Below are 259,586 nucleotides of genomic sequence, written 5' to 3' on the forward strand. Positions count from 1 at the left end.
TACTCTGCCAGCTGAAACTCAGAGGAGGAAAAGGAAGACTGTAGAATGTTAGAGTTACAAGGAGCTTTGGAGGTTAGCCTGTGCAATCTTTATCTGGTTCATGAAACCTGTATGCAATATCCCCAACTAGGTCAAGAACTGAATTTAAAATCCATCCAAGAAAGACAGTACTAGAGGTACTTGCTTTTTAGAGGTCTTAAGGAAGAAATTGCAATTCTCTTTTGAAAATTCTGAAATTGAGTCTGAGAAGATTCACCAATAATAGCATTTTTAAAATAGTACTAGGAGAAGCCAAATTTCTTTTTTAAACAAAATTTTCTTGTTTGGTTAGTGTAACAGGCCTGCTAGGTTTCACAGAACAGACTTAAAATGTTTTTATTAGATGAGCAATGCTACTCTTATGCATAAGAATGAAATATTCCTACATCCACTTGTGCATTTGTAGTATTTATTTATACTTATTTTTCAGGTGCCTAAGAGGCAGAGTTGAGCTAATGTTAATCCTCAGTTCTTAGCACATTATCAGTATCTGTACATAACCTCACTCGTATTCTTCTCTGACCTTAGGTGGCCATTCTAATTAAAAACAATTCCAAGGATAAATGTTTTTAACTGTATATTTATCCTTGCCAAATATGCAATACCAGATGTATTACTATTGTAATATATGTATTATTGTGCTGTAAATTTCATTCCTTCCTTAACTCTTTATAATTTTTGACACATCTCCAAGTTGCTGTACATAAATATAGCATATGTATATAACTATATATAAATAAATATCTATAATCTATTTATGTGTATATATCATTATACATATGTGTATATATCATTATATATATACACACACACATAACTTCTGTTACATATGTATCTGATGCACATTAGTCCATGGCATGCATCTGTCACGTTTTACATATCCATTCCTCTAGCTTCCAGCTCCCCATGATCAGTAGCAATGCCACTGTGAAAATCTTCAAAAACAGCCCATCAAGGACCTGTAAAAGCATTTCTTTGGGAGACACCAGGATGGAATCACTGAGTCACAGGGCATACATATATCTGATCACTTTGAGTGTGATCAGATCGTTTCCAGAATGGAACCCCCTCCAGCCGTGCACCACTACTTATCAAAACTTGGTATCACTCATCTTTATACTTTTCATCACATGATAGATTCACTGAAAATTTTCATTCACTGCGAATTTTCATTACACTGAAAATTTTCATTTCCCTGGTTACTAGTGAATTTGCGAACCTTTTAGTATGCTTGCTGGACACTGGGCTTCGTCTTCTGTGAGTGCTTATTTATGTCCTATGCCCATTATTCAATTATACCCCCACTCTAATTATGCCTCCATTTCACTTTATATTCCTTTTTTTTGATATTGATAATTTGATGGTTTTAAATACTGCAAATATATTTTCTTAGTCAGTCTCCTATTAATTTTATCTGTGATGTCTTACCCTGAACAGAAATTCTTACTTTTTTCCTTAACTGTGATGTAGTCAACATCTATTTTTCATCTTTTGTTTGCCTTTAGGGTCTTGTTTAAGAAACTTTTCCCAGCCATATATCACAAATATATTCTCCTATATTTTCTTCCATTAGCTCCATTGTTTACCCATTGTCTGTCTACCTATTTATATTGCATAAGGTAGGGACCCAGTTGTAGATTTCTAATAAATCAGTTATCCCAACACTCCTGAAAATATATGTTTTTATTTCTCCACTGTTTTGTGGTGTATATTTCACATATCACTTTTCAACATACACCCACATACATTATTCTGTTTTACTGGCCTATTTATTTGTTCCTGCTCCAATATTATGTTGTCTTTTACTAATAAAGCTTTGATTCTTCTTAATATCTAGTAAGACATGCCTCTACTCTTTTATTTATTAAAATTGATTTAGGTATTTGTGGGTTTCTATTTGTCAATACAAAATTTATGAGTTTGTTGGGTTCCTCAAAATGTCATCTGAATTTATTGAGGGAATTACATTTAATTTATATATAAACTATAATTCATACTATTCTAAACTTAAAATATGAGCATAGCTATCTCTCCACTCAGATCTTTTATATTCTTTAAAATTTTGCTTATAGAAGTTTACATTCTTGTTGGTTTATTAATGACTAGTTCTTGTTAGTTTTGTTAATAGTGTACTGTTTTCTATTATATCTCAAGCTGGAATTGGTTAATGAAGGTATCTTATAGTATTCACACACTATAAAATACCAATATCACTGCTTTTGAAAGGAAACTCATTTTTGTAGGTTCATGTTTGTAAAATGAAGACACTTTTAAACAACTATGTCTGTGTTTGTCTGTCTCTTTCCATTAGAAATCTCATATTAAATCCTATTTCTTCATTTTTACCCTGCTCATGATTACCATTCCAGCTTTCTTTTCCCCAGTATTAAAAACATGCCCTTTGGGAGCTGGCCAGTTAGCTCTGTTGGTACAGAGCTCCCATACAGGCCACCGCCAAAAAAAGGAAGAAAGATATCCTTTAATGAAACCAAAATTATTTAGATTCTTGTATAACCTCCATACTTACATACACTTAAAGTTTTCGTTTCATTAAGATTTTTATAAAGTCTGACATTGCTTAACTCAAAAGACAGGGATTCAAGGTATTTTCAGACCCAAAAGTACACAGCCTGATATCAGTATTTTACCAATCTTTGCATCAACTGCTGTGGAAACAATTAGTTTATATAAACTGAAATGAATCATGTCATGATTTCTTGTTTTTTGTAAGAATTACCATTAAAATTTAGAAAAAAAGTGGCAATGGACTGCTTGTGATAGCTGTAAAATGGGACAATAATTCAATTACATGTTATTGCAGTGGGAGTTTATAGAAGAGAAAATATGGTTAGTGTTCAAGAAAAGTGTACATTGCAGAATTCCATCCTTGTGTACAGTAACAAACAAATTACAATATTGTGTTCTAATGCAGATGCTCACACTTTGATTTGTGACCTTGACATTATAGTGTGTGCCATAAAACTGCTGCTTAGAATTGTGTCTATTGCTGAAAAGTTTCAGTAATAATTCAATGGTAGAGTGTCCAACATTTGAACCTGATTGGAACAGAGAAAAAATTTAGTTACAGACTAATAAAACTGGGCATATGTGTACTAACTGAAATATATGAGGGGTCTTCAAAAAATTCAGGAAAAGATTTGTATAATTCTTCTCATACGTTAATGGATTCTATTTGCTAATATCTTGTTGAGAAATCTTGCATCTATGTTTAGGTAAAAAATGTTTACCTGTAGTGTATTTGTCCATTTTGTATTGCTATAACAGAATTCCTGAGACTGGGAATTTATAAACACAGAGGTTTATTTGGCTTACGATTCTGGGACAGCTGCATCTGGCACAGGCCTCAGGCTGTTTTTCCTCATGGTGGAAAATGGCAGCCAGTGGCAGGTACAAGCAGATCACATGGCGAGAGGAAGCAAGCGAGAGAGAGGGGAGGTGCCAGGGTCTTTTATACAACCAGCTCTCAGGAGAACTAATAGAGCGAGATCTCACTCAGGCCCTCCTCCCCCAGGGAGAGCATTAATCCATTCATGAGGGATCCACCCCCATGACTAAAACAGCTCCCAATGCTGCCACATTGGGGATCAGATTTCCACATGAGTTTTGGTGGGGACACACATCCAAACTCTTATCACATAACTTTTCTTTCTTGTAATGTCTATATGTGGTTTCAGTATTGGGGTAATGCTGGCTTCATAAAGTAAGGAAAGGAAAGGTTCCCTCTGCTTCTATCTTGTGAACGATATTGAGGATAATTGGTATCATTTCTTAAATGTTTGGAAGACTTCACCAGTGAAACTATCCTTGGTGGTTTCTTCTTTTGTAAGGTTATTTGTGATTAATTCAATTTCTTTAATAGATAAAGGAATTAACTGATCTTTTTAAAGAAACAGTTTTTGGGTCTGTCGATGTTCTCTACTGTTTTTCTGTTTTCAATTTTATTAATTTCTGCTCTAATTTTTAGTATTCCATTACTTGCTTTCTGATTAAATTGCTCTTCGTTCTCCAGGGTCCTAAGGTGGGAACTTAGATTATTGTTCTAGATATTTTTTTTCTAATATATATTTTTTGCAGACTTTTGAAAGAAATTTTATTTTATTATGTATTTATTTATTTTAAAATTGACTAATACATTATTTTAATGCACTATAAATCTTCTAATCACTGCTTTCACTGAATCTCACAAAATTGATAAGGTGTATTTTAATTTTCATTTGGCTCAGAATATTTTTAAATCTCTCTTGAGGTTTCTTCTTTGGTCCATGTTTTATTTAGAAGTGTATTTCTTAATTCTCAAATTTTCCAACTATCTTATTGATTTTTAATTCCATTGTGGTCTGATAGCATACATTATGCAATTCCTATTTTTAAAAAATTTATTAAGGTGTGCTTTCTGGCCCAGAATGTGGTTTGTCTTGGTAAATGTTCATGTAATCTTGAGAAGAAGTGTATTTGCTGCTGTCAGATAACATATTCTGTAAATGTCAATTAGATCAAGTTGACTGAGTATGCTATTCAGTCAACTATATCCTTACTGTTTGTTTTTTTTTGTTTTTTGGTTTTTTTTTTGGTTTTTTTGTCTGCTTGATTTATCAATTAGAAGAAGAGAAGAAGGCACTTGAGGTCTCTAGCTACAGTAGTGAATTTGTCTTTCTCTCCTTTCAGTTCTATCACTTTTGCCTCACATATTCTGATGCTCTTTTTTTAAGGTGTATACAGATTTAGCATTGTTATGTCATCTTGGAAAATTGACCCCTTTATCCTGATGTAATGCCCCCTTTAACTTTGGTAATTTTCCTTATTCTGAAGTCTGCTTTGTCTAAGATTAATTAAATACAGCTTTCTTTTGATTTGTGTTAGCATGGCATATATTTCTCCACTCTTTCACTTTTTACCTATCTGAGTCTTCATACTTAAAGTGAGTTTCTTGCAGGCAACACTGATTTTTTTATCCACTCTGGGTTTTGATTTCTTTATCCACTCTGACAATCTCTGTATTTTCACTGGAAGGTTAAGACTGCTCACATTTAAAGTGATTATTGGTATAGTTGGACTGATATCCATCATCTTAGTAATTTTTAAAAATATTCTTTGCATTTGTTCTTTGTTTCTTTTTGCCCTTTTTCTGCCATCTCTGATTTTAGTGTAACATTTCGTATAATTTCATTTTATCTACTCCCTTATCATATCAATTATACTTTTAAAATGTTTTAGTGATTATCCTAGAGTTTCCAATATATAATTAAAATTATTCTAAGTCCACCTTTAAATAACACTATACCACTTCACACATAATGCAGGTGCCTTGTAACAGTATTTCTAACTCCTCCATCCCATCTATGAAGGTTAATCCTAGGTCTCAGCATCATTAGATTAAGAAATGCCAAGATATCCAGTAAAGCTATCTTTCTATGTGTGTCTATGATACTGTTTCCGGAAGAGATTAGCATGAGACCCTGAGTGGAATGGGTGGGAAAGACCCTCCCTCAATGTGGGTAGGAACCATCCAGTCCACTTGGGGGCCCGGAAAGAACAAAAAAAGAGAAAAAAGGTGAAACTCTATCCACTAGAGCTGGGATACATTTTTCTCTCCAGTCTGTGGACATCAGAGCTCGAGACTTTTCAGCGTTTGGGTTCCAGGAATTACACCAAGGACACCATCATCTTCCCTGGTTTTGAGGCCTTTGGACTTGGACTGAGCCACACTAGGACTTTTCACAAACATGTAAGCTAATTCCCTTAATAAACCCCCTCTCATATATTTATAACACATCGTATTGATTCTGTCTCTCTGGAGAACCCTGACTAATATACCATCTTTTATGACATTACTGTCATTCTTTCATTTATGCATATGCTATCATCAACCAACACGTTGTTACTATTGTTACTTCAAAGTTATTCTTTTTTTAATTAAAAATATTTTAACATTTATTTGTACATATTTCGGGTGTACAGTGTGTTATTTCAATACATGCATATACTGCACAATGTGGCATAGCATAGTTTTGTACCCATTAGTCCACCATTTCCCTCTCTCCTCCCCCTTACCCTGCTTCTGGTAACCATTGTTCTACTCTCTGCTTCTATGAAAACCACTTTTTTTTTCTTTAGATTCCACATATGAGTGAGATCATGCAATACTATTATTGCATTGGAGTCAATCTGTCCCGTTTAGTCCAACAGTAATTGCTTTATATAGCTGGCTGCTCCAGATTTGGGTGTGTATATATATTTAGAATTGTTATATCCTCTTGTTGAATCTGTCCCTTTATCATTATGTAATGACCTTCTTTATCTTTTTTTTCTTTCCTTGGATTGAAGTCTATTTTAGCTGATATAAGTATAGCTACTCCTGCTCTTTTTTGGTTTCCATTTGCATGAAATATCTTTTTCAATCCCTTCACTTTCAAATAGTGTGTGTCTTCATTGGTGAAGTGAGTTATTTGTAGGCAGCATATTGTTGGTTCTTGTTTTATAATCCATTCAGCTACTCTGTGTCTTTCAATTGTGGCATTTAATCTGTTTAGGTTTAGGCCTATTATTTAATTATTTAATTATTATTAATTGTTATTTTATTATTACTTAATCCATTTAGTTTTAGGGTTATTTTATAGTATTCATTACTGTCACCTTGCTATTTTTTCCCAGTTGTTTTGTGGATCCTTTTTTCTGGTTTTACTGTTCTTTGCTTTGCAGTTGAGTGGATTTCTCTAGCTTTACATTTTGCTTTCTCTCTCTATTTTTTAGTATGTATATTCTAAATTTTTGTATTATGGTTACCATGAGGCTTAACAAAAAAGCGTGTTATAATCATAACAGATTATTTTAAACTAATGACAACTTAACTTTGATCACTAAGAAGAGGGAAAAAACCAAAGCCAACTCTATGCTTTGGTGTTATTCTCCCCTATTTTTTTTTTTTTTTTTTGGCTGCTAGTCGGTATGGGGAGGGATCCAAACCCCTGACCTTTGTGCTTGGTGTTATCAGCACCGTGCTCTAACCAAGTGAGCTACCCAGCCGGTCTCCCCTACTTTTTGACATTTTATTGTTTCATGTTACATCTCTTAATATTGCCTCTTATATGGTTGCTGAATTTGTTATTATTTTGTTGGGTTTGTCCTTATAGTCTTCATAATAAGGAAGTAAGTGATTTATTTACCACCCTTTCTACATTCTGAGAATGTCTGTTTATTTACTTTACTAGTGAGTTTTGCACCTTCAAATGTTTTCTTGTTATACTTTAGTGTCATGTTCTTTCAGTGTGAAGAGTTCCATTTAGAATTTCTTATAAAGCAAGTCTACTGTTGATGAATTCCCTTAGCTTTAGTTTGTCTGGGAAAGACTTTATTTCTCCTTTATAATTGAAGGTTAGTTTTGCCAGGTACAGAATTCTTGGCTGACAGTCTTTTTCCTTCAGCATTGAATATATCATCCCATTCTCTTTTGGTCTCTCGGATTTCTACTGAGAAATCTGCTGAGACACTAATTGGGGCTCTGTTGAACATTATGTGTTTCTTTTCTCTTGCTGCTTTCAGTATTCTCTCGTCTTTGATTTTTGATAATTTGATTATGATGTGCCTTGAGATGTTCCTCCTTGGATTGAATTTGACTGATGATCTCTAAGCTTCCTGTACCTGGATGTTGTCATCTTTCTCCATACTTGGGAAATTTGGGGGCATTATTTTCCTGAATATGATTTCTACAACTCTTCATTTTCCCTCTCCTTTGAGTATGCCAATTATACAGAGCTTATTTTGCTTGGGGGAGTACCATATTTGCTGTATTTCTGTTTAATTTTTTCTTATTCTTTTTTCCTTTTGCTCCTCTGATTGGATAATTTCATGTATTTTATCTTCCAGCTCACTGATTCTTTCCTCTGTTTGATTAAGTCTGCTGTTGGAACTTTCTATCAAGTTTTTCTATTCAGATAATGTATTCTCTATTTCTAGAATTTCTATTTTTTTAGTTGATTCAATTCCTCTGTCAAGTTTCTCATTCTGCTCCTGGGTTATTTTCCAGACATCATTTAATCTTCTATCTGTATTTTCTGGTGACTTCCTGAACATCCTTAAGAGCATTATTCTGAATTCTCAGTCAGACATTTCATAGATCTTCTGTTCCTCTGCATCCACTGCTGGTGCTTTGTTTGTTTCAATAGGTGGCGACATATTTCTCTGTTTTTTCTAGATTTTTGTGACTTTACGTTGATGCCTAGGCATTTGAGGAGACTGCTATTTTCCACTGATTCTCTGGGGAAGGCTTTTTGTGCAGATTGTTAATCACTTCCGGGTCTGAACTCTGGAAATTCCGGCCTACAACAGAGACTTTCCTGCACATTAAGCCTCCTCAGTTCCATTGCGCTGCCCGATTGCCACTGAGACCAGCTGTCCATCCTGCACCCAATGTTGCTGTGCTGGGCAGCCTTTCTCCTGTATTCCAGCTGCTTCTGATGGGACAGACCATGTAGGTGTCCCTCACGGTAACTCACCGGCCTCTGGGTGGCTCTTTTCTATCCAGTCAGTTGCAGCCACTTGCTCCTATGCAGGCCTGGGGGAATCCCGCCAGTTATCTCCATGGTCTTTGGGTAGTATGGTGTGCTCGAAACCCTCTCCCCTACAGACTCCAAGCAGGTTTACAGGACAGGAGCTGTGGCTTTACTCTGCCTTCTATCTGTGTGCAACTGCTAGTCCACACATTCATACCAGGCTGGCTAAGAACAAAAGGTGCTGTCCTCATACCCTCTCACCACTGCCTCTCCTGCCTTCACAGACTCCGCAGATCTCTCCTTTTCTCCTAGCTCGCAGTTCCAGGATGGCAGTCTTTGCTTTATAATAGTTGTAAACTGGTTACTTGTGAGAGGGTGAGACACTGGGAGTTGTCTATTCCACCATCTTGATGACTTCACTGTCCTCAGCAAAGTTATTCTTTACATCAATTAAGAATAAGAAAAATACATTTATTCTACCTTATTTTATTCCTTATCCAATGCTGTTTCTTTCCAAATTCCTGACCTATATCATTTTCCTTCTTGAAGAATTTCTTTTAACATTTCTTGCAAGGCAGGTCTGGTGGCAATGAATTCCCTGATTTTGTTTGTCTGAGAAAGTCTTCATATTTTCTTTCAATTTTGAAGTTTAATTTTCCTTGGACATAAAATTCTAGGTTAGTGGGGGTTTTCTTACAACATTTTAAATATCTCACTTCATTCTTTTCTTGTTTGCATTTTCCTATAAAGGCAAAGTGCTTTTGTTCTCTTTTTTCAAGATTTTCTCTTTGTCTTTGATATTCCATAGCTTGAATATGACATGCCTACGTGTGGTTTTTTGGTATTTATCCTGCTTGATGTTCTCTGAATTTCTTGGATCTGTGGTTTGGTGTCTGTTATTAATTTTGGTATTATATTAACATTTATAATATAAAATATTTATATTATAAAATTTATAATATAAAATATTTATATTATAAAATTTATAATATAAAATATTTCTTGTTATGTTCTTTCTTCTTGAATTCCAAATGCATTCATTCATTTTACACCTTTTAAAATTGTCCCAAAGTTCCATTGGAGTGAGCAGGACTGAAGCCATATTGGTACCTAAAACTGCATAGGCTCTAAAAGACTTGAAAAGAACAGTTTTTTTTTCTTAATTTTTTTCCTCTGAGTTCCCTCTTTTCCCATGGTTGATATTTTGGACCTTGGTTATGGGGCAAAATTACATTTACATGAATGTAAAGTTGTTTTCTAGCCAGCCTGAGCTGCAGACTTGCACATACTACCCAGACCCTGAGATAAGGATGGGAGCAGAAACCAGATGAGGCCTTGGCAAGACCTTGTACCTGGCTCATGGACACGGACCTCTTGTAGCTCACGTCTTCTTCTCTCCTGCTTTTCACTTCCTACTTTCCATGCCCTCAACCCTCTCTTTAAAAACCCCTCAGTAAATCTGAGTCCTTGAGATGGCTTTAGCCTGGACATTTTCCTTCAGGTTTACCAGAGAGATAGGTTAGCTTAACATCTCTCCTCAGGTTACTGGTATTCCTGAAAAAAGCTGACTTCCATTTTCACCAACATTTGACTTTTGAGTGGTTTGCTTTTGTCTGTGGGCAGGCAGCTGGACCTATGAGTTTGGTATCAATTTGGGGGAGCCTCAGCCAGGAGCTGAGTGGCCCCTGTAACAGTTCCTGGATGTTCAGTTCTGTTTGTATGTAAATTATTTTTTCTTTTTGCATTTCAGTTTAGGGAGTTTCTATTTACATACCTTCAAGCTCACTTATTCTTTCTTTGGCTGCCTGTAGTCTACTGATGAGCACACTGAAGGCATTCTTCATTTCTATTACTATGCTTTGGGTTTCTAGAACTTCCTTTTAATTCTTTCTTGGAACTTCTGTCTCTCTGCTTACATTACCCATATGTCATTGCATGTTGTCTGCTTTTTCCATTAGACCCTTTAACATATTAAACATAGTTATTTAAAATTCCCTGTCTGATAATTCCAACATCTATGTCAGCCCTGTGTTGATGGGTCTCTGTGCAGCTTTGAGAATGATTTCAAGTCTTCCCTGTGTGTTGCTCTGATTGCTCCTGTGTAGTTGCAGCCTAGACTATGCACATACCTTTCCTGACTCCAGACTTATCTATGATCTCAAGAAGGCTCTTCTTGCCTGCATCTCTTTCTGGTTCTATTAAATTTCTGGCTGCTGTGCTATTTTGCTTTTATGAGAGCTACCAGCCTCTTTCTTTTTCATTCATTCATTCATTCTTTCTTTTTTTTCTTTCTTTTCTTTATTTCTCTTTCTTTCTTTCTTTCTTTATTATTTTTATACATTCTAAGATGTTGTTGCAGAGCAGTTGGTGGGTAGGGGGAGAGAGAAAGAGGGAGGGAAATAAGGTGAGAGGAGGAAGTGGGGTCATGGTTGAGGCCCGTGGCACCCCCCTCATTCTAGTGGGGGAGGCCAGGGGGCTTCTAGCAGTGGCTTGGTCATTGCTGGTCTGGATGCAGATGTCAGGGGAGTGTGGCTGAAGCCCTCAGTCCCCCCATCACCCCGACTTGGGAGCCAGAGTGTTTCTGGTGGTGGCTTGGTGGTCTTTGCTGGGTTTGATGCAGACATGGGGTGGGTGGCTGAGGCCCTCGGCCCCCTACCACCCCAGCTCAAGAGCCCGAGGCATTTCCTATAGCCTAAGCCAGGATCTGAATGCCTTCGGGTAACAAATTTTGGCAAACCAAGCTAGGGTTTTTATTTGGGGTAGGCAGCTGGATTTGGGCCCAGTAATAAGCTCACAGAACTCAGGGAAACACTTATGTTTATCAGTTTATTACATACCATATTCTAAAGGATACAAATGAACAGCCGGAGCTGTCTGATTAGTTCAGTTGGTTAGAGTGCAGTGTCAATAACACCAAGGTCAAGGTTTTGGATCCCCTTACAGCAGCCACCAAAAAATAAAATAAAATAAATAAATAAAATAAAATGCAAGTCCACTAGAAAAATCATCTGCTTATAAAAAAATAAAATTCAGTTTACAAATAAACACCCAGATTAAGAGATACATAGGGCAAAGTCTGGAAGGGTACTGAGCACAGAAGCTTCTGTCCCCAGTGAATTGGGGTGTGCCACCCTCCCAGCACATGGATGTGGATGTGTAAGTCTCCACATGTTCATATCCTCAGCACCTCAAACCCTGTCCTTTGCGTTTTTACGTAGGCTTTGTTACATAGGCATGACTGATTAAATCATTGGCCATTGGTAATCAACTTAACCTTCAGCTCCTCTCCCCTCTCGTGGGGTGGGGCTGAAAGTCCCAACCCTCTAATCCTGCCTTGGCCTTTCTGTGACCAGACCCCATTCTAAAACTAGGTAGGGGCTGGTCAACTCATAAGCATACAAAAAGTCACTTACTTTGGAGTCTCCGAGGATTTTAGAAGTTGTTGCCAGGAAATGGGGACCTGACGGGATGAAGACCAAATATATATTTCACAATATCACACCTACCTTACTTATTTCTGCATATCTAGGGTTTAGTCCAGTGTCTGGCATACCAGATGTTAAATAAATATTTCTTGACTGAAGTGGAGAAAAAAGTAGATATATGACAAGCCAAAATAAAAAGACTTCAAAATAATTTTCACACTGTGACCTGAAGAACTGAAATATGGTGATAGATGACTAATGGACTGTAGAAAGACTGTAGCTACACAGGCAATAGAAAGAGTTTATTAGAAATAAGATGCTGTTACTTAGGCTGGCACACACATAAAGAGTGGGCTTGTCTAATATGAAGGAATGATAAGAGAAATCCCTACCTTTCAGCCTTTTATGAAACACACGCAAAATCAAATGGTAACTTATAAATTTATTTAAACTTTAAAAACTTTAAAGTTTTTTAAAAGAACATTTTTTAAAAAGAACAATTAACGAACAAGATAAAATACAAAATAAAGTTTGCACACAAATAAGATGTGTGGAGTGTATACGTTAAAGAATTATAGAAGAATAAAATAGTCCTTGGGAAAGTATTTGACAAGTGTTATGGGCTGAATTTGTGTTCCCTCAAAATTCATATGTTGAAGCCCTCACCACCAGTACCTTAGAATGTGACTGTATTTGGAGATAGGGCCTTTAAATAAGTAATTATGTTAAAATGGGGCTATTAAAGTGGGCCCTAGTCCAATATGACTGGTATCCTTGTAAGAAGAGGGGATTAGGACACATAGGGAGATAGCAGGGATGTGATAACACAGAGAATGAACCATTTAAGGACACAGGGAGAAGGCAGCCATCTGCAAGCCAAGGAAGGAGGCCTCAGAAGAAACCAAACCTGCTAACACCTTCTTGGACTTCCAGCCTACAGAACTGTGAGAGAATACATTTTTGTGGTTTAAGCCACCTGGTCTGTGTTGTTTTGTTATGGCAGCCCTAGCAAACTAAAATAAATGTAAATTATTCTTGAGTGTTGAGAGAGAAAGTGTAAATTGATGGGAGTGCCAAAGAAAAAGATAGTTATATTGCATTACTTACTTTCTTTCTTTTTCTTTCTTACTCTCTCTCTCCCTCTTTCTTTCTTTTTCTCTCTCTCTCTTTCTCTATCTTTCTCTGTCTCTCTCTATCCTCTCTCTCTCTCTCTCTTTCTCTTTCTCTCTCTCTCTCTCTCTCCCCCCCCCCCCGACTTGGTGTTCTCTGCACCACACTCTCCCAGGTGAGCTAACCCGCCATCTCTATATAGGGATCCGAACCCGTGGCCTTGGTGTTATCAGCACCACAATCATCCAAGTGAGTCACAGGCTGGCCCTTATTTTACTTTAGAATAGCTAATACATGTATGCATTACAAAACTTGGATGTTGTTAAAAGATATACAGTGAAGGAGAAAACTTTCTCAAATGTCATCCTGGGCCAGGACACCTGTTAATTAACCTTCCCATTGACAATTATTATTACCAGTTCCTTTAACATTTGCCCACATATATCCTATGCCTAAAAGATCATCTCTATCTATCTACATACCTACCTACTATCTGTCTATCTACCTAAGTTTTGAGATATAGGTATACATAAATAATATGCATGTATGTGCATGCGTATGTTATTTTTACACTATGTGCAATTGACTGGAAATTTTAACTTTTGCTAATTTAGCCTTTTGACCAGTATGTTTTTAAAGTCAATATGTTGGTTTTGGCCTATTTATTTACTTATTTATTTTATTATTTTTTTAAAAAGATAACCGGTAAGGGGATCTTAACCCTTGATTTGGTGTTGTCAGTACCATGCTCTCTCTGAAGTGAGCTAACCGGCCATCCCTATATAGGGATCTGAATCCGTGGCCTTGGTGTTATCAGCACCACACTCACTCAAGTGAGCCACGGGCTGGCCCCTGGCCTATTTATTTATTAATTCTTTTTCACATATACACATATTTTTTGCTCTTCACCTTATTTACAATAAGCATTGTGGATGATCTCATATCAATATCTTTATAGCTATCGCATTCTTTTTCACTGCTCTATAGATGTTTCATAATTTTTAAACTAATCTTCTAGAAATAGATATTTTTAGGTTAGCAATCTTTTTACTTTTATGAACAGTGTAGCAATGGGTAGGTTGTACGTTTGGGTCACGTTTGAAGATATCGATCTGTGTGATTAGTTTCTAGAAGAGGAATTGCTGGATCAAAGATATGAGCACTTAAGATATTGCTGTACTGCTCTCCATTACAGCTAGGTCAATTCATGTACCCAACAGCACTATAAGTGGTTGCCTGTTTCCCTAAACCCTCTTAACACCAAGTTATCAATTATTTTTGAGCACTGTCAATTGAAAAAAAAAAGGTACCTCATTGTAGCTTTAACTGGACTTTGTCTTATTTTGAGAATGACGGACATCTTTTTTAATGTTTTAGGCTCAGTTTTATTTCCTTTTTGTGAACCATATGTTCATATCTCCTGCTCATTCGATTGTTGGATTTGCTTATTGATTTGTGAGACTTCATATGTTATTTTAAAGTCCGAATCATTCATGGAAAACTGGCTTTTTCTAGGACATCAAAAGATGTAAAAAACTTCCTCTTTCAAAATAGATGTTTAGTCCTCTCAATTTTTTATTAGCTTTAAAATGGGGAATTGTGGTTTTCTTAAAATATACTTGACTGTTTTGTGCAACTTAAATTTCATTCTTTTGTTTGTTTTACTGTTGATGGCTCCTGGGACACTTGTGGCATCACAGGAACTTGAATTGGGGCCTTACTTTGTTAAGGGTAAATGAAATGAAAGAAATAATTTCAGTTGGCAGGTGTATTGGGAAATAATATAGGAATTCATTTTTCCAAAAAAATTTTTTTATGGACATATTTTTTTTTTTTCATCCTTTTTGTGACCGGTAAGGGGATCGTAACCCTTGGCTTGGTGTCGCCCGCACCGTGCCAGTGAGCGCACTGGCCATCCCTATATAGGATCCGAACCTGCACGGCGGGAGCCCCACTGCGCTTCCAGCATCGCACTCTCCCGAGTGCGCCACGGGGCCGGCCCTATGGACATATTGATGTTACTAATTTGGTGTGTGTGTGTGTGAGGGAAAGAAAAAGAATTGACTTCAGACTTGGTATCCTGGTGTTATAAAAAGTGTGCAATAATTGGTGGAATACTCTTTAACTGGACATAAAGAAATTGTGATTTTAAGAAATTAAATGATAGTGGAATAAGAACGTGAATTAAACATTCAAGACAACTTTAACATATTGAACTTAGTGGCGTTAAATTCCTTTATGCATTAAAACTACAAACAATATTCTGCTTTAATATTGTCATTGTTAGTATTATCTGTGAAGCAGTTGTGATTTTACATTATTATCCTGTTGCACTACTGCATTTGAGAAATACTTTACTTGGGTCTGTTATGGAGTAGTGAAAAATAATGGGTGTTGGAGTTAGATTCACTTGAGTTCAGGTTCTGATTTTACTTTCTAGCCTGTGTGACACTCATATGTCATTTAACTTCCCTAAACTCCCTTCTCTGCAAGCGGTATTCATGTTATGGGTTGTTGTATAAGTTAAATGAAATAGTATTTCTAAGGCATTGGCTAAACACCTGGCAATTAATATATATTTAATAAATGATCACTGTTATTATTTACTGTATTTTTGAAGCACATTTTATTTTACTCTATAGTGAAAATATCAATGTAAACAGAAAGCAGCTAAGTTTGGTTAATTTGGTGGCTACCTCTGTGGATTATTTTGAAAGCATTCTGTTTTCATCTCTAAATAATTGTTTTACTGTACCTAAAACTATACTGTTAGAAATTTATTTCATATAATAATTTTAAACTTGAATATTTTTATTGTCTTCATTGATTTATTTTTAGGGTTTTTTATATAAAAGTGAAATATCCCCCAGAAAGAGGTGAGGAGGATAACTTCAGGGGGACCATGAGAGTCTGACTTAATCTGACTCAGAGGCTGGCCTTTGTATGTGAACCTGTGAGTGGCAAATGAGAGAAGCAAGGGGGAAAGAGAAAGCTGAAAGATAAAAACTTCACCTTTTCACCTTGGGCCCACCTTAAAAATATAGTGTTCTTCAGTGAGCCAAAAGAAACAGAAAATAAAAAAAATTCCTATCTTTTTAAATTCTTTTTTTAAATCACTAGACCACACCAAAAACCTGTGCACGATTGTTCATAGTACCTTTACCTGTAATAGCTCCAGACTGGAACAATCAAAATGTTCCTCAGTGGATGGATGGTTAGACTGTGGATCATCCATACCATGTAATACTACCCAGCAGTAAAAAGAACAAACTACTGATAAATGCAACAACTTGGATAAATCTTAAAGGCATTATGTAGAGTGAAAAAATCCAGTCTTTAAAAGTTGCATACTGAAACTCTTGGAGTTGATAAATGATTTCAGCACAGTAGCAGGATACAAAATCAACATACAAAAATCAGTAGCATTTCTTTTCTCCAATAGTGAACATGCAGAAAGAGAAATCAGGAAAGATTGCCCATTTACAATAGCCACCAAAAAAATAAAATACTTAGGAATTGAGTTAACCAAGGATGTGAAAAATCTCTATAATGAGAACTACAAACCACTGCTGAGAGAAATTAGAGAGGATACAAGAAGATGGAAAGATATCCCATGCTCTTGGATTGGAAGAATCAACATAGTGAAAATGTCCATACTACCCAAAGTGATATACAAATTCAATGCAATCCCCATCAAAATTCCAATGACATTTTTCTCAGAAATGGAAAGAATTATCCACACATTTATATGGAATAATAAAAGACCACGCATAGCCAAAGCAATGCTGAGCAAAAAAAATAAAGCTGGAGGCATAACACTACCTGACTTTAAGCTATACTACAAAGCTATAATAACCAAAGCAGTATGGTACTGGCATAAAAACAGACACACTGATCAATGGAATAGAATAGAGAATCCAGAAATCAACCCACACACTTACTGCCATCTGATCTTTGACAAAGGCACCAAGCCTATTCACTGGGGATGGGACTGCCTCTTCAGCAAACGGTGCTGGGATAACTGGATATCCATATGCAGGAGAATGAAACTAGACCCATACCTCTCACCATATACTAAAATCAACTCAAAATGGATTAAGGATTTAAATATACACCCTGAAACAATAAAACTTCTCAAAGAAAACATAGGCGAAACACTTCAGGAAATAGGACTGGACACAGACTTCATGAATACGACCCCAAAAGCATGGGCAACCAAAGGAAAAATAAACAAATGGGATTATATCAAACTAAAAAGCTTCTGCACAGCGAAAGAAACAATTAACAGAGTTAAAAGACAACCAACAGAGTGGGAGGAAATATTTGCAAAATATACATCTGACAAAGGATTAATATCCAGAATATACAAGGAACTCAAACAACTTTACAAGAAAAAATTAAGCAACCCAGTTAAAAAATGGGCAAAAGAGCTAAGTAGGCATTTCTCTAAGGAAGACATACAAATGGCCAACAGACATATGAAAAAATGCTCAACATCACTCAGCATCCGGGAAATGCAAATCAAAACTACACTGAGATACCATCTCACTCCAGTTAGGATGGCTAAAATCCAAAAGACACTGAATGATAAATGCTGGCGAGGTTGTGGAGAAAAAGGAACTCTCATACATTGTTGGTGGGACTGCAAAATGGGGCAGCCTCTATGGAAAATGGTATGGAGGTTCCTCAAACAATTGCAGATAGATCTACCATATGACCCAGCTATCCCACTGCTGGGAATATACCCAGAGGAATGGAAATCATCAAGTCGAAGGTATACCTGTTCCCCAATGTTCACTGCAGCACTCTTTACAATAGCCAAGAGTTGGAACCAGCTCAAATGTCCATCATCGGATGAGTGAATAAGGAAAATGTGGTACATCTACACAATGGAATACTACTCAGCTATAAAAACGAATGAAATACTGCCATTTGCAACAACATGGATGGACCTTGAGAGAATTATATTAAGTGAAACGAGTCAGGCACAGAAAGAGAAATACCACATGTTCTCCCTTATTGGTGGGAGCTAAAAATAAATAAATAAATTCACACACACAAAAGAAAACGGGGGCGGGGGAGAAGATATAACTACAATTCCTTGAAGTTGATATGACAAGCAAACAGAAAGGACATTGTTGGGCGGGAGGGAGGGGAGGAGGGAGGGAGGTTTCGGTGATGGGCCACAATAATCAATCACATAGTATACCGACAAAATAAAAATTAAAAAACAAAATAAAGTTGCATACTGTGTGTTTTCTTTTATATAACATTCTTGAAGTGATGAAATTATATAGATGAAAGACAGATCAGGGTTAAGGGATGGTATGGGGAGGGGAGTGGGTGTGACTACAAAGGGGTAGCACAAGGGAGATCTAGTGATAAAATACTTCCGTATTTTGTTTCCAGTGATGGTTACGTGAATTTACATGTGATAAAATGGCATAAAGCTATGTACACACATTGTACCAAAGTCAAATTCCTGGTTTTCATATTGTACTATGATTACATAAGATATGACCATTGGGGGAAACTGGGCGAAGGGTGCATGAGACCACTCTGTACTATCTTTGCAACTTTTTCTTTTTCTTTTAAAGATGACCGGTAAGGGGATCTTAACCCTTGGCTTGGTATTGTCAGCATCATGCTCAGCCAGTGAGCCAACCTGCCATCCCTATATAGGATCTGAACCCATGGCCTTGGTGTTATCAGCACTGCACTCTCCCGAGTGAGCCACGGGCCGGCCCTCTATCTTTGCAACTTTCTGTGCATCTATAATTATTTCAAAGTAAAATGCTTAAAAATAAATAAATAAATAAAATAGGTGGCTTTCATCACTAGAACAATTTTAATTTCTGGAGGCAGATTCTTTGGTACCCTTATTTTAGTGGTATGCTAGTGGAAAATAAAAGTAGGTGGAAGACTGGAGAAGGCAGTAAACCTTGTCATGCAAATTTAGTGAGCCACAAGAAATGTCAGAAAGCTGAACGATTTTCACAAGATTAAAGGCCTTTAAAACAGAAAGGCTTTAAAAGGAATTCATTTTTTTATGATGTTGCCAAATGCACATCTATAGTTACAGGGTGACTCTTGGTCATAGGAATGGGAAGGAAGTAGAGGCAGAATTTACAGATTCCCACAGTCCCCTCACATCTAGAGGAAGGCAATAGTGAATTTCAACTCCCTCTCCTGTCCCATACCCGTCTTTAACTCTTCCCCTTAGCTCCAGGGCAATTGAGTTTCAGTTTAATTTTTGATTTGGGGAACCTCAATTATATCTAGGTAATTTCTAGTCCATAGAACTTATACTGGGACAATTTCCCTCTTGGGCAAAGTTGGTAGTTTGGCTGTAGCAAACTTGAATCCTTGTGGGGGTCTTGGAACCTTACTAGGGAAAAAAGATTGAGTAGAAATCTTATAGACTTTGAAAAAGACTATTGAAATTAATAGTAGAGGTGCAGAAATAAATTCTAAAGAGTTAATTTAAATAAAAGTGGTAGGAGTGTCCAGGTGGCAGGTATGCTTTTCTACTTTTGGCTTTTATCTAGTCCTTTCATAAACCACTTCTGTCTGGATCTCCATTTCTTTATATGCAGTAAAAGTTAATTATGGTACCTATTTTTCGTATTTTCTCATATATTTTCTGACATCTTTTTTTTCCTCTCTCTCTCTGTTCTCCTGACTACTCAGCATCTGGTATTACCTTAAATTTGGTTTCATATGTGTTCTGTTTGAAGAGTGGAACTCCCACGTGGAAATGTTAAGAGATGTGGTACTTTAGTTCCGGAAGTAAGTCAGAACTAGAGATTTAGACATTTAGAACTTGAGAGGCAGTCTATAGTAATGCTTGAGAGCGTGAATTTCAGAGCCACACTGCTTGGGTTCAAACCCTGACTCTCCAGTTTGGCAAGTTATTTAACTACTCTGTGCCTTAGTTTTTCAATTTGTGAAGTGAAGATAAATGGGGATAATGAGAATATCCCTCATAGGGTTTTGGGAGGATTAAATGAGTCAACCCCTGCTAACACTGTTTGCTATTGCTAGTACATCACTGTTTGCATTTCTAATTGTCTTTTTTTCTTCCATAACTCATATTTCAAAGCTGCCCTAACATTTATTTCTTTTGTTTTGCTGAGTTCATGTCAGGCCGAAGTATGACCTATGGAAAATAATGAACTGTTACCAAATATATCTTCCTTTAAAATATATTTTTAAATATATTTTAAAACAAACTATATTTTAAAAGAAGAGTTCTGAGGGGATTTCAGTGATTTATTTCAAACTCAAATTCAATTCATGGTTGACTCTTTCTAGATCAGAGGTCATGAATAGGCAAACTATAGGCCAACTATGACAAACGTATTTTATTTGGTTCTTAAGGTGTTATGCAGCCTTTGAATTAATTGCCAATATTTCACAGTTGGGAAATTTCACATGAAAATTAGCTTTCTTTCTCCCCCTAGCTTTCTTGAAATATTCTAACATCTGGCAACCCCGGGGCCTTCATTCCCACATGGACAATGGTTGGTTAGAGCTGAAGGTTTTAGAATATGAGCTCTCCAGTTATTTGCCTCTAATTGTCTTATGTGCGTCTTCCAAATATGCTCCAAGCAATCTAAAAGCTTCCACAGGGCTAACACTGTTTTCCACTTTTCTCTTCCTAATAGTTTGTACATAACAGGTGCGTAAATAAATATCTGTGATAAGCCTCTAATTCCATAAAGTCGTTTGTCTTGGTTCATCCGCTAAATAATGAGCCTTTCTGCTTAAAAGAGAGAATGGTGAGCACTAAACCACTTTTCATTAATATAATAATAATAATGGACTTAGCTGAGAGATATAGTGTGGCATCATTTCACACAGTCAAGCTTCCTTTATCGATCAGGTCATAAAAGTATTTCTCTCTACTCCGTGGGGACTCATTTCACTTCACACACCCACCGGATTCGTCTTTTTGTTAGCCTCCCTTTCCCACGTGGCCTTATCTGCCACCTGGTATCAGGAAGGCCACTAACTTTACCCTTGGGTGGTAGCAAAGTGATTTTCAAACCCAGACCGCAGCATCACGATTCAGAATCCGTTCCCAGGACGGTGCGAGAGGAGAGGGGCGGGACTAACGTGCCTCGCGTACCTCGAGGCGCCGGCGCCGCTGACGTATGACGCTACCGGTTGACGCAGCCGCAGTGCCGCCCGGCCTCAGCTCGGACCCTGCCCCTCCTCCTCCGCCCTCTGGGTGTCGATAGCTGTGGCCCGGGCATGGACCTGGGGTGGTGGGCCCGGGCGGATGGGCTAGAGGGTTCGGGTGCGGGCGCGGGCACAACTCCATAGGCCGCGCCCAGCTGGGCTCTACTGCTGCCACCGCCGCCGACCAAGGCCCTCAGCGTCCTTCGGAGAGAGGCCCGGCTGGATCGGCACTCGCCCAGGTGAGGGGACCGGCAGGGTTGAGATGGGCAGCATCTTTTTCCAGTGTCTCTAGACATCGATCGGGTCCGAGTAGGAAGGGTTTTGGCTTCCTCGCTGCTGCGGCGATTCATCTCATATTCCTTTGCCATTCTCACCTGCAGCGCGGGGACCTGTAGTTCGGGAGTGGGAGGGCAGCAGGAAGGCCTGGAAGGGCCATGACAGTCAGATGGTTGGGGACTCGGATGCAGGAGCGGTCGCTGCGGGTGGTGATGAGGCTAGTGGGCGGCGCTCCACTTGCTGGTGTGTGGACTCAGCGTGAAGGATCGTGCACCCGCACGCTCGGACTTCAGCCTTGCGAGCAGCACCGGTTTGAGGTAAACCCGACACTGCTTAATGCAGGGTCAGTTGAGCAAGGGCGGTGAAACCTTAGATTCCCCGCCTATTTCTTCCCCAGGCTTGATGTGTTCTATTCTGAATTGGCGCTTGCTGCACTATATTATGGAAGAGTACATTTCAGCGGAATATCCTGTTGGTCAAAGGAAGCTGAAGAGAAGTTGATTTTCCTTCCTGATGGTCTTGGTTGTTTTTTTACCCAGTTGGCCTTAGTATTGACAGTACAAAGTTAGAGGTGTTTGTTAAAGGGAAAGAGTTCTTGTAAATTTCCTCTGTAAGGAAATCACTGGTTTTTCTGTCTAAGCGTGTAGATTTCAATCGGTTTCATGTTTCTCTTTTCACCCTGTGTATAACAATGAAGCTGATTTATTCTAAGTCAACTAGACGAATAAAGTATAAAAACTGATGAATTAACAAGAATATTTGTTTTATGGAACTATTGAGTGGTGCAAACTTCAGTGCATATATCTCATTTAATCACCAACAATCCTATTGTGTAAAGTCTATTGTTATTCCCATCTTATAGATAAAAAGCCTGTAGCCCTAAAAAGTAATATGTCCAAAGTCAGAGCTGTGATTCAAACCAGATAATCTGACTCTAGTTTACAGTCCCTTAACCGATATACTATACTATCTCCCAATCATCATAAGAGTTTGCAAAAAAAAAAAAGGAGAAAAAAGTTTGCAAGATGATTTTCATTTGGTAAAAATGCGCCAGGTGCTGAAAATAGGAAATGTAAGGCACCGTTCTTGCCAGCAAGGACAAAATAGTTTGAGAGAAAAACTTTTTCAAGGCCACACTTTGAGTATGTTTTAAAGGAATATTTATCATCCAGAATCTTTGACTACCAAACTCATGCTCATTCCATCAATACAGTGGTTTTGAAACCTTTGGAAGGTCTTAGCTTGAAAGTTGTGTTCTTATGTAGATTTAGGATTGTTTCTTGTTTGGAAACTTTAAGCAAGGAAATGTAATATTGGACTAACATTAAAGAGTTTCCTTATGTGTGTTCATGTGTAATCAAATAATTTAATCTGAAATGGTTGCATGGCTCATAAAGCCAGAATACCTTGTATAATTGTTTAAAATGCTGTTTTTTTCAGATTTGTTAAGATGAAATACTGCAGAAGTTTCTTCTGAAGATAAGGAGGAGGAAAAACAGAACATTGCAGACTCAGAAAAAAATATTGGGTAAATATTTTTGGCTAAGATTTTTAAAAAATTGAATTTCCAATTAAAGCTCAGATAGAGAAAATTTCCTGACTTTCTGCCTCAGTCGTGGTTTAATCTGCCTGTATGGTCAGGGAATGGGGCTGAGTAATTGGTGAAGCAGGGTCACTGAACATGAATGGAATACAAGGGTTGCAGGTCAAGGGTACTTTAGATTGACTTCCACTGAGATAGGAAAGGAGATGGTGATGATTATGGAGACATGAATTTGTCAGAGGCAGGATAGAGGTTACTCTGCAAAATCCATGATTCACTCATGTGATCGGTAGCATTCTTGGTGTGGTTTTGCTGATTCCTGATCTTTTGGTAAGGAGGAGAGTGAAGTAGTCTAGCTTAGGCTGACAGATATGAACCATCAGGGTAGAGATAGCTTGAAGACCTCTTACAAAATAACCTTTCTCATACTTTGTATTAGTTATCTATTGCTTAGTAACACATTATCCCAGAACTTAGTGGTTTAAAATATAAAACATTTATCATCTCAGAATTTCTGTGGGTTGGAAATTTGGGCATGACTAAACTGGGTCCTTTTGGCTCAAGGTCTCTCATGAGGATGTTGCCAAGATATTGACTGTAACTTCCATCATCCACGGGCTCAACTGGAGCTAGATGATTTGCTTCTATGATGGCTCACTCATGTGGCTGTTGGCTGGAGGCCTCAAGTCCTCACCCTGTGGACCTCTTTATAGAGCTTCCTAGATGTCCTAACAAGGCAGCTGGCTTCTGGTGCAAGTGATCTGAGAGAGAGCAAGGAGGAAGCTGTTATGCCATTTTTGACCTAGTCATACACCATTGCCGCTGCCATATTCTTTAGAACTGAATTACTAAGCCCACACTCAGGAGGGAAATTAATTAAGTTCCACCTCTTGAAGGGAGGAATATCTAAGAATTTTTGGACATATTTTAAAACTACCACACACCTTCTATCAGATGTCAATTTTATTGGGGGCAAATAATCTCTTAAAATATATGTAGTTAGGGCTGGCTGGTTAGTTCACTTGGTAGAGCATGGTGTTAATAACACCAAAGTCAAGGGTTTGGATCCCTGTACTGGCCAGCTGCCAAAAAAAAAAAAAGGTAGTTATAGCTTTTATGACCAGGAGGTGAAAGAGAGGTACAGAAAAGTGGGGAGGTGGTTAAGTCAGATTTGTCACACTTTACAATTTGGCCTTGGTCATTGCTGATCAGGCTTCATAGCTTGATATTGTACCTCTTGTGTTTATTCAGAAAGGTACGATTGCTGACCTTTGATTTAATGAGGCTCTTTTCAGGAGAAAAAATGCCATAGTGGGCAAAATATGAATTTTTTATACCAAAATAACATCCGTATTAGCTCCAAAACCAGAATTTTAGTGCTGTGAGAAAGGAACTCATTTTTCATAGTAAAGAAACTGAGGACTAAGAGGTGATTACTGACTGTCAACGTAAATGATATGAGAAGCAGAGACTCTGGAGCCAGATAGTCTGGCTTCAAATTCAAATAGTCTTGGCTACTTGGCTGTGTTTGTGCTTAGCTTCTCACTGCCACAGTTTTCTCATCTGTAAAATGGGGAATTGTAAGTGGGTAGTTATTTGTGATGATTAGATGAGTAAATGCATGTTAAGTGTTTAGAATGGTGCCTCACACAAAGAAACGGTAAATAAATGTTAGGTGTTATTATGGTAGCTTTATTTTATCATTTTAATGGTGAGTCAATACCATGGAATGAAAATTTTAAAGAGTAAGGTAACATTCACCAAAATGTTTAAAGTCTAAACTTTAGACAACTGACCTTATTGTACTTTGTCACTTTTTATGTATATGTAAAGTATCTTTCTGTTAGCTTCATGTGCTTTTAAAATACTGTCAGATATCACCAGTAGTATTATACAGGCCATATACCCATAAAACTTCCTGAGGAAGCCTTTTTTTGTTAGGCTGACATAAAAGTTCAGTTTCAATTGTAGCAATATTCTCAGCTCACAGAAATTGGCTACCAAGTGGATCTGCATAGCAATATGCTAATAAAAAATATTTTCTCTGAACTTAAATGATGAGAATGTTAGTAAACATATGTGGCCAGTTTTTTCCTCCCTCTCCCGTAGGTCCCTATTTTGTTGGGTGGGTGGTTTGAATAGATACGTGGGGTCTTCAAAAAGTTCATGGAAAGATTTGTATTATCTTTTAATTCCATTTTTCCACTAACTTTTTGAAGTACTCTTGCATTCGGTAGGGTTTTCTGACCCCGGTGGCTTATGGCTAGAAGATATGAGAGAAGCTTAAGAACCAGATAGTAGAAAAGGAAATCGTTTTATTTCAAGAAACCTTTAGAATTTTACTTTCCTGATACTAAGCATTCTAGTGTTATTATTTGGTGTTCTGGAATTTTTGTTGTTGGTAGTGGTGGGGGGCCACTGGCTGGTAAGGGGATCCTAACCCATGACCTTGGTGTTATAAGGCTGTGCTTTAACCTGCTGAGCTAACTGGCCGGCTCTGGAGTATTTTAAATCAAAGTAGAAGTGATACATTGAATTCTTGACTAAAAGAAACTTGCAGAATGTGCATTAGCCAATACAAAAAGCGAAAGTGAAGCCCCACAACTAATCAATTTATGTGGTATAGAAGGTCTAAACCTTTGAATCATGGTAATTTCTGTTGATCTCTTTGTATTGCTGACCATATTAAGGAATATGCTGAAGTAGTAATTAGTTCTGGTGGACTGTTAAAGGTGGATAATGTTTAAAAATTGTGGTTTCTTGTAGATTTGGAGAGGATGAAGTTAGTTTTTTTTTTTTTTTTTTCTAACCATATTAGTAGATACATTTTCTACAGATTTAAAAAAAAATGTATTTCAATAAATATTTAGGTGAGCCAGCATAAGTTTCTGGCTATAGAAGTGAGTTTGCTAAAACGCAACATTTTTGTAGGATGATATGACTTAGATGTTAAAAATTCTCCCTGTACCAGCCAACAACCCCCCCCAAAAAGCAAAAAATATATCTTCCATATATAACACGAAGAACCGTTTTTGTAGCATAGATTGTGAAACTAAAAAGTACTTTTTGTTTAGTTTGTTTACTTTGCTGCTTTATACTGTTTGAATCATCAATCGCCGTATCTAAGTATCCTTCTGCCTGGTATTTCATTTGCTTCTAAGATTCATGCTCATTGGTATTTGTGGAACTATGTTGTTTATATTAACTTAGTACTTTCTTGATTGTTATTTATGCCAACTAATTTCTCTTAGTTGTAAAATTGTTATTAGTTAAATATATGTTTTCTGTTATATACTGTAAGGAATGAAACACATTTTAATCATTGTTTACTGCTGTGTATTTTATTGGGCTTTTTTTAGCCTTCACTTTTTTGTTCTTAAATTGATTTTTTAAAAGAACATTAATAATAATAGCTTAGCCACCACTTCTGTGATGTGTTTTTTGTAAAGCCTTATGCTACAAGTTTTATGCTTGCATTTTTCTTTTTTTTTTTAATGCTGTCAGCATTTAAGGAAGAGATGGCCTTGTTACTATTTGGAAACAGGCTCAAAGAGATTCAATAACTTGCTTAAGCTATCTTATAGCTAAGGAAAGGATAGAAGGGATGAATCCAGCTTTCTATTTCAAATCTGCCTTTAAAGCCTTCTCTATTTCCAGGATACCAGACTATTTGTATTATTTTTGATTGGATGTTATTTTACCACTTAATTCTATTGGGCTCTAAAGTTAGTTAACAGATGACATTGTGTTTGTTGTATGTAGACTAGGACTGTAAGGGACCTGGAATGACTCTTCTTAGATAGAAAGGATTATACCTAATCTATTTGACCAAGAGGATAACTACCTATTTTATTTGCTTAAATGAACAGAATCGGACATTATATAATTTTGATTTACATACACAAAGCAGCTGGGGCTGGCCAAAATTGTTAAGGAGGCTAAATCTGCTTTTGTTGCCCACCATCTCCTTTTTAAGATTTTCCCCATCAGAAATATTAGGTACTGCTCCTTTCTTTTCTTTTTTTGGTAGCTGGTTGGTATGGTGATCTGAACCCTTGACCGTGGTGTCCTAACACAGTGCTTTATCTAACAAACTGAGCTAACTGACCAGTCCGGTAGGTGCTGCTTCTAATGACTCTAATGAATCAGTTTACTCTAGAAACACATGGTAATAATTAATAGTAGGTATTATTGAAATACCATAAAGATATCTTTGTATCTTAAAAGAGAATATTAATTAGTATTCTTGTGCACTTTTTTTTTTTTTTTTTTTTTTTTTGCAGCTGGCCGGCCAGTACAAGGATTGAACCCAGAACCTTGGTATTTTCAGTCCCTAACCAGTTGAGCTAACTGGCCAGCTGTGGTCAGTGTTCTATTTAAAGGAATGGTTGGTATGGATGGTGGAATTTTGGGCTTTATATCCCAATGGGTAAAATTTTTTGGGCAGAGAAGTCTCTTCAAATCACTATGCATTCAATGGGTAACGCCAACCTTTTCCTGCATTCCAGTACTGTCTTAAATATATAAAGTTTAAATATTTCTTTTATGTGAGATGTTCAATTGCAGTAGACACGTCTGTATTTTGTTTACTTTATTTGTGTAGCATCACAGAGTTGGAAAGAGCTTCACAAAGTCATTTGTTTTAGGCCATCTACCTTTAGATTGGTGAGTGCTCAGACTACCTGTGTCACTTTAGAAACCGTTCACACAACTTAAACACTCCTTGAAACTTCATTTTGAAGTTTCGTAGAAATGTTATATGATTTGATTTGTGTTTTGTTTTTGTTTTGGGATGTCCTTATACCATAGGAGATAAGCAGTCTGTCCAGGCAGTTCCTTTGTGTGGTATTTACTGAGATCTTTGGGTCAATTACTAGTTTTCTTAATTGTTAAGGAGGAGATAAATTACTCTGAAATTGGGAACCCTACAAAAATATCTCAAGATAATTTGTTACGTAAGTGCAGAAACCAAACAGCTGAAATGTTTTCAAGTAAGTATATGTTCTGTAATAGTTAATATGTATCAGTAAAATTTGGCTAAGCAATGAAGAAATGAGATTGTACAAAGTTCACCGAATTTCTAGTATACAGTAATGCTGTTATGTGCTAATAGGTGCTTAATCTTACTTGATGATGAAGAAAATATGAATGTGGATGGAGTTCAAAGGAAAGCTATAAAATTGATTTATTTTCTAACCTCCAGAACCCATGGAGTATCCTTTATGGAAAAGGAATGGTGCTTAAATCCAGAAAACTTTAATATAATGGTCTGAAGATATGTAGATAGGTTTTATACAAATAATTGTAACTTCATTGTTGCGTGAGGGACTTGAGTATGATTAAAATTTTTTTCTTTCATTTTTGTTATATTTGGAATTGGGCTATTAAAATGTTGAATATTCTCTGTATCTCTTAAACTCCAGCAAAGGAGAACCAAATTTTCTTGAGGGGTAAAAAGATCATTTAAGCATCTCTTTGGCCCTGAATACATTGTAAATACTTGCTTATGTTTGGCAATAGCTCATAATTATGTGATTTTTATAATGATGTATTTATTTTATTCATTTATAAAACAAATATTTATTGTGAGACTGCTGTATACCAGGAACCTTGTTGGGTATTGCACACTCAAATGAATAGGGCAAGGCCGTCATTAAGGAGCAGCTGCCTAGTGGGGAAGATGGACTTCTAAACTGATAATTACAATATAGTGTGATAAGTGCTAAGATACAGGTATTCATTCAAACAGCATTTATTTAGCATTTTTTATGTTGTCAGACATTCTACTAAGATTATTGTAAATATTCCAAATCTTACACTTAATATTCAGAAATTCTTAGCTGTATGGCAGAATTTTTAAGCTTAATAAATATTTGTTGAATGAATAAGCAAAAAATAGACGTATGTTATAAGACAGTCTTACCATGTAGCTTCAAATAATCAAAATAAAGTGGGTACTTTTCCATGACAATGCCAGGGTAATCTGTGGCTCTTCGTAGCTAGGTCTTTTCAAGTCATAAGTCATGTTATATAGCCATTTCAGTTTAAGCCTGATGTAGGGAAATCTTTCCTGCAATTCTGTTCAAATTATGGGGTGATATTTGTTTTAGAGGAGCGACGTAGCCCTGGGAGTAGATTTACTAGTGCACTGAGCTTTCTTGAGGACCTTTGGGCAGATGCACAGATGGAAGTTGGGGGGATTGTTATCACCCCGTTCTTTTTCTGATTTAATCAAATTATTCTTGCTGAGGTGGGGTAGAGTTGGGGAATTTGGGGTACACCGTGAAGATGAAGGCCCTCTCATCCACATTTCCTTTCAGCTACCACCCTAGGGCCATCCTTCTGCTAGCTGTTATAAACATAAATTAAACTTTAAGAAAAATAGAAGAGGAAAGGGGACAGTAGAAGGCAATGGGGTTAGAACCAAAAAATTGGGAGTAATGAGAAGAATAAAAAAAAGGGATGAAATAGAGGAGGATTTAAATAAATATGAACTTGACTCATACTTTAAAAATATGTAGAAGTATGTGGTGCTGATAACACCAAGGTCAACGGTTCAGTCCCTGTATTGGCCAGCTGCCAAAAATGAATAAATAAATAATAATATTTAAAAATAAAAATATATAAAAGCAATCAGATTCCGTCATCTTTCCACCACAGAATCTCCCTGCATCTGGGTCTTTCTGTTCAGATGAAGGAAATGTTTCTCTTTCTGTCAAAAGCTAGTTCTTGCACATATATGTGCTCTGGATTGAAGTGAGATTTTTACAACCTTACGATATTTTATTAAATATTATGTGCTTTAAATTGTATGGTTTCATGGTCTCTTCGAAAGAACAGGGTCATCTTTCTTACAAAAGAAAATTATCCTTGGATTTGATAGAACTAGTTATAAGTAATAAAATAGTGTCTTGTTTTGGGATTCTGCAGAAGGAAACCTTGGATAAGGGTTCAAGTGCAGGTAATTTGTTTGGGAAATGATCATAGGAAACACTGGTAGGGTAGTAATGAAGTAAGAAGGGAAAGGGATGGAAGCAATAAAGGGCATCATCCTGGCAGTTACCACTGTAGGCATCTAGAGCTCACTCCTACTGATGAACTTTCAAAGACCAAGTAAAATATGTCCCACAGTTATCCTAAGCCATGAGATTTGAGTGTTTATCCACCAGCTTCCTAGTCACCATTGACATTAACTTTGGCATTTCTACCTTGCCTTTGAGTGCAAGCTGAATGTGTCCTTGCAGTTACATAAGCTGAAAGCAGCACTCAGCAGACTGTCACATAATGAGCAATCTTCCTGTGTAGAGGTGAATGCCAACAGTACATGGGCAAGACACTAATAGCATTGGCTGCCAATAGCAAACACTTATACAGTTTAATATCCACGATGTGTCAGACATTGTTCTACATGCTTTATCTGAACTCATCAATTCCCACAATACAACTCTTATGAGATAGGTACTATTAGTATCCTCATTTTGCACATGAGGAAACAGCACAGAGAGGTTAGGTATTTTACCCATGGTTACACAGCTATAATTTCAGAATTGATATTTGAACCCAGTAGTCTAGTACAGAGTCCATACTTTTAATATGTATAGTGGGCTGCTTCTGGAACAATACAGCCCAAAGCAGGTCCTTTTGATTCTACTGTCCTTCCTTGATAACTGCCTCTTCTTTCTCCCTTCCTCTAATCTTTCCTTTTAGAGAACACTTTAAAGAACACTTTGCTTCCTTATTTGTAGCTATCCTCCCCCTTCTACCATTCTAGAACATTATAGGCATTCCTTCTTTCATTCTTACACTCAAGGCTGTGATAACAAATAATTCTTGCTAGGGTGTTATCTGATATTTCTGAGGTTATGTGATGAAGCCTTCTGAGTTTGATATTGCTCAGTGAGTATTTGCATTTTAATTTTTTAAAAAAGACAACTGTTTACAAATTATAAAAAGAAAGATGTGATGGTAGGATGACAGATGACTAAGGTACTATTTTTGGATTTGGGGACACCCATTCCTTGGCCATGGTTGTAAGGTGAGGCCAAGAGATATGTGCTTGAGCAAGAAAAGCCCCTTTTCTACGTGTCGCGTCCTATCCTCCAGTCACCACTTTCCCTTTTTCTTTTTAAATAATGTATTACATGCCAATTATAAAACATGTAAACAATACCCAAGTGTCAAGAGTAAAAGTTAAAGTCCTGCTTCACTGCTTCTCCTTCCCCCAGAATCTCCTCCCACTGCTCTCTCCAAAGATAACCACCCTTATGGTTTTGATAATGTTTTTGAAGATTGAAAAAAAAAGTATGTTATGTATCATATGCATATGATATATAATGCATAATTTTTTAAAAACATAAATGGAATACTATGCATTTTGCTTCTCAGCTTGCTTTTTTCCTGCTAACATAGCATGCATCCGGATATGTGCTGTGTCAGCTGGTGAGAGCTATCTCATTCTTTTAAAAGGCTACATATTATTTCATAGAAAGAATGTACCATAATTTAACTCTTTTCCTATTTATAGACATGTTTCTCGGTTTGTCATTATATGATATGTGATATGGCAGTGATTGTCCTTGAAAAAAGTCTTTGTGCCTGAGGAAGTATTTCTGAGGAATAGAGTTCTAGAATTGGAATGTCCAAGACAAAGCACATAAACTTTCATAGTTTTTATGGTATCTGATAAATTGTTCTCTCAAAGACTACCAGTTTACTCCCATCAATTGTGGCATCAACTTGTACATAAATCTGATAAGTAGGCAATTTGTTAAATTGAGTAATATCATTGTGCAGTGTTTAGTGATGAGTGCTTACAGAGATACTGTGGCAACTTTTGAGACAAGCCTAGGTAAATTTGTCTAATGTAGATGGTTAGTATTTATTCCCTTCTTATTGTTAAGATAGATATTTTTTATTACATTTGAGAATATTTTGAGCCAGAGTATAATAACTCAATCTTAGTCTGTAATCGTATTTAGAATGGTGAAATCAGGACATTACAAATATGATTCATTGTCTTATATTTTAGATAGAAGTGTGGACATATTTTGTTTTTGTTGTTTGTTGTTTTTTTTTTTTTTTTTTGACCGGTAAGGGGATCACAACCCTCGGCATGGTGTGGTCTGTACCATGCTCAGCCAGTGAGCGCACCGGCCATCGCTATATAGGATCCGAACCCACGGCCTCGGCACTACCAGTGCCACACTCTCCTGAGTGAGCCACGGGGCTGGCCGTGTTTGTTGTATTTTTGCGTTCTCATCACTGAAGGAAATAGAAAGTGATTTATTAAATTCACCTTTTTTTCCCTTACATGATTTCTCTTGCAGTTTTCTAAATCTCTGATTCAAAATTTAACCTTTGACTTTTTTAGGCCTTTAGATGCTGTTCTGGAAAAACTTAAGTAATGGATCAAAGGAAAAATGACAGTATTGTCCCTAGTATCACTCAGTTAGAAGATTTTCTTACAGAACACAATTCCAATGTTGTTTGGCTCCTTGTTGGTGAGTAGAATATACTTTCTTGAACTTTATTGTGTTTTACATATAGATTAACAACAGTCAGATTTTAAGTAGTGGTTGACTGAAGTTGGAATCCTTACATTTACTTATTTTTAGAAAAGAAGTTTTTAATCTGTATTTCTTGAATGTTTGTTCTAGAAACTGCTCTGGAATGCTCTTTACTTTTTCTTAGGCTGCCTTGTTTTCTTATTTAGGGAAGGTGGGAAGAGAAGGACATTACACTTACTTAGTTTATCTTTCCTCTTTCATATTCCCCTGTCCCCCAACACACACACACACTTTTGTTGATTTGTTTCATTATAAAAGTAATAAATCCTTATGGTAAAAAATATATATTTACAGTAAAATAGAATGTATGTGCCTCATTAATCTTTTAATCTCTTTCTTCACTCCTTATGTACTCGTCAGTGGGCCAGCTATTAATAATTTTTTGTATAATCTAGAAGTTTTCTAAATATATTCAAATAGTTCAAAACAGTATGTAATTAAATGGTAGGGAGAGAGGGAGGGAAGGAGAGAATGTGAGTGAATGAATGAATCAATATGAATGAATGAAAAGGAGACATACAAAAGTAATACCAGAGAATGAAGATATTTTCAGAGGCTGTTATTGCCAAGGAAGTTTTTGTGAAAGAATGGTATTTGGTTTGAATTTAAGCATAGGAATTGTAAACATAGAGAGGAAAATAGGCAGAGTAAGATGGGGTAAGAGAGGAAAGGGTGGTTAATGATTTTTGTTGAGCATCTTCTGTGTGCCAGATACCACAGGTATTTTGCATATGCTTTCTCAATGCCCAGTGCAATCTTATGAAGGTTGGTTTTATTCTTTTCCTCTTAATATGTTGGGGAATTGAGGCCCACAGAGATTAAATAACTTATAAGGGTTACAAAGCTATTTTTTTCTGAGTGCATGCTTAAACTTTTTTCATGACACCATAGGATGTGGGGTAGGCGTATAGGTCTACCTATAAGGTATATATAGAAGGAATTATAGTGCTTAGTGATTTGTAGGTAGGATTGGGTTACCATTTAAACTTTGAGTTCTATATTTTCTATTTGACAAAAGTCAACTATTGTAAGTTATCACTAGTGAAAGCCAAAAAAGTAAAGTGAAATGCCAAATATTAGCGTGAGATAGAACTTCATAAAAACAGCATTTTAGATGACCTTTTAGTTTAATTAAGGCAGAATTCTTCCTTATTTTCCATTTGTCCCCTTTCCTATCACTTAGAATTTGTCTTGCTTTTTCCTCTTCTATACAACTCCTTTCTTAAGGAAAAAACTACAGCAACAAGCAGGCAAACAATCCCTCTGTTTTACTAGTGGCCTTATGATATTGAAAGGAGGGGTGGGGGCATGATACGATGAAAAGGCCACAGTTCTAGGTTGCTTAATTCTAAAAGCATACTTTCTCAGCAAATGCCTCTTGCCTTTCTGAAGGGCCCATAAGAACCTGCTGTTGACACAGTAAAAATTTATACAAAATAATTTTAACCTTAAATCACAATGGCATATCATCAAAATAACTTTTCAAAAGAATTTTTCTAGAAATAATTTTTAAGGCAAAATCACTTGCTGTATTAAAGTCATTACCATCAATCTAAGCTACCCTGAGAAATGTTGTATTTTATTTTGGCTCTCAGGGACAGTTTTGTTTTATTTATATTACATAATTTTTTAAAAAGTTAAGAATTTAATGTGCTGTTGCTCAAAGGTTACACATGTTAAGTTGTGTTGCTTTCTCATAATTTAGAAAATAGTTATACTTTTAAAAAGAATAAGTAAAAGAAAATTTGTTATCTTTTTTAAAAGATAAATTTAAAACATTTTAAAGATTTTATTATCTTTTTAAAAAACTTTCTTGTGTTTTGTCTTTTGTATATTCAAAACTAGATTTTTTTGGGAATATAAATTTTATAGTTGACTAAAACCTTTCATAAAAAATCTGGTCAAATTTAGAATCATTTACTTTAGCATATTCAGTGACATTCTTCAAAAGTAGGTTATTGTCTTATCAGTTACAGCAAAATATATGGTATAAGGTGGGATACTTAATATGTCTTTAGGCTAAAATTCCCACTTCTTTTCCATCACTTTTTTAAAGCAGAGTTTGCCGATTTGAAAAACAATGACTTTTCTCTGATTTAGAAAATCATCAGTTTTCTTTCTTTTCAAGTGGCTGTAGGCTCTCTGAGGAAATAGCTTGGGAATGAACTTGCATATGAGCTCTTGGCCTAATAAAGGTGGATATTTTTCAGAATATTCAGAATATAGGCTTTCTTCTCTCAGAACGTCTTTACATATGTTTAGGGCCTAAAACAGTACAATGCAGTGAAAAAGGAAACAGAAAAAAAGGAAAGAAGATGTGTTTGAAACATTGTTTTAATTGATCTGATTGGAATCTGCTTTTCTGGCTAATGAATGAAGAAAAAGAAGAAAGTTGGGTAAAGGAAAAATCAGTCTCTGGTTTTAAAATTCCAAGTATTAAAATGTAAGAGGTAAGATTACCATATGGAAGTAAATCCTATAATTTCTGAATGTTTTTCTCCCAACAGCTACCATTTTGTCCTGTGGATGGATTATTTATCTAACATATTATAATTCTCGGAATGTTGGTCTTATTTTAACCCTGGTTCTTAACAGATTATACAAGCATGGCTATATCCATATTGGTAAGTTTGAGTAAAACTGATTTTTTTCTTACACATAATCTTGAGATGTATATTATAAATTTATATTTTATAAACAGGTAGAAGCTTTAGAAACTTAACTTTGTTTCATGAAAGTTTAAATAATGTAACTGGAATTTCTCTCACACCACTTTGACTAGAGAGGAACTACCACTTGGTTATGTCCTTTACCTCATACTTGTTTCCTAAAGTGTTTCTATAGTAACTTTTTAACTTTTTTTTTCTTTACAAGAAAACTTTTGTTTTCTTGTAAAAGATGCTCATTAAAAGAATTAGAAAAATTTAGATATATATAAAATATGGAAATAGAAGTTTCTCAAGAGTCCACCATCCAAAGAAAATTTCCAATGCCTGATGTAGTTTTTGCCTTTTTTTTTTTAAAGTAACCCATGCTTTAAAAATCTATACATTGGAGGGCCAGCCCGTGGCTCACTTGGGAGAATGTGGTGCTGATAACACCAAGGCCATGGGTTGGGATCCCTATATAGGAATGGCTGGGTAGCTCACTTGGGAGAGCGTGGTTCTGACAATACCAAGCCAAGGGTTAAGATCCCCTTGCCGGTCATCTTTTTTAAAAAATATAAAAATAAAAAATAAAATAAATAAATAAAAATCTATACATTGGAATCATCTTGTATATTTCATTTTGTGGCCTGCTTTACTAATACAATTTCTGACTACTTATAAGTGGGAAGTTTGCAAGTAGATAGGATGGTGTGTTAGGAAGCTTTGTGCTTTGGAATTCCTTAAATCAGTGGGAAAAATGTTGGGGGGGAGCAGGGAGGGGTGACTGCCTAGAACCGTTCTAACCTTCCTTATAGTTGTATACCTCGTAGTGGACATAAATAAAACCTCTCTCAAACATAATGTAGTCTTCCATTAATTTGAGGCAATGGCTGTTCTTGTAGTCTCTCAGATTAATGGAGAAAAATGGTGAGTAAGTCACTGTTTTGGGTTTATTTAATGGCTGTACATAATTAAGGGTATTATCCATAAGAAGTGGCTACTTAAACTAATGTCCTCATATGGTTATTTAGTAGCTCAATTCATAGTGATGATACATGTGGCATTTTTTTGTTTACATTATGAAAAAAGGATAGGAAATTAATAAGGCTGTGAGGATATGAGGAAGGGAATGGAAAGAGATCATTAAATTAAATTAAATTAAATACTAAAATTATTTTAAGCTTTAAGGGTTCTACTATCTATTAAACAATTACATTAATTGCTGTTGTTTTTTTCCTACAACAGGCTCTTTTTCTTTTTCTGTTCTTTCTGGAAAAGTCATGGTTCGTGAAATCTATTACATTACAGAGGATATGTCTATTAGGTAACAAAATTTAAAAAGTGCCTATCTTAAACAAACTTGAAATATTGTAAAAATGTTCTGATTATTTTATTGAATATGACTTGCTTCTTCAAAACCATAAATCAAAAATCATTTTTTTCCCAGTAAATTGTACTTGGTGAATTGATGTTTTAAAATGTTTTTATCAGTAGAATCTTACTAAGGTTTAGACTGGCAAAAAGTTTATCAAATAGCAGTTTATAGAAATAAATAACCTCATTTCATTTCTGGATGAAAAATTGAACCACTAAATTACGTATCTTTGTTGTAGAGTTCATCGTGGTCATTTGTTGTATAAAACAAGGTTCAGGGATGTTGATAGCTCTTATCCATTATTAGAGGTTATCCTTATTAGAAATAATGAATTTATGGAATTATTTAGCATCTGTTAGCAACTCTAATTTTACTCTAAGAAGGAAAAACAAATTTAAATATAATAAGAAATGATAATGTGTTTGAAGTGTTCCTTCTTCAGTAAGCCTTGAGAGAAAAGCCTACTCTATTTTTGTGATTTTCTTACAATTTGTGACTTAGAATTCAAAAGCTTTGAATTTTTTGAGAGGTGCTAGGGTTTGGCAGCACTAATACCTCACTTAAAACTGTAGCAGGCAATTTCTATGCTAGTCTAAAGTTATTTCCAAATCAAAAGTCGAGAAAAAAAGTTAAGAGGCTGTAAGTCCATCCTTTGGGGGCATGTGGAAATAGATCATTTACAGAAATGAAGGAAGATCTTTCAAGATTTGGCTTTTTGTTTATATAATTTTTATACTTTTAAAAACGTCATTTTTTAAAATTAAAAAAATCATTTAAAAAAGAAAGTTTCTATGATATCACTTCATTTTTCTGTTAATGTCATCTAGCATTACATTTTACCAATTAGAATCTAATATTTCAAAACATGTCATACATGATAAATATATAAATTTTGATTTGTCAATTAAAAACAAATTAAAATAATCTAACAAAGCTATGCAAAGTCTCTTTTCCTTTTTTAACTGGAAAATTGTGAAACATTATACTTTGTAACTCTTAGTTCTCAAAAAGATATTTATGTATGCCAGTGTCCTTTTGAGAATTTTTTGTATTTCCTTATTCATGATCAATTGTCTGCTTTTTGTAATAACTAAGAAATGAGTTAAGTAAATTGTTATTTAAGTTCTCATTTTTGTAATCTACCTTGCTTAGAATTCAAGATGGATTTATCATTTTTCGGTGGTGGAAAATGTATAACCCAAAGCAGAAGCAACATGGTGAGTTTTAATTTTTTTCATGTGTTTAAAATGTCAATCATATCATCAGAATTTTTATTTACAGATATTTAAATGTTTCAGATTTATAACAGTTATTTTTTAAAGTTCTGGAGTTTATAAAACTCTGATTTTATCACTACTTGGTTGAAAATCTTTCAGCAGCTTTCCTGTTGAACCTATTGTTTATTCAGGGTTATCCTCAATATGACCTCTACTCATATTTCTAGCCTTTACTTATTATTTGTGGGCCGGATACATATTGTAGTTCACTGGCCTCCCTAGCACTCTAATCTTTCTAAGACACCTCCTACTTTTCAGCTTCTATGCCTTTATTCATATTTCTACCTGACACTGCTTCTAATTCTCTTTTATCTACTGTGATAAGGATGAACAGAAAAGGGGTAGTGCAGACCCGAAACTACCTTCTGGGTTTGCTTTTGTCATCAGAGCCTTATCTTTGTCATCACAGAGTTTTCTCCCCAAATCCTTATTTCATGACTCTATGAGTGCTTCTGTCTCTGTCCCAGCCCTTCTGTCTATATTAACCTTAACAGTGGCTTCAAGGAGAGTAGACCCTGTCTTTACTTTCTAGAGTAGTGGTTCTCAAACTTTTGATCTCAGCAACACTTTACAACTAAATTATTGAGGACCCTGAGGAGCTTTTATAAACTCATATTTATGTGAGTTTTATCTATTTATATTTATTGCATTAGAAATTAAGCCTAATAATTTAAAAAATATTTTCAGTTCATTAAAAATGTTAATACATTATATATTAAAATAAATAACATTTTATGAAAAATACATTTTTAAAGAAAAAAGTAATAAGAGTGGCATTGTTTTATATTTTGTAAATCTCTTTAATGTTTGACGTAATAGAAGATTACTGGATTCTCACTTATGCTTCTGTATTCAGTCTGTTGATGTACCATATGTTATATAGCCTTTGAAAAACTCCACTCTCCACTCATGGGAGAAGGGTTTTGAAAAAGTCAAATATGTCAGCTAATAATACTATGAAAATAGTTTTAACCTTTTGGACCCCTGGAAAGGGTCTTGGGACTTTCCCAAAGGTCCCCAGACCATACTTTGAGAACTATTGTTCTAGAAAATTGTAGGTGGGGCTTGGGTGCTTAAGGTCAGAAGAGGGTGAACTGCTTTACCTTTTGTTTAGCTATCAGGATCATCTGTGTTTCTGGCACCTCATGTTGAGGTTGAAATGATGGTTAGTTTTTATATAACTTTGGAATGTTCCAGTTAGGTGTGTGTGTGTGTGTGTCTGTTTGATGGACTCACTTAGTAATTTTGCCATCATTTTTATTTATTTTTTATTTTTTGCCATTATTTTTGTAACTTTATTTCTATAGGAAAATAGGTTTAAATTTCCAAAAGTTTAAAAACTTATCACAAGTTTGAGCCAGCCTAAGTTACTTTAAATTTCACTATTCAATATTATTTAGTCTTTTTTCTTTTTGCTATCATTCTCTTGCCCCATGTAACTTTCTCCCTTTTATGTAATATATTGGGTACTCTTCCTTAAAGAGGCTAGCATGAATGGGTTAGTATTTGGCATCTGTAGAACTAATGAAATCAGAATGATTAGAAATTAGAATAAAGGGCAGATTTCTTGTCTGGAAGAAGTATTCTAACATCTAGAGTTGTTTATTAGAGAAATTTCAGCAGAAGCTATTTTATCATGTGATAAAGTATTCTGAGGGAGTTTAAACTGACCTTTTGCAGTTTTTCACCTGTGATTTTGAATGGCTATGTGTTCTTAACAGTCTCTAATCTGTGATTTTAGAATATCAGTTGTTAAACCAGCATTTTTACCTCTTAGCAATTGCTATAAAGCATTCTCATGGGAAAAAATTGTTCTTTACTTGGTCAATATGTTAGTGCATTGGGAATCTTTTCAGTTTTGACTTTTCATACTGAATAAATTGAAAATAAATTTGTGAATAAATTCTAAATTCGAGTCACTCTTCTACACTATTATCCATGTTAAATTTTGTGGGTAAATTATTTTTGATTATTTTTTGAATTTTATTCGGCTGTAAGCCTTAACGGTGGAATTTAAGTAAAGATGTGTTACTTGCTCATAGTGCAGAGATGGCTAAAATTCATTCCTAAGAGCCAAGACCTTTTGACTTTAGTCCCAGCTTTTGACACATTCCCTTAACTTTCAGCAGACCCAATATTCCTGCCTCTGATTTAGTTTGTAAGGTATATCTAGTTTGTTCCTTAGGGATACATTTACTTTAGGAGCATATTTTCCCCTGCATGTCATTCTTCTGTTAATCTGGCAGTCTGTTCATTAGATGATTTACTCTTTTAACTTAATCTTTTTTTTTTTTAAACATGTTTAGTTAACATAAGCTATATTGTTAACAAGACTGCAGTGGAGCCGAAGCAAAAATCCTCTTGGTTTATATAGCTGGTTTATGATTTTAAAAGAAAAACATACTTTTTTGTATATTTATATTAGAAATTTTATTCTAAATTATTTTTAGTGTTTAGGATGTTCATATGAACAGATAGAACTGTACGGGGGCTTGGTGAGGTAGAGAAGGAGGCCTGTTTGACCTAGCACCCCCACCCCATGCTGTTTACCCCAGGATTCTGAGAAACACAGTTGGAAAACAATTGATCTTCTCAAACCCCCTCATCAAGTTGGAAATGACTAATGTTTTAAAACCCCCCTCATTTTGCAGATGGAGAAACAGAAATTCCTGTGATTGTAATTTGTAGAGCCAGAACAAAAGCTATGTCTGCTAACTTCCAGTCTAATGCTGCTTATATTATAAAACAACCTTGTCAAGTGCGGCCCAAATAGGCGCTTGGAAATTCTTACCGTAAACACTGATTGCAGTTTATGGGGGGAATGATGACATTTGCAGTATCCAGAGGAACTGAAAGTTTTAAAGCTAAGCCTAATGGGATTGTCCATTTCTTAGACATGAGGACTACAATCTTAAATCGCTTACAACTTTTTTTTTGAGGAAAGTAGTTACTTCATTTTATCATGAAATACCACATTTCCTTACAGTGGTTTGTGCTTTACCAAAATACGAGGATGAAGTCAAGAGTAACTGACTCAAGTCCTTCATAAAAGAGGTAGTTTTTAATAAAAATCTTTATTTTTTTAACAAGTATTTATTTGGCATTCACTTTATTGATCATTGTGTTAAGCTGGAAGTGGGGGTGGATTAAAAAAAAAAAAGAGGAAATGGGTACATGCATACAAACAACCATAAAAAGGAGAGAGAGAGCAGTGAGTGTGGGCTGAGGAAGAATACTGAGAAACATTCTCAAAATTTGTAACTTCAGTATAGACCATTTAGTGTGGTCCCAACAGGATCATGGTTTAATGATGTTTAGAGTTCTGCCCATTTGTCAGGAGACAGAATGGTAGATGGAGGGTTATTGTGAATGCCCCATTCCTTCTGCAGCATGCATGGTGATGACAGTAAGTAGGATTATGTCAGATAGATGTGGAGTGGAGGGGAGGGTAGATCAGATGTTAAACTGGTTTGACCAATGACATTGAAGTTAGAAAACAGGTGTGTTCAGAAATTAGCAAATCAATTTGGTGGTATATGTAAGGTAAAAGAGTAGTAGGGGATATTTTCCAAGCTGTTTTATGGAGGACCTTGAATACCTGGTAGGCACAGTCATCTGATGAATAGACTGCAAGTTTAACAGAAGCATGACATGTCGGGGAAAATATGCCCCTAAAGGTTTTTGGGCAGGGAGTGACATGAACTTAGCTCTTTTTAAAAGACATAGCAAGGGCCAGCCCGTGGCTCACTCGGGAGAGTACGGTGCTGATAACACCAAGGCCCCGGGTTCGGATCCCATATACAGATGGCCGGTTCGCTCACTGGCTGAGCGTGGTGCTGATAGCACCAAGTCAAGGGTTAAGATCCCCTTACCGGTCATCTTTTAAAAAATAAAAATAAAAAAAAATAAAAGACATAGCAAAATGTAATCAGTTTCAGGTTCATGTACCTCAGATTAGTATAAATAGTTTAAATATTGGCCATCTCTTGACTTGCTCTCCCTTGTCATTTCCTTCAGTGTATTGAATTCTGTTTGTCACTCTTTTAATATGTTAGCATATTTCTGTGTCTCTCTGTTTGCTGTCTATAATTGTCCATAATATAGAGCGGAAGTCTTACCTTAACTTTTAGATATTTTATGTTCTTAATATTTACGAATATTTAAGTTGTTCTTTCTTGATTGTACTTTTTTATTTTCTGTGTACTAATGGTTTTCTTTCTTTCTTTTTTTTTTCTTTTTTTTTTTGGCGGCTGGCCAGTATAGGGATCCTCCAAATATTTGACCTTGGTATTCTGACATCACACTCTAACCAACTGAGGTAACTGGCCAGCCCTGCCAATGGTTTTAAATAAAAAAAGATTCCTCACCTCTGTTTTACAGTGATGTTAGAGGTTGGTAGACTTTATCAGTTTTTCAATTACTAATTATTTGCTTATAGTTTTTCCTACATTATAACATTTAACTCTATGTGTTTATCAAGAGAGGCACAGCTAGCTGTGCCTCTCTTTCTTGTGCTTTTAAAGGAAATTCTCTGTCAGAGAGGATGACATTATTACAGCATGCTCATAGTTAGGCCCTTGAGAGGTAAAGACATAATGCTAAATAGCAATGTAGGAATAAGCAGTTTTGATCTAAGTACATTATTAGACTCTGATAATTCAGGGACATAATTTAGAGTATAGTACATAGAGGAATGAATAGACTTCCACAGAGGAATGAATAGACTGCAAACTAAGCTTTTGATAAAAGTTAGACAGTATTTTAAAAGTATTATGTATAATATTATTATAATAGTAGATTATATTCACTAACAAGACCTTACAATCTAGATATTATTTCTTGATTGCTGATCAAGGGCAGATCCATGTTCTTTGACAATTAACCAAGCAGAAAGTAGAGATGGTTGACATTTCTTGGTGGAAAATTTAGAAGCTTAATTGGGGTATGTGCCTGAATAGATGGATGGCCACCCAGCCTTCTAAGGAGATGGACTAAGGGCTGTCTGTGGGTGGGGCCAAGATTTTTGTTAGGAATTTTTAGAATTACTTTATTAGGAGAACAGAGGGGTGTTCAAGTGCCCAAATTCTATGTCATAGAGCTTGGTTGGGATAATTTTAGCCAGGAGCACATTTAGACTTGTCAGTTGTCCAGTATAGCCCTTTAAAAAAGAAAAAAGAGGGGCTGGACGGTTAGCTCAGTTGGTTAGAATGCTGTGTGATAAAAGCACAGTCAAGTGTTCAGGTCCCCATACTGGCCAGCCGCCAAAAAAAGAAAGAAAGAAAGAAAAAAGAAAACAATACATCTGATTTGTTTACCATAGAATTTGTTGCAAAATATTCACTAGATTATGAAATTAGTGATCTAATATAGGTGGTTGTTGGCTAAAGGCCAATTAATGAGTTATCTGTCAAAAACTTTCTTTTTTTAGGATAGTTGATTTTAATTATTTTAGAAAATAATTAAATAGCAGGACCAGTTGCCTCTTAACATGTGGTGACATATCATAGTGTTTAAATGAATATGGATTTGAATAAGTAGTCATGCATCTTTCTCACCCAGAAGGAAATATTACATTGAGAAGTGAAAGGATGATGGTAAAGCATGTCCCTTTCTGTTATTTTATCTCTTAGAAGTTTTAGCCTAATATAATCTAGTACTTTTAAAATTTATTATATTTAAATCTTATTTGTTAAATAAATAAATAAAAAGCTGGGAACATTTTTTAAAACATCAGTAGACTGTTTTGTCTTTGTACTAAGTCTTCATTCTAAGTATTATAAGGCCTTGGCAGCACTTCTGCACCTTAGCTTTTTTTTACTACAAATAGCATGTGTCTTGATTACATAATTAAATAAGTATCTTTTTCCTAATTTCTCATTGAAGAGCAGGAACTCTCAATTAGCTGTTTGCTTAGGAGACTTGAGCTGTTCTACAACATTCATTTATTCGTCTTCTCCATAAATTAACTGCTTGTTAGGTCAAGACCTTTTTTTCAATAGCCTTCATCTATTAGGTATTAAATTTAATTAATTAATTAATTTTTGGTTGCTGGCCAGTACAGGGATTGAACCCTGGACATTGGTGTTATCAGCACCATGCTCTAACCAACTGAGCTAATTGGCCAGCCTGTTGGGTATTTTATTAACAGATATTTTGGGGGGCCCATTATGTGAATGCCACCATGTTAGAAGCTAAGGAATATGGGAAGATTTCAGCTTTCAAGGATAGAGTAATCTTAATGTAGAGGTGAAATTTAGAAGAGGCAGTTGATTACACTGTTTTTAAATCATATGTAAAGTTTCCACTTTGACTCTCAGTATCATCAGAATCAATGAAATCTAAAAACTGCTTTCAAAATTGCCTGGAGAGGGAAAAATCAGTGAGAGATCTAGTGTTACAAGAATTTAGTGATTTTAAATATTGCATTTAAGCTTGAAGTATTGATCAATTTTTCATAGAATATGAAGAACAACCGGAATCTTTTGATAAACTTCTGCTTTCAGAAATTAATAACATTACTTTTTGCTTTGAAATAGTTATTACATTCATAAATATAATTGATAAGTAATTTAATTTTGTGGTTAAGAGCCAGTATTTAGAGACCTGGGTTCTAGTCTACTTTTGCTAGCTGCTAGGGTTGTTGTGAGGATTAAATGAGATTATGTAAATACAGTGCCTAGAATAGTACCTGGAATATAGCAAGTGTTCAGTAGAGGTGAACTGCTTTTATTATTGTTCTGAACATTATATGACATTCTGAAATGAAAGATTATTTAAAAAGTGTAAGTCAAAAGCAAATGCATAATTTATATGACTAGCAAGAATCTGACCTGCAAAGAGAAGGGAACTAGTATTAATTTTGTACAAGTAATCCTACAGGTAGGTAGAGGTATTCTCATTTAAAAGATGAGAAAAACGAGGCTCAGAATGGTTAAGATCTTTCCTTAGGTCACAACATTAGTAAATGATGTTATAGGGATCCAATCTTGTGTCCTTTCTACTGTTTATTTACCCCCTCTGTCCATTTCCTGGAGAATCCAATTCAAGAGTTCTTTTTTGTTGTTGTTAAGAAGCTGTGTGTGTATGCCTTTGGAAGAACTGCCTATCTATCTTTTGGAGGGATACTTGTCTGTGAGGGGATATGCTCCCTGTTGGGAATATGCCTGGGATGGTGCATATCCAGGATTGTGCCCCTGTGTATAGGGGACCTTTGCATGATGGTGCTTAGTGTGTATTTATCTCTGTGAGGGTGATACTGTGAGTGTGCTGGTACTTGTGTACATATGTGTATGGCTCTGTGAGAGTATGTGTATGTGTGTGTTTGTCTTTGTGAATATCTCTGTGTACATGAGTGTACCTATGTGTGCATGCCTATCTCTGTGTGCGCATGTACATCTTTCTATGTGTGTGCTTTCCCCTGTGTCTCTGTATCTCTGGGTGTGCTTTTAGGCATCCTGTTTCTGTGTGTGCACATAATATAGGGATATGTGTGGAGGGATGGAGAAGGTATTGCCATATAGATACTCCTGGGGATGGCAGAAGGGTGGTGATATTGACAGTAAAGATCCTGGGCAGAGGCCCTGAAGGAAATACAGGCCGTGTGAGCTTAGAAATCAGCCAGCTTTGGAGATCCAATTTACTGTTTAATCGTATAGCTCTGGTTGGAATATTATTAAAGCAGGTGAAACACCTAGAAACAATAGAAGGAATAAAAAAGGTGGAATGTGAACTCAGCTTAATGTTTCACTTTTGAAATATAAGACAAAAAGTTGCTTTTAAAATGCTTATAGACTTGCTATTTGTACAATACATTTCTAAAGTGATTTTTGGAAGAAAAAGAGTGGTCTAGGCATTTTTTCCCAATTCATTTAAAATTTAAAAACCCATTTATTATTTTTATTCAGCGAATTAACAAATATTTATTGCAAATCTCTTACGTACCAGGCACTATTTTAGGCACCAGGAATAAAATAGTGAACATAACAGGAAAAACTTGTCTCTAATGGAGTTTACATTCTAGTGGGGGAGGTGACAATAAATAAATAATGCAAAAAAAGAAAGCCAAGAAAATAGGACAGGGAATGTTAAGGGGATCTTGCAGTGTTTTAGTATTAGGTATTCAGTATTTAACAGTGTTGTGAGAATACGTTCAGAAATTAAATTAATGTAGCCATATTCTTATCATATCGATTATATTGAAAGGAGAGAATCTGTGTGTTCAGCAAATTAGAGATGAAATTGAGAGTAATCCTGTTTCCATTTTTATACAGCCATCATTTGTTTATTCATCACTGCTGATTCAATTAGGGGCAAATCTAGGCTCTTAATTTTCTCCATTGCTGCTTCTGCAGCTCAACCACCGACCTTTGTAGCATATTTCTAATGATCGGGGCATTTGTATTCAGGGGTCATTAGTAAACTGTTCTGTAAGTAAATTCGAAAACAAATGACATAAATGAGTTTTGGAGTAAATTTCAGTTGAGTTCTTTATGACCTTGAAAAATTGTAAGATAATTCCTACTTATATAGATCCATCTTGAGAATAGAAAAATATTTTATTTTGCCTTTATTATACCTCCACATGTTGAGTTTTCAAACGTTCTAAGATCTGTTTGTGGATATTTTGTTTTACTTAAGAGTATGACTCTTAAGAAGATGCTCTGTTTATGCAAATCAGCTATTCTATATTCTAAGCCTTGTTCTAGGCACCAGACGTACAAGAGCGAATAAATCAGGTCCCATCCCTTACAGAGTATGCTTCATTCAAATTGGAGGGATTTAGATAATAAGTAAATTTTAAGAATTTAACCTACAGCAAGAAGAAGGGATGAAATGCTTAGGGATTGTATTAGCTATTAGTCATGTGGTAAAAGCTGAAGAAATAGGAGGGAACATAGGTCAAAGAACTATTTTAAAAGATATTAGGAAAATTACAGCTCCTAGACATTAGTTTTTTTGAAGGATTGGGTTTATCATTGTTTTCTCAATTGTCCTGAGAAGTAATGAGGAAAAAAATGGAGATTGGAGTAAAGAAGTTTTGCTATGTGAAAAATGAATGTTGCTGATTCATTTTCCTTAGTTTATTTTACATTAGTGGGAATATGTATTTTTTAATTTGTTAGTTTAAAATTTACCTTTGTTTGGATTATTTGACATTTCATATATCTTTTTTGTAAGTAACTTGAAGAAGTATTTAATTTTGGTAAAATTTGGTACCTTACTGAAGGATATATACCTCTTGTTTAAATCACAGCTTAAGCTTCTAAAATGAAAGTTAATAATAATTCTCTTCACCTGTTTTAAAAATTAGAGTTTTCTAGTGGTCATATCTAATTTTAATTTGTTTTCAGTTGAATTTGTTCAATATAAATAAAAATGGATAAAGGTTAAAATAGAGATATCTCAAAAAACGTGTATGATTTTATTTCCTAACAAAAGAAACATTGGCTATTGTACCTTTGTTCTGATACTCTGGTTGACATATGATGCCCTGTTTTAGAAGATTTTCTTAGGAGAAACTAATGCCCCATTCATCACTTTATAGGTGAATTAGTTAATTACTATTGCTATTTATACTCAATGTAATTATGTCTTTTATTTGAGAAGGTTATTGTTTGAAGTCTATATAGCTCATGAAATCTTTGTTTTAGTATTGTGTAATTTTTTTAAAAAATTAGTGTTTATGAAAAATCCTAGTTTCTAAGATGCAAAAGTTCAAATACAAATGTGATATTTAAATGCATCATACTTTGAACATTTTATTTATATATATTTTTAGTGTGAAAATATGGCTATATTAGGGTAAAGGTTTATTTTTACTGGGTAAGTGGCACTTTACTATTTAAGCATAAAAATCTTTAAATTTTGTCTTTGTGTAACTGGAATCTAGAAATTCAACTTGTTTTTAGAATGCTGACTTGAGAAATAACACCACTTCTTTTTTTTTTGGAATGGCTGCCCAGTATGGGGATCCAAACCCTTGACCTTGGTGTTATAACACTGCATTAAATAAAATATAACAATAACATCAGTTTTTTTCTTTCTTTTGTCAGTGTTTTGTGTGTTTTTAAAAATGTGCTTCGCTAAATCCTAGAATTCTTTTTAAAATGAATCATTGCATTATTTTAACTGTGAAAAAAGACTTGACTGAAACCTTTGACTAAAGTTCTTAAAAATTGACTGAAAACTTTTTTGTCATTGGTGTATTTAGATCCAAAGGCAGAAACCAGGTTATACATCACAGTTAATGACTTTGAATTTCATGTCTACAATCGTTCGGATCTTTATGGACGCCTTCAAGAATTGTTTGGTTTGGAGCCAACAATAATTCCACCCAAGAAAGAGGATGATAAAACACGGGAAAATGGAAGAACAAGAACTCAGTCCAAAATTGAAAGGTTCAGTGTCGTACTTGAATTGTATTGATTTCCAGCATTTAAACATTTGCCTTTATTAGAATATCATTGCCACTGTTCACCTAAACACAGCCTAATCTTTCTTTGTAAATTAGCTAAAACTTTTACTTACATAAATAATTATATAATTGCTTTAAAAATTCAAATAATGCAGCATTATGTAATGTAAAAAAAAAATCCTTGTTCTACTCCACCTACTCAACAGTCCTACTTCCTTCCATATTAATAACTATAGTTAACAATTTGGTTTTTATCCTTTTGAATGCATGTATATAAATATGCACATACATATACATATTTAAGGTCCAACTACAAATATATTGTTTTGTGTGTTTCTAAAAATCATATATGGTGAAAGGACGAGTCGACACCAGTTGACAATCCACCAGAAAGAGCTCGTTTATTAGGCAGCACACACACATATATATAGGGCTTTAAGGGAAGGCTGATTGGCTTAAAATACAATCCCTACTTAGCATACCGCATGGGGCTTGGGGTGGGTGTGGCCGAGAAGGATCAGGGTGTGATCCTTTGGGGCATTTGGGTTCTTACATTCCTCCCTTTTTCTTGTTTTAGGAAAGGGGACTTTGAAGTCATTGAGCTATTTCCTGCTGAACTGGAGCGTTATGGGGGGGCGGGCAAAGGGAGGAAGGTACATAAATACCCATTATGAAACCCCAAAGGAGGGTGGAGAAACAAGTAATTTCAAAAGGGGAAAAGTCCATAAACGTTCCTTGAAACCAGAAGTCGAATATGCACTGGTTCCATTGTAGGAATGCATTTCCTCTGTAAGGTGGTGTCTCTTCAGCATCAGCTGAGGCGCTCACGAGATGAGGCGGGGGGTTCATCGGTACCTAGAAGCTGGTAGTTTCTAAGCAAAAGCTGGTTAAAGGCCTGATTAGAGATTTTTCCCACTTGGGTTTGAAGAAACCTAATGATTCAGGGCAAGAAAAGGCAGGTTATGAGGATAATGATTAGAGGTCCCAAAATGGGCCAAATCCAAGTTAGGATAGGGTTTAAGATAAAAGAAGAAAAGGGGTTAGAACTGGATGTGGTTCGTAGGCTGGAAGCTAAGTCGGTGAGTTTGATGATGTTTGTTTCTACTAGACCAGATTCATTGATATAATAACAGCATTTTTCCCAAAGGAAGATGCAAGTACCTCCTTTTTCTGTGGTGAGGAGGTCTAGTGCTCTACGGTTTTGGAGGGTGACCTGAGCTAAAGAGGTAATTTGTCTCTGTAGAGAGGAAAGAGATTCGGCAGTGGAGGTCAGAGCCCCTTCAAGTTTAGCATTGATGTCTTTGACCGCCCATCCTAAGGCTCCTCCTGACAGGCCGGCTCCGACCGCTAATGTTGTTAGGGAAATACCAACCATGATCGGGAGGAAGGTGGCCCTTTTTTTGCCTTGAGGGGGGATGAAGAAGATGGAACAGTTCTGAACTGGTGTACAGAGTGAGTTGAGGGACGATGATGACAAGAAGGCATGGGGCAGTAAGATTAGGCAGCCATTGCACCAGAAGAAAGAGCCTGGTGGGGTGACGGTGTGGTTAAGGGAAGCGTTTAAGGGGATGGCCGCCAGGAGCGGTCACATGAGAGAAAACAATTTCCGGGAGAGAGAGAGAAAGATGAGTGTATCAGAAGTGATCTGTTGCCAGGTGTAAATGGGTGACCCTGGGGAGCTAGCAGAGGGGCCTGAAAGCTCCCTGGGTGAAATGAAAAGAACAGGAGAAGGCCAAGGAGAAGGTTCATGTCTCCAGAATTAGGGGTAAGGCTGAGGTCCGGGATAGGCGGAGTTTGAAAGGGTCGGTAGGATGAGGGATACACTTAAAAGAATGGTGTGTTAAATTCTTTTGCAGCTTGTTATTGGAGTTCTCGGTGGCCGAGGGCGGATCCTGAGTGTAAGGCTTCAGCCTGGAAATATGATGACAGGACATGGGCCTTCCCACTTAGGGGTTAGGGGGGGTTTGGGTTCCGGGGAAGTGTAGAATACTAATTGGCCTGGGCTGAGTGAAAGGTTATTTTTGGAAAGTGACTGCGAAGGTGGGAGAGCAAGGGTAAGGCCATGGTGGGTGGTATGGGTCCATCAGTTGCTGTGATCCCCGGGGGTAGGAGGGGTCTACCATACATGACTTCAAAAGGGGAAAGATTGGAGGGTTTTTTTGGGAGAGCTCTGGTCTTGAGTAGAGCGAGAGGTAGAAGACGGACCCAATCAAGGTGTAATTCCAGAGACAATTTAGTTAGTATGGTTCTCTCTACCTTTCCAGATGCCTGAGGTTGGTAAGGGCAATGTAGGTGCCAGGGGAGAGAGAGTGACTGGGAGAGTTTTTGTATTATCTGGGTGGTAAATTCAGGTCCATTGTCAGATTGAATGGAAGTGGGCATCCCAAATCGTGGGATGATTTGGGAAAGGAGAGTCTGGGCTATGGTGGAGGCCTTTTTATTGGATGTTGGGAATGCCTCTACCCATCCTGAAAAGGTATCAACAAACACCAAGAGGTATTTGAGGCTCTGGACAGAAGGCATGTGCGTAAAATTGACTTGCCAGTCGGCCACGGGTGTGAGACCTCTGGCCTGGTGGGAGGGGTATGGCCCAGGTTTGGAGGAGGAAATTTTTTGCAAGAGGGCTTTGTCAGATGGGGTGATTGAGAAGAAGGCTTGTGAAAACTGGGATAAAGCTTGGGGGCTAGAGTGAAACAAGTCATGGAGCAAGCCAAAGAGAGAGGACTTATCATCATTAGGCAGTTGAGGCTGAGAGGGTGTCTGTGAACCTTGGGAGCCGTATGGAAGAATGGGAAGTTGGTTTTGTGTCTGTGGGTGCACTGCCTCAGTGAGTGCGGCAAGGTCAGCCTTACAATTCCCGCGAATGATTGGGGAATCGTCCCTCTGGTGGGCTCTGCAATGAATGACTCCTAATTCACAAGGTAAAAGGGATGCCTCAATTAATGTGGAGATTAAAGCTGAGTTGGTGATTGTGTTACCCTTGGTGTTAAGCAGACCGCGTTCTTTCCATATGGCGGCATGAGAGAGAAGTATATGAAAGACATATTTGGAGTCAGTGTATAAGTTAAGAGTTCTTCCTTCAGCTAGAACACAGGCTCGCGTGGTGGCGATAAGTTTGGCCTGCTGGTTGGTAGTACCCTTGGGTAAAGGTTGGGCCTCTATAACCGAATCAAGGGAGACTATGGCATATCCTGCGTAATGAGTGTTTCCTTCCTTGAATGAGGATCCATCCGTGAACCATGCGAGATCAGCGTGAGACAGGGGCCCCTCAGTGATGGAAGAGCGGTAAGGTATGAAATTCTGAAGGCTTTCTACGCAGCTGTGCAAAGGCGTGTTGGGGGAATCTGGTATAGGCAGTAGAGTAGCCGGGTTTAGGGGTGGGCAGGTATTGAAGGATAGGGCAGGATTTTCCAGAAACGAGGATAGGAGGGTTAGAATTCTGGAAGGTGGGAGGGAGTGGAGAGCCTTATAGGTAAGGAGGTCTTTGAGGTGATGTGGTGAGAGAATGGTGAGAGGTGCCCCAAATGTTAATTTGGATGCCTCCTTATGCAGTAACTGCCCCGCTGCTAGAGCTCTTAGACAGGGTGCCCAGCCTCGTACAGTGGGGTCCAATTGTTTTGATAGGTATGCTACAGGGGCAAAGGAGGGGCCATAATTCTGTCCTAGAATGTCCAGAGCTTGTCCCGTATTTTCATGAACATAGAGGAAAAAGGGTTTAGTTAGATCAGGGAGATGAAGTGCAGGGGCTGTTAGAAGGGCCTGTAGTGATGGGAGTGGGGGTCAGTCCATGTGAAGGCAAAAATGTCTTGAGTATCGGTTTACAGCGAGTATGGGAGTATTGAAAGGGGAGCAAGTGGGACGGAGATACCCCTTTTTTAATAGGTCCTGAATGATGGGGCTTAACCTGAGGAGGGCTGTTGTGGTTAATGGATACTGAGCCTAACAAATATATTTGGAGGGGCCTTTTAGTTTTATGTGTACAGGGGAACACTGGGCCAGAGCGGAGCTGGCAGTGTCCCAAACTGTGGGGTTAACAGGGTGCGTTAGCATGGGTAAGGACTTCTTTGGAGGGGTGGAATTAGTAGGATCTTGGGCTTGAACTAGCGCTAGGAGGAAGGAAACGGGGGAAGAAGAAGAGGACAGGGGCAAAGTAATGGAGACTTGAAGCCGTGATAGAATGGACCAACCCAACAAGGGGACGGGGCATTGTGGCATGACTAGAAAGGAATGGGAGAAAACGGATTGAGTGCCTTGAAGGCAGCAGGTTAAAAGAGGGGTTTTTTGGGGAAAGATTTGTTTACCTCCTACCCCGACTATAGGAGAGCTGCTGGAGGTGGTGGGGCCTTTATATTCCCTTAAGACCGAAAAGGTGGCGCCAGTGTCCAGGAGGAAAGATATTGGGTGGCTGTCCACAACCATGGATACCCTGGGCTCTTGCTTTGTTATAGAGATGGTTGGGAAGGGCCCAAGGCTCCTTCAGTCCTCCTCAGCGAGGCCCACCATAGGTGGTGTCCATGGTTCGGGGGACTGTGGGGCAGTTGGTCCCTCACCCCTTCGGGCAAGGGGGCAATCAGATCCCCAATGTCCCTTCTTTTTGCATTTTGGACAAGGAGTGGTGGGTGGCCTGGGGGTGGGGCAAGCCTTTGCCCAATGCCCTGCCTTTCCACATTTAAAGCAGGCTCCAGGTGGAGGCTTAGAGGTGGAGGCTGTGGGAGGGCGCCCAGGGCGTTTGATAAGCCGGGCCAACATCTGGAAGTTGGCGTGGTCGGCCTTTTGTTTTCAATGTTCCTTTTCCTCCTCCCTATTATGAAAAACCTTGAAGGCCACTGACAGGATTTTGGTCTGAGGGGTTGCAGGACCCTGCTCTAATTTTTTAAGTTTAGTTTTAATGTCGGGATAGGGTTGGGCCAGGAAATAGGTCATAAGGACATGCTGGCCGTCTTCAGAGTTGGGATCTAAGTTAGTGTATTGTTGAAAGGCCCGAGTTAATCTATTGAGGAACTCAGAGGGAGTTTCTTCCTTTTTTTGGACAATTTTTTGGAAGTTGACGACCTTGCGAGCCGATTTCTTGAGGCCAATTATTAAGCAAGAGGCAAAATGGTCTCGAGCCTGGATTCCCTGGGCTGTGTTATAATCCCAATTAGGTTCCTGTTCTGGGACTGCTTGGGGGCCTGGCGGGTGATCTGGATTGGTATGATGGGTGTCAGTTGCATGGGTTTGGGCTGTATCCCAGACCCTGCGGCGTTCCTCAGGGAGGAGGGTATTGCCTAGGAGCATGAAGATGTCATGATGTGTGAGGCTGTAGGCCTGCAGGATCCATTGGAATTCTTTAATGTAGGTGGTAGGGTTGGTAGAGAAAGAGCCTAGTCTTTTTTCTGATTCTGTAAGGTCAGCTAGGGAAAAGGGAACATGAACCCTAACTACTCCTTCAGCCCCAGCTACCTCACGTAGTGGGGCGATTGTTGAAGGGGTGGGGGGAGGACCTCGGGAACGGGTGAAAGGGGGGCTTAGTGGGTCAGGGGTAGGTGAGGGTAAAGACAGGGGAGTGGATGGCACTGGAGGTGCAGAAGGTGACGGGGGAAGAGGAGCGGACGCTGGAGGCGCTGGGGGAGGAGGAGGTCAGTAGGGTGGGGGTTCATCAGCAGGGTCGAAGGTGGAAGGATCGAGGGGTGACTGTAAAGAGGGTTTACAGGCTAAAAGGACTTGAGAGGGAGCACAGGAGGAGCAGAGGGTGGGGTTCTGAGCCAAGAGGTGAAAAGCCTCGATGTAGGGGATCTCCTTCCATTTTTTTAGGTGCTGGCAGTAGTTAAAGAGGTCACGTAGAATGTTAGGATCTAATGTGCCCTCAGGGGGCCATGTGTTTTGATTATCTAAAGGATAATAAGGCCAATCTTGTGTGCAGAATTTGGTAAGGAGTTTGGGCTTAATATCTGGCCTGAGGGAAAGATTGATGAGGATTTTCAGAAGGCATTGAAGTGGAGAGTCCTCTAGGGAGGAGGAGGAAGCACCCATTCTGGTCTCTTAATGGGAATCTTAGACAGAAATTGGACAGAGATTAGTGATAAGACAGATCCTTCGGCCGGTTGGGAAAAGCGGGATCCTAGAGGGCGTCCCCAGTAGGTCACATTAGTCCCGGCAGGTTCAGGTACGAACCAGGAGGAGAGAAGGGAGGTGTGGGTCGTCACCCAGACCTTCACTTCTCTAGGGCAAAAGCCCGGTGCCTGAAAGAAACCTAGTGCTAGGAATTTCTGGTCGGGTCCCGGACCCGGGAAGTGGAGAGAAATCGGGCAGAGATTAGAAGAGAGTGGTGGACAAGAGGGTGAAAGAGAGAAGGAGAGAACAGAATGGGGCTTTTAACCTCCAAAAACGAAAGTAAAAGTTTACTGGGGCTTTGGAACCTGTTATAGTTTGGGTATTTATGGTGGTCGTGAAGGCCGTGGTGGGGTGGGTATGGGTGTTAGGGGCTACCGGACGATCTAGACTCCCTGTGGTACCTTGAAAAGGGCCGGTGCCCTTTAGAAAAGGGGGCTTACCTAATGATGAGCCGGTGGTGAGTGGAAGAAGCCAGCGCCGAAACAATGGACGAGGGTGGACCGTCAATGGTGAGCAGTGGAAGGGAGGCCGGTCCTGGTGGGACGGAGTTCCTGAGGGGTGACTCGAAAGGTGCTGCCGCTGTGATCTGAAAAGTGTTACAGCTCGAGGGAGCCCTGAGGGGCGACTTGGAAGGTGTTGCCGCTGCGATCCGAAAAGTGTCTCTGCTCGAGAGAAGCTCCGTCCCGGGTTTCAGCACCAAATGAAAGGACGAGTCGACACCAGTTGCCGATCCACCAGAGAGAGCTCGTTTATTAGGCAGCACACACACATATATATAGGGCTTTAAGGGAAGGCTGATTGGCTTAAAATACAATCCCTACTTAGCATACCGCATGGGGCTTGGGGTGGGTGTGGCCGAGAAGGATCAGGGTGTGATCCCTTGGGGCATTTGGGTTCTTACATATGGCCTCAATAGTTTGTATTGTTCTGTAATTTTCTTTTTATTTAGTGATAGTTTTTAAGATCTTTTCATATCTGTATATATAGGTCTGCCTTATTTTTAAAAATATTCTGTAACAGGGTCAGTAAACTTGGACCTGCAGGCCAAATCTAGCCTACTGCCTATTTTGTAAATAAAGTTCTACTGGAACATAGCCACACCTATTTGTTTATACATTGCCTATGGCTGCTTTTGTGCTGTAGTGGCAGAGTTCAGTAGTTGGGTCAGAGACCATTTGGGCCACAAAGACTAAAATATTTGCTATCTGGTCCTTCCAGAAAATGTTTGCTGCTGGGTGTGGTCGTGTGTGCCTGTAGCCCCAGCTTCTTGGGAGGCTGAGGCTGGAGGATTGCTTGAGCCCAGGAATTCTGGGCTGTATTGTGCTGTGCCGATCTGGTGTCCACATTAACTTTGGCATCTGTATGGTGACCTCCTCGGACCACCACATTGCCAAAGGAGGGGTGAACTGGCCCAGGTTGGAAATGGGGAGGGTCAAAGAATGTTTGCTGATTGTTGGTGTAGAATAAATGAGAAAAGGCTGAAGACAGTTAGTGGAGATATCATGCTGGTGGCCAAAGTATGGCCCCAGGGAAGTAAGAAAGGATTGTGAAGGAAGTGAGATGAGAATACCATGAAGAAGATCAGTTTATTGATAGATTATTTGTACTGATGGTAGAGGGAGGAATGATAAACAAAAAAAAAGCAATTTCCCCTAGAGGGGACACTCTTTTGAAGGTAAAAATAAGTTGAGTTTTAGAGTTTGGAGTGAATTTGGAGTAGTTAAAAATGTAAAGTTCTAAGTAAAAAGAGGTCAAAATTTTAGATGTAGACTTGGAAGTTATCATTTTTGTACATATAATCATGAAACTGTAATAATACTGTAATAATACTGGAGGCACACATTTTACTCTTACAACTTAATTGTACAATAAGCATTTTGACATGTTTTGTTAGTGTTGATAACTATATTTTTAATGGTTAGGTAACATTCACCAAGTGATTTACCAAAGTTTAAATAACCCTTTTAACCTTGATGGCTATATTTCATGCTTAAAAATGATGCAATATGAGAATATAGGTTAGGGTAAAAACTTGCAGTGAGGTGAATGAGTCTAAACACCTAATGTACAGTGTAGGGATCATAGTTAATAATACAGTAGTCCCCCATCTCCTCTGAGGATATGTTCCAAGACCCATAATGGATGCCTGAAAATGTGGATAGTACCAACCCCTATATACAGTTGACCCTTGAATAACACAAGGGTTAGGAGCACCAACACCCCACACAGTCAGAAAAAATTCTGAGAATAAGTGAGCCCATACAGTTCAAACCCATGTCATTCAAGCGTCAGCTGTATACTGTGTTTTCCTATACATACGTACCTGATAAAGTTTAATTTATAAATTAGGCATGGTAAGAGATTAACAACAATAACTAATAATAAAATAGAACGGTGCCTTGACAGTTGATCTGATAATTGAGAGGCTACTAAGTGACTAATGGGTGGGTAGAGCATACAGCATAGATATGCTGGATGAAGGGGTGATTTGTGTCCTGAGCAAGATGGTGCAAAATTTCATGATCCTACTCAGAATGACCCTCAATTTAAAACTTATATATTGTTTATTTCTGGAATTTTCCAGTTGATATTTTCACAGTACAGTTGACTGAGGGTAGTTGAAACTATGGAAAGCAAAACCACAGATAAGGGGGGAGTACTGTATTGTATACTAAAAATTTGCTAAGAGTGTAGATCTTAAGTGCTCTTACCCAAAAGAAAAAAAGGAAACTATGCAAGTTTCTCTGTTAATGAATTTGCTTGACTGTAGTAATCATTTCACTATGAATATGTACAGTATATCAAAATGTCATGTTGCACACCTTAAATATATACAATAGAAATAAATTAAACTATAAAAGGCAAAAAGGAAAATATATTGTTTTGCCCTAAAAAAAACAGATGCAGTATGGCATATCTTTGTTCATATACATTGTTTACAGAGTGCAAGAGACAGAGAAGGAGAAGATAGAAAGATAAAAGAATGATTATCACAAAAACCAAGAAAAAGTTTTAAGAATGTGGTGATAAAGTAATGTTGTTCTTTATCACTGAAATCAGAGAAAACCAAATCTTAAGAGAAGGCGATTAGATTTGACTATTAGATCATTGGAGAGTACTTTTATAGAGTGATAGGGAAGAATGTTTGAGTAAAATAACTTACGAATGAGTCATTACTGAGGAAATGATGGCCATAGTTTAGGTTCCCTTTCCCCATTCCTCTTACCCCATGATTTACAGAAAAATGAAGAAATTGAAATGTTTACTCCAGGGGTTACTAATCAAGTGAATGGTTTGTTCTTCATATGCGTGTTTGTTAAGATGTATGTTGTTTGATGGAGGAAGAATTTGGAATTTAAGAAACAGGGTTTATGGCTAACATTTAAATTATCTAAAACATTCAAAATGTCTTTACCTCAACCATTTATGTCAACTTCAACCTCCTCCCCCTAGTCCCCCCCCACCCCGATTGGTTGTTTTTTAAGTAGATGATGAGGACATTTATTCTTCAAATGAATATTTAATGGATACTCCTTATATGGCAGACACTAGCTGAGATACTGAGGATACTGGGAAAATGACAATTGTTCTATCCTGAGACAATTATAGTGCAAGAAATGTTACCATTGGGGCAAGAATAGAATTCTTTGGGCACTCATAGAAGAATCAAGGAGGGTTGGGACCTGAAGGGTGAATGACTTAGGCAAAGGATGAGATGAAGAATATTCTACAGAGAAGAAACATATGCAATCAGGAAGTTTGTGTCTGGAGTGGATTATTTGTGGTGGGGATAAATTAGACTAAAGAGGTTAGCAAAATCCAGGAATGAGAAATTTGCACCACCTGTACCTCCTTCTTCTGTAATGCTGTGATGTGATTGGAGGGTAATAAGGTGGTAAGACCGTAGGCAGAAGAGACCAGAAAAAGGATGTTGTAATGATTCAGGCAAGAGATAATCATCAACTGGGTTGGTAGCAGGGGGAAGGGGGAGAAGTAGATGGATTCTAGATGTACTTAGGAGATTGACAGCAATTGAATAGAAGTGGAGAATGAGCAGGAAGGAGGAATCAAGACTGAATCCATATTTTGTATATTAATGTATGGTTTGCAAATATTTTCTCCCATTCTTTAGGTTGCCTTTTCATTTTGTTGATTGTTTCCTTGGCTGTGCAGAAGCTTTTTAGTTGGATGTAATCTCATGTGTCCATTTTTGGTTTTGTTGCTGTGCTTTGGGGTTCATGTCCAAAAAATCCTTGTCTAGAACAATGTCATGGAGCTTTTCCCTTATGTTTTCTTCCAGTAATTTTACAGTTTCAGGTCTTAAATTCAAGTCTTTAATATGTTTTGAGTTGATTTTTATACAGTGTGAGTTAAGGGTCTGATTTCATTCTTTTGCATGTGGATATACATTTGTCTGAACATCATTTATTGAAGAGATTGTCCTTGCCCTTTTTTGTGTTCTTGGCACCTTTGTGGAAAATCAATTGATTGTAAATGTGTGGATTTATTTCTGGGCTCTTCCTTCTGTTCCATTGATCTGTGTGTCTGTTTCTATCATAGTATCATGCTGTTTTGGTTATTATAGCTTTTTACTATATTTTGAAGTGAGGTAGTATGAGATCTCCAGCCTTGTTCTTTTTCCTCAGAATTGCTTTGGGTATTCGGGGTCTTTTGTGGTTCCATATGAATTTTAGGATTTTTTTTTTTCTGTTTCTGTAGAAAATGCCATTGGGATTTTATTTGATAGGGATTGCATTGAATCTGTAGATTGCTTTGTCTAATACGGACATTTTAACTATTAATTCTTCCAGTTCATGAACATTTTCATTTATTTGTGTCATCTTCAATTTCTTTCATCAATATTTTATAGTTTTTGGTGTACACATCCTTTACCTCTTTGGTTAAATTTGTTCCTAAGTGTTTTATTTTTTTGTAGCTATTGTAAATGGGATATATATTCAAAGTATGTAAGGAACTCAAACAAGTCAATAGTAGGAAAACGAATAACTTGACTGAAAAATGGGCAAAGGATCTGAGTAGACACTTCTCAAAAGAAGACATACAAATGGTCAACAGGTATATGAAAATATGATCAGAGTCACTAATCGTCAGATAAGTGAAAATTAAAACCACGAGATATTATTTCACACGTGTTAAAATAGCTATTATAAAAAAGACAAGAGATAACAAGTGCTGGAGAGGATGTGGAGGAAAGGGAACCCTTGCGTATTGTTGGTGGAATGTAAGTTAGTACAGCCATTATGGAAAATAGTATGGAGGTTCCTCAAAAAATTAAAAATAGGACTACTCTATGTTTATTTGTTTAGTTTTTAAGCCCCCACAAGAGTGAGGACATGCATTGTTTCTCTTTCTGTGCTTGGCTTATTTCACTTATCATAATTTTCTCCAAACTCATCCATGTTGCTGCAAATGGCATAATTTCGTTCTTTTTTATGACTGAGAAGTATTCCATTGTGTGTGTGTGTGTGTGTCTGTGTCTGTGTGTATACGTACGTATATATATATACACCACATTTTCCTTATCCAGTTGTCCATCAGTGGACATTGAGATTGGTACCATATCTCAACTATTGTAAATAGAGTTGCAGTAAACATGAGAATGCAGGTATCCCTTTGATATGATGATTTCCATTCCTTTGGGTATATACCTAGCAGTGGGATTGCTGGATTGTGAGGTAGAAAAATAGAACTACTACATGATCCAGCAATCCCACTACTGGGTAACTATATTAAAAGGAAATGAACTGTATGTCAAAGAGATATCTGCACTCCCATGTTCATTGCAGCATTATTCATAATATCCAAGATATGGAATCAACTTGTGTCTATCAGCAGATGAAAGGATAAAGAAAATATGGTACACACACACACACACACACACACACACACACACACACGAATACTATTCAGCTTTAAAAGGAAGGAAATTCTATTGTTTGCAACAACATGGATGAATCAATTGGATGAATTGATGAATTGGATGAATCAATCCAGGCACAGAAAGAGAAATACTGTGTGATCTCACTTACACATGGAATAAAAAAAGTTGAACTTGTAGAAGTAGAGAGTAGAATGATGGTTAACAGCGTGGGGGTAGGCAGTTGGAGAGATGTTGGACAAAGGATACAAAATTTCAGTTAGACAGGAGGAATAAGTTCAAGATATCTGTTGTATAACATTGTGACTATAGTTAACAATGTATTGTATTCTTGAAAATTGCTAAGAGAGTACATTTTATGTGTTCTCACCACAAAAAACTGTTATCTGAGGTAAAATATACGTTAATTAGCTTGATTTAACCATTCCATGGGGGGAAAAAAAGAATGGATCCAAATTTCTAACTAGAACAGTGATCATACTGAGTCAGGGAATTTTGGAGAAAGGGTAGGTGGAGGTGGTGATGGTAGTGATCAAGATGGCGTCAGAAGTGTGATTTAGGAGTCCTGTGGTGATTGAAGAGATATGCCTTGAGTTTTCATCTGAAATCTTTAGTGAATTACTGTAAAATTTTAATTTCTAAAACTTTGTGTACTTTTTATATGGCCTTTTTTTACTCTTGGCCTATCATTTTCATTTTATTAAGGGGAGATTATTTTGGCACAGATGGTAGGGGAAGGGAAAGAAGAACATCAGCTGAATTGTTTTCTGAAGTCTCTAAGGCAGGAGAAAACATCAAAGTGACTTGTACCTTGATCATTTGTTATTTTAGTGGTAACTTTGGCTGTCTTGTAAAATGTCCTGTGATATTGTACGTGGCATGATGGTGGATATAATGACAGCATATCATACTTTATAGTTTTGTCGTTAAAGCTTGCCATTCTAAAAACATAGTTTTGTTGTTATATAACAGCTTGTCGGTCTAAAAATTGATATGTTAGAATGCATTCCAAGAGCCTTTCTTTTTTTTTTTTTTAGGGATATTAGTATTCCCTTGGATGATCATTGTTTTGTTTACTGGAGTATTTATTAGATGTATTTGGAAAGGTACAGCTGGCATTAATAATATATATTGAAAGGAAGTCACCTGGGTCCTCGAGTATTTAAGTTTTTCTTATTCTTGTCAATCTTATTTTTTCTTGTCAGAGTTAAAGTAAAAACAGAATCCCAAGATCCCACATCTTCATGGAGATCACTTATTCCAGTCATAAAGGTCAATGTGAGCACAGTAAGTAAATTTTGCTGCAATTCTTGTTTTGTGGGTTAATAATATAGAACTTTTTATTTTTGCATATGTAATTTTTATGTAATAAAAGAAAGTAAGAATTATTTTGACAGCAGTACTGTTTTACCACAAATTTATTTATTCATAACTTTAAATTTCTTTAAACACTAAATTTCTTTAAATACTGGTCTAAGTTGACCAGTGGAATAATTTAAATAGCATATAGTACTAAAATGGAATCATTTGGTTTTTGCCTAAAAATGTTTGCTGTTAGGTCAGCTCAGGAAAAAAATATGACCCCACAGTAGCATAGTATAATATCTCTTTATGTGTATTTTTAGGGACGTTTGGCCTTTGGGAATCATTACCAACCTCAAACTCTGTGCATCAATTTTGATGATGCTTTCTTAACTTATACTACAAAACCACCTTCAAGTCATCTTGACCAATTCATGCATATTGTGAAAGGAAAGCTTGAAAATGTTCGAGTCATGCTTGTTCCCAGTCCAAGATATGTTGGTCTTCAAAATGATGAGTAAGAAAATCTTATAAAAATAATAAATCTTTATAGCTAAAGTAAACCTTTAGCATTCTTTTAATTACTTTGGTTAAAGTTGTGCAATAATTAGGTATATTTCTCTGTCTGTTAAAGCAATTAACAGCATAGTCCTGCTTTATAGGATAAATGGATGTGCTATCCTGTGATAAACTCTAATTTTAAATATTTTTCTGTATGATTATAACTATCACTTTTCCATCCTTTTCTCCTCACTGTGTTTTGGAAAGTTATTTTGGGCAGTTAAGTCCTGATGTTGGTGTTAGGAAATACACGTTACAGGTGGGTCTTGTTTTAAGAAGGCATGGATAAAGTACTAAATTGAACAGATTCATCACAGTGGAGTACCATTTTGAGTCAGTGAAAGTTGAAAATGGAATAGATTATTTTTGGATAATTGGTGAAGTTAGGATGGTAAGATTTTGAGACCCACTTGACATTTCTTTAACTCCTAAACTGTCAGTTTTGCTTTCCATTTTTTTTTTTTCCCTTCAGTGAAGTAGCTCTTGTTTTTAAGAGACACATTATAGAAATGATGCACACTAGAGTCAACTCATCATGATGGGTTGCTTGCATAGGAGTGGACTGGGACCCTGAAGGAATGGTAGATTCATAACTCCCATCTGACTCCAGGCCACACGATCACGGGTGGGATGGTGGGCTCTCATAATCTTTATGTTTTTCCTCAATCTCTTTTCTTTTTTTGTGAAGGAATTTATGTAATTTAAGTGTTCATATGGAGAGTTTCCACAGTAATGTCTCAGCTTTTATCTTTGTGTGTAGGCAATGTAAAGTCTATGAGGTTATACAAAGTAAGATTATTCCTTTTTACTTCTAACTCTTGGCTAGCTTGCTATTAGATTTTCCAGGGATTGGACAGAATGATAGAGAGGATATTGGATAGAATATTTTCTTAAGTACCATGGTGGCTGTGGGTCTACTTGGCCTCACTCTTCAAGACCATGGACTTGGTTGAGCATCTTCTGGAATGTGGCCAAGGCACACAATTCTGTATTTTTGGGTAAAGGTATAATACTGAATAAATCTGGAGGTTTTGAAAATTACTAGAGAGTAAGATAAAAAAGTATCCTATTAATAATTTGTATAAAAGTGTTTAAAATTGTACTTTTCATTCTTTAAGTATGGATGTTAAATGATGAGATTAAACGTTAACTTTTGTGATCTAATACATACTTATAAGAAAATTGCCGAGTTTGTGTTTGCTATTTTATTATCTAGTGATTGAGAAGTTAATTTTGATATGGAAGAAGATATTGTGGTGTTTGACAGAGAAAAGTTGTTAAAGCAAGTAAAGATTAATAGTCTGTGGGAAATTAATTGATGATAGAGGAACAGTAATTCCAGAGTTTAAAAGTTCAAGATGTTTGCTTTAAATTTATTTCGAGTTGATCAACTAAATATTCTTGGGAAATAAGTAATATAAGTTGTTAAAGACAAAAATGACCACATTTTTCTTATTTAATGTTTTTGAATGTTTTTGATATACTTTATTAAACAGATAAAGTATTTATTTAATTTTGTAGTGTTATTTTATAAAATGGTTTAATTTTAATTTTAATTTTGTTGTGAATGCAGATTGCAGTTATTGCAGTTATCATTGTTTTATTGTATTTAAACTTGTTTTAAATTGATTCCTCTCATTCAGAACTGAAAATGAAAAACATAAAACTGAAAAATTTTTTCCTCTTGAACCGATGTACTGATAAATTCCTAGTACCATTTTATTTTTTAGTCTGATATAGAATACACTATGGAACAATTTGTTAGGATGATTGTCTATGTTAAAGTATTTTTTCCCTTTCCACATAGACAATCTTACTTTTCACATAGACAATCAATACTTGTGCTTTTTAGTTTTTTTCCTTTTTGTTTTCACCATTAATTCAGATACTGAACATTTTATAATCTGGAGATGTTTAGTTTGCCCTCTCTCCTCCTGCTTATAGACCACCAAGATTAATGGGAGAAGGTTTTGTGGTGTTGCAGTCAAATGATGTTGACATCTATTACTACATGGACGAGCCAGGTATTGTTTTCTTGGAAACAATACGCTTCATAGTTACAATTCGGTTTCTTCTGTGAAATGCTGATATCTAATGTTTCATATCTCCTTACTTAGTATATAAATAAGCATCAATAAGTGGTAAATGTGGATATGAGAGTGTCTATCTGAAAAATAATCTATGTCATTTCTCAAAAATTTAATATTTAGTGTTTTCTAAAAGAGAACGATACAGTAATCTTTCCTTCAAACTCCATCTTCACAGATATACCTCAAAAATATAGAATGCAAATGACCATGAGTGAAAACCTTTAGAGAATGCAGTGATAGTTAAGATAGTTCATCTTAATTTAGAAAATAAAATCATGTATGTTACATTTGAGGCTTAAACTTTAAACATAGAAATCCAGCTAGTTACAGTGCTTGACAGGTGGCTTCCATTTTATAAAAGTATCTAAACGTTGGATTTTTTTAGCTCAGTTTTCATACATTTGATCTTTTTATACCTTTCAAGGGTTTACAGGGTCAAAGTATTTTGAAAGTAAAACTGGGATGTTATTTGCCTTTTCACTGTGTTGAAATTTGCACTGATGGTGCAAAAGCAATTGTGGGTAAAACTGCTGGTGCTTTAGCACAAATCAAGGCAGTGGTTTCCTAACTGTACTCGTAGTCATTGTATTTTTCACTGCCACACATTTTACCATAAATAAATGTCAGTGTTACATAAAAACTTCCTTGATTAAGCAGTAAAATTGTTATCAAATATTGACACCTGAGTGAAGTCTTTTTAATATTTGGTGTCACAAAATGGAAGTAGACATAAAGCATTTCTGCTGCATGCTAAAGTATTCTGGCGTCTTGAAGAAAAGCACTTGTGTGATTGAGTTGCAAGCTGAACTGTTTGCTTTTTTTCTTGGAACACCAATTTTACTTGAAGGAGTAATTAGAGATAAACTGTGGTTTTGAGCTTTCATGTGAAAATTAGAATTTTGGAAAATTTGGGTCTGCTACCATGAACTTGACAGTGTCCCAATAATTAACGGCTTTTCTGATGAGACCACCAATGATATAATAAATGTGATTTTTCAGATGTTTACTAGTGATATTGGTTGACAGTTGGAAAAAATCTGCATAACTCAGTGAACCAATATTTTCCAAATGACCAATGCATGATGTTACAAAGTCACATGGATAAAAGATTTATTCAAAAAGCAAGAGACCAGTAGATTTTAACATAACAGTATGAAAAATTAAGTGATATGATTTCAGATTCCACATTCTAACTAACCTTTAAGAAACTATCACTTGTTGAATTTGGTGTAGTATCAAAGAAAAATATCCAAAATTATCTGAAAAAGCTATTAATATACCCCTCCCTTTTCTATACACATGTCTGTGTAAGGCCAGATTTTCCTCAAATCTTTCAGCAGATTGAATGCAGAAGCAGCTCTGAGAGTCCACCTGTCTTCTATTAAGCTAGGCACTAAAGAGATTTTTCAAAAATAAAAAAAAATACTTCTCACTAAATTATTTTGTTTTAGAAAATATAGTTATTCTTCATTAAAAATGAAATTAAAATTTTATTTTATTTTCATTAAATATAGTTTTCATTTTCCTATTTTTATTTCATATTTTCACTAAATTGTATTAAATATATCATTATGTCATGTAGTTTATCTTAAAAGTAAAAAATATTTTTATTATTTATTTATCTGTTTTTCATGAAAACAAATTTTATTATACTCATAGGTCATACAGATGGGAGGAATACCAGACTATGCAGGGCCACATGGGAAAGATACCAGGGTTGTCAGGAGGCAGAAGAAAGGCGCAAGGGCTAAGCACTACTTCAGAGCTTTCATTGGGTTCCTGAGGAAAAGTGAAGCAGGACAAAAAATATTTTTTAAAATTGCTGAATTTTAATTTCAAACACAGTAAATTTTAATTTTAAGCACAGGAATCTATAATTAACAATAATACAAAAGATCTTTTTGGGGTTCTCAATTTTTAATAGTATAATGTTTTCCTGAGATCAAAAAATTTTAGAATTGCTGGTCTAAGGAATGTTTTTAATGATTGTTTTAAGTGACTGGCTTTATATTTTATGTGCTGGAATATAGGACTTGTTCCAGAGGAAACAGAAGAAAATATCGAAGGAGAAATGAGCAGTGAAGATTGCAAATTACAAGACTTGCCTCCATGTTGGGGACTGGATATAGTTTGTGGTAAAGGAACGGATTTTAATTATGGGCCATGGGCCGACAGGCAGAGGTACTTGAGTAAATTATATTTCTAATAAATTTTTCAAGTGTATTGAGATAGTAGTATAAGTTTTATTTTAATCTCGTTTAATATTTTTATAAACTGTTTTATTATGGCAGGGCAAAATATCACTAAACATTTTGATCCAAATAATAACCTGTGTTCTCTCATATGTGGGTGCTGAAAAAAGAAGAAAATAATAAGTTGAACTGTTAAAAGGGAGAGAGAAGAACTGTAGTTACTAGAGGTGGGAAATGGGCGGATGGAGGAGGGTTACTTAGAGGCTGGTTAATGGACACAAATTACAGCCAGAAAGGAAAAATAAGTTCTGCTGGTGTACAGTTGATCCAGGAATTAACAATGATTTACTGCATGTTATTAAATGACTAGAAGAGAGGATATCAAATGTTCACATCACAAAGAAATGATTAAGTGTTGCAATGAATATGCTAATTACCCTGGTTAGACCATCACACATTGTATATGTGTATTGAAATACAACTCTATAGACCATAAAATATACAATCAATATGTTTCAATAAAAAATTTAAAAGAAAGACAGAAAAATAGCTTATTTGTGGAAAACCACAAGCAAGTTCACTGCAAAGGAGCAGCATATTTATTGGTTCTTTTGTGTTTTCTTTTTCATAAATCAACAACAATTTATTCTTGACCCCCTACAATATGCCAGGGATTTTTGGAGATATAGGGATTCAGAAATAAGAGACACGTATAGTTCAGTTTTAGTGGGAAAGAAAAAAAAAATGTTTTGCTAAGTGCTATGATAGAGATAAGTAAAGGGTCTTGATGAGGTACTTAGACAAGTACTGTTTTAGCTTGCTAGGACTGCCATAACAAAGTACCAAAGATGATATGACTTGAACAACAGAAATTTCTTTTCTCATGGTTTGGAGGCTAGATGTTAGACAGGTTAGTTCATTCTGAGGGCTGTGAGGGATTGATATGGTCGAGGCCTCTCTCTCTTTGGCTTGTGGATGATTGTTATCTCCGTGTGTTTTTACATGGTCTTCCCCCTGTACATACCTGAGTCCCAATTTCCTCTTCTTATAAGAGCACCGGTCATATTAGATGAGGACATACCCTGTGACCTAATTTGAACTTGATTACCCTTCTAAAGACTCCATCTCCAAATCTAGTCACATTTTGAGGTACTAGGGGTTAGGACTTCAATGTATGTATTTGTAGGACACAATTCAGTCCATAACAGGTATATAACTCATATTAAAGATTAGGGAAGAGAAGAATTGGAGGTTTTTTGGTAGCAGTAATGAGTGAGTTGAGTTTTAAAAGATAAGTAAGAATTAGCCAGGGAAAGAAGGTGGGGCAGTCGGGTGAATAATCAAGGCAAGGGAAGAGTTTTGCAAGTATGTAAGGACAGTGGAGAATTGTCCTACAGATACTATAGGTAGTTAAGAGTTCTGTAGTAGTTGAGAATTATGGATTTTATACTGGAGTTAATGGGTTGTCTGAAAGCTTTTTCATTAGTCATTTTATTAATTTTAAATTAATTTATTTTTAATATGAGTATATTATGAACATCTTTCTACTTACTGAAGAATTTTAAACTAAGGCAGAGCCTTTTACCACCAATTGTGAGGGAGCATCTAAATTTTTATGTAAATAGACATTGTGTGAAGTTAGTTTAGTTTTTCTATTCATGAACTAGCTTGCTTGAATAGAGAAGTACAAGCCAAGACATTCACTGAAATAGGAATTACTGGGCCATTTATGGATTGATGAAACAGTGCTGATCCTGACTCTTGGTGTAACTCTTTTTATACTTCTTTACTTTTAAAAAGTGCTACCTATCTAGTATCATTAGAATAATTATATACTTTGTCCAGTAGTATGTTCTACTAGTCTTGGTATCCCTAGTATATAGGAATACCTGCCTCATTAAGTATTAATTAATAATTGTATGATAAATGAATGTTTGTTATTTGAAAACTCTTGGCAATCCACTAATATGATACTTCATATTTATTAAACTTGAAAGTAAACAGTTTAAGATTTCAGGTTAGAAGCAAACACTTATCACGTTGCTGGATTTTAATTTTCCTTTTATGGTAATTTTTTTTCTATAGTAAATCATGCTATATTTGCCATATAACAGTTGAAAATGAGGGATGTTTGTATTCCACTAAGTAATAAAACTAAATCTATTCCAACTATATTCAGAAATCTCAAGAAAACTTCATTTTCTTTGGCCAGAAGAACAGTTATATATTGTTTGAAAGGAAAAAATTAAAATAATGCTTTAACACAGGTACATGAAATATTTTTGCTTTTTTAGCACCTGAATAAAGTGTGATTCTTCTCAACTATGTTTAATTTTATTACATGTTTTAAAAAATATATAATATACAATACACAAATATATTTACAAAAAATCTAAACTATAAATCTTATATAGTTATACTTACTTGTGCGGGGGTGTCTGTGTTGTATAGTAAAATGACACTGAGGGTAACGTGAAATAGGAATTTGCTCTAAAACAACTCTCTTCAGTAGATTGTTTTCACAGCAATACATTTTTCTATTACAGAGAACAGCAGTACATTTCTTAACCTGGATTTAACAAAACTATTCAGGTTTATTTTTTAAAATTTTAAGAAAGAAAAAAATTTATTTTTCATATGCGTTTTGTTTCCTAATGGGAGTCATATTTGGCTCCTCACTTACATATACATATGGTCTTATGTAGCCATTTCCTTTTCTCCTTCCCCATATTGAGTTTCTGCACAAATATGAACTATAATTGGCAATGAATAGTAAAATCAGTTTTCTTAGCATCTGTTAGTGTAAGAAATGTAGGAAGAAATCTCAGCTGTTTTGCTCTTGGATAGTTCACTCAGCATTGTGAGAAGTTACTGATCTCTGACATAGCATGATTTTAGCTTATAGATTTTTAAAATCATAACACTATTTTAGTTTCTAGATTTTGATGTCAGTTCTCCTACCTTTACGTGATTTTCTGAATCTTTAAGCTGTTATTCAGATTTTCCTTCTTGGTATTTTCTTTTTATGAGTTTTCATGACACAGTTGAAATACAAACTCTATTACAATGAAACTTAATCTTTAGATGATGATTATAATAGTGGAAACATTCCTGACTTAAAGTGTTTTCATTGATATATTCCTTATTTATGTATTTGTAGGTGTTTTCCTCTTAATACCTATTTACTTTTAGAAATTTATTGTTCTTTAGCCTCTTATTGATATAATATTGATTAAAATGATGATTATGAAAAATAATGGAAATAATAGCCACTTCTTCCATGTGCTATATGCACCGCTAAGTCTTTTCCGTATATGTTTTCATTCAATCCTCAGACCCACACTATGAGACAAGTTATGTTATTCCTAAATTACAGATGAGGAAGCCCATCAAGTTTTCTCAGAAAGGTTAAGTAACTTGTTCATGGTGGAATGATGATTCTAATTAAGCTGTCTTCTGTTAGTTCTTTCCTTACCGTTTGGACAATTCTTATACTTGAAGGAAGTCTTTAATTTCTCACAGTGTACTTGGATAGTGCTAATTTGGTCTTATCTATGTCTCATTGAGTAGTAGTACATCTGTTAAGTACTCAAAGCTCATTGATCTGTGGAATTATAAAACACTGGAGAAAATCTAATTGTCAAATGGGATAGCAATGATAATATAAAGTTAGAATACTGATTCTGGTCCCTTATGATAGGTAATTCTGTTTGAATAATGTCATTATTCCTTCTACCTCTTTATATAGAGATTGTTTATGGAAGTTTTTCTTTCCACCTGACTATCAAGTTCTGAAAGTTTCTGAAATTGCACAGCCTGGGAGACCAAGACAGATCCTTGCTTTTGAACTACGAATGAATATTATTGCAGATGCTACAATTGACTTGCTGTTTACTAAAAACAGGGTAATTATTGTAATAATTTAGTTGAAATTATGTTTAAAATTTGAACATTATTCTCCAGTGTATTTTTCTGGCAACTAGTCTAAGACTTATTTCTATGAGCTCTCCCCCTCCTACCCTGCTAAATAATTGTATGGATATTACTTTTGTCATACTTTTATTAAATGTCAAATAATGGGAAGAAATTAATAATAATAGATCTTCATGCTATTTTCTGGTTCATTTTCTCCTTTATATCTGGCTAAATTGTTTTAGTGTATTTTTGATATAAATTGGAACTTTTGTCCTTAGGAACTTTTAATACCTATTTAATATTACTGATAATTGTGTTTTTCCTGTGATAATAACTGAAAAGTAAAAATGATGGGAGTGTCATTATAATGAATGTTTTATATGAGTTAATTTTTTTCTTTTGGTAGGAAACAAATGCTGTACATGTAAATGTAGGAGCTGGTTCATATTTAGAAATAAATATTCCAATGACAGTTGAAGACAATGGTAAGCTGCGATTATTATTTTTCTGTTTTAAATGATTAGAGAAATAATTAATATATAAGTAATACTGTTTATTAATCCTTTTAGACTGATATTGATAGGGTTGTCTTTTTCAGTTTTTTATTATATTTTCATGTGCCTGTAGTTAAATTATTTAATCACCTAGAGAGAAGGGAAAAATTTTCTAATCAAGTTAGGTCTTAAAATTCTATGCTTTTATTATGCCCTATGTGTCTCTTTTGTAGGACTGAGCATTATTTGCTTAACACATATTTTTCCTGTTAGACTGTTGCATCATGAGAGCAGGTTCTGTATCTTTCTTTGCACTAGTGTAATCCCTAGTGCTGAACCCAGTACTTTGCTTGTGGACAGTAATTGAATGACTAATAGGCTTTGTTTTAGATTATATTGTTAGTAGATTTTGTCAGGAAGTGAGCTGAGTACTTTAAACAACATAATTTTTAAAAAGCAGATCATTTCTATTTAAAATATTAAATAATACCCTCATAGCTGTAGTTTTATCTTAATTGACTTAATTTAAGTTCATTATGCATTTGAACTTTGGGCACTGATACAGGTTTATCAATAACACAAATACTTTTTGTTAAATTTATCAAATTATCTTATAGACTTATTCATTTTGCCTTCTTCCTCCTATCCTCTTATTACATTTGTAATTGAGAGCAGTTAAGATGAAATTCTGCTTTACTTATTCACTTTCTTGACAACAAAGATAATAGTAACATCCATATTTTTAAATCACTAACTAGCAATGTTAACTGTTGCTAAGTATAATTCCTTTTTATGTAATTTTTATCTCTCCTTTCTTGGTTCTGTCACTTATTTTGCTGCTACTATAAGAAGAAGCAAACAGAGGGGTTGATTAGGTCCTTTGCTTGCATAAAGTGGTAGCATTAGGGCCTGCCTGCTTAAATATTCAATTAAAAAAATGAGAATGCCATAGTGTATCTTTTCTCCATAACTTCAGGGCTATTTTAGTGAAGAAGTAAATGTTCTCTTAGGTAGTTTTAAAAGAATAATTGTGCTAAATCTTGAAGGAAATGCTTGATATTCTCTAGGACTGGTGATTCAGAGTAGGCAGTTGGAAAGAAGTATCTTTTAGAAAAGCCTCAATTTACAGATATATCGTGGGGGAATAAAGGTAGTCAGGGGTTGCACAAAATTTATAATAGTTCATTTAAGGGAGTGCTTCCGCCTATTTTAAACTGATGATGCACGAAGGAAATAATATTTGTACAGTTTTGTATAGCATGTACAAATAATGGTGCACTGGGGTAAAGGGATCAACTGAGGACTGAAGGGATCAATATCTTGAGCAAACCTGTTACAAATTCATGGCAAGTGCCACAACATACTGGTTGTGGAATTCTGAATTAAGGGTCTAAGGAAAGTACAGTCAGGTTCTTAGGTATAAAGTCTAGGTAGTTTTTAAGATGACTATCTGAAGGGAAAAATGGACTTAGGTTTCAGGCAAGAACAATATATAACTCCAAACAAGTAAATTTAAAACTTTTTTCAGAGATTCACGTGTTTGGGAAAAAAAATAAGTGCCCAGAGTAAGATGCATGTGGAACTAGCTGTATAATCCCATAGAACTAGTGTTCATAGAAGGGGACCCCATCAAGAAAGGAAGTGTAATACTCTAAACTTTTCTGTTTTTTTTGAGAATGGGCTATGTTGCTGGGAAACTGTCATTACATGAGGAGTAGATGTTTAGAAACTGTCATTATATAAGGAATAGTTGAAAATGATGAAAATGTGTACCCTTGAGTCAGTGGAAGAAGAAAAAACATGGACTTCTTTTAAATAGTTCAAAACTATAGTTTAGAGAATAGACTTGTAGTTTTGCACTGGAACACAAAATCAGAATAGATATTACATGAAGATGGACTATTCTTCCTTCAGAGCTATCCAAAATGAGAAAGATCACCGATTCTGTTAGCAAGCTATCTGTCACTGAGGTGTGTTTAAATAGTGACTGATCACCATTTTTCAGGAATTCTTTCTTTGAGTAGTGGTTTCTGGTTCTTAATTTTTATGTTTTTATTTATTAGGTTATGCTCCTGCAATTAAAGGACAACTCTTACATGTTGATGCCACTACCAGTATGCAATACCGGACCCTTTTAGAAGCAGAAATGTTAGCAGTAAGTCTAGAATATATGATGATATGCATACTTTTGTGAGATGCACATTTGGTTTTAATTTTCCAATATGAAGTTTAACCAGGAAATCATCAAATGGTCCATCTTCTTGTTCAAGAACTACGAGGTGCTCTTGGACCCTGTCTTTGGGAAGAGGACTGTATTCCCAGAGCTATGGACTCCCTTCAGCATCTCTGTTCTGCTTCTAGATTGGGGAAAGTGAATAAATGGCAATGATGTATAGGTTTTTGGCCTTTAAAAATGTGAGAAGTTGTTAGAATGTTGTTTTTAAACTTCATTATATGGCTGGGTTAAATCTCTCCTAAGTTGTAAATAAGGTAATTTTTTACCATAAGTTTTCTAGCCCCATTGGATAATTTCTCAGGACTTAAATAATGTAATTCATTGTGCTTTTAACATGATAAATAAGGTAAAAGGAAGAAAATCTTATTGATACCCTGGATTGCTCCATATTAGAAACAGAAGCAATATGGAAATACTCATGATTAAAATTGCAGATTAGGGACTCATTAATCAGGCACATTATTATTTTTTTAAATCAGGGACAACAGCAATGATAACAATAATAACAAAAGCCACTATGTAGAATGGTTAATATTTAGAGAAGATTCTTTTGTACAAGATGGTGCCATAAGGTCCTTAATTGCTTATCTTAAACAAACATCTTATACGTGACGTATGTAAATTAACAGGAAAATTTTGCAATTACCAAAAATATATTAAATACTGTAAATGTGTATTAAACTCGTCATTTTAGTGAATTCTTGAGCTATTGCTGATAAATAGTGCTGTACAACAATGCTCTTACTGGACAGGCAGCTTTTGCCTTTGCAGAAATACCAGTGTCACTTTGTGTCACAGTATGCATCACAGTCTACCCTCCCTCACCGTAACAGATGAAGCGTAAGGAGGAATTAGGGACAAGTTGTTACTCTATTAGTTTAGCTGGAGTGTGGTGTTCAAACAGTAGCCTGATTTGTTTTCAAAGTTTTTTGACAACATCATGGCTTAAGATTTGAAGGAGCTGGCTGTAACTGTGAATACTGACCTTTTGCCACAGCAATATTAAAATCTCAAAGGGACCTTCTGTTCAGCTCAGTAGGAAAATAGGTTTTAATTAGTCTCTGGTGGGTGTGACTTCATTTCTAATGCTCTTCACCCAGTGTCACATTTTAAGCTCTAAAATTTTTGCTTAACATTTGTTTTACAGTTCCACATCAATGCCAGCTACCCTCGAATATGGAACATGCCACAGACATGGCAGTGTGAATTAGAGGTTTATAAAGCCACCTACCACTTCATCTTTGCACAGAAGAACTTCTTTACAGGTAATTTTCTAATAAATATAAACTCAGTGAGATTTATCACAGGGAACTTACTTCCAACGTAGGGATTTGATGACATAATTCATACTTCCTTACTTTTACACTTCATTTTGGGCTGAGAATATCAAAGAGAAAATTTAAGTATAGACATTTTGTGTTCTCCAAAACAGTATACTCAAATAGCCAAATATGTTATTTTTGTATTTGGAGCCCCTGTTTACTCTTTTGTGTTGGCATGGATTATTGAGTTGGTGCTATCACTAGTTGGAAAAATTCTTTATTTCTTGCAGCATATTGTGATAGCTACTCATATATTATGAGTATAAGAATACGAGTAGAGGGCCGGTTGGTTAGCTCAGTGGATTAGAGGGCATTGTTATAACACCAAGGTCAAGGGTTCAGATCCCCATACCAGCCAGCTGCCCGTCAGTGGTCCCCCACCCCCCCAAAAAAGAATGTGAGGGTAACTTCAAAAAGTTCATGGAAAAATAAAATTAAAAGGTAATACGGATCTTTCCATGAACTTTTTGAAGACCCCATTTATGTAGTTTTTGTCTGTGTATAACACAAATACTACTACATAAAAATAAGTGGTGTTTATTGAGTCTTTGTCTAAAAAGTCTAGCCCCACAGAGTTGGTCTGATTTGCTAGGGTCAGTGGCTACCCCAGTGACTGCTTGTTCCATCCATCCATCCATCCATCCATCCATCCACCCATCCACCCACCCACCCCCCATCCACCCATCCCCCATCCACCCACTTGTGCAACAGTCATTTATAACCATCTAGTCTGTGCTAAGTACTATTAGATATTTGGGGGTACAGTGGTGATTAAGGTATACATAGATAGTCCTGTCCTGACATTACTTACTAACAGTATGATGTTAGCTAAGTTATTTCACTGTTTAAGCTTTGTTTCCTATTATGAAATAGGGATAACAATTTTTACCCTCATTTTGCTACTGCTGGAGTTTTGGCCTTTTAAAATGCCTTTTACTGCAATTCATTCAATCATATAGTCTTTTATATTTGTTTTCTGGTCTGACTGGGAGCCTTATCTTGGATATTAGATAGAGTGGTATGCTTTCCTGGAATTATATACTTCTCCTCCAAGGCTTGAGTCAGTGTCCCAGTAGTAGAATTTTTGACAGAGTCCTTGGCAAGTTAAACTTTAGCCAGTGAAACTGAATATTGAATAAACACTTCTCAGTTCATATATATAAAAAAAAAATAGCTAAAATCTATAATGTGTATTATGTGCCTGGCTCTGTCCTAAGCAGTTTGTACATATTAAAACATTCAATCCTCACAGTAACTCTCAGAGATTGGTATTATTATTATCCTTGCTTTGCACATGAGGAAAACGAGTTACAGAGAAGTGATGCAGTTTGTTCAGGGTCACACAACTAGTAATTTGGTTGAGCTAGGATTCCAACTCAAGTAGTCTGACTCAAGAATCTGTTGTGTTACTGAGCTTCTTTTGCTATATAGCCTTTTCCCTCTGATCTAACATTTTGTGGTTTGTAACTTTGCTAATCTTTAAACATATGTAGATTCCCACTTTCAAGTATTTAATACTTCACATTATTTTTCCTCCAGTCATTTCACATCTTCAGACTCTAACAGTGCTAAGAATAGCTGGAGTAGAAGTAGAAATTCTTTTTGATTTAAAAATTTTATTTTGTAGTAGCGCTTTTATTTAAACTGAGTATTGTATGAGTATTAGTTACTTTTAAACAGCCAAATAAACATTTCCTAAATTACAATTGACTTTCCCTAAATAAGTTTCTTTCTCTGACTCTAATTTTTTCACTTTACCTATTGAAATTCACTGTTAACAGTTATATTTTCTAAAATTTATTTTGGAAAAGTTTTTAAAAATACAGAAAGGTACAAAATAAACGTAATTGCCATTAAAGTTCTCATCTCCCAGATAGAACAGCGGTAACATTTGGACATGTTACTTTTTGATTTTTAAAGACTTACAGCATTACAAATAACTCTATAATCCCTTTTAAACCTATTTATTGTCTATAAAGGATGACTGTTAGAGAGTAATACTAGTTTAGGCTTGGAGTGAACATACTTGGTCATAGCGCTTGAATTGCTTTCTCTATTGGCGGAATTCTGCAAAAAAAAGTTATCTATCTGATGTGAGGGAATGCCTAATATTCCTCAACAGCTATTCTTATATCACTTATTTGTATGATAAAATTGTTGTTCAGAGATTTCAATATGGGGCAAAGATAGCTTTATGTAACTATAATATAGAACTTCAGGAGTAAACCCTGTAAAACAAAGTCAGAAACTGAAGCTTCTTCCGGGAATAATGAAATTGACTTAGATTTATTCTGATAAGGGATAGAAGAAAACAATTTAACAATATTGCAAAGCTCCAGTGTCAATTGATTGACATTTTACAGGATGTTTGCCTAACAACTTAACTATAAAGTAAGTCATTGGTGGTTTTTTTTCAAACTAATGTTTAGCTTGCCACATTAATAAATTTTTAATTTGCTGTACAAATGAGTAAGGTAGTCATCAAGAAAGTGCTTCCTTTTTAAAATCAGATTATTTGATAAGACCATCTGGTAATCAGAGCACTTTTTGTTTAGAGAGAAATGCGTATTAAAATGGTTGTTGAGGCTGCTAATAAAAGTTTTTTGTTATTTTAAATATTTTTCAGTAAAGATATTGTAGAAGCTGGCAGGGAAGCTGTATTACAAAATGATATATTGAAATTTAAAATGTTGTTAAAAAACTAATAAGATTTATTAAAATAGAAGTTGGCTAATAACTTTTGTATTGTTTATTAGTCTCAAGTACATTTTCCTGTGCACTAGACATAGACAAATGAAATCATATGACCCTTGAAAAAAATGGTGGTTAGGGACACATTTGACTCCTCCAGAACCTAACTACTAATAGCCTACTATTGACTGGAAGCCTTACTGATAATATAAAGTCAATTAACACATATTTTATATGTTATTTGTATCATATACATCATATATTCTTATAGTAAAGTAAGAGGAAAAAAAATAAGCTAGAGAAAAGAAATCTCCAAAATATTTTCTGATATATTTACTGAAAAAAACTCCATGTATAAGTAGACCTGTGCAGTTCAAACCTATGTTGTTCAAGGGTCATCTGTATATTGAGTGCAAGTGTGAATTGTGAAGCCAACACATGCGTGTGAGTACAACTTGAGTACAAGGGAAATTACCGTCAGAGTCATCAGAGTAATTGAGGAAGGACGTTAAGGTCTGAAGTGGTCTTTGTAAATGATCTCAGTAATATTAAGATTTGCATAGTATTTTACAAAACACGGTCACTTATTTTATCTTCCCATGACTCTAAAAAGGGATAGCTGTTGTTACTATTCCTGAGTTAACAATGAGGAACCTGAGGCATTGAATGACTTGGACAAACTCATGAAGCTAGTAGATAGAAGAGACATTTAAGAACAATTTTTGGATTGCAGATCCTGCGTTTTCTCTGTAGTATCATGCTTGCATTAAAGATGTTTGGTGTTTTCCTTCAGTAGAGAGGATATGAAAGACAGTATTTATTTTAGACTGGATAAGTACTTTGAGTAAAAATGCAGAACCATAAATGTTTATGAGGGAGAAAGATGAAATCAGCCTGATGAATGATGAATTTGTATTATGGAGTTGGTTAACTCCAGAAATGACTTTTGGGCATTCCCTAGGTGGTAGACACTGTGCTCGAGAATAAGGAAAGTAGGGATGGAGTCAGGCTAGTTAGGTAGGAGGACACTTAGAAGTAAAAGATTAGAAGTAAGCATAGATATTATAAGGTGTGATGAACCACTGTGATTGCTTGTTAAATGAAATAATGTATTTAAAGTAAATTTGATAAGTAGAATTTTCCTTTCTCTATTTTCCTTTCTCTTAGCCTATTAATAGAATAGGGCAATAGTAATATGCCTTTTATTGTTGATATGGTAAGAGTCCACATCTAATTAATGTCAATTTAAGTTATTATTGAAATTTGACATTAAATGTATTTTGCCACTTTAGTAAGACTGGAATTTCTCTCTAAAATATGTGCATCATTGTAGCAGAGTGGCGTGCAGCAGAAGCGTGCTGAGCCCATAAAATATGTGCATTAGCTTCTGTACGTGGCAGCTAAATTTTAAATGGGTTTATATGATATTATGAAAATAAATTTACTTCTGATTTTATTATTGAATCTAATATTTTTCAGTTTAAACATCCCCTTTACAATTCAAAGAAAACTACTTTAAATATTTAATAGTTTTTACCTGTAATTTTCTTTAGAATATCTTTAATAATAAAAGCTACCATTTGTGGAGTGCTTATTTTACCCTTTGCCAGTTCCTTTGTTAAAACTTCACATAAATCATCACATTATAAAGCTGTGAAGTTGTTCTCATTTTGCAAAAGAGAAAACTAATAGCATTTAAGTCATTTTTTTCAAGATGACAAACCTAGTAAAACGATAAAGCCAGACTTTAAATCCAGGGTGTGAAAGTCTGTGCTATAGCGATACTGCTTCCAGTTGTTTCTCTCACACAAATGAAGTTCTAATTTTATATGCATGGCACTGAGTTATATACTGTGAGTATACGAAGATGAGTTTGTCACCTCTAGACCTTTTATTGAAAGATGTTATTGCTGGGAATATACAATGCATATGTAATCAATGTGGAGGCCAGAAGAAAAACTTGTGGGAACAGCTGTGGTAGACCAGAGCTAATATCTTTTATATAAAGAGCTTTTACCTATTAAAATTAAGAAAAAATTAAGATAATCAGAACACTATTTTACAAAGTAATTAAAACATACAACAAATCAGCAATCAACAAAGATGATTAATGATAAATTCTAAGAAGGCCAAGTCTATGTTTCACTCACCATTGTAATCCCAGAGTCTAGAACAGAGCCTGGCACACAGCAGGCAATCGGTAGATATTTGTTTACTGATATAATAAAGCACTATGAAAAAAATGCTCAACCATACTTAAAATTAAGAAATTCAATTAAAGTGAGATGCTATTTTTCACTTACCAAATATCAAGTCTAAAAAACAAAACAAAAAACAGAGAGGTAAAAAGAAGTATAATGCAGGATAGGGTACATACAGTGAAATAGGTAGTCAAGCATACATTTCTGGAGGGTATAGATTCACTTTCTTTGGAAAGTGACTGTATAATTTATAATAGCCTTGAAACAATTCCTAACCTTTGACCCAGCAATTGCACTTCTGGAATCTATACTGACAGAGTAATCCTGAATATGTAAAATATCTTGCAGAAAAATATACAGTACGTGGTAATATTATATGTAACACAAACATTTGGAAAGAGTCTAAATATCCAAGTATAGGAAATGGTTAAGTAAATCCTGGCAAAACTCTTTAACTATTATGCAAAATTTATGTAAACGTGTATGAAATAACATGGAAAAACTTTTGAGTTCGTGACAAAAGGCAACACATAAAACGTGCATATAGGATAATATCAAAATCTAAGTAGAAAAATGACTAGAAGGAAATGTATCCATAATGTTGGTTATTTGAGTGGTGGAATATCAGGTGATTTTTTTTTCTCTTCATTTTATAAAATTTCTTGAAAAAAATTATATATGAAATATATAAAATTTTTCTCATTCGTAACTATGATTAGTAAGTAAACATATGTTTACTGTCAAATTTAACTACATCTTAATGACCATTTAAATATTTCAATATAAAAGTTCTTTTTAGTTACAAAAGAAAAATTTATTTTTGACTGGTGTTAGAAACTGTTTTTTTTTTTCTGAATTTCCATTAACTTTACTTTTTATTCCCTAACCCAATAATTTTAGATTTAATTCAAGATTGGTCTAGTGATAGTGCTCCAGACATTTTTTCATTTGTTCCATATACATGGAATTTTAAAATCATGTTTCATCAATTTGAAATGATTTGGGCTGCTAATCAACGCAATTGGATTGATTGTTCCACTAAACAACAGGAAAATGGTAAGAAGTTTTTAAAAATTAAGTTAAATGTTCTCATGAAATCAAATACCAACAAAGTAAATTAGCATTGATTTTGTAGTTTTAATAGGTACTAGAAGTGATTTTTTCCCCCCTGTTATCTTGTGATACACTTAGAGCATTATTTCAGAGTTTGTGTTAGACTGAACTGTTGTCTTAAATTTAATTTTGTTTAGGTGTGCATTTTAGGCTACTTTTAAATTTAAATTTTTTTGACATTAAAAGTGAATTTACTTTTTCTTTCTTTTTTTTTTTTTTGTAGTGTATCTGGCAGCCTGTGGGGAAACGCTAAACATTGATTTTTCTTTGCCTTTTACGGACTTCGTTCCAGCAACATGTAATACCAAGTTCTCTTTAAGGGTATGTATGCGTTGATGCATTGTTTATTCCACACGGTTTATTAGTAAGTTTGATTTCCAAAAGCTTATCTTTATGCTTCCCTGTCCATCCCATTACCACCCTAAGATATTTTAGCTTTTCTCCAGTGTCCACTAACTTTAGTGTCACGGGGTTCTTGCGGCCCCCCCCACCCTTTTTTTTTGACTGGTAAGGGGATCACAACCCTTGGCTGGTGTTGTTCCGCACCACGCTCAGCCAGTGAGCGCACTGGCCATCCCTATATAGGATCCGAACCCACGGCCTCGGAGCTATCAGCACTGCACTCTCTGGAGTGAGCCACAGGGCTGGCCCCTTGCTGTTCCCTTTTTGTAGTTAATTGCCCCTAAGAAATGGACAATAGAAAAATATCCCCAGAGTTCATTATTTTCTTAGAGCTCATTTATGATCTCTGTGGCTAATCTATAAGTTCTCTTAAGAACCCCCTCTAGTTCTAATGTTTCCTACTTATAGAACTAATTTTACACTTTCCTGTATTTGATTCCTAATTGTAGCCGTGAATTCCAGGAATAACCACAAGCACATTTCTTTTCTTTTATCTGAAAGCCAACTCCTACATACTTCTCCTAAGCTCAAATTTTGCAAAACATCTAATTTTAGGGTATGGGCAATCAGTAGTAATTGCAGTATTAATGGTGATTATGGCAATATAAATAGCAAGAATAATAGGAATAAACGTCTATTAAACATTTTCTATGTGCCAGACAATGTTCTCAGTGCTTTATGTGTAGTAACTCATTTATTTCTCAGAACAACCCTCTTGAGGTAGTTGTTATTATCTGTATTTGGAAATTAGAAAACTGAGGAACAGAGTTTAGGTAACTTGTCATGGAGCTAGTGAGTTGCCAAATCTGATTTTGAGCCCAGGCAATATAGCTTAGGGGTCCATCTTTTAATCACTCAGCTATGCTGCCTGTTAAGAAATGAGGCATCAAGATGAACAAAAAATAGAGGATGTATAAAGAAAAAAGTGAGACCAAACGAAGATCCTTAAATATGCCAATTTGGAATTATTAGAAGCCAGTTGAGGAAAGAAGACTTACTATAATCAAAGGAGACAACAGTATTTTAAAAGTTAGTAAAAATATAGACCATGTTCCACTTAAGTTTATATTAGAGAGGGTTTTGTTTTATTTTTTTTATTTTTATTTTTATTTTTTTGTGACCGGTAAGGGGATCGTAACCCTTGGCTTGGTGTCACTCGCACCGCGCTCAGCCAGTGAGCGCACTGGCCATCCCTATATAGGATCCGAACCCGCGGCCTCAGCGCTCCCAGCGCCACACTCTCCCGAGTGAGCCACAGGTTCGGCCCAAGAGAGGGTTTTGTTTTAAACTGAGTTTTACATAAAATATCCATGGATACTTATGGAAGACAATCTTTTCACTGTTATGTGGAAACTATGCTGTTTCTCTTTCCCTGTTATTTTTTCAATCCAAATTAGCTTTAGTCACTGTAAAATCTTATTCTGTTTATGTACCTGACTGTTCAATATAAAATCTGCCATTTAAAATTTATTTTCTATGCAAAAAAATAAATAAATAAATAAAATTTAGTTTCTTTCAAATTTATTTTCAAAATTGTTGTAGATAAGTTTGGCTGTAAATACTAACCTAACATTTATGCACCAATTTTATTACTTTGGGTTATTATAAATTATTTTTTAGGGAGAAGATGTTGATCTTCATTTGTTTCTACCAGATTGTCACCCTAGTAAATATTCATTGTTTTTGCTGGTAAAGAATTGCCACCCACATAAGATGATTCATGATACTGGTATTCCTGCTGAGTGTCAAAGTGGCCAGAAAGCAGTTAAACCAAAATGGCGCAACATTACTCAGGAAAAGTGAGTACATAAAATTAGTGACTGGAGTATTTTGTGTTTACATTTGGAGAAATTCTTCTTCTTTCAAAGAATAATAGTGAAGTTTGATAAGTAAAATTTGATTATCTGTAACTTGTATCTATACAATTAAAACTGTAAGTATCTGACTAGAAACTTTGTTTTTTATTCTTCAAAGGGCTGGTTGGGTTGAATGCTGGACTGTTCCAAGTGTCATGCTTACAATTGACTACACATGGCATCCAATTTATCCACAAAAAGCAGATGAACAGCTAAAACAATCATGTAAGTATTTGTATATAATTTGTACTTTGAAACAGCTGCTGTTATGATTTATAATCATCAAATATAAAATTAAATGCATTTAGTCTTCCGACTTAAACTTATAATCTTTTAAATATTTTGGAATAATTATGACTAACTTTTACTGAGCAAATACTATGTATCAAATACTGGGCCAAGCAATTTTCTGGTTTATATTATTTAATCCTTACAACAACTCTGTAAGGTAGATATTATTATTATTCTCATCTCAGAGTTGAGGAAATATGCTCAGAGAAGGTAATTTTCTCAAGGTCTGCCAAACTACAAGCAGCAGAGCTGGAATATTAAAGAAGGTATGTATGAATCTATATATTTAAGTTGCTTGATTTTGTGAAGTGTTAGTTTCTTTAGTGCATTTTGAGAGCTTTCATATAATTCATAGTTTCCTGAAGATAATTTGCCTCATTACTTGGTTCCAAAAAAGAATTAGAGTGATGTTTTCTTTGTATTTTTCCAGCGAGTTAAGTTTCAAAGAATAGTTTTCACAGTTGTTCACATGTGACTTGGTAATGTCACACTGTATTTGAATAGCTATTTATGTGAAAACAACTTTTAGTTTAATGCGCAATTATAGTTAAGGCCCAGTTTTGACCAAAATCTTTATCATAGGGACTCAGTGAGAATGTTGCTTGTGTTAACAGGAACTTTTCATTCATTCTGTGCAATCTCATTTATGTATTTCTCTCCGTATTTCAGTGAAGTCTATTCTCTATTTGCTCTCATAATTATTGGTCTTTCAAGTCTATTTTCATTTATACAAGTTGAATATCCCTTATCCAAAATGCTTGGGACCAGAAGTGTCTTGGATTTCAGATTTTTTTTTTTTTTTTTTTGTATTTTAGTATAATTTGTATTATTCTTACTGATTGAGCATCCCAAATCTGAAAATGTGAAATCTAAAATGTTCCAGTGAACATTTCCTTTGAGTATCATGTTGGCACTCAAAAAAGTTTGGATTTTGGAGCATTTCAGATTTCAGATTTTCAGATCAAGGATACTCAACCCATAGTATAGATTCTGTATTAGGATTAATTGACTTCATCTTTGCAAAGTAAAATTTCTTAGGGAATATTTCCTTGGAGAGCTTCTGAGAGGTTATTTGCTCTCTCCCTTAAATGTTAATCTTTTTTTCTGTCAATTTATTTCAGTGTCAGAAATGGAGGAAACAATGCTATCTGTGTTAAGACCATCCCAGAAAACATCAGACAGAGTTGTCTCTTCTCCCTCTGCTTCTTCACGCCCACCTGTTGATCCTTCAGAACTTCCACCTGATAAGCTTCATGTAGAAATGGAACTTTCCCCAGATTCTCAGATAACTCTCTATGGACCTCTATTAAATGCCTTTTTGTGTATAAAGGTACAATTTTAAGAAGAACATATATATTTTTAAATATAGGCAAAGCAGTTAAAATCTATTTGAAAACAGAGACCTTTTGAAATAGCCAGTTAGAAGATTTAGAGTGTTGAGGATATATTATGTATGTTGACTGGACTCTGGGTGCTAGATTCAATTACAAATTTTTTTATTAAAAGTAGTACTCTTTAGAGGACTGTCCAGTTAGCTCAGTTGGCCAGCCAGCAGCCAAAGAAAATAATAATAGTACTCCTACGTTCAGCATTTTTTTTTTTTTTTTAGTATTTAGTGTTTTCTAGGAATGGTGCTAATTGGTAGAGATAGATGATATAGCATCTGTTCTCAAGGAGATAAGTTAGAGGGGTAGCTAGGATAAATAGATACATGGACAAATTTGAATACACTAATTAATGCAGCAATAGAAGTAGTGTTTGTTATGGGAGAATAACTGGTACCAGGAGAAGCATACTTCAAGTGAATTCATCAAAATGACAACATTTCATGATAAATAAAGAAGATTTGTTCAGAGTTTTTTTCTTTTTTTTGGAGCTTTATTTTAACAATTGAAGTAGATTATGAAAATAAGTTTATCTCAGAGTATGCCAAATTTAGGTTCTGAATAAATATGCACTGTTTCTTAGAACAAAGAACGAAACAGGTTGCTTCATTTTGGTATAATTTCTCCACTGAAATTGTGTGATTGCACAGTATGATAGCACGTGTACCATGATTATGAAGAGGAGCTATTTGTAGAAAAATATTTGAGGACTTCATCAGTTATCTAGAGATCACTCTTTTTCTTTTGATATTCAAATCATACATTTTAAAAGCTCCCACACCCCCAAATAAGTCCCCAGGTCATTAACAATTCTTGTTGATTTATTCTTTTTTTTTATGGTAACTACTTAAACCCGTCCAGATCATCACTTAACATTGATAACTTTGCCTGTGTTGGAGCAGTTTTCCAACATCACTTTCACCAACTTCAAGAAATTTTGCATTTTTCCAGGATTTTGCAAATTGACTTTGCTTTTGATTTTCGTTGTACTAATGTGTATTTACTACACCTGATAATCAAAGGGACATTATCAAAACATTAACATCATGAGCAACAGCATTATTTGTGAGAGGGATGTTTGTGTGTGTCTAATTTTATAGTGCTTCCTTTTGTAATTTCACAACTGCAGAGATTTGAATATTGAATACTTAGCCAACGAGGAACCCCATAATGTGTGGTGATAGGATAGGAGTAATTAATTCTGGAGAGGAACTTGTATAATCAGGTTTGGTTACGAAAGGACAATCAAGATTTGTTAGTGAAGGCTCTCTGGAGGAAGTAGTGGCTGAACTGGGTTTTGTAGGTACATAAAATCTCTATTTGAGTTATTATATTATATTTACTAAAAACTACCATAAAGCTAACTTAAGGTGAAAGAGGCAAAGGAAAATGTGTCTCATATTTGTGGAAACCTGGAGTATCTGTTGGTTATATCTTCTTCTAGCATTTTAAGAGAGATTCCTGAAGAAATACATCTTCAGATTCATAGAAGAGAAAATACACACATGTACACATTTATTTCTTTTTTGTGACAGTTGTTTGACCTAAAATATTCTTCAAATATTTCTCCCTATAATGTTACTTTCTGAACTATAAAGGATCTGAAGTGCAATTTTTAAGCTATAGTATCCCTGAAGAGGATGAATTATATTTTAATTAAATGTAAGTAATGATTTAATTAGCAGATTAGGGTAATAATGATGATATAATATCAGTTTTTAAATACTAACTACTAGAGAGGTATTAAGTTTGGTTTCTGCATTACCATGTATACATCGAACCTCAGTTTGTTTTATTTTAAAAATTTCACGGTAATACATTTTCAACAGAAATGAGAAGACTATAACAAAGACGCATACAGAGAAAGAAATACATGCATTCATTTTGGACTTCTTTATAAATTCTGCTCCACAGATGTAACCTTTGTTAATAGTTTATTATATTTGATACAGGCTTTTCTGTGCATTAAAGATTTTATAACAACTTTTAAGTATCAAAAGTTTGTGTTGCATATTAGTATTTGCATTCATCTAATTTACTTAGAACTCATATAAAATGTCTATTAAAGCAAATTGTAAAATTTTAAATTTGGGCATATTTATTAAATATACAAGGGTACTTCAAAAAGTTCATGGAAAAATGGAATTAAAAGGATAACATGAATCCTTCCGTGAACTTTTTAAAGACTCTCATATATCTAAAACATAACAGGCAAAAAGTCTGTCTAGCCCAATGAACTCTATGCTTCCTTTTACATGGAATATGTGTAACTCTTTAAGTTTGTGCTTTTTGCCTACCAGAAAGCTTAGTGTCATGCTGACACAGGGATGTTATTTTATCTTAAGTATTCCTATTACTTTGTTTGTTTGTTTGTTTGTTTGTTTCAATATATAACTTGTGTTTTACTTAGTATCAGTGTTAGAACTTTAAAAATTTTGGAATTTAGGCATTATCTATATATAATGTATATAATATATTCCTATTACAAAATTTTTTTCATTTATGTTCATACATATGAAAAAGAAAATTAAGGGAATATGAAAATTTGTGTAACTAAGATTGAATTATAAAATTAAACATCAAGAAATTATAAAGGATAAACTGGAAAAAAAAAGAGTCATTCTATATTTGTTTGACCATATACAAAAAACTGATTTCCAAAATCCACAAAAGAAATTGGGCCTGGCATTATTATTAGAAAGAATTCTGAATATATATTAAACATGCATTAAAATTTATGAGGATATTTTATGGAAATGGGAGATCTTCTGCAGTTGTAGACAACAGCAATTTTATGTGTCAGCGCAAAGTCATTTTAGTCATATTCAAACTTCATGTCGTTTCTTCTGTTGCAAATATAAGGTCAGATAACAATACCACTTATATTAACTCTTCTGAGTTGACTGACTTCTCTTAGTCTTGTTACATTTTTTGGTCATGAAAGAAGGGATATCTTACTCTTCATAGTGATAACATGTCAGTGGTGATAGTAACTACGGATTAAAGATATATATGGCATATATACTTTCCTTATTAAAATAATAGTTTTAATAGTCTTAAACAGAAGCTTGGCTCTCAATTTTTCTTTTTTAAATTAGAATACAATTTTGGAAACAAGAGTACTTGTAGGTTTTTTTTCCCTGCTTATCTGATTTTATTAGCTGTCATCTTTTAACCTCTTGTTCATAGTTCTCGTTTTTCTTTTTTGAGAAATGAGTATCACTGGATAAGTATAATTTTGGAGCCGAGAAAAACATGGCAATTTCCTATTACCTTAAATAGGTTACTTGACACTCATATAACAAAATATCTTTATGAAAATAAAATGTCAGAGAACTCTTAAGTAAATTGAAAATGTAGTTTTATCATTCTTAAATTCAAACATGCTGCAAAATTGACAAAAGAAGACATTTTCCTGGTTCTGTAAGCAAATGATTTTTTCCTAGATTTGTTTGAAGTTTATTTTAAAGAGTTTAGTTTTGCATGCCACCTACATTAAAAGGAAATGGAAGTTTTATTTATTCAGCATTTGCAAATATTTATTACTCATAAAATACCATAAAAGCTTGCCATAATATTATCACTTGCCTTATACTTTGGTCAACCTTTTGATAATTTTTTTGATTAGTGAGTTCATAAGAAATTAACCCTTGTAGATGGAATTCACGTTTAAAAACAAAAACAAAAGAACTTAAATCAGCCACCCAGCATTAAATATATAACATTAGGCTAGCTTTTTAAAGGAGTTATAATTTTAAAAGTACATTTTGTTGATTATATTCAATAGGTAAAAATGTATTGTCACGAAAGACTGCTAGTGTTTTGTAACTCCTCAAAAACATAGTCATTGACACATTTAATAAAAATTGGCAAATGTCCTCTACTATGTTGGGTATTCAGTGTTCTCTAAAAACTTTGATGAGTTATTTCTGTTTCAGATAATTAAATGGACATTGGTTTAGTAGCAAATTGAACATTAGACCCAACCAAGAGAATCATTTTTCGTTTAATTGTAATAATCTACAGGAATCAGTATTTTTTTAAGATTAAAAATTGTAAGAGAATTTAAGAGCCTACAGGAGAATTTTTTTAAAATTAGAGATTTTTAGGCTATGATTATTTTTAAATTAGGTAAAATAAGTGCTGGTAACTATTTTGTTTGGTTGGTAAATGTTAATATGTTAAAAGCTAATAAACATGAACAGTGTTCATTGACTCATTATGTCAATTGTTTGGAGGGAAGGTGTGACAGATGATTGTGTCTAGAGGCCATTTGTAGATAAAATCACCAAAGGAATTTTTCTACTTTACACCTGAGTCTGGACTTCATGCCCACGACAAACCTGCTGAACCAGCCTCCAGGACTGGATGGCATGTATATTTTGAAAAGGCTTGCCAAATAATCTAAGGGACAAATACTGCTCTGAGTATCTTTAAGTTTTTAACATTAATCAAACTCAACTTGACATTTATGTTTAGTTTTAAAACTTTAATGCTAGAATTTAGGATATAACCCAGTGTTTATTTACGTTTATATTTGTGCTTAAATTTGTCCATGCTTCAGGATTATATTGTAAGGACAGTTATCAAGATTTTAAGCAGGTTCCAAGTTGCATCTGTATTATTTAGAGGTAAACAGCAATAGAGAATAGAGAGAAGAACATTGGGTTTGTGAGTCAGAAGATTTGGGATTTCAAATGCTAGTCCTCCCACTAATTAACCGTTTGATGTTAAGCCCTTCAGCATTCTTTTCTGTGAAAAGATACTATGGCCTGATGTTCATAACCCTAGTCAGAAGTTAAATCAGTCAGTAACCAACTGTAGAATTTACCAAAAATACTAACTTGGTTCTAATATTTAACAGATACAGTTAACAGTGTAAACAGAAATATTTAACAACTTTTCTACCCCCACCCCAGGAAATGGTGCTCTCCTGGCCCTGCCTCTGGCCCCTGCCTGGGCTATTGCCCCGTTAGCCATGTGGCATTTCTGGGCCTCTGATGTAGGCCAAGGGGGAGGTCTCTGCACCCTTCCACTGGCCCTAGGCTACCCTCGGGCCCTGCTCCTCAGGCCACTCCCCTGTCCCTGGCCATGGGGAGGATGCTACCCTGATCGTGATCACCTGCCCATCCTTCCTGACTCATACCAGCCCCAAGTGTACCATTCCTGCCCTCTCTTCTCAGCTGCACTTTGAGGCTTTAACTTTGTACACTTTGGGTCACAGTTGTGTCATTATATATTAAATAATCTGGGTAAGTCAAGCAGGTTTAAAAACAAAAACAAAAAACTTGTTTACCACTGACAGGCAAAATTTAATTTCAGAATCAATGGGAATAAAAAAGAATTTAAAACTAAAATTCTGATGCAAAAGAAATCAGAGTATTACTAGTTGAATCATTTCTGCTTAAAAAACCAGGATGAACTATGTGGAAGGAAGTTTGGTGACTGTTGATAACATATGCTTTTATCTCATCAGTAACCAAAATTGGACATTCTTATTAAAGTTGGTAAATACTCCTGATAAATATTCCGACTAGAATGTGTGAATTGTAGTATTTACCTAACTGAATTAAGCCAAATTGATTTTCAGTGAATTGATCTGCTTCCTCCAAAGAATGTCCCTGGGTTTTGCCTCAGAACTCTGAGAAGCAAAGATTGAAAACTACTGAATCATACAAACTTTCAAAGTTATCTTTGAGGGCCTAAATTACAAGTTTTTGCTATAATTGGAGGTGGTGTCATGAAGCTTTACTATAAACTCCTGTAACTTTTTGCATTTTTTGCTACAGAATATTTATTTGCCAAGCAGCTACGTGTATGTCTTAAATATATATTTTTTCATTTCAAGAAAATAGACCTGATGCCTTTAATTAAATACAGTAAGTTAAGGAGGTGCGTAGTTTACAAATTTAAGGCTCATATCTCTTTCAATAATAGTTTGTTTTTTCTTAATATTTATAGGAAAACTACTTTGGGGAAGATGACATGTATATGGATTTTGAAGAGGTTATTTCAAGTCCTGTTCTGTCACTGTCAACATCATCCAGCTCTGGGTGGACTGCTGTTGGAATGGAAAATGACAGAAAGGAAAATGAAACTACAGCCAAGTCAATTCATCCACTTACCTTGCGTCCTTGGGATATTACTGTACTTGTTAATTTGTACAAAGTTCATGGGCGTCTTCCTGTTGTAAGTGTTTACATATCAAAATAGTCTGGAGTGTATTATGACACCCATGTAGCATGTGTATGTGCACGCACACACATAGAAAAAAATTCAAAATTTTTCAAAAATTCAAAAAAAGATTCAAAAACTTCTAACTTTATCCTTTTACTGTTATAAAGCTAGTTTATTTTCTTATTTGATCATTGGTGATTTTACTTCAGTTTTTCCTCTTTCACTTTAGGTCTTTTGCTGTTCTGTGTAACTTTAGGATATTTTGTCATGACATTGAGTCGTTGAGTTTATAGTTAGCCTGATGGATATTCTAAGACTTTACATCTCTTTAGCTTTGATCTCAGATCCCAGACCAGATTGTGGCCTTATGTGGACCTATTACAAGATCAAGCTTCAGGCTTAACCCTGGAGGTTGAATTGTGTCAAAGGTTTGCATCCAGCACAGTATCCTGGTTCACTGTAAAGATGCACCTTGGGCCTGTTGTGGCTGGGGCTTTGGAGTAGGGCCGGCTTTGGAACTGGCTCTAGAGCATTGTGCTGTATACTGGCTCCATGTCATGTACCTGATATTGCACAGCAGAGAAATTACCTTTTGTGCTTAGTGCAGCTAGTGCCCTTACTAAGGTATAGAATGGTTATTTTTGTCAGTAAGTGCTGTAACTGCTTTTGAAAAATCAAATTCTCTTAATCATGATAAATGTAATTTTTATTTTCCTGTACTTCCTTATTTTTTATTTTTTTCTGTTTCTTGATTATTGTATTTTGTTTGACCACAGCATGGAACTACTGATGGTCCTGAATGCCCTACGGCTTTCTTGGAAAGGCTATGTTTTGAAATGAAAAAAGGATTTAGGGAGACCATGCTACAACTTATTTTGTCACCCCTGAATGTGTTTGTCAGTGATAACTATCAGGTAATGTAAAAGTGAGATATGGTAGAGAGTTATAGATTTATTATTAATATTTATGAGGTCAAAACAATGTGTTAGTTTCAGTGCATGGAATATATAGTTCTTTTAATCAGAGACTTTTAATTTAACTGTATTAAGTTTTATGTGTGTGTATATATCTTTGAGAGTTGTTTCAATAATCTCAATTCTTTTTCTTTTTTTTTTTTTTTTTTTTTTTTTGCTGCTCCTTATTTATGTGATCCCAATCGTATTTTTTATATTTTGTTTTTAGAAATGGAAAGAAATACTTTATAATTTTATCATATGTTTATGGAAGGGAAAAATTAACTATATAAAATGTTGGTAGATTCAGTTAAAAATCACAATCCAAGTTTTAATATTAACCAGTACCAGAAAATTTCAAAACATGCATATATACATGACCAGTGATTTATTAGTATTCATCTAACATACTTACAAGATACTTTGTTAATTCCTTCATGTTACCCTGGGCCTCTTTTGATATTTATCAAATAAGAATTTATTACATTTCTGGGTAGATTTATCACTTTATTATGATTTCTTAAATGCCAAATGGCTTCTCTTGGTACTTACCATAGCTTTAGGTCCTACCTTTAGTCCAGTTGTGTGATTTAGAAATTTAAACAGATCTTCATACAAGACAAAGTAAAATTATAAATGGGAAGATGAATCTGACACTTCCAAATCATCAATGGATGGCTACTTCTTATGGATTATATGTAGTAGCTGATCATCTTATCTAAAATAACATACCTCTTTTCACCACTTTGCCATATTTGACTACATTTTTCTTCATTTCAGTTTTTTCATGTATGTATTTGGCATAGCTAAGATCATAATGGCTAAAACTTAATACTTAATATGTGCTGGACATTGTTTTTGTTTTTGCCACAGGATATGTGTTTCCTGTTTTAAACTTTTATTTTGAGATACTTATAAGTTCATGGGAAGTTACAAAGATAGTACAGAGAGATCCTGTGTGTACCCTTCGCCTAGTTTCCCCCATGATATAATTAGTTTAGATACTTTAGTACAGTATCAAAACAAGGAAACTGACATTGGTACAATGTGCGTGCATAGTTTTCTGTCATTTTATCACATGTAGATTCATGTAACCACCACTAAAGCAAAGATACAGAACTATTCTATCATCACAAACATCTCACTTGCATAATGCTTTATTTTAACTTGCCATAAAAACCTTAAAAATAAGTCTTGTACTCATCTCTGTTAAGTGGGTTATTAAAGTTGGTCTTTTATTCTGGGAGGTGTGTGGAGAGGAAGCCCATCTTCTTTCAATTATTGAGGAAATTAATAAAGGTGAAAGGGAAAATTTCTTCTTATGGATGAGTTCTGAGAATTGTAGATGAGTAGGTCTGGTTTCTTATGAATACCTGGTCGTACTTCAACTTTTATTTTAATCACTGCATTTTCAAAAGGCTTTATTAGACATAAAAAAATTTTACTGAGCTCACATTAATGCTTATAAGTTTCACATTCATGCTTATAATAGAGGTATGGCACACTTGTAGAGAGACTGAATTATAAAGTAGGATTTATTTGGTGATTAGAGAAGTAGTTCATGGAGATATCAGGTGGTAGTAGAAATATTAGGTTTCCTAAATGGCTAGCATTTCAAAATTCCCCCCAAAGACAAGGGTACCATATATATCCTCTTGGAATTTATTTATCTACTTGCTTAAATTTTGTAGTGTTGATATGATTATTCCTAAGAAATCTTTTCTTTTCTCTATATTGTCTAATATTCTTTCACAGTGGGTGGCTTCACTCTGTGACTACTCCCAGAGCTCAATCCTGGGCCATCTCCTTGCAGGTTAATTCAGGATTTCAAGGTGAAGGATGGATTACTGTCCAACTTATGAAACTTTTTACTTTGTGGTCATCTTATGATATGCATTAGTTTCTAGGGCTACTGTAGCAAAGTACCATACACTGGGTGGCTTAAAACAACAGAAATTTCTCCTCTCAGTTTTGGAGGCTTAAATCCTAAATTAAGGTGTTGGCAGGGAAATGCTCTCTCTGAAGGCTATAGAGGAAGATCCTTCCTTGCCTCTTCTCAGCTTCTGGTGGCGTTTCCTGGCTTGTAGATGCATCGCTCACATTTTGCCACTGCCTTTGTTTTCAGTGGAGATCTCTCCATGTGTTCCGATTTCTCTCTTTTTATAAGGACACCAGTCATATTGGATTAGGGCCTACCCTAATTTAGTATAATCTCATCTTAATTTGATTATATCTGCAAAAACCGTATTTCCAGAAAAGGTCACATTCCACCAGTTCCAGGGTTTCAGACTTGAACATTATCTTTTGGGAGGACACAATTCAACCTACAACATGATGCAAATTAAAGTAAAATTTAGAATATAATCCTTACTGGTGTTCCAGGTAGGCTATGCCTTAGTAGAGGCCAAAATCTACATGTGTTTTCAAGATAAAAAAATGTTCATGAAAAATTTTATACTGAGAATTATTGAATCTCAGTTGCAGAAGAGAACCTTATTGGCCATCCTTCCCAACTCCCTCAGATAAAAGGTAAGGGACTGATGCCTGGAGAAATTAGGTGATTTTATATAAAGTCACACAGCTTGGAATGAAAATAAAATAAAAAATTATATCAGAAGAGTTTCTAGAGCTATTATTGTAGTCACAATTTGAAATTTCCTTTTAAAAACTCCTTATGAATTAGCTTTAGCCCTTATCCTTAAGAATATATTTTTCTAAGAGTGTGTTTCCCAAAATGTTGAAAGCAAGGAGCACTGTGAGATGGCCTGCACACATTCACAAAGTTGGGAAATATCTGTGAACTGTCTCATTGTTTCAGCTAGCATATTGAAAGTCTGAGAACACTTGATGTGAAGAAATCTGTCCAGTCAGCAACATCTACTTTTTGTGGTCACTCTGTTAGGTACAATGAGATATTTGGTGAACAAAACAGAAATGCTCCTTACCCTAATGAACCTGGTAGAGAAGGTAAATTTTGAGGAAATTAAAATTAAGATAAATAATCTCAAGTATAAAGAGTAATTCAAGGTGAGGTATGTGGTACTTTGGTAGCATGTAATAGTCTGGAGGCAAGAACATGATCAGATTTGAATTTTTAAGAGATCTCTGTGGTCATTAGTAGAGTATGGAGCAGAGAGATGTAAAAAGTCAGTGCTGGAAGGCCTTGCAAAAGTTTTGGCAACAGGTAATATTCTCTGGACCAAGATGGTAGTAGTGAAGTTGGAAGAGAGTGAATGGGTTTGTGAGAGATTGGGAGGTAGATTCAACAAATTGGTGACTGATGGGTGGGGCATTTCCAAACTTAATTGATTCTGTTGTCTTAATAATGTTCTGAGGAAATAGTGTTCCGTGGAATAGTCTGTTTTAGGACATATTCTTTATCTCTTTGAATATGTCTCAGAAATTTTCTTTTTGAAATCAGTGCTGCTTTTTAATAGTGAGTATTTAATTATTTAAGATAAAATTATCCTTCTTGTAGTATTTACATAATTCTCAAAATCTGTACAGACAATAGCTTTTTCCCCCAGTTCTTCATTTTTTTGTCTTAGTGGTCTTTGTTCTTTCCTGTTATCTCCTTCTTTATATTTTAAATTTATGATTCTTAGCCTTCCCACAAAAGATTGGCCTCTTGCATTCCCTGTTAGTTAGAGTACTAGTTTGTTTTTATTCATAGAGGCAGTTGCCAGGGATCTGCATACTTTTTAGGACTTAGCTATCTTGTTTTGTAGTTGGAGATATTGTCACTAAAGAAGCTTATCTCAAACTACTTTTCTAGGTCCAAGGTTGTGTTAAGAGCCTGTGGATTCTGAAGTCTTATTTTCCAGATAACATGATTTTATTGTTCATCTGGGGGAGGGGGTGGGGGAGAAGCAACTAGAAATTATAATGTGATTTTCTTGTACTTCTTATGGTGTCATTTATTATTGTTTCCAGCAGCGACCCCCTGTGGATGAAGTTCTCAGGGAAGGTCACATCAGTTTGTCAGGTCTCCAGCTCAGAGCACATGCTATGTTCTCAGCAGAAGGTCTTCCTTTGGGAAGTGATTCCTTAGAATATGCGTGGCTAATTGATGTGCAGGCTGGAAGCCTTACAGCTAAGGTCACAGCACCACAGGTATGATTCTCGGAGTACTATCTCCTGACTTTCTTTTTCCTTTCTTTACACTATCACAAGAATAACTTGCATGCCCATTTGAATGTTCATTACATTTCCAGTAATGGTGTTCTGATGGAAGTCATTCTTGCCATCCAGAATTTTCTTAGCAATAGATGAATCAGAGACAAGTTTTACTTTTCTGAGCCACATATAATTGACAGATGTAATGTTTCATAGTTCTCTATAGCACTTTCAAGAATTTGAGATTTTCTTTGGGAAAAACTCAGGATGAGAACTGTTCTAGAAATCAAGTTAATACATTATTAAAATTATACTGTTGGATGGATGGACCTTGAGAGAATTATATTAAGTGAAACAAGTCAGGCACAGAAAGAGAAATACCACATGTTCTCACTTATTGGTGGGAGCTAAAAATTAATATATAAATTCACACACACACACACACACACACAAACCGGGGGGGGGGCGGGGAGAAGATATAACAACCACAATTATTTGAAGCTGATACGACAAGCAAACAGAAAGGACATTGTTGGGGGGGAGGGGGGGAGGGAGAAGGGAGGGAGGTTTTGGTGACGGGGAACAATAATCAGCCACAATGTATATCGACAAAATAAAATTTAAAAAAAATAAATAAATAAATTGGTGCGGCCACTTTAAAAAAAAAAAAGAAAAAAAATTATACTGTTGGAACAATCTTTTTCTAGTACATGGGATAATTTTCCAAGAACTTTGCTTTCTTGTGTATTAGGTAGGATTTGAAAGTACCTCTTATGATGCTGAAGATTAGGTAGCATAGTTTTTTACTTGTCATGTCCCAAAGCGAGGTAACATTTGTACCTGCTACTAGTGATATATGTACTAGTTTAAAAAAATAAAAATGAATTTACTGGTAAGAAAATCTGGTCTAGAGTGCTAGGTGAGATCCTTTTGGATAAATTCCTCTTCGCCCTCTCTATCCCATTTAATCCTTAGTAGGCTCAGAGGCCTTAAGGATTATTTAACTCTAGAAATAGACCATTGATATTTAGTTGAATAACCATATTACTGTAACATTTTATCTGCTGCATCATGTATTTACCATAGTATGAATTCTTATCTTAGCATTTCAAAATATTGGAATGTGGTAGAAGTGTAAGTTCTCAATTTTGACAAAAAGTTACAGAATGGGTATGAAACATAATTTAGATGTAGGTAGTAGCAACAAGAAGGTAAATAAAGAATCTAGATACTTGGTATACCTGGAAGAAATTGTCAGAGGGCAGCAAAAATTAATATTCTAGAAATAGTAGGAAAATGAGTGGAATTGAAAAAGGATATTTTGGAGTTGAATGACATCTCAGTATAATATTAGAATGTATAATGATATGTACAAAAATGGGTGAAAGGGAATATATAATGGAATTTGTAAAGATGGGTGAAAGGAATTATTCAGTGCTCTCTGGCCTTGTAACTGTACTCTCCTTATTATCCCGTTTTCTGTCCCTAAATATATGTAAAAACTGAAGCATATAACAAAGCAGCTGTTCCCTAACAAGGGAATAAAGCCATGCTGACCCCGCAAGAATGGACACAACACAATTCCTTTTTCTAAGGACTACTGGAATCTCATATGTTTAAATTGCCCTTATTATAAGATAAAACATTCCTCTTTCTTCTGCACTAGAATCTTAGCATCACTGTTTCCTGCATGGTTCATGAATCCATAAGATGCTTTTACATTTATTCCATTCTTTGTATGTTTTAACAGTTTTCCAAGAGTTTAAATTATGTACTTCTTCAGGGGGATAATGTCATGTATACTCAATCCCTTGACGTTTTTATTGTTAACTCTAATCAATTATAAAATTAAGATGTTTTTATTTAAACTCAGCATTTGAGGAATTGATACTTAATTGATACTCATATGTGATACTTAAGCTCCTATTTATATAAACAAAAGTGCTAAATTTAAAAATGCCTAGTTTTCCAAAATTGTAGCTCAATATGATATGTACTGTACTTAAAAATTTCGTATAAAATTCTGGCTTATTATTAAATGGAGAATTTTAGGTGCTTTTCTATGTGGAAGATTCCAGTTAGCTATATAGAAGAAAAATATAATCTTGAAGGAAAGATATTTGCTTTAGATGTTGCTGAAGTAGAATTTTTCAGTGGAAAAATTTCACTTTGGCAGTGCATTTTGTCATTCACAGATGAAAAGCAGCACAAACTTATAAAGAATGTCAAGGTAGAAAAATCAATGGCTAACAAGTAGACTAATTAGCAGCAGGTATAAGACAGTGTTTGGGTTCTTTCAAGCCATGTTAATGTTGTTCATAAGCTTTTGAACTCTGAATACTTATTTAGAATGCTAACAGTGTTGTCAACCTGTCACTGATCATCTGTAGCTGGCATGCCTCTTGGAGTGGGGACAAACATTTGTTTTTCATGTGGTATGTCGGGAGTATGAACTAGAAAGACCAAAATCAGTAATAATATGTCAGCATGGAATTGATCGTCGGTTCTGTGAATCCAAGGTATGTTAACAAATACTTTAGTAGTATTGTAAACGTTTATGAATTTTTTTAAAATGAAAGATTGAGATGGCAGCTTTTAATCAAATGGACATAGCCATGAAGTAAACAGTACAGTTCAGTTTTTTTAAGTAATGAAATTATTTTGCAAATTCTTAGCCAGTTAAGTATCTAAAATATGAGATAATTATTAAACCATACATTCACAAATAAATGGAGATATAAAAATTATATCTTCTCTCTTACATTTTTACTGTTAACATTCATGTCTTATTGCATTATTATACTAACTCTTTAGGATATGACTGTATATTTATGTAGAAGGTTTAGAAACTGAAGCAAGAAAAAGGTTAAATTCCTTACATGACGGGGTTTGCAGATGACTTTGGAACATGCCTGTTTCCTATATTGTGATTAGCAGTGTTGGACATTTGGCAGGTTTTCTGACTCCAGACCTTATGCTCTTTCCACAGCATTGTGCTGCTTTCATTAGAGGTCATTACAGTACCTTCACAAGGGTTGTAAAAAGTAGACTATAATCCTTAAAACCATATGAAGTAGCAAAGAAATACAGAGGTGCAATAGATACTTTCCCTTATGAGGGGTGGGGAGAATTTTTTCCCCCTGATTTTGGAAGTATGTTGATGTCAGAAAACCTGGAAAACATGGAAGTTTCAAAAAAGAAAAATAAGTTACCCTAGTTCTACAACATAGAGATAACAATTGTTAACAGTTTGTTTTTCTTTCCAGTTTTTTCCTTCGTCTTTCCTTTTTTGTTCTTTTGTTGTAAAGCTATATTTGTTTGCTATTATATTTACTGTGAATTGAAAGTAATTCATCCTGCTTTTAGTTTTATGTTCAAAAATGCTATAATTGGTGGTAAAATTATTTTTTTCTTGTTATAAACACGCTACCAGTTTCCAGGGAATTGATTCTTTAATCATGTACCAGGCAATTAGTTTCTTATGGATAATTCACACATGCCTTTAGGTGACTCCCTTTCCTTTTTTTTTTTTTTTTAACTTAGAGCTTTTATGTGTTGCATTAAAATTTTTAAAAATCAACTTTATTGAGGCATAATTTACATACAGTAAATTCAGCCTTTTAAAGTTATACAGTTTGAGTGCTGACAAATGTACCTGTGTAACCATTATCACCAGTGAAGATATAGAACAATCCTGTCACCTTAGAAAATTCCCGTTTTGTTCCTTTGGAGTCAGCCTCTATCCCCAGGCAGCAACTGATCTGCCATCACTTAAGATTAGTTCGTTTAGGTCTGTTTTTGTCTGGAGGAAATATATCAGTATAGAGCATTGACTATATTACAAGACACCTGTTTCTAGTCCTGACTTTACCACTAATGAGTATTTACATGCTATTGGGCCAGTAGTTTACTCAGGGCTGCTGTTTCCTCAAGAAATTCATTGATGTAGGTGACATGTACATTTTCTTCCAACCTAAACATCACCAAATCTATGTTTTAGGAGTAAAACAAAATTAAGCTTGTGTGGATTGTTTTAGATATCATCATAAAATTTGCATTTGATATATTTGTGGGTGTGTGTAAAAACAAATACATGCCTGTGCGTTGTGTGTGTGTGTGTGTGTGTGTGTGTGTGTGTGTGTGTAGGTGTATGGAGTGCTCAGGAAAATCTTACATCTCTATGATGGATTTAAGCATCATTCATTCTGGATCAGAAGTCTGCATTATGCACTTGAGGGTTTTCTAAAGTACTGAAAGTAAGAGCAATTAATTTGCCCACTCTTTCGAAACTTAAAAAATCTTGGATTTCAGTGTATCTGTGTCCAAAGGTTTAAAAAAAAAAAAAAGAAAGAAAAGAAAAAGAAAATCTTTCATCTCTAAACTCATACGATTCTTGTAAACCTGTGACACTGTTTACTTAGTTTACCTTGTTCTTTTTGAGTTTCAGTAACAAGTTGTATATGTATTCTGTCAGTTAGACTTGCAACTTTCCCTTTTTGAATGAAAATGGTACATGCCTACTTACAACTAATTTTCTAATTGGTAACACTTTAATTGCTGATGATTACATTTATTATAATAAAAAAATGAAATTTAACCAACAGATTTTTTAAAAACTAAAATAGACATATAACCAGAATTTTTTTTGTTTATTTGAATAAGGAGACTTACTTAAGTATCAATATAATGAGTTGATGGTGATGAATTAAATGTACAATTCTCTTTCATTTTAGTTGAGTTGTATTCCTGGTCCTTGTCCAACTTCAGATGATTTGAAATATACTATGACTCGTTTAGCAGTAGATGGAGCTGATATCTATATTGTGGAACATGGTTGTGCTACAAATATAAAGGTAAGCATTTGTCTTTTTCTTTTTCCTTTTTACTAAACCAAACTTCCATTTATTGAAATACAACACACATTTATAGTTTGTTATCTCATGGACGACCACAAAATTTTAGAAGATAGCTTTCTATTTTTAATTCATCCATGTTCTCGTCTAGTAGTATTTTTTTAAGGCAAACCTTTATCATTTTTTTACTGTAACTGAATTATGATAATACTGCTTTATGGCAGGGATAAAACTAGCAGGTTGCTTTTATGGCAGGGATGTAAACTGGTAGTGTTTTCAAAAGATTAGACTTGGAATGTTTCTAGCTTTTATACATTTATATTTCCTGCCTGGCTCCTGAAAACATTTGTTTGCCACCTCTAGTTTAATTGGTTGCTGTTTACAGTCAAGCCATTAAGTTTGTATGATTTCATTACTTTCTCCTCATCTAACTTTTTATCTTCTCTTGTTTCCCTTTGTACTTATGCCATTTTCCTTTTATCCTCTTAATTTTTTTTTTAGATTGCATGTCTATTTTTATTCTGCTATTGCATTTAACATTTCAATTTCCCTCCTTTTCTTTTTCCTTTCCCATTTTTCCTTTTCTTTTTTCTTTTCCATTTCTTTTTCCTTTTCCTTTTTTTTTCTTCTTTCACCTATTTTTAACTCTATTTGAAATGACCACCTAATCTGTAGTTTAGGCTAAACTACTTAAAAACACGGAAATTACAGTTTTATTTTCTCCAACTTTAGATGGGTGCAATTCGAGTTGCAAACTGTAATCTCCACAATCAATCGGTTGGGGAAGGAATAAGTGCTGCAATTCAGGATTTTCAAGTGAGACAGTACATTGAACAATTAAATAATTGCAGAATTGGACTTCAGCCTACAGTGCTACGGAGGGCCTATTGGCTTGAAGCTGGGTCAGCCAATTTAGGACTTATTACTGTTGATATTGCATTAGCTGCTGATCATCATTCTAAACATGAGGCACAAAGACATTTCTTAGAAACTCATGATGCCAGAACTAAGAGGTAAGTGAGAATTTTAAGAATGAAGTAGTCTCAGGTTCAGATGAAAATTACTAGATAATTATACAGGAAATTCTACTGTTAGATTAGAACAAGAACATGTTAAAGGCCTAATAATAATATTGGTGTATTTTTCTTATAGTGATCCCTGTTGCTAATATTTTGCAATTTGTTTCATCTTTTAATTTTGTTTTTATTCTCATATACAGGATGTTAATTTTTATGGATTAAAATATGTCAGTGTTTTCCACTGAAATTTCTTTTTTTTAAATTGAAACACAATTGATTATACATATTTGTGGGATGCAGAGTTGAATATCAATACCGGTGTACAATATGTGATGATCAAATTGGGATAATTAGCATATTCATCATTACAAAATACATCATTCTTTGTGTCAATTATGTAATTTCTTGTACTATACTAATTTGAGAAAATACTTCTTTTGCTAGTAATCAAATGGCACCTGTATTTTCTTATTTCTTTTTCTTCTTTTGCTAACATATAAAACTTGAATCCATCTGGATTTTATGTGGGGGGTATGTGTATATGTGTGTGTATATTAATCTAGGCAAGGAGGTAAATAAATTTTTCTGTGAATACCTGTTCAAATATATAGGAAAAAATTTACACCTCATATATATTCATTTCTCCATTTTACAAAACATTTACTATTTTCATGTGTTAATATTCCCAAAAGAGTTTGTAGACTATTTTTCTAGTTTTTTAAAAAAACAACCTGTTGAGATTTTTATTGAGATTACATTAATCTTTGAAATTAATTTAAGACAACTTGACGTCTTATAAATCTAAGTATGGAATATTAGAGAATGTTGTTTAAAAAAAGTTGAGTTTCTTTGTTAAGTATTGCTCAGACACCAGTTAGTATAAACAAAATGCCTGTCTCCAGTTAGGTTAGGTAGTAGAGCAAGGTGCTTATGAAGCTAAGGAGGTTGCTCCAAGTGGCTCATTTAGGTTGGTTTGCTGTGGTTTGTCAAGAATTGAGAAGAGTCTGGCATTTTATCCTACTTACAAGATAACAACTTAGGCAGTCATAATTTCATGGATGCTGGCAGAAGACACAAAACTCCTGGTCAGAGAGGATATTACTCACAGCAAAAGAAATAGCCAGAGTCATGTGTTTGCATTGGTCCCCCACAGCCCCCATGTAGGGTTACCAGATAAAATATAGGGTGCCTAGTTAAATTTGAATTTCAGATAAACAACAAATAACATTTTAGTCTAAGTATATCTGACATATTTCATACGACAAACTTATTTTTATTTTTATTTACTGAATTTGGCAATCTTATCTCTGAGTCCTGTGGGGGATGACACAAAAGGCCTATTCTATGATAGATATCTGCACACAGTGGGTTGCATTAAAGAAGAACACTGAACTTAGGGAATCTACCACTTTTATAGTAAATGGAAGCAAGCCTGTTCTTTTCTAAGGTGAAACATTTCTTCAACCCTCAAAGGTGCTTGCTGCAAACACAATCCTGAGAAGCAGTCTGGTCAGAGCCTTGCATTCTTGGCATACCCAGCAATAACACGTAGGGATTCTTAGGGCCCATGGTGAGTTGCCTCTTCCTGCGTGGTAACCCATTGACCTTCAACTTCAGCTGCCTTTGTGCATATTTGATTCCCAGTAGTTTTGAGAAAACATATATTCATTCCTGATATTACTGGAAAAGCTACTGGGTACATAGGCCATTAGTTTCATTAGAATAATGTTTCTTAAAAGTGTGGTTCCCAAACCACTAGCATCAACATCTCCTTGGAACTTGTTAGAAATTTACATAATCTGGCCTTCCCTGACCTCAATTGGAAACTCCAGGGGTGTAGTCCATCTAGCTCTGTTTTAACAAGCCTTCCAAAGTGATTGGAATGCAAGCTAATGTTCGAGTACTAGTGCATTGGATTATACAAAAATAGGGAAGGGGAGCTAACATTTGTTTTGTAACTTCTATATTCCAGATTTTGTATTAGTTGCTGTACATGTGTCATATACCATTAAATCCCACAGAGACCTTATTGGGTGTATCATGCCATCATTTTACAGATGAGAAAACTGAGGCTCAGAGATGTTAACCAACTTGCTTAAAGTTCTAGAATTAGTAAGTGGCACAGCTAGAATTTGAACCCAAGTCTAGAGGACTCCAAAACCATGAACTCTATTAAACTTTTGCTGCAGAAATGAAGTAAAAATGTCTATTTAGTATATAAAGTTTTTAATTTTGGTAGTGCTCCAAAATATTTTTTGCTGAATGATTCAATCTTAATACTTTAAAATAAAGTAGCGATTTGAAATTGATAATATCTAATTGAAGTAATACCTCAAACTCTCCCTCATCTTAATACCTCTTCAGACATTTCTCCTTCCGTCTTCTCTGGACTAATGTTCCATCTCTAACTTGTTTTCTATTCATTCCATCTTATCTTTCACATCTCAAATATTAGTTTTTGAAAGGTTCTACCTGTTTTCTTTGTCACAACATGGTGTTAAGTCAGGGGTTCAGATCCCCATACTGGCCAACTGCCAAACAGAACAAAGAACAAGTAGCAAGGGTTCTTGGGCTGGCTGGTTAGATCAGTTGGTTAGAGCTCATTGTGATAACACCAAGGCCAAGGGTTCAGATCCCTGTACTGGCAAGCCACTAAAAACAACAACAGCATCAACAAAACCAACATGGTTTTATCTAATAGCACTTACTATAGTTTACAATTAGATATTATTTTCTTGTTTATGACCTGTCTTTGTCTCTGTACTGTGAACTTCATATGGATAAAGAATGTATCAGTTTTGGTTATCATGATACTAGGCATATAATAGATATGTTCAAGAAATATGAATGTAAAATGAAGATGATGATATGTATTTTGTCTCCCTATGAGGGTCTTCAGAATCTGATGAAATAGTGCATAAAAATGCTTAGAAAAATATACCATAAATATGAAGTGATTTTATTATTGAGATTAAAAAAAGGAGTACAGACATATCTCACAGATTTCTATTATATAATGTTTTTTAAGAAAGGAGGGGATTTAATAAATACCGGCAGATTTGTATGTGAGTTACTGACATAAAACCTGAAGAAGTTTACATACATTCTTAATACTTTATTTGTAGTCCTTATTACAAGGGAGTGGAACTGGATAATTTATTTTTCTAAAGGTATAGAATAGTACATTATTTTAGTTTTGTTGTTAAATATTTTTTTACTTGCCCATATTTAGATTTTTTGGTGTATTAAAATTACAATGTAAAATAGGCCTTGAAATGCTAAAGTAATAAGTTATCTATTAAGCATAATCTGTACAGTTTTGTTTGATTTTTAGATTAGTGTTTTAAAATTTTATGTTTTCAAAGAATGTTTACTACTGTTCTAAAGCTGAATTTTAATGTCTGATTTTCATAGTATTTTGCTTCTTTTTAACTCCGTTTTTAAAAATATATATGCTTTATCTATATTGTTATTGTTCCTACTTATTTCTATCTCACTGTGGTAAGACTTTTTAGAAAGGCAAAATGCTTGAAAAGACATACTACAGTAGGAATGAACCTTTGTGTTTTTGTTTACTTTGTGTTTTTTAAATTAACTTTAATTGTCTGCCAAAAAGTTTTTCATTTCTTAATGAGTTTATGTTGTTGTTTTTTTATTTGTTTTGGGTTCTGTTTAGGTTGTGGTTTTTGTGGCCAGATGATACCCTGAAGAATAAGAGGTGTAGAAACAAGTGTGGTTGTCTTGGTGGCTGCAGATTCTTTGGTGGCACCATAACTGGCCTAGATTTCTTCAAACTTGAAGAGTTGACACCTTCCAGTAGCTCTGCATTTTCAAGCACCAGTGCAGAGTCTGATATGTATTATGGACAGTCTCTGCTACAGCCTGGAGAATGGATTATTACTAAAGAAATTCCCAAAATTATAGATGGTAATACAATGTGCTGTTTTGTCACCTGTGCTAATCTTTTATTATCTATCCCTATGGCATTGGGAGAGAGGTTCAGCATTACCTTGTTCAGTTCAATTAAGTTTTTGAGTAATTTTACGGGTGGGGTTTAGTACAGTCTACCTTTGTTTTATAGGTGACTTAACTAAAGCCAGATAAGAGTAGTGATTTTTTCAGTTACACAGGGCAAAAGTAGGTCTACTATTCAGATCTCCTATTGTTGACATGAGCGGCTTTCCTCATAAGGCGTATTCTAAATATTTCCTTTTACAGTCATTCTTCGCTTAGTGACAGGGATATATTCTGAGAAATGCATCATTAGGCAATTTTGTGGTTGTGTGAACATCATGGAGTGTACTTACACAAACCTAGATGGTATAGCCCACTATACTTCTAAGCTATATGGTTATATCCATTCTAATCTTATGGGACCACCATCATATATGTGGTCCATTGTTGACTGAAACGATAGACTTAGGAATAGCTTTGCTTCGAGGTAATAGTTGTTTTGCTAGCTTACTTTTATAGGAAAATTTATCAGTATTTATATTTATATTTATCCATATTTATACACTGGCCTCCATGTTGCCAATTACTTTTGCAAAATATTTACCTTATCACTAAAGTTGAACATGTTGAGGATGGATATCTGATCTTTCTTTAGAGACTTTTGGATAACTTTGCAAATACACTAGTTTGATATGAGCAGGGAATGGTTGCTTTAAGTGTATTAGATTTAGATTTATCTAGCATCTTTTCTCCAAAGACTTCACAAATGGATTTTCTTTTGGGTTTCTTAGTTGTGTGTTCCTACAATTAAGTGCAATATTTACTGCTTAAACTGTCATGCGGCAAAGATGTGAAATGTAGATGTCTTGATATTTCACCAATATTTAGCCTTATTCCTTTGATCCATTCAAAAACATTGTTACCTCTGTTTTTTGTCAGTAGAAAAAGATAGGAAAGAAGTAATTTTAACTGTAAAAGTTTATCAGATTGATTTCTCATGCATAGGAGTTCTTAGAGGAAAGAAGTGGACTACATATGCTGAATTCATATTTAAATGGTTTCTCAGTGAACAGTAATAACATGTACAAGCTATTTTGAGGATAATTTACTTCAGTAGTTTTGCTAGAATAAGAGCAGATTATTTTATTAAATCAGCAAACACGAAAACTTTTTGTCATTTAAAGGATAAGATAGATGCTAATAATTTAACAGCCTTCTTTACAAGGGTACTTCAGAAAGTTTGTGGAAAAATAGAATTAAAAGACAACATGAATCCTTCCATGAATTTTTTTGGGTTTTTTTGTTTGTTTGTTTTTGTTTAATTTAATTTTACTTTATCAATATACAATGTGGTTGATTATTGTGGCCCATTACCGAAACCTCCCTCCCTCCTCCCCAACCCCCCTCCCTCCCAACAAACTAATAACTGTTCGCTTGCCGTATCAACTTCAAGGAATTGTAATCGTTGTGCCTTCTTCCCCACCCCCCCAGTTTATTTGTGTATTTGTTTATTTATTTTTAGGTCCCACAAATAAGTGAGAACATATGATATTTCTCTTTCTGTGCCTGACTCGTTTCACTTAATATAATTCTCTCTAGGTTCACCCATGTTGTTGCAAGTGGCAGTATTTCATGTTTTTTATACCATAGTAGTATTCCATTGTGTAGATTTACCACATTTTCCATATCTACTCATCTGATGGTGGACTTTTGAGCTGGTTCCAGCTCTTAGCTATTGTAAATAGTGCTGCAGTGAACATTGGAGAACAGATATACCTTCGACTTGATGCTTTCCATTCCTCTGGGTATATTCCCAGCAGGGGGATAGCTGGGTCATATGGTAGATCTGTCTGCAATTGTTTGAGGAACCTTCATACCATATTTCATAGAGGCTGCACCATTTTGTAGTCCTACCAACAACGTATGAGAGTTCCTTTTTCTCCACAACTTCGCCAGCATTTATCATTCATAGTTGTCTGGATATTAGCCATCCTAACTGGGCTAAGATGGTATCTCAGGGTGGTTTTGATTTGCATTTCCCGAATACTGAGTGATGTTGAGCATTTTTTCATGTGTCTGTTGGCCATTTGTATATCTTCCTTTGAGAAATGCCTATTTAGCTCTTTTGCCCATTTTTTAACGGGGTTGCTTGTTCTTTTGTTGTAAAGTTGTTTCAGTTCCTTGTATATTCTGGATATTAATCTTTTGTCAGCACCACGCTCAGCCAGTGAGCGAACCGGCCATCCGTATATGGGATCCGAACCCGGGGCCTTGGTGTTATCAGCACCGCACTCTCCCGAGTGAGCCACGGACCGGCCCTGGATATTAATCTTTTGTCAGATGTATATTTTGCAAATATTTTCTCCCACTCTGTTGGTAGTCTGTTAATTCCGTTGTTTCTTTTGCTGTGCAGAAGCTTTTTAGTTTGATATAATCCCATTTGTTTCTTTTTCCTTTGGTTGCCAGTGTTTTTGGGGTCATATTCATGAAGTCTGTGCCAATTCCTACTTCCTGAAGTGTTTCTGCTATGTTTTCTTTAAGAAGTTTTATTGTTTCATGGTGTATATTTAATTCTTTAATCCATTTTGAGTTGATTTTAGTATATGGTGAGACGTATAGGTCTAGTTTCATTCTCCTGCATATGGATATCCAGTAATCTCAGCACCATTTGCTGAAGAGGCAGTCTCTTCCCCAGTGTATAGGCTTGGTGCCTTTGTCAAAGATCTGTTGGCTGTAGGTGTGTGGGTTAATTTCTGGATTCTCTATTCTATTCCGTTGATCAGTGTGTCTGTATTTATGTCAGTACCATGCTGTTTTGGTTATTATAGCTTTGTAGTATAGTTTAAAGTCAGGTAGTGTTAGGTCTCCAGCTTTATTTTTTTTGCTCAGCTTGCTTTGGCTATGCGTGGTCTTTTGTTATTCCATATAAATGTCTGGATAGTTCTTCCCATTTCTGAGAAAAATGTCATTGGAATTTTGATGGAGATTGCATTGAATTTGTATATCACTTTGGGTAGTATGGACATTTTCACAATGGTGATTCTTCCAATCCCAGAGCACGGGATATCTTTCCATCTTCTTGTGTCCTCTTTAATTTGTCTCAGCAGTGGTTTGTAGTTCTCTTTATAGAGATTTTTCACATCCTTGGTTAACTCAGTTCCTAAGTATTTTATTTTCTTGGTGGCTATTGTAAATGGGCAAGCTTTCTTGATTTCTCGTTCTGCATGTTCACTATTGGAGAATAGAAATGCTACTGATTTTTGTGTGTTGATTTTTTATCCTACAACTTTGCTGAAATCATTTATCAACTCCAAGAGTGTTTTTGTGGAGGCTTTAGGCTGTTTGGTATATAGGATCATGTCATCTGCAAAGAGGGACAGTTAGATTTCATCTTTTAGATGCCCTTTGTAGATGCCCTTTTTTTCCTTCTTTTCTCTGATTGCTCTGGCTAGTACTTCCAACACTATGCTGAATAGGAGTGGTGAGAATGGGCATCCTTGTCTATCTAGTTCCTGTTCTTAAAGAAAAAGCTTTCAGCTTTTCCCCATTCAGAAAGATATTGGCAGTGGGTTTATCATACATGGTTTTAATTATGCTGAGATACTTTCCATCTATACTTAACTTATAGAGAGTCTTTGTTATGAATGAGTGTTGAATTTTATCAAATGCTTTTTCAGCATCTACAGAGATGATCATATGGTCCTTGTGTTTGATTTTATTGATATGGTGTATCACATTTATTGATTTGTGTATGTTGAACCAACCTTGCATCCCTGGGATGAATCCCACTTGATCATGGTGTATAATTTTGCATATGTGTTAGCTAGTATTTTATTGAGGATTTTTGCATCTATATTCATCAAGGATACTGGCCTGTAGTTTTCTTTTTTAGTTGTATCTTTACCTGGTTTTGGTATGTGAGTGATGTTTGCTTCATAGAATGAGTTTGGGAGAATTGCTTCTGTTTAAATCTTTTGGAATACTTTGTAGAGAATTGGTGTCAATTCCTCTTTGAATGTTTGGTAGAATTCTGCTGTGAATCCATCTGGTCCTGGGCTTTTCTTTGGTGGGAGCCTTCTGATAACAGCTTCAGTCTCTTTTATTGCTATTGGTCTGTTCAGATTTTCTACATCATCTTGGCTCAGTTTGGTAGTTTGTGTGTGTCCAGAAATTTATCCATTTCCTCCAGATTTTCAAAGTTGTTGGCGTATAGTTGTTTATAGTAGTCTTGAATGATTCCTTGTATTTCAGATGAATAAGTTGTAATATCACCTTTTTCATTTCTAATTTTTGTTATTTGGGTCTTCTCTCTTCTTTTTTTAGTTAGCAATGCTAATGGTTTGTCAATTTTATTTATCTTTTCAAAAAACCAACTTTTTGATTCATTGATCTTTTGCATTGTTTTTTGGGTTTCAATTTCATTAAGTTCTGCTCTGATCTTAATGATTTCTTTCCATCTGCTAACTTTGAGTTTGGATTGTTCTTGTTTTTCTAGTTCTTTAAGCTGAAGTATTAGGTTGTTCACTTGCCATCTTTCCATTCTTCTAGAGTAAGCATTCAATGCAATAAATTCCCCCTGTAGTACTGCTTTTGCAGTATCCCACAGGTTTTGGTATGATGTATCATTGTTTTCATTAGTTTCAATAAATCTTTTTATTTCCTGCTTGATTTTTTCTTGGACCCATATGTCATTAAGTAGAATGCTGTTTAATTTCCATGTGTTGTATTAGTTTCCAGAATTTCATTTGTTATTGATTTCTAATTTTAATCCATTATGGTCTGAAAAAATACATGGGATAATTCCAATTTTTTTAAATTTGTTGAGACTTGATTTGTGACCTAACATGTGATCTATCCTGGAGAATGTTCCATGTGCTGATGAGAAGAATGAATATGCTGAGGTTGTTGGATGGAATGTTCTGTAAATATCTGCCAAGTCCAATTGGTCTAGAGTCTTGTTTAGATCTTGTGTTTCTCTGGTGATTCTTTGCCTAGATGATCTGTCCAATATTGACAGTGGGGTTTTCAGGTCCCCTGCTATTATGGTATTAGTGTCTATTTCCTTCTTTAGGTCTAATAGAGTTTGCTTTATAAATCTGGTTGCTCTAACATTGGTGCATATATATTTATGATTGTTATGTCTTCCTGATGGATCAATCCTTTTATAATTATGTAGTGGCACTCATTATCTCTTTTTATGGTTTTTAGTTTAAAGTCTATTTTATCAGATCTAAGAATAGCTACTCCAGCTTGTTTTTCATTTCTGTTTGCATCGTAAATCTTTTTCCATCCTTTCACTCTTAGTCTATGTGAGTCTTTATAGGTGTGATGGGTCTCTTGAAGGCAGCATATAGTTGGGTCCTCCTTTTTAATCCAGCCAGCCAGTCTCTTTTGATTGGGGAATTTAATCGTTTTACATTAATAGTTGTTATTGAAAAGTGTTGATTTACTCCTAGCATTTTATGGATTTTTGTTTGCATGTCATAAGTTTCTTTTGTTCCTTTCTTCCTGATTTGCTGTTTGTCTTCTGTATTTGTTGGTTTCTTGGGTTGTAGATAAACTTTTTTTTTCTCTTCATTGTTGGCATTGTAACTTTACTAGAGGTTTTAATTTTTCTTGAGTTTTTATGGCAGTGGTAGTTATTCTTCAGGTACCAAACCTAGTACTCCCTGGAGAATTTCTTGTAAGAGTGGTTGTGTGGTAGTGAACTCCCACAGTTTTTGTTTGTCTGAGAAGTATACTATTTGTCCTTCATTTGAGGATAGCCTTGTCAGGTAGAGTATTCTTGGCTGACAATCTCTGTCTTTTAGTATTTTTAATATATCATCCCATTCCTTTCTGGCTTTTAGCATTTGTGATGAAAAGTCTGATGTTAGTCTGATTGGGGCTCCCTTATAGGTGATTTGATGCTTCTCTCTTGCAGCTTTTAAGATTCTCTCTTTTTCTTTGAGTTTTTCCAATTTGACTGTAACATGTCTTGGAGAAGACCTTTTGGGTTGAATACATTTGGGGATCTTTGAGCTTCCTGAATCTGAAGGTTTGTGTCTTTTCCTATATCTGGGAAGTTTTCTGCCACTCTTTTGTTGAATATGTTTTCAATGCCATCTCCTTTTTCCTCCTCTTCTGGAATGCACATGACTCAGATATTTGAGCGCTTAAGGTTGTCTGATATCTCTCTTAGATTTTCTTTAATGTTTTTAATTCTTTTTTCTTTCTTTTTGTCTGCCTGTGTTATTTCAAACAGCCCATCTTTAAGGTCAGAAGTTCTCTCTTCTGCTTCTGCAGGCCTGCTGGTTAAACTCCCTGCATGTTTTTTATTTCACTGAATGAATTCTTCAGCTCGGCAAGCTCTGCTACATTCTTTTTCAGGGCATTGATTTCCTTGTACATTTCTTCTTTCAGGTCCTGTATACTTTTCCTCGTTTCATCGTGTTGTCTAGCTGAGTTTTCTTGTATCTCATTTAGTAATTCTATCACTTGAAATTCTTTGTCAGACATTTCAAGGGCTTCTTGTTCTATAGGATCTAGAGCTTGAGAGTTATTACCCTTTGGTGTTGTACTTTCTTGATTTTTCATATTTCTGGTATCTTTCCTTTGATGTTTAGTCATTGTGGCAAGGGATGTCATGGTCCACTGGTTTGACACTATTGTCTGGCTAGGATCCTGCCGGGCTTGCCAATTTGGCATGGGTGCCTCAGTGTCTGGTTGGTCACCTGCTGGCTCCTCAGGTGTGTGGTCGCCTCGGGTCTTGGGCCTCTCCAGGGAGGCACCTCTCTGGTTGGCGCACACTCAAACGGGCTGGGGATGGGGTCCAGCAGCGGTGAGGCCTACCTCCTTGGTCGCGCCCTGGCACCACAGTGCGCATGGTAATGGACTCAGGCCTCTCTGTTGGGCACCTGTCTCTAGATTGATGATTTAATGGTGGTCGCAGGGGTGATTCTGAGGGTGTGGCTGCAAGCTGCCACTGCCAGGGAAGCGAGGAGGAGAGTTTTCCATGAATTTTTTGAAGACTTCTGTGCTACTGCTTTCTTACATTTGAGTAATGTTCATTTTTAAAGGATTATACTGGCACTTTCTCATTTAATCATCAAGCTCCATGTGGTGTGGATATTATCTCTGTTTTGTAGTGAGGAGACCAAGGCTGAGTTGAACAAAGTCATATAGCCAATTTTATGACTGAGCAGAAACTAGAATCAGGGCCATTGATGTCACTTTGGTGTTTTTTTTTTTATTGTACTACAGCTGGCACTAATGATAAAGACTGCTTAGTTTTCTAATCTCCAGATCAAAACCTAACTATCACAGACTCTAGGAAGAAATTTGTAGGGAATTTACACATGATGTGAAAGGGGGAAAATAGTAAATTCCCTTTCTAACATTGGACCAAAGTAAAGCTAGTTATAATTCTTATAATATATAATATGAAATGTCTGTACCTCCTGGTGATTCTCTCAGTAGTGAGTTGTAATTGCTAAATTCTCATAGTTTCTTGTTCAGGGAAGATTGGAATTAGCTCTTACACAGTGTCTGAGTTTCTAATTGCTGAGTGTACCAGGAACTGAGTACTGTATAGATGTACAGTGTGAGGATAGAATCAAGGAGGGTGGGCATATTGCTAGATTTAAGGATCTACTTGGAAGGTCAGTGAACAGTAGGTTCTTAGCACTTAGAAGTGAATCAAATTCATTTTTTATTTGACTTATGTTGTTCTGTTTTGCATTTGTGGTACTAGACGTAAATAATATTATATAGTAAGTTTGTAAGTCTTCTTACCCCTTGAATTCCATCTGGAATTGCATTCCGTTCGGGGAGATGTTTTCTCATACTAGCAGGTTCCTTTTTCTCAGGTGATGCAGGAATGGCTGGAGGAAAGCGGAAGTTGAGCAAGAGTTATTTTTTTGGATCTAGGCAGCTATAGAATTCTCCTTTATCCCTTGGCACCCTCACCTCCCCAATCCCAATTTATGAAAGTGGTGCTCCACTCTGACTGTGAAGTCATTATTTATTCATTCACGAAACCATTTATTGAATGCTTTCTGTGTTTGAGGCATTTTTCTAGGCTCTGGAAGTACATCAATGAATGAAAAATGATACAAGCCCTGCTCTCATTGAACTTTTAGAGAAAATGGGGCAAAATTTTTAAAATTAATAAGTCCAGATAAAAGATATATGGCGTCTTTGTACTGCTCTTGAAAGTTTTCTGTAGATATCTTTTTATAGTGTTTAGCATATTGCTGTGTGAGATTAGATACTTGTGCTTTTTAAAACATGATTATACTTAAAAACAGGGAATTAAATTAAGTTGTCATATTTTTTATAAATTGCTTTTGAAATTTTTCTGTTCACTTATGCCACCTTTTTATTTGTTTGTTTAGGTAACGTGAATAGCATAAAGAGGAAAGAATGGGAAAACAAATCAGTGGGAATAGAAGTAGAGAGAAAAACTCAGCACCTCAGTCTTCAAGTACCATTACGTTCTCATAGTTCATCCTCTTCCTCAGAAGAAAATAGTAGTTCAAGTGCTGCACAGCCTTTGTTGGCCAGTGAAAAGGAAAGTCCCTCTTCTGTGGCTGATGACCATTTGGTTCAAAAAGAGTTCTTGCGTGGTATGAAAAGAGATGATGGCCAAGTAAGGTCGGTATTCAATTAGATTTAGAAACCTGATCATTGTAGGGTTATATTATAATTGCCTAAAATTGTGGCAAGGAAAACTTCTTTCCTCTTCACTCCCGCGTTTCAGAAAATTTTTTCCTGTGCTTGAATGTATTTTGAAATGTCACTTTGCTGTTGTCTTTCTGATTATAAAAGTAATACTTATAGATCTTTCCAAATATTAGGACAAGACAGAAAATTAAAATGAAAATAAATGTTTCTTGGCATCTCACTCAGAGTGATTATCTTTGGATATTATCCTTCCAGCCTAGTGGATATTTTTTAATCTTAGTAGTTGGCCACTCCCTTTTTGAAGTACTCTTTCCTCTTGGCTTGACAGCACATTTCAAAATTTTCCCCCACCACCTTGGCTATTCCTTCTCTTTCTCCATTGCCATGCTCTCCATTTTTCCTTCCTTTCTTCTTTCTCTTTCTCTTTCTCCTACAGCCTGCCATTTGTTGAATGCTATTATCCCTCTGGACTCCATTCTGTACCCTTTTCTCCACTTATTCCATACAATTTCACTAGACATTCTCAATAACTGTTTAGCTTCAATTATGATCTTTAGCTAACATCTTTTAAGTGTAAAATTCTAGCCAACATACAAGCCTAACTATCTTCTTGATATTTCCACTTAGATGTTTCATGGAGACTTCAAACTCATATTTAAAAAATGCCCTTTTTCCTATCATTCTCAACTTGTTCTGCCTCAGTTAATGGCACTACTGCATCACTTGCCAAAGTCAGAAATATTGAGATTTCTATGATTTTTTCCTCTACTGTAATTCTTCTCCTTAATCAGAGGCCCCTAATATATTTTGTTGGACAAGATTTTAAAGGATATGAAAAAAAACACACCTTATAAATGTATTTGTATCCATGGATTGTAGATAGAAGATTATACTCTGGGTTTCTTTTAAGTTTTCATTGTGTTTTAAGCTGCCTCACTATTTTTTGAAACTGCATGGGGGTTATAAACACATACTGTGCTGTCTTGCTGCTTTGAATGGATACTATGTTATAAAATTTTAGATTTTCTTTTTTTCATAAAATAAACTATTAAAATTACTAAAAGGATTTTGTAGGTAGTTCTGTTTATGCTTAGAGTAAATCATATGATGTATAGAAAGTGGTAATAATTTTGCTTTCTGTTTTAGTATTCCTACAGAAATTTCAGGAAACAGCCCTGTGTCTCCTAATACTCAGGATAAGTCAGTAGGGCAGTCTCCTCTAAGATCTCCCTTGAAACGACAAGCCTCTGTGTGTTCCACCCGACTTGGCAGTACTAAGAGTCTTACTGCTGCTTTTTATGGAGACAAGCAGCCTGTTACAGTTGGAGTACAGTTTAGTAGTGATGTCTCTCGAAGTGATGAGAATGTACTAGACTCACCAAAGCAGAGGAGAAGTTTTGGTTCATTTCCATACACACCATCAGCAGACTCCAATTCATTTCATCAATATCGATCGATGGATTCCAGCATGTCAATGGCTGATAGTGAAGCCTACTTTTCTGCAGCTGAGGAATTTGAGCCTATTAGCAGTGATGAAGGACCTGGAACTTATCCAGGTAGGAAAAAAAAGAAAAAGCAAACCCAGCAGACTGACTACAGTAGGGGTTCCATATATCACAGTGTAGAAGGACCTCTTACTGGCCACGGAGAAAGCATTCAGGATCCCCGAACTCTGCCATTCAAAACTCATCCTTCTCAGGCTTCATTTGTTTCTGCATTAGGTGGAGAAGATGATATTATAGAACATCTATATATTGTAGAAGGTGAGAAAACAGTAGAGAGCGAACAGATTACTTCTCAACAACCTGTGATGAATTGTTATCAGACTTACCTTACTCAGTTCCAGGTAATTAATTGGTCAGTTAAGCACCCAACCAACAAAAGAACCTCTAAGTCTTCATTGCATCGTCCCCTTGATCTGGATACACCAACCAGTGAAGAAAGTTCATCATCATTTGAACAGCTTTCTGTTCCAACTTTTAAGGTATAAATCAAATTATTAGTTTTCACTGATATATTTATTTAGGAAAATATATTTTTTAAGAAGTTATTTTCAAAATTACTCTTAATCATTTCGCCTACCTTTCTGAAAGATAAACTTTATTTTTATTTATTTAAATTTTTTTATTATACATACATGTGGGGTACAATGTTGATTTTCAATAATTGTGTATAATGTGTGGGTTAGATCAGTATCGTTAGCTTATTCGTTGTTACAATACACAATCATTCTTTGTATCTGTTGACAAATTCCTCATTAGCCCCCCTCCCTCTCTCCCTGCCATCCCCTTTTCCACCTCTAGTTTTCTAAAAGTTCAACATGTTACTGTGATTGTTGTTTCTTTCTTTCTTTCTCTCTGTCTCTTTTTATTGTTCATTTGTTTATTTATGGATTCAGCTCCTAGTTATGAGTGAGAACATGTGGTATTTCTCTTTCTGCACCTGGGTTGTTTCACTTAGGATAATTTTCTCCAGGCTCATCCATGTTGTTGCAAATGGTAGAATTTCATTCTTTTTTTATGGCTGAGTAGTATTCCATTGTGTATATATACCACACTTCCTTATCCAGTCATGAAAGATAAACTTTCTGAAGTCATGACTATGTACAACAGTTAGGTCTCAGGGTTACTGATGAGTATTATAAATTTAAGCAAATTAAATTGAGGAATGGTTTAAGATTTGATTGTCACTATATTAATTAATCAGGTAACACAGTCTATGTCTACATTATATTCTAAGATTAAAATCAGGTCTCCCTTTCTCTGTGAATTTATATTTTCTGTCTTACAAATAAAAATTTTAAATTGTTTTTAATAGTTGGTGTTTTTTCTACTAATTCATAACTGCTTCCATGCAAATCACTTGATATTTGAATTCTTATAATTTAATATGAATGTGGTTACTGCCCATTTCTGTAATGATTCTGTAAATGGCTTTCTTAGGAAAGCTAAACACATTTCAAAATAAATTTAGTGTTAATAGCCAATATTAAAACTCTTTTTAAAGTAATAAATAATCAGAGCAATTTTTATAATGTTAAAGACTAAGCATATGAAGTTTTATGGAACTGATTAACAACGTTCAAGAATCTTATGTAGTATATATATGTAGTGTATATACATATACTTATTTGAAGTGTTTAAATGTTAATTTATTCAACTATTCTTTTTTTAAAAAAATTGAAACATAATTGTATGTGTCTGTGGGGCACAACCTTGAATATCAATACCTGTGTGCAATATGTGATGCTCAGATTATTCAACTATTATTAATTCAGGTATTTATTATGTACTACTGTGTACCAGGCATTTGATGTACAATGGTGAGGGAAATGGACATGGAGTTTACAGTTTTGAGACGGGAGGCAGACAGTTAATAAACAGATGAGTATGATCACGAATTGAATTATGCACATAATCAAAGGATGCTGCAATAGAGAATAGCAGGGGTTGGTGCTACCTAGATTGTATTGACATGGAAGGTCTGTCTGAGGAGGCAGTACTTAAACTGAAACTTGAAAGATGAGGAAGAATTGAGGATGGGAAGACCTAGGGGTACTGAATTCCAGGCAGAAGCAACAGCTTTCCTAAAGCCCTAAAGTGGGAAAGAGGTCAGTGTGCCTGAGTAACAGTGAGCAGGGAGACTTCTCATGATGAGGCTGGAAACCTAAACAAGGGCCAGATCATTCAGGACTTATAGACTATAGCATTACACGTTTGAATTTTATTTTCATTTCATTGGGAAGCTCTTGAGAGATTTAAGGAAATGTCATGTGATCACTCATGTGCTTTGGCTACTAAGTGGAATTGAATTGTTGCTAAGCAAGAGAGGAAATGGCGTGATCACCTAGAAGGCTATTGGAGTAGCCTGTGCAGGAAACAGGGGCTTGGACTTAAGATGTATTAGTAATGATGGAAATGTGGTAAGTGGAGTTGAAAATCCTCACAAATACATATGTATATATGCATTTGAGTAATATGAGGGGTCTTCAAAAAGTGCATGGAAAGTTTTGTATTATCTTTTAATTCTATTTTTCCATGAATTTTTGAAGTACTCTCTTATGTACTGAGGGATAAAGAAACATTAGTAACAGTTGCAAAGTTTTGGTTTTAAGGTTGTGCTCATTTCTTATCTTGCTCAAGATAAATTAATTGCCTGTGCTAAGATTTCAAAATGTTCTCTTTATGCCATGTGGAAATATGTTGGTATATGAATTTTGCAGTACGAAATTGAAATGTAGTTGCCGTGAAGAATAGTACCTGAGAAGATGGAATTATTTCAGTAGTATTTTAAATAAATTTTCCTAATTTTATTAGGCAGACAAATATTTCTAATTTGATTAGTCTGTCAAATCTTTCTAATTTGATTTGATAGGTCAGGGAATTCGTATCTTTATAGTTCGAAAATAGAACATAGAATAGAGTAGCTATTATCAAAAGGGCCAAAATATAAGTGTTGTTGAGGATGCAGAGAAAAGGGAACCCTCCTACACTGTTGGTGGAAATATAAATTAGTACAGCTGTTGTTGAAAACAGCATGGAGGTTCCTCACAAAATTAAAAGTAGAACTATTGTATGATCCAGCAATGCCACTAGTGGGTATTTATCCAAAGGAAATGAAATTAGTTTTTCAAAGAGATATCTGCACTCCCATGTTTACTGCAGCACTATTTACAGTTGCCAAGATAGGGAACCAACCTAAGTGTCCATCAGTAGATGAATGGATAAAGAAAGTATGGTATGTATACACAGTGGAATACTATTCAGCCATAACAAAGAAGGAAATTCTGTCACTTGTGATAACATGGATAAATCTGGAGGGCATTATGTTAACTGAAATGAGCCGGGCACGGAAAGACAAATACTGCATGATCTCACTTATGTCAAATCCAAAAAAGTTGATTTTACAGAGGTAGAGAGTAGAATGGTGGTTAGCAGAGGTTGGGACGGTTAGGAAAAAAAGAATAGAATAGAGGAGGTAAGAAAGTTTTCTCCATTAAATAACTGACTAACATTTACAAGGGTTCAGTTTGGTTACTCAGGTTTATTTATTTAATTTATCTTTTATAGGTTTAAAATTTTTTCCTACAATTTAATGTTTCTCTGGGTCTCCTTTCCACTTAGGAGAAGCCTAAAATTAGCTTGAGAAAAGCTCAATTTGAAAAGGAACTCTGGTGGAAAGATGTTTGAAACACTTACTTTTAAGTTTTAGTTGTAGTCTTTTACTCATTGCTCAACCCTTACAACCCCGCTGTGTCATTTAGGTGAATGAACAGGAAATGAAATTGCCATTTCGATATTTTCTGTGATTTTCTCAATTTGTCCATTAAATATTTATATTGAATATATCAAAATCATATTAACAAGGTAATTTAGATATTCACAACTATCAGGTGATGTAAAATTGGAGAAATAATATTAAAATTCTAGACTGTAAGTAATTTATATTATTCTAGGTTATTAAACAGGGACTCACAGCTAATTCCTTGCTGGACAGAGGCTTGCAACTTTCAGGATCAACTTCAACGTAAGTAAAAATTGCATACTTTTAAAATTTAAAGTCATTTTTCTTGATTATGAGATGGGTAGAGTTTATTCTTAGTACTAACCATTCTTTACTTGAGTATGAACTTTAAGAATAAATTACCCATTCTTTCTCTTCCTCTTTTGTGAATCTGCTGTAATTTATTTCTTTGTGGTTACCATAGGGCTAACTAACATAAAGAGTCTTATAGTTATAATAGATTATTTTAAGCTGATAACAATTTAACTTTGATCACGTAAAAATACTCTAGACTTTTTTCCCCCTCCCCTTAACAGTTTGTATTTTGGTTGCCTTAATTTACATCTTTATCTTTTGTGTGTTCCTTAGCCACTAATTGTAGCTGTTGATGTTATGACCTTTTTGACTTTAAACCTTCATATTGGAGGATTGAAAGATTTGATTATTATACAACGTATGTGTATTGAAACATCAAATTGTACTCCCTAAATATGTTTATATGTATCAGTTAAAAAAAAAAGAATAAATTACCACAAATAATTCAGCTCTTTTGTCTGTCATGGCTTTGCCTACATTTATAAGCAATCAGTAAAGCAATTCTATTAAATATACTATGCAAACCTTAACTTGGCATATCAAAATTGGGGACTAATAAGAATTCAGTATTATATTTTTCTTATTTTGGAAAAGGTCCATCAAGTGAATATATCAAAACTTTTTTTTCTCATTTGATATATTAGCCATCTTTGATCAATTTGCTTTTTAGTACCTTGTTTGGTCTGTCATTGAAAAGAATTTGGGACATAAAACATTGAGTCCAGTTCCATGAAAGTTTTAGTTGAAACAAATGTAGTCCACTCATCTTAAGGAAGCTCCAACTTCTACTCTTGTTCATGGTCTTTTTAATATATGCTTTGCTTGTTACATTTTATAGTACACCATATACTCCGCTGGAAAAGAAAGCCATTGATAATACAGATGATGAAACATTAACAGAAGAATGGACACTGGATCAACCCGTCTCCCAGACCAGGACAACAGCCATAGTTGAAGTAAAAGGAACCATTGATATTGTTCTGACTCCCCTGGTGGCTGAAGCTTTAGACAGGTATTAATTTTGTCTAAAAATATAACTATTACTTTATAAATTGATTAATGTATATGATACAGGTGAAATATGTTCATACAGAAGATTGTTGATAGCTAGTTTATTTGAGTAAAAATGAAAATATATTCAAAGAGGTCTATGTTTCAGTTAGTTATTTGTTGCTTTCTCAGCCTGAAAAGTTATATTGTAATATGTCTTCTATTTTTTGCTCTTGGGCTAATGAGCATAAAATGATCAAATACTCAGGAACTAACTATTATGTTTCATACTCTTAATATTATCTAGTTAATGAAGGGATGAAGGGGGAATAATAGATACTCTGTCTTGCAAGAAGCTTATTGTCTATCCAGGGAGACAAACCATGAATGAAAGCAAGAATGGAACATAATGGAATACAAAGTTGTATGGAAAACACTGAGTGCTAAAAGAGTTGAAAAGAGAAGGGTTCACTGGGGACCAGTTTTTATGAAAGTCTTCTTTTTACTGCAAAGGTGCATATAGTTTTATATGATAAGTTAAATTGTTAGAATTTTTATGAGATGTCACACAAATGAAAAACATAGGAAATCATCTTCAGGAAATTGTAAAAGAATCTCCCAATCTGGAACACTTCATTTTGGGGTGGAGGTAGCGATGGTGGGGATAAAATCTCAGAAATATTACCCTTGTATAATTTCAAAAATGTGGTTTAGGCATTCTCATTTTAAGTTGAGGAGTCGTTGTAAATATTTAAATGGTGCTAAATTTCATTCATATGTTTAGATAAACTGAGCCACAATGTTAAGGGATATCTAAATTTTTCATTTGCTGTTTTTTCTTTCCTCAGATATATTGAAGCAGTGGTTCATTGTGCTAGTACCCGACATCCAGCTGCAATTGTAGATGATCTTCATGCCAAAGTCCTTAGAGAAGCTGTCCAAAACAGCAAGACTACCTTCTCAGAAAACGTAAGAACATTTTTATTCAGTGGCATAGCAAATTGAGTATTTATCATGTGTGCATAATATCCAAACTTGAAAAAGTTTGAATGTATCAAAATTGTATTAGCAAGTTAGATTGAAATACATGGGCATGTTTTAAAAGCCTTTTTATGTCATTGGTTCCATACTTTTATGGATAGCACATATAACTGTATCATGAATTGAATAGTAGTAAGAATACTTATTTTTTTAAATGTAGCTTTATTTTTTCTTTTATTTAGAAAGTAGCATAGTTCAAGCTTTTTCTGAAGAGCTTTGACCCTAAGTGAATGAACATTCTATAGAACTGGTACCTTAACTTTTCTAAGAAAGCAAAGCTGCTTATTTTTTGACTCTCCTCTATGACTAGATGACTTATATCTTCATAGTATTTTTGAGACTATTCTTGTTCACTTTAGTGAGTCAGGCCACTACCTCCTATTGTGTGATATCACATATATTATATATATATATGTGATATTATATATAATATATGATATATGTTAATTTTATATATTATATAATTAAAATTATATATTATATATTAATATTAATGTTATATGTGATATTATATATATTATATATTATATTGTGTGATATTATACTGTGGTTCTAACCATGAAGCTCATTGCTTAACAGTCGTATCCTGGTGTCCTTCTGGTAATTCTCCATTTGATTTTAAAATTTATCTGGATTATATTTGGACTGGGTACCAGAGGAGGGGTAAAAGTAAGGCTGATTATTTTTAGCGAAGTAATTATTCAATATATATTGGCATTTAATGTGATAAGTAGTTAGGATAGAAGAGTACAAAAAAAAGAAATTTGAAAATATTCCCAGCCAATGAGGAGCCAATTATCAGAAATCAAATCTGTCTTCAGGTCAGTAGAGTTTAGTGATCCTAAAAAAATGCTTATAATTACTATTACCATTTTTTCTGTCTATCTCTTTATAGGCTGATTTCACTTTAATATGTATTACTTTTCTTAACCCTGAAGCTACCAGGATTGCTATTTCCTAGCTTTTCTAAGGTTTGGATTTTAAGATTGGGTGTTTAAACCAGATGGCAGCTGGCCTATAGATGGACAGAGAAAGGACACAGTGAATAAGCAAGTTGCTATTGCAGATGATATTGAAATTCTGAAAGGTCTGTGAAATAATTCTTTCAATCTTTTTAGTTATCTTCCAAACAAGATGTTCAAGGAATAAAAACTGAGCACCCAACAATAGGAACAACTAACCAAGGACAAGTACAAACAAATCTTACAACGAAACAAGATAATGTAACAATTAAGGGTCTTCAAGCGAATGTCAGCATACCAAAGGTAACAATTAAATATTTTAAAAGATTTTCCTGAAAGAGGAGAGAATTTTGGTGGGTTTTGCCATTTGCATTTATCAAAGTGAAAAGTGGTGGAACTGCTTCTGATATCAAAAAAGTATATTTTATTACCTTGATGATCTAATGTGCATTTTATGTAATGAAAGTAGTTTACTTAAGCAGAATATTGGGTAACATTTAGTAAACTGTTCCATATCCATCCAGTAAAAATTTAATTATGATTATTTTATTTATAACCTTTGCTTTTATCACTCTTAGATAGAGATGCCATTCTCAACAGTACGTTTTTGGTTTTTTGTATATTTTATGTTTAAATGATAACTTTTCACTTTTCAATTTTAAAATTTGTGGAATTTTGTGTTTTAGGTAAATTTATGTTTGTTACAAGCCTCAGTGGAAGAATCTCCAACTACAGCACCTAGCAGAAGTGTGACTCATGTTTCCCTAGTAGCTTTGTGTTTTGACAGAATTGCTACACAAGTTCGTATGAACCGGTAAGGAAGACTTTATTAATTTGAGCCATGATTATCTTGCCATGATTATCTTGTTGGATATAAAAGCAAGCCCTGATCATCTTTTTAATATATTTCTGAAAATGGTAATGTTAAAACTGGTTGTGGGACTTCAAATTCTACTTTATAGATTAGTAAGGTATGTTTTTAAAAGTTTGTACTGTTTTTATTCATAGTATTTTTCAGTGAACATTGAAGAATTTGTTATTAATATTGGCTGAATTAAAATAGTGGGGTGGTTTTTTGAAGAAGTAAACGATTGAGTTAAATGTTTTCACTGAACTAAATGATTTAAATCTTAACCATTGTACTCTTCTTTTTTCGTGAAGAGGTGTGATTGAAGAGACTTCAAACAATGCAGAACCTGGTAGAACATCAAATTTTGATAGGTATGTTCATGCCACTAAGATGCAGCCTCAGTCATCTGGATCTCTCAGATCAAATGCTGGAGCAGAAAAAGGCAAAGAAATTGCAGCCAAGTTAAACATTCATCGAGTTCATGGGCAACTTAGGGGTCTTGATACAACAGGTAGGATTCTACAACAAATGTGTTTTTCTTTGACGTGTGTAAATGTAACAGGATTTTGCAAAAGAGAGCATGATTTTTTTCCTTTGAATATTGCTTCAGTTTAAGTATGTTATAAGAAGGAGAAAGATATTTCTGTATATATTGAACGTGTGGTATTTAACTATTCAGTACTCACATTCTGTGCTGAATGGATAGTAAACTTTGGTGAGAAAGTGAGTGGTATGGCCCCAAATTAGGAACTGCTTCTGTATCCTATGTGTTTTCTTCATACTATCAGCTTCGTCATAATAGAACAGAGAGAACATGATCTTTATAGTCTTTCTTACTTTTTTGAATTGTTGTTTGTAAAACTTTATTAAAAAGGGTTAATTGCAGTATTAATCAAAACCCGGTGTCCTACTCTGTAAAATATAGCAGGAATAAGGGTGAGAGGCAATCCTCTTAAAGTCCCTCATGAAGTAAAAGAGAAAAGTATTCATTATGTGCCATTTCGATATGTTTTTTTTTTTATTGGATCATAATTGATTATACATATTTTGGGGATTCAGTGTTGACATATGTTGATCAAATCAATATTACTAGTATGTATATTGTTACACGTTATACTTATTCTTTATGTCCCTTGTCCAACTCTCCCTATCCTCCCTCTCCCTCCCCCCCATTTCAATATTTTTTGACTCTATTTAGTGCTTTTTTCATTTAGAGGCTTAAATGATCTCAGATTATAAGAGATTCAATCCAGAAAAAAATTAGGTTTGTTAGTCTTGTTTGGGATGATTGCTATACTAAAATCTCTATGTGGGACAGGTGACCAATCCTGAATGAACAAATGAGTTCCTTGAATTTGCTCACTAAGTCCTGTAGGTTCTGAAGGTACTATGATTCCTGTCTTCATTCTGGGTCTGTATAACTACTGTGACGTTCTCAAGACTTATTTCACCATCCTTGTGTATGAGGCCAAAGCATTTGACCCGAGGTTTTCAAGAGACTTTCATGACTACCTAAAACTGCTACAAATTATGGAAGCTTGAGTAAAAAAAGACTTATCTCAGCTCTGTTGTTTGCACTGATAACCAGTTTGCACTTAAGTTGTGCAGACCATAAGCATAACCTTATATCGTTTTGTAAGGTGTATCATCCAGAAAAAACTCTCATCACAGACAGAATTCCAAATGAAATTCCAAGGTGAACATTTGTGTAAAAATGTGGGGAAAAATGTAAATATACTTGCATATATGTATATTAGATATCTGTCAAAGGATACTCAATAATCTTATGACATTTGTTACCAATAGGAAGGTAAGTAGGTGTCAGGGTGTGGGGTTAGAGGCTTTTCATTGTATAGTTTTCATAATTTTCAGAACTTTGATCTATGTAAGTGTATTACCTAATCAATAAATTTAAATAAAATTCAAGTTAAATCCTCTCCTTGTAACAACAAATTTCAGTATAAGTTTGTGGGATTAATGACAAATATAAAAAAATGAGAAAATTATGGGAAAATGTAGGTGAATATTTACCTTCCGAACAGGAAAGACTTTCTAATCAGAAATGCAAAGAATGGTATTTCCATGTGATGGAATATTATAAAGGTATTGAAATAATATCTTTGAAGAGTTTGTAGTGAACTGAGGAAATTATTATGGATTACTGTTACATGAAAAATGAGAACCGAAGCTGAGTTTGCAAAATGATCTGTAAAGAGCTAGAAGGCAGTTTACTTTAAATGTAAACAAGTTATCTCTGGTAAATTTACATATTTTTTTATATTCTTCTTTTTGTTTTTCTGTATTGATTAGCTCTAATTAGAGAAAGAAATGAAAAAAGGGAAGATACAATAGAAATTTCTCCCAGGCACTCAGGACATTAGTTTTCATATTGTATCTGTAAGCAATGGGAATCATGACAACGTCTATAATAAATTATATTTTCCTAGACAGTAATGTTTTTCCTAAGGCTGGATAATTAATTAAGATAACTTTTTATTTTGCAAAATGTTGAAAAGTATTTAAAACTACTTTACCATGAAGCTGAATTATTTAGGAGCTTTTTAACTCTATATTTTTAGAGTACCATATAATTTTTCAGAAGCAAATTCATACTCCCTTTGAACAATTATTTATTAATTATAGATCTTCTTTTCTTCCTCTTAGGCAGCATCGTTCTAAAAGTTGCTTCATTTGTTTATTTTATTTTTCTGTCTTCTTGACAGAATACTTACATATCTTTTTAAGACAACCACTGTGCCAAGTGTTTAAATTGTTTGTTTTTTAATTATAAACCTCTGTCTTTAAAAATGGGCATTTTTCTCTCTCTTGATTATAGACATTGGTACCTGTGCCATCACTGCTATTCCTTTTGAGAAATCCAAAGTTTTATTTACTCTTGAGGAGTTGGATGAATTTACTTTTGTGGATGAAACTGATCAGCAAGCTGTTCCAGATGTAACTAGAATAGGTCCCAGCCAAGAAAAATGGGGTTGGATAATGTTTGAATGTGGACTTGAAAATTTAACCATAAAAGGTAAGCATTTATTTTCATCAAGTTCTCTTAAGCGGGGACAAGTTGGCACTACATTACTGAACTGTTTTGAACAATCATGACTTTTAATAAACTGAATCCATAATAAAGCAGAAAGTGTAGCACCTAGGATTTAATGGGTGTTCCACCCAGTTGCATAATTGGAGCTTTCCCTCTGTTGTATGATTCAGAACTAGGCAGAGCAAGCCTCAGTGCCTGAACAAAACAATCTTTGATTTAGAAAAAATTCACAAATAATAGACCACCCAGCTTTTTGAAAGTTTGTCTCTTTGAAAATTGGATCTTTGATTAGTAGATCTTTGTCATATAGGATGTAAACATTGTAAATCCTTTATTCATTGAAAAATACTAATTTACAATTATATTTGCTTTTTAAAATTTGTATGTTACTAAGTAATATTTTAAAATAGGAAGGTTGAATTACACATAAGACTTTTAGGTTTAGTCATGTATAATACATATAGTAAGTACTATACCAATAGTAGTTGTATATGCCTACATTTATTTACATGATAATTCAATCATGCATCACTTTTATAGATAAGGACAAAGTCTTGGTGAGGAAAAAAATTATCTTTGTGAAATTTTATACAGATATTGTAAATATGGCATTTAGACACTTATCCACTGTTTTTAATAAATAAATTTCTTCATTTTTGTAGGTGGAAGACAGTCTGGTGCTGTTTTATATAATAGTTTTGGGATTATGGGTAAAACTAATGTCACAGAAAGGGTTGGCGTGCTGACATCCAATAATTCTTCTGATTCTCCAACTGGCAGTGGCTATAATACTGATGTCTCTGATGATAATCTTCCCTGTGACCGGACAAGCCCTTCCTCAGACTTAAATGGAAATTCTGTTTCAGATGAACAAGTTGGTGAATTTCTAATAATAATAATGCTTTGGAAAAATAACATAGAAATCTACATACTCAATTCAAAATTAATTTATGGAATATATTTGCTTGTGTTTCCCAATTTTGGATTTATGATATCTGCTTAAATGCTAGTCAGATCATGTTGGTGAATATACCACTACTAGAGTATAATATCTGAAATGTATCTTAGATATATTTATATCCATCAGTAGCTAGCATTACACCTTATTCATATTAGACATTTAATAAATATTTGTTGAATTAATGAATTTATAGAATTTAAGAAAAGCAGGCCTTGTATGTTTTGAAGGATTTTAGAAGTCATTTTTAAAATAATTTTATTATTGGTAGTATTTTATGTAAGTTACAAATATTTTTGTCAATATCTGCTTCTTTCAGTTAAAGTCCTAGATAATAACCTGTAATCAACTGCTTTATTATCTTTATTATGATAGAATTTCATGTTGATGAGTACAGTAACAGCAACAAAAATATTCAAAATTCTAGATTGCAGAAAGGTTGTGCCACTGATTGGTGACCTTGCACAAGTTACTTAACCTCTTCCTAAGTTTCTTCACCTGTGACAGGAAGGTGGTAATGATATTGGCCTTACAGAGTTGTGAAGATTGAAGGAGACAATATATATGAATGGCTTAACTCAGTACCTAGCACATCATAAGAACTTAGTAAATTTTGTTCTTAAATACATATATGTACATGTACTTCTGATCATTTTGAAAATTAGACCAATTGAAGAGGAAAGAAAAAAATCTCCAAAGAAATGAACTTTTGATAAAGAAATGTGACATGAGTATACAGTATTCATGCGTATATTCACCTCTGGAAGCCAGGTTCCTGGAGATTATTTTTAAAACACTTATTTTTATTTGACATATAGTTTTACGAGTTTAATCACAGTTTTCTTGTGAGGTTATTGAAAGTGTTTGGTGGGGTGGATTAGTACTTTAATTAAGGAAATTTTGAAAATATAGTAGCTACTCCACTGGACAAAAGAGCTGGGAAGAACCTAGCTATTCTTTCACTCTCCTTGACCTACTGAAATACTTGACAGAAACTCAGGTGTCTTATCTCTCAGATCCTACCCTCCTTGTTGAAAGTCCTTCTTGAATTCTCTATTATTACCTTCTTTGTGTTTTCTTACTTTCCTTGGTCCATTTTCTTATAGGATTCTTTCTCCCTCCTTAAGTGTGGGTGTTCTCACCAGGTTCCATTCTTGGCTCCTCTTCTCTTTTTGCTGTTTGTCTGCACCCTGCCTTATTTAATTTCCTAAGCCAGTTTCATAATTTAATAACACTTCTCTTTCCCGCTGTCCGTGCTTTTAGCACCCACCCTTCATCTGAGCTCCAGAACTGTATCTAGTGGCCTTTTAGATATCATCATTTAGATGTGCTATAGGCACAACACATTCATTCAATCTAAAACTAAATTTATTATTACTTTGCTTGAACCTGCACATACTATTAAAATTAGTTGTTTATTATCTATAAGTCAAACCACCACTGCCTCCCTCACCCAATAATTTATGCTGCCTTTAAAATTTGAAGTTCCCCAACACTGTCTTCTGTATATTTCTATGTCCAGTGCCTGGTTCTTCACAGCCCCTTGTCTGAAACCCATGGAGCCAGATATATTTGAAAATTCAGATTTTTTTTTTTTTTTTAAAGAAAAGTAATATGTGTGTGTACTATATGTTACATAAATTACTAGTGGTATCTGAGATAGCACTCCATCTTGAAATTAAGTAGTGTTTATGCACAGGATTAATAAAAACACCAAGTGGGGTAAATGGATAAATAGCCTTTTATCAATTCAGACCAGCTTTAGATGCCACATTTTTTTTAAAAAATTAGGTTTTCAGAACTTGGAGAATTGTGGAATTGTAGGTAAGAGATTGTGGATTTGTATTTAGTGTTTGCTGATTTTAAAACTCCTAGGATCTCTAGTTCATATATGTAAAACACTCTAGTTCATATAACATTGTAGAACTTAGGATTCAAAGCTGGTTTGTGGCTACTCTTCGTTCGCTGATCATCCCACAAAAACAAAACAAAACAAAGCAAAACAATCTTTTCCTTATCTTAATCAACAATATCTAATAGTGAACTAGAGACCTCTAAGTAGATGTAACTAGCAGAAGATTTTTTTCTGTTTTTTTAATACCTACTTCTTATCTCCCTGCATTCTGAAGAGTTGTGACTGCACATTTCAAAAACATTATTTCTATTTCTCAGTTCAGATTCAGATTCCTAGCTTATAAGAAAACAATATTTTTTTATTATAAAGTATAATTTGAACATGTGTTACAGTAGTATTTTTTATGGCACTTTATTTGGGAATTTGAAATATACTATTAAAGGGAATGACAAGCAGATTGCAGTAGGAAGCAGAAGACCTTATTCTATTAACCATTTTCCAACTTAATAGTTACATGAGCTCTGGCAAGTTGTAAGACTTCTTTCTCTCACTTTCTTTACTGGAAAAATTAACACTCACCTCCCTAAACAAATATGATTGAGAGACTTGATCAATTAAAGTCCCTTGCTCTAAGATCTCTGATTTATGGTTTGTAGTGCAGTGGTTTTTCAGACTGATCCTTGGAAATTAAAGGATCCATAGCTATTTCTCAGAATCAGGAGAAGGTTAGGCTGAGCAAGGTTCACATTACCGGTTTTATGTAAAGGTGTTATCCATAGAACCTGATTTAATGGAAAGGTTTTGCTCTTAAAATATGAGGTAACCTCTGTGTTAGTGGTTTTAAGGGACTGTACATTGATACGTTTTTGGCATTCTACTTTATATAGGATGAAGGAGTCGAATCTGATGATTTGAAAAAAGATCTACCTCTCATGCCTCCACCTCCAGATTCATGTAGCATGAAGTTGACCATTAAAGAAATTTGGTTTAGTTTTGCAGCTCCCACCAATGTGAGATCTCCTACGCATGCATTTTCTAGGTAAAAAGTTTTTAAAATGTAGTACTATCCCTTGTTGTTTATTTTTTATTTCAAGTAGCATATAATCTGTTTCACATATTTTTAAAATTATTTTTCTGATATATCTAGTATTAGGATTGCCACTTTTTCTGTCTTTCCTACTTCATACTTTCTATAGACATTATTCACACCTTGTTTGACCCAATTTCTTCACTAATATTTTAGTTTTGTTTTTATATGTCACCCTGCCTTAGACTTTCGGTTTATTCTTTTTACCTCTGACAGGCTTTTTTTTTTTTTTTTTTTTTTTCCTTTCTTTTCTATTGTCCTTTTTTTTTTTTTTTTTACATTTATTAGTTATATTTTCTTTATTTATCAATGGTAAAAAGGAAAAGAAAGTAATTTTGCCTGAATAAAATAGCCACTAAGTACAGTTGGTATGGGAGGTTGTTTGAAAAACAAATTTTGACGCTTTTTAAAAATAATTTTTATTTATTTTAAAAGGCAGCTGAACCTTTTAAGTACTGCAACTCCAGCTGTTGGTGCATGGCTTGTTCCCATTGATCAACTCAAGTCATCCTTAAACAAACTAGAAACTGAAGGAACCTTGAGAATTTGTGCTGTTATGGGATGCATAATGACAGAAGCATTAGAGGTATGTCTTTCAGTAATACAAGGTATCATACAAACTTTAGTACTGAAAATGATCCCTTATTGTAGATCATTGTTGGAAAATGTCAGACCTGCAAGTTCTTACTGACTGGATATCTTTTATTCGTAGGATCTTTCATGCATATTCTAAATGTGGTGTTGTTGCTTGGTTTCAGAATAAAAGTGTACATTTTCCCCTAAGAAGTAAATACAACAGGCTTACAAAAGTTGCTCGCTTTCTCCAAGAAAATCCTTCATGTTTACTATGTAATATACTACACCACTACCTGCACCAGGCAAATTACTCCATTATTGATGATGCTACAATGGTGAGTTACTGAAACCATGTTAGCTTTAAAGAAGTCTCTATTGTGTTGTAGCACAACTGATCCACAGGGTTTGAGATGCTTGTGGGAAGTCCAAAGGAGAAATCTGGTTAGAAATACTGGTCAGTAGACAAGAATGTGCTCAGTTAAATGATTTGGGGTTTGCCAGCATGAAGGTGTTAGGTAGAAGCCGTAGACATGGATGAGATTTCTAGGGATGATATGTCGAATGAGAACTTGGTCAAGGATAGAATCCTGAAGAATGCCAAAATTAAAGGGGAGTAGGAAGGTTGGATGGATATATACATGGAATGCTGAAAAAGGAAAGGAAGAAGTAGGAGAACCAGGAAAGAGTGATATCGTGGAAGCTAAAGATATAAAGAGTTTCAAGTGAGAGAGTAACCACCAGAGGCAGATTTCACATAATGGTTTAATAAAATAAGGACTAATTAATGATTGAGGGGAGAATTTATAATTGTACAAAATAAATTCAAATCATCTCTGCCCCTAGAAAAGAAAAAATATATCATGATTAGTTTTTAGAGCTTTGAGGATCTCTCTTCTCTTCTCCAAGCTTCTGCTGATATAGTGCTTTTTCTCCTTCCCTGTGAATTGAAGACTGGGAGGTTCTCAGGCTTGTACTTGCCCATCTAGCTATAGGCAGAGAAGCTAGAACAGAGAAAATGGCAGGCATTTCCCATGGATGGATGCTCTTCTAGATGTGCTTTCCACATAAGAGGAAAAATGGTCCTCCTTACTTGAATCTAGGAATGAAAAGGCAGGCTAGTGGACCTGATGTTTGCAGAAAGTAACTGGAGTGATTCCTGCCCTCTAGTAAATGGCTCTATTCGGTCAAATTAGCCATTTCTCCTAATGTGAGGAATTATAGGAAAGAGGATGGGGAGAATTTAAGTACCTTCTCTTCAGGCTAAGGTTCTTATAGGAAAATAGCCAAAAATTTCTTTCTTATAGTCATCACCAAGTGGGATAAAATATATTTAAACTATATAATTATTACTGATGATACATTTAACTTTCATTTCATCTATGGCCAGCATTTAACTTATTGTAGTAATTTTTTTGTTTGTTGGCAGCTGAGCCAGTAAGGGGATCTGAGCCCTTGACCTTAGTGTTATAACACCACACTCTAACCAACCAAGCTAAAGGGCCAGCCCAGTAGTTAGTTTTTCTGAATGTTAAAATGGTGGCAGTTACCTAATCTTTGACAGGAATAATTTTATTTCCTTTTTTCTTAGTGCATATTCCAAGTAGCTCACAATACATTTTGATTCATCATATGGTCAAAAATAATAAAGTGAATCGAATGTTTCTTAAGGAGAATCCCAGTTTTGCATCCTCTTATCTAGTGTCATATTCACCTGGTGCTGCTGTGTTATTTTGTTACAGAAAAATGCAGTGCTGTGTTTAAAGATTGGTTTCTATAGTCAGCTTAATCCTGACTTTCTTGGGTAACTTTAGACAAATTACTTGATACCCAAATTTTAGTTTCCGCATCTATAAATGGGGATTATGAAGTTTAAATGAACAAATCTATACAAAGCACTTAAATGGTAACTGTTATTACTTTAGGTTATTTCTGACCACATCATTGTTGTTACAGAGTGATGGACTTCCTGCTTTGGTAACTTTAAAGAAAGGTTTAGTTGCACTGGCAAGGCAGTGGATGAAGTTTATTGTAGTGACACCAGCCTTTAAAGGAGTTAGCTTACATAGACCAGCTCAGCCAGTGAAACCTCAAGCAACTGTGAATCATGAACATGAAGATGGACTTGGGCTGGACAATGGGGGTGGTCTTCAAAGTGATACCAGTGCTGATGGAGCAGAATTTGAGTTTGATGCAGGTAATTTTGTAAGCCTCTGTTGAGTGTTTTCTCACCTGTCACAATTAGGATGTTTTCTTTTTCTGCACAATTACTATGTGTTTTTTGCTTAGATAGATACATAGTCTATTAATGCTGATACACCTCTTTAAAAGATATCATACCCTTTGATTTTCCCCATAGTTATTAATAAATTATTAATATAAGCAAGTCTTTGAGCTAGATATTATACACTTGGCAACATGGTATTTGTGATAATTTTAATAATTTGTGTCCCAAATTTGAAAATGTCATAGCTTAATTGTACAAGTATGACTTTTATTAGTCCAAATAAATGATAATGTTGGAATCTTTATACTAACCTGATTTTCTAAGTTTAATTTTGGAAAATACAATAGACTTCTTTGCCTGATCTATCCAGCACAAAGACTTTTTTTGTACAACTAGAATGTTTTGAATAAAACACATAAAACTCCTTTTTAAATTGGTCTTTGTCTGTTTATCATGTTCCTGATATCATCTTTTTCTAAAGGGGCCTCTGTTTTTTAACCTGGTGCCTCTTCGATCCTGAATTTATGTAAATTTAGGGGCCTGCACTTAGCTTACAATTCTGTCAACAAAATGGCTGTGTTGGAACAAAGACAGTGGATGTGCATTTTGGAAATGTACATGCATACTTTAATTTTTTGCCAAAGGTTAATTTTTATTATTATCATAACATATAATATTCAATAGAAATTTATCTTACGATGTTTTGAAAACCTATTAAAAGTACCAGGAGAAAGAACAGTAGTCTTAAAATTAGAGCTTTCATAACATTGACATACAATGTTTTACTCAGTTTTTTTAAAAAACTTTGTATTTAATAAACAAATGTGTTATGAGGAATAGTTTAGGCTTTATTATTTATTTTGAAAAATTTCAAGTGTACACAAAAGTTGAAAGAATAGTGCAGTGAATATTTTTTCTAATTATCCGCAAATGCCTATGTTAATATATGAACATTCTGTGCTTTTTTGACCTTAGTTGAGTTGGTTTTTGGTCTCTGTATCATTTGCATGGCATATGTGAATCTAATAGAAGCCATTTATTCCTTTCTTGAGAATGAGCGAGAGGATTGGGGTTAGGGAGTAAAAGAGAGAAAAGAGTAAATAATATGGCAAATTTCCCAATTTGTCAAGGAACATGAAAGTTGAGTATAGTTATTCAACCAGGAACACTGGGATTGATGTTTAAGAAAATGTGTGATAATCTATAGCTCACCTGTTATATTGTTTCAGCCACAGTCAGTGAACACACAATGCTACTAGAAGGAACAGCTAATCGGCCCCCACCTGGTAGCTCTGGACCTGTAACTGGAGCTGAGATAATGAGGAAACTTTCTAAAACTCATACCCATAGTGACTCTGCATTAAAAATAAAGGTATTTTGTTGATGTTTTTGGTTAAAGTTATTCAGACTGACAGAGAAGATTTAAAATTTTATCTCAAATTTAATATTAGGTATCTGTGTTATTCCTTTTTTTGTTGCTGTAACAGAAATACCTGAGACTGGGTGATTTTATAAAGAAAAACAAAATTTATTACTTACAGTTTCTGAGGCTGGGAAGCACAAATCCATCTGGTGGTGGCGACAGTGACTCAGGGGTCTCACATTGCAAGATGGTGGAAGCAGAGAGAGCAAGAGAGGCTTACTCTTCTTTTAAAGCCCTCAGAACCACACCTCTGACCACCATTTTTAATCCATTCACTACTGCATGGTCCTACAACCCAATCACCTCTTTAAGGCTCCACCTTTCAATTACTATAATAGGATTTCCCACCCTCTAAACAGTCACAGTGGAGGCTAAGTTTCTAATACATAAAACTTGGGGGACACAATTCAAGCTTCAGAGAGTTTGGGGGGGACACAATTCAATCCACTACAGTATCCATCCTAAATATTCAAATAGTATTTTTATGTTGAAATGAACTTGATTAGTAACTTTTATTGTACATATTTCTTTGAAACTTTTATCATCAGTATCTAATATTGAATAAGGAGTACTTTAACTACCAAGCATTAGGGTTCTCTTTTAAATTTATTGAATATTGTATTCAATAAAACCCGATTTTAAAAATGTTGATAATCTTGTAATAATCACTTTTAATGAGAAGACTTTTAGGTAGGGTGATCAATATATGGTTTGGGTTAGGCTATCTTAAGATTTTAATTATGTTTCAAGAAGTTTAATGGATGCTCAGTAACAGACAATATACAGTAAAGTGGTTAGACTACCATTTTGGGAGCCAGACTACCTTAGTTTGAATCCTGTCTCTGCCACTTAGTTGCTCTGTGACTAAACAAGTTTTTAAGTGCACTGTGTCAGTTTTCTCATCTGCAAGATGGAGATTATAGTAGTAACCTTCAGGGGGTTGTTGAAATAACCTACCTTCAGAAGGTTCAGAGAAATAAACGAGTTAATATATGAAAAATTCTTAGAACGATATCTGCTTATATGGACATAAATGATTTATGGAAAGATAGATAAGAAATAGTTAAGAGGGCGTCTCAGGAAGGAATCCAGAAGACTGGATGGAGTCCAGGAGAGACTTACTTTCTACTGAGTCTTTTGTGCTTTTGCAGTTTTTATTTTGTGTAAGTAATCTTTTAATTGAATAATTCAATGATAGCTTAATATATATTTTTTAAAAAGTTTGAACTGTTAGGCTTATTCTGTTTTCACAGTATAGTTAGAAGGCTAGGACATTTTAAATTCTTAACCCCTCAATCTGTCCGAGCTTTTTTTCCTGATTGACAGTTTTTCCAAACCCTCTGATTATATTTGGGTGATTTGTCGTTAATGTTATTTTTCAGAATTTGTTTGTACATTCTTTTGTTTATGGGTTGTAAAAGTCCTCCAAGTAATTGAAATTCCAAGTGTTTTGTTTCAAATCTTTGCTTTTCAGGATCTTTTTGTCTGTGTAGTCTTTTTTTATACTATATTTTAGGTTGATCTGAAATTCTTATCTTAAATATGACAGAACAGATAGAGATTGAAAAGTTCTGCAGTTTTTTATTTTTTGTTTTTCATTAAAGAATTGCTAGAAATTCTTTTTGGCATTTTAGAACTCTCCAGAGAATCAAAACTTAACACAGAGATTCGTTATTAGTATACTGGGAAGGATAGTGTAGTGTTAAGAAGTTTGGGATAGAAGTCAGGCAAATGATGGGTTAAAAATCTGTTTTTTTCCTTAGTAAGTTTATAAGTGATTTTTCTTCATTTGTAAGACAGAAATAATCTCCCACCTTGGAGGACTTGTTAAAGATTAAATAAGATAATATATGAAACGTGCATAGCAAGTGCTTAGTATGTCGTAAGTTCTCTTTGACCGGCTACGTGTATCAATACCCTTCCTCCATTTTCTCTCACCTAAGTGAGGATGACTGGTACGATATATAAAAATGTACAGACCTTTCTGCTTTCCAGAGAAAGCTAATACCTCAGAGGGCTGCTTCACAGCACCGGTAGCATTTGCCTCTATGTTCCCTGCTGTTATCAAAAAGCCTCTGGTTTCCTCCCAGGTAGATGTCTGTGCTGACTGCAGTAAGAAACTACAGGGAAGGGAGAGAAGACCACTTTCCTTTCTCTATATTCAATGAGTACCTAGACCTTACTTTTGTTTGTATTAGACATGTTACAGATCATTTTCAGTATATATTTTTTAGTTAGTTTTTTGAGAGAATATTTTGTGTAAGGGATATTGTGTTTGGGTATGAGTTTGCTGGTTCAGTAAATAGCAATTATGTAAAGAATTATTTCAGGCTACTTTTTTCTTTGCTACCAATAGGGATGTTCTTTAGTGCCTCCACAAACCCCCTACCCATAACTTTCTGAAATTCTGATGCTCTGTCTACTGCTCCTTAGGTATTAACTAGTGTGTTATTTCCTACCATCTGTTTGGTATACTGTTATATGGTCTGTATGTTTTGTCACCAGACTCCCTCTTCAGACTTAGAAGGGAATTGACTATCCCTGGTTAAAATAAGTGAATGTGTTTCAAAATGTTAATGATAATAAAAGGGACCATTAGTATTATACTATAGAGTTATAAAACATTTTTACATATATTTGAGATTCGCCACAATTCTAGTAGATATGATCAGTTTTGGTATTAATGTGCAGACTAGCTAGCAGTAATAGCAACAGTAATAGTAGTTGTAGATATCAGAAGTCCTTGTTTATGCATAAAGAAGAACCCTGTGTTGTTCCTTCTGTAGGGCGTTCATCCATATCATTCTCTGAGCTATACCAGTGGAGACACTGCCACAGATTCTCCAGTACATGTTGGACGTGCTGGGATGCCAGTAAAGGAGAGTCCAAGGAAGGAGAGCCTACTCAGCTACCTGACTGGAAGCTTCCCAAGCTTGCACAACCTCCTGGAAGGGACTCCTCAGAGAAGCAGTGCAGCTATGAAAAGTAGCTCTCTAACGAGAACAGGTACATCCTCTAGATTTGACAATTACTAGTTTTATGGGGGAATTTTTTAAAAAAACAGGACTTAAGTTTGTTTAGATATATACTTTGATTGCATAACTAATCTTTCATATTATACCTTATCTTTGAGAAAATACTTTAGGAAACAATTGTTCTGTTGGTAACTTTTTGGTGTCTTCATGCCCTTAATTTACATTTTTTAATTGCCATACTGACTAATGTTAATCTAGGCATTTGGTGTGGGTGCTGTCTAGACCAGCCAACGTAGGATTTTCACCCGTTATAATAAAAATAAGCTATTTATTAATACTCTAATATCCAAATGTCAGCATCATGCAGTGAGAGTTTAAAAACATTTGCAAAGACAGACATTTTAACCTGACTTTTCAAAAATAATTACATAAATCGTATTTTCTGCTCTTTAGTTCATAAGTAATACTATGCTCAGTGAAACGTTATTTTCAGGAAACACAGTGGCCACTGATATGTTATCTGAACATCCCTTGCTATCTGAGCCATCATCTGTGAGTTTCTATAATTGGATGTCAAATGCTGTGGGTAATCGAGGAAGTGTGGTACAAGAATCTCCTGTTACAAAATCAGGACACAATAGTCTTCCAACAGGTATTTAATTATCACATTATTTTGTTTAACTGTCTAAGGTTCACATGTAGTTATAGCAAAAATCATATTTTTCAGAGGGTGGTTAAAAAATCTCAAACATTTAAGTAGTATTTGGTTGAACTGGCCTCTTTATAAATGCCTTTGATAATATTGCAATTAAGAGAGTAGTAAGCACTCACTCAGTGTTGTTGTAGAAAGGCAACTATGTCAAATATGAGATTCTATTTAAAGAGTTTAAAACTTCTATTTAATGTGTCCAGTTTAATTTTCAAAACACTAAAAGGAGGCAAATGCAAAGTATAATTACACCACCATGTACCTACAATACAGAAAATATTTTTAGTTTATCCAGATCCCTCTGAGATATTATAACTATCATTCTTAGGCTATACTTACTTAAATAAATATTTGATTAAATTAAAGGAGTACTAGGAGAGATAAAGAAAGATTCTTTCCTCAAGAAGGGAGACAAATGAGGGGCATTTGTTAATTTTAAAAGAATATATATATAGGTAGGAAGAAGACTGGAAGGAATTTAACCAAAGGAGTAATAGTGGCTATACCCAGAAATATAAGTGGACCCACCCTTCCTTTTCTATTCTTTTTCTATTGTTTTGTATCTTTCTAAGTTTACTAAATGTTTATATTATTTTTTTGTAATATATCTATTTTGAAAAGGAATATGTGAAGTAGCCTTTGATGCTGGTTATTGAAAGCAGCTCAAATTTATCTGTGTAACAGCTGTTTGAATTGCCAGTAAATTCATTGTGGCTAGAAAATATGAATGTATGAAAAATGGTTGATTTATAACTACTTAGTTCTTTCTCTCGCTGATGTTGACCATTTTGAATCTGGAACTGATCCTAATTCTAACTGCATGCTAGTTCTTAGCATTGACCCTTAGCTGAAGAAGATAGAAGGATGGTGCTTCCGCCAGCTCTTGGCACTTTTCTGCTATTAGTCTCACTACTGCACAGAATATATATATGGTTGGCCCTTTGTATTGGCAGATTCAATCAACCACGGATAGAAAATATTAAAAAATAAAAAGCACAACAATAGAAATAATACAAATAAAAATAATATAGCATAACAACTATCTACATACCATTTGCATTGTATTAGGTATTATAAGTAACCTATACATACAGGAGGATGTGTTTAAGTTATATGCAAATACTCTACCATTTATATAAGGGTCTTGAATATCCAAAGAGTTTGGTATCTGTGGGCGGGTGGGGGGTCTGGAACTAGTACCCCGCGAATGTGGAGAGATTACTACAGTTTAAATTTCAAGAGAACCAGAGCTGCCTGGTTAGCTCAGTTGTTTAGAGTGTGGTGTTGCTAACTCTAGGGTCAAGAGTTCGGATCCCCTTACTGGCCAGCCTCTAGAAAAAATACATAAAAATAAATTTCAAGAGAACCAGACAGGAACAGTTCTCCTTGATCGTGGGTCCTTTGCCTAGGGAGTTAAAAGATAAAGAAAGTACAAAGGAAAGAAATTAGGGCCATTTCATTTTTGTTCTGCATCAGGAAAGCGTATGTACAATTCTGTGATACTGTGGCTTTTGCCTGTTTTTTGCCCTGTTTTTTGTAGCCTGCTACCATCTGTAACCTTCTTCCTCAGTGCAAAACTGATGGGCCATGCTTTTCAGAGATCTGCCAGCCATAAAATTCTACATTTTGGACTGACTGGTTCTAAATAGATTTTATCTGTAAGGATGATTGATGTTTTCTGAAAACTTAGTTTAATTTTATTTTTCATTAATAAATCATGTCTGTAAAATAACCTAAAAGTACTAATTCTTTTTTTTCTTTTCAGTTTACCTGGTCTGGTAATGATACTGCAATATGGACTTCAAAAGTTTACCGTGCTATGCCCTTTTGTGTTGTTTTTGTTTCTCAATAATTTACATTTACTCTTGAAAATTCATTCTGTTAGGTGTTGCACCCAATCTTCCTACAATACCCTCAGCCTCAGATTTCAACACCGTCTTGTCTAGTGACCAGAATACTTTGGATGGGACACACTCTCAGCATAGCACTAGTCAGGATGATGTGGCAGGTGTAGAAGAAGCAAACCAAGGGTTTCCTGCTGTTCAGCTTGCTGATGCACAGGTGAGCCAGCCTGTTTTCCCCTAATTCTAATAATGCCTCCTTAGGCAGCACTTAGTAACTAGAACCATCAAGTAGTACGCACCTTGGGATTCTTGTGAAATTCTGTGCCTGTCTACTTAATTAAAACCTTCAAGCAAGTGGGAGGAAGAATCTTTAAAAAGTACATGGGTTAATTATAAATGAAAATTAAGTATTTATACATGATCATTAAACAGAAGAGTTTCATATAGTAACATTTTTGTTGTTTGTAACAAATTGCCTAAGTAACATGACTAGAAAGTTAAATTTGATCATATCCTATAATCTTTAATGCTATGTGAAGACTTTATTGAGTGAGCAATGAGGAGGCATTGATGATTTTAGGGAAGAGGAATAAAGTAATTAAACTCGTACATGTAGAAATATTATATGAGTAACAATGTATTAAGTGGGTTGAAGTAGAGAAACTAGAGGTGAAAAAATGAATTACTGAAATACTTCACACAAGTGGTATTGAGACTCTAACTTAGATGGTTGTGGCTTTGAAAAGTTAAGGAGAAATATTATGGAGGTCTTAATTTAATTGATTAAATGTGGACAGTGAAGAGCAAAATCCTTTGAAACATACTTTTTAGTTAGAGTGACCAGAAGGCAAGCGGGAAAAAGGGACAGGGGTATTTTTTCAGGGTGAAAGAGACTCAAACATATTTACATATTTATGAGGAATTAGGAAGGTCACAATCAAAAAAAGAAGAGAAAGGTTAGCGGATAGAGCAAGATTTATAGTGAAATAAGAAGTATTGGAATTTAGAGTCAATTATAGAAAGAAATGCTTTAAATAGAAAAGATACTTTTTCCTCTAAGAGTTTTTGGGAAGGCAGTAAGGACAGTTGACAACTACAGAGGCAAGTTTGCAAATTGTTAGCTTCAATTATCGCTTATAAAAGGAGGTAATTTGTGTTAAGAAACTTTATAATTTTTATGAGATTTACTTCTCCAATACATTGGAGTAGTTTTTAGGGATTCCTTCATTTTTTTAAAAAGGGGAGAGTGGGAACAGAAATAATTTTTGATGTTGTGACCTGTACAAAAAGTTCATTGTATGTATTAGCATTCAGTATACATTTTTAGAAATAACTACACTATTTTACACATAAACATAAATATGGAACATAAATATTAAGTAATACCATAAAGCACCAGGAACATAAATATTAAATAATACCGTAAAAACCTGTGTAAGGTGATTAGACATGTAAAGAATATAATGAATGGGAAAGAGAGCTTACCACAGACCCCCAGAAAGATTGCCAAATAGTGCTGAGGATCTAGTTAAGGGTTAAATTAGTGTTGAGGTACCAGTGAATCCAGTGATATAATTTTCTCTCATTGTCCTTAGCAGCTCAGCTATAGGAACAGAAGAGGATTGATCCCTAACAGTTGTAGCAAGAAAAATGAGGGAAAATATCTAATACAGAGTCTAGGAAGTTGTTAAAATGAAATTTAAGCCAAGGTTGTGGGGAATGAGGAAGTCACATAACTTTGGAACCAAAGTGTTAGTTGAGTCATCTGTGCGGCCAATGAAGTCATTTAGGATGATAAATAGGGATGAAAAAGAAAAAGAAAAGAAAAACAAACCAAAGTCCCTAGCAGACATGGAGGTTTAACCAGGGGGCATAAATAGATGACAAAGATTAAGAAAGATGAAGGGTGGTTTGGACTTTGAGGAAGGAAGAGTTTTTCCATTGGGATGAAAGAGCAAACCCAAGAAAGAGTATGTTAAGCAAGTATGCAAGAGAAAGGGAATCTCTTCCTAAGATTCCAGCCCAGAGTAAAATGGTTTGAATTCTTTCATTCCAGACCTTTAGACCTTCACAAGAGTGGCCTACCTTCCTAAGTACAAAAAAAGAAAGTGACCTAGGAAATTGAAAATCTGGACTTGGGTTTCATTGCATAAATGGCACTTAGGGTTTTTTAAGCTTTAGGAAAAGATCACTAATGAATATACAGTGAAAGAGTTAGAAGCAGGTTGAAGAAAGCACTGGATAGCACGCATTTTAGGATGAAGGAGGAGGAAAAGTCATGCAGCAGAGAATGAGTAATCAGAGTGATTATAGTGCTCTAGCATTGAACTCATGTAGTTGCTTTGGTTTGGGTTAGTGCTCGGCAACTACAAAATTCAGTTAAACAGAGATTTAACCAAAGTAATGTATTTCTGTAAGCATGTATGATATTTAAAATATAAAAGAAGTTCTCTGTCAGAAATAATTGTTAAGTGACTGTTACAACCAAGTGATACTATTTAAAAATAGGTCAGATATGTATAATAAAGCATTTGAAATATTTTTATGTTAACACAGGAAGTTGATAAACCACCTTGTGAACCTAATGTACTAGGTTTTATTTTGTTTTGTTTTGTTTTTTACTGGAAACAGATACTCATGCCTTTTTAAAAGGTAGGAAGTAGAATTATTTAAACCAATTCATAATTTTGTTTTCCTTATACTTTCAAAAACTCAGACAGAGTCAAGGAATCTTTGTCCTTATGATTCATTTGAAGATGAGTGGAATATAATAGGTGTTCAAAAAAACTAAGTTTTAAGTAAAATTAGAGCAGATTATATGAGACCTTTTTTTGCTTCACACTATAGTAATAATATATAATGTGGAAGGATAAGGAAAAAAAAAGAAAGCTACATTTTTCTATACACATTCCTACAGTAAATGATGAACTATAAATTGAGCTAATATGAATGTTTTATGTCCTTTAGGTTGTTTTCAAACCTCTTCTGAGCCATACAGGGATCCAGTCACAGGATACAATGCCGCTTTGCTACCGAATGTACTTTGGAGAACACCTTTCATTTTCAGGGACTTTGGACTGCCTCAGAGCAGATATTGTAGATTCAGACACAGCCAAAGAGAGAAGAAGCAAAAGAGCAAGAAGGTATCTTTTATGTTTTTGTGTAAAATTTTGTGCAAGAATTATAATACATGTTAACTGTATTTTCTTCTAATCCCAATGAGAAAGTAATTTTAATATCTTAATGAGAAAACAATTTCTCATTAATAAAAGTAGTAGCCACATTTTCTTATTAATAACCAGTTGATAAAATCCTATCAACAGATTGAGGCTTATTCTTAGGCATTTTTTTAATTGAAATATAATTTGTTATACATATACATGGGGTACAGAGTTGAATATCAATACCTGTGTATAATGTGTAATGATCAAATCATGGTAATTAGAATATTCTTCATTACAAAATGTAATCATATTTGTTTCCATTAATCAATTTCTCACTAACTTCTCTCCCCTGAAAGCTAACACCTCTCTCCTTCTGAAAGTTCAATGTATTATTGTTCGTTCGTTCTCCTTCCTTCCTTCCTTCCTTCCCTCCCTCCTCCCTCCCTCCCTCCCTTTCTCTTTCTTATTCATTTATTTATTTTTTCACTCCCACTTATGAGTGAGGACATGCAGTATTTCTCTTTCTGTGCCTGGCTTATTTATTTATTTATTAATAGTTTAATTTTTATTTTATTATTTATTTATTTATTTACTTACTTACTTACTTACTTATTTATTTATTTAATTTTTTGCAATGTAGTTGATTTTCATGGCCCTTTACCAATTCTACCCTTTCCCCCTCTCTCTTCCACTCCCATCAACATCATATCTGTTCATTTATTTTAACAAGTACGAGGAATTATTGTGATTGTGTCTCCCCCCACATTTGTTTGTATATTTATTTATTTATTTTTATTAGCTTTCACATATAAGTGAGAACATGTGGTATTTCTCTTTCTGTGGTGACTGGCTTATTTTATTTAACATAATTTTCTCCACGCTCATCCATGCTTCTGTGAATGGCAGAATTTCATTTTTTTTTTTTTATGTCTGAGTAGTATTCTGTTATGTATATATATACCACATTTTCCTTATCCAGTCATCCGTTGATAGACATTTAGATTGGTTTCATATCTTGGCTATTGTAAATAGAGCTTTGATAAACATGACAGTGCAGGTATCCCTTTGACATGATGATTTTCATCCCTTTAGGTATATACCCATTAGTGGGATTGCTGGATCATATGGCAGATCTATGTGTATGTGTATATAACAGTGTATGTGGTCCCCTTTCTCCACATCTTAACCAGTATTTGTTATTCTCTTTTTGATGATAGCCAGTCTAACTGGGTTGAGATGATATCTGTGTGATTTTGATTTGCATTTCGCTGATGATTAGTGATGTTGAGTATTTTTTCACGTACCTCTTGGCCATTTGTATGTCTTCTTGTGGGACATGTCTATTCAGCTCCTTTGACCATTTTTTAATAGGATTATTCATTGTTATTGTTTTTATTGTTAAGTTCTTTGAGTTTCTTGTATATTCTGGATATTAATCCCTTGTCAAATATATAGTTTGCAGATATTTTCTCCCATTCTGTTGTCTTTTCACTCTGTTGATTGTTTCTTTGCTGTGCAGAAGCTTTGATATATTTCCATTTGTTTATTTTTTCTTTTGTTGCCTGTGCTTTGAGGCCATATTCATAAAGTCGTTCCAGTCCTACATCCTGAAGTGTTTGATCTATGCTGTTTTCTTCTAAGAGTTTTATAGTTTCAGTTCTTATATTTAAATCTTTAATCTATTTTGGGTTGATTTTTAGGCATATTTTTGTACTATGGTAACACATATATGAAGCCTGTCTGAACAAAGTACATATGTTGATGTATACACTCAGCATTTATTTACTTGGCTGTAGTAGTAGTGAAATTTTTATGGTCGTATGGATTGTAATTTTATATATTTTACTTAGAATTTTTTCTTAACCTCTTTTCTGAGTGTTGACTTATGGCAGTAGTGTTTTGTTTAAGGAAGAAGGTAGAAGTCATATTGAAAGTATAGCCATCAGGACTAAATATGCAGGAATACACATGTTGTATGGTGAAAATGAAGAGCCATCTTTTACTGCCACTCGGTATTGTCATGGATAGATCTTCTGTTTTTTTTTTTTTACTGCTTACATAGGCAGTAATATACCCACTAATAGGATTTGACTTATCTTTTAGGAACTTGGAATTTTGCCTTGAGTCGGTCTCATTTAAGTGGATAGGAATAGTAGAATATGGGCATAGGTGGCACTTATGACAAGAGGTTTTTGCAACATTTTTGGTTTTATCGTATTTGTGCTTTTTGCAGGGTGATATGTTAAAAGTAAAAGGCACTGTATCCAATATATAACCAAGTGAATATATTTTTCATTTGAAATATTATATTTAAAATTTTTACTAATTTAATAAAATTCATTTTTATAAAATTCCATGGAATTGTGTATAGAAAAATGTGGCTCTCTTCAATTTTGTTTCAGGTCAAAATATCTGAGGATTTTCTAATGACACAGGAACATGGAGATTACATTGTCTTCTCTATTAAATATAGGGAGTCCTTGCTTTTCACAACAGTGTGGTACCATAACAATGACCATGCCCGCTGAAATATATGGAGTGACTTTAATAATCAGTGGGAAAAATTATTTTTATTTTGTGACCTTGAAAAATGTTTGTCAAAACATTAAAAACTTTCTTACTGTTTATTGTAGATGTGTAGGAAAATGAAAAAAAATAAAACTAATATTTGGTACATTATAATTTAAGACATTAGAAATATTGAGAATTAAATTGTTTTATTTCTTTGTACAAAACTTATCAAAGGGTAATTTAAGCAGCGCTTTTCTTCTTTTACTTATCATACAACTTACAATAGAAAATAAGCATCTTTTCTGTGCCTTGGCAAAATGTCATATGTCTTTATAAGTATTAATTAGTTTTCAACATTTTATCCTTTGCACTTTAAATGTCAGAAATATCTTTGAATTCCTTTTACTATGAAGTTTTTTGTCAGGATCGCTTCCTCTGGGATATCTTCATCTTCTTTGTCACAGCCACTTTTCTCTATATGTGAATAAATTTATCTTCACTGAGTTCCTCTGGCTGTTTATATCTAGGGTATCAAATGGTGGAAGTATCAACATTTCCATAGTCAGCTGTTTCTTCTATAACTCCATTTACATTTACTTAAATTTCACTACTACTGTTGTCATTTTTAGTTTCTTTGCTGCATTTTTATCATAGTTTTCCAATTTCTTTTTTTGATTATTTTTTTTGTAAAATGTCATGAGGATTTATTGCTGGGAGAGAAGCAGAGACACAACTAACTCCATACTTTGCTGTCTGAGTGTGAATTGAATAATAAATGTCCATTGACCACTCACTGACCGATTGTGAAAGTAGCGATGTGTTCAGTCAGTTATCATGATATACATCTGTTGTTTATGTAGTGATTTGTAGACTGAAGAATTAGCAGCAAATTTGTACTTTATGCAATTATTCACAGTAAATTTTAGTTAAAAATTTTAATTGTGTTGTTGGGGGATGGTTGTTATTTAACTAAACAACAGTAACTGAACTTTATTCATATTGGAACTATCAAATCCAGACCCAGAACATTAATACCTACATATACTCCCTATTTAGGCTTAAAAGCTCTGAGCTAAACTTTCATTTCTATTTGCAATAGTCTGTTTTCATATAAATAGAAATATATTTATATTTAATGTGTGTGTGTATATATGCACACACAGTATATGTTTAAAGCATATATAATTAGATTATATAGTTTATATATAACCATATATAGTAGGTTGTATATAGAGATATAGATCGTATATAAAAATTAGATTATAGTTATAGCCTACTTATTGACTTAGTAAATGCAGTGTAATACTGCCACAGACTAGACCTTCGTCTGATCTCACTTTCCTTTTTATATTCTGAGAGGTTCTTTGAGTGATTCTTTGAACTTAATTGCCTTTGGTCTAGCCAAACTTATATTGTTTTTAATTTTTCTGTCACACCAGCTCTGAGTGCTTCACATTCTTACAACTAACACATAGTTAGCTTTTATTTCTCAGATCTCCTGTAATTCTACCTTAAACTCTTATTTATCTGGAGGTCTTCACTACACTATGTTTATCCCAGTCATTAATTTCAATATTGTCTAGGTACCTTTTTTTTTTTGTAGCATATTGTTCATTCTGCTAATTATTGTACATTGCTTTTGGGTTATAGTTTCTTATATAAACACGTGTAACTCTCCTACTAGAATATAAAGCCAGAGAAGTTATTAAACCATTTAGCATAGAGTCTGGCATATAGTAAGTCCTCATAAATATTAGTTTCCTTATCTTTTTGCTGTCTCCAATCAAAATAGTTACTCATATTAGGGACTTAATAAATATTTTAAAATTTTAATTGTAACTTTGGCTCTATTGTGCCTATGTACATGGATGAAGAGGGGAAAAATACCTTTTTACAGTTTTATTAAGGTTTATTATTATTAGTAGTAATTGTTTTATGGAAATTTGAGATATTTTTGGCTTTTATATTAAAGTTGACTATAATATTCTTACATGAAAATCTTCAGATAGCGGGAGGATTTGCCAAAATAATTTTTATATAGGATTTTAAGGGTTTTTTGTATATGTGTTTCTTGGTTTTTGTTTCAATTGCTGTTGCTCTCTGCTTTCAACTTGGCAAATTATAAATAAAATTATATTAATAAATATATATATAAATAAAATTATATTAAATGTGAAGAAATTAGGTATATTGTTTATAGAGGGGGAGTAGATGTTTAGGGACTACACTAGTTGACCTATAATTGACTCAATTCCAGTACCAAAGGGATGTACCATCAGATGGCAAGAAACTTGTTTTATCACTTCATTGAAATAATTTCTTCACATAAGAAGACTGATTTTGACTTTAGTTTATTTTAGACTAAGATCAAGAAGGCAGATGTGTAAGGTCAAGCCTCCAACATTAAAAAGGGTTGGCCTAGTGAAAAAGCATATTCTACTGGATCTCTTGCTTAAAATTATTTAAATGGCTTCTACCATATTTTACATTGGAGATTATCTTGCCTATAAATGAATAGAAATGTGAGGTTCTGGGGAAAAGGAAGTAAACCCTTGTCTTTCTCTTTTCTTTTTTTCTTTTTTTTTTTTTTTTACATTTTTAGGCAAGGCCATGTGAATCTTCCTCCACTTGAGTTCAAACCAGCTTTAATGTTGGAAACCTTTAGCATCAGTGCTGTTGTAATGGAAAAGTCGGTGTGCACCCCTCAGAACTCTACCAGTGCCCTTTCTTTTCATGATCTCAACAAGCGTTATTATAACACTTTCCACTGCAACTTTACTATTTCCTGTCAGTCAATAAGCCAGCATGTAGATATGGCTTTGGTTCGTCTTATTCATCAGTTTAGTACAATGATAGATGACATCAAAGCAACGCAGACTGACATTAAACTTAGTAGATATACAGCTGGATCAGCATCCCCAACACCTACCTTCAAGACCAGAAAACATAGGGATTTTCGCTCATCTGACTTTAGCCGCAGTTCAAGAGGAAGCCTTAATGGTGGCAGTAGAGTAAATAATGCAAAGAACAAAAGGACCAACAATGAGAATAACAAAAAGGAATCTCGAAACAAAAATTCATTAGGAAGATCTGAAAGAAGAACTTCTAAAGTGTCTAGGAAAGGTTCAAAAGATGTAGTAGATCACATGACTATTCATATGGATGACTCCGATTCAATTACAGTGTCAGAACAAAGTGAGCCTTCAGCTGAGTGCTGGCAAAACATGTATAAATTGCTTAACTTCTATTCGCTTATCTCTGATCCAACAGGAATATTGGAAAAATCTTCAGAAACCTTTGGACCAGCAGGTAACAGACATTTTTATGTTTTTTAAATTTCTGTTTAGAATAGCAATACAGTAGTCCTCCCTTGTCCTCAGGGGATACATTCCAAGACACCTAGTGGATACCTGAAACTGTGCATATTAATAAACTTTGTATATATTATACATGAATTTCTTTTTCCTTCTTCACGATTTCATGGATAGAAGATTTGTTCTCACCGTAGATTTTAGCAATCTCAGCATATGATTTTTTTTCTTTCCTTAAGTCGAGAATGTTCACTTTTTCAGTTAAAGGAAGTACTTTATGGCTTCTCTTTGGCATATTCAAATTGTTAGCATTACTACTCTTGCTCTTTGGGTCCATTATTAAGTAAAATTAAGGGTTACTTGAATACAAGTACTGCTATACCACATTAGTCAACGTGATAAGTGACTAAGGGACAGGTAGGATAGCGTATACAGTATGCAGACTCCAGAAAAAGGGAGGAGTCATGTCCTGAGTGGGATGGAGGGGATGGCATGCAAGATTTTATTACACTACTCAGAACAGTGTGCAATTTAAAACTTATGAATTGTTTTTTTTCTATAATTTTCCATTTCACATTTTTGGACTGTGGTTGACTGCAGGTAACTAAAACCACAGAAAGCGAAAAACATGGATAAAGGGGGACTACTGTAATGCTATAAAGGATAGCAGGTTATTCATCATTTTTTTTAATGTTATAAGGGGATTATTGAAATGCAGAGAAATTAGCAATCACAAAGGAGAGAAAATGGTAATGACATTCACATATCCGGCCACCCCATTTCCCATCCTCCCCAACCCTTCCACGATATGCTCTCAAAGGATTCAAACAGACCTGATTTCAAATGTCATGTTTGCCATTTACTTTCAGTAGGAACTTGGGAAAATGTTGAAAAAATTTTAAATCACTTTGATGGAGAAGAGGCGGGAGGATGGCTGGTTGGGAATGTGAAGGAAAGAAAGGTAAGATAATGTTTGAAATGTCCTTCCATTTTGCAGTTTTCATACCTAAAACTGTATATTTCCATTTACTTAAAAGGAGTTCGGAGCCCTACAGAGCCAACATGTAAAGTTGTGTTTGAGAATGAACAAGACAACAACAGTTCGTCTAAGACACAAAGGAAACGTAGCTTGGTAACCTCTGAACCTCAGCATGTTACTCTAATAGTGTTTGGGATTGGCATGGTGAATCGCACACACCTAGAGGCAGATATTGGTGGGCTGACAATGGAATCAGAACTGAAGAGGATCCATGGCAGTTTTACTCTTAAGGAAAAAATGAAAGGTATGACAATTTTCTAATTCTATAGTGCTACTTTTCTGAAGAAAATCAATGCCATGTCTTCAAAACTCCTACTTGGCAATTTTTCTTTAGAAAGTGGGACGTCCCAAATTCTGAGCTAGAGTACCAAGAACTTGGAATGTAGTTGAAGATCACTGAATTGAGGCAGCTTTGATATCTAATAAAAGTATTTAGACATAAATATCGAGCTAATGTACCTAAGGCCCCATGGCACTAATTCTTTGACTGTCTTTCAATGTCATCTAGTAAGATGTCTCTGATAGCTGAAAATTTCATCAAAATAACTAAATATGTCAAATATTTGGTTTTCTACTACTATAGAAATCTTATAATCCAGTTATTATTTTAGTATCTAAATAAAAAGAAATCCCTTTAATTGGTATGAAATTTCCCAAGTTAGCAAAAACATGCCATTCATCTTGAGAATGATCACACAAGATGTAGCATTTCATCAAATCTAGGAGACCATCAATTTGAAGATGCATCATTATCTTATGTATCACAAAGAAAGGAAATAATGTTGCCAGATATGGTCAGATGTCTTTGAGTATAAAATGCATCTCAATTGTAGAGATGCCAAAATAAAAACATAACTGCTTCTTAGAATCAATGGATACATCAGTATGAAACTGAAGTTGCCGGGATTGCCTTGCAGCAATAACTTTAATAGTATCAGTGTCTCTTCTTTCTTCCTAGGAAAATAATCTGACAGATTATATTATATGAAAAAAAATTATGAATCACCATGTGTTTTTATTGTTAACTTTATGATTGCCAAATATGTAAGGTCTAATCAAAAAGTTATTTTGAACCTACTTTTCATTATATACTCTTCTGTACTTGTTTTGTTTTGTACCCTGAACATTTATTATTTACTCAAAAGCTAATTTTAAATTAAAAATTATTTACTATTAAAGAAAATTCTCTGAAGAAATTAGATTATGAATTTGTAATAAAAATATGAAGACTGCAGCCCTCACTAGAAATATAGGCAAAGGACAAAAGCTCAAATGGCTAAGTTGACATAAAAAATTTGTTCAACCTCTTTAAAAAAAAAAAGTTATGTTTTTTCATCTGTTGGTTTAGCAAAAATTAAGAATGACAATGTCCAGTTTTGGTGAGAATCAGGGAAAGGGGCATTTTTACTCACTTCTAAATGGATATAAATTGGTTTAACCTTCCCAAAGGTTTTTAATCAATAGTCTTTTAAGCACATTTATCCTTTGACTCAGCAATCCCAATTCTATGAACCTAGGTAAAAGAAATAATCAGAATTTTATGAAAAGATGTCTGTACAAAGAAGGAGGCAAATGTCTTACATTAAAGAATTGGTTAAGTTATTTTTATAGCCACATGACATTTTACAATTTACTCATTAAAAATTATTGTAGTATTTATTAATATGAAAAAATGCTACATGAAAAATGGGCAAAATGACATATGTGATTTCATTTGGTGTTGTAAGCAGTAAAAATATTTACACCCTTTACTCAAATCACAGGAATGATATGAACCAAGAATGTTAGTTTATGTGGTTTCTATTTTCTGTGTTTTTTAATTTTCCTAAGTCTTCTGCACCAAGTATTATTTCTGAGATTTAAAATGCCATTAGATTATTTAATACCAGTAAACTATTTAATGCATGAGTGTCATATTATTAAAGTGTGTAATTTATATCATTCCAGTTTTGACATGTAATATGTATGTATCTGTGAATTCAGAGAAATAAAAAACTGTAAGGAAAATTTTAAAAAGTAGTTTTGAAATAGTTGAACAAATTTTAACATACCTTTAAAATTAGCTTTTATCACTGAGTATATTATGAGTAAAATGCACTTTTAATATGAAGTGTAATTATCTTATTTCCAGGATTTAAATAATTATTTTTTCTCATATTTAAGATGTTTTACATCAAAAGATGACTGAGACATGTGCCACTGCTCATATTGGTGGGGTAAATATTGTGCTGCTTGAAGGGATTACACCAAATATACAGTAAGTGTGTTGATTTTTATTTTCTTATACTTGTTTGTTATATTTTTAGGGAAAACTCAAAAACTCTTTGGATGAACCCATATCTGCTGAGTTTTGAGGTTTATATACATAATGTTCCTAGATACTGAGATTCTAACTGTCATTAAGAATGTCACCAAATAAAATGTTTTTAGAAAGATGATTTTTTTTTTTCCAAAATTGATTTTACTACCTGCTTCCACCCCCTTAAAAGATTGTCTAACAAGAAAAATGATAATCGTACAAATTTCAGTTCAATGTACAAGATGTAAATATTCATGTAATTCAAGTAGTTAATTAAAACAAAATTACAGGCAAAGAATATAGACTGTCTCTTAATTTTATATTAAGAAATCATTACCCATATTCATGCTGGGTTTTAAAACTTACTCTTGTTGTTTTTGTATTTAATGAATTTGACAATAAAGCCTATGAAATCCTTATAATAGTATATATAGGCCTTTTATAATAAGTATATCATATGCTTTTATTCTGACTCTTTGTTCTTACTCTTTCCTTATAAGTTCGGTTCTTGGATCTATTCAGAATTGTTTTGATGGGGCCGAGCCCGTGGCGCACTTGGTGGAGTGCTGCGCTGGCAGCGCGGCGACGCTCCTGCCGCGGGTTCGGATCCTATATAGGACTGACCGGTGTACTCACTGGCTGAGTGCCGGTCACGAAAAAACGACACAAAAAAAAAAAAAAAAAAAAAAAGAATTGTTTTGATGATGATTACCTTTATATGTGATATTCAGATCACTAATCTATGATTGATACATTTAACCATTTGACTTTGTTCATACTCTTGGTAATATATAACTTTGTTTCTAACTTCCTTTCGGTGGAACAGTTTTGTGTTGTAACCACAAAATGATAAAGTTGTCAGATTTTGAGGATTTGCCCTTTCTTAATATTATAGCTAGATAATGTTGTGCTATTCTTATCCTATAATGCATCCATCATGCTAAATGCTACCTAAAAAAAGGATTTGATTCAGTGCTATAAAAATTACTTATTATTCATAGGTTGACTAAGAAGTATGATAAGTTATAGCTCTAAGTATAGTATTTTAAAAATCTGGATAATGTGATTACTGTTTCAGGGAACATTTCCTGAAATGGTTGTTTATAAATGAGCCATAGCTTTCTGCAATAAATTTTGGTTAAAATTAGTAAACCTAGAGCCCATTCTTAAGACTTCCTGGAGACCATCTCAGGTTTAAGTCTTGCTGGAATCATTTGGACCTGTAAGTCTAGAACTAAAGGTGGTATATTTTATAATAGCTGCCTAGTGTCCAGATCACATTTCCTAAACAATCTTTTCAAGAAAGACCAGTAAATTCCAGTGGTTGTGAGAGATAAGATCTTTCTCTGTTCATTCAATATAGGGGAGGGGGGTTATTATGTAATAATTACAATATGATGTTGCCCACTGTGGGCCAGGAGCCTCACATAGATTATTTTATTTAATCCTAACTGTGATCCTGTGAACTGGGATGGTTTCATCTCCATTTACAGAACAATAAGCTGAGGTTCAGAAAGATCAAAGTATTTGCCTAAAATCAAAGTATATACTTAAAATCATACAGTCAGTAAGAAGAGATGACTGAACCTATACTCCTTCCACCTTACCGTGATGCTTTTGTGGAGTTATCACAGACCATGAATTCCGTGATTCCTTTGTTGACTCTAAATTTGAAGTACCATGGTTACTTTAACCTATTCAGTAGATGTCCCATGTGTTTTGTTTACTCTATCCTCTTATCTCCCTTATCCATTTTCTCTTAAGAGAAGGGCTTAAATGGTCTCTAAACTTGCAAAACATAATAATTATGAAACATTTAAAAAAAAAATATTACATAATTAAAATTTCTTGCCTCCCCCGCCCAAGTAAAGATCTGTTTATTTGAAAAATAAGTTATATATAATCACTGACAAACTCATAGTGTTTAGAATTTTTGGATGTATTCTTTGGCATTTTATTTCCAATTGCAATTAAAAGGAAATGGATTGAAAAAAAATAATTTAAAAGGTACTTGGAAGAAAAATTTTAAGAATGGGAAATTAGAAAAGATTTTGAGATAATTGGTCATATTGTAACTAATTTATGAATGAATGTTTATTTGCTTCCTTTTTGTTTTCCTGCTTTCTCTTGAATCTTCATCTGTAGACTGGAGGATTTTCCTACATCTCCTACAAGTACAGCCAAACAAGAGTTTCTGTATGTCATATTATGCTTTTTCATGACCTTGTGATTAACATAGTATTGAATAGTTTTAAAGATAAGTATTTAAGTTATCTATATGGCTGTGAATGTATGTAGTTAGTTAATGTCTTATAGCTTTAACATAGACCCTTTTGTAGATTAAAGTTTACTGGTACAAGGAACATACAGATAAAGACTACCTTTTGGGTGATGCATACCTTATTGTTGACAGATTGCACACTGTAGTTGTGTGTTCTTTTTTAGACACGTTACTGTTAAAATTTCTGTGGTCACAAATACTTGTTAATGTTGTTGATATTGTAGGGGCCAAGAGAAAACTTTCTCTTTATCCATGAAAGTTCATTAACAAAAGCACTGACAAATTTGGACCAATTTGAAGAAAAGGCATAAGAAATTTTATTATTTAATGTGCTGGGAGGGGGCAAAGCACAGGGTGGAGTCACAAGAGAGTAATGTCCCAATTTTCCATTGGGGTACAGAGCTTATACACCCATCTCTGTAGGAAATGGGGTGATGGGGGTATAAAAGTAAATGATTCTTAGGGGGATGCTGTGGTCCTGGAGAATATTCAATGGCCTGGGACAAAGTATATTTGGCTAACAATGACTGGTAAATAATTCTTCCAAAGTACTGAATGGAGGGCTGGCTGATGAGCTCAGTTGGTTAGAACATGGTATTACTAACATTAAGGATTTGGATGCTGATACCAGCCAGTTGCCCCCCCCCCAAAAAAAATACTGAATGGGACCGAAATGGAAGACAATGGTCTGTAACAAAAGTTAGTCCAGGTGTGTTGACAGACTCCAGTCTTCCTTTCTGTGATATGAGTTAAGTTAATGAAAAATCAGGGAAAGTACCAGAGATAACTGTCTTCTCTGGCAGGTCGGACTTTAGGCAGATCAGGGAACAGCTTCACCCCATGCTTTGGAGAGTGACTAAGTATTGACAGATGGGGGAGGGGGAAAGGTCAGAGAGACCTTAAGGCTGCTTCTTTACTGCAGCATGTCAAAGTGCTATATTTTGGGGTAACAGCTTTCTGCATCCCAGTATTATAATAGAAACTAAAAATATTCACTTTGCAGGAGTTTTCACTAATTGCAGAAATGATTAAAACACTAACAAGAATGCATCTGCACATTTCAACCTTATTGTTGCTTTTCAAAATGGGGAGATTTTATTGCTCTATTGACAGGTTTTATCTATGCCTTTTACTATATGATTTTGAATGGCTTGACTTGACCGATTGTCTATCTGGTATTTTGTGGTTGTGAGCAATACTGAGGTGAAGTATTTAAATATTCATCACATGAACCCATCCACCATGACAAATTAATATGTTACTGAGCACTGTTTATTTCTTTGGACATTTTCTTTAAAACTTGAATATGTGAATAAATAGATAAATCTGTATATTATGCTTCATGCTGGTATAGGGGCCAAGGGAAAACTTCCTCTTCACCCCTGAAGGTTTGTAAATAAAAATCATGGACATGGCCGGCCCCGTGGCTCACTCGGGAGAGTGCGGCGCTGGTAGAGCCGAGGCTGCGGGTTCAGATCCTATATAGGGATGGCCTGTGCTCTCACTGGCTGAGCACGGTGCAGACCACACTGTGCCGAGGGTTGCGATCCCCTTACCGGTCAAAAAAAAAAAATCATTGACAAAGATCAATATAAAGCAAAGGCATAACAAATTTCATTAGTGTGCTGGGAGGGGGGCAAAGCACAGGGGAATCACAAGAGAGTAATGTCCCAATTTCCAATGGGGGTACAAAGCTTATATACCAGTGTTCATGAGAGAGAAGTAGGTGGAGGTACAAGCCCCAGGATAATGGCCTGAGACCAGGTTTCTCTGAAGCTGGGGAGCGAGGTATGGGAGGTGGTCATCACAAGTGAAAGAAGGGAAGTCAGAAGTTAAAAGTTAAGTAGAAACATCTTGAATGAAGATGAAAATACTTCAGGTAGTCTCACAGCTGCCCTCAGAAAGAACAGCAGCCAAAGGAGGAACGCCTCAAAGGAAGCCTGCCTGTTAGTATTTATATATGTAAATTTCTTCTGAATTAGCCATCTTAAAATATGTCAAAGAATGTATTTTGGGGCCAAAATATTGTTCCTTCCTTTACTTGGTAAGATTATCATACTTGAGATTTGTTTCATTGTGTATTGATAACAGGCCATAAACAAAACATCGTCAATTAACAGCCCTTTGTTGGTATTATCTGTGATCTATATCACTTCATCAGGCAACTAGAAGCACTAAAAAGAATAAATGCACTAATATCAAATTAAAGAACTGAAGGATTTTTAGAAGCCACTTTTCCACATTAGTATCATCTTAACAGGTATCGAAAAACACATTTAATTCCACTACAGAAGTCATAGAAGCTAGAGAAGATTTATTGTTTCTTTCTGCTTTTTCTCTGCGTTCTCTGGATGTATGACAAAAAATATCAATATTGACTTTAGAGAGAATGCTCTTTTACTGGCTCAAGGTCACAGCTACTCAACAATTACTAGCTTATATATTGTGTGCTAGGCTCTGTTTTAGACTCCAGGGGTGCAACAGTAAGAAACTGAGAGGTGGTCCCTGTTGTGATATCACTTACAGGCCACCAATCTCCCCTTTTAGGATTTCCTGCTGAGAGTGCCAAATGGCAAAGAAAGTTCCAATGATTTTTAATTGTTGGCTAAATAGCATCTGATCATAACCCTCCGCACCATCCTTACAGAGATTTTGAGGCAAAACTGAATTGAGGCAGGCAGCACAGGCCAAGAATCTGCTCTCTCTGCCAGCCTGGAAAGTTTGGGACCTGTGTGCTGAAGTAGGCGGGGTGGAGCTAGAGATAGAGATAATGAGTCCCCAAAGCAAATCCTCAGATCATTTACTCAACCTTTTGTATACACAAGGATTTCTGACCTGTTTTTAAGGCCCTACTGCTTGGACTCAGGAAATAAAAGAAAATGGAAAAAGGTCCTTTCCTGATGAGGCACTGTGGTCATTGTGAGTAAGGCTCACAGTGGACCTAGGAGAACCATGTGATGCAGACCACCACTGTCAGTGAATTCTTTAACCAATCTTTTGGTCACTTGCCATGAACTTTTCATGTATGAGTGTACTTCAAAAAGTTAATGGAAAGATTTGTATATCAGGCATACTTAGCATAATACAAGTTTTTATAGTTATCATCTTCGATTCTGAGCACTTCTTTCTTGTGTAACCTTCTTAAGCATATACAACATGTTGTGTGGCCTAGATTAGGTGACAGCTCTCTTCAACAATTCTAATGAAATTATGACTAGATAACTCATATTGGCAGCCTGTAAACTGTTTAATTCATAAGTTCCTTATATCCTTTCCATGTGCAGTTTGACAAGGGTATCATCTACAGTTTCTTTTTAGGTTTGATTGGTATGGGACCGATTCCAATGAGCACCACTTACATTGTAGTTGTGTACATCATTTACATAGACTATAGTGTGAATGGGGCCCTCTGGAGTTGGGTAACACAGAGACCCTGAAGTCCTTAAAATCAAAATTTCCACTGGAAATACCATGATAGGATCTACAGTAGGGGAGCAGTCACCCCCATTAGCTTTTCATTCTGACTTCTGGTGTATAATTAAGAATCCAGTGTTATATGTGTACTTATACAATCAATGGTAATATTTAGGCAGGCTTCTATAGATTATAAAGGTAAACAGTGAGATAGGTGTGGAATTTTGTGACTGCTGTGGTAGGAAGATAGATTTCTTTGTAAACGTATGTTTAGTTGCATTCAATAGACGGATGCTGTTCACAGGTAGAAAGCCATTTGCATTTCAACACCATCTGGGTATATTCTGGCTCATGATGAAACTGTGCTTAAAATGAAATATCATTGGTGATAAACAGTGGTTTTGATGATTATAATGTTAGAAAAGATTCAAAATTCAATAAGTAGTCAGCATTTCAGAGCCTACTCTCGTGCTGGCTAGACCAATTCTGTACAATACTCTCACATCCTATACCCCAAGTCAGTGACAATCTCTGAGAAATAGTGTCTGGTAGAAGAAAGGAGTATAGTTCTCTAGTAATCATTTTTGAATTTTATATAATGCCTGAATTTCACCATCTGTAAATAATCAAGTTCTCTGATAGAGCCACTGTTATGCTTCTCAAGGCTTATTCTAATAGAAGTTAAATGTGATAAATTGATTCTTTATATCCTTGTGACTGTAAATAAACCATTGATGAATCCTCTGCAGCCTAAGCAGATATTAATGTATGTAAACTGTAGTTAATATGAAATTTGCATTTTGTGTATTTTGCCAAGTCTATTTAGTGCCAAGAATCCTTTGCACCTTTGATGGATAACATTTAATTTAAATCTGTCTGTTTACTGTCTGGGTCCTTAATGATGCAGTCCATTACTTTTCCATTTTACATGTCAAAGACTGCTTCATTATGGCTTCTACATACATGTCCTATCATATGCTATCTGTGGAATTCCACAGTTGTGTTGAGAGTCATTCTCCTATTTTACTTCTTTCTGATCGTTTATTTTGCAAATATATGAGTGCCTATCATCTTCCAAGTACTGTTCGAGGCATTGGAAAGAGAGAATAAAAAATCAAGAAAGATAGTATCTTTGCTTTATGTCTATACAGTAAAGCACACTAATTCCTAACTAAGAATAGTAGCCTTGCTCATTTTGAGACGGATGTCTACAACTTCTTTGCCACTCATTGAAGATATAAATTGAGAATAAAAAAACAGAAAATGCAAGTTGCATTTTCTTCCTTCCTATCAATTTCTCCTAACATAGTAGATGATTGTTAGAGTATTTCATTGGCTTTTGATTAGATTTTAAATAGCATTTTTTGCTTTTATTTTCAGTATTTGTCTCTCATAATGGTTGTATAGATCCCTAAAGTAAGTTGGAGAAGAAAAGAGGAGTTCTGAAAGGGGGAAAAAATCAAAATGGAATTTGTGTATGTGTGTGTGTGTGTGTGTGTGTGCATGTGTGTGCATGTGTGTGTGTGTGTGTGTGTGGAATACTATTTAGTGCATTGTACAAAATAAATGTATTTTAATATTTTTAGAAAACATTGTTTCTTCAATATGTAATTTTAAACACATGAAAAATCTTGTTATTTTAGTTCACTGAATTATTTAAAAGTATTTTTCTTGCTCTCAATTCTTTTTCAAAATTTTTCTTCATTTGGCTGTATTTTAATGGTCTCCCTTCTCTATTGATAGAACTGTAGTGAAATGTAGTATTGCCAAGTCACAAGCTCTCTACAGTGCCCAGAGAGGGTTGAAGACAAACAATGCTGCTGTATTCAAAGTAGGAGCTATCAGCATCAACATTCCTCAGCACCCTGCTACCTTACATAGCATGATGGTTCGTAGTTCTCACCAGCTGTCTAAACAAATCTCAGACCTCATCAGACAGCCTTCTACAGTGTGAGTTATTTTATTTGTTTATGTTCTGTGATTCTATATAATACCTCAGGATATTCTTTGCTGTGTTAAAAAGTTTGGAGGAAGATGAAAGATTACTTCTAAGTATTGACCATTATGGACAATGGGGCAAGTGAAGAGTAGTCAATAATCATGGGGGAATCATATTGGATAACATTAAAGTACTATGTCAGAAATGTAATTGTCAGTGTTCCATATTGCATAAATAAAGTTTAGGAGATTCTAGAGATTTGTGGCTTCGTAAGAGTTAGTAATAAAAAGCAAATTGATGAATTCTAAGACTATATCAATCCTTGTTTACTTTGAATTCATTGAAATTTATGGCTTCATAGGTTTAAGAAATTGCAGTGGTGATTTATGTTCCATGCATTGTTTTGTGCTGTCCTCTGTGTGAAATTATTATATATGATTCAATGCAGGATTTGACCATGCCACATACATATTTTAAAGGGCAATAAATCAGACTTTTGCACATTAACTTTTTTTCCTTTGTCTATAGCCTTTATTCATTCACCTGCATTGCTATCCTTATTCCCAGCCTCCGAAAGCTATACCTAATAAAAATATATGGAAAAGGTAAAAAAGTTGCCTTATGTTTCCTTTTCCTCATCCTATAAAGTGGGAAAACATTAGTGTGTCTTTTGATGGTACTAAAGCAGTGATTTTTCTAATTGTTCTATTTAGATCTTTAATTCTGATGTAATATTAGTTTATGACTGAAGTTGACTAAGTAGTAAAAATTTAAATACTTTTCTCCCGTGAAAGGAATATGGAATCCAGAATGTTTGTGAATGTATTGTGAACATTAGTTTTAAAATACTCCAAAGAATTTTTCCTTATTGTAATGTATTGTCAGTAGAGTGTCGTAGTATAAAAATCAGACTCTGGAGTCAGAGTCAAAAGTTTAGTTTCACCACTTTCTAGCTATGTTTCCTCATTTGCAAAGCCTAGATAATAGTACCTACTCAAAGGGTTTTGTGAGACAAATGAGATAGAACCCACAAAGCACTAAGAATGATACCTGACACTTGTAATTATTGTTACTGTTGGTATTGTTAATAGTGGCAGTAATAGTAGTGGCAGTAGTATTATTAGTATTACAATCATCAGTAGAGTACAAAATGGTTAAGTCATAGAATTTGGAATCAGACAAATCTGAGTTTAAATTTCAGTTTTGCATGAATCACCTTGGGAGTATAACATTCTAGGAGTTTATATTGTTATTCTTCTTGTCTAATTTTCTAGATCATCATTGTTCAGTGGCTGGTTTTAGGAAGTCTTAATATAATATGATATTTGAAAGAAACATTTGTTCACAATATATATTTGTTATTTTTTACTGAGACATCCAATAGTTTTATACAGTAAAATGGCAGCTGTTGATTGTATTCTAAAAAAAAATTTTTTTTTTGTTTATAGCCCACAGCCTGTAAAAGAAGATATTGCAACCCCGCTACCTTCTGAAAAAACTCCAACAAGTGTTAATCAAACTCCTGTTGAAACAAATGAATTTCCTCAGCTACCAGAAGGCTTAGAAAAGAAGCCTATTGTTCTTAAATTCAGTGCCATGTTAGATGGTATAGCCATTGGAGCAGCACTTTTACCATCTCTGAAAGCAGAATACAAGATGGGAAGAATGAGAAGTCATGGAATGACAGGTAATGTTGAATTTTGAATTCTATCTCTTAAAATTTATGATTTGAGAAATCAGTGATATTTTGATGAGAAGGTAAATTTAGTTTTATAGATATTATATGAAAATCTAAACAATTTTAACAACACTTAAATTTCATTAATGATATTCTCCAGTCAAGTAAAAAATATCAGTGCCCCTCTATGAATGGTCAGAATGGACCATTCTTTGAACTGTTTAAAATTAGTTATTCAGCTGTTGAGGCCAATTCTTTAATTAAACTTAAGTTGAATAAATGAACATCCGTTAGGTTTTTATAGTCTGAATAACTTGGTTTATTTTCACATTGGGTGCATTTAGCTTAAATTAGAGGTAATTTTATTTTTCTAAAATAGCTTCTTCTGGGGCCGGCCTGTGGCTCACTCGGGAGAGTGCGGTGCTGATAAAATAGCTTCTTCTGTGTGGTTTGGGAACCTTTATATACTCTATCCCAAAATTCTTTGCTTTTTAATTTTTATTGTGAAATGTGTCATATATAGAAAAGCATGTGAATTATACATACACACACTTTAAAAAATAATTAAGTACTGTAAACGCACCAACCCACTATACAATCTGAGAATTAGAACAATACCAGTAGCCTCCTTCAAAGGCAGTCCCCATGACTGCTTTGGGAATAACCACTATCATGAATTTTGTCTTACCCATTCCTTTGCTGCTGCTTTATAGTTTTACCATGTAGGTATATGAGGGTACTTCAGAAAGTTTGTGGGAAAATAGAGTTAAAAGATATACAAATAGGGCCAGCCCCGTGGCTCATTCGGGAGAGTGCAGCACTGGTAGCGCCGAGGCCACGGGTTCAGATCCTATATAGGAATGCTGATGCGCTCACTGGCTGAGCGTGGTGCAGACCACACCGTGCCAAGGGTTGCAATCCCCTTACTGGTCAAAAAAAAAAAAAAAGATATACAAATATAATATAATACAAATCTTTCCATGAACTTTTGTTTTGTTTTGGTGGCTGGCTAATTATGGAGAGCCTAACCTTTGATCTTGATGTTATCAGCTCTGTGCTCTAACCAACTGAGCTAACTTGCCAGCCCTCCATGAACTTTTTGAAGTACGCTTGTATATTCAAAAATGATTTTGTTTGCTTTTGCATGTTTTGAACTTTATTTATATGGAATCCCACTAGCATTTTTTAACTAGGAATATTTTTTCTGCTGTGTATTAGATTTGAGATTCATCCATGTTCATTCATGTATCTGTGTGGTTCATTCATTTTTCACTGAAATATAGCAGTTCATTCGGTGATCATATGAAAGTTTATCCATTCTACTACTGATGGATCTTTGGCTCATTTGACATTTTTGCTATTACAAACATTCTCTTACACATTTTCTGGGACACATGTGCAAGAGTTTCTCAAGGGTATTTACTTACGACTAGTAAAATTAGGTTGTACGGTAAATACATCTTTGGTTTTACTAGGAAATGCAAAACTGTTTTCCAATTTATTCTCCCACCAGTATTAGATGAGAGTTTTCATTGTTCCACATCCTTGTTCATACTTGGTATTGTCTGACTTTTTAATTTTTGCTTGTCTGGTAAGTGTGGAATGGTATCTCCTTGTGGTTTTAATTTATATTTCTGTGATTACTAATAAAGCTGAATTTTTTTTATATGATTAAGAGCTCCTTATTTGTTTTCTTTATATGAAATGCCTGTTGATGGTTCTTTTTTGCTTGTTTGTTTTTTTGCCAATTTATCATCAAGGCATTTATGTTTTCCGTGATTCACAGGAATTCTTTATGTATTCTGTATATTACATCTTTGATATTATATGTTTAACATGTGTGATCACCCAGTTAGAAGCTTATCATTTCACTTTGTCTTTTGATCAACCGACAGCCTTAATTTTAATGTAACTGAATTTACTAGTATTTTCCTGTATGATGTGTATTTTTATGTCCTGAAGAAATCCTTCTTTTCCCAGGATCATGAAGATATTCTCTAATATTTTTTCTTAGATGTTTTGAGTTTTACTATGCATATTTATTAGTCTGTTTTGAATTGATGATGATTATTATTTTTAAATTTGCTGTGGGGTAGTAGGCATACCCAGTTATTCCAGCATCATTCATTGACTACTCCATTCCTTTTTTTAGTGATTCATTTTATCCAAAAATTAGTCATATATTAAGTGTTTTTTACATGTGGAGTCTATTTCTGAGTCTTCTATTCTGTTTCATTGGTCTATTTGCACCAGTATCTCATTGCTACCTGACTTTTCCGTTTTTAGGAATTGCTCTGGTTATTTTTGGTTCTTTGCTGCTCCATATACATTTTAGAATCAGTCTGTCATATTCCCTGAAAAAGCCCGCTTGAATTTTTATAGGAATTTTACTGAATCTATAGATTTATTTTGGGGAGGATTGACAACTATGCAATATTTAACCCTCCTAGTCCTGAATAAGTCTGTTTCTCTGTCTCTTTAAGTTTTCTTTAATGTTTTGCCATAAAGTTTAAAATTTTTCTATTTAAAGGTTTTTGTGCAACTTCTGCAAGGTATTTATTTATTTGGGTACCTAGATACCTGTGTTGTTGTTGTAGCTATTACAAATATTCTCTTTTGTAAAATGGCATTTTTCCAAACTTCATTGGTGGTATATGCTTGATGCTTTTATGTTAATCTTATACTCAACAGCCATATTAAATATTTTATTATTGCTAATAAATGGTAGATTCTTTGTAGGGTTTTTTTGTAGCAATCATACTATTTGCAAATAGTGATATTTTGTTTCTTCCTTTCCAGCTTTTATGCATTTTATTTCTTTTTATTATCTTATTGTGCATGCCTTGTCTTATTCCCACTTTTTAATGGAATCAGCATTTTACCAGTGAATCTATTATTTGCTGTGGGTTTTTTCTAGGTTCCTTTCATTAGGTTAAGAAAATATACTTCTTTTTCTAATGTGGTAAGAGTTTCTATGATGAATAATTGGAAAATATAATCAGATACTTCCTTCTGTTTCTATTGAAATGAAAATGTTTTTTTCTCCTTTATTCTGTCAACATGATAAATTACATTAATAATTTTTTTTTAACTTGTTAAAGATTTTATTCAACTCAGTAATTAATGAAGGAACCAGTAATATATTAAAACTACTTCAAAGAAGAATCTGATTAACAAACGTATATATACATATAGGCAATCAGGAATACAGAAATAAATTTGATAATAGATGCAAAATTGGCTATTATCTCTAGGACAGTAAAAAATGTGATGTTTGGAATTTTCTCTTAAATTGTACGTTTATGGGACAAAGTCAATTTGCATTTTATGGGCAGGAATAATTTATATTACTATCACTTTTTTACAACTCGTACAGTTTTGAAATAGCCTCATATATACATATATAAAAACATACATACATTTGTGTATGTATTTATGTATATATGTATATATGTATTCCCATCCCTAGCATTTTATGTTTTCTTTATTAAGAGGGGTTTTTCTGAACATTTAGACTTTTATATTACCAGAAACAAAAGCACTCTAAAGTGCGTTTCCAGATTTGTCAAAGTCAGGAGTCTTAGGGCTTCAGATATTGGAGGACAGGGCTTACAATAAATTAGATTCATTTGGGTCCTTTATTTAGAACACCCATGAAATACAAGGGTCAACAGAAGCAGCAAATCAAAAGCCAGATAGGCAGTATAGAACTAGGAAGATAGAAATATTTAGAAGCAGAGTAAACATTTTGTCAAATATATAAGAACCCCAAATTCTTCTTGAAGTGAAGGAAAGGGACAAGAACAGTAAAAAAATGACTGCATTAGGGATAAGGGATGACCCAGTAACTGAGGCCTTGGATTATTTCAATCTTGGTGTTTTTATTTGGTGATGCTGGCAGTAGTGCTAGTGCAATATTCATACATTTTTCGTAGATACCATTTTTGGAAAAAGTGAGGAATGAATGAGTGAATGAGCACCTTCACAAACAATAACTTTTCTTATTTCTTACAGGTGCACAGACAAGATTTACATTTGAGCTCCCAAATCACAGATTACGTTTTACTTCAAAAGTTTCTGCCACAGATATGTCAACCATTCCTCCTTCTGCCAGTCTTAACCTTCCGCCTGTTACTATGTCAGGGAAATACATAATGGAAGAACATGATAGTTATTCAGATCAGGTGTGGAGTATAGATGAACTGCCTTCTAAACAGGGCTACTATTTACAGGGAAATTATCTACGTTGTGTGGCGGAAGTAAGTTTACTTTTAAATTTTCCTACTCTTTGTAACTTAGGAGTCTTCAGTATTTAGGTATACCAAAATATGTAGTGATCCAGACTTTTAAGGTAAGAAAGTACTAAGTCATTTATTCCTGCAGAAAAGTTCTTTACTAAATCAGGGCCGCGGATGGGGGAATGTCTGTGTGTCTGTCTGTCTCCCTCTCTCCCTGTAGTTTTATTAAATCATGGTTTCCTTTTTAAATATATTAGTCATCTTTGAATTTATATTTCTTATATTGGATTTAACATCCATCTATGCAATATTTTCATAGTTCATTTGATTATAAAACAAATACCAGTTAACATTCATTAAGTGTTCTACATGCATTGACTTCTGCAGTCATTAACCCTATGAGGTAGATATATTTGTTCTCATTTTATAAATGAGGAAACTGAGCCATAGTATGACTACATAATTCATACAGGTATACACAATCATTAACAATAATCTAAAGGAAGATAAAATAGTCAGGTTCACAGACTAGTTTCTTTACTAAGGTAAAGCCGGCATAACTGATTCTATTATTTTTTTTTTTTACTTTGTATCTTTACAACCGGTCAAGAATTTAAAAAGCATTTGGACATATTTTTCATTTGTTTTGTTGTGAGCAGGTCATCTGTTATTAACATAATCTTATATAGTAGAAAACTGAAGCTGAGAGAGAGTAAACAACTTTCTTTTATTTTCCCAGCTATCAAGTGAGAGAGGTAGGAGCCACATTTCAGTGGTCTCCCTCCAGGCACACTGTGCTGTTTCTCAGCCTACCTTGCCAGTTTCTTTCAGAAACAATTGCAACCTTATCAGAAAGCAATTTGCTTTTTGTTTCATAGATTTTCTCTAGAGTTTGAAGCATCCGTAAGAGAGCTTTCTGAGTTCTTTAATAGAAATATTACAGCTACAGGGGATATAATTAACTCTGATTTACCTTCTTTAGAACCTGCTTGCCCTAACACCTCTCTAGAGTTGGGATTTTGGTATGTGAAAAACAAATGTACAGAAAAAAAAAATAGCAAGATTCTAACAAGTCAATGATTTACTTAAAAGATTCTAAAGTATGTTTCATGTGTGCTTTCTATTCTGAAAAATAAGTGCCCCAAACTTCAGTTTAGCAAAACTATTATAAATGCTTCATTTGAAATAAAATAAAATAAATCTGATGCAGTGCATTGTGTAATTCCTTACTAATATTAGATATTTGAAAGGCATAAAGTTTGTAATTGAGACAGAACACAATACAAAATTTAGTAAAAATGCAGTTAATTTTAAACATTTTAAAGAACTTAATATTGCATCCTTCTTAGAATTGCCTATTTTACTCTGGCCTGAAATAAACACTCCTGAAAATCATCTCTCCCCTTTTTCTACTACTGTACACAAAATAAAAGTGTCTAGTACAACTTAGGCTTCCTGTGACTTCCTGCTTAAGACTACCAAATCTATTTTGCTCTTTTAATTTTTGATCAAAATATGAACCCTGTCAAAGTGGCAACTGATGAAGCATTTGCCTCAATCATGAGGATGTTTAAATCTATCTATGCTGTAATACTCAACTTCAATTAGGGGTTCTATAAATCTGCCATTCTTATCAGAAATTTAATACCTTGAACGAATCATAGGGCATAAATTATATTAAAACTTGATTGGGTATCTCTGATTTGCTAATTCACTGAAGTGTAAGCCTGAGATCCAAATTTTTGTTTTTATTCATAGCTGTATCCTTACTACCTAATGTGATACATGGAATAGATGGTCAATAGATATTTGAATGAGTAGATAAATTTACTTTCACTTGTAATGATACTTGTCAATGGTTCTAAGACCACAGTAGTGATAAATAGAAATAAATTTCATGCTAAGAAAAATTTCTCATACCTTATTGACTATTATTACATTAAAAAATAAAAAGTTTTGAGAATGACCCCATAACAGGTGTCAGGCTGGTAAAGTATTAGAGACTCTGATTATTTTTAATCCTTCTTCAATCAATATATTGATTTCAAATAGTATGTAGATAATTTTCTATTTTTCCTCAGAGTTTTGGATGATTCAAGTGAGGGAAAAGCTATAAAACTAATATAGTCAGTAGTGTTAATCTAATCATCTGATTTTGTTTGGCAGGTTGGTTCCTTTGAACATAATCTCACAACTGATCTTCTAAACCACTTGGTATTTGTACAAAAAGTGTTCATGAAGGAAGTTAATGAAGTAATACAAAAAGTTTCTGGTAAGATGATTTGGTACCTTATAATGTAGGTGCAGGTTTTTATTCTCATTGGCTACATGATGTTCCATGTGTCTATGACATGAGTATTGATTACAGCATTTTCATATAATTGTCAGTAACTACTGAGAAAAGTATTCATTCCTTTTCTGCCTTTCCCACCTCTAGACCATTTGCTTAGAATTTGTCATGTGTAATATATACATTTAAGATTCATAAACTTCACAAAGCTCCCTTATGCTTCCCCCTCAAAAACTAAAAACAAAAATAAAAAACTTAAAGTATTTCTGTTAACCAAACTAATCTCTGTGATTTGGAACAAAATTTAGATAACTATTAAGATTTTAACTTTTATCTATACCAGATGGTGGCTGTATGCTGGCTACGTGATAAATCGTCCATAGCAACCCTTACTATAGTTTTGCTATGCCTCAACAGTAGATTACAGCTGAGCTTCTTATTTAGTCACTGTTTTACATTTTAGCAGGAAATACATGTTTGATTAAAAAACATTTAATTGACTTTTAATTCACGAAATAAAGTAGTATTAAAAGGAATTAGGGCAAAAACAAGTTGAGTCTCTAAAAATTTTCAGTGCTGAGTATTTTCACTACGAACGTAATCATGATAAAAGAATATTTAAGCCACATATATAAGTTGGCATGAAGAGGAGTTTCCTCATGTTTATGGATTAATTCCTTCATTAAACAAATTTATTAAGTATCTAGGTATTCAATTACAGTTTCTTAAAAAATTTTATTGGTTATACATATTCATGGGGTACAAAGCTGACCATCATCACTTGTGCCCAAGATGAGTTAGAATTTTGATGAGTTTTGTGAATAACAAGAACAAGGTGCAATGAATTTGTATCACAGGAGAAACTAATCTAGTTGACACAATCAGAAAAGTCTTCACAGAGGTATTTATCCAAAACCTTAAGAATGAATTCCAGTTCAGCAAGAGAGGAGGAGAGGTAGAAAGGATGCTGGCAGAGCACATGGACCAGTGTTTGATAAGGCCCTGAAGGAGGACAGCACTCCTTGGATTAGGGAATTAAACTGATGCATCAACTGTGTGAGCAACAGGTTTCCCTGGTTCTCTTGGGCTGGTTCTGATTGCATCTGAGGTCAGGAAGCTACTTAATGATCATATTACAGAGGCCCAACAGAGCTGTAGAATTTCACAAGTTAAGTCGTAAAAGATCAGATTATTGGTATCATAGAGTTTTTCTGAAAAAATGGTTGACTAGAAACTATTAAGGAGGAGATAAATATATAGCAAAATCTCTGTACTGAAAGTGCCTCTACTTGGGGAACATAAACAAGTTTTCGTGTGGCCTGTATACCTCATTACAATCATATTAGGACATTATCTATGATAGGAAAGATGCTAAGAATATTTCAAGCTGGTAAATTTTTATGAGCTCTAAAAAATATTTTTAAGACTTTTATTTCTGAATATGTATAATTAAAAAATACATAGACTCTTACATTAACTAATCTTGTATTTCTCATGGTAAAAAAACTAGCGTTGTGGAGTTCCTAGTATTAGGCTGTCACTGTAAGCCCCCTTTGAGGTGGTTTTGATGAAAGAAAAAGGCTTTCCTTAGCTGTTGGGTTGCAGTCAGTTAGGAAATATAAGTATATCCCAAGTTCTATGAGGAATGAAATGGAAAAAGAGGACTGGAAGTTAATATTCTAACCATAAAGTCTTGATAATCATTGTAAAGAACAGAGAGATCAGATTATTGTGCTGGTGTCATTTAGGAGCTATGTCTGCTCCCTGAACTGTTTTCTTACTGAACAGACAGCCACGATCCTGAGAAAATAGCTAAAATTTAAGTCACATATCATTTAGCTGGCCACAGGGCCTGAGGTACCATAGACATTCTGTTTTTCTATCAAGACCAGAGAACATGAGAATATTGAGAGGGAATACTATGAACCCTTGTAGGCAAAGTTTCTCATTATTTTAATCTCTGTATTGCTTCCCTACTCTCCCATAATTGTCATAGTTATTTTCCTTATTTATTTATTTTTTATTTCTTATACTGTTTTCTTCATGGTTTCCCTTCATGTTATATTTAGTGTTAGGATATTTTCTATTGTATATGAAGACTTATGCTCACAAAAACCATCAAATTTGTTAGGAAAATGCTTTTTTGAAGAATCAATTCTTATTTGCCCATGAAGGACTTATAGGAGTGCCTGGGTTTCAAAAAGATATAGGTAAGCACTGACCAAGTACACAGAAGAGACCTATTTTTGAGTATTTATGGCCCTCTTAGAGAGAAGCATATAAGGAGGTTACCTTCTTAGAACTGGGCCAGGTACATATTTAATTGATAGAGGTAAAAAATTGTGGACTTACTAATATAATAGTGTGTCTGATATTTCTATAAACTAAAATTATTGTGCAATACATTTTGTAAATGGCTGAGCTTTTGTTTTAAAATTTTTAAATTTTCTTCTGAAACTAGATAAAAGGTATTCAAGGTAGTGACAGACCACAAAGCAAATAGGTTTTTCAGATGTGCTCATTTATCAGAGAGCTTTATCTCAGAGATGGATTATCAAATGAACAGACATTGAGCCATTATGTTTTTGTAAAGCAACTTTAATGTAAGACAAATAAGATGGATGTGAATCTTCACAAATCTCTAATCTGTTTGGAGTAATAGTATTAGAATATTCAAAGTAAAAGTGTGCCTAATAATATAAAAATCTAAGATTATTTCAGATATGTTTAAAACATTGATTTGTTCAGTAAAGTTTATTTAAGAGAATATGAAAAAGTGAAAGGCTTGCATTTAGACTGTTAGAAGAAAATAGAGTGTTAAAGAAGTATACTCTTAGGTAACAGAACATGAAGATTTCACTTGACTGAGGTAAGTGAAAATTCAAAAAGAATCTACTTTTAATGTATAAAAAGGCAATAGTATTAAGAAAATGGAAATTAATACGTATTTGACAAGGTATGACAACAGCTAGAAAAATGATAATCTTATCTGACCAAATTATATAAATCTGCAGGTCCAGGTGAAACATCAAAGTTTTTAAAAAGAACTAATGAAGGAACTCTTGGAACCTCTGAGAATGTACTTCAGTAAATCATAGGAATCAGGAAAGGTGCCAGAAAACAGGAAAAATGTGATACCTAACCTAAAGAAGGGTAGGAAAAGAAGTCCCAAGGAACTAACAGCCTGATGGTTAATCCAGAAAAAAGTCTTGACCTTTTTTACTTAGTATAGTCTGTAACTCTTAGGGAAAAACTCCATGACAACACTTCTTAAACACAGTTTTAGTTAAGTAATGCTAATATTTTTCAGAAAATTGTCAGGCTAGCTATAGTTTCAAAATAGCTTAAGCAAGCTAAAGTCTTAACCTAATGTGAGGAATGTGACACACTTAAAATTATGTATTTATGCCATAATCTGAAATAAAACTTTAGTGATACAGATGTAGCCAATATTAGATAGATAGATCATGCAAGTTGATTCTGATTTTCTTCAGATTTATCTTTATCCTCATTACTTAGAAAAAATACCAGTTATTTATTACTTAATTGAACAACCAAAAGACAGCCAACTTTCAAAGTCACATTGTTGCACTTCATGATTACTCTTGAATCACCTGGAACACGCTCTTGTCTAGAGAGTCTTGGTAGAAACAAAGAACTCTTCTGGCTTAATTTCACCCATCCTGTTAGAAAATATCAGGATAGGGCTGACCCCGTGGCTCACTCGGGCGAGTGCGGTCCTGGCAGCGCAGCGGCGCTCCCGCCACGGGTTCAGATCCTATATAGGGGTGGCCGGTGCGCTCACTGGCTGGGCGCGGTGTGGGCAACACCAAGCCAAGGGTTGCGATCCCCTTACGGGTCACAAAAAGAAAAAAAAAAAAAAATCAGGATAACAATATAGTCATAAGTAACTTTCAGTAACTATTCTAAAAAATCTTCAAAATGCACACATTATTCCATGTAATATTTTTCTCTCTAGAACATGATATAATTAATTCTATATATTTTAGAGTAAAAATTGTGTCTCTGTATCTTTGAAAACAAAAGAAGAGAGATTCTAAATCCATTCAGAAGTTTTTTATTTAGAACTTAACATATGACCCCATCCTAAGTGATGAAGAAGCCACAAAGATGTGTGGCTATAACTTAATTATCAGGCTTAGGAAACTTATACTTTCATTGGGAAGATTGGATATTTCTACCTATAATATACAAACCTTTAAACAAAGTGAATAAATGAGAAAGTTAAGTTTTATATAATTATAAGTTAAGTTTATGTAAAGTAGAGAACACTATGGGTAGAATTATCACGGTGGACTTTATGATATAGGAATGATTTGAACTGATGCTTGGATAAGTTTTACTTCTTGATGGTTGAGTGCATTTCAAAAGAGAGGGACAGTTTGAGGAAAGAAACTGGGACAGAAAGGCATGTTTATTTGCGAAGAATGAGATAAGAATTGTGAAAGTTAGAGGAAAGTTATGAAGACTTTCAGTAGTTTTTATGAGGATTGTGTTGGAGAAATGACAGAAGATCATTTCTCTGATGAAGATGAAGAGTTGAATCACCAAGCAGCGTAGGTGCCTAATTGAGTTCAGAAAAAACACCGAGGGTCCGATAAGGTACTGCTTGCTAGGATCTAAAGGTATATGGTGCCTGCCCTTAGGAACTCAGTCTGATTGGGCAGATAGTTATATAGATAAATAAATAATATAACAGAGATATGTATGTTTTGTCACACATCACATAGAAGGAAGGACTAAATTCTGATAAGGCCGCATCAGAGAGGGTATGAGTAAACTAATATATGATAAAGGACTTAAAGCATTTGGCACATAGTAAGTACTCAAATATTAATTCACTCTTCTTAGGTATTAGGATCAACACAAATGGTTGCTTATTTGAGAAAGTAGACAATGAATAAGAACAGAACATGAGTGAGGGGACAGAGTCATTTTAGAAAAGTGAGTTCAGGGAACAGTGATGTAAAAGGGCTGTGGTTTAGAAGTCAAATGATAAAATCAGAGAGAGTAGCGGTTTAATGTTTTAGAAATAGTACTGAAAAGTAACCTAAATGCTATCAGCTGGGTCAAAGGAATGAGTGAATGTGAGACTTCCAAATGATGTGGCAACAGAAAAAGCCATATTTGAGTGAAGTTAGAGAATCAGAGAAATGAAAGGTATAAATTAAGACAATGGAAGCTTTGTTGGTAGTAGAAGGAAGAGAGAGACAACAAGAATCAGAGGGAGTAATTGATGGGGGAGGCAGAATATACATATATTTGGCTATATGTAGAGTCATCTGTGATGAGGCTTGGGTAAGAGGGATGATTGTGGACTTGAGATAAGGAGGTGGAAAGAAGTAGTATTTAATTATAAGTTGAAAAGGTAACCAATGTGCTATAAATTTTAGAGTAGAATAGTTCGAAGAGGGAAGGTGCAAGTACACAGGCAGGCACTAAGCATACAGACATGTTAAGTCTACACATGTATGTGTAGTCTACCTGTTCTTCCAAAATACAGATATAGGTTAGATAATATATCATAGCATTATTGATCCACAAATTTTGAATACTTTGATTTCTATCTCTTTGTATCATTCTTTCGTTCTTTCTCCTGTGTGTTTATTGATCTTTATGTACATACATTGTTTTTGGTCAAGTTGTCTTTGGGTCAAGTTGTATGTTCTTGTCTATCTTTTCTCTGTCTTACCTTACATGTATCTTATGTAGATGAGACAGCCTCTTTTTATACCTTTCTTCCTATTTTTTTTTTCTGTTCTAATAGAAAACCATATTTTTATCATAGTACTAATTGAATAGATTTTGACCCCAGTCTAAAATTCAAAAGCCCATAAAATATTAATTCTTCCAAAAAAAACCCCTGCTTTTTATCTCTTTGGTTCTTAGTTCTTTTGATACATCTGTGGTTCATAATAGAAAAAAATTCCCATAATAGAAAAAAAAAAAAAAAAAAAAAAACTTCAGACTCCCTAGGCTGATGCTAAACTCAACATATGTACAAAAGGATTAATCGAATATTTGAAAGATAAGCGTGCAGAAAAAATTTCAAATCAAGGGCAAGAAAAGTGGAAATAGAAGTTAGATAATAAAATATTAGAATGTTATTTCCTGGGCAAAACTACTATTAATAGGAACTTTGCTACCAGAGCCCTCTGCCCACAATATTTTTTAATTTACAGGACGTATACTGTCACATTCTTTATTGTTAGCATGTATTACCTTATTTTTCATTTCTTTACCTTTATTTTTTATTCTTTTTTGTTTATAACACATCTAAATGTAAATAATAAAGTTCACATTATTGGTTGAAGAAATTAGTTCAGTTTCCTTTTTTCTCTCAAATATATTTTCTAAGATGTATAATCACATATTTGGTTCAATTATATGTATAATGTTTTAATTAAGTCTACATAAAATGTTCTTAATAAATGTCTGTATATACAGAATTATCCCTACCTTATGTACAGATGCCTCAGTGAAATGTAACTTAGCTAAAGATCTCTGTTTAAAAAGATTGGTTTAATGATCAGTAAAAAGAAAATATCTATTTTATGGAGATTTTTTTAAATGCACAATATAGTTTTTTTCCTTTTAAAGAAATTGTCCCAAACCCTCAATTATTAACCTCTTTTAGGTGGGGAGCAGCCTATTCCTCTGTGGAACGAACACGATGGAACAACAGATGGAGATAAGCCTAAAATTCTCCTTTATTCCCTGAACTTGCAATTTAAGGTAACATATAAATAATAATGATCCTTGTAGAAGTATTTTCTAATTAATATATTCTTGTCATAGAAAATTCATATACAGGGGTACCAGGGAGATATTGTGGGTTTGGTTCCAGACCTCTTCAATAAAGCAAATAATGCAATAAAGCAAGTCACATGCATTTTTTGGGTTCTCACTACATATATGAGTAAAAGTAATGTTTATACTATACTGTGGTCTATTAAATGTGCAACAGCACAATGTGTAAAAAAAACAAGACACATAACGTAGTTAAAAAATACTTTATTGCTAATGCTCATCTGATCCTTCAGCAAGTTGTAGTCTTTTTGCTGGTGGAGGGTCTTGTCTCGATGCTGATGGCTACTGACTGATCAGAGTGGTGGTTGCTGAGGGTTGGGCTGTAGCAATTTCTTTCTCTTTTTTTTTTTTTTTTTTTCCTTGTGATCACTACAGCCAATTACCTGAGGTCACATCAACCAAGGAATGAACTGATACAGTTAGGATTATGTTTTTCTCTAGATTTGTTCATAGTAACCCAATATAAACCAAATCAGGATAATTTTAATAATAATCATTAAATGAGATTCCATGAACTGAGAATAATAATTAATGAGAAATTATTTTGTGCCTACATTCCAGTTGGAAGATATCCCTCCCCAAAATTATGGCAGTAGAAATAGAAAAAAAAAAAAAAAAAACCTCCACGTGTAGCAATTTCTTGAAATAAGACAACAGTGAAGTTAGCCACATGGATTGACTCTTTCTTTTATGAAATATTTCCTTGCAGCATGCAATGCTGTTCAAGGCATTTTACCCATAATAGAACTTCTTTCAAAGTTGGAGTCAATCCCCTCAAACCCTGTGGCTACTTTATCAAGTAAGTTTATGTAATATTCTAAATCCCTTGTCATTTCAACAATATTCACAGCATCTTCATCAGGAGTAGATTCCATTTCAAGAAATCACCTTCTTTGCTTATCCATAATAAGCAACTCCTCATCTGTTCAAGTTTTATCACAAGATTGCAGCAATCTATCCATCTTCAGGCTCCACTTCTAATTCTAGTTCTCTTACTGTTTCTGCCACATCTACGTTTACTTACTCCACTGAAGTCTTAAGCCCCTTAAAGTCATCCATGAGGGTTGGAATCATCTGTTTCTGAGCCCCTGTTAATGTTGCTATTTTGACTTTTTCACGTGAATCACGAATATTCTTAATGGTATGTAGGATGGTGTATCCTTCCCAGAGTTTTTTTATTTACTTCACTCAGATGTATTGGAGGAATCACTATCTACAGCCTTATGAAATGTAAATAATAAGACTTGAAAGTCAAAATGACTCCTTAATCCTTGGGCTGCAGAATGGGTGTTGTGTTAACAGGCATGAAAACAACATGAATCTCCTTGTACATCTCCATCAGAGCTGGGTGACCAGGTGCATTTTCAAAGAACAGTAATATTTTAAAAGAAATCTTTTTTTTTTCTGAGCAGTAGATCTCAACAGTAGGCTTAAAATATTCAGTGAATCTCAACCAGTGGGCTTAAAACCATGCTGTAAAGAGATGTGTTGTCATCCAGGCTTTGTTGTTCCATTTATAGAGCACACACAGAGTAGATTTAGCGTAATACTTACAGGCCCTAGGATTTTCAGAATGTAAATGAGCATGGGCTTTAACTTCAAGTTACCAGCTACATTAGCCACTAATAACAGTCAGCCTGTTCTTTAAAGCTTTCAAGCCAGTCCTTGACTTCTCTCTAGTTATAAAAGTCCTAGATAGCATCTTCTCCCAATATAAGGCTGTTCCATCTACACTGATTGTTTGTTGTTTACTGTAGCCACCCTCATCAATTATTTTAGCTAGAACTTCTGGATAAACTTACTGCAGCTTCTACATCAGAACTTGATGCTTCACCTTGAACTTTTATGTTGTGGCGATGGCAGTTTTCCTTAAACCTCATGAGCCAGCCTCTGCTAGCTTCAAACTTTTCTTTTGTAGCTTTCTTACCTCTCTCAGCCTTCACAGAATTGAAGAGAATTAGGGCTTTGTTCTGGATTAGACTTTGGTTTAAGGGAATGTTGTGACTGGTTTGATCTTCTGTATACATCACCAAAACTTTCTCCATATCAGCAATAAGTCTCCTTTGCTGTATTATTTGCTATATTTGCTGTGTTCACTGGAGTAACACTTTTAATTTCCTTCAAGAACTTCTTTGTATTCACAACTTGGCTAACTGGTGCAAGAGGCCTAGTTTTCAGCCTGTCTAGGCTTTTGACATGCCTTCTCACTAAGCTTAATCATTTCTAGCTTTTGATTTAAAGTGAGAGACATGCGACTCTTCCTTTCACTTGAACACTTAGAAACCATTCTGAAGTTATTTATTGGGTTAACTTCAATATTGTTGATGTCTTGAGGAATTGGGAGACCCAAGGACAGTGAGAAAGACAGAAATGGGGGAATGGCTGGTCGGTAGAACAGTGAGAACACACACATAACATTTATGAATTAAGTTCATCATCTTATATGGGCACGGTTTGTGGTGCCCCAAAACAATTGTAATAGTAACATTAAAGATCACTTATCACAGATTGCCATAACAAATACAATAATGATGAGAAAGTTTGAAATATTTTGAGAATTAACAAAATGTGACACAGAGACACAAAGTGAACACATGCTGTTGGAAAAATGACACCGATAGATTTGCTTGATGCAGCAGGGTGCCACAATCCTTCAATTTGTAAAAAATGCAATATCTGTGAAGTGCAATAAAGCAAAGTACTATAAAATAAGGTATGCCTGTAATTCATAAATTACCAAATAGAAAATAAAAATGAACTGTAACCACATTCAGTCAGAGAAAAAGCTTTAACAATTATTTGAATATCCTTAAGGTCTGTTTTTTCTATAAGTATTTTTATATATGTGTGTGTGTATATATATGTGTGCATCTTAAAAACTTTGGGTATCTTTGCATATCAGAATATTATGTGTTGTACAGTCATAACAGTTTATTTAACCACTTACTTTTGATGAGCATTTTTTTTTCTAATTATTGCTGTTACAATTAACTCTGTGAGAAATATTTTCTACACTTGTCCAATTAACAGTAACATTTTAATAGAAATCTTAATATTTCCAATAGTTAATGTTAATGTTTTTAAAAATAAAAATTATTCTTATGAAATAGTTATTTAATTATAGTTAATATATTTAACCCTTGAGCACTCTAGATTTTAAATACAAAATACATGAAATTTAATAGCTAAAAAAGTCCTACTAACATGAGAAATATAAGAATGTCACCAGTTATATCAGCTCATTAGACATATCCTGTACATGTTTTAAAACATAACTATTTTACTTATCATATATTGAAAGATTGCATTTGAGTGGGTTACACTGTTGATTTAGATTCTTTTTCTTTACTCCTACCATATAATCTGCTAGGGTATTCAAGTAACAGCCACAACTCCATCAATGAGAGCTGTAAGATTTGAAACTGGATTGATTGAACTGGAACTTTCTAACCGACTTCAAACCAAAGCTTCACCAGGAAGTAGCAGCTATCTGAAATTATTCGGTAAATGCCAAGTGGATTTAAATCTGGCATTAGGACAAATTGTCAAACATCAAGTGAGTACAAAATGTATTAATATCAGAACTGTGGCTTTTAGATTTTGCGCATCAATTTTTTCTACTTTAAGTTTCATATTACTATATTTATAAAAATATTTAGTTTAAGTTCCTAAAATTTCTGATTGTAAATTCTAATAAAAACTCATTTATGAAGGCCATTATAATTTTACCTTGACATATCATTGAGCATTGTGATAGCATATTTGTATAGTTTAGTGCAAATGCAGTCACATGAAACAATCCTGTATCTTTATAAATATTTGCTGATAATTTTTAAAAATTTTGTTAAACATTATTTTTTATTTCAATGCCTTGTACTAACATTAGTCAGTTCTTAAAATGTTAAGTTTATAGCTTCCCTGTAGAATATTGACAAGTTTTGCATATAATTATGGTAATATATAAATTTTTAAAAATAGCAGTTAACCGGCTTCTTTATTTTGTAAAAATTAACTTTCACAGCTCATCGGAGCTTTATTTTCTTTTGTTTTTATTTTGCTAGAATTATTATGTAGATTTTAACCTTTTTTCTCTCTTTGATTTGAAGAATCAATTAAAAAATTGCTACATTAAATATCTCGTGGAGGAAAAATGAACAAAAATTTATTGTCATCTCTCGAAAAACAGTAATTTTTTCAAATGGAAACACATTTTGAGAAGAGAGAAGATCTAATTATTTTGAAACATTGAATACATTACTATTCAGAATATAAACCTCATTCTAGCTTTTATATGAACTTTATGACTTCATATTTATCTCTTATATTGCTATTCATATTGTATATTTATTTCAAGTGTTTATGATACATATACAAGGAATATATCATTAACAATTGAAATTGAGAAAAATGTAGTGTAGTTTTTTTGGTGAACAATACCATTAGTGGTGTTTAGTTTTGGGTTTTAGTTTTTTTATTAAAACACATTCCATTATTAGATTTCATTGAGCCTTAAATTTTATTTTAGGTTTATGAGGAAGCTGGTTCTGATTTTCATCAAGTTGCCTATTTTAAAACCAGAATTGGATTAAGAAATGCCCTCAGAGAAGAAATCAGTGGTTCTTCAGATAGGGAAGCTGTGCTTATTACTCTGAATAGACCAATTGTTTATGCACAACCTGTTGCCTTTGATAGAGGTAAGATGAAGTCTATCGTCACTATCTTCTAGGACTTTGAAATGTTTTGGTAATGCTAGATAAAAATCATCTGTATTTTACCAGTGTAAATACTTGACATCTAAATGTCTACTCAATTTGAAATGTTATTAGCATCCAAGAAGAGTTTTTTGCTTATTCCCTTTAGTTTTTAAAAGTTATTTTACATTTTAAAGTTATTTTGCTTTTTACATGGGTATATAGGAGCATCTGATTCAGAATTTTAATTGTAATGCTAAATTTTTTGGTTTGGGTAGCTAATGTACACATTTGTGTTTTGGCACTGTATTTATTCATTCATTCTGTAAATATTGTGTACTGTGTAGAAATGGAATACAAAAATGGACAACAGGATCCCTGCCCTCAGTAGAGAAGAAACCAAAGTAGATTACAGAGTGGAGTTAGAGATGTATGTTCTAGGATCTGAACGAGTCTCTAACTTTGCCTGTGCTCCTTAGATGAGAAACTAATTCTTCAGATTCAACTGTGAGTTCGTAGTTCACCAGGGAGACAAGGAAATGAAAACTTCACGTATTTACCTTTGTACTGCAGGACCTAGTACAGTCCCTGGCTTATAAAATTAAATGAACATTTCCTGAATGAGAAAGAATATGAATGAATGTATGTGAGCACAGAGGTCTAATAAAATGTAGCAGCAGCTTTCATAAAAGAAAATAATGGGAAAGAAAGCTAAACAAGTAGACGGGGTCTAATTAGATCAAGCAAATATGTTTGAATTGTATTTTAGAGGTAATGAGGAGTCATTTATAAAGGCTTTTAAAATTTTAGTTGGTAGGATAGGCTGGTAATAAGATCTATTTTTTAGAAAATTGCCCTTTTGGCATTGTAAGGAATAACATTTTATTTTGCTAAATCCTGTGCACATGTTTTTCATTTCTCATCTTACCAACATCTCATCAGCTTTCACCAGCTCCTTAAAGTACTCCTGCTCTTCATGTTCACGACATAACATTGGCTTTTCCTCCTTCTTCTCTGGCCCATCTATTTTCATCTCCTTATTAGGCTCCTCCTTCTATACACTGCTGTGAAATGAAGGTTTTCCTTAAGGTTTCTTTCTTGTTAACCAACTCTAATGTCTTTAACCTTTATCTCTAAATCAAATCCTTTTAATGTATATTTCTAGCATTACGTACCTCTCTTTCAAGAATTTTTAAAAGTAGTAACATTAATCTCTACAAATATGGTCAAGCGCATGTCCATCTATTTGTTATTCCATCCCAGTGCCTAGCATGTAATAGGCATTTCACAAATAATTTGTCAAATGAATGAATGAATGGACTTGGATTTTCTTTTTCCTTCTGCTGTCATACAGTTGCCTTCTTTCTCCTTCATTTTTTCATTTGTCAGTGAAAAATGTTGACTATGTCCTCTTAAATCCTTTCTAATTCTGATGTTACAGTTTTCTGGGACTAGTTTTTATTAATCAGCAGGATTTTACAGCTGTTGAGATTTACTTACCATGTAGATTTACCTTGTTGATTTTAATTTTCTTTCTGCCCTTCTTTAATTATGAAAAGCTGTGCTGTTTTGGCTGAATTATAAGGCTGCCTATGACAATTGGAATGAGCAACGAATGGCTTTACATAAAGATATTCATATGGCTACAAAGGAAGTAGTAGATATGTTACCTGGTATACAGCAAACATCAGCCCAAGCCTTTGGGACTCTTTTCCTTCAGCTCACTGTAAATGATCTTGGAATTTGCCTACCTATCACAAATACCACACAGGTACAAAAAAATCTTTTTTTTTTTTTTTTTTTTTTTAAGATTAAGAGGCAGGCATTTCTACTAAATGATTTCTAAGTATACAGAATATAACGATAAATTTTTCAGAAGAGTTTGTAGCTGATTTAGTAGATAGCAAATAAGATTGAACTGCTTCAACCCATTACTCATCTATAAAGTATTAAATCTGAATCTCATGAGACTTTTCTGAAGCACTCTGATATGCTTCAGAATGATAAGATTGACACATTTGATAACTTAATTTTTACCTTGACAAATAAGATGCTTAGTTTTCAGAATCTTTTTATTGTTTTTTGTTTTGTTTTGTTTTGGTTTCGGCAGCTTGCTAGTACAGGGATCTGAACCCTTGACCTTGCTGTTATAACCAACTGTGCTAACCAGCTAGCCCCCTTTTATTTTTCTGTTTTTAGCAAATAAATCTTTGGTGTAAGCTTATTTTAAAAATGGAAACAAAAGGACATTTAAGAATACTATTTAATAACCTCATCTGTATGTAATAGGGTAGGGGATTCCAAAATGCTTTTAAACTGTAATATTTAATGGTAATAAAACTCCAAGTTATGTGTACACCTGAGTAAAGAAAGAATTTTAGTAATTTAGGACCAATTCTCAGGAATATATATTTGCATACACATCTGTATGAAAGATAAAAGGCTATGAACACTTCTCAGGACAAGAAGTAATAGTCATAACAGTCAGATAAAGGGGTCTATATTTTGATGTTATAATTTGCCTTAAATAAACTGTAACCAGTTGTTGAATGAGTTTATCTTTTAGGGTTCTGTTTGGCAAGATAGTGTTAAGGAAAACTTTGAGTTGAGGATGGGCAATGTTAGTATGTTTGTGTCTCAGGAATTGGAATGTAGGTTTTTTTAATGGCATGATGGACAGGGCTTAGGAAACTTGTATCCACCAGGGGTAGATGTGATAGTGAGAGTGCTCCCCACAGCTAAAATCAGAGACTTGAAATAGAAAAGCAGATAATTAGGCCTTTGCAAGTTAAGTAAGAAAAAAAATGCACATGGCAAATACATTTCACTTGAGCAATTTAAATTTTAAAAGGTATGTTTCTAAATTGCTTTTCATTGAAGATTTCATGAAAAGGGCTTGACCCTCTCTAGATTTTCGTTTGATGTCTTATTTCTTCTTTAATCTATTTTGCAGTCTAATCACACTGGAGACCTTGACACTGGCTCTGCTTTAGTGTTGACCATTGAAAGTACTCTCATCACTGCTTGCTCTTCAGAATCTCTGGTTAGCAAAGGGCATTTCAAAAACTTTTGTATCCGTTTTGCTGATGGTTTTGAGACATCGTGGGATGACTGGAAGCCAGAAATTCGTGGAGATTTAGTGATGAATGCCTGTGAGTCTCTTTTATTTTCTATATGGGTTTAGAATTAAAAACAACAAAACTGTAAGTCTCTATTTATAAAACTAAAGGTCGTGTATATGTATATAGAAGTGTTTTTAGACTTCGTGAAAGAAGGACTATTTCCAGTTGAAGGTAACAAAACATATTTCTGAATAACTACAGCTTTCAGTAGTTTTGGTAAGTAAACCAACCAGGTGTTCTTTTTGATGGTGTAACATTGAAGGTTTGCTTACTCCCTGATTTTTCCTGTAATAGATCCATAAATGACCAGATAAAACAACTTTGTTCCATGGGGATCTTGAAAGAAAGTCATAGTTGTGTAAGGTCCACTCATCATAAAACGAAGAACAGGTTGTAAATAGCCAGGACCAGGAACTCCAGCCTTAATTAATATTGATGTGAATAAATCTACATGTCCAAATTTGTAGGAATACAGAGTATAATGTGTGAATTCTTCCAATTCCATAATACTCAAGGTTGGATATAACTAAAGCTGTGTTTTTCTGCTATTTTGGAGTTATAGGGGTTTATTTGGTCTATTTTAATATTTTCTATATAATAGAGTTAATAAAGCATCATTAATCTTAACAATAAATAAAAATTGTGCTTCAGAAAATAAAAGATTGTGAACTAACATTCCTTAGCCAGTCTTGTAAGTTAAATAATAATTACTTTGTAGAAAGTGTTATGCCATTATTTATGCAATTTTTTTCCTTCTCCACTAGAGGGAAATCTTTCAGTTCTGGGTTTTCTTTGAGGAATGCAAAAACTTTCTATTATTTTAACACCAAAAATTGAAGATTTAGCATTCAGTGTTGACTAAATCTTAGATAAAATTATAGGTGAAATTCTTGGTTTTGATATGTGGGCAATGAAAAGTATCTTTTCCTTCTGCCCTTTTAGGTTCTCTACTGGGGCCCTTGTAACAAAAGACAGTTTAATGACAGAAAAGCATACAAATTTATTTAGTATGAGTTTTCTGTGACATGGGAGCCTACATAAGAAAATGAGGACCTGAAGAAATGGTTAAACCTGCGTGTTTTTATACTGGGTTTGATGAAGAGTCCTGGAAAAATGCTATAGAACAAAAAGGAATATGAGCTAAGAGTAGTAAACTGGGGGAAACTTAGCGTTAGTTTTCTCTCAGTGTCCCTCTATTTTAGAGATAAGGATGCTCATTTCTTCTGAGTATTATAGGGAAGGTACCTCACATGAGGATCTTATGACTTGCTTTAGGGGAAAGTCAGAGAGTTCTTCCTGTGCCTGCTGTTTCTCAGATTCCTTCAGCTTAAAATAATCAATATGCCAAGGTACCATATTTTGGGGTAGTGTGTCCTGGACCCCATCAAATACTTTGCATTTAAATAATTCATAGGTAAAATACTAAGATTTCTTTGAAATACTTCAGGTTAGTAAGAACACTTGAACTAAAGTACTCATGTCTGTTATCCAAAAGACCAAAAATAGCCTTCATCAGAAATCTATGCATATTATCATTTTGTACAATAGTTATATGTGTTTTTAAAAAACACTATAACTGTACTCTTTTTTTGTTTTTTGTTTTTTTTTTTCTTTAAGGCCAAAATAAATTCAAATGTACTGATTTTTATTAAGGTGACATCTTTGTTATCATTGTACTAATTAAAATAAATAGTATGTATTTTGAAGCAAAGGAAGTATACCATTTCCTTAACAGTTTATCTTAAAATGCATAAGAAATATGAAATAAGAAATATGCCTCTGACTGAAAATAAAAAATATATCTTAAAAAAAATAATTCAGGAATTCAGTATATATTTTGCCAACATTGTAGAACCATCAGAATAATTCATTTTGGATTTGGGGGTTACTAAATGACTTGCTTTTGTAACATGCTTATTTGAGTTTCTTTTGAGGGGGCCAGCAGGAGGTGAGCAGAGTAGTTGTTTTATTAACATAATTATAAGAATTTCAAATTACAAAATGGGCAAATTAGTTTACTAGTTTGTACTTTTTATTAATAGTAAATATACTTAGATATAACTGCCATTTAATATTTTTTTAAAAAAGAGATTAGTATAGGTAGAGAAATAAGAAATGGTAGGATTATGCCTTAGAGTGTGTGTTTTTTTTTGTTTGTTTGTTTGTTTTTTAACAGATCGTTTTAAAAACATAACCTAGAAAAGAGTGGTCCAGTGAAATTTTCTCTCCAGGTGATAATGTATTTGGGGAAATGCAGTATAAATTAGAAAAGATAATCTGTAGGAAGAGTTAAAAGGGCCATGTAAGTAGGTAGTAAAGTTAGACTCATTTGATCAACATGTATTTAGACAAATTATAAAAACCATCAGAAATTTGAAGAACTCCAGCCTATATGGATTTTAAAGTAATTGCAATATCTTTTTTAAAAGCAAATGATATATAGGAATTGTCACTTAATAGCAAATAAATCCTCTCTCACAAACTAAGTCATAATACTTTTAAGTTGGGATTTTTCTGTTCTGAAAACTTTCAAGGAAAGACATAAATTTAATACTAGAGTACCTAGAAAATGAATAGCAAGCCCAAATTTAAATAACATTTTAATATCAATTTAGGATTCAGAATGAGTTTACAAAAGAACATTTTAAGACATATGGACTGTCAAATTTAGGTTGATATTTAGTTTCCATTAGTGATTACTGAGAAAGGTCTTAATACTGTCTTTAGAGTTTACTTTGTTTAAAAGTTGTCTCATGGATAGTATGTCTGTTGAAAATTGTTGAGATTAATTAACCTCTTTTTTGAAGCTGAAGTTATCAGTTTAAGCTAGGTGATAATAAATGGTCACAATTAAAGTCAGATATGTTCTGAGGGTAGATCCATGACCTTATGAGATTGACATCATGGCAGTGAGTCATTTTTTCTCATAAAATGTTCCTTCATGAATCATGTCTCTGACCTAATGTGGCAGTTCTTAGTTATCAAAAAATTAGTTTTAAATCATTTTCATCCTCAATGTGCCATTCTCTCATGATGGCACAAATTGTCGTAAGCATCCTGGATGTTGGTGGAAACCCTACTAGAGTTTCAGAGTCGGCCAGGTTGTCCCACAGATAAAGAAATCACATGCAGAAAATACAGCTAAAACTGCAGTTAAATTGCTAAAATCATAGAATGAAATATTGTGAGATGTGGAATAGATCTTATGAGTCATTAAGGTAGCCCTTTCATTTTACAGATTAAGAACTGAAATATAGAGAGACTAGTAATCCTGTTTGTATCTAGGTAATAATCTTTGGGTGAAAAATTGGAGTACAGTATTTTATCACAACGTGTTTTTATTGAAATCTGTTTTGGGGGTGATTTTTGTGCAGGTGTAGTTCCAGATGGCACCTATGAAGTATGTTCGAGGACTACAGGACAAGCAGCAGCTGGTAGGTTCACTTTCAGTATTACTTTTGCTACATATGTAAGGTAGAATTCTTCCTTTATTTTAATGATGAAGGATCTTTTAGCTAAGCTAATTCTGGTGTTCACTAATTAAAAAAAAAAAACTATTTCACCATTATATTAGCATATTTGCAGTTATTTAGCAATTATTAATTAGATACCTATTATGTACCAGCTACACTGTAAAATGTTTTGGGAAAGACAAAGATGAATAAGTTATATTTTCTGTCTTCCATACATCTAATTTCTGATAATGTACTTAAGGCACATGCAGCAAAATTACATTGAAGTAACTGATAAATACATAAAATATAAAATTCCAATTGCTATTAAAATGTACTGGAGGGAAAGAATATTTCCAAATATGGGACAATAAGCTTCATGAAAGAACAGGTATTTAAACAGGGACTCAAACTATGGATAAAATGTTCCTTAAGCAAAGACTGGGGTGTTGTGGGCCAGAGGAAATTCAAGCAGAGAGAATAACATTAATCATGATGTTAAAGTTCAGTGTCTACTCAGTGTTGTCCAATTTGGCTAGAACAGAGTTATGCCAAAAATAAGGGTGGAAAAATATTAAATGTCAAATTAAGGAGTTTGGACTTGATTTGGTGGGCAGTGGGAAAGCCACCGAATGTTTTTGAGCAAGAAAGCAGATGTTGACACTATCAAAGGGACACTTTCAAGAATTATAGACCAGAAAAAGTCCCAGGAAACCAGTTAGGAGATAACTATGGAAGTAATAACCTGATTTGACAAAGGTGATAGCACAATGTAAATTTTCATTATTTCACTTGTAAAATTGGACAAAGTGAGCAAACAGGAGATATAATTTGAGAGATTGTAAAATGTTGAGAGGGGTAGAAGCTAAAGTTGATCTATTTCCTGTATCTCCTTACTATTCCCTGTCATCTTCCCTAAGCCTAGCCTCTCAGTGCTTATCCTAAGTAAATTTTCTCAGACAGTACCAAGGCCTACAGTCCCTACTGACAAAGAACTGAAAAAGTTAGGAAATTTTCATTAGCAATTAGAGGGATAGGGTGGTGACTGAAGCATACATATTGGGAGAGAGGTCACATAAAAGTCTTTGGACTCCTGTTTATAAGTGACAGCAACCCACTCAAACTAGCTTAACCAAAAGGGGGAGCTTATTGAAATGATATTTGCAGATTACAATTAAATTTAGGAATGGCTATGTCAGGAAAGACAGGAACCAGGTCAATTCGGGGCCCTTAGGACTACTAGAACCAAGAGCACAATTGTCACCAGGACTCGTTCCAGCTCTTGTCTTTGCTCCACTCTGGCTGCTGCTTTTCTTTAAATTTTGTTTTGTTTTCTGTTTTTTAATTTATGAAGGCTAGCCGCTTAGCTCACTTGGGAGAGCATGGTGCTGACAACCACAAAATGAAGGGTTCAAATCCCCTTTCCAGACCTAAAACAAAAAACAACAAACAAGCAAATGATGACCTTTTCCTTACACATGGCTGGAAACATGGCTTCCAAGAGCTCATGAGCCTCATTTCCTCACCCTCAGTCATAAGAGAAGGAACAACTTTTATCTTTCATCTTCACCTGGACCAGTTACCTAATTAATTCCGGCTAATGAGCTAGGGTGATAGCAATTCCTGCTATAGCCATGGGAAGGTGGATCAGCTTGAGAGCAGAGGAGGGAATCTATAGTTCCCAGGAGAAAGAAGGCTGCTATACAGAGGAAGTAATAGATGCACACTCTGCCCTTAGGGAAATCAATCCTGTAGTCTAATGTTTCTGACATATCTAGTTGTGAGAGTCATTAGTTATTATATATGGCCATCATCCATTTTATTACTTAAGTTTAGAATTATTGAAATTCCTATACTTAGGACTGACCAAAAATGCCACTTTTTTATTTAAACAGAAAGTAGTAGTGCTGGAACCTGGACACTCAATGTATTGTGGAAAATGTGTGGGATTGATGTCCACATGGATCCTAACATTGGCAAAAGGCTTAATGCTCTGGGTAATACCCTTACAACACTGACAGGAGAGGAAGACATAGATGACATTGCTGACCTAAATTCAGTGAACATAGCTGACCTGTCAGATGAGGATGAAGTTGATACTATGTCTCCCACTATCCATACTGTAAGTAAACTCACTGTTAGAATTTTTCAGGACTGGCTTATGCCCTGAGATAGGGATATTATTAATTCAGTGTTATTTAGTATATTATAGTTACTATTTGTGGAAGAAGGAAAGGGAGTGGCAGTTCTCTGTGTCTGCATTTTATGATATTGTCTCTTAATTGAGTTCTGCGTTTTATAATGACTGTCATCCAACTTGTGCCTTAACCTGTAACATTATAACATTAAAAATTAAGTGCAAGCAAATCTATAGCAATTGAAAGTAAAAAAGTGGTTATCGAGGGCTAGTAGAATGGGGAGTGGGGCGGGGAAGGGGAGTGAGAAGAGACTGCTGCTAATAGTTATGGGTTTTCTTTTGGGCTGATGAAAATGTTCCCAACTGAGATTGTGATGTTGTTCCATAATTTTGTGAATATACTAAAAAAAACTTTGAATTGTACATTTTAAATGGGTGAATTTTATGGTATGTGAATTATATCTCGATAGGGTTGTTAAAAAATGAATCTCTAAAAAAGCAAAGTACACACACCAAACAAAAGCATACATTTTCAAAATATGTATTTCTATCTATAGTGTACATTCTGTAGTATCAAGTTGTTTGGTAGTCAAAAAGAAAGTCACTCTGCTTTCATTCTAGTATTGATTTTTTAAAATTATTTTAAACATCTTTTAACTATTGTACAATGATATAGTTTTGTTCTTGGAAAGAAATTTTTAAAAAATTAATATTACTGTTTATTATTTAGAATTCAGATGGAAGTTCAGTAAGTGGAGATGGCCACAAGCTCACCTTTGGGCAGCGACTTGTAAATCACCTGCTAGGCCTGACGCCCCCAAGTCAGCGCTATTCTGTTCCTGCAGAGTATCTATGTGACCCAGAGATGTGGGGCTCCCCTCAGTCTAGCCACTCCCATTTGAAAGCATGCAGAGCACACTCATGGGGAAATGTAGGTAGCAACTAAATAGATTCCTTATGAAAATGAAGGGATATCAATCAATGGAGAATTCCAATCATCTTACTTAATATAGATGGCTTTGATTCTTGCATGCTTACTTTGATTTAAGGTGTTAATTTTGTGATAATTTAGTTTTGCTGTGTGACCTGAGGGTGGTATTGACAGATACAATGTGCTTTTGATTTTTCAGGAAGCTGTAGATTATCGAAGACAAGGAGCAACTTCTGGCCAGCCAGGAGAAATTAGAGGAAGAAAAATTATGAAGCGTATAGTAGATATCAGAGAACTGAATGAACAGGCCAAAGTAATAGATGATCTTAAGTATGTATAATGATTTTTAATTTAATATAGTCTTCCCTAATAATAGATTTATAGGATGTTAAATGTAGAGGAAACTGTATTGGGCTAAAATAAGCCCTTTAGTTTATCAGTGAGATCAGTAAGCTACAGAGAAGTTTAATAATTTGCCCAAGATCATAAATTCATTAGTGATGAAATTAGGCTAGAAATCCAAGTCTAGTGCTCCTCACACCTCCTCACTTCTGAGCAGTCAATGACTGACTTTATATCGTATATACGTATCTGCACATGTGTGTATACATTTCTACATATCTTTACATGCGTATGTAAATACAGGGGTACTTCACACAGTTCATGAAAAGATTTGTGTTATCTTTCTATTTTTTCATGAACTTTTTGAAGTGCTCTTGAATAAGCATTAGTCTTTTGCTAACAGTATTTCTGAAATGCAGTTTTTTAGAGGAGAAAAAATATAGCATTTATTAAGTACCAATTGTGAGTTTGTCTTATGTTATCTCAATTTAATCCTCACTATATTTCTGTAAGGTTAGATGACATTATTCAAACTTTATTGATGAGAAAACTGGCTCAGAGAAGTTGAAGAGTTAGAATTTAACTTGTGTGTGTTTGACTTCAAGATTCATGCTTTTTTACTTCTGCCTGCCAATATTAGCAGTTCTCTAGAACTGAGGTGGGGGTAGGATGAGTAGAGAGGGGATAGTAGGTGGTAGTAATCTTTTTTCTGTATCTGTTGCCTGTGGATAGTACTAAGTAATACTTCCTCTGTAAGAATAAATATTCTTCTTGCTAAACTTTGACATTTTTTTTCCCCAAAAGGTGATGGTCATGCTTCATCTTTTCTAATTTGTACACTTGTACCTGTGTTTTTGTACATTCAAGGACTTTACACAGATATATGCATTTTGTACAATGAAAGGTATTGCTTAAAAACTTGTCTGTAAATTGTCATACAGTGACTCACATTTTCCTGTTGACTTACATTACAATTTGAGTTTTGTTCTCAGGGTAAAGAAATGACTTGAAGCAAAATATTCTCTTCCTCTAAACTCTTACCTGAGGTTTATGTTATATGTAAAATTTTATATAAAGACATTTTCCTGTAGAGTGGGTCTGTGGTTTTCATAAGATTGCCATGGAGACTCTTGATACAGCAATTGGCAAGAATCACTTCCTCAAACATCAGAGGTTTTTTTTACAGTTTGGCAGATATGAGTGTTGAACTTGCAGAGGGTTTTGGCCTGTCCATACATAAAAAATCAGTCTTATTTTGTTCTTTATAGTAATTGCCATATTTGTTTTGCATCCAGAAAATTAGGTGCAAGTGAAGGAACCATAAACCAGGAAATTCAACGTTACCAGCAGTTAGAATCTGTGGCTGTGAATGACATTCGAAGAGATGTTCGTAAAAAATTACGGAGGTCCAGTATGCGAGTGAGTAAACATTTAAGAAAAATTTTATTAAAGTAGATTTTTTAAAAAATTTTTTCTTTATGAAACTTACTTATATGTTTATGTTCTCTTTTTTCTTCCAATGCTGGTGATAATACCACCCGATTTATACATATCTATCAGGGTACTTTAAAAATTCATGGAAAGATTCGCATTATCTTTTAATTGTATTTTTCCACAAACTTTTTGAAGTATCCTCATATTGTGAATGTACCAGTGCACATTTAAAGCAACTTACGTTTAAGAATCCATTAAATCCTCACAACCACCCTATGAGGTACCTTGCATTACTTCCCCACTTTAAAGATGAGGAAACTGAGATGCAGAAAGGTCAAATGATTTGACCAAGGTTAAACAGCCAGTAATCCTGTGGAGCAAAGATTCAAACCCAGGCAGTGGGACTAACCATGTTTTGTCTGTCTTTCATGAACTCACACTTTCTTTTTGATCTCCAGTGTTAACTCTGTGAAATATGTGAATTCTTGTGAAATCTTTTGAGATATCTATTCTTACCCTATCCCATTCTCTGTGGTCAGCATTTACCTTTAAGCCACTTTGGAATTTATTCTTATCTTTATTTTTTAGCACTTTATTCTTATCATTATTTTTTGTAGACTTAGTTGCCCTCACTAAAGTATGAGTCTAGTAATGGAAAAACTACTTTTTTAAAAAACCATTTTCCCCCTTTTCTTGCTTGCTTGCTTATTACTTTATTTTTTAATTTAATTTAATTTTTTAATTTTTTTGTCAGGTGGCTGGTACAGGGATCAAACCCTGGACCTCGGTGATATAACTGCACTGTAGCCAACTGAGCTAACAGGCCAGCCCTATTTTTTTAAAGACAGGTTTTTTTAGCTCAGTTTTAGTTTCACAGCAAAATTAACAGAAAAGTACAGAGATTTCCCATTTACCCCCACCTTCACACATGTATAACCTTCCCCATTACCAATATCCCCCACCAGAGTGATACATTTGTTACAATTTGACCTGCATTGACACATCATTATCACCCAAAGTCCATAGTTTACATTAGGGTTCACTCTTGGTGTAGGTTTGGACAAATATATAATGACATGTATCCATCATTATATATAGTATCATACAGAGTAGTTTCACTCCCTAAAAATCCTCTGTGCACTACCTGTTTATCCCTCTCTCCCCTCTGGAATCTACTAATCTTTTTACTGTCTCCCTATTTTTCCTTTTCCAGAATGTCACACAGTTGGAATGATACAATATGTAGCCTTTTCAGATTGGTGTCTTTCACTCAGTAATATGCACTGAAGTTCTCTCTGTGTCTTTTCATGGCTTGGTAGCTCATTTATTTTTAGTGCTGAACAATATTCATTGTTATCTACTGAAAGACATTTTGGTTGCTTCCCAGTTTTTTAAAATTAATTAATTAATTTATTATTGGAACATAGTTGATTGTACATATCTGTGGGGTACAGCATTGAATATCAATACCTGTGTGCAATATATGATAATCAAATCAGAATAATTAGTATATTCTTCAATATACAGTGTAATCGATTTTAGTGGCCCTTTGACCAATTCTTCTCTTTCCTCCCTCCCCCTTTCTCACCTCTGGTAACCCCAGTTCTGTTTTCTTCTCTTAAAAGTTTGATGCATTAATGTGACTGTTATATCTTTCTGTCTTTTTTAATTTGTTTATTTGTTTGTTTATTTTTTCTTAGCTCCCACATACAAGCAAAGACATGCAGTATTTCTTTCTGTGCCTATCTTATTTCACTTAACATAGTTTTCTCTGTTTATCCATGTTGTTGTGAATGGCAGTATTTCATTCTTTTTTATGGCAGAATAATATTCCATTGTATAAATACACAACATTTTCCTTATCCAGTTGTCCAACAAAGGACATTTAGGTTGGTTCCAGCTTTCGGCTATTGTAAATAGAGCTGCAATAAATATGGGAGTACAGGTGTCCCTTTGACGTGATGATTTCCATTCCTTTGGATATATACCCACCAGTGGGATTGCTGGGTCATATAGCAGTTATGTCTGTAGTTGTCTGAGGAATCTCCATACCATTTTCCACAATGGCTGCACCATTTTACAGTCTCACCAACAATGTAGGAGGGTTCCCCTTTCTTCACATCCTCACCAGCATTTATTCTCTTTTTGACAACAGCCAGTCTAACCGGGGTGAGATGATATCTCAGTGTGGTTTTGATTTGCATTTCCTGGATGCTGAGTGATGTTGAGCATTTTTTCATGTGTCTCTTGGACATTGAGAAATGCCTATTCAGCTCCTTTGCCTTTTTTTAATCGGGTTGTTTTCTTACTGTTACATTGTTTGAGTTCCTTGTATGTTCTGGATATTAATCCTTTGTCAGATGCATAGTTTGCAAATATTTTCTCCCACTGTGTAGGTTGTCTTTTTGCTCTGTTAATTGTTCCTTTTGCTGTGCAGAAGCTTTTTAGTTTTATATAATCCCATTTGTTTATTTTTCCTTTTGTTGCCTGTGCTTTGGGGTCATCATATTCAGAAAATCTTTGCACAGTCCTACTTCCTGAAGTGTTTCCCCTAAGTTTTCTTTTAGGACTTTTATAGATTCAGTATGTATATTTAATTCTTTAATCCATTTTGAGTTGATTTTGGTTTATGGCTAGAGGTATGGGTCTAGTTTCGTTCTTCTCCATATGGATGTCCTGTTTTACCAGCACTATTTATTGAAGAGGCTGTCTTTTCCCCAATATATGTTCCTGGTGCCTTTGTTAAAGATCAGTTGGCTGTAGGTATATGGGTAGATTTCTGGGTTCTCTGTTCTGTTCCACTGTCTGTTTTTATGCCAGTAACATGCTGTTTTGGTTACTATAGCTTCATAGTATAGTTTGAAGTTGGGTAGTATTATGCCTCCAACTTTATTTTTTTTGCTCAGGATTGCTTTGGTTATTCAGGGTCTTTTGTTGTTCCATATGAATGATAGGATTCTTTTTTCTATTTCTGTGAAGAATGTCATTGATATTTTGATGGAGATTGTATTTAATCTCTAGATCACTTTGGGTAGTGTTTTAGTCCGTTTAGTGTTGCTATAACAGAATTACCTTAGACTGGGTAATTTATAAAGAAGAGAGGTTTATTTGGCTTACGATTCTGGGACAGCTGCATCTGGCGTGGGCCTCAGGCTGCTTCTATTCATGGTAGAAAGTGGCAGGCAGCCGGCGGGTACAAGCAGATCACATGGCGACAGGAAGCAAGAGAGAGAAGGTGCCAGGTTCTTTTTAAGCAACGAGCTCTCACGGGAACTAATAGAGCAAGAACTCACTCATTAATCCCCCCTCCCCCAGGGAGAGCATTAATCTTTTCATGAAGGATCCGCCCCCATGACTCAATCAGTTTCCAACACTGCCACATTGGAGATCAAATTTCCACATGAGTTTTGGAGGGGACAACACATCCAAACTCCATCAGGTAATGTGGACATTTTCACAATGTTAATTCTTTCAATCCAAAAGCATGGAATGTCTTTCCATCTTTTTGTGTCCTTTTTAACTTCTTTCAGCAATGATTTGCAGTTCTTGTTGTGGAGATATTTCACATTCTTGGTTAACTTTATTCCCAGGTATTTTATTTTTTTGATGACTACTGTAAATAGGCTAGCTTTCTTGATTTCTTTTTCTGTTAGTTCATTGTTGGAGTATGAAAATGCTACTGACTTTTGCATGTTGATTTTGTATCCTCCAATTTTGCTGAAATTGTTTATCAACTCTAAGAGTTTTTTTGCTTTCCAGTTTTCGCAATTATGAATAAAGCTGCTATAAACTTCTGTGTGCAGGTTTTTGTGTGGAGATAAGTTTTTAACTTCTTTAGATAAATATCAAGGAGTGCAATTGCTTGATTATATAGGAAAGGTATGTTTAGTTTTCTAAGAAACTGCCCAGCTTTCCTCCATAGTGGCTGTACCATTTTGCATTTCCACCAGCACTGAATGAGAGTTTCTGTTGCTCCTTATCCTTACCAGTGTTTGGTGTTGTCAGTGATCCAGATATTAGCCACTGTAATAGGTGTGTAGTGGTATCTTCTTTTAATTAGCATTTCCCTGATGACATATAATGTAGAGCATCTTTTCATATGCATATTTGTTATCTATATATCTTCTTTGGTGAGGTGTCTGTTACAGTCTTTGGCTCATTTTTTAATTAGGTTGTTTCTCTATTGCTGTGTTTTAAGAGTTCTTTGTATATTTTAAATAGTCCTTTATCAGATATGTCTTTTGCAAATATTTTCTCCCAGTGTGTGGCTTGTCTTCTCATTCTCTTGACATTGTCTTTTGCAGAGCAAAAGTTTTTAATTTTAATTGATTTGAAATTAATTAATTAATTTACTTAATCAACTTAATCAACTAAATTAATTGATTTAATTTGAGTTCAACTCATCAATTATTTTTTTCATGGATCATGCCTTTGGTGTATCTAAAAGTCATTGCGCCATACCCAAGGTCATCTAGTTGTCTCCTATGTTATCTTCTAGGAGTTTTATAGTTTTTTCTTTTATACTTAGATCTATGATTTATTTTGAGTTAATTTTTTGTGAAGGATATAAGGTCTGTGTTCATGTTTTTTGCACATGGATGTGCAGTTGTTCAAGCACCATTTGTTGAAAAGACTGTCTTTGCTTCATTTTATTGCCTTTGCTCCTTTGTCAAAGATGAATTGACTATATTCATATGGTCTATTTCTGGGCTCTCTGTTCTGTTGCATTGATTTATTTGTCTTCTCTGTTGCCAATATTACACTGTCTTGATTACTGTAGTTTTATAGTAAGTCTTGAAGTGTCAGTCCTACAACTTTGTTCTTCTCCTCCACTACTATGTTGGCTATTCTGGATCTTTTGTCTTTCCATATAAACTTTAGAATCAGTTTGTGGATATCCGCAAAATAACCTGCTAGAATTTTGATTGGGATAACACTGAATCTATAGATCAAGTTGGGAAGAACTGACATCTTTATAATATTGATTCTTCCTGTTCATGAACATGGAAAATCTCTCCACTTATTTAGTTCTTTGATATATTTCATTAGAGTTTTATAGCTTGCCCTACATAGATCTTGTACATAATTTGTTAGATTTATACCTAAGTATTTCATTTTTGGGGGTGCTAGTGTCAATGGTATTGTGTTTCTAATTTCAAATTCCACTTGTTTATTACTAGTATATAGTAAAGCAATTGACTTCTGTATCCTTTTATCCTGCAACATTGCTATTATTGATTATTAGTTCTAGTAGTTTTTTGGTGAATTCTTTTGGATTTTCTGTGTAGACAATAATGTCATCTGTGAACAAAGACAGTTTTATTTCTTCCATCCTAATCTGAATGCTTTGTATTTCCTTTTCTTGTCTTATTGCACTAGCTAATACAATATTGAGAAGCAGTATTAACTTCCTTGTCTTGTTCCTGATCTTCATAGGGAAGCTTTGAGTTTCACACTATTAAGTATAATGGTAGATGTAGGTTTTTTGTACATATTCTTTATCAAATTGAGGAAATTCTCCTCTATTCCTTGTTTACTGAGAGGTTTTTTTGGCTTGTTTTTCTTTGTTTGTTTGCTTGTTTTTGTTTTTTTAATGTTTGTTTTTATCATGAATGTGTGTTGGATTTTGCCCAATGCTTTTTTTGCATCCATTGACGTGATCATATGACTTTTCTTCTTTAACCTGTTAATGTGATGAGTTCCATTAATTGACTTTCAGATGTTGAACTAGCCTTGCATACCTGGGATAAGGCCCACTTGATTGTGATGTATAGTTCTTTTTATACATTGTTGGATTTGATTTGCTAATATTTTGTAAAGGATTTTTACATCTATGTTCATGAAAGACATTGGTCTATAGTTTTCTTATAATGTCTTTGGTTTTGGTATCAGGGTAATGGTGGCCTCATAGAATAAGTTAGGAAGTATTCCTCTGCTTCTATCTTCTGATAGAGATGGTAGAGAACTGGTATCATTTCTTCTTTAAATGTTTGGTAGAATTCACCAGTGCACTCATTCTGAGCCTGGTGCTTTCTGTTTTGAAAGGTTATTAATTATTGATTCAATTTATTGAGTAGATATAAGCCTATTCAAAATATCTGTTTCCTCTTATGTAAGTTTTGGCAAATTGTGTCTTCCAAGGAATTGGTTCATTTCATCTAGGTTATCAAATTTGTGGACTTAGAGTTGTTCACAGTATTCCTTTATTCTTTTAATCTCCATAGAATTTGTAGTTATGTCCCCTCTTTCATTTCTGATGTTAGTAATTTGTGTCTTTTTTTTTTTTTTTCTTACTTAATGAAGGTAGGGGCTTATTGATTTTATTGATCATTTCAAAAAGCCAGCTTTCAGTTTTGCTGATTTTTCTCTGTTGATTTCCTGTTTGTTTCACTGATGTACACTATAATTTTTATTATTTCTTTTCTTCTGCTTAATTTGGATTTAATTTGCTCTTTTTATAGTTTCCTAAGGTGGGAGCTTAGATCATTGATTTTAGATTTTTTTCCTAATATATGCATTTAATGCTATAAATTTCTTCTAAGCACTGCTTTCTCTGCATCCCACAAATTTTAAGTTGTGTTTTCATTTTCATTTGATTCAAAATATTTTAAAATTTTTCTTGAGATTTCTTCTTTAATCTATGTGCTTACTTAGAAGTGTGTTGTTTAATTTAGATGCACTTTGGGATTTTCCAGAAATCTTTCTGTTGTTGATTTCTGGCTTAATTCCATTGTGGTGTGGAATCAGACGTTGTATGATTTCTAACCTCTTACATTTGTTAAGGTGTGATTTATGGCCCAGAATGTGGTCTCTTGGTGAATATTCTATGTGAACTTGAGAAAAATGTGTATTCTGCTGTTGTTGGATAAAGTAGTCTATAGATTTTGATTATATCAAATTGACTGATGGTGTTGTAGAGTTCAACTGTGTCCTTTCTGATTTTTCGTGTGCTGGGTCTGTCCATTTCTGATAAAGAGGCATTGAAGTCTCCAACTATTATAGTGGATTCATCTATTTCTCCTTGCATTTCTATTATTTTGTGCTTCGTGTAATTTGGCAGTCTGTAGTTAGGTATGTACACTAAGTATTGTTATGAATTCTTAAAGAATTGACCCCTTTATCATTATGTAACGTGCTTCTTTTTTCCTGATAACTTTCCTTGCTTTGCAGTCTGCTCTGTATAGAATTAATATAGCTACTCCTATTTTCTTTTGCTTAGTGTTAGCATGGTAGATATTTCTCTGTCCATTTACTTTTAATCTATATGTATATTTAAATATGTATATGTAAGTAGGTTTCTTGTAGCAACACAAATTGCTGGGTCTGTTTTTTGATCCATTCTGAAAATCTGTCTTTTATGACCATTTTGGACCATTGACATTTAAAGTGACTATTGATATAGTTGGATTAATATCTACCATATGTGTTACTGTGATTCCATTTTCTCTTCTTTCTTAGCATATCAATTATCCTTTTTTTTTTACCCCCACCCCCTTTTAAATGGTTGCCTTAGAGTTTGCAATACACATGTGCAACTAATCAAAGTCTGCTTTCAAATAACACTATATCACTTTACGGGTAGTGAGTACCTTATAATAACAAAATATGGTCTTGCATTGCATAAGAATGTTTTTGTCAATGATGGACTGCACATATGATGATAGTCCCATAAAACTATAATGTAGCCAAAAAATTCCTATTGCCTATTGATGTTGTAACCATCATAAAGGTGTAGCATGATGCATTACTCACATAGGAGTGATAGGCTGTATGATGTAGCCTAGGTGTGTAGTAGGCTATAGCATCTAGGTTTGTGTGGTATGCTCTATAATGTTCAGACAATAATGCCTAATGATCCATTCCTCAGAACATATCTCTGTTGTTAAGCAACACATCACTGTAATTCTAATTCTTCCCTTTTACCCCTTGTGTCATTGTCATTCATTTCTTTTATATGGAAACATACATAAGCGTATATGTAAATGTGTGTATATACACACATACATAAGATATATACATAAGCATACACTATCAAATACATTATTGGTATTATTATTTTGAACAAACTGTTGGATCAGTTAAGAATAAGAAAAAAAGATGTATTTTACCTTTACTTATTCCTTCTTTGATGCTTTACGTTCCTTATAGAGATCCAAGTTTGAACTATATCATCTTCCTGCTCTCTGTAGAACTTCCAGTATTTCTTGCAAGGCAGGTTCGTTGGCAACAAATTCTCTCAATTTTTGTTTGAGAAAGTCTTTATTTCTCCTTCACTTTTGAAGAATAATTTCATAGTGTATAAAATTCTAAGTTGTTGGATTTTTTTCTCTCAACACTTTAAATACTTCATTCTACTCTCTTCTTGTTGGCATGGTTTCCTAGAAGTTAGATATACAAGGCTACTTCAAAAAGTTTGTGGAAAAATAGAATTGAAAGGTAATATGAATCTTTCCACAAACTTTTTCAACTATCTTGTAATTCTTATCCTGTTACTCCATAGATAAGATTCCCCTCCCCCCCCCTCTGGCTTCCTTCAGCGTTTTTACTGAGAAAAATCTTTAATTTCTTGTGGTTTGAAAATGATGTGCCTAGGTGTAGTTTTTTTGGTATTTATCCTGCTTGGTGTTCTCTTAGCTTCCTGTATCTGTGGTTGGCATCTGATATGAATTTAGGGAGATTCTCAGTTATTATTGGTTCGTGTATTTCTTTTGTTCCTTTCTCTCTTTATTCTCCTTCTGATATTTACACCTTTTGTAGTTGTCCCACAGTTGTCGGACATTCTCTTTTGGTTTTTTGTTTTGTTTTGTTTTGTTTTTATTTCTTCTCTATACATTTCAGTGTTTAAAGTTTCTATTGAAATATCCTCATGCTCAGAGATGTTTTCCTTAGCCATGTCCAGCCTACTAATAAGTTCATCAAAGGCATTCTTCATTTCTTTCACAGTGTTCTTGGTCTCTAGCATTTCTTTTTGGTTCTTTCTTAGGATTTCCATCTCTCTGTTTACATTACCCAACTGTTCTTGCATGTTGTCTGCTTTATCTATTAGCTCCCTTAGCATATTAATCATAGTCGTTTTAAATTTCTGATCTGCTAATTCCAGCATCCCTGCCATGTGTGGTTTTGATGTTTGTTCTGTCTCTTCAAATTGTGTTTTTTGCCTTTTCGTGTGCCTTGTAATTTTTTCTTGACAGCCAGACGTGATATACCAGGTAAACGGAACTGCTGTAAATAGGCCTTTTGTGATATAATAGTAAGGTGTCAGGGGAGAGGAAGTATTTTATAGTCCTCAAGGCTCAGTGTTTTAGCAAGCCTATGCCTCTGGACTGTGAACTTCAATTCACAAGAGTTTGTCAAGTTTTTTTCTCCCAGCTTAGGTGAGATGGTATGCTAGAGCTGACTAGAGTTGGGTATTTCCCTTTCTCCATGTCAGGTTAGCCTCTGGTTAACAAGTGTCTTCTGAGGGCAGGCCTTATTAACAACAGAGTGCCTGGCATTTTTTCAGAATTGTTCCTTTTCCCATCTTCCTACTGGAAGCCTGAGGTAATTTTTCTTTGACATTTACTCTGAGAATTTGGTCAAACTCCTGGAGGAAAATCTTATAATATTGTTGGAGTACCCCATGACTGTGTCCCTCTGAGCTTTTAACTCTCAGACTTGTCTGTACTGAGCCTCCAGCCATGCATCAATTACAGTTCAGGTTTTCCTGACCCGGCATTAGTTCCTGTGGCAGTTTCCACTTCTGGTAAGCTGTAACTCCCTCTTTTTACCTGTCTATCTTTCCAGTCTTGGGGGCAGCAAGTTTCCCTGTGTCCTCTCCTCTCTTAGAAGAAGAGCTGTAGATTTTTAAGTCTTTCAGCTTTTTACTTGTTAGGATGGAGAAATGACTTCCAAGCTCCTTACATGTGGAACTGGAAACCAGAAACCCAAAAACTACTTTTTAAAAAAAGATTAAATAGGTTTTTAATTTCTTTAAATCAGCAGAACCCTCAATTTTTTACCCAAATGAAGTTTTCTGTAGGTGCCCCAATACATGAAAAAATGTTAAATCTGAGCTGCTGGGGTCAAAGGAAGGGGGAAAGGTTGCAGTGATCCAGGAGCCATTGGCTTGACCTACCCTTGATCACCCCCAAATATCCAGAGAACCTAGTTTTGTATAGTGCTCTAAATTATTTATTTAGAGATAAAATTTAGTTTATTTTTCCCTGGTTTTTCCTAATTATGTATTTTAAATTTTTGCTGTCTACCTGACAGTCATACAGTATAATTGAAATATAGCTTGCATGCTATTTGTAAGGTAGTTTATACTTGAAATTGACTGTTAAAAATAAAAGTAGAGAGGATTAGGGATATTGTTGAAACTACAGCTGCTTTCTTAACACTTGTCTCATTCAGCAGCTCACCTTCAATTCATTTCACCGGTCTTGGATTCCAAACCTCCATTGTATTAGAATTTTTTTAATATCTAGCCTCTTCATCACAAGTTTCTAGAAGAGGGATTTGGATAAATGGAAAGCGTTCAAGTCACCTCTTAGTTTCCTTTGTTGTAACACAGGAGTTCTTCAGCAGAAGTGCCTCTAGATGGTACTTGAGATGACTGGTGCTCTTTCTTCCCCATCCTTACCCCCTCTCCCACTCCACTTTCTCCCAGAACCTTTTACTTCTCATTTTCTTTCTCTGTTTTTTTCCATTTTAATTATTTCCTTTCTTCTCATCTTATTTCTGTGCCCTTCACCCCTTCCCCTAATCTTTTCCTTCTTTCCTTTTCTCTTTTCTCTCAGGTCAGCAAGTGGCTCATATTTTTATTGCATGGCCCTCCTAATTAACGTTAGGACCAAAGAACAGCTGATTCCTACTCTGCTTTGATCCACCTATACTGTTAAGTGACATTTAAAGTCATCTGGGGGAAACCAGCTAACTTATTTAATGGTAGAATGTTTTCTTGTATCTGAAGTCAAATAGTACAACAATAAACAATCGCCTATAGTCACCTTTTTCTCTCCATTAGGCTGCTTCCCTAAAGGATAAGTGGGGTTTGGGTTACAAACCAAGTTATAGCCGATCAAAAAGCATTTCTGCTTCAGGAAGACCACCTTTTAAGCGAATGGAAAGGGCAAGGTAATATATATTTCAACCAATGAAACAAGTAATAAAATTGCTGACTCTTTTACCAATGTCCACTACTTTTTTATTGTGCTCTAACTGGGGAAATAATAAAATTAAGATAGCAAAAATGGACTTTATTACTAAAACAACAATAATAGTGAATACTGGTAAATTTAGAAGTTTATTTGAGGAATTCCTTTATAACATTTATACCACAATGCAGCCTGTGCTTTTTAGTAATGAAATACACTGTTATTTAGATGTTTTATATGTAAACTTATAGACTATCCAAAGAAATTAAAATGCATATATTAATAGCTGCTGCTCTAAATTTGCCAATTTAGAAAAGGTATGATTGCACATATATTTAGTATTTGAAAATGTTGATGTTTTATGTATTATTGAAGTAAAATACTGTTTTAGTAGTAAATCAGCACTATAAAGTAAGAAGTATAAATTCTTTATGTGGTTTAGTTTTAGGAAATCTTGTGAGTCAATAAAAATATTGAGTCTCTTTTACGGGATACTAAAGGTTAAAAACTGAAATGCTGAAAGTTCTCCCCTTTGATAAGGTAAATATTTAAAAATAGAATGTTAATGCCATTAATCAGACTTTTATAAAGTCCAGGTATATTTTTTTTAAATATGAATATTAGTGTTTTATAACTTTATATTTTACTTACAGTTCTCGTGTAGGAGAAACTGAAGAGCTCCCAGAAATTCGTGTGGATGCAGCATCTCCTGGACCCAGAGTAACTTTTAATATCCAGGATACAGTAAGAGAGATATTATTTGTTAGAGATATACATTGCAAAATAGTTTTTACGAATTATGAAATTATAGTATTATACAATTTCAAAATACTGATTCGTGCTTATAATGAAAGATGTGGATTGTGATGGTTAAGTGTCTGAATATTACCAACTAGTGAGGCACTGTCACCATGCCGTCATTTGAGAGCCATGCTGCACAGCAAGTACCATTCAGTTTTATACTGGAAAATTCACATACCAACATATTTCCACATGAATAAAGAGAATATTTTGAAATCTTAGGATATGGGTGATTTTTACATGCATCATAAAGACTATAACTGCTTGCTCTTAGAATCTTTTTTATTGAGTAATTTTTCTTTCAATTAACAATCCACATCAAACCATGTCTTTTATACAGGTATAAATGTGGAATATTTATACATATTTATATATTTTAGTTCTATATATATAGACAGATACTATGGATAGATAGAAGCAGAATTCAGAAAGGTGAACTTCAAAGTTGTATTCTAATTCCATAGCATGTTAAAATTTATGTTAAAATATTTGTTTTGTTTTTTGTGTATTTGTTTACTTCTGAAACATTGTTTTTTATTTTTCATGCGTTTTAAAATTTTTCTTATTATTTTAATTAAGTTGAAAAACACAGTTTGGGGAAGTACACCACAATCCAGCTGTCCTGGGGAAGGGTATTTTCAGGTACTTATAAGAAAAACATAAATCTTGCTTCAAAACTAATTAACTACCTTGAAAATCTTCTTTCAAAATGTCTTCCTCTCATTTCAAACTAAATTCAGACATCAGAAACATTTTACATAAAGCTTTAAGGTTCTTTGAATTCTTTTTCATCATATATATTTCATAAGTTCTTGCATGCATATATTTTAGTTTTATACTTCTATATAATTTAATATTAATTATTTTAAACTTCAAAATTAAAAGACTAAATCCGCTTATCAAATCAACTCAACCAAATCATAAGCCAAAAACTACAATTTATTAGTTATTTGCTAATTCCTAAATTAATCTCTTTCCTTACATTCAACTACAAATTGAATCTTTTCAAAAACAAAGATTAGTTAACTAGTTCAAACTAGAACCGAACCCAACTCAGAACAACAAATTAATCACTGAATGTTATTTCTTTTGAGTCACTGGTATACACTGGTATTAAAGAGCATTTATAAAATTACCCATTTTAAAAATTATTCTCATGTTCAAAACAGTGTGGAAAATGGTACTACACAATCACTTATAAATAGAATTAACATTTTTATAAGGCAAATATTTTCCCTAAATACAGGATATCTTCACAAAGTTCATGAAAAATGCATGTTATGAAAAAATTATGCATGATTTCAAAAGTTTTTTGCACCAAAATAAACTTGTACTAACTTGTTATGCTATGAACAGGATCTAGTTTGAGACACTAAGAAGGATAAAATAAGACATCAGATTGAAAATAGCTCCTATCAGAGCAACATGAATTCTGCTAAAATTGAAGCAAGAACAAACATCAAATTGATGATGAAGCTTGGGTGGAAGAATGGTGAAATATTGATGCTTTACAAAAGTTTATGGGGACAATGCCCCAAGGAAATCAGCAGTTTACCAATGGATAACTTCTTTTAAGAAGGGACAAGACAAGACTATGTTGAAGATGAAACCCCAAGCCCACAGCAGCAGACCATCCACATCAATTTGCAAGGAAAAAATTAATCTTGTTCCTGCCTAATTGAAAAGGACTGACGACTAACAGCAGAAACAATAGTTAACACCATAGACATCTCAGTTAGTTGAGCTTACACAATTCTGACTGAAAAATTACAGTTGAGCAAACTTCTGCTGGATGCAACAGATCAGCTGCAGACAAGAGGAGAGCTTTCAATAGAAGTTTAAAACAAGTGAGATCGAGATCCTGAAGCATTTCTTCAAAGAATTGTAACAGGAGATGAAACATGGCTTTATCAGTATGATCCTGAAGACAAAACACAAAGCCATGGCTACCAAGAGGTGGAAGTGGTCCAGTCGTAGCAAAAGTAGACCAGTCAAGAGCAAAGGTCATGGCAACTGTTTGTGGGATGCTCAAGGCATTTTGCTTGTTCACTTTCTGGAGGGTCAAAGAATGTTAACATCTGCTTATTATAAAAGTGTTTTGAGAAAGTTAGCTAAAGTTTTAGCAGAAAAATGCCAAGGAAAGCATGACCAGAGAAGTCCTTCTCCACCACAACAATACTCCTGCTCATTCCTCTCATCTAACAAGGGCAATTTTGTGAGAGTTTCAGTGGGAAATCATTGGGCATCCACCTTACAGTCCTGATTTGGCTTCTTCTGATGGCTTTTTGTTTCCTAATCTTAAAAAATCTTTAAAGGGCACCCATTTTTCTTCGGTTAATAATGTAAATAAGACTGAATTGAAATGGTTACATTCCCAGGACCCTCAGCTCTTTGGGGATGGACTAAATGGCTAATATCATCACTTACAAAAGTATCTTGAACTCAGTGGAACTTATGTTGAGATATAACATTTATTTGTTTTATTTTTATCTTTTAATTCCATTTTTCCATGAACTTTTTGAAGCCCCCTTATATAAGCCATTAAAGTAAAAATGAATTTAAAGATTTCATATAGCAGGGATATAAATCATTACCTAGAATTTTTCTGACAAGTTATATTTAAAAATTGGTACTTATTCCAAATATATTTTATTTCCCTTTCCTCACTCTTTCAAGATCAAGTCTTAACATATGGGTATATCCCATAGTTGTACTGAATTCAGTCAAACTGGATTTTGTTTTAGAACTGCTAGATTGTAATACAGTGAGCTTGACAAACATGTCCCTTTTTTTCTAGAAAACAAAACCTAGAAAGAAATCATTTATGTGACTGGAATGGATTCCACTAATTAGGTGCTTCTTAAAATATTTTAAGTGATTCAAGTCCTATTTTTAAATAGTAGTATACCCTGCTTTTAGAAAATGAAATGTAAAAATCATAAATTAGATGATATATATGAGATTACATATAAGATTTTCTAATCATAAATTAGAAAATAGATAATTAAGGCATAGTTAAATATAAAATACAAAACAGAGATAGTTATCTACATGAATTCTTTTCCCAATTTTAAAAATTGGGAGATGGTCTGACAAAATCTGATTTACTTGCTTACTCAGTGTCAAGTATATTAGATAAAATGAAGAACACCTGGATTTTACAAATGTTTGAAATTTTGGTTGTGGGATTTTACTATGTGTCTAATAGCCGAATCCAACAGTTTTTAATAATAAATTGAATTATCTTGTACATTACACTTTACAAAGGCTTATCATTCTCAAATGATATGCAAGCAATTTTGTGAAACTGAAAATTGAAATTAGGTCATAGGAAGTTTTATTGTTTTTTTAACCCACTCAAACATAGTGGCCTCCTGGTGAAATCCTGAGTTAATGACATGGTGTTTATACAAACTATTTACCTTAAAATACGACAAAAAAAAATTACATTCTTAAGTTTGATTGATTAATACATGTTTTATCACTCAATTAAACATCTTTCTTCAACCAGTGAGGGGCTCATTTTTTAAAGATGTATCCACAAAAAGCATTTTACAAGCATGATGAGATAACATCTCTACTGACACTGCATGTTCTTCCATCACTAATTGCTCTTGCCATTCTGATTTATAGTTGATCACGTTTCTTTTATTTTCATATGTTTATCTTCTGCTTTAAAGAATTACAGTGTGTAGTAATTGTTATGATATATGTTTATATAAAATTACACTCTGATCTTTAGTGTATCAGTAGTGTGACTTTCTAGTTTGGCCTATTTCCCTCCTTGGTGTGCCATTTTAAATGTTCATAAAACTGACTTTTCCTTCAGTTCAGAGTAAGGAAATTAAACTCGAAAAGAATTTTAAAATGTTTAAACTTATGTATTTTTTCTTTATCTTTTTTTAGTTGAGAAGAGACTTGAAATATGAATCTGATTCATGTTTTCTCTTTTTACAATTAGTTTCCAGAGGAGACAGAACTAGACCTTTTGTCAGTGACTATTGAAGGTCCATCCCATTACTCATCAAATAGTGAAGGATCATGTTCCGTGTTCAGTTCTCCCAAAACTCCAGGAGGCTTTTCACCAGGCATTCCTTTCCAACCTGAAGAGGGCCGACGAGATGACAGTTTGTCTTCCACCAGTGAAGATTCCGAGAAGGATGAAAAGGATGAAGACCATGAGAGGGAAAGATTTTATATTTACAGGAAACCCTCGTGAGTAACTTTTTGTTTTAAGATCCTTAGGTAGTATTTCAGAATCTAGTACTGAGCGTAAAGCATTATATATAACTTCATTTTTACAAAAAAAAAAAGAAAGAAAAGAAAACCTCTTAATGTGCCTAGCTTAAATAAGACTAAAAGACATATCCATGGTTTACTAATATAATTTGGTTCTATGTGGTATTATTTTTCTTTTTTCTTTTAAATTTAAATGGATTTATTCAAATCGCTTAACTTTAATTATTTATCCAAGATAATCTCTATCAAGGAAATGGAAATAAAGGTGTGGTTATGCATTAAAATAAAGGAGAGGGTTGTATTCCTCCCAGTATTAAAAATTAACAAATTGCAGGGAGACACATAATAGCGAAGTATAGTTAAGAAAAGCAGTAAAGAGACGTGGTTAGCAATGGATGAAAGATGTCAAAATTCTTGTAAGAAAGAAATAAGATGAGATGGTATTAATGAAATAAAAGACATACATGAAGGCTTACTCAGAATATGCCCTCAAGAGGAGCTTTAAGGCCCTTTGGGTGAACTGATCTACTTAAAACACCCTGAAGTAAGATTGTGACAATAATAGTAAGAGTTTCTCGTAATGATAATAATGAGAAAGTGGCTGAGCACAAGAGTAATAATTGAAAGTTGGTCTACAAGAAATTGTCCTCATCTTCAATCTTCTCCATTCTGAGTTGTAGGGATTCTTTCCTCCTTTTTCTAGATGGCAGCCACTAACCCTTGAATCCCATATATAAGCATATTTTGGTTATATATGGGATTATTCCCTCATTATTCCCTCATTTTTGGGGAGAACATCCTCAAATAACTTTCTAAGAAAAGTTGTTATGCAGGTCTTCTTTCTTCTTCTTCTTTTTTTTTTTTTTTTTTTTTAACTTTTTTAACTTTAATTCGAGGAACCTCCATACTGTTTTCCCTAGCTGCTACACCATTTTTTATTCCTACCAAGAGTGTACAAGGGTTCCAGTTTCTCCACATCCTTGCCGCACTTGTTGTCTTTTGAGTTTTTTGTTTTGTTTTGTTTTTTTTGTTTCATAATAGCCATCCTAACAAGTATGAGGTGATATCTCATTGTGGTTTTGATTTGCATTTCCCTGATGATTAGTAATATTGACCACATTTTCATATACTTGTTGGCTATTTCTTTTTTAAATTTATTTTTAATGGTACATATTTGTGGGATACAGTGTATTGTTTCAATACACGCATATATTGTACAGTGATTCACTTAGGGTAGGTAGCATATCCATCACCTAAACATTTATCTTTTCTTTGTAATAATTATGTCTTTGGAGAAATGTATATTTAAGTCTTTAGCTAATTTTTTAATCAGGTTAATAGTTGTTTTGTTTTGTTTTTTTTTTTGCTATTTAGTTGTACATGTACCTCATATACTTCGTAAAGTAACTCCTTGTCAGATATATGGCTTACAGATATTTTCTTTTTCCATGGGTTGCCTTTCACTCTATTGATTGTTTCCTTTGCTCTACAGAAACTCTTCTAGATTGATGTAGTCCCATATCTATTTTTGCTTTTGTTGCCTGTGCTTTTGGTGTCATATCCATGAGATCATTGCCAAGAGCAATGTCATGAAGCTTTTTTCCTATGTTTTCTTCTAGGAGTTTTATAGTTCAGATCTTACATTTAAGTCTTTAATCCATTTTGAGTTTGTTTTTTTGTATGGTATAACATAAGGGTCCAATTTCATTCTTTTGCACATAGATATCCGGTTTTCCTAGCACCATGTGTTGAAAATCATATGGCATTATTTTTCAATCTTTCTCTGTTCTTCTGGCTTTTTATAAAATCTGGAAAGTAGCATTTAAATTTTATAATTTAGGAAAATGAAATCGCCTCGAACATACAGAATATAGTTCATAACTGATATTCAAACTTCTTAGTAATGATTATGCCTGTATCCTTACCTGGTACATTGCCTTGCATATAATAGTTACTGAGCATGTAGTTGTTGAATAAAATGTCACTCCATTAAGCTTAGAAAAAACTTCAATTAGTATGAGCTCGGTGAGTAGCTTGTGTGAATTTATAAAATTTACAAACTGTTGTTCACATTACATGTTGGAAAATTGTTAAAAAGACTTCCCATTTTATTACAACGTAATGATCAGTTGTTCTTTATGTAGACATACGTCTCGTAAAAAAGCAACAGGCTTTGCTGCTGTTCATCAACTATTTACAGAGCGCTGGCCGACAACACCAGTAAACCGAAGTCTTAGTGGCACAGCTACAGAGAGAAATATTGACTTTGAACTTGATATACGGGTTGAAATTGATAGTGGAAAATGTGTACTCCACCCAACCACCCTTCTACAAGAACATGATGATATAAGTTTGAGAAGGTAAGAAACTGGTTGAAAAAGGGGACATGTAACTTTGTCTGTTAGCAATACCATTTACATATGCTATGGGTTGAATCTGTCCCCCAAAGTTTCATGTTTTTAGAAACTTAATTCCCACTGTGACAATGTTAAAAGGGTGGAAAATCTATTATGGTAATTGAAAGGTTGGTCCATTAAGAGGTGCTTAGATTGTGAGGACTGACACACAGTAATGGGCGTGGTTCTGGTGGCTTTATAAGGAGAGGGAGTGAGCAGGTTAGCTCTCTCTTGCTCAAGCCATTCACCATGTGACACCCTGTGTCACTGTAGAGAGTCACCACCCAAGAACAAGGCCCTCACCAGATGCACCCCCTGGACTATGGACTTTCCAGCCTCCAGAACTGTCAGAAATAAATTCTGTTTCTTTATAAATTATCCAGTTTTCAGGTATTTTGTTATAAGCAATAAAAACAGACTAATGCGATATTACTGAATTATAGCAAACATTTTCCCCCAAAATGCAAACTTAAAGAGTAGATCTAATCATAGTTGTAACGGTCAAGTGATTATTTGCATAGCATACAATTTCTTTAAACAAATGTATAGTATTTTCTGGCAACTAGAAAGGGAGTCTGATTTAGAGTCTGCAAATTTATTAATTAAAATAGTTATATCTTCGGAGTTTCTCCTTTTGACAGGTGTAAATTTCTCAGTCTCTGTCCTTGTATTATGTGCATTTCTGTTTCAAAGAATAGTACAGTACTCAGAGGTATCTTGGTTATTGAGAATTTTTATGAATTCATAAGAAAATAAGAAAGATTGAGAAACAGTTGCAGGAGGCACCAATAGACTGAAATGTTCAGGATATAACTACAGCTTTACCATTTGTTTCTATCATTAAGTAAATGATAATATAAACAGCCTTAACATTAGATTACCTTTTCTTTGAATTTTGCTTTTGCTTTTCTTTCCTAATCTAAAGATGAACTGTAAAAAGAACACAATACAGTAGTCCCCCGTTATCTTCAGGGGATGTGTTCCAAGAACCCCTAGTGAATTCCTGAAACCATGCATAGTACTAAACCTTATATATACTATGCATGAATTTCTTTTTCCTTCTTTGCAATTTCATGGGTAGAAGATTTGTTTTTACTGTAGATCTTAGCAGTCTCAGCGTACAATTTTTTTCTTTCCCTATTAAGTTGAGAACGTTCACATTTTCACTTAAAGGAAGCACTTCACAGCTTCTCTTTGGCATAGCGAATTGCCAGCATCACTAGTCTTGTTCTTTGGGGCCCTTATTAAATAGAATAAAAATTACTTGAACACAAGCACTGTAATAGTGCTACAGTCTGATAACCAACATGGTTACTAAGTGACTAAAGAGTGGGATTTGCTGGATGAAGGGATAATTCTTGTCGTAGGTGGGATGGAGGAGGATGGCATGTGCAATCTAGAACTTATGAACTGTTTTTCTCTGGAATTTTCCGTTCAATATTTTCAGATCATGGTTCACCACAGGTTGTTGAAACTATGGAAAATGAAAACATGGAAAAGAGGGGACTATTATAGTTATAATTGAGTGGGTGGAGATGTAGATAAAACAAGAATGGCAGAGTGCTGATAATTGTTGAAGCTGGGTAATGAGTACATGGGGGATCATTATATCATTCTGTTTACTTTATATATGTTTGAAATTTTCCATAATAAAAGATTTTCTGTATAAATAAAAGTATTTAAACAAAAGAAGAGGAAATAAATGTATCCTTTTAAAAATATATAAAACATTTTTCTATTTGTAGGAGTTATGATCGAAGTTCCAGGAGCTTAGATCAAGATTCTCCTTCAAAAAAGAAGAAGTTTCAAACTAATTATGCTTCTACCACTCATTTAATGACTGGCAAGAAAGTGCCATCATCTCTACAGACAAAGCCTAGTGACTTAGAAACAACAGTATTTTACATTCCTGGAGTTGATGTAAAGGTAAAACATAATTGTGTAGGATAAGGGATTGTATTACTAATAGCAATTTTTATTTCTTATCATATATGTTCTTCTTTTGCTCATTGTATGAAAAATGAGACTTTCTTACTTTTTTGTCTGATATAGCCATATTCTGAACATAAGAACATCTAAATTTCAGGTTGCCACTTCATTTATATAGTTTTTCTATGAAAATTTGGCAGAAAGAAGTTAGTTTTCTTTTTTATACATTGATATTCATAACATACTGGCTAAACTTTGCCTAGTATAACTTCATTAAACAACTATTTTTTTGGACTCTAGAGTTAATCATAGACTATTGACCTGGAAAGGTTTTCTGGAATGACCTTTTCAATATCAAAATGCAAAAGGCAAAAAATCTTGCAAGGATCATAAAGCAAACTTCTAAAAGTTAGAACTCAGTCTTTTCACTGTTTGACCAGTGTTCTTCTTTCTACCACATTTTTCTACATTTCTTGGTTTTTCTCATCTGCATAATTTTAATTTAAAAAGTTTATTTGTTTCAATACAGTTGCATTATAATTCCAAGACGCTAAAAACTGAATCACCTAATGCCTCCAGAGGATCTTCCTTGCCAAGGACATTCTCCAAAGAGTCCAAGCTGTATGGTATGAAAGATAGTGCAACATCTCCTCCTTCTCCTCCTTTACCTTGCACTGTCCAGAGCAAGACTAACACCTTACTTCCTCCCCAAACCCCACCTATTCCCTCAGGTATTTAAGGAGAATATACTCTATTTTTTGTCTTTTTTTTTTTCTTAATTTTTAGTTATCACCTGTTTGCTCTGTTGAGACTTTCAAATTCACGTTTAAGAAAAAGACATAGACTTGTCAATAATAACTATACAAAATTCATTTATGGAAGTGTGGGCCAACTACTTTTGGCTATTTTTCAAATTGATATTAATTAGAATAGCAATTGATAAAATAAACTTAATATACTAAATAGTTTACTTAATTAAATATTTAGGTCTATGTATATTTAGAAAAGGGTAGTTTTATATAGTTTAAATTTGGAAGCTTATGATCAGATGGAAATATCAAACATACATTTAAGATAGAGTACATTGGGCTTAACCACATTTATGAATTACCTACTGCTGCTAAACATATTACTTAAAACTTAATGGCTTATAACTTCAAACAGTTTCTGTTGATCAGAAATTCAGGAGCAGTTTGGCTCAGTGGATCTAACTCATGTTCTCTTACAAGGCTGTAGTCAAGATGTTGGCTAGGGATGCAGTTATCTGAATTCTTGGCCAGGGCTGTAAACTGCTTACATCATGTGCCGGTCACATGGCTGGCTAACTGGTGCCTCAGTTACTCCCCATGTGGGCCTCTCTCCTGCACTACTTGAGTGTCCTCATGGTGTGGCAGTTGACTTTCCTCAGAAGGAGTGATTCAAAAGAGAACATGGCTGAAGTTGCAATACCTTTTATGGCTTAGTCTCAAAAGTCACATACCATCACTTGCACAATATCCTATTGATCATACAGGTCAGTGTGGGAGGGAACTACACAAAGTCATGAATACCTGGAGGCAAGGATCACTGGAATCTCTCTTGGAATCTGGCTACCACAGCACATGAATTATACCTTACACAGATGGTAGAAGTTCCAAAAAAGGAAATATTAGGCTGGACAAGAATTATTTGAAAAAGTTTCATTTGGGAGACAGAACTTGACATATAAATTTTTAAAAATAGTAATCATGATGATAATGCCTAATTTTTATATCACTTTTCAATTGACAAGACACATCTATGAATGTCCATTTAGTACATGGCAGATATTATTATAACATTTTATAAATGAGGAAAGTTAAGTCTCATAGAAGTTGAACATCTTTCCTATATTTATACAAGCAATAAATGTTACAGTAGGAAACCTAAGCCAAAGTTAGCTAAGTCATTGTTAAGTAAGTCTTCTCATTCTGCCAAAGTAGAAATATTTAGTTAGGTTAGAAAAAGAGATGGCATCCCATGTAGGGAAGCATTATAATTATGTACAAGCACAGCATAAGAAAGCCTGAAAACAATGATGTTTTTCCTCACTTGCCACTAAATACTGTTAGTCAGAATTCTTTATATCTTCTTAAATTGACAAAAGAACTAATACTAACGAGACACTTAGTGAAGTATAAAATTAAAAACTTGGACCAAAATTTGTGACCTAGAGCAAGTAGGAATTACTACTGTGTTATATACATCATTAATCATCTTTGTATGCTAACATTAATGTATCGTTTATATCAACCTGCTATTTTTATTGTTTTCTTGTATATTCTTAATGTGTAAGGTGCTTCACCTGATTCTGTCATATAATCCTAATTTCTACCAAAGTTTTCTTATGTTTTATTGGAACTTTTTATTAAATTCCATTAAATTTTCCTCACGTTTATAAATGTTCTAGCCAAAGGAAAAGGAAGTGGAGGAGTAAAAACAGCCAAGTTATATGCCTGGGTAGCACTGCAGTCATTGCCAGAAGAAATGGTTATTAGTCCCTGTCTATTAGACTTTCTGGAAAAGGCTCTGGAAACTATCCCAATCACACCAATTGAAAGGAATTACACAAGTAAGCGTCCTCCTTATATACTTACTTCCCCATCACATATATTTTGGTATCCTATTACTTAGAAGGATTTCCTAATGCTATCATATATTATTATATTATATATTCAGTCATAAATATAAAATAATTATAAAATTGAAAAAGAACTTCAGAGGTCATCTAATCTTCATTTGCACATGAAGAAATTAAGTCCTGGTGAAGTTATTTCCGTGGCCACAACGAGTTAATGACAAAATTAACATCCTTAGGTCATTACTGTGTCTCTTGCACTGGAATCTCCTGAGGGAAAGGATGTAATCACTATTTTCTTTATACAGTGTTTGGTATATCTGCAGGTGAATTTGAGTTTGGGGGAATGAGCAGAAGGTTCGAATAGGTAACGATGTGTAGAACTATGGACTACAGAGCAAATGTTTCTGGTGTTCATATCTCTGATCTTAGTACTAGTATAAGACATAATGATCTTTTAATAAATAGTTTGCCTTTTACCTAATAAAACTTAAAACTAAATATTTTAACAGCTGTCAGTTCACAAGATGAAGATATGGGACATTTTGAAATACCAGATCCTATGGAAGAATCAACAACATCATTAGTGTCATCTTCAACATCTGCTTACTCTTCCTTCCCTGTAGATGTTGTGGTTTATGTTCGAGTTCAGGTGATATACTTCATTTATTCCTTTTTGTTTAAAGAAAAAATGTTTTTCTTGAGTTTATCTGAACTTTTTAACATTATTTCCCTTTAAAGTTTTCTTAACCTCAATTCATGAACCTTTAGTATGTCTATGATGACCTAGAGATTGCCTGAACCTCTGGGAAGTATACGTAAGATTTTGTATGTATATTCACTTTTCTGCTGAGAAGTTTCACAGATATTTGGATTTACAAAATTTAGATCTCATACTTTTGTGGCAAAAATTAAAATATATAAGTTAAAACACTTTTTAAGCATCTTATGCCTTTTTTATTATGGCCCCTTTTTATTTTTGCCCCTTTTTTATTTCTTGCCATTACAATTCTTTCTGGGGAAATATAAAGTCACACTAGTGCCTTGTTAGAATTTTTGCTAAGAGTTATGTAGTTTTTATATAATATTTTATTCTAAAATTCAGTCCTGTCAATAGGCTTTTTGGAATATATATTAGCATCTGATTGAACATATTTATTAACGAGGATTTGAAAACTACTTTTATCCAAACTTCATGGTTTAGTTTACCTTCAATTAAAATCTTATAATCAGTCTCAAGAATGACAGAAACACTAATGGTCATCTGTTCCAACTATATTTTATAATAGCAATTTGGTCAAAAGAGCTTCGATCTGATATTCTGGAGTTTTGTACAAGCTTTTTTGAAGGTCTGAAGAAAACATAATGGATAAGGGTTTGAGAGCTTGTAAAACCTTTGTTATTAATACAACAATGTTCTTTAATTTTAACATAAGTGAAATTACTTCCTTTTAAAAACTTGATTATGAAAAAGTATAATATAAGCATAAATATTTTTAAGCTTCTGAATTATCTAAAGATCTAAATATTATTGCTTAGAGATGACTTCAAATATTTAGCTTTTTAAAAATGATACCATTTTGGTTCACGTATCATGCTTCTGTTTGAAACAGCTAGGATATTAAACACAAAATCCTTTCAAATGTCAAATGAGTAAACAAATTTGGTACATGTGAACTGAAATGGAAACTAAATGTAACTTTTAGAATTCAATATATAATTTTTTAACAATCCTGTTCCTGGAAACCTTTTTTTGGCTTTCTTTTCTTCTTTAGCCCTCACAGATCAAGTTTAGTTGTTTACCAGTATCAAGAGTAGAATGCATGCTAAAGCTACCATCTCTGGACTTGGTGTTTTCTTCAAACCGAGGAGAACTGGAGACTTTAGGGACCACATATCCTGCAGAGACTCTATCCCCTGGAGGTAATGCTACTCAGAGTGGAACAAAGACCACTGCTAGCAAAACTGGAATACCAGGTATAGAAAAATTCTTTTGTTCCTCTGGTATAATGTGAAATACTATTTTTAAATAAATACTTTAATAGTAATTAATACATATTTTTAAATAAAGTTAGAAAAGGAGAATATTTGAGAATTAGAGTATTTATAGAAAAAAATCTATAGTAGACTAAACTTTTGCATATATTTTGTGTGTTACTAGACCTTGGGTAACTTTTAGTTTGTATTTTTAACTGAATGGCTGTTAGACAGCATTTTGGTTTTTGTGTGAATGTATATACCACAAGCACTATGATGTAGTAAAATAATCCACATATTCAAGTACTCTTGAATGTTTTATTTTATGCTAAGCTATATTTTACATTTAAGAGTAATCAATGTTGCAAAAGGAAAAAAAGAGACATGTTATCTTACAAGGATTTCTTACACACTGAATTAAGATTGTATCAAGTAGCATATATATTTTTTAAATGGTAAATTTTCTTTATGTAACTCAGATGTCTGTTTCATGAAAGGTTTTGTTTTCTGAAAGATAAGCACTCCTCCCTAAGTTAAAACTCAGTGTTAATGTCTGCCTAAAAATCAGACAGAGATCACAAATGCAGATGATAAATATTTTATTGAACACTTTTAAAGAAAGAGACTAGATTGAATCAAAATTCATGAGAGACTGGAATATTATTAAAACAGTTCTTAACCAGGGGCTATTTTGTCTGAGGGGATGTTCGGTAATATTGGAAGCCAGTTTTGATTGTCACAACTGAGGGGGTACAACTGGCAGCTAGTAGAAAGGCCAGGGATACTGCTAAACATCCTACAGTACACATGACAATCCTTCCCCTCACAAAGAATTATCTGGATAAAGATGTCAGTAGTGCCAAGGTTGACAAAGCTTGCATTAGAATGAAAAAGTAAAATCCTAAACTCCGTTTTTGAGAGAGGCATGAAGGCAGTGGAGGGAGATGGGAATAGTTTTCTGATTTGGAAGGAAATACAGCTTAGGTTTAGGGTCCTGTTTTTCAAGTAGTCATCTCAGATTTAAAACTTCACCCTAATAATCTCATCAAATATTAATAGGAAAAATTCTTACATGATACCTTCTGAGAAACAACCCCAGTCAAGAATTTTTTCTTGGAAAAATGGAAATTATTTACATCTCTAATATTTACTTATAATACTAGGAAAATGGTTAAAGCAAAACATTTGTTTTACTGTGTGAGTCTTTGAAAATTTTCACAACAAAATAGGACAACAATTGTTAGAAATAAAGTTTTTGCTAATGTGGTTGCCCATCACCTAGCACTAAAGTCCAAAATATTGCTGTTGGAGTTGTATTATAGACAACAAAATATTAGAGTGGTAGTGTGGGTTTTTGACAACATTTTCTGATTATAAAAGTAATTCATTATTCATTAAAGTAAATGTAGAAAACAGAAAAGTATTAAAAAGGAAATGAAAATAAATAATATCCCTTTATCATAGATAACAAGAGTTATCAGTTCTTACTCTAGCATTTTTGTAGAGATACAATCTTTCTCCCAGGCAAAATTGAAATATTGTCTCTTCTGCTCTGTAACTTTTTAAAATTTAAAATATCATTGGTATTTTCCCAAATTATTAAATATTTGTTTCTAAAATATAATGGCTGCATGTTATTCTATCATTTTGATCACGTATTTGAGATTGCCTAAGTTTTTAAAAAAATAATATTGAAATGAACATCTTTGTATGTAAATATTTATAAAGAAAAATATTAGGATAAATGCTTAAAAGTGGAATTTCTGGGTCAGAGAATATAAACATTTCAAAAATATTTGATACCTTTTACTCTCTAGTAAGAAAGACTATTAAGATTTCTACACCCTCACCACAGTAGTATGGATACCAAGTTCACTGTACTCATCCTACCACTCCTTTAAATTTATTTTTAATCATTGTCAATGTGAGGGACTAAAATGGGATTTTATTATCTTAATTTGTATTGGATTACTTTATTGGCTATTTAGGGGGAGGTAAATATATGCTCATGTCCATTTCTCTTTTGGAATGTTCACCTTTCTCTTAATGACAAAATGTCACATATATTGTTAGCACTTAAAGTATTATAGCAGTATATATGCACTATGCTAAGGATAAGTAGTGAAAGGACTACAAAATATGCTAGGAGTATGTAGTGAAAGGACTATGAAATGAGCAACTGTATTATGCGTACATTTTATGATTCTCTAGAAAATAACAAAAATGAAACAGCACCCCTCATTTTATCATCATAAAACATTCATGAAGGAATGATGATGAGAATAAATGTATAGGAAGTATAAGCTGTGACAATGTCCATTCTTTCAAAGGTTCTTTACTGAAATATCTACATGATATACAGTAGCAAACTTAGCTAATGGACATGGTTTCTGCTAATGTGGAATTTGAATTTAGTAATAGCCAACCAAACAAGCATATTTTAAGATAAAATATGAAGTGAGTATGAGTTAGCCAAGCAGAGAGTTGGGAGAATGAACACTCTAAGGTAAAGAATACAAAATCCATGAAGCAGGAAGGAGTTTGGCAACTTTGAAAAGAAAGAAGAAAAAAGAAACTAGTATAAGTGGAGGCTGGCATAAGAAAGATTTAGAGAGAGAGGAAAGAGCCAGCTCATTTGGGGAAGCCAATGAGAGGTTAAACAGAGAAGTGAATGTGATTTGGATTTACATTTTAGAACATAAGTGCAGCAGTTGTGTGATGGTTTATTGGAGTGGAAGGAAGCAGAGAGAGCAGTTGGCCACTTTAGTAGCCCAGGCAGTGTCATGATTGCTTAAGCTAAAATAGCAGCAGTGAGATGAAGGGAAATGGACGGACTTTATAAATTTGAGTTACAGAAATGATGTGGTTAGTTATAAATTACAAAGTCAGGAGTGGGAAGGATGACAACTCCCAGGCTTCTGGTTGAGCTCTTTGCATGGAAGAGTTACTTACTGGTGTTGGGGAACACTGGAAGAAAAGCAGAGTTGAGGAAAAGATCAAGAGTTAAGACATGTAATCTTTAAATGCCTGTGACCCACTCTAGTAGCATGTCAACTAGGCAGTTGTAACATATGAATCCAAAGGAGGTCTGGTCTGGAGATATAATTTGGAATCATCAGCAAAATCATATAGTGCTCTGCTCAGATGGTCTCATTTTTTTATATTTATAGCATATTTGGAATTAGCCAGTCCATCCCTGGTAAAGGTTACCAGTAAGAACAAAGAGATCTTTGACTGTCTAAGAGAAAGAGATCTTTTACTTTCTGCATTCACATACCTTGCTGTATTTCTACTATTACCAACTGAAATGTGGACTCCAGCTATATTATAGAAATTTTCTCCAGTTTATTCTCCCCCTTTGCTTAAATGCCAGCTATTTTAGACCTCTTCCACTGCCTGCTTCCAGTGGACCAAAGGAAAAGAGAAATAAGAAACCATGTAGTAAGTCAGACATATGTATAAATAATTGTTTTAAAGATGAACAGAGTATTCACCCTGGTTTACAGTGTAAATTAATTGGTAATACATCCATATCCTCATTTAGATTTTAAGGATTTAAATCTATTGATCTATTAATGTTTGAGTGTTTCATTTTATTTGGAAGTTAGGTTTCATTCTTGAAAACATATTAATGATTGGCTTTTTTTGTTTTCTTGTAGCATATAAATATTTTGGATTTCTTGTGTTTACTGTAGGTTCATCAGGATTAGGCAGCCCTCTTGGCAGAAGTCGACATAGTAGTAGTCAATCAGATCTGACCAGTTCCAGCAGCAGTTCATCTGGCTTGAGCTTCACTGCATGCATGTCTGACTTTTCCCTTTATGTATTTCATCCATATGGAGCAGGGAAACAAAAAACTGCTGTTTCTGGCCTCACACCTGGATCAGGAGGATTAGGTATACTTCGCATGTTTGTGTCTTTTTCAGATTTACAGCACCTTTTCAAGCTTATTAAGTATCTTTTCAGGTATTCTTTTCATAAATCATAATACCTTTAATAATGGATATAAACCAAGATCAGAAGCTTTTTAAATTTTTCCTTTTTGATAATATCTGTCTTGTCCCTACATAAGTAGAAATATGAAATAAGTAATCCAGATTAATTATACAAGAATTTAAAAATTCAGAATATCTTCTAAGTGACATACATAGCACAGTAATCGCTTTGGATATCAGAGATTACTTATGTTACTTAAATATTTAAATGTCTTACCAAATCACTATTTGTATAAGAAATTATATTCTATAAAAACTAAAAGTTTAAAGTACGTGGGTCACATTTATTATTTTAAAATGAGAGTATTATTTAAGTCAGATATTTAGTGAAATTAAATTTCAGTGGCAAAGTGGAATTTAAAGTGCAAATGAATCACTAAAAATGCATAAGATCTTGCAACTAGTGAATATCTTTTGACTTGTATTTAGACAAATAATAAAGACACATACTCCATGCCAATTCTAGTTTTTGCTGATGGAGAAGGGTTATAAAAATCACCAATTACGTTTATGGCTTGACCCTATGAAACTATCATTAGGAATGCTAATGCTCATTAGATCATTGTGCTTAAATTTTCACCTCACTTTTTAATTTTAATTGATGGAGTATTATAGAGTATTGGATAATTTTCATCTAACTAGATAGTTGTTCATGGAAAAATGAAATCAAAAGATAAAACAAATCTTACCATGAACTGTTTGAAAACCTCTTGTATGTATATGTATATATAGATGTGTTTTTATTGTTGTTTTTAGGGAATGTGGATGAGGAGCCCACTTCAGTCACTGGTCGAAAAGACTCACTCAGTATAAACCTTGAATTTGTAAAAGTGAGTTTGTCTAGAATGAGGCGTTCAGGAGGTGCCTCATTTTTTGAAAGTCAGTCTGTAAACAAGTCTGCAAGCAAAATGGACACTACGTTAATAAATATATCTGGTATTCAATTTTATAGTTTTTAATTAAAATATTGTTTTCCAGAATTAAATAATGGCCTCTATTTTAAAAGTTTTTAAATATTAAGTACACCCAATATTAAGCTTTTGGTGATAAGCTGATTTAAAGGAAAGAAATGACAGTCTAGCCTGCTGTACTATCTCAGTTCAAGTAATAAATATTAGAAATAGAATTTCTAGATAAATAGACATATCACCCAAGGGACAAAATATACCTAATTAAATAACTGAAAATTGCCTCTTTTCTTCACTCTTCTCTACTATGAATCAGTAAAACTTCTGACTTTTTGTTTGTTTTATTTTCTAATTGTAAATGTTTAAAACACTAAACTGGGATGAGTGACGTTAAAAAATTTTTACTTGGTGTCAGAATATCTTGAATTGCATGCATGTGTACTCCTAGCTTTATAACTAGCTATATAACTAGGGGCAAATCACTTATTTTGTTTACATTGTGATCTGAGTACTTAAAATTAAATGTATATGGAATATTTTGAAGAATTCAGAGTCCTGAATGAAAACTTGTATAATTATTAACCAAATGAATATGGAATGTTCACTTAACCTGATATTCATTCAGCAAACATATATTAAGCCTGTGTTTTACAGTGAACTTTTGCCAGGCACTCTGCTAGGTGATTGAGGGGAGCAGCATGAATAAGGCAAGGTCTCATCTGTGGACAAATAAGTGACAGTGCGGGATGATCAATGTTATAATGGAAGTTAACATAAAGAGTAGGAAACAATACATTCTTCCTCATATAGGAGATCAGAGAAAGCTTCACAAAGAAAATTATATTTGGGCCAGATCTTGAAAATTGAGTGAGGTAACAACTATGGTATTTAATGGCACAGAAGCATCAAAAAGTATGCTTTTGGATTATACTTTGATTCACTATGGCTGAAGCATAGGGTATAATGTTTTATCTGGTTTTACAAAGTAGGCAGGGCCAGAGGGAGAGAAGAATGACTAGAGATAAAGCTGATAAAACAGATCAGGACCAGATTGTGGAAGGATTCATATGCCAGGCTAAAGCATCAGTTTCTGGTCCTTTGGACAGTGAGAAGCTGCTAGAGGTTTTTAAGAATGGGATGATGCTACAGATTGATGTTTTGGAAATATAGTTGATAGTAGCATGAAAGATGGGAGAGAAAAGATTCTTAGGAGGCTGCTGAAATAGACTAAGCAATAGTGGATAAAGGCCTGAATTATGACAGGAGAAAAGGAGAACAAGGAATGGCTTGAAGAGAGACATAAGAGAATCCACAAGTTTGAGGACAAATATAAGGGGCAGTACAGGAGACAAGGATGCCTCAGACATTTCACTTAAAAGGGGCAGTGAAGCCATTAACTTAGACAGGAAATTAAGAAGGGCCTACAGGACATGTTGGTGGACAAGTGTGGTAGGCAATTGGCTGATGGGCTGTGTGGGTGTGGGCTCAGGCTGAAATGGAAACTTTATCTTTGGGAGTCACTGGCATGTAAATCCTCCAGAAGCTATGGAAGAAGAATAGAAGAACGCATAAAGCAGGAATAGAAGAGTGCTTAGAGCAGAACCCCAGGAAAAGGCCATCAATGCTCTCTGTCTAAAAGTCACTGCTCTTTGTCTAAAAGGAGAATAGTAGTTCCTACCACAAAGCTATCTGGTTTGCAACTCCTTTTGAGGATGTTTATATCCCAGCTCATCCTGATGATTCATTTCCCATATTTGAGAAGAGACTTGTATTAAAGTTTAAAGCAGACTATAAGACTGATCTTTAGAACCTGAGAATTTTTGACAAAGTGATAATACAATTCCAACTTGCCATCACCTCAAAAAAAAGGAATTAGAACTACTAGTGTTAGAATGTGCTATTTCTGTAATTTGTGGAAAAACATTTAATCACTTGCTAATCATAATATGTAACTTATTTTGATATTTCATGAATTGTAACATAAGTGTAATTCAGTTGTATAATATTATGTCTTATACCTACCATGTAAAAATATTAATAGTTTTGGAAATCTAATTTCTAACAAATTTTTTTTATGTATCAGCTGTGTGTGATATAGGGTCTGCCTCCTTTAAATATGATATGCGCCGACTCAGTGAAATTCTGGCATTTCCAAGAGCCTGGTACAGGAGAAGTATTGCAAGACGTCTATTCCTTGGAGACCAAACTATAAATTTGCCAAGTAAGCTTGTTGTGTAATTATAATTAGGTTGCTTTTAATTTTGGTTGCAACAGTAGCAAGATCCATGATTGATAATAAAAATTTTGTCTTACTTGGTAACTTGTACCCTGTGACTCATTCACTCATTTAAGACATGTCTATTGAGCCTCTCTAGTATGCCAAGCAATGGGGATGTATCACAGAACCAAACAGACAAAAGTCTTGCCCTCTTGGAGATTACATTCTAGTTGACATTTTAATCTATAATGATTACTCTGTAATCTTTGTAAAATCTAGAAATACAGAAATACATTTAACCATCCAAGTTAATCATGGTTAGTTAATCATGGAAAACAGAAGACGTTTGGGGCATGTTACCATCTAGCTTGCATTTGTCTCTTGGACTTAGATATTTTTGTAGTATTTGCTCAAGAGAGAGTTGTGGAAGTGAAAAGTAGAGTCAGCAAGGTACAGTGGGAAATATTAAAAGTCCTAGGTCTGGGTATATTCCCTCACTTGTAAAATAGGACCATAGTACCTATTTTGCCCTTCTCATGGAGTTTCTGTGAGAATTAAATAAAATATAATTGCTGTACAGTTGCCAAATAGAGAACTGGAGGGAATATGTAATGTGATTAGAAAAGTTGAATGAGTGAAACTATGTTTACCCTGTTACTTTGGGCTTTCCCCCCCACCCCTACTTTTCTACTAGCATCTGGTCCAGGGACACCTGATTCCATTGAAGGAGTAAGCCAGCACCTTTCCCCAGAATCATCAAGAAAAGCTTACTGCAAGACCTGGGAGCAGCCAAGTCAATCAGCCTCCTTTACCCACATGCCTCAGTCACCTAATGTATTCAATGAGCATATGACAAACAGCACCATGTCACCAGGGACAGCAGCACAGAGCCTAAAATCCCCAGCTTCTGTAAGATCAAGGAGTGTGTCTGATTCTTCAGTTCCTCGAAGAGGTAACAATGTTTTCTCCAATGTTCCCCAGATAGAAATCTTAGTTACTCCCAGATTTCTGCCCCAATTGTAGGGAGATACACTCTTGAGGTTTCTATGATAGATTGAGGGGAAACAGCAAATAACAAACAGTTCAAAGTATTTCCAGCAGAAGACACAGATTATTAATCTTTAATAAGATAATAATCTTATTATCTTTTTCAAAAAGATAGGAAGAGAGGAATTATCATATCATTATTGTGCTCCATATGGTACAGTTACTCTCAGAAGTAAACTTATAGTGTTGTGAAAGTCCCAAAAGATGCTTCAGTATAGGAAAATTCATCGTTGTATTGTCATTCTTTTACTCAGTGATTTTTGAACTCATTCATGTGTTATAGCCTTGTCCTTGTAGTTGTGCTTGAATATATAAAAATGAATGATACAATTCTTGTCACAGGTTAAAGTATATAATGAGCAAATGCAGGATTCAGGATACACAGTGAGTCCATAAGAACACAGAAGACAGGCACTCCAGCCAGCCTTTGCATTTCAGAATGGTCTCTGCCTTGTAGTCCTGTTTGGCAGCAGCATATTATGATTTTTTTCCTTTATTAAGAAAATCCCAGAGTGAAGAATGATCTGTGCTGTTATATCCTATGCACACCAGAATTTCATCATATAAAATGGGGCCATACAGAATTTTATGAGCTTTCAAGAAGTAAGGCTACCAAGACTTATTAAACATTCAGAAAATGGTAACTACTATTTTAGAGGCAATATGACAACTATTAAACATTAAGTTCTAATATAAGAATATCATATTTTTACTTTTTGAATTATAGTAATAAGAGTAGTTTTTGCTTTATAATCTGCTTAGTATTTATGTGAATGAATGTATATTTGGCTTTTCTATTTATAGATTCACTTTCAAAAACATCAACTCCTTTTAACAAATCAAACAAAGCAGCAAGCCAACAAGGGACCCCATGGGAAACACTTGTCGTATTTGCTATCAACTTGAAGCAATTAAACGTTCAAATGAATATGAGTAATGTAATGGGAAATACAACGTAAGCCATTCAAATACAAAGAAAATATATTTAATCATTATTTGTAATTTTTCTTATATTGTAGTAAAGTAATTCATAATCATTTTTTAATGCTGAAATGTTTGAGACAGTAAAGTCAGTAGATAAAAGATAAATTGTTTTATCCTGAAAATTGCCTAATCCTAAGGATACTATAATATAAAACAACATGAAATATCTGTTCTAAAAAGAGGAAAAATTATAAGGAAAATGTAGTGACTTTCTAGCTAGGAAGAAAACTTCATCAGCAATGTTAATACTCAAACATTTACCACACTTCTTATAAGAAATGCATTGTTTTATTGTTAAACTTGACCTTTTATTTAAATCTTCTGATTTAACTCCTGTTTTAATTTATGACATTGTAAGCCATATATCTAATTAATAACCTTTTTTCCTTTTTTTTTTAGTTGGACAACTAGTGGTTTGAAGAGCCAGGGCCGTCTGTCAGTAGGAAGTAATCGTGATCGAGAAATTAGCATGTCTGTTGGTCTGGGAAGATCACAGTTAGATTCTAAAGGAGGAGTAGTTGGAGGGACCATAGATGTCAATGCTTTGGAGATGGTTGGTATGTTGAAATTTTACAACTGATCTAGCATATCTTAAAAAAAATATTGGAAAAGGGGTTTTGAAAATTTATTTTGATGAGTTTTGCCCATAGACATTTCTATGACAAGTAATTACTGTTTCTACTTTAGCTCATATTTCTGAACATCCAAATCAGCAACCCAGTCACAAAATTCAGATTACTATGGGTTCTACTGAAGCTCGTGTTGATTACATGGGCTCAAGTATCCTCATGGGTATCTTCAGTAATGCTGATCTTAAGCTTCAAGATGAATGGAAAGTAAACCTGTATAATACACTGGATTCAAGCATAACTGATAAAAGGTATTTATTAAGACATTACTTTTGAATACTCTGTGTGACTGCTGTTAATCTATTTTTATCCAGTGAGAAAACATATGTGATTAATATTTTCTGCAAAATGATTTTATATTATGCAGTTAATATTAATGAAAAGGCTGGGTTGGGAAGAGAATTTTTCTTGTACTTTTTAAATATATTCTGTAAGATATATGATAAATTTCTGCTTTATGCTCTAGTGAGATTTTTGTCCATGGAGACTTGAAATGGGATATTTTCCAAGTAATGATATCAAGATCAACCACACCAGACCTGATAAAAATAGGAATGAAGCTTCAGGAATTTTTCACACAGCAGTTTGACACCAGTAAACGAGCTTTGTCTACCTGGGGACCAGTTCCTTATCTTCCACCAAAGACAACAACTAACAACCTAGAGAAAAGTTCACAAGAACAATGTAAGAATTGGAATTAAGCCTCTCTATATGCTTTTATCTTTCAATAAATGTGTTAAATTCTTAATTAAAAATAATAGTAACAACAATAATCTATATGTCATACTTACTTACAATGTAGCCCATAGACTCTTCACCCCACTCACTCAGCAAAGGACCTGATTTTCTACCTGCCAGTGGACTTAGAGACCATCATTTGAGAAGTCACCATTTATTATCTCCTCCCCCTGCCACAGCTTATCTGCAACCATACCCATTCCATTCTCTCAAATACTATTAGTATTTATGACAATATCATGTTCTGGTTGAGAGCATAGGATAAGGAGTCAGAATGTCTGAGTTTGGAGTTATTAGCTGTGTGATATTAGGCAGATCATTATTGTCACTCAGTAATTCAATCAGCAAATATTTATTCAGCAACAACTATGTACTTAGGCACTGTTCTAGGCACAGGAAATCTAGTGGTAGACAAAGTCTCTGCCTTCATAAAGCTTACATTCTAATGGAAAAGACAGAGAGACCATAATTAACTCACTAACTAAATATATAAGATAATTTCAGGTAGAAGTGCTGAGAAAATGAACAAAGTAGGGGAAAAACAGAAAGATAAGGTATGAGAGAGCTATTTTAGAAAGAGTGATCAGAGAAACCTTTTCTGAAGTGACATTTTAGCAAAAATGTGAATGAATGAAAGAACTAGGCTAACATCTGAGGAAAAAGACAGAGTTACAGGCAAAGGGAGTCATTGAGGGATCCAAAGCTTCTGCAATAGGAACAAACTTAGCTTGTTTGAGGATCATGAAGGTGGCCACAATGGCTGGAGCAGAATGAGCAAGGAGGAAAATGTTGGACATAAATTTCAGAGAAGTAGGTCTCAGATAAGATTTTTAATATTATGGGTAACTATTAGAGAATTTTGAACAAAGTTTTATATAATTTGATTTATTCCTTTTTAAAGCCTCACTTTGGTTACTGTCTAGAGAACTGACTATATAGTCAGTTAAGAATGAAAGTGAGGGGGCCGGCCCCGTGGCGCACTTTGGAGAGTGCAGCGCTCCCGCCGCAGGTTCAGGTCCTATATAGGAATGGCCGGTGCGCTCACTGGCTGAGCGCGGTGCGGACAACACCAAGCCAAGGGTTGCGATCCCCTTACCGGTCACAAAAAGACAAAAAAAAAAAAAAAAAATGAAAGTGAGGAAACCATTGCAATAGTTACCATTACCATTGTTGGATACTGTACATAGTTACACTACCATCATAAGGAAGGAATTGCAAGAGTACAGGCAAGAGATAATAGTGGCTTTAACTAGAGTGAGAGAGGTAATAGTGGTGCAAAGTAATCAGAATGAGTTATTAAAAAATAACTTTTTAATATCACAGGAGCAATACATGTACATTGAGAAAAACTAGAAAATACATTCAAACATAAGATAAAAACATCACATTCCACCCAGAAAACATTACTGTGAACACCTTAGAACATGTACATCCAAGTATTTTTCTATGCCTCTATATATATGTGTATACTTTTTACCAAAAAATCATTCATAGTTTTGTCACCCTTTTCTGCTTAACAGCATCCAACTTTCCATTTTGCTAATTATTTATCTCCTCTAGCTTTCAAAGCACATTCAAATTTCCATAATTGATTTTAAAATATTATTTTAAATTGGTTTTTCCAAATCAGGATACTCAATCCAAGATCAGAGGTTAAATCTAGCTATGTTCGTTTATTCTGGTTTAATTTAGCATGTTCCTTTTTTGTATGACCTTACTTGTTGAAGAGACCTGTGCCCTACCTTCTAGATGTTTTTTAGTTGCTTCCTTGTGGTGTAATTTATCTGTTCCTCTAGTCTCCGTATTTCCTTTAAACTAGAATTGATATACAAATTGAGGGATGTTCTGCAAAATGCCTGGCCTGGATTCTTCAAAAAAGTCCTTGAGAAACGTACCAGCTAAATACAATGCATGATCCTTGTAGAATTGCAATGAGAGGTGTGGAAATCAGGCATAAGGACATTACCGGAATAAGTGAGAAATATACATACGAATTGTGTGTTTGATTAGTGCTTTTCAAACTTTAATGTGCACCTGTAACACCTGGAGGTCTTATTAAAATGCAGATTCTAATACAGTAGATATGCTTAAGAGTCTGCATTTCTAGCAGCTTCCAGGTAATGCTGATACTGCTGGTCCTCTGACCTCACTTTGAGTAGCAAATGTATAGAAGAGTAAAAAGCGATACTTAAAATCAGGGGATATGCATTTGATTTCTAGATCTTCCAGTTACTAGTTCACCTAATCCCTCAGTTCTTCTGCTTCTTCACTTGAAAAGAGTCAAGATAAAATACCTAGTTTACAGAATTATTGTGAGAATTATGTAATGTTTTATACAAACTTTGTGAATCATTAATCATTACAGAAGTGTTAGCTGTAATTACTGTTAGCAAGTTACTACTTTCCTTAGCTTTATCCATCCTCATGCAGCATCTTTTTCCAGAGTGTCTCTTTATTGGCTATTACTTAATGTTAACCAAGTGTTGGACATTTTTTCATCCCTTATCTGAGTCACTTTCAGCTATAGAAAGTAGCCACCTGCTGCTACCCTACCCCATTCAGGATGCTCATGAGGCACTTCAGGATAAATGGTTTTTGCTTTTCTTGCAGTGCTTGATGCAGCTCATCATCGACATTGGCCTGGAGTATTGAAGGTGGTATCAGGATGCCACATATCCTTATTTCAGATTCCATTACCAGAAGATGGAATGCAATTTGGAGGATCAATGAGCTTACATGGAAATCATATGACACTGGCTTGTTTTCATGGTCCAAATTTCCGTTCAAAATCCTGGGCTCTTTTTCATTTAGAAGAACCAAATATTGCTTTTTGGACCGAAGCTCAGAAAATTTGGGAAGATGGTAAAATGACACATTTCCAGCTTTTACTTGTTCCTATCTTCTGATATGATTATAAATGACAAAGTAATTTTCCTTTCTCATATCTTTTGTCTGTTTTTATTATAATATTTCTGAAATCCATCTCTACTTGTTATCCTATACCTGACATAAGAGTTGACTACCAATTAGTCAATATCTACAAAGTCTAGAACATGTTAAAGGACCTATTTCTAAACTTGCCATCTTATTCTCTTTTTCTTTCTTAGGCAATTAAAGTTTCTGCTGCCGTGGCTGACCATAGTCATAATAATAGTTACTGCAAATATTTCTTATAAGAACACGAAGAGACGACACATAGTGGTAGTGTGAGGAAACTGTATGCCAGTCAAGACTATAATATAAAATTTATGGGCAAGACTGTGCTTTTACCTGTTTACAGTGATAAACCGAGTTCCTTTGAACTTTAATTTCTTACTTGTTGGTTTCTTAATGATGAAGAAAAAAATGGTTGGTGTTCTTCATCTTAATGGGCATAAATCCATTATAACTAAAAAAAGAATTATTATTTGTTTTTTTCTCATTTATTTTTCATTTTTATAGCCTTCCCAATCTATATATGACGTAGCTAAATCTATTGCTCTGAGGCCACAACTACAGTATTTTCTTATATCTAAATATAGATTTTTACTTTAAAAACTTTTTTTTTCCTTTTGCTCTAGGTTCTAGTGATCATTCTACATATATTGTACAAACATTAGATTTTCATCTGGGTCATAATACTATGGTTACCAAACCATGTGGTGCTTTGGAAAGTCCTATGGCAACAATAACCAAGATAACAAGGCGCCGCCATGAAAATCCACCACATGGAGTAGCAAGTGTGAAAGAATGGTTCAATTATGTTACAGCCACGAGGAATGAAGGTTAAAAATTTGAGTTTTGGAGAGATTTATTTTCTTTTTTCTATTTTGGGTTCTGTTGACTGTGTTTAGAATTTTTGTGGAGAGGTAAAGTTTTCATTTCTATAAACAACTATCATTTTACTCCTGCTGACACAAGTAACGATTGTTTAGTAAATGCTGTACTACTATGGTGGTACTACATCTCATAGACTCAAATTATTTTATTTTTAAAATTTTTTTATTTTGATTTTTTAATGTAAAAAATGACAGTAATTTATTTCTAGATTAATTTTAAAGTTAAAAATTATATTTATAATGTACATAACCAGCATAAATAAACTATTCTATAAATAGCTATTGGGGATAATGGGAATTATGTCTGTCATCATTCACTGGACACTTGGTTATCTCAGTGAAACTGAAGAAGGAATCTGAAATAGAATTTTTTCTTGCTATGTTATATATGTTTCTGTTATATTTGAAAATTTTAATAATAGTCTTGTTTTACCTTTATAATCTTGGAGAGGAGGTATACAAAAGGCCTGAGGGAAAAAATTACTTTTTTTACAGTTACCTTCAAATAAATTTTTTCAGACATTTATTATACTAAGAAAGTAGCTGAAAAGTTTAATATAGAGAAAAATAATAGTTAGCTGTAGGAGAAAATTATAAAGATGACAGATGCAGCCCTAGAGAAATTAAGTAACTTGTCCTCTAAGAACATACAGCTTTGTGGTAGAGCCAAAATTTGAATTCATATCTGTCTGCTTTCTACTTCTATACTTTACACCATTATGTTATACTGCCTCCCTATGTTCTATTCGCAATAAGGGATAATTTTTCATTAACTAATATAATTAAGGGAGAGAAAAAATACTATATCATAGTAGTTAAAATAGGCCTTTAATGAGCTGATAATTGTTGAAGTTGGGTGACAAGGTACATGAGGGTTTGTTATAGACTCAAATTTTTTAGATGTAACTAAAAACATTCAAAATAAAATTGGTTTTAAGTAAATAAAATTAAGTTTACTATACTGGAAAATGTTTTTACAAATTTTTGGAAAATAATATTGGCAAAAAATTTTTGTAGTAATGATAAAAATTGGAGATTTGAGGAAGTTATTACACAACTAAATAATGGAATGCCACAAACTTAAGGTTCAGAATGGCTGGAACAAAATGAAACTAATATTATTCCTATCATGTCATAAGTTTAAAGGGAGTGCTTTTGATGAGTTTTTTTCATTTAATTAGATACACCAGTATTGTGATAATGTGATCATGGTAACTCTTACTTTATGGTTGTTTGAGGGTTTGAGTTCACAGAATTGCTTTTTGCCAATTATCTCACGTGTGTTGTAAAGCTGAGTAGATTGAGACATGTCGAGACTTGAACGTTTTACTTAAAAATGACCTTCTTTCAAAATGGAAGAGAATATGACTTGGGCCCTATGTAGATGGGTTACCATGGAATAGGCGACCCCAGGAATTAAATAAATTAAATAAGTAAAAATGTTCTGAGAACAAGAGAAGATAAGAAAGTAAATTAGATTATGCCTGTTTTTACTATTCTACTTTTCAAATAGGGATTTTGGGAAAGGGGGTTCTTTTCAGCTGGAATACTCTCTGGGTGAGTTATTAGCATTTTGAATTGCTGTCTATGTACCTACAAAAATACTAATTTTTATAACACACCTATAATAGCATATATGTTAGGGAAAATTACGACTTTTATCTGATTTCAAGGTGAGGATCATATTTAATCTCAAATTCTGTAAGAGTAAAGTGTTCAATCTATGGAGACTTTTGGGCTTAATGGAACTCTTAAATTCAGACATGAATTCATTTTAAAGTTTAAGAAACTAAAACCAGAATTTATTGGGTTTATCCAAAATCACATTATAAAGCTTTGGTCTTGAGAACAGTGATTTATTTAATATATGAGGGTATTTCAAAAAGTTCATGGAAAGATTTATATTATCTTTTCTATTTTTTCACGAACTTTTGATGTATTCTGTGTGTTTGTGTTTGTGTGTATTTTTTAATGTGATTCTTTCCAACTTTCAAAATGGCAAAAGTTCTGTGTGTCATAGTGTCTGGAAAACATAGCTTATCAATGCCTCTTTATTTAATTTTACTCTTATTGTCTTTATCATTATGCATGTAGAGCTAAACCTACTTCGTAATGTTGACGCTAATAATACAGAGAATAGCACTACTGTGAAGAATTCTAGTTTGTTGAGTGGATTCAGAGGAGGTTCTAGCTACAACCATGAAACAGAGACTATTTTTGCATTACCAAGGATGCAGCTTGACTTTAAATCCATTCATGTTCAAGAACCACAGGAACCTTCATTACAAGGTATATGAAATACAAGGTATAAGATGATAATTCAATACAAGGTATAAGAAAATTCTAAAGGAACTTCAAACTACTGCTGTCTTCCCACAGGTTATTTTTGAAATATTAATATAGTCTAAAGAAATTGATTTTTTTAGGTTTAACTGATTAATTTTCTTACCAGCTATATGACCTCTGACAAATTAACCTACTTGTGCCTTTTTCTCCCCAGTAAAAAGGAGAATAATAATTGAATTTCATTTACAGGGCTGTTATGAGGAATAAATGACGTGTACAAGGAAAGTGCTTAATAAACTATCATCATTCTATAAATCACAAACAGAAATTACTCATTTGTATAGTTACATTTCAAGTGGGTACATTTACATGGACCTATGTAAATCCTTATTAATGGGAAGGGGATTCATTTCATTACATCTTTTACTATAAAAGAACTTTACCTTTGCAGATGCCAACCTGAAGCCAAAGGTAGAATGTAGTGTGGTGACTGAGTTCACTGACCACATCTGTGTGACTATGGATGCTGAGCTCATCATGTTTCTCCATGATTTAGTGTCAGCTTATCTTAAAGAAAAAGAAAAAGGTGGGTAGCATATTATTTTTATTATTATTATTATTCAGGCTGTAGGGAAGGCAGCTGTGAATGCCATTTATATTGATTTTATGGTCTAGTAATAAAATAAGTGGAATGTTTCCTTCCTCTATGAGTTGCAGATGTCACTAAATAACATTAGTAAGACTATGTGACAGTCTTTCACAGCCTTTCTTTTTTTTAGATACACAGCACTTTTTTTCTAACCATATCTCACACTGAATGGTGTTTTATATTTTACAAAGTATTTCCATATACATAATCTTATGCGCATTTGCAGGTAGGCCTTGTAGAAGAGTCTCGCAAAATAGGAAAAAGTGAGAAAATATTGCAAATCTAAGTGAAGTGACTAAAGAAACAACTACATAATAAAGTAGCATGAGTTACTCGTATGTACATTATTGAGAAAATGGAATGAAATAAGAAGATGAATCTGTTTGGAATGCAGAGAATATTTTCTTTTAATAAATAAATTATTTAGACGTCAGTGGTCTTTTTTTGTTTGTTTTTTGTTTTTTGCATGAGTTAGCTAACATTGGTTTATTCACTGGAAACTTAAATGTTTACCCATTGAGAAACATGGTAATCTGAATATCTATCTAGAATTGGTTGAATATATTAGTACTCTGTAGCTGTTTAAAAGAATGAGGCAGCAATGTCAAGGGTTCAAATCCCTTTACTGGCCAGCCACCAAAAACAAACAAACAAAAAAAAGAATGGGGTAGTTTAGTTTGAAATGTAATGATATGGAATGCTCTCCACAATATATGGTCATTTATTCATTCAATAAATATTTGTAGTACAATCATTGTATACTTATTCAAATATAAATATACAATGGTAAAACAATAGGTATGATTCTTAAAAAACTGCTTGGAATAAATGTAATTTGTTCAGGTCACACTATAGTATTGTCTCATTGTTTTCATGAAGAAAAAAATATAAAATTTGTCTTTCTTATATTTCAAAGATAAAAGATCACCAAAAGACTGTTTAGAGAGTGCAACGGTAGCACAGCATAGATTGAATTGCTCTTTCATTACTAATCAGTAGAGATGTACTAACATTTCAGTGAGAGAGTAAAATCAATAATGATGGCTAGGAGAAATCTATCAAACCTTAGTTGAAACTTCAAGTAAAATGGCCAAAACCATATAATAGGCAATATTGTATATATTATTATTAGATCTAATGTTCACATACAGCACCAACATATACCGGTCACTGGTAATCCTTTTGTTTTTCCCTGTGCCTTAATATTTAAACTTAATTTAAACTTAATATTAATACTTAAACTTAATGTAGAAATAGACAGATTCTAGGTAAACCTGTGAAGTTCAGAATTCTTTCTAGTCTACCTAGATTTGAAAGCCTGCCAGATTTATTTGTCTCAGGTATTATGAGAAACCTTTGTCATTTTTTTAAAAGGAATTTATTTTTTAATTGACATGTATTGATTGTACATATTTATGGCATACAGAGTTAATTTCAATACATACAGTGTGTGATGATCAAATTAGCATATTCATCATTGCAAAAGTTTATCACTTCTTTGTGATGAGAACATTTGATATACTCTTCTAACCATTTGAGTACAATAAATTATTGTTAATTATAGATACATAGCACTACTGTACACCACTAGAACTTATTTTTCCTATCTAGCTGTAATTTTGTGCCAATTAACCAACCTCTCCCTCTCCTCCCACTTTCCCCCTCCCACCTTCCCTCTCCCCTTCTTCCATCTCCTCTCCCCTTTCTCCCCTCTCTTTTCTCTCCCCCCCTCCCAGCCTCTAGTAACCACATTCTACTCTTTACTTCTATGAGCTCAACTTTTTTAACTTCCATATATCAGTGAGAACATTCGGTATTTATCCTTATGTGCCTGGCTTACTTCATTTAACACAGTGGTCTTCAGTTCCATCCATGTTGTTGCATATAACAGGATTTAATTCTTTTTTATGGCTGAGTAGTATTACTTTGTGTATATATACCACATTTTCTTTGTCCATTCATCTGATGATGGACACCTGAGTTGATTTCATATCTTGGCTACTGTGAATAGTGCTGCAATAAACATAGAATGCAGATATCTTTTCAGTATGCTAATTTCCATTCTTTGCATTGGGATTGCTGAATCATATGGTAGCTCTATTTTTAGTTTTTTGAGGAACCTCCATACTGTTTTCTATAATGGCTATGCTAATACATTTCCACCAACAGTGTACAGAGTTCCCTTTTCAGTATTTGCATTTTTTGTCTTTTTGATAATAGCCATTCTAACTGGAGGGAAATGATATCTCATTGTGGTTTTGATTTGCATTTCGCTGATGATTAGTTATATTGAGCTTTTTTCATATACCTGCTAGCCTTATGTATTGTCTTCTGAAAAATGTCTATTCAGGTCATTTGCCCATTTTTTAATCAGATTATTTGTGGCTTTTTTTTTTCCCCTGTTGTTTCAGTCCCGTATATATTCTGGATCTTAATCCCTTGTTGGATGAGTAGTTTGCAAATATTTTTTCCCATTCCATAAATTGTCTCTTTGCTTTACTGGTTATTTCCTTTGCTGTGCAGAAGCTTTTTAGTTTGATGTAATTCCATCTGTCTATTTCTGCTTTTGTTGCCTCTGCTTTAGAAGTCTTCTCCATAAAAGCGTTGCCCAGACCAATGACAGTGTTTCCTCTATGTTTTCTTCTGGTAGTTTTAGTTTCGGGACTTACATTTAAGTCTTTAATACATTTTGAGTTGATTTTGGTATAGGGTGAGAGATGGGGGTCTAGTTTCATCTGCATATGGATATCCAGTTATCCCAGCACCATTTATTGAAGAGGCTATCTGTCGGGGTGGGGGGGAGTTGGTGCCCACGCCAGTCCCCCGACAACTAGCTAAACCACGCTTGGCTCAAGGGAATGAGGCCGAAGATTATTCCCTGCCTCCTCCTCCCTGTGCGAGAGGGAGCGGGGCGGGAGAGCCCAGGAGATAGGTAAGTGCAGCCACCAGCCCCAACCCGGCTCGCAAAGGAACACTCAGATGCAGTGGGGGTTCTGTCAAGCAGTTCCGTTTATTCAACTCAAAGCCTACATATTTATGCATAAATGAACTAATTGGGCGGGGGATTCTGGCGGGGGTCTCCACCTAACAAGCCAATCACCCTATAGGTCGTGCGTGCATGCATGGCTCCTGCCTATGCTTATAGTAAAGATCATGAAGTGTCCACAAGCCCAGAAGGCTCTCTGCACCAATGATGTTAAGCCACGTAAATGGGGTGAGGTTTTACCCGACACCATAGTCACTCCCCCTTTACATCCTCCAGGCGCCATCCTGAGCATGTGTGAAAAACAAAGAAGGGAACAAGCAGTCGTCATTAGGTGTAGCAACCATCTGTGTCAGGAAGGTAGCTGCCACCCAACAGCTATCCTTTTCTCAGTGTATATCATTGGTGCCTTTATCAAAAATCAGTTGGCGGTAAATATAGAGATTTATTTCTGGGTTCTCTATTCTGTTTCATTGGTCTATGTGTCTTTTTTAATACCAGTACCATGCTGTTTTGATTACTATAGCTTTGTAGTATATTTTGAAGTCAGGAATTGTGATACCTCCAGCTTCATTCTTTTTGCTCAGGATTGCTTTGGCTATGTGTGGGTCCATATGAATTTTAGGATTGTTTTTTCTATTTCTGTGAAGTATATCATTGGTAGTTTGATAAGGATTGCATTAAATCTGTAGATCACTGAGTAGTATCGTCATTTTGACAATATTAATTCTTCTAATCTATGAACATGGAATGTCTTTCCATTTTTCTGTGTCATCTTTAATTTCATTCCTCAGTGTTCTCTGTAGTTTTCCTTGTAGAGAGGTTTCACCTCCTTGGTTAAATTTATTCCTAGGAATTTATTTTTTTTTGATAGCTACGGTAAATACACTTCCTTTCATGATTTTTTATTCAGCTAGTTTGTTGTTGGTGTATAGTTACTGATTTTTTATGTTGATTTTGTATCCTGCAACTTTACTGAATTCATTTATCATAAACGATTTTTGGTGGAGACTAGGTTTTTCTATACATAAGATCACGTCATCTGCAAACAAGGACAATTTGTCTTTTCCAATTTGGATGCCTTTTATTTCTTCCTCTTGCCTAATTGCTCTGATTAGAACTTCCAATACTATGTTAAATAAGAGTGGTGAGAGGGAGCATCCTTGTCTTATTCCTGTTCTTAGAGGAAAAGCTTTGAACTTTTTCCCATTCAATATGATGTTAGCTGTGGGTTTGTCATATGTGGCCTTTATTGTGCTGAAATACTTTCTGACTATACCTAATTTGCTAAGAATTTTTATCATTAAAGGATGTTAAATTTTGTCAAATGCTTTTCTGCATCTGTTGAGATGATTGTATGGTTTTCGTCATTCATTTTATTGATGTGGTATATCCCATTTATTGAGTATAGCTTGTGTTGAACCATCCTTGCATCCGTGGGATGAATCCCACTTTATCATGGTGTATAATCTTTTTGATGTGCTTTTAAACTCAGTTTGCTAGTATTTTTGTTGAGAATTTTTGCATCTTTGTTTATCAGGCCTGCATTTTTCTTTTTTTGTTGTGTCTTTGTCTGATTTTGGTATCATGGTGATGCTGGCCTCATAGAACGAGTTCAGAAGAATACCCTCTGCTTTGGTTTTTTGGAATAATTTGAGAAGTGGTATTAATTCTTTTTTAAAACTTTGGTGGAATTCAGCAGTTTAGTCATCCAGTCTTGGGATTTTCTTTGTTGGGAGACTGCTGATTACTGGTTCAATCTCATTACTCATTATTGGTCTGTTCAGATTTTCCATTTCTTCTTGGTTCAGTTTTGGTAGAGTGTATGTGTCCCAAAATTTATCCATTGTCTCTAGGTTTTCCAATTTGTTGGTGTATAGTTGTTCATAATAGTCTCTAATGAATCCTTGTATTTCTATGGCATCAGTTGTAATTTCTCCTTTTTCATTTCTGATTTTTGTTATTTTTCTTAGTCTAACTAATGGTCTGTCAATTTATCTTTTCAAAAAACCAATTTTTCATTTTGTTAATCTTTTGTTATCTTTTTTTGGAATCTATTTCATTTAGTTCCACTCTTATCATTATTATCTTTTTGTCTACTAACTTTGCAATTGGATTGTTCTTTTCTAATGCAAATCACAATATTAGGTTATTTGTTCAAAGTCTAATAGCAAAGCAAACAATAAAAGAGAAAGAAAGGAACAGAGGATATATAAATCAACCATAAAACAATTATTAAAATGTCAGGAGTAAGGCAATACCTTTCAATAACAACCATGAATGTCAATGGACTGAATTCCTTACTTAAAAGATATTGACTTGTTGAATGGATTAAAAAACAAGACCCAATTATATATTGCCTACGAGATAATGGGACAATAGTATTCACATTTTATCTTGATTCCTTGTCCAGGTGATAAAAATAAACCTAACTTTTTTAATCATAAAAGAAGTTTATCTTATAAAACATTTACTTGGGCATTCATTATGAAGAGTGAAATGGCTGCTTACATAAAAAACTCCTAAGTTAGTACCACTGTTCAAATATATATAGCAATTAACATATAAAAACCATTGAATTATATACTTTAAATTAGTGAATTATATGGTATGTGAATTATATCTTAACAAAGCTGTTTAAAAAGTCATCTACCTACAGCCATTCTTTAGAAAACCTAACTACCAATTTCCGCACCCCGTGCTTGCTATCAAATCATTGAGCTCAGAATTCTTAACCATTAGTGTTGACATTGTTTTTTTCAAAGAAATATGAATAATTAGTATTTATTTATGGCTTATTTTTAAATATTCCTTTTTAAGAACTTTAATTAAATGAAGCATTGGCCAGGCCATAGATAAAATGAGAGATGGAGCCAATTATTCTGTTCTTATGGTGATTTATATAAGATATATATTTATCATTTTAAAATGTCATTTTCATTATAGCCATTTTTCCACCTCGGATTTTATCTACTCGACCAGGACAGAAAAGTCCAATTATTATACATGATGACAACTCCTCTGACAAAGACAGAGAAGATAGCATCACTTACACTACTGTGGATTGGAGAGATTTTATGTGCAATACATGGCATCTAGAACCCACTCTTAGGTAAGTAACAGGTGTACATATTTTATCCATATCCTAAGGGATTACTATGAGAAAAAGGTTAAGAATAATGTAGGTTAAATATGGTTTCCAAAAAATATATTTAGAAGTTAGTCACATGTAACTTCTGTAGCTTCTGACTGCTATTTTTGCTGCTCCTTTCTGCTTTTGTAAGTGCTTCTAGGACAGGGAAAAGAAGCACAAACACTGAGAATAAATAGCTCAGCACTGATCAGCTGTCCACTGTGTGACATTCTGACAGTTAATAACTAAAATGTGAGAATAACTCCCCTTCCACTGTTGCTGTTATTTTTTCACCTTCTCACTGGGATGATGCTGTCTGGTGTTGAGGTAGCTATAGTAAACTGTTTTATTACTTAGTTTTGGAAGATGCAGTAGCAGTCATACATCATCTTTAAGGAACTGTTATAGCTTCTCACAGAATATATGTTATGATAATGTAATAGAACCTACAGTGTCACAGTGTCCTTCTGTCTCCATACCAAGCAATATAAAACCATGCCTAAAATGCTGAATTCAGTGCTGTCAGATTCAAGTTCCCTTACTGAGTTGTGTTCTGCTATAATCATGATCCCAATTACATCCAACTTGTTTTCATAAGTATTTTCTAGTTTTAGTTATATTTATAATAGTTGCTGTAACTAGTAATACTTGCTTTGTGTGTCTTTGTTTGTGATTAATATTCACAGTCTTATTTTTTTCTCTTTCCTCTCATCTGCTTCGTTAATCAGCATATAACTGTCTGAATCCTCGAATAACAGTATCAAAAAAAGTCCATTACACCCCAGCACAGCATTCTGCAAAACTATCTAGATTTTATTTAGATAAGATTATTATTGAGACATACTTATGCCACAGAACAATTCAAAAATAGCAAAATCTCCATTATACAATGGACTCTTGTAGAAGCAGAAAGTAATGACTTTGTGCTAGTAATTTGTATTCAGTAAAATTTGTTGTAACCAAATCAGCTGAACACTTTAGTATTAATAGTACATATATTCATGAGAAATATTAACAGTGTCAGTATTTAGGAACAATATTAAAATATTGCAAAGGTCCATAATACAGAAAACTGAAAAATCAATGTTTTGTATTTATAAATCTAAATAATTAAAATGGAATTGACTAAATATTTTTTAGAGTGAATATATTTAAATTGAACATAAAATGAATTGTTTCAAATGAGTATAAAAATAGTTACTGTATTCCTTTATTAGCAAACTAATAACAGAAACTAGTTAAGTAATATGGTATAGTGGTATAGAGCATGGTTAAGAGCTGTGACTCGAAGCCCAGCTTTATCACTTAGTTGTTGAGTAGTCTAGGCCAAAAGACCCTAACATCTCTCCTCTCCCTGCCTCAGTTGCTTCATATAAAAAATTTGAAAGATGGTATTACCTACGTTGTAGGTTGTTACACTGGTTACATGAATTAATTAATGAAAAATGCTTAATTGAGTTTGAGGAGATCAATGCTTTTAATATTCCCCTACTTGAGTTCAGGACCAGTTAAAACAGTGGGAGAGAGGCAGCTGGGAATTAAAATGACAGTTTAAATACTGATAAAGCTGATAACAGAGAATGTGGTTTCAATGTCTGGCAATGTTGGCTTTCTACTACAAAGTCCAGGTTTGGAATTACCTACAGGGCCTCAGTGATGCAGAACTCAAAGTGGGGAAGGGTCCTGGAGTTGTGCAGTTAGCAGCTCTGTGTACTCATCTAGCCTCAGGCAGCACTGAATGCTCTCATGCTAAACTGTTTAGGAGCCTGCCTTTAAAAAACCTATGGTATGGAGAAATACACCAAAATGAGTGGCTACTAAGAGAACATACGGAGGAGGGTACTGAAAACTACATTACTCAGTTCCTCTGTTAATTTTGCCAAGCAGATAAATCATCAACACAGGGGCAGAGAAAAACCAGGAGTGTTTCACTAATAGCTGTTCCTCTACATGGAAGGAAATATCAGGATTAGGGAGAATATGGTTCTCCCTTCAAACATGTTTAGCACATAGCACTCAGTAAATTTTAGACTTTCCCTCCCTGTCCCCCGCTGGTTATGCCACGTTTGTGAAATCTTTTAAAATTAACCAAGTGTCCTTTTGAATGTTTAAGATGACCATGTAACAGGCCTAAAATAAATTAGTCAGAATGAACTTCAGTAAACACTACTGTTGTGTGTAGACTGTCAAAGATATTTATAATCACGTGTATATTATTTTTTGAATGCTATTATTATAGTGAATCCAGGAATTTATAGGTTCAATTATTCAAATGCACCTACTGAAAATATTTTGTCTCGAGTATATTATGGAGGCTTAGTTATGTTGTTTACCTACCTTCAGGACTGTGCTTGGGCATTATACTCCTTAATAATTATCTATAATTATTATTTTAGATTAATTTCTTGGACTGGAAGAAAGATTGATCCAGTAGGCGTTGATTATATTCTTCAAAAATTGGGCTTTCATCATGCCAGGACTACTATTCCTAAATGGCTTCAGAGAGGAGTCATGGATCCACTGGACAAGGTTCTGTCAGTTCTTATCAAAAAGCTTGGTACTTCACTACAGGATGAAAAGGAGAAGAAAGGAAAAGACAAAGAAGAACACTAAAAAAGTAACTTGATCTGTGAACAAATTATGATTGTATCTGTTAAGTTTTATTACCCTGGAGTGTTTTTTTAGCATAATTTTAAATATAACTAAAATAATTCTAGTTTTGTGGCCATTATATTAAAATTTTTTAAGTTAACCTGTTTATTCTAGTTCTACCAATCTGTGTACAGTGAAGTGTATTGCATGATAATGTAAATTTTGTGAAAAACTAGATTAAAATATGTAAATGTGCTCATTAGGGTTTATAACTGTATCATGTGCAATATGATTCATGCATCTTTAAAATATTTGCCGAATAACTGTGAATTTTTTTTGTTATTGGCCATAACTTTTAGAAAAAATCTTGTTGATAAAGTGATTTGGGGGTGTCATTAATTGCTTTTCCTTTTTTAAACACAGACTTGTATAAATACCTATTTGTATATTGTTTGAGTAATTGTTATGTGACTGTATACTACTATAATATTGTTTGTAATTATTATTATAAAGTCACAATAATGGTTTCAGTCTGTCATTGTTTTTTAATCTTTTTCTCCTTTGATAGCCTATAGTTAGTTGATGCCCATCCTCTATCACAGTTATCAAATGCTTTCATAAAAGATGATGAGTACTTGTAAAAATTTAAAAATTATATAAAAACACTTACAATTCTTATAAAAATTAGCTCAAGGAGGATACAATCAGGGAGAGGCACACCAGAGGCTTCAGAAATATTAGGTATTGTTCTGTTGCTTAAACTAGTGGTGAGTACACAACTGTTCATTTTTATTATTATAGTATATTCCTTACATATGTGTTTATATGCTTTTAGGCATATGAAGGTATATATATAATGTGTAAATGTTTTATGTATTATATTCATATAAAACATATACTTACATGCATAAGAATAATAAAAAGAATTTAAAAGGACAGAAAGATCTAAAATAATATTTCTTATTCAAGCATAGCTATAATGTTAATAACAACTCAAGTTGGAAATCTAGCCAAGTCAGTACTGTCAGTTTAAAGATTGAGTAAACAGTAGAAATGAAGAACCTAGAACTAGAAAACACCTCAAGAAAGCCTCTGATACAGACCCTTGCATTTAGGAAGATAAGGCAGTATTATCTCTGACAGATTAAACAAACAAAAATACTCCAGAAGAGCCAAGGTACTTAGCCAAGGGCATATATTTAGTAAGTGTTGGTAGGGGAATTACCAATTTAATGCCTGATGTCACACAGCAACTTAGTAACACAACTAAAACCCTAGTTTTGGAGTCCTAATTTTGTATTCTTTTTGTTAGATCATCTTATCTGCCATCTGTTGATCTCTGAATCCCCCTTCAGCTACCTTTGCCTATAATACCTTCATTCTATTGGTCAAGCCTACCAGAGAAGCAAATTCTATGTCTACTTTGGTTCTAGTGTCTAAGATAATACTGCCACAGTTATCAAAACAAAGTAAAAATCAATTAAAGAAATTAGTTCCATATATGAGTCCAATTTCACGTGTTAATTCTCTCCTTCAAAGAAACATTATGCCAATAGTTCTAAGTAATAAAAATTTCCCATGGCTTTCAATATTATTGATATAATTACCAAAAAGATGACAAATATAAACTCGTCCTGTTTCTGGGACTTACTATGATAATGCTATCGAAAAGAAAGGGGCAATTTAAAATAAATCTGTAACTATTCAAAATTTCTGGGGCTATTAGACAAAGCTATGAGAAAACCAGCTTATTTTTGCACTGCTGATGGGAATGTAAATTGTTACATCCTCCATGAAAGACAATTAAGCAATAGCTCAAAATTACAAAGGCATACAATCTCTTACTCAACAGTCTCACTACTGTATATACTTGCATATGTGTAAAATAATTATACAAGAATGTTCATTTCGGTATTCTTTGTAATAAATGGTTGGAAACAATTCAAATGGACATCAATAGAAGTCAAGTTAAAATACTGGTTTGATAGACCCATTCAGTGGAATAGTATGCAACTGTAAAAAAAGAACAAGGATGCTCTCTAAGATTTACTCATAAATGAAAAAAGCAAGATACAGACAGCTATCTAGATTATAAAGTTTCCAGTCTATTAAAATTATTTTTTCCTATCATGTACCTTGTTCTATTTCAGTAAGTCACATGATAATCCAGATAATGTAAAATGTTCAATAACATAACAAAATGTAAAGGATTTTGTTCTATTGTATGTAAAGATTGAACTTCTACCCTCACTAAAGTGCTGATTTGCTAAGTATCTGTAGAGAGAACCATTTTTTTAAAAAAATTCCAGTCTGATGTAAAGCAATAATCTTGTAAAATACAATAAGAATCAATTATTCAAAGTGAAAAAAAAAAAACTACACAAGGACATAGAAAATATAAGCTCTTATGTTTAATTATTAGAGTCAATTGTGGTGTTCTGTCATTTACTATGAGTTTCTAAACATGTACTCTCAATTTCTGTACTTGTCACAGAGAGTAATGACTCAGGAAGTGTCCTGAGTCCATGAACCACACTTCAAAAAGAATTGTTTTAAAATATTCTCCATCTTCACAATAGAGTGGTATCTTCTAAAATTTGATAGAAAAAACCTGATTAACTGTGTGGATTGGCCATTTTCTATAATAGATAATGCCATACCCAGAATGCTTTGTGTCCTCTGCAGTCTGAGAGCTACTCATCCCTATGTCACTAGCACTATTCTAAAATCCATTAAGGAGAACCTCTAATTTTTTTTCTTTTGCGACCTCAGGTGTGGTGTTTCCTTTGCCAAAACTGTCTAACAGATGGCTACATAATCCTCAACTGAGCAATAACCATTAAGTTCTAGTTTGTGAGTTTCATCTGCTTTACCTGTTCAGGTCAGAGAGTCAAGCAACTCAAGGCCAGGAATGGCTTTGCACTTAAGTTCAAATAGCTTGTTCAGACAATGACAAGTAACAAACCCTTAGGAAAGCTCTCACAGAACTGTCAGATGTTGGGAGGCATTTTTGGAGTAAAGGGCTGTTAAGAAGCACCAAAAAGAGCAAATGCTGTCAGGAGTAATAGCAAATAGAGATGGGTGGTTAAGTGTATGCCCAGTGGGCTACATGTGGGGAGTGGTGTTAGGAGGTAATAACAACAAAGCTCAGACTCTCAGAATGAATACAGGTCAAGTCACCCACCAAATGGAATGGTACAGATAGACAAAGTTGCTCAACTAATTCTCCTTGATAAGCTCCTTTCCCCTGACTTCATGTTTCCATTTAGAGGGATTTCCACCATAATAATAACCCAGTTTCTCTTGAAACCCCTTATTCACTCCTCCCCAAAAAGGTCTTGATCTGTTTAGTGATTTGGGGACAAGAAAATGAGTTCAGCCCCTTCCACTTTTCAACTTTTGAAGCTAGTCTTCCTGCAAGGAGGATGCAATTCTGATATCCTTTCTTGAGCATGCTGTAAGCAGCAACAGGATTTGTCTAGCTTGCACTAATAGAGTAAGTTTATTGAAAGAACATTGCAACCCTATTTGGCCACACATCTGCCAATTTAGATTCTTTAAGCAATAAAGCTGACTCTTTTTCTCTAGCTTCCACCTCTCTGATACTTGTGTCTCTCAGTTTCAGCCTATGGAGAGGAGGAAGCAGATGATATTTATGGACCCCTTAAGCATCAAACATGAATACTTATAGTTTTCTGTTTAAACACTTTACTGTCAACTGTTTCCTGTTAACAGGTTTATTCATTGTTTAACAGAATGAAAATTTACCCACCTTATACTGAAAGAAAGAAAGCTGATGCCCATGGGTTTTACTAGTTTTATCATAACCCAGATGTAGCTGGACTTAATACTGAAGATTCAGTGGTTCCTTGAACTGGGAAAGAAACAACTGAAATGCTACACTCTAGACTGTAGTAGATACTAGTCATCAGTATCTCATACTCTTTTTCTCATAAACAAAATACATGGGGTCCAGTAACCGAGGATTGAAAATGGGAATTTCACCTCACTATTAAATCTAATAAATTCCTTCAAGATGTGTGTTTTCTGTCCAGTTCTGCTACCTAGAGCTCTTAGTATTCAAGGAAGAATGTTTCCACTGTGGACACAATTGTTCCGTTAACTTAAAATCTGAGGCTGCCACCTAGTCATTTGGGTTTCTAGATGTCAACTGGCTGAATTGTTAATAACTTGTTGACTACAGTGACTGAATCTAATCATTAGGGGAAATAGGGTTGCTGTTACACAATGGAGGCAGGCAGGAGTGTGGATGGCTCCAAGGTGATCCCTGAAGTAATCCCTTAATGCTCCTAAATTAGTGGCAGAGTATGTGTAGCAACCATATGCATGTCTGTTAATGTTCAGCTCTCTCAGAAATGAAGATTAGATTATGTTGGAAGATATTCTCCATGGGTTCCTTGCATTTTTGCCCTTTGTTTAGGAATATATTTTCAAGAATATTTGCATGGCAACCAATCTTAGAAAATAGATAGTGTCTCCTCCCAGAGCAAAGGCCAGATCTCCCCACATCCTCGGAAGATAGTGTGTCTCCCTCTGTCTATTATATAAGATTAGAGTTCCCTAAACTCAGAGTTTTATAATGTAATCTGTTGTGTGTGCAACATTCACCTGGCTGTGTACATGCAGCCTCCGTGGAATCTCGGGACAGGGGGAACTGTACAAATATGAATAACAAAGTCCTTTGTCTCTGACACAGGAGTCTCATGTCTTCTGCCAGCATCCATGAAACTCGGGCAGGCTAACTAAAGCTTTCAAATAGAGTAAAATCCCAAACCCTTCACAGTTCTTGACAGATTATTCCACTGTATAAGAAGCCCCAATCATCTGAGACACTGAGTAAGGGCCAACCAACATGAAATGGGTGGTGCAAAAGGCAAATCATAAACTGTAACAGCAATCTTGTGATCAATTGCAGAAATGAAGTTTCTACCATCTCTCCAAATTTTCTTCAACTTCAGTCATGGAAGTTTTATGTGTTAAATTTTGTGACAAACATTTAAAAATTATCTTTAAAATTTAAATAGTACTCAAGGGTTTGGATCCTCATACCTGGCAGCCACCAAAAATAAATAAATAAAATAAAACTTAAGTAGTACTTATTCGTATATGAAATAAAATAATAATCCTAAGTATTTACTGGTAACATACTACTAAGGTGTTTATAACTATCAATTAATATATTCTTCCCAATGACTGCCTGACGTGGATAATGTATGCCCATTTTGCAGATGAAGAAACTGAGGCTCAGAGGGCCAGGCAACGACCAAAGTTCATTTTTTTCAGGTCTTTAGCAGTAGCTTTCTCAGTGAAGCACTCCTTAAACCTTCTATCTGAAATGTCAACCCTCTTCCCTATAAGTATTACACAGGTTGAGTATCCCTTATCAGAAATGCTTAGGACCAGAAGTGTTTTGGATTTCTAATTTTTTTTTTTTTTGGAATATTTACAGATACTTAACTGATAAAGCATCTCTAATCCAAAAATCCAAAATGCTCCAATGAGCATTTCCTTTGAATGTTACGTGGGTACTCAAAAAGTGTCAGACTTTGGAGCATTTTGGATTAGAAATGTTCAAACTGTATCTCCCCCTTCTCTGCTTTATCATTTCTTTTTAGCACTTTTCACTGTATAATGTATAACGTTACTTATTTTTTCATTGTATCTCACACTAGAATGTAAGTTCCATGAAGGCCAGGATTTTTGCATTTTGTTCATTGCTGTATCCCTAGTGCCTAGAACAGTGGCACATAATAGATAATATATTTGTCGGAATAAATGAATGAATGAATGAACAAAAACAGCTAAGCCTGAATTAAAATACTGTCCTAACTCCAAAACCCCAAATACTTAACTACTATCTAACATGGCCTCTCACATGTACTTATATCTTCAATTTCTTTCTCAGATCTAAATAATCTAATTTTTATTTTAAAAAGATTCTTCTGAAGATAAAGTGGAAAATGGTTTTCTGGTGGGTTAAAAGAAGCAAGAATAGGAAGCAGGAAGACCTGTTACAGTCACTTGGACTAGGGTGATAGCACTGGAAGTGGTAAGAAATGGAGGTATGTGGGGCATGTTATGGAGACAACCAACAGAATTAGCTGATGGAATGGGAGCTGGGGGGGAAAAAGGAGTCAAGGATAATTTTTGCATGTGACCAGAGAATTTATATTAATTAGATTGGAAATTAGGAAGAACATCCATTCCTCAGGCCAAAGAAGCCCCACACCAAAGTACATGGCTGTACATGGCTTGGTTAGCAGAGTGAAGCTGGATTTCAGCCCCATTTGCCCCCTTGGCTTGGTGTCCTTGTTCAAAACCTTACAATACGGCCTTGCTCCTGCATTTTTGGCTTGAGCAACTGAGTTAATAATGGTGTCATGTACTGAGATGTAGAATTCGCTATTGTGTCTAATTTCTCATAGTTTTCCTTGCCAAATGATAAGGATGAGTCACATCAAGTTACATCAGTATTTAGAAATACAAGGGGTCTTCAAAAAGTTCATGAAAGATTCGTGTTAGCTTTTAATTCTATTTTTCCACAAACTTTTGAAGTACCCTCATATATGGAAGCAAGTACAATTGACCCTTGAACAATAGGGTTCGAACTGTGCGGGTCCACTTATACAGATTTTTTTTCATAAAATATATAGTCGGCCCTCCATATACATGGGTTCCACATCCACGGATTTAACCAACTATGGATGAAAAGGAGAGTATTTGCAGGATGCGAAGGTCCAACTTTTCATATTGTGGGTTCTGCAGGGCCATCTCAACAACTTGAGCATTAAGCTCCTGAAACCAATCCCCCATGTATATGAAGGGCTGACTGTATTTAAAATCTGGTGTGTTTTCATATATCCAACAGGCAATCAATAATTTGTTAATAGCAATATTTATATGGTATCAAATCTGAGGCAATTTATTAAATCCAATACATAACCAACACTCAGTGTAGTCCTGAAATATGCAATCATTTAAATTATACTGGTACACCTTAAACACTAAACTACTAAATTTTTAATTTTACCTTATAATTCACCGGGAATTGTTATGCAAATTATGTGGATCAACTGTCCCAGAACCTAAACTGAGTAAATCTCAACTAAAATATATCAGGCTGTGAGTATGAAAATTGTAATAATATTCAAACAAATAGGGCCCCAAACTTTATACCATATGTCCACAGCCTTCATGTGCTAAATCTCACATGCTGATTGTGGTTGAAACAAAATGAAAAAGGCCACTAGGTATTTGGTAAAGTGGGACATATCAACTGATAAACATTTTGGCCCAATCAAAAGGCTGGCTATCTTCTAACCATGGTATTTGCATTTATTCTTTATTATACTAAAGCTCCAAGATCGAGGCTGTGTCTTAACAGCCCTTGTATTTCTAGCTTCCAGACTGGTAACTGACTATATAGGCATTCAATCAATATTTAATATTGTGGAACAAATGAATACTGATTATGTTCATGCTTTTTCCCTCAAATTTTTTGGGGGAAAAGAAAGGTAAACAAAACGGATAAAGATTCTGCATGGAGCGACATGGGCTAGACAATAAATAAACCCATAATATAAAATCAGGTGATGACAAGGAATATGAAGCAAAAAATGAAATAGGAACAGGATACAAAGAGTGATTTATGAGGTGGTATGCTTGTATATGTATGTATATGTGTGTGTTGATAGAGAAGCCCTCTCCTGAGAAGTGACATTTGAACAGAGAAGAGTTTTGAAAGTGAAAGAATATACCAAGGATCTTGTTCTCTGGCTTGTTAAAAAAAAAAAAAAAGAACAAAACAAAGGGATATTTTGGCTACCTTTTTAAGCAGAGGGGACAAAGGTCCTGATGTAGGAGCCAGCCTGGCATGTTATACTAACAAAAAGGCCACCCCAGCTGGAGCAGAGTGAACAGGGGAGCAGTGGTAGGAAATAAAACCAAGGAGGAAGATGGGCAGATCATGTAGGGACTCACAGGCCATTGTGAGGATCCTGGCTTATATTCCCAGGCAAGGTGGAAAGCCATAGGAGGGTTTACAGCAGATGACTAAGAAGAATCCTTTTGGCTAGAGTATAGAAAACAGAGTATAGAGGGGAGAAGGTACAGGGATGGGAGCAGACATCAGGTTTCAACAGGAAACCATTTAGGAGGTTACTGCAGGAATACAGGCAAGAGAAGATCATTATTTACATTAGAGTTGTAACATTCAAGTTAGTAAGAAGTCAGATTTTAAATATACAGTACTTTGAAGCATTTTTCTAAGGGACTTTCTCTCTATACCCAAAGATTTATTCTTACTTCCATGCCAAACAACATTTATTTCTGATATATAATGTATCTAATTTCATTATCATATATTGACTTTTATTTCTGCAATATTCTTTACATAATTCTCATTATTAGTGTCATCAAGGTTATAGGCTCCTTAATTACAGCTACCATATGTGTATATATCACTTTACTTAGTGCCTAGCAAAGCAGCATAGGCAATGACCCTTACTTAAAATGTTTAGTGATGTTGAATATTATTTCATCTCCTAGTAATCTTCCAAAAGTTCCTTTACACTGTAAGGCTTATCTCCAAAGGTTCACCACTGTTCTTTACATTTGCTTTGATAAAAGGGTTTTAACTTTGGTGGAAGACAGGAATTTGAATACCTGCCTTCATATTTGCTGAGCAAGTGCCTTGCAAGACTTTGATAATAAATGGTTAAAATATATTTTACAAAGCAGATGTGTAGTTTCCATAAAATAACAGCTGTAAAATGGCAGTTCTCTTTCCTTATTCTAACCTCAGCAGGGACAAAATTAGGGTGATGAGGTAGGGTAATATATCACTCTTTATAAATGTATCCAGTGGAAATATCCTAGGAATTTGAGGCCTAACATGATTCATTTAAAAATATATGAACAGAGAGACTTCCAGTCAAGATGGTGGAATAGACAGTCCCCAGCATCACTCTCTCCCACAAATCAACCAATTCACAACTATTTAAAAGCAACAACAGCCAAGCTGGGGATGCTAGAGCTCAGGGGAAGAGGAGGTGAGACCTACTGAGTGCACGAAGGTGGGAGAAGCCATGAGGAGAGAAAGAAAAAACTGCTCTGACCATTTCGAGCCCTGGCTGCATCCAGGCTGGAGCTGCTAAGCACAAGGAGCAGGAGCCGTCAAAAGCTGCAGCTGTGCCCTTCAGACGAAGTTGCTTGGAGGCGGCAGGGGAGAAAAAGGCCTTGGTGGCCCCCAGGCCAGCAAGACCACTAATAAGGTTCCCGTGGACCCACATAGGAGTGAGGAGCCACAACAACTGAACAAAAGGAGCCACTCAGAGGCCAGTGAGTTATAGCAAGGGACCAGCACATGGACTATCCCATGGGAAGTGTTTGCAGCACAGGTAGTGGGAGAGACAGGCCCACCAGGAGAACACTGGGGCACAGCAAGGACAGCTGATCTGCCCCCTAATCAGCACAGGACCACTCAGAGGAGACTGGTCAGGAATACAGAATTGCATGGGGTGCAGTTTGATGAAAAGACTCAAGCCCAAACCAGAGTTTCTACACAACCTAGGTGTACCAGATCTCTTGAAAGCCAGAAGTACCTATAAAGTCAACCATTAAAACCTGAGCTGCACAGAAAGCCTTCCCTAGGGAATCAGCAGCAAAGCAGCAATATAGCTAAACCACACAGCTCAAGTACTGGTCCCTACAGGAAGTTCCCCCATTTAAGAAGTAAGCAAAGGACAACAAATTAGTTCCAGTGTGGAGATTAAATGGTGGGAACAGCAAATAATCCAACACAGAAATGAAAGAAAAAACAATCTACCCACAACCACAAAGTTTCTTATTAAGTAGTAAAGGTCTCATTTCACCAAACAACACATATAACATCTACAAGGACTCTAAGTCCCCTGGCCTACCAAGCTAGGAAGTGGGGAGGGCTGGGGGCCTCAGCCACGCCCCCCCACACACACCCAGCCCAGCAGCGACCACTGAGCCACCAAAGGAAGTGCCCCGGGCCTCTCTGGCCAGGCAGGTGGGGGGCCTCAGGCCTCGACCATGCCCCCCAACACCTGCAGCCAGCCCAGCGGCAACCACCAAGCTGTCGCAGGAAGTGAGGCCACACTGCCCTGACATGCAAAAAGCTCAGCGACGACCACCAAGCCACAGCAAGAAGGGCCCGGGGTTCCTGAACAGGGATAGTGGGGGGTGAGGGCTTTAGCCACACCCTCCTAACATCTGCACCAGCCTGGCAATAAACAAGCCACCTCTGGAAACCCCCCAGTCTCCCCTGTGGGAATGAGGGGGGTGTCACAGGCCTCAATCCTGCTCCTTCTCCTTCCTCCTCCTTCCATCACATTTTCTTCCCCTTTCCCTTCTCCCCCTCCCTCTCACTCCCAACTGCTCCACAACATCCTAGAATGTAAAAAATAATATTAACAAAATTACATTTTTCTTCAAAAAAATAAATAAGAAATAAAAATATATGAACAGAGGACAAAGTTTCAGCTTGGAATTAGTGCAAGTGTAGGTTCGGATGATATCTTTGAAATTTTGATATATTGTTCATCATAGATTTTGACATTTTGATTTTTAAAAATACTGCAATAAAATATTTCTCTTGATTACTGAGTTTTTTGGTGCCCCCTTAAATTTTAAGCCTGAGGTGTGTATCTCACCCTCTTCACCCTAGCCTAGACTCAGACTTGCAGGGTAATGCCAGCAGGCATGCAATTGCTTAGAACAGACAAAATAGGGGGAAAGACAGGATCAGAAAAGTGAGTTATGTCAAAACTTTCTTCCAATCTAATTACACAGTGGTCTTCAAAAATTTTCTTTGCTTTCTTTTTAAAAGAAAACTATTGATGCCATCTTGCATATTTTAAATTTGATATGTTTTTTCCATCATAAGTTTACTTAGTTACAAAGGATGAAATTTCAGGCATACTGTAAATGCTGAGACCTAAAAAATCTCGATTTGTCATTCTTTTTAATGTATGCTATTAATGTATTCTTTTCAATGGAATTGGATTTGAGGCGCATCATCACTCATTTAAATATATGTAAACAGAGGACTTAAATTTTCAGCTTGGAAAGGTAGAGAGCTAAAAAAAAAAAGCATTGTGCTCTCTCAGAATAATAAAAAAGCTGGAAAAGCTGCAAATTAACAATTATTCTTGAATCCATCAGAAAATCGAGATCATAGTACAAAAAATAAATAACCTGTAATCTGAAGATAGGCACAGGGACAAACAGGACCTGAGCATTTGCTTACTTGGGCCAGGTGTTCAGGTGTTGCCTTCCCTCAGCAGATTAAGGTTTTTATTCCATAGGGGACATAAAGGACATGGGTGTTCACAGGGCAAACCAAAGTGAATTCAGAGAAAGTTCCCCCCCATTGTGTAGGCTGGAGACAGAAAAGAATAGCCACTGAAACTCCTCCCAGACCCACATCCTCACTATTCCCTAAGGAATAAAAAGCTTTAATCTACAGAGGGAAGGGCAACAAACCTGTTGCTTGAGGCAACTGGTGGGAATTTACTGTAGCTGTAGGAAAATAAAAGGGAAAAAAAATGTCTGCCTCTGGGAGAGGAACAGGAATATCCACTAGCCACAGCATTACACCTGGAGAAGGGGCAAGAACACTTGTTAACAAATATGATATAGTCAGAAACTTGGATCTGTATAAAAACATGAGAAATGTTGAAAGGGTTAAATAAATGAGGATGAAAAATTGTGTAAAGCAAAAACTGTAAAAATGTACTGTGCTTATAGCATACTTTTTGTTCTATAGTTAATTATATTTTAGAGCACTTAAAAGTAATTTGTTATCCTCATTGTTGTGGAAACGGACTCAGCAAGAAGCAACCGTCACCATAGGAGAAACACTTCAGGAAATAGGACTGGGCACAGACTTCATGAATACGACCCCAAAAGCACGGGCAACCAAAGGAAAAATAAACAAATGGGATTATATCAAACTAAAAAGCTTCTGCACAGCAAAAGAAACAATTAACAGAGTTAAAAGACAACCAACAGAGTGGGAGAAAATATTTGCAAAATATACATCTGACAAAGGATTAATATCCAGAATATATAAGGAACTCAAACAACTTTACAAGAAGAAAACAAGCAACCCAATTAAAAAATGGGCAAAAGAGCTAAGTAGGCATTTCTCTAAGGAAGATATACAAATGGCCAACAGACATATGAAAAAATGCTCAACATCACTCAGCATCCGGGAAATGCAAATCAAAACCACACTGAGATACCATCTAACCCCAGTTAGGATGGCTAAAATCCAAAAGACTCTGAACGATAAATGCCGGTGAGGTTGCGGAGAAAAAGGAACTCTCATACATTGTTGGTGGGATTGCAAAATGGTGCAGCCTCTATGGAAAATGGCATGGAGGTTCCTCAAACAATTGCAGATAGATCTACCATACGACCCAGCTATCCCACTGTTGGGAATATACCCAGAGGAATGGAAATCATCAAGTCGAAGGTATACCTGTTCCCCAATGTTCATCGCAGCACTCTTTACAATAGCCAAGAGTTGGAACCAGCCCAAATGTCCATCATCAGATGAGTGTATACGGACAATGTGGTACATCTACACAATGGAATACTACTCAGGCATAAAAACGAATGAAATACTGCCATTTGCAACAACATGGATGGACCTTGAGAGAATTATATTAAGTGAAACAAGTCAGGCACAGAAAGAGAAATACCACATGTTCTCACTTATTGGTGGGAGCTAAAAATTAATATATAAATTCACACACACACACACACACACACACACACACACACACACACACACACACACAAAACCGGGGGGGGGGGGGGAAGAAGATATAACAACCACAATTACTTGAAGTTGATACGACAAGCAAACAGAAGGACATTGTTGGGGGGGAGGGGGGGAAGGAGAAGGGAGGGAGGTTTTGGTGATGGGGAGCAATAATCAGCCACAATGTATATCAACAAAATAAAATTTAAAAAATAAATATAAATAAATAAATAAATAAATAAAATTACTACCTTGAATTAAATCACTGCCGAGTCAGAAATTTCTAAAAAAAAAAAAAGAAGCGACCGTCACTTGGTGGGTTGGAGAGTCAGGTATTAATTATGCCTGTGGGTCCAGGCAAGCTACTGCTTGTAAATCTGGACCCCGAACTTAGGTCTTACCGGTCTTATATAGGCAAACTCTTTTGGGTTTTAGGTTTTGCTTTCTCAACATTTATGTAGCTAGTACAGTAATATGTTTTGTTTCTTGGAATTCTTGTGGTCTAGGCAGATAAGCAAGCTACAGAAGCCAAAAATGCAAGTAGTGATTAGAGGCCAGACTAGTGTAACAAGCAAATATTGTTTCAAAGACAAAATATTACTTCAAGGACAAAACAGGCTTATGAGAAAATTATTTTGGTATTTTTTCCAACATCATGAACATCCATTCATGATCAAAAATCTTCATCAAATTAGGAACAGAAGAGAACCTCATTAGCCTAATATGGGGTATCTATGAAAAACGTATAGCTAACATCATACTTAACAGTGTGAGACTGAATGCTTTCCCTCTAAAACTTGGACAACTTTCTAAAATTTGGAAGGCAAGAATGTTCTGTCTTACTGCTCCCATAAAACATCATACTGGAGGTCCTAATCAATGTAATAAGGCACATAAATATGGCCAATTGATTTTTCAAAATTAATGGTACAAAAAATAATCTCCACACACAGTGCAGGAACAACTGGATGTCCATAGGCAAAAAAAAAAAAAAAAAAAGAACCTTGACACATTTGACACATTCCTCACAGCTTATATAAAAATTAACTCAAAATGGGAAAATGGATCATACATCTAAACGTAAACCCTAAATTTATAAAATGTCTAGAAGAAAACATAGGAGAAAATGAGTGACGTTGGGTCTGGTGGTGAGTTTTTAGGCACAATACCAAAAGCATGATCAATAAAAGAAAAAAAGAAATCCCGATACACTGTACTTCATCAAAATCTAAAACTTCTACTCTACGAACACAATGTTAAGAGAATAAATACTCAAGCCACAGACTGGGAGAACACGTTTGCAAATTACATATCCAATAAAGGATTTGTATAGGGAATATATGAATTCTCTTGAAATTCAACAAGAAAACAGCCAATTAGAAAACAGTGCCTTGAACTGACACTTAACCAAGGAAAATATGGATGGCAAAGATATATGAAAAGGTGCTCAACATCATTAGCTATTAGTGAAATGCATATTAAAACCACAATTATTGGCTGGCCAGTTAGCTCAATTGGTTAAAGCTCAGCCTTATTGTTACCGAAACCCGCTCGCCGCTCCATAGCCAATAATTGAGAGACAAATGGTGGTATAAGGAAAGGTAACCTTCAGTCAGAAAGCTGGCAGCCTTGGGAAATGGTGGACTCATGGCTCAAAGACCATCTCTGCTTTTCCCAGACTTGCCAAATGATATTATAGGGACAGGTGGTAGGGGGGCTCATTCACAGTGATCTAAGCAGGGACGTGCAGGCATAATCATAAAACTGCAGATAAACATCAAACAACTTCTCGGGTGGGAGCTGATTCATGGTGACCATCCTGTATGAAGTCTAGTCATGGATTCGGTTCCTATTAATCTCAAAAATATCTACTTAGTAAGCTAGTAAAGAATGGCCACCTGGGTTAATAATATCTTATATAATTATTCTGTGTACAGTATGAGCAAAAGCCATTATGCTCTAGCAATCATGTGACCAAGAATCATTATATTCTAATGTCCAGCTGCAAGCTATGCAGTTCAGGTTACAAGAGTAAGAAAAAAAAACTTTTTAATTTAGAAGTTTAACAAAATGGAGTCACCTCTGTTCAACCTGTTACATTATAACACCAAGGTCATGTGTTCAGATCACCATACTGGCTAGCCACCAAAAAAAAAAAAAACAAAAAAACCCCACAATTAGATACCAATTATAATGTCTAAAATAAAAATTAAAAAACTATATAACGTGTCTACTGTTATTTTTATTTTTCTTTCCTTTTTTTAAAAAAAGAGAGATGCTCACCACAGTTAGACCGGCTATAATCCAAAAGACGGAGAATAACAAATGCTGGCGAGGGTGTGGAGTGAAGGGAACACTCCTACACTGTTGGTGGGACTGTAAATTAGTACAACCACTGTGGACACAGTATGGAAGTTTCTCAAACAACTACAGATAGATCTTCCATACGATCCAGCAATCCCACTTCTGGGTAAATACCCAAAGGAAGGAAAATCATCATGTCGAAGGGATACCTGCACTCCCATGTTCATTGCAGCTCTGTTCACAATAGACAAGATATACAACCAACCTAACTGTCCACCAATGGACAATTGCAGAAGGAAAATGCGGTATATAAACGCCATGGAATACTGCCTTAAAAAAGAATGAAATTCTCCCATTTGCAACAACATGGATGAGCTTGGAGAAACTTATGTTGAGTGAAATAAGCAAAGCACAGAGGGATAAATACTGCGTGTACTCACTCATAAGTGAGAGCTAAGAGAGAAAGAAGGAAGGAAAGAAAGACCACAGTGGTGTGTTGGACTTGCAGAGGGAGAGAGCAGACCTAGGGATATAAAGTCGGGTGGGGGAGAGGGGGATGGGGACGGAGGTTGGGGATAATTGGGTGGGGGACACAGGGTATAATCGAAATTTGTGGTAATGTGCATGCTGCCAGTATGCATCTGGCCATCCTATCTTAGGCACGAGTAGTGACAATCCGCTTGGTATTTCATGAATATCCACAGCCAATAAAAAATAAATAAATAAAATACAATATAAATAAATAAATGAATATATCCCTTGTAATTCCACTGGACCTCTAACTCATTAAGATTACCATTGTAACATTCGTTTTAGGGATTTATGTGAAAATCACATCAAAGTGATCTTTAAGCATCTGGTACTCATTTCACACATTAAAATGAGCATATTTATAGAAGATGAAAATAAATAAAATATGTTAAAAATAAATAAATAAAAGAGATACAACCTCTGAGAAGCCCTGTCCATATTTTTAAAAAGTAGATGAACATTAAAAAAAAAAAATTTATGTCACTGTGTTCTGTGAATTCCTTCTTGGTTACATGCCAAAACTTGTTGAGTGCCTTAGTATTAAAAATGTTTTCACCAGTCTACCAGCTAACACCTCGATTAGCGTCTGCTTCAACTTTTAGAAAAGCAAGGAATCAAAAACACACATTGAATCTGTCACCCAGATATTAGAGCCATTTGCTCTCAATGCCCATACCTGCTTTCATGATTGTTCTGTTTGGCTCAACTGATCAAGCTTCAGCAAGTCTGAGGTGCTTTTTTCCATCAACAGGAAGGACACCGTGAAGGACTAGCCTTGCCCACGCTCACGGGCACCTTTTCAGATTGTGATTAGAGATAAAGCGAAGGGTTTCCTTGAAACCACCTTCACGCCCGTAGCCCTCGGGCAGCCTCCAAACACAAACTATGTGTGGTACTTTTTGAGGAAGGCGGGGTTGGGGAGGCACGGGTCAGGAACAGAACTGATGGAACTCCGAGATTTTCTCTCACTTCTCCCGCAGGAAGGGTGTCTAGCCGGCCCGGTGCGGGTGCTCAGAGAACCGCGTCACCCTTGCCCGGCCCTCGAACGCACGCAACGTTCGGGCGTCTCTTTCCGCGCCTCAGGAGGCGCAGCGCGGCTGGCCCAGGGCTGGCGCAAGCGCGGGGGCGGGACGCCGGGGCCGCGGAGACGGTTGGTGATTGGGCGAGGAGAGGCGCGAGGGCGGCCGCCGGGGGGGTCCTGCAGACGCAGCGGGAGGCCGCTTTTGAAAGACGCATCTCTGAGCGCGTGGCTCTCCCACAGAGCGGCTTGAGGCGAGAGGTTGAGGCCGGGAGGAGAAAGCTACGATGGCGGCGGCCGGCGAGCCCCGGGCCTGCGGCTCGGCCTGGAGCTGGCGACCCGCCACTTCGCCTGAGGGGTCCAGCCCAGAGGGCGGGAAGGACGACCTCGGTGGGTGGGAGTTGGGTCGGGACTCAGCAGTCCGCTGATGGGCTGGTGGTTTTATTCCTCTTCTCTGCCTCTGCTTGTT

At 34.6% G+C, this 259,586-nt stretch overlaps 1 protein-coding gene across 8 annotated transcripts; it reads left to right on the top strand.

Moving 5' to 3' along the window:
• The first annotated feature begins 21,327 nt into the window (after window positions 1-21,327).
• BLTP1 (bridge-like lipid transfer protein family member 1) lies at window positions 21,328-242,864 on the top strand. Of its 8 annotated transcripts, XM_063107242.1 has the most exons (88): window positions 21,328-21,507; window positions 22,985-23,072; window positions 32,458-32,587; window positions 35,161-35,277; window positions 36,547-36,625; window positions 37,829-37,893; window positions 48,164-48,350; window positions 61,565-61,646; window positions 61,985-62,178; window positions 64,167-64,246; window positions 66,343-66,493; window positions 70,253-70,409; window positions 70,826-70,904; window positions 72,977-73,068; window positions 74,297-74,414; window positions 80,264-80,419; window positions 80,700-80,797; window positions 82,499-82,677; window positions 82,853-82,959; window positions 84,147-84,355; window positions 90,372-90,599; window positions 91,364-91,501; window positions 95,474-95,653; window positions 98,047-98,175; window positions 100,390-100,509; window positions 101,242-101,522; window positions 105,205-105,455; window positions 113,858-114,116; window positions 115,293-115,702; window positions 115,868-116,130; window positions 119,602-119,672; window positions 120,583-120,756; window positions 121,583-121,703; window positions 122,894-123,040; window positions 123,424-123,551; window positions 123,899-124,098; window positions 126,424-126,621; window positions 127,302-127,513; window positions 130,340-130,491; window positions 130,975-131,125; window positions 131,298-131,450; window positions 133,069-133,309; window positions 134,569-134,711; window positions 137,549-137,768; window positions 138,231-138,389; window positions 140,332-140,507; window positions 143,258-143,433; window positions 148,568-149,274; window positions 150,314-150,559; window positions 152,479-152,572; window positions 154,760-154,810; window positions 160,053-160,259; window positions 161,697-161,935; window positions 165,941-166,185; window positions 168,331-168,436; window positions 175,113-175,210; window positions 178,656-178,841; window positions 179,811-179,979; window positions 181,536-181,747; window positions 182,930-183,128; window positions 186,473-186,532; window positions 188,446-188,672; window positions 189,818-189,948; window positions 191,256-191,379; window positions 202,400-202,509; window positions 203,183-203,273; window positions 203,910-203,972; window positions 207,292-207,545; window positions 209,714-209,929; window positions 211,711-211,891; window positions 212,424-212,625; window positions 214,323-214,484; window positions 215,003-215,142; window positions 216,266-216,467; window positions 220,163-220,363; window positions 221,219-221,398; window positions 223,454-223,591; window positions 224,283-224,540; window positions 225,440-225,590; window positions 226,019-226,176; window positions 226,307-226,499; window positions 226,715-226,932; window positions 229,597-229,848; window positions 230,547-230,750; window positions 232,899-233,093; window positions 233,542-233,676; window positions 239,669-239,834; window positions 242,252-242,864. In XM_063107242.1, exons 3-88 carry the CDS (start codon window positions 32,491-32,493, stop codon window positions 242,466-242,468), a joined length of 14,916 nt encoding a protein of 4,971 aa, XP_062963312.1. In that variant the 5' UTR covers window positions 21,328-21,507; window positions 22,985-23,072; window positions 32,458-32,490; the 3' UTR covers window positions 242,469-242,864. The 8 variants fall into 8 exon arrangements, with proteins under 8 accessions (XP_062963312.1, XP_062963307.1, XP_062963310.1 ...); XM_063107237.1 differs by having other exon boundaries at window positions 115,293-116,130; XM_063107240.1 differs by having other exon boundaries at window positions 115,293-116,130; window positions 212,424-212,520.
• The last annotated feature ends 16,722 nt before the right edge of the window (window positions 242,865-259,586 follow it).

This window comes from Cynocephalus volans, chromosome 9 (assembly GCF_027409185.1).
Source record: "Cynocephalus volans isolate mCynVol1 chromosome 9, mCynVol1.pri, whole genome shotgun sequence".
In the NCBI taxonomy this organism is placed as follows: domain Eukaryota; kingdom Metazoa; phylum Chordata; class Mammalia; order Dermoptera; family Cynocephalidae; genus Cynocephalus; species Cynocephalus volans.

Excerpts from the sequence above, each read along its gene's own strand:
- BLTP1 (XM_063107237.1), top strand. The coding sequence starts at position 32,491 with ATGGATCAAAGGAAAAATGACAGTATTGTCCCTAGTATCACTCAGTTA. Across the intron at positions 82,678-82,852 it reads CGCAACATTACTCAGGAAAA|GGCTGGTTGGGTTGAATGCT; the intron begins GTGAGTACATAA and ends TATTCTTCAAAG. Across the intron at positions 226,500-226,714 it reads TCAAGCATAACTGATAAAAG|TGAGATTTTTGTCCATGGAG; the intron begins GTATTTATTAAG and ends TTTATGCTCTAG.